Below are 288,358 nucleotides of genomic sequence, written 5' to 3' on the forward strand. Positions count from 1 at the left end.
ATATCAGTTACGGGGGGTCGGTGGCAAAGAAGAATTGTTGATGACATATTTTGGGGAGAGCCTAATCGGCATCGCCTCAGAGTGGTATATGGATCAAGACATCTCACGTTGGCATATCTGGGATGATTTTGCCCAAGACTTTGTTCGACAGTTTCAATACAACATAGACATTGCGTCGGATAGGAACTCTCTCACAAATCTAAAGAAGAAACCCTCAAAAAATTTTAGAGAGTATGCAATTAAGTGTCGCGAACAAGCTTCAAGAGTGAAACCTCCAATGGATGAGATAGAAATGGTCACTGCCTTCCTGCAAGCCCAAGAGCCCGATTACTTTCAGAATATGATGTCGGCCATGGGAAAACCTTTTGCAGAGGCCATCAAAATTGGTGACATGGTAGAACACGGTTTGAAAACATGTAGGATTTTGAGTTAGGCAGCCATCAGAGCGACCTCCCAAGCCATCCAAGGCGGGTCTGGAGGAATGGCAAATAATAGTACAAGAGAAGAAACAACCATGGCAGCATCAGGGGGAAGAAGATACCGGGCCCTTAGACCTGTGTTCTCTGAAATAACCCCTCAACACTACTATCCTCATTCTGATATGGTCTATGCTCCACCACTTTATGCGGTTATGAATGCTCAACCTTTCAGCCGACCGCAACCATAGGCTAACAGAAATCAACCTCAATTCCAAAAAAATCAGCCTCCTCACCAAAACCACTATAATCCTCAACCTTCCCAGAATAACTTCCGTCCTCGGGAACCACCCAGGAGACCCAACTATACACCAATCGGTGAACCCTACTCCACCCTGTTCCCTAAGCTTGTCCAGATGAATTTGCTGCAGCCCATACCCCCAAACGGGCAAAACCCGGAATCACCATCATATCAGCGGGGTGTCAGGTGTGCATACCATTCAGGGGTAGAAGGGCACGATACAAACAACTGTTGGACATTGAAACAAGCGGTAGAGAACTTGTTAGAGCAAGAGAAAATTGTGTTGAAAGATGAGGATGTACCAAATGTGACCAATAATCCGCTGTCCGCTCACAACAACGGGCCGATAATCGGAATGATTTGTGAAGACAAAGAATTTGATCCGGCGCTTAAGGCCATAATTGCTATTGCTAATGCAGAAAGGAAGCCCAAGGCAACCCTGAAGCAAGAGAAAGGGGAAAAGAAGAGTAAAATCACCGAGACTGAACCGAAAAAGAAAATTGATGTATCCAAGCAAGCCTATGTGGTATGGGGGACGATCAAACCACCTCGGCTGAATGAGCAAGCGGTTATTGGATGCATACCACAGAAGCCAAAGTACAGTAAAGAGGAAGATGATGAGGTGTTCACGGTTGAAGAGAGTGAGGGAATACGTGAGGCAATGAGGAAAATGCTATGCGAAACACACATGGTCCAGCCAGGAGAGGGCACTAGCACCGCTGAGGTATCATACATGGGACAAAGCGCCAAGCTTCAAAACTGGAAGGCTACGCCATTCCTGATCGGGCGAGAGTCCTAGTAGACCTGTCCTGCCACTTTTTCTGCATCGCGAGCTATCCCAGGGTGTAACTTAGATGTTTTCTTTAGTTTCATGTTTTTAATTTCCTGAATGTCAACCCTGTTATCTTCCCAATTCCAAGAAATGAAATCATATTTCATCGTTCACTTTCTTTATTTTTCAGAGTTTTGCTATGTTTTCTTTTTAGTTCTCTTCAATTCTAATAATGCAGCTTTAAATAACATGACATGCTTGCGGACTTCATGCCCAGATCCCAAGAACTCTATCAGACTTCAAAATAATGAATCAAAAATTGAAATATAGAGAAGTTAAGAAAATTAAAAGAAAAGAATAGGAACAACTGAAGAAAATTGGTTCATGGTTTGGGAAATGTCCGTCACTGAATCAGAGTTTGAGGACAGTGAGTGGGTCTAGACTCGTATGGAACGTTGACCTTAATTGAAACGGATGACTGCAGTTTGTCACGGGCAATTGTACCAACAAAGAATGGCCCGCGCCTATAAATTTTGAAGTAGGGCAACTGGTGTTAAGGCGTATTCTTCCTCATCACCAGGAAGCAAAAGGAAAGTTTGCTCCTAATCGGAAGGGTCCATACATCATTGGAAAATATTGCCAAGAAGAGCATTATATCTGAGTGACATCGAAAGAAATGACCCCGACACAACTATGAATGCTGATGCAGTACTATGTCTAAATCGCTCCGGCGATGTCTTTACACAGTTGAGATGACGAAGGCTTTCATTCCCGCTATCCAAACACCATCAATCCTTCGCAAACCCTTTGAGACGATTACCTTTCTTTGATTACCCTCTTTGGAACCCGGAAGTACAAAAAGAAAAAGAAAAGAAAGAAAAGAAAAAAAAAAGAAAAAAAAGAAAGGAAAAGAAAAAGAAAAAGGAAAGAAAAAAGAAAAGAAAAAGAAAAGGAGAAGAAAAGAAAAGAAAAGAAAAGAAAAGAAAAGAAAAGAAAAGAAAAACGGAAACAAAAACAAAACAAAAATTATTGCCTGAACTACGTTTGACTTGATTCCGAAAGGATACGTACGCAGCCTCTCTCTGAGGTTCAGTCACACCAAAAGAAAAATCCCAATTCCTCCAAAGATTGAAACTGGAGCAGATGATATAATGGTTCGTCCATGAGACCGCCGAAAAGGTTCCAAAGTTGTAGTTCCGCCCAAAATCATTTTACCCCAAAGACCTTGTCTAAGTCCTTCTGATCAATTGGCAAAGACAGGAAAGTGGAAAACGTCATTGTTGGAATCTGATACAAGTTAAATTGAGAGAAATAAAATGAGAGAGTCTTATCGGTGAAAACCTTCGGGCACCATGAGGCGACGGGAGTAGAGAAATTAAAAATGAGAGAGTCCACTTGGTGAAAACTCGTAAAGAGCACTATCGGGCGACGGTAAGAAGATAAATGAGAGAGGTCGATTAGCGAAAACCCGCAAAGGGCGTTGTCGGCCGAAAAGAGGATACTTCATCACTAAAAGTCCTAGCAAGGTTCTCTGGTTTGGAAACACAGATCAATAGGTTCATGAGAAGCTGGAGTTTGGTGCGGGTCGGGCATCTAGTCCAAGAAGCATGTCATGTCAGTTTGAAGCCAACATGCACCCCAGATAAGTCCTTCTTTTCCCCCGAAAGGGACGTTTCTCTTTAAACTCATATGCTTGCCTTTTGCATAGTTTTCTTTGAATCCCTTTCGGTTTAACTCTGATTCCGTAACAATTACAAAGAAAAGGTGGCAGGACCGGTTTCACAGGGCCCCGCCTGGCAAGAGTCAAAGAAAATACCCAGCCTCAGTGGTGCGTCAGTCCAATCCCGACTGACCATGGTGGTTGATTGCTTCCAAAGTAAAGACGTTCGAAAGGAAAGAAAGTCAAAGGCAAAGTTCCTAAGGGCAGAATAAACCAAAAGGACAGAGCCCACACGGGCGAGTCATCATGTAATCCTAAGGCTGAACCTGTCAGTGTGAAAGAGATTCACCCTCAAGGCCAACAAGCAGCACAGTTCTCAATGGAAATGGGGACGGGATCAAGCGATGGAGATGATCAAGGCCACAAAACCAACCACCGTTTCAACTAATAAATTGTTCTTTGTTGAAAACAGGTCTTACTCAAAGCAACCGTGCAAGAAGCAGGTGTAGCCCAAAAAGAAATGAAATGTGCGAGCGTTGAAACAGCTTTGCAGCAGGAAAACGACCAAAAAGGAAGTTTCCCCAGAATTCTTTCATGCATTTTGATAAATAAAAAGAAATATAAAAGGAAAACCAAATAAAAGAAAGAAGACAAGAAATAAAAATGAAAATCCCAAAAGAAAAACAAATCATGGTAGCATAGGACCTCATTCCTCAACTATCCCGGTATAAACCGCGAATCTCCCTAGCATAACCCAATGAGCTTTTTCTATCCAAATCCCGGCCAAAAATCGAGGATCTCCCGGCCAAAAGACCGCAGAGCTTTTTCTGTCTAAATATCCCGGCCAAAAAATCGATGATCTCCCGGCCAAAAAACTACGGAGCTTTTTCTGTCAAAATCCCGGCCAGAAAATCGAGGATCTCCCGGCCAAACAACCGCGCAGCTTTTTCTGTCAAAATCCCGGCCAAAAACCGTGGACTTTTCCCGGCATAACCCGTGGACCTTTTCCGGCATAACCCGATGATTTTTCCCGGCATAACCCGTGGACCTTTTCCGGCATAACCCGATGATCTCCCCGGCATAACCCGTGGACCTTTTTCGGCATAACCCGATGATTTTTCCCGGCATAATCCGTGGACCTTTTCCGGCATAACCCGATGATTTTTCCCGGCATAACCCGATGATTTTTCCCGGCATAACCCGTTGACCTTTTCCGGCATAACCCGATGATCTCCCTGGCATAACCCGTGGACGTTTTCCGGCATAACCCGATGACTTTACCGGCATAACCCGAGGACTCTTTCCCTTTTCCGGCATAACCCGAGGACTCTTGCCCTTTTCCGGCATAACCCAATGACTTTCCCGGCATAACCCGAGGACTCTTTCCCTTTTTTCGGCATAACCCGTGGACCTCCCTGACATAACCCAGGGCCCCTTTTTCTTTCCTCCCCGGCATAACCCGAGGACCTTTTTTCTTCACGGCATTACCCGTGAACCTCCCTGGCATAACCCAGGAGCCCTTTTTCCTTTTCTCCCGGCATAACCTGATCAGTTTTCCGGCATAACCTGGCAATCCTCCCAATTTAGGGCCCCAATCCCTAAGTTGAGCGAGTTTCCTTTAGCCGACATTAGGGCTCCAATCCCTGAGTTGAACAATTTTTCTTTAGCCAACATTAGGGCTCCAATCCCTGAGTTGAGCGAGTCTCCTTTAGCCGACATTAGGGCTCCAATCCCTGAGTTGAGCAAGTTTCCTTTAGCCAACATTAAGGCTCCAATCCCTGAGTTGAGCGATTTTCTTTTAGCCAATATTAGGGCTCCAATCCCTAAGTTGAGCAAGTTTTCTTTAGCCGACATTAGGGCTCCAATCCCAGAGTCGAGCGGTTTTCTTTTTTTTAGCCAATATTAGGGCTCCAATCCCTGATTTGAGCATTTTGCCTTTTGCACACATTAGGGCCCCAATCCCTGAGTTGCGCCTTTTAGGCTTGAGGTTTCCAATCCCCTCATCAATTCTGTAGATTTTTATGGCAATTAACTCACGAAATTTTCCTAATGAAAATTGGGGCAGAAAATTTCGTTTTTTTATGTTTGAGCAGGTTGCCCTCGAAACACAAGGTATAAGATGACTGATGGAATGAATCTCAGTCCAGAATAAAGAAAAGAAGAAAAGAACAAAAAAAAGTGAATTCATAATATTGAAGTGGAGAAAGATGCGGACTGCTCAAGATACGTTTGAAGTTACAAGTTTTCACATGTCCCGCCTTGATCCAAGCTGAGGAAAGAATCAACACCTACAACTAACAAGCATCAAGATTCAGATCGGAGTCTGGAACAAGACCTAGCCAAGACTCAAGATCAAGTTTCAAGAGATTTATAGATAGGAATCTTGTAACTCGTAGCTGATAGGCTTAGTTAGTCTTTTTAATTTTGATTTTTATGTAATAAATAGGACATCGGACTGGAACTTCGACGGAACCTCGCGCGGCTCTCAACCTCGGCACTCCATCGCCCCATTCACTTCTGAACTACACCTGACCTGATTCCCTTATAACCCGGGATATGTAGGCCGTCCAAAATCAGGACTCGGTTGCGCCTTTCCTTTATTTTTCTTCCTCTTTTGAATAACGATATGGTCAAAAATTAGTCACATGGTTCACTTTATCTTTGCCCGAAAACTCTTCGTATTTCCGAGCAAAGAGGGGCAGCTGTTGGCACCTAATTTTTGACCCTATTTGAATTTATTCCCACTTTTCCCACTTATCTCGTCAATACCACACTTTCACTTTCCCTCGCCCCCACACCGGTCCCTCATCCCATTATTCCCATATTCCCATCCCACCTTTTTTTGTCCCCCATTTTTCCTTGTCCCCTCTCACTTTATCCATTTCCAACTCACCAATGTTACACTCCAACAACAAGACAACTTTTACCTCTCCCCATTTTCCTCATTTCTTAAGCTTCTTCAATCCACACACGGTCATAGGCAACAAAGGGAGCTCCCAAACTCTCTCCTCTACCCATTTTTTCTCCAAATACACTCACCCTCCCAAAACGACGACAGAGTATATCTTCGATATACACTCGATATACCATGGGTATACACGGGCAGAACACCCCCTCCCCAACGGATCTCCTTCTTTCTTTCTTCTCAAACGAGAAAAAAATGACCTTTTCACCATCAAGACCAGATTTGAAGCTCCAGTAATTCAGCCATCAAAAATCCGTTCAAAACACATCAAAACAAGCTTGAAAATAGCTCCATTATTTTAGTCAAAACGACCTCTAAAATAGCAGCAAAAACCTATTGCAAACAGCCATAAAATCCACCCCTAACACCACCCAAAATGAGCCAAAAGATCTGCTGAAATCGGCTAAAAGAAATCGGAACAGATGCGTTTGGATTTTCGTCGCCGGTCAAAATCGCTAGTCCAGGTTTCCGTTTGAGTCTCCTTCTAGTCCATATGGTTTTGCTTGGCTTTATTTCGTTTTGGAGTAACGATTGTTGAGCTGTATCCATTTCATGAAGAAGGTTGTCTGCTCAGTATATTGATAGAATATTAATATCAAAGGTTCATTTCCTCTAAATTCTTGTTTGCATTAGATGAATGTTTCAGTTTTGATTTAGATCTGTTTAAATGTTTCATTATTATTTCTTTTGTTTCCGTTTTGATTTATGTGTGTTTGATTAGAATTAGTTTCTCAAGTCACTAAATAATTAGCTTCTCACCTATGTTGTTAGATTAATATGATTTGAGAAATCCATGTTAGACTTTGGTACAAAAGTCTTATTTAGTGACATCTATCCATCCCGCAATTTCAATCAACCGATTCATTGAGTAACTCTTGGGTAAACTATTAAACTAATAAGAGCTGTATCGTCTAACTTCATTCAAAAATGAAACTTGAATTTTTATAGAATCAAATTCTAAAATCATTTCTATTTTGATCATTTCTTAGATTCTGTTGAATTGTATCGAATCCATTTTCTATTTTAAAGCAAACAGTTACCTTATCGGGCTGGTAAGCGCTTCCCGAATAGATTCCTTTCTCTTCCCCGGACACCGAACAAAGGGAACCTTGGCTTCACTTGTCGTAGTAAGACCACCCCTCTATAAGCTTTTCCTATCGCTCTGATGAACCTCTTTCCGCCCATTCTCTAGAGTTCAAGAACAGATTATTGCCTATCCCTTATTTGTCCATTAAGTCCGTTTTCCGCTAAACGTAAATAAGTCATTATTTTAAAGGAAGTTCTTTTTTTTAAAAAAAACAATTTTTATGTTAGCATTTTATTCCTTAGTTGATGTTATGTTTCTAGTGTTCAATTATTTTAATTTCTTGTTTCATGAAACAATATATGGCTTTAAGTTCAAAATTATTATAGTTATCTAATAAAAACTAAAAATGGAGCCTTACGCTAAAAAAACTATGGTATATTAGAGCCATTGGATCTTTTAAATTTAAAGTAAGATGAATGAGATTTTGGGATTTTAGATTTAATAAGTTATAGCAAGGATTATGATCCGGGCTCAAATACAAACTGGGTAAAGAATAAAAATCTACACTATATCATTTTTACCACAATAATTCCATAACTCTTGGCTTTGCAATAATCTCAAAGTAGTTTAGAAAAAATAATTATATATTCGTAGTTTGCTTTAGGCGCGATTAATAAATTATCGTGGATATGGGAACGGTTCCCGTGGCATAGTTGCGATACCAAATCTCCTAAATTTGGGTGTGCATTTATGTGACCCAAATCCAAATCTCAACAGAGTCAAAATGTATTAACAACTACGGGTGCATTGATTGCGACGTGGTTCGAGATGCATTTTCACGACGTTGCAATTCTATTAAAAAATAATAATAAAAGCGGTTTAAACTTAATAAAAGCACACAAGTTATAACATGTATTAAAATCAGATATTTAGCCATTATAACAATTTAAGCGACCGTGCTAGAACCACAGGATCCGAGGGTGCCTAACACCTTCCCTTGGGTCAACAGAATTCCTTACTTAGAATTTCTGGTTCGCAGACTTCATTTGGAAAGTCGAATATTTTCCTCGAATTGGGATTCAAGATAAACCGGTGACTTGGGACACCAAAAGCCAAACATTTCCCAAGTGGCGACTCTGAATTAAATAAATAATCCCATTTCGAATATTGTCACTTAAATTAGAAAAACTCCCTCGCGCATTTACCCTTCGGGGCGGGCGCGCAAAAAGGAGGTGTGACAATAGTATCAATATCTCACAACTAGGCCCTCGACCTTACTTAATCATCAATCTCTCCAGTCTCTCGGACTCTCAAAAATCATATAAACAGCCAAATAGAAGTAATATCATGTATCAACAAAAAACAGTAAGAGACAAAGGCATAATAAGCAAGAAAAGCTATGACTGAGTACAAACAGTAATTTAGCAGCTAATTCAGCAAGTACACGACCTCTCAGGTATCAACAGTGATCACATAAGGCCTAAACATGATTTCTAACATGAAGTACAGTCAATTTCTATGAAAACAGAGGGAATATGTATTAAACAGTAGGCCAATTGATTCCACAATCTCGCTGGACGGACCAAGTCACAATCCCTACGGTGCACGCCCACACGCCCATCACCTAGCATGTGCGTCACCTCCAAAATAGTCATACGACACAATGTCTGTGGTTTCTTACCCTCAGGACCAAATTTATAACCGTTACTTACCTCAATCCGAGCAAAATCCTACTCCGCAATGCCTTTGCCTCTCAAATACGCCTCCGAATGCCTCGAATCTAGCCATAAACAATTCGATTCAATCAATACCATTTATAGGAATTAATTTCCTATGAAATCCTACATTTTCCATTAAAAATTCAAAATTGCACTCAAAAATTGCCCGTGGGGACCACATCTCGGAATCCGACGAAACTCATAAAATCCGACAACCCATTCCGATACGAGTTCAACCATACCAAAATTATCAAATTCCGACAACAACTCGACCTCCAAATCTTAATTTTTCGTTTTTGAAAAGGTTTGCAAAAATTTCAATTTCTTCCATTTAAATCCAAATTAAACAATAAATATTGATATAGATTCATGAAATGTAATCACTTCTGGATATAGAACACTTACCCAAGTTGAAATCGTGAAAAACCCCTTTGGAATCGCCCAAATCTGTGCTTGAATGACCAAAAATGGAAGAAATTTTGGATCCCTTCAATTTTTACACTGTCCAGGGGTATTATAGCGATTTTACGAGTGCGGTCGCGCTCCGGCCACGCTCACAAGGCCGAAACTTTTGAATATGCGCGGCTGCCGCGCACCTGGGCACGCATATAACACAGGTCCATTAAAATGGTCATAACTTTATGTATACACCTCCAAATGACAAACGGTTTGATGCGTTGGAAACTAGACTCAAAGAGCTTTAAGTTGATAGGTTGTTCATCATACAACTCCTTATATCCATGTAGATATGCTCATCCAAATTGAGGTCTTGTGCGTACTCATTTGCAACTTTTGTCTTTTATGTAATTTTCCAACTTGGCTTAGACTTAGGACCTTCCTTAGATCTCATATCACTTATAGTATATTCCGTACACTTGCTATCATATCTAATTGGTATTCATTATGTTAATAGTCCTCGGATGAGTCTGTCCCCAAACTCATAACATAACTTATCTCTTCTTTCGCATATTTCAATTTCCCGAATTTTACTAACTTCCAAAATTTTCAAAAATTTCGCCAAAGTTTCCTTTGTAACTGGGCCTATCTTCCTGTCAGAGAATCCCAGAAACCAATCCTAAAACATCATACGAATTTAGTCGAAACTTCAAATCATATCAAATAACGCTAAAACCATGAATCACACTCCAATTCAAGCCTAATGAAACTAGGAACGTCCAACTTCTATATTCGATGCAAAAACATATCAAATCAAGTCCGATTGACTTCAAATTTTGCACACAAGTCATAAATGACATAACGAAGCTATAAAAATTTTAGAACTGGATTCCGATTCCGATATCAAAAAGTCAACCCCCCGGTCATACTTCCAAACTAAATTTCTTATTTTTGCCATGTCAAGCCTATTTTAGCTACGGACCTCGTAATAAATATCCGGACACACTCCTAAGACCGAAATCACCTTATAGAGCTATTGAAATCATCAAAAATCCATTCCGGGGTCATTTACACATATTTCACTTTCCGGTTCATTTATTCAACTTAAGCTTCCAAAACATGGATTGTTCTTTCAGTTAAATTTTGAATCATCTGAAAACAAAACTTGACCAGTCTCGCAAGTAATAATACACAAAATGACGCTACTTAAGACTTCAAATAGATGAATGAGATGGAAATGCTAGAAACAACAGGTCAGGTCGTTACATCCTCCCCCACTTAAACACACGTTCGTCCTTGAACGTACAAGAGTTGTTTCCAATGCCATCAAACCGACGTGTAGCCTTACCATGTACATACTCGGGGGTGATCCTACCTCACCCTATTCTATCTAGGTCTGATAACTCCACATAACTAAAATTTCTTAATTCAACCTGCCCTATAAGCCTTAGAATCCAAATTTCCAACCTCCGAAATTTCCTACAAGATCTGAACCTCACATCTATACACTGTATAATTCTGAACAAGTTATATTAAGTCGTAACCATAACTCAAATACTCCAACTCATATACCACATATCTCAATGCTCGTAGCAATTCTTTTTAATTACAGTAGTTGCTCAAATTAACCCGATGCCGGCAATAAACCTCATATCAAAGAAGACCTCGTTCTAAAACCTTCATACATCGCCGAAAATGAAAGAAACGTACAGGAACTCATAACCACTCACTAGATCAACATGTCATGGAGTTTTCTCTCGCTTAACAAGTACCATAGCCAATTATTTATGCTAAATTCTAAATTTTTTTTTTTTTAAAGTACGCTGTAATCAAACATCATAGTAGCCATTCTAGGTCCATTGATCTTATATCACCAAACACAACTATTCCAGCTATTTCAGTGTAATCCTGCCTTTCTGGCACAAAAAATTATTTAAAACCAACAAATCAATTTCCATGAGAAGACCATCCGTGTGTGCATGCACATAATTTTTCTCAAATTGCCCTGATTAGAAAATATCATAGCATGTAGAGGAAGGAAGCAATTAATCTGATAGACGGTCAATGAGATGTGATTTCCACAACAATATAACTCAAGCCTTAACTGTGCAATCCGTTCACCCAAAAATGGAAAATGTCTCAAAGAAGAGAACTGTTTCTCAAATTCAATAAGCATCACCACAACCGCAATGTTATGAGCTCATAATTCATAGTATAACCAAGACATATGAATCTAATAATAGTAACCAGCTCTCCTATAGCTCACATTAACAACAACCGTACGAGCAACTCAGTTGCCAATAATATAATCTATATGTCATGGTCATTGGCCTCCCGTCCAAGCATATCATATAGGAGAAATCCAAAAAGTATGCACGTATATGCTAAGTGAAATAAGATTCTCATGCTCCTAGTCTGGCATAAATAACACGATATACTGTAGGCATGAGCAAATTGCGCTATCACAACTCAAATCAGCAAGTTAACGCAAAATTAGCAACAACCAAGTTTATTCTATAAATTAGCCTCTTTATAACCTCAAGTATAGCCAAGATACTTCTCAACAAAGGTACGAATGCGATAACCATTATAACTTTAAGCTTAACTGTCAACTCTAGGCATATCATAGCCTAAGCTTCTTCCCGAGCATGAATAATTACCCTGATGCTTGCACATGGGTTCCAACCTCACGTATATGCACACTCCCAGCGAGTAGCTATAACAATCAATTAGTGCAACTAGTGCCTCCACTGAGTTTAAATAAAATACTCACATCAAACATGCCGCAATTCCCGAAATAGTATACTTCTGGGGACTCCTAGTCTCCAAATTCATAGAACACATGAATCACTATAATTAATCCCAACTCCAGTATTCAAATGACTAAAACATACCTCATGCACGATCATCCCACTAAAAATACTTCTAAAATTATTCCGTTTCACATAGCAATAATTTGAATATCCGCAGTCTATCATCCAAGTGAGTACTACAATACCAATGAAACATCTATACGTCAAAATACAATGTCCCTTCTGAAATGCACACCCATTCTCAGGTAATATAAAGCAGTAATAACATTGATCTAAATATCTAAAATTGGCCATGGTGTCCAAAATTTGTGTCTTTTTCTTCAAAACCGGCCTACCACCTTATACATACAATTCTCAATCCCACATGACACACCACCCATGTTAGACCATCATACGAAAAGTACGGGCATTTCATATCAACTCTGAGTCATCAGTAGAATACATACCCGATTAGTTAAAAATCTTCCATCTGTTCCCTTCCAGGAGGAAATCACAATACACCACGCGTTCCTCACACCGGTAGAAAATATCCAGCTCAAACACTTTGAAATCTATTTGCACATAATCAAGATATCAAAAATGAATTCCTCTAACTCAACTAAGCCACATAGGTTACCAAACCCAAGAATATTGCCACCAAAACATTTGTAAAGCATCACCACATCATTATTATAGAAAAGAACTGATCATATTCATTATCGTGTTGATCCAACTTACTACCAAGCTATCCCAATTCTCTGAGTTCCTTTCGAATTACCTCCAAATTTATATGTTTCCCTTCTAGTACACTACTATCCTTAACTAAAATTGCCTCACAAACTTTAGCATAAAACCACACCGCCCTAAAGCTCATAAACCGTTGTATTCTTCTTAAGCACCCCCATAAGTATCACAACTAAAACGTCTACTCTGAAAGTACCTTATGTGAATTTAAAATCGTTCTCTTACCTACCTTACACTGGAATGTAGAACCCGGAGTCATACAGAATTACCGCAAGTTTCAATACCATCCAATGCAAATAATTGATTCTAGCGGTATACGAATCCGAAAAATTTTCAATTGCTACATATACATTTATGAATCCATAAGAATTCTTTCAAGAGTCATCTACTCTGCTCAAATCTAAATTGCACCGCCTAAACTAGCCAAATGACACATCCCATTAGCACAACAACACTCAAGGGAGTAACCCTGCCTTAACACTACTAGTCGCATTCACGTTTCATGCGCATTACATTCTTCACAATTAATAACTTAATCATCACATGATTTTAATATACTCATAAAGCGCAATATGACCCGTATTCAGGAATTTCATTATTTTAGTCTTCCCCGATCTCAACCTCTGCAGGTCATAACTAACCCACGAGTATGCTTCAACCAAAACCTAAATTTAACATATAACCATCAAAATCGAATTGTCAATAGCAAGCTCCCCCACTTGGCTCAAAGCCATAGATAAAAACTTTAAATAATATTCTATACCCATATTCATTTACTGTCATAACACCGCAATGAGACTTAACTAAATTCTTCACAAGCTCATGCAACACAACCTATATGGTTTTTCAAATCTTCCATAAAGCTCACCTTCATTCTCGTGACAGTGAGTCAACTTTCTTGACTAATTCAAATCCCAATACCACTACCCTACCGGTAGTAAAGAAAAAAACTCTCCACACAACATTGTAAAGATCACACCTATGTAGGTTATTCCACAAGTGATAACTCGCCTGCTTAGCCTCAAGGTGGCATTTTTCTATACTCTTTTCACATACACAATTACTACACAATCATTTAATGCCCATAAGTCTGAACTTATTTTCAATTCATGAGAATTTAATTTGTTCCACACGTACACCCCGTGAAAGATCCTTCAATAGACCCATAACTCAAGACGATAAATCAATCAAGACATTTCAAGCAACTCCTCTCATCACACTCCAACCATTTGAACACATCCCGCATTCACCTCCTACTCATCATATAGCCATTTAACCGCTCATCGAGCCACAATTTCAACTCATAAGAACACTATCAGACACATAAGTCCAATGCACAAGTTTTCACACTAAAACTACCAAACCCTAGCTGCGGTCTACACTTGGACTCAAGTCTCCCAGACTGGACCATCATCAGTACACTAATCACCTTTCGTATATCATTCATGGAATCCCAAATTGTCAAAAGCCGATATCGAGCGCTCATATGTGCACACGAATACGTGGAAGGAGTTCAAACAATTACGCTTCAAGTTTAATCAATGTCGCACGATAAGAATTCAAGAATATGGAATTTCCTAAAGGGTTCTGCAGCCTCTCGAAGATAAGTACAAACGTCTTCGTACCGATCCGCAAGACTCTACTAAACCTGCTCATGACTCGTGAGACTTATGTAACCTAGTGCTCTGATACCAACTTGTCACGACCCAAAATCTCACCTATCGTGATGGCGCCTATCATGGTACTAGACAAGCCTCAACTCAACAATTCAACACAGAAGAACTTTTAAATAAAGGCGGAAGCAACTAATATTAAATAAAACCTTTTAGAACAAAATATAACTCCAAAAGTACTAAACAATCCATCCCCAAAACCCAGTGTCACTGAGTGCATGAGCATCTAAATGATAACAACATCCGACTAATAAAACATTGTCTGAAATATAGAACAGTACAACACGAAAGGAAAGGAGAGTCGAGGTCAGCGAACACCATGCATCTACCTCAATAGTCTCATGAGTCTGACTCCTCAATCAACAACCACCATGACCAGAAGTACCTGGATCTGTACATGAGGTACATGGAGTAACGTGAGTACTTCTAACTCAGTAAGTAACAGAAATAAATAAGGAACTGAGAAGTAGTGACGAGCTATACAAATATAATCATCTCAATAACTTCCAAATAAGAATAGTCATGCTTTCAAATTTAACAATATAAGTCATATTAGTGCGTGCTCAATAAATCAGTTATCAAATCTTTCAGAAATCTGTGCAACAAGGACAAATAGCAACTAAGTGCAACAATTAATTGAAAGCAAATACAGCCTCCCAAGGCAGCAGTCACTCAACTTATCATCTCAACAACTCAATCACTCAGCTATCAGCCCTCAATAATCATATTCAATAGTTACATGTGCTCACTGGGGGTGTGCAGACTCCGGAGGGGCTCCTTTGGCCCCTATAAACTGCACGGACAACTCACATGTTGTACGGACAACTCACATGCTATCATATACCTACGTTCACTAGAGGTGTGCAGACTCTTGGAGGGGCTCCTTCAGCCCAAGCGCTATAATCTGCACGGACAACTCACGTGTTGCACGGACAACTTACGTGCTATAATATAATATCCAGATCCGCACAAATAACTCACGTGCTGTACGGACAACTCATGTGCTATAGTATCAATATCTGGATCCGCACGGACAACTCATGTGCTGCACGGACAACTCACGTGCTATAGTATCAATATCTGGATCCGCATGGACAACTCACATACTGCACGGACAACTCGCGTGCTATAGTATCAATATCTCACAACTAGGCCCTCGACCTTACTCAATCATCAATCTCTCCAGTCTCTCGGACTCTTAGAAATCATATAAACAGCCCAAATAGAAGTAATGTCATGTATTAACAATAAACAGTAAGAGAAAAATGCATAATAAGCATGAAAAGCTATGACTGAGTATAAACAGTAATTTAGCAGCTAATTCAGCAAGTACACGACCTCTCAGGTCTTAACAGTGATCACATAAGACCTAAACATGATTTCTAACATGAAGTACAGTCAATTTTTATGAAAACAGAGGGAACATGTATTAAATAGTAGGCCAATTGATTCCACAATCTCGCGGGACGGATGAAGTCACAATCCTTACGGTGCACGCCCACACGCCCACACGCCCGTCACCTAGCATATGCGTCACCTCCAAAATAGTCATACGACATAATGTCTGGGGTTTCTTACCCTCAGGACCAATTTTATAACCATTACTTACCTCAATCTGAGCAAAATCCTACTCTGCAATGCTTTTGCCTCTCAAATCGGCCTCCGAATGCCTTGAGTCTAGCCATAAACAATTTGATTCAATCAATACCATTTATAGGAATTAATTCCCTATGAAATTCTACATTTTCCATTAAAAATTTGAAATTGCACTCAAAATTCGCCTGTGGGGCCCACATCTCGGAATCTGACAAAACTCATAAAATTTGACAACTCATTCCGATATGAGTTCAACCATACCAAAATTATCAAATTCCGACAACAACTCGACCTCCAAATCTTAATTTTTTATTTTTGAAAAGGTTTGCAAAAATTTCAATTTCTTCTATTTAAATCCAAATTAAACAATAAATATTGATGTAGATTCATGAAATGTAATCACTTCTGGATATAGAACACTTACCCAAGTTGAAATCGTGAAAAACCCCTTTGGAATCGCACAAATCCGTGCTTGAATTACCAAAAATGGAAGAAATTTCGGATCCCTTCGGTTTATATACTGTCCAGGGGTATTGTAGCAATTTTACGAGCGCGGTCGCGCTCAGGCCGCACTCACAAGGCAGAAACTTTCGAATATGCATGGTCGCCGCGCACCTGGGCGCGCATATGACACAGGTCCAGTAAAATGGTCATAACGTTTTGTATACACCTCCAAATGACAAACGGTTTGATGCGTTGGAAACTAGACTCAAAGAGCTTTAATTTGATAGGTTGTGCATTATACAAATCCTTATATCCATGTAGATATTCTCATCCAAAGTGAGGTCTTGTGCGTACTCATTTGCAACTTTAGTCTATTATGTAATTTTCCAACTTGGCTTAGACTTAGGACCTTCCTTAGACCTCATATCACTTATAGTATGTTTCGTACACTTGCTATCATATCCAATTGGTATCCATCATATTAATAGTCCTCGGATGAGAAGTAGAGTCCGCGCCCAAACGCATAACATACCTTATCTCTTCTTTCGCATATTTCAATTTCCCGAATTTTACTATCTCCCAAAATTTCCAAAAATTTCGCTAGAGTTTCCTTTGTAACTGGGCCTATCCTCCTGTCAGAGAATCCCATAAACTAATCCTAAAACATCATATGAATTTAGTTGAAACCTCAAATGATATCAAATAACGCTAAAACCGTGAATCACTCCCCAATTCAAGCCTAATGAAACTAGGAACGTCCAACTTCTATATTCGATGCAAAAACCTATCAAATCAAGTTCGATTGACTTCAAATTCATAAATGACATAACGAAGCTATAAAAATTTCAGAACTGGATTCCCATCCCGATATCAAAAAGTCAATCCCCCCGGTCAAACTTCCAAACTTAAATTTCTTATTTTCGCCATTTCAAGCCTATTTTAGCTACGGACCTCGTAATAAATATCCGGACACACTCCTAAGCCTGAAATCACCTTACAGAGCTATTGGAATCATCAAAAATCCATTCTGGAGTCATTTACACATATCCACTTTCTGGTCCATTTATTCAACTTAAGCTTCCAAAACATGGATTGTTCTTTCAGTTAAATTTTGAATCATCTGAAAACAAAACTTGACCACTCTCGCAAGTAATAATACACAAAATGACGCTACTTAAGACTTCAAATAGCTGAATGGGATGGAAATTCTAGAAACGACAGGTCAAGTCGTTACAAGAATGAAGTTCTCTTTGTATTTGCAAAAAAAAAAAAAATCACTATTTGGTGCTTTTGGAGATAGTAGCAGATTAGCGGACAAGATAAAGAATTGGGAATGAACATAAATTAGGGCTTCTAGTAGTAAAAAAGGTTTTGACTTTTAAATTTAATATTTCAGTTCCTTTTTAAAACGTTTGAGTAATTACAAGCTGACTTTTGTGAATCTGGGTATTATATTAAAGACTTATTCAACAAATTGTTTTAAATTTAAATTTTAAAAAGTCTCTGGGACATACATCTCAGTACAAAAACGCGCCTCAATGCCAGGGCATACGCCTCAAATTGCTGGGCGTACGCCTTTTGAGTCTTTCGCCCCTCACCATCGCCTCGTGGCATTTTGGTGCATTTCGCCCCAAGGCTCACCCCGAAAACACCTTTTAAAATATAATACTAAGTATATTTATAGCCCGTTGTCCAAGCTTCTAAAATCAGCTTATTTTGAGAAATGCTTTTCTCAAAAGTACTTTTTAAAAAAGTGTTTTTGGTGAGAAGCAGTTTGTCTTTTGATAATTAATTTGAAAAGTACTTTTGAGCAGTAATTAGTGTTTGACCAAGCTTTTGAAAACTGCTTCTAAGTGTATTTTTCTCAAAAGTGCTTCTCAGAAAAGTATTTTTGGAGAGAATCTACTTTTTTCTGTTTCTCCAAAACTGCTTCTGCTTCTACTCAAAAACACTTTTTTTTCCTTCCAAAAACTTAGCTAAACACCTTAATTTTTGGCCAAAAAGCACTTTTGACCCAAAAAAAGCTTGACCAAACGGGCTATTAATCTCCAAATTTGAAACATAAATTGTAAATTCTTGATCTAAGTCAACCTCACTTTGTGCTTGAGAGGCTTTTTAAGTGGGATAAAAGAACTAAAGATCGCCAATTTCTTGGTTGAAGATTGAGATGAGTCGATAATTATTATATTGACATGAATCAAACAAGATGATTCAATAATATAAAAAGATTATAAACTTTAATGGACCAAAATATGTCCTTAAAGTATACGCATGAGGCCAGATATGCCCTCATATGGGGCCGTTTAAAATAAGAACATATTTAAAGCAAATATTGAACGGCAGTGGCATAATTTGTGCCAAAGCATTAATAACACATAAATCTTCTAATTTCGCATATATCAATGACATATGGTGCATCTATAAAAGAAAAAGGGGAGCATTTGAAGAACAAAGAATGGAGGACGATCGTGCGCGATGAAATTTTTTATTTTGTGTCTCTTACAACTGACGTTAATTATATGAGACAAAAAAATTAAATTTTTATGAACCCAAAAATATAAAATTGGGGTCCACAAATTTATAAAATAAAAAGAAATCTCATATAATTAGTGTAAGTTATACGCACAAAATAAAACTTCTACTGATGGGTGTGCAGTCTGCAAATTAGTAGTGGATTGGAGTCAGCTCAATTTGGTGTATAATATTTATCTACGTGCCCAAAACTTGTGGCTCGAGCTGTCTAGCATTCATGACAAGGTAAAAGATGGCTGCATTTTAACCGACACCAGTGATAACAAATAGAAGTGGCGTAATTTTTTAAAGTTCAGAAAGTTAGATGCTACAGCCAATTAAACGGAGAATTATTTACATTAACTTCAAACTAATAAACACAAGATATGTATTGTCCATACTTTATGTTTATCGCTTACAATTGTTAAGTAGTGGTATGTACTAGTATCACTTTAGTATTTAGTACGTAGCTAAAATTAAAACTCCGAATGCGAATAAGTATATATTCATCACAAAAACTTTGTGTTTGTTCACTAAATTTTTAATATCATACAAAAGATCTTTTGTATTCTACATTGTATTCAGAAAATGCGACTTATAAGTTGTATTTCTCAAATGCAACTTATATATCGCATTTGACTACAATAAAATCATTTACATGTTGTAATAGATAAGTCATCTTATTTCAAGATTAAAATAATTCAGAGCAAAATATTGTATTAAATTCAAAACATCCATGGTGTGGGCATCCACTTCGTTTCTATAAGTTCAATATGGAGAGTAGGGTGCCATATCTTTTTCTTGATTATCAAAGAGGCACTGTGGAAGAGGCTATCTTGCCAAATCTTTGGCTACGAAAATCCTCACAGTGACGATTGAGGCAGCCAAATTCTGATCTTCCAAAAAATTAAATACTCAAAAATGTGGTTGAAAAATAGGTAGTGTCGCTCCCTCTTATCAACAACAAATCACTAAATTGGTCTATCAATTAATATCAAATGTATATAATAAAAAATTTGTCAATTCCGAAAGTGAGGCCATATCAGTTTACCCCTTAACAATTTTTGTTGTCTTTTTCTTATAAGCTGGAAAATTTTCATACCACAAGGATTCTTGTTTAACCAAAAAATAGGATTTCAGTCAAACTTGGAATTTAGAAGAACGCGAGTTACTGATAATCAAAAGAATATGTAGAAGAAAGTAATTTATAGTAACCAGAGTGTAATCAGGAGAAAAACAAGTGAATCAAAGTATATTCCGATTGTGTCTTGTGTTTACAAGTGACTAGATACCTCCCTTTTATAGGTATCTTGAAGATATGCGTTTCCTCCAAATCATAATGAGGCTATTATGAATAATTAAAGACATTGAATGCTACGTTACACAATCATTGTAATCAATACAAATTCTCTAACGTATCCAGTATTTAATGACTGTCGAATTCCGTATTTGCGCTCTTTATTATGGTCAGATCCATTCCTTTTGATAAATAATTTAAATAGGTATGGGCACTGAATCCTTCAAATGTCCTCCCGTGCCTCTTCCTTTGCTTTTGCTCGTTTCTACTGCTGCCCGTGCCTCTTGACTAATTATAATTCTTTGACTATTTGACCAGTCCACATGTCATATATAAATGCAATTTTTCCTAATACAATTCTGTTTCTCGATTTCAGATGTGGAAATTGGACCATTTATTTGGGACCTTCGGCCTTTTATTTCTGCTCCAATCCTATGCCCCAGTCTTTGCTGATTGCATATTTCATATGCAACATTAGTAATTTAGAACTCTGATGTATATTATTGCAGGAGCTCACTGCTATGTTTTTGGTTGTTAGACTGTATTGCAGTTTTGTCATAGAATATAATATACACACATTACTTATCTTTAACTGAAACAAAGAACAATATACCTGTTTGGACATTGTAATGCGTTCAAATGAATAGAAAACAGCATCAGCATCAGCATCAACAATGATAAAAAGTAAAATAATAGTATAAGATTTGAAGGAAACAAGGAAAAAGTAAAATTTAGACACAACTCTCCCAATCCCAAGAGCAAGAATTTCACAAGCGAGTGAATATTCATCTTGATAAACAGAAACTACCTTGACAACTTGGTTAGATAGAACAAACTCCAAGGCCATGCACAGACTTGGATTTTGTGGATTTGGGATTGCAAGCCTTTGGCAAAATGCAGGGCACCATAAAGGAGAAGAAGCACTAGAAGTTTTCTGTTGCTTTAACTCCACCTTCACTGATTTTGCACCTATCGGCCATATCAAAATATACATGTCAAGAAATTAGAAAGAATAGATGATGAATAGACAATGAATCACTCATGTAACCTGTTGGAAGCCAGTGTTTAGTCCAAATTGTTTGTTTTAATTTGAGCCATCCATAGATACTCTTGTTTATACTCAGCCAGAAGGGTTAACTAAAAAAGTTCTAACGCAGGGGAAATTAAACAAGAAACGTACCTTCAGCCATGGTTGTTCAAGTGATGTAGAGAATTGCCTTTAAAACCTTTAGCAGAAAATCTAGAGAGCCTTCTAGCCTGTGCCTATGATAAGATGTCAGACTGATGGAGTCACAAGCGTATTTATAGGTAGGATAGGGACACTTAGGCAAATACTTTAGCCCTAGGGACTTCTCCATAAATTATAATTACCCTAGAGACTCCTAATATATGATAATTTCTTTCCATCAAAGAAACTACCATATATGCATAACTACAGAATATTATCTGATATATTATTTCCTTTGGGAGACAAGGTAAATAATTTATTACCTTATATGTCGGCCACATTAGAAGTCTCTAGAAGAGACGATTATTTCTAACATTATCCCACTTGGCCCACATACTAAAATCAGATAATACTTTATGAGAGATAAACATATAATATGGCCACAAACTTTATCACTAAACTAAGAGTTATGCAATAATCACTTTAACTAGAATATATTATTACACGGATCATGACGGTCATGCTTTTAGACAAACACTTCCTTCCATGTATTACAATGCACAATATATTCTAAAAAAGTGTCTAACAACTTTATGAATGAACTTAATATAAGTCATTCAGAGTCCAACTTTATTGATCCAATGATCATACATGAAAAACCAAAAGTGTGCACTGTCATGTATATCAAAATAAACATAATATCTAGACAAATTGTTAGAGAGCAAAGCAAGACTAAATTGAGCTACTAAGCCCCGTATGGGTTACATGATCCTTGAAAATATTAGTCGGCAGACCTTTAGTCAAAGGATCAACAATCATCAAAGTAGCACTAATATGCTCAAAATTTACATCTTGCTTCTTCACATAGTCTCTAACCATCAAGTACTTTATGTCGATGTGCTGGTTTCGGCTGCCACTTTTATTATTCTTAGGAAAAAAAACTGCAGCTGAATTGTCACAAAAGATTCTCAATGACCTTGAAATGGAATCGACAATCCTAAGGCCGAAAATAAAGTTTTTCAACCATAACGCCTGTGATGTAGCTTCATAGCATGCTGTAAATTCAGCGTCCATTGTGGATGTTGCAACAATGGTCTGCTTGACACTTTTCCAAGACACAACACCTCCAGCAATAAGGAAAATGTATCCTGAAGTAGATTTACCAATGTCTTTGCATCCACCCAGATCAGAGTCTGAATATCCAATCATCAGAGTATTTGTATGTGAGCTTAAAATCTTTGGTTCCTTGCAAATATCTCAAGACCCTTTTACCAGCTTTCCAATGGTCAAGACCAGGGTTACTTTGATATCTGCCAAGCATTCCTATCGCAAAAGCAATATCAGGTCTAGTACAGACCTGTGCATACATAAGGCTCCCAACAAGCGATGCATATGGAATGTCTTTCATTTGCTCATTTTCCAATGCATTTTGTGAACATTGATTCAATGAGTATGTCACCTTTAATTATGGGTGCTGCTATAGGTGAACAGTTCTTCATCCCGAATCTTTCTAGAATTCTTTCAATGTAGGCTTTTTGAGACAGTCCAAGTAATCGTTGGGATCTGTCTCTGTGAATCTCTATGCCAATGACATAAAGGATTCACCTATGTCCTTCATCTCAAAATTCTGGATAAGGAACTTTTTAGTCTCGTGCAACAATCCCAAGTCACTACTTGCAAGCAAAATATCATCCACATATAGGACTAGAAAAATATATTTGCTCCCACTTATCTTAAGGTATATACACTAATCAATGATGTTCTCTGTAAATCCAAATGAAGAAACAATATTATGAAATTTAATATACCATTGACGAGAAGCCTGTTTTAGCCCATAAATGGATTTATTCAACTTGCAAACAAGGTGACTTTTGTCCTTATCACAAAATCCTTCAGGATGACGCATGTATACCTCCTCTTCAAGATCTCCATTCAGGAAAGCTATTTTCACATCCATTTGATGTAACTCTAAATCAAAATGAGTTACTAATACCATGATTATTCTCAATGAATCCTTCTTTGATACTGGAGAGAAGGTTTCATGGTAATCAATGCCTTCCCTTTGAGTAAAACCCTTGGCTACAAGTCTAGCTTTATATCGTTCGATATTACCAGATGAGTCTCTTTTAGTTTTAAAGACCCACTTGGAACCTATGGTAGAGGATCCCTCTGGTAATTCGACGAGATCCCAGACTTTATTTTTAGTCATAGATTCTAGCTCTTCTCTCATGGAATCATACCAAAGTGTGGAGTTTTCTCCACTCATGGCTTTTGAAAACGAGCATGAATCATCTTTTAGTCCAATATCATAATCAGACTCTTGGAGATATACAATATAGTCGCTAGAAATTGCTGATTTTCGAATTCTTGAGGATTTTCTCACTCCCACTGGTTCAGACACTTCTTTAGTGGGTTCAGGTAAAGCGGGTTGATCTTCATGTGGCTCCTCAAGTGGTGGTGGCTCTTGAACTTGTTGTTATTCAGATAATTCATGAGAATTTTTCTGAGCAACATTCAAGTTCTAAATATATAAAGGTACCACAGGTGGTTCCCTTATTTCTTCCAATTCCATCCTTTGAGTCAATCCACTCCCACTCTCTTCATGCTCCTCAAGAAATTTAGTATTTCTAGCTTCAACAATTTTAGGAGAATGAGAAGGACAATAAAACCTAAATCCCTTAGAGTTAACCGCATAGCCTATAAAATAACCGCTTATTGTTCTTTCATCCAACTTCTTTAGCTGTGGGTTTTAAACCCTCACTTCAGTTGGACATCCCCAAATATGTAAATAATTTAAACTAGGTTTCCATCCTTTCCATAACTCAAAAGGTGTATTGGGGACAACCTTGGATAGAACCCTATTTAAAATATACACAACGATTTTTAAAGGCTTCACTCCATAAGGATAAAGGTAAACTTGATCTGCTAATCATGCTTCTTACCATGTCCATTAATGTCTGATTCCTTCTTTCTGCCACACCATTTTGTTGTGGTGTTCCTGGCATGGTATATTGATCAATTATACCTTAACTTTCAAGGAACTCAGCAAATGGACCTTTAACATGTCCTTTATCTGTGTACCTACCATAATATTCTCCACCCCTATCATATCTTACAATTTTGATCTGAGCAGCAGTTTGTTTCTGTACTTCTATCTTGTAAACTTTAAAAGCATCAGGTGCTTCTGATTGTTAAACAAAAAATAGAGATACATATATCTTGAATAGTTATCAATAAATGAGATAAAATATCTCTCACCATTCAAGCAAGGGGTAGGAAAAGGTCCACATATGTCTGTATGTATGATCTCAAGTAATTGAGAACTCCTTTTGGCACCTTTAGTTGATTTGTTGGTCTGCTTACCCTTTATGCAGTCCACACAAGTCCCAAAGTCAGAAAAATCAAGAGCTTTAGGACTCCATCATTAACCAACCTTTTGACTCTATCAATAGAGATGTGTCTCAATCTCCTTGTGCCAAAGACTAGATGAGTTCTCATTGATAATACATCGCTTAGTGCCAATTTCTTTATCATGCAAAGTTAAAACATTGCATTCAAAGTGGGGTGTAGCTCAAGTTTATATAAATTTAGATTCAAATTTCCAAAACCAATAACTTTATTATCTTTCAAAAGTTTCACAGAAGGATAATGAAACTTCAAATCATATCCACTAATCGATAGTCTTGAAAGAGAAATTAAATTTCTAGAATATTCTGGAACATAAAAAGAATTTTCTAAATCTAAGTAAAAACCATCCTTCAAAATGACCCTTTAAGTCCCCACGCTTTCCACACGTGAACACGTCCTATTGCCAGAATAGACGTATTGTTCACTTCCTATCGGCTTCCTCTGAGTTAGAAAGCCCTGCATGATTTTAGCAATGTGAATTGTAGCATCAGAATCAATCCACCATGTATTATCAGAAACTTCAGTAAAATTAGATTCATAACATACAAAGACAAGATTACCTTTCTTCTCAAGTCATTTCTTGTATTTCAGACAATCCTTCTTCCAGTGTCCCTTCTTCTTACAGAAACGACAATCATCTTTGTCAAATTTGCTTTTCTTCTTCATGGGTTGCCCTTCTTTGCATTTCTCTTACCATGAGTCACCATATTAACACTTCCAGGTGTCTCATGCTTCAACCTCTCTTCTTCTTGAACACACATGGTCAAAAGTTCATTGATTGACCATTTATCCTTATATGTGTTGTAAGAAATCTTGAACAGACCATATTCCCCAGGAAGGGAGTTGAGAATGAAATGCACAATGGTTCAGACATATCCACCTCAAGGGACTTGAGTTTAGCAACAATGTCTCTCATCTCCATAATGTGCTCACGCACTGTACGACTTCTGTGAAAAGTCATACTTGAGAGCCTCTTCATAAGGGTGTTGGCCAATGCTTTGTCAGAGCTTCCGAATTGTTCATCAATTGCCTTCATGTAAGCTTTGACCTTATCACTATTAGGGATAGAACCCCTAATGCTTTGGCTTATGTGGGCTGAACATTAAACTTAAGCGATTAGATCGCTTCCACCGCTGATAATTAGCCTTAGCACCTGCCGTACTTGATTCCGTGGGGATAGGTGGTTCATCCACACGGAGTGCCAGGTCCAGATCCAAGCACCCAAAAGTGAGAAGGCCTTTCTCCTTCCATTCAGCATAATTGTCACCAGAAAGCATTGGAATTCGAGCATTCTCATTAAAAATAGCGGTAACGACTGCAAAACAAGGATAAACATACATAAGCTATGAAGTACAATCCATCAAAGGTGAATCGCATAAAATACCGATCCATAGTAAATTCTAGACCTTCCTGTGGGCAGAGGTTGCAACCCATGCATAGAATTTACTAACTTGTTTAGACTAGTAAACCAACATACATAAAAAATTTATCCGTACATGTGGGCATAAGATAATTTTAACTTAAAGGTTTACTATCTCATTCCAATTAATCTCACCAAAATAGTTACCTCCCTGTAAGGCCGGGTTAACATTTTAATAAGATAACTGGACTAAATAGATGTCATTCTAACCTATAATCACAAAACGTTATGTGATTAATTAACTCAATTTCTTTTATATTAAGTACTCAAGATGCTGTGGCCACTCCTAAATACATCACATAAAAGAAAACTCAAAAATGACATCTTAGTAATTAACCTTAATAATCAACTTAAATAAAAATGTTGATTCATCTCAAAATAGGCACACAGAATATAGGTCGGCTGCCTATATCACCCATTAAAAACTTAAACTAACCACCTTAAAGAGTAGCAAGACTAGTTATAGCTTCCATATCATATAATGAACTACCAAACATGCATAATGCATCATAGTTAATTCAGGACTTGTTAAAAATGCATTCGACATTGTTATTATCAAATTCGGATTTCTCTTCAAAGAGACAAAATTAGATATATTCGGTCAAAGGTTTAACAATTATTAAAACTGAAAACAAAGTCATTTAATTGACAGAACCAATCGAATGAAGTTCCAGTGTCAACAATTTTTCAAAACAGATATGTGATTTTCAATTAGTCATATCATAAACTTCGGAAACCAAAATTTGTCGAGAATTCACACAAACAGTAGGCTTCTTTCATATATTATAGAATTAGCAGCATATAATATTTTAACAGACTTGAACTATATAGTAACATAGATATTTTCATGTTGGCATACTTGATTTACGTATTAAGCCAAGTAATTTCATGATTACAAGGAAAGGAAAAACTTTGAATTCCATAACATATAGATCTTCATAAAACACTAAAGCAACCAGAGATTCTATCATTAAATAGTCTATTTTATTCTGTTTAATGCTTCAAGAAAATCCAAAAATACACTACATTGGCTATGACACAGTACACGATAGAATCAATCCATAAGCCAAATAAGAAATTTATAACATAGAAGATTTAACTGTGCTGCCGAAAATACTTCGTTAATGGTCTATCAATTCCCATCAATCATACAGTACTAAATCACTACTCAAATCAATATGAGTCGTTTTAAAACACTAAACAACCGGCTAAAGTGAAATTCTAATACAAACACAGAGCTAACGTAGCGGAAATTAAACAAGGAACGTACCTTCAGCCATAGTTGTTCAAGTAATATAGAGAATTGCCTTTGAAACCTTTACTAGAAAACCTAGAGAGTCTTCTAGCATGTGCATATCGTAAGATGTAGACTAATGGAGTCACAAGCGTATTTATAGGTAGGCTAGGGAATCTTAGACAAATACTTTAGCCATAGGGACTTCTCCATAAATTATAATTACCATAGGGACTCCTAATATATGGTAATTTCTTTCCATCAAAGAAACTACCATATATGCATAACTACAGAATATTATCTGATATATTATTTCCTTTGGAAGACAAGGTAAATAATTTATTACCTTATATGTGGGCCACACTAAAAGTCTCCAGAAGAGACGGATATTTCTAACACAAAGAACCGAAAAACCAAAGCTCTAAAATTTTTAAGGCTACACATTAAAGATTACGTATTATTTTATTGAAGTTCAGTTAAAGTCAAAATTATAAATCTTCAAATAATATCACCCTAGTAAAAGATCCAACACGATAGATCACTAAACTAACTTTTTGAACTATGCAATTACCTTGGAAGAGCAAAATCAGAGTAGCGAAAGAACATCATCAACGCCCATGAAGATGAACAAACTATTCTGATCTTTCTATATGGTTATTTGCATCAAAAGCAATAGCAGAAAAGGACTACATCAGTAATTCCAAATGCCCATTACAAGTTAATTAAAAGTGAGACATTTTTGTAGGAGTCATCATCAGTTGAGGTGTTAAAGTGACCAAACCTTAGAATTTACTTATAAGATATATTCTGTGAACAGTTGCAGATCTTTATATGAGCTTTATTAGGAAGGTCTCTAATTAAAGCTTAGGATCTATACTTATATCTCATCATAATCAGTTAATATCAAAGACAAGAAATGAAAAATATTGCACATTAAACTCAGCAAATATCTGCAAAAGAGAAGCTGCAAGTGCCTTAGCTGTATAGCAGAAAAGTTTAAACAAAGTTCATATGCAAAACTACCAAAGTATTTATGTAATGAATAGATAACCGAACCTTAAACTTGGCTTTTTTTTTGTCACTTTGACACTTAAACATAGAATTGTTCCTATCAGGCCCTTCAACTAAATCATATCTGCGCCAATTAGACACTTTGTAACCCATATGAGAAAAACTTTTATAAAAATTAAACACGTGTATTACAGTTGCCTCTAACACCTTAAAATATTCCACCTTATAGAATTAACCTCCAAAAAAAATTGAAACTCATTTTCAGAAAATGGAAAACCTAACCGTCGACTTTGGCAACTTAGTGCCCTAACAATCTCACTAAAAATTTCCTCCGTTCAACTTCATCTCACTTCTTCTTGTTTCGATTTCACTGAAATATCACGCTATTCTCTCTATTCCTCGTCTAAGTTGATGTAGCTTATAAGTACCGTGTAAAGAGAACAAGTATGCCAAATGAGAATAGTCAAATCCATGTACACAGAACTTTCTTTTAAAAAAAATAATTAAGAGGAAAAATAATGGGTTCACGGGAAGAAGAAGAGAAATAGAATATAGGGTAAAAGTTAGCTTTAATTGAAATAATATATTAGAATATAATAATAATAATCCAATAATAATCAACAACTTTTTTCTCATGTTCACACGCTCTTCCCCACACACTCAATCATGTCACTACAAAGTGTTTAATTGACATATATGTGATTTAGTTGAAGGACTTGATAGGAACAACTCTATGTTTAGGTATTCAAATGACAAAAAAGACCAAGTTTAAGGGTCCAGCTATGTATTCTGCCAATGTGTTATGTACGAAAGAGAGACAAAATTCAAGATCTACAAGCATTGCTAGTTCTTAAGTTCGCCGTCAAGGATATAAAAGAGGATTGTTCCATCAACGATTAAACCAAGTGGAGATGCTCCAACTCTAGATGTCGACTCTAGTTAAGATAAGGAAAAATTATAATAAAAAAAGACTTCCAAAATCATAAAGGTTTTGCCTCTATTGGTAATTGAATAGTTAATGTTAATAAGACATAAATGGTCAGAATGAAACACATTCTACATTTAGTACATTCAAGTAGACTAATAAAGTATCCAATCATACGCACCCCTTCGTCTCTATAAAGTTTATTAGTTTGTCATGGAAAATATTAAATCACACGTATGGAGGCACATGCATAATGATATTAGACATGTGACTTAAAGGGAATCATGTCTATTTTGTCTATGTGCTAATAGGCCGGTCGAGAAGAAATTAAACCAATAGATTGAACGGTAAATAAAGGATCTGAGGATGAGAGGGGTAGATCTACTCAATATGGACCGATAACGGAAGGTCCCCGCCAACTGCTTATCTCTCTTCTTCGCATTCCATTCGTGACCAAACGATTATTCCTGTTTCGGAAGGAAATCATACTACATTTATATCTTAAAGAAAAAGGAAAGACTCATTCTGACCTTCGAATTAGCAGAAAGAAGACGCTCTTATGATTAGAGCAGTCTGTCTCATCTGAGCAATCAACAACTGATTTTATGGACCGATTCTATTATCAGCTCAAGTTCTTTGATGCGGCATTCTATTATAAACTGACATGCAGGCACTACTATCGCATTTCAAAAATTCATAAGTTGCACATTTGAAATTACCAAAAGAAACACATGTTTACCAGACACCCAGGTTAAAGATATGCAGAATGATTAAAAGCATGTGAGAAGAGAGTTTATATGAAAAATTCCAAAGTTCATGTCAACTTTAAAGATTAATAGAGTCTGCTATGCTAGACACCCATTAAACTCCTATAAAAATTGTTTCTTGTTTTCGGTTAGGTCTTCAAAATTAGAACTACCTACCTTGTTGTTGTTGGAAAAAATAATAATCCCGCCCAGGAATAATATTCGCGACAAATAATAATAACACAAGAGTAACAACGATACCAAATATGTTAATGGGGTAAAATACAATACCCGAGCAGAGCAATATAATATCACTATAATATTACAACTTGGTAGTCTCGAAAGACTACTACAACTTTAAAAGAAAGAACACTCTAATTTATTTAAACACCTCACTACGATATTACTCTCTCTCTATTTATCTCACAGACTACTATCTGTGGATTACTCTCTCTAACACTTTCTGGCTTTTCTCCATTTTGGTGTGTTTGAGATGAAACTAAATACTTCTGTTTATAGGAGAAGTCACCACACCTCTAACCAATCAAAAGATTGGAATCTTCAATCAGAAAACAAACTTTAGAAAAATTGATTTTTGCAAGTTGTCCACCGCCCAAGCCGTAAGTTTAGCCAATCATCTCTTTTTTTTTCTTTCTTTTTTTTATTTATTATTTGGGCAGGTCCCACAAATCCCTTCCTTAATTTTGATTTTTCTTCTTCATTCCATGACTTGATCTCAATCTCTGGAAATCTTCAAACTTGAGAGGCTTTGTAAAAATATATGCAACTCGATCATGAGATTTCACATACTTGAGCTCGACTTCTTTCTTGGCAATGTATTCTCTGATGAAGTGATATCGTGTATCTATATGCTTTCCTCGATCATGATACAGTGAATTCTTGGCAAGTGCCTGTGTGGATTTGTTGTTAATACAAATCTCTGTAGCTACCTCAAACTTCCCATAAGACTTTTGAAAAATGTGGGATTCAGTTTTTCTCCTTCATCAAACTCGGATAATTTTTTCCCGCTCTCCATCGGTGTGTTTACGGGGTTGCAATCGAGCATGTTGAACTTCTTCAATGGCTCTTTCGTATAGCTTTCTTGAGATTCCATCATCCATCTGCTTCACTTCTAGGCCCAAGTAGTATGACATGAGTCCTACGTCTGTCATCTCGAACTCACAGGACACATCTTTTTTAAAAGCTTCAAACAAACTTGGGTTATTACCCGTGAAAATAAGATCATCAACATAAAGACAAACAAGTAAGATATCTTCCATTAGTATGAACTTTAAGGTAAAGAGCATATTTATGGAGACAACGAATAAACTTATTGTCTTGAAAATACTTGTCGATGTAACTATTCTATGCCCGTGGGGCTTGCTTTAATCCATATAAAGCTTTCTTCAACTGCAACATTTATATTCATGGTTTTTGATCACAAAGCCCAATGGTCGTTCAACATAGACTTCTTCTTCAAAATAGCCATTCAAAAAGGCTGATTTGATATCTAGTTGATGGATCTTCCACTTCTTTTGCGCCGCCAAAGAAATGAGCAAAGTCAATTCCTTGCCTTTGCTTGTAGCCTTTAGCCACAAGTCGTGCCTTGTATCTCACCACGTCTCCATCAACATTTTTCTTTGTCTTGTATACCCATTTTACTCTAATTGCTCGATGACCCTTGGGAAGAGTTGTTAACTCCCAAGTGTTGTTCTTCTCTATTGACTCGATCTCCTCCTCCATGGCTTGTTTTCACCTTTTGTCTATAACAGCTTCATCAAAGTTCATTGGTTCACTGTCAGCAAAGAGATAATATAAAATATCAAAATTAGTAACTTCTTTTGTGCCCTCATAGAGCTCTTGAATACTCTTTGTCCTTTGCGACTGTTCATTTGAAATTTCTTGAGAAGAGGGAGATACAATATTGATTGGAGAAGGATGTAGAGTTGTATCATGCACAGGTTCCATGGTCTCTGGTTCTTCTTCACCCCCAAAGAATGCGAAAATCATATGAAGTTACATCCTGAGCTTCCCAATTTCATGTTAATTCTCATCAAATTCAACATCGCGACTTACCACCACCTTGCCGCTGCTTGGGTTGTATAACTTGTAGCCTTTTGAACTCGTATCATAGCCAACAAACACATGTTTGACACTTCGATCGTCAATCTTCGCTCTCCCATGTTGTGGTGCATGAGAATAGGCTATGCTCCCAAAGATTCTCAAGTACTTGACACTTGGTTTTCTTCTACTCCATTATTCTTGAGAGGTTTGATCTCTAACATTTCTTGTTAGAGAACTGTTGTTCAAATAAACTGCACAAGAAACAGCTTCGGCCCAAAATTTCTTGGGCATTTTAGCTTTCAACATACATCTAGCCATATTAAGACTCGTTCGATTCTTTCTCTCTGCAACTCCATTTTGTTGGGGTGATTAAGGTACCGTTAGAGGGCGACAAATTTTATGAGACTGACATAAGTCATTAAATTCTTTTGAAGTGAATTTGCCTCTTCTATCGGACCTTAAAACTTTTATTTCATAGTGTTACGACCTTCAACATCTCAACACAGTAAAATTCTTTGAACTTAAAGGCGGAAGAAATTTAATATTTAAGAAAAGCCTTTTTTAAAGACAGAAATAATCCAAAATACGATACAATCCATCTCAAAACCGGGGTGTCACAGAGTACATGAGCGTCTAAACCAGAATACAGTCTACTATAGTGTCTAGAAAATAAAAACCGAAATACAGATAGAGATAAAGAATGAGTGTCAAGGCCTGCAAACGCCATGCGGCTACCTCGATAGTCTCCGGGACCTGGATCCTCAATCAACAACCGCCGTGACCAGAAGCGCCTGGATCTGCACACGAGGTGCAAGGAGTAACGTGAGTACAACCAACTCAGTAAGTAACAAGTCCAACCTTTGGACTGAAAGGTAGTGACGAACTCAATCGGTATAGTTAAAATAGAAATAATTGTGCAGAAACATAGGCATGCTTTCAAGTTAAATAGATAGTTCAAAATAGTAAAAATAGATCAAAATTGAACAATGTGAAGAATATAACCCTTCTACTTCTACATGCCAATGCACATGTTGTATGTGATGCACCATGCTGACAGCCTCGTGTGCTCACACTCTCAAATTCTCAACCACTCGATACTGTATATGGACCATATGGCTCAGGGAAGATCCATCCCAGAATATATACATCACTGACCATCAGTCACCTAGTACCGAGGAAGGCCAATCCGGCCCGTGGAGAAAGATCCATCTCCAGGTATCGAATGCTTCGGACAAGATCCATGTCTAGGGAAGATCCATTCCTCAATAATATCAACCACACTCACTGGGGGTGTGTACAGACTCCGGAGGGGATCGTACAGCCCAAACGTTATCATAATATCAGTATAACCGCTGCGGCGTGCAACCCGATCCCATAACTGTCACTCATAATCAGTCTCTCGACCTCACTACGTCATCAATCTCTCCAATCTCACTCACAGTCTCACAATGTCATAAAAACTAGCCCAAAACAATGATATGATGTATCAATAAATAACAACTGAGACTGAGATATGGTATGAAATGAATGAATATGACTAAGTGTGTAATATCAATAAAATCAGTAAGGTGACAGCAAAAAACAACCACAATGGGTCCCAACAGTACTGGCATAAATCCTAAACATGATATCTAGTATGATTGATAGCTCAATTACTTTATCACATGATGAAAACATGGATATCAACAAGATAGAGTCACTATACAGTGCCATGGAATCAAATAGGCCACAATTACCACGGTGCACGCTCGCAACCCGTCACTTGGCATGTGTGTCACCTCAATACAAATCACATAACACATAATTCGGAGTTTTGAATCCTCAGAACCAAGTTTGAAAGCGTTACTTATATCAATCCGAGCAAAACTCTACTCTAAAATACCTTTTCCTCTCAAATCGGTCTCCAAACGTCCCAAATCTAGCCACAAGTAGTACAATACAATCAATATATGCTAAAGGGATCAATTCCACAAGAAAGTACTAAATTATAGCCAAAAATCCGAAATCAGCTCATACCCGGCCCCCAGGCCCACATTTCGGAATCTGACAAAAGTCACAAGACCCGAAAGCTCATTCACTCACGAGTCTAACCATACCAATTTTACCAAAATCTGACACCAAATGGTCATTCCAATCCCTAAAATTCATTCTCCAAATCTTTAGCCTCAAACCCCCAAATTTCACCTCCAAAATCACACACTCTAAGTGGGAAAATCAATGGGGAAACAAGTTTAATTATAAAAAACGAGTACAAGAAGTTTACCTCAAAAATCCCCTAGAAAATTCTCTCCAAAATCGCCCAAGTCCGATTTTAAAATGTTGAAATGAGACTAAAATCGAGAACCTTTATTTTTAAACATTCTGCCCAGGCTTTTCGCACCTGCGGCCACTTATCCGCACCTGTGGGACCGCTTCTGCGGTTATTCCTTAGCTTTTGCGGGAAACACTTAAGTCGCTGGGTTCGCACCTGCACTCCAGGTCTCGCACCTGCGGAGGTGCTTCTGCGGCCCTTTGTCCACTTCTGCGAAAATAGCCAAACCTTCAAACTTCGCACTTGCGCCCTACTTACCGTATTTGTGTCCTCACAGGTGCGGAAGGAACATCGCACCTGCGACCACTGCCTTCTCCACCTAGCCCGCTTATGCGGCTCTCTTCCCGTTTCTGCAATGCCCACTCCGCAGGTGCGGTTATACCAGTATACTTCGGCTGTTTTACCAACTCAAAACCAATTCCGTTAACCACTCGAAATCAACCCGAGGTCCTCGGGACCTCAACTAAACATACCAACAAGTCCTAAATTGCGATACAAACTTAGTTGAATCCTCAAATCACCTCAAACAACAGCAAAAACACTAATTACACACGGATTCAAGTCTAATAAACTTTGAAATTTTCAAATTCTACAAACGACGCTGAAACCTATCAAATCACGTCCGATTAACCTTAAATTTTGCATGCAAGTCATAAATGACACCACAAACCTACTCCAACTTCTGGAAATCCAATCCGACCCCGATATCAAAAGGTCCACTCCCGGTCAAACTTTTTAAAATTCCAAATTTCGCCAATTCAAGCCTAATCCCACTACGGACCTCCAAATCACCATCCGGACGCGCTTCAATGTCTAAAATACCTAACGAAGCTAACGAAACCATCAAAATTCAAATTCGAATCCGTTTACACATAAGTCAACATCCGGTCACCTTTTCCAACTTAAATTTTCAATTAAGAGACTAAGTGTTTGAATTTACTCTGAAATCACTCCAGACCCGAACCAACTAACCTGATAAGTCATATAATAGTTGTAGAATACAAAAGGAGCAGAAAATGAGAAAACAGGACTACAACTCTCGAAACGACCGGCCGGGTCGTTACACATAGCCACTTTCTTTTTCCACAATTACTTTGAAATTTTTAAAAGTTTCAAAAGCTTCAGATTTTTGGTTCAAGAAATAAACCCAAGTCTTTCTACTAAAGTCATCAATGAAAAGCAGAAAGTATTTACTTTGCCAAAGAAAGGTGGATTGATTAGTCCACACACATCAGTGTGAACAAGCTGAAGCGATTTTGTTGATCTTGACATGGCCTCCTTTGGAAAACGCCTCCTTGCATATTTTCCAAGAAGACAAGCTTCACACAATTGATTGGGATGGTTGATTGATGGTATCCCATGTACCATGTTTTTTTCTTCCATTGATTCGAGCGCTTCCAAATTCAAGTGCCCAAATCGCATGTGCCAACACCATGATTCATCTTGCACATTATCCTTCAAACACATTGCATCAATTGTCTTAAGATGTAGAGAAAATAATTTATTCTTTGCCATATGCACTTTAGCAATTAGAATTTCACTTGAATCTCTAAGCCAAAGATGTATATTTTTCATGTGGATGTCATATTCCTTTTTAAGAAGTTGGCTCAAACTCAAAATATTACTTTTTAATTTTGATACATAATAAACATCTTGAATTAGCTTATGACTACCATCTTTACAGGAGATCAGAATTGTATCTATCCCTTTGATTTGAATCTTGGAGGTATCTCCAAAGGACACATTACCTCTCACCGTTATATTTATCTCGACAAACTTTTTTTACATCCACACATATGATTTATTGCTCCATTGTTCAAATACCACGAGCTACAATCATCTCTGTCTTCTTCCTAGACTGCCAACAACAACGTTGACTCATCTTTTTTCTTTCTTGTCGTCAACAAGGTTAGCTTTTTCTTCAACATTGGTACGACATTCCCAAAAGTAATGACCAAATTTATGATAATTATAACACTCAATTGTAGATTTGTTATACCTTTGTCCATTATTTTTTTGGTAGTAGCCACATACTCTTCCTCCTCTATGTCTACGACCACGATCTCTGAATGTTTGGTGGATTTTAACTTTATTTTTGAAGTTGTTACCGTTACTTCTTCCTCTTTCATGACCGCCACTGCCTCATTCCCGTCCATTCCCTCGATAGCTCTTTTCATCTCCATAATCCTTGAAGGATGCCTGAGTTTGAAAAAAATTCTCCAATGGCATTTCTTGTCTACTTTTGATCTTTTCTTCTTGGGCCAATAATAAACCCTTCAATTTCTCTACCATCATAGAGTCCAAATCTTTAGACTCCTCAATAGCACACACCACAAAATCATATTTAGGTGTTAAAATACGAAGGATCTTTTATACCACACAGACATCTTATGTCCTCCCCGTATCTTCTTATTTAATTTACAACAACCTTCAGTTTTGAACAATAATTCGAAATGAATTCGGATTTTTTCATTTTTAAAACTTCAAAATCAACCCTCGGAGTTTGAAGTTTTACCTTTATCACTTTATCAACTCCTTGGAGAAAATTTTGTAAAATCTCCCAAGCTTACTTTGAGGTGGTAGTATCGGTCACCTTCTCAAACATGGCATCATCCAGACATTGGTGGATGAGCGTAAGGGCTTGTTGATCCTACTTCCTTGTCTTTTCTAAGATATCTTTTTCATTTCGAGGCAGAGTTTCCTCATTATCGGGTTTTGCATACCCTCTGCCTACGCTTTCCCACACATCCTGAGATCCAAGCATGACTTTCATACGTAGACACCATTTATCATAATTATCTTTCGTGAGACAGTAGTGCTGAAAAGAAAGCGGACCATTATTCGCCATGGCTCTGATATCATGTTGTTAAAAAATATTAATAATCTTGTCCCTAAATAATATCCACGACAAATAATAATAACACAAGAGAGTAACGTCAACACCAAATTTGTTAATGGGGTAAAATACAATACCTCGGCAGAGCAATATAATATTACTATAATATTACAACTTGGTAGAATCAAGAGACCACTACAACTTTGAAAGAAATAATACTTTTTATTTGAACACCTCACTATGATATTACTCTCTCTATTTATCCCAATGACTACTATCTATGAATTACTTTTTCTAACTCTTTCTGGCTTCTCTCGATTTTGGTGTGTTTGAGACTAAACTGAATACTTCTATTTATAAGAGAATTCACCGCACCTCTAACCAATCAAAAGATTGGAATCTTCAATCAGAAAACCAACTTTAGAAAAATTGATTTTTGCAAGTTGTCTATCGCCCAAGCCGTAAGTTTCGCCAATCATCTTTTTTTCGTTCTTTCTTTTATTTTATTTATTATTTAGGTAGGTCAAAAACTGTTGGTTTTAAAGAAAAGCTACGGTAACTCATTTTTGCCAACTCCATTGTTGAACATAAAAAGGCTGAAAGTTCAAAAAAAAATTAAGAGAAGATAAGAGCTCTCATAGAGTTCTTTTCATTCCATTGACTGCTTCATGCATCTAAGTGAAATCGAAGATCTTTGAAACATTAATTTTTGGAACTTGCTCAGTTATTATAATATTTTAGAAGGAATAATTATTCATATATTGATAAAGGCCTATGCTAATTCTGTAAGGCCCCGTGAAATTTTTACCCAAAAGGCCTATGCTAAGTTTGAACTTTTTGGATTGAACAGTACGCTACGGATCTAAAGGAAAATGATTTTCAGAAGAATGCGTTTCTGCAGCCCATTATGCGGCTGCATAATCACTCTGCGGACTCTAGGAGTTGTGGACGCCGAACGGCAGTACCTTAAGTCTCCACTCAATAGCTGGCCTGAGCAATCCATGGACCGCTGCTGGGACCGAGTCCAAAATATGCACAAGAAGTGTAGAGTGTAGTATGAGTACAACCGACCCCATGTACTTTGTAAGTGCCGAGCCTAACCTCGACGAAGTAGTGACGAGGCTAAGGTAGTCACTTACAATAATCTGTACACAGTATAAAATAATGACAGAAAAGAAAATATGGAAACAAAATAAAGTAGTTAACACATGAAAGTAACTCAATCTCCAAAGAAACAACCAATATATGCCAGAAATACCAATCCTTAGAGTCTTGTATGAAAGAATCGAAGCCACCACAATACAACAAGGAATGTAGATCACATAAATTGTTGCGGCGCGCAACCCGATCCCACCATACAATACAATTCTCCCTTAGTTTACCATAATAGTATCAACAATAATAAGTAAATATATGTTGCGGGCGCAACCCGATCCCACCATATAATCAGAATCAATATCATAATTCAACCTTATTTCATCATATCAATCCACCCTTAATTCACTTGTTGCGGTGCCCAACCCGATCCCACCGTATCAATATAAATTCACCCTTATTTCGGCATATCAATTCACCCTTATTTCACCTATTGCGGCGCACAACCCGATCCCACCGTATCAATATGAATAAATCAATAAGTGCAATCAATTTAACAACTGGAATCACAAGAATTCTCTACAATTAACGAATATGAAGCAGAACCAGAAGGGGAATCTCGTCCCAAATTAAGAATTCACTCTAAATAATACTAAGCAGAAAAACAAATCAAATAAATGTCACCTAAAAGGTACAAGTAAGTCCATTAAGGAAAGTAGCAGTTAATCATGGAAGCACGGGAGAATCTAACATTTATAACACGAGAATAATAAATGACAAGTAGTAAATAAATGCATGGGAAGCACTTTAAGCATGTAACAATTAAGATAGGGAATGAAATAATTAATGAAATACGGGAAAACAGTGAAACAAGTAATTTGACGGCGTATATACACTCGTCACCTCGCATATATGTCATTACACATGACTTTCACATAGCACAGGGCTCGAGGGTTCCTAATTCCCTCACATCAAGGTTAAACCCAACACTTACCTCGCTCAAAAATCAACTCAGAGCTCTACCGGGGCCTTTCCTCTAGGATCCGCCTCCAAACCAATCAAATCTAACCAAAATCGACTCGATAATATCAAATAATGCTAGGGAAATCAATTATAATACATAAAGTTAAGATTTTTACACTTTTCCCTAAGAGTTAAAAAAAAAGTCAACCCCGGGCTCGCTTGGTCAAAACCCAAGATTTGGACTAAAACCCATTTACCCTTTCATTCCCGAGCCCGATTATGTAATTAGTTTCAAAATCCGACCCTAAATTGAGGTCTAAATTCCGAATTTGCAAAAATTCACAATTCTTCCCAAATTCCTAGTTTTCTACCATAAAAGAACAAAGATTAGAAATTAATGGGTGATAATGGAAATAGAAGAAAATAAGTTAAAGTACACTAACCTATGAAAAGGTGATGAAATTTATCCTCCAAATCGTCTCTAGGCCGAGCTCTAATGGAAAGATGGTAAAAATTTGGTGAAATCCCGTTTTTTAGAAGTTTAAATGACTGGGCATCAGGTATTCATCGCGATCGGGAGACGCCTGAAGCGTTCGCGAAGGGCACTGCCTAATTGGCCTACGCGATCGCGAATTACTCTACGCGTTCGCGTAGGCTTAACCCACCTAGCCTTCTCGTTCGTGAGCCTGGGCTCGCGTTCACTAGAGTAAATCCAATTCCAGCCCCGCCTCTCTAACACTACGCGTTCGCGATTAAGGGTCACATGTTCGCGAAGGGCAGACCCCCCCCCCCCCCACTAAACCCACCCTAGTCCCATCTACTCTTTGCGATTTCAGGAGTATCTTCGTGATCGCGAAGAAGCACGCACCAGAAACCAGCAGAAGCCATCATCAGAAATTTTTCTTAAGTTCTAAACACCCGTAGCCAATCCGAAACTCACTCAATCCTTTGGAGCTCCAAACCAAACATGCACACAAGTCCAAAAACATAATACGAACTCGCTCGCGCGATTAAAATTCCAAAATAGAACCTAGAACTACGAATTGAACAACAAAACGAATGAAATTTTCAATGAAACTTAAGAACTTTTATTTTAACAACCGGACGTCCGAATCACGTCAAATCAACTCCGTTTTGCACCAAATTTTGCAGACAAGTCATAAATACAGTAATAAACTTGTACCAAGTGTCGTAACCAAAATCCAGACCCGGTAGCGACAAAGTCAAACTTCAGTCAAACTTAAAATTTCTTTAAACCTCTAATTTTCAACAAATTACGATCAAATCAAGTTAGGGACTTCTGAATTCAATTCCGGGGATATGTCCAAGTCCCAAATTACGATACGGATCCACCGGGACCGTCAAAATACTAATCCAAATCTGTTTGCTCAAAACGTTGACCGAAGTCAACTCAAATGAGTTTTAAGGCACGATTTTGTATTTTTATCAATTTTTCAGTCAACTCAATTGAGTTTTAAGGCACGATTTTGTATTTTTATCAATTTTTCACATAAAAACCTTTAGAAAAAAGACACGGATTGTCCACGTAAATCGAGAAAGGCTAATCGAGATTTCGAAACATATAATTTGGGGTTAAAACTATTAATTACCTATCGGTTCATCACACTTGGATAATTTTATTAATTTACGTGTTGCTAATTACAATATTACATCCAACGTCCACATAACTTAGCACCAAAAATCATTAAAAAAAAACTTCCACGTCTAATGCAATTAGAATTGTCGTATATTAGCAAAATTAACCATACTAATTCTAAACTAACTAATTTTATTATATTATTTATTTATCTTATCCCAATATTATACATTGCCTTAAGCAATGCTTGGTAACTTATTATTAGGCCGCCACTGAGCTTAATATGGATACAAAAAAGAAAAAATCGCATAAATAATTATTGCATAGGAGAACGCGAATAAGAATCAATTATGGAGGTAGGTTAGAATTGTTGATTCAAACCCACATTTGGGAAGATATTAGTCGTGGGGTTGATTCTTCGAATGATTTATTTTTTTCTTCCCTTTTCTGGATAAAAAAATATCAAGTAAATAAATAAATTACAAATCGCAGCACAAAAAAAATATATTTAGGTATGTAAATAAATTACAAACTGCAGCACAATCAAACGTGGGAGAAAATGTTAATTTCTTTTTGCATTGCATGGTCTAATAAATAAATGAAAAAAACTACCAGACAAACCTAGGAGGAAATATTAAATTTTTTTTAAACGTGGGAGGAAGTATTAATTGTTTAAAATTGGCAGGTTTAATTTTTTTATTTTAATTTTCTATCTTCTATTTTAAAATAATTTTAAAACTTTTATTGGAGTTTTGTCCTAAAAAATTAAACTTTACATGTTATAGTGATGACACTTGGCACAAACTTCGTAGAAATAGTATCAAATCTTAAGTCTAAATTTATCAATAATTTTTTAAGTGATATTTATTTAATTATTTTTAATTAATTTAAATTATAAATATCCTAACATTATATTTATTTTCTCTTTTGGCATAGGTTTTTCTACGACTATAATTGATTTGTTTTCCCATTTAGTATTTTACTTATAATTAAAACATCCTTATTATAATTTTATATTCATTAAAAGTATAAAGAGAGAAGCCTTTTATTATTTTGTTCAAAAGTTTAAAGAGAGAAGCCTTCTATTATTCACATTCTTCAATTTGTTTAAATTTATAAATAATACTTCTGTATTGACTTTATAATTTATCTTGACTTTTGTTTTGTATTTATTTTTTTTATAAATAATTTTAAAATTTATCAAGTGATTTTGTAGTATCTTGACACTCGGCTTAATCTTATGAATAAAATTGTAATGGTTACTAAGAAGTAAGAATAAACAAAATAAACTGAAATGAAGAGAGAAAAACTGTAAGGGATGGGTTTAGGATAAAGTTGAGAAAGTATAACCGCTTTGGATTCAGAAGTATATTTAAAATTTATTTTTAAATTTTAAAAAGTAATGGGAACAATCTGCATTTTTTGGGCTATAAAGAAGGAGTAGTTCAAATATGTTAGTTTAATTAATTTTTTTTAGTTTAAATAGTTAATATAAAACATTTGATAACTTCTAAAAAACACTGCTTTTGAATTTGAATTTAAAAATAAATATGTCACAACCCATTTCCGTAACAGGTCATGATGGCGCCCAACACCATTGTCAGGCAAGCCAATGCAAAAGTATAATTAAGTATTTACTTTACTTTACCAAAACAAGTACTACGATTTCTAATAAAGAAGTTAAAACCAGTGATAATCAGTAATGTACCCCAAAATAATTATACAAATCCCAAAAGAATAGTCTACTAATGTGTGTGCCAAGACTTGGTGTCACAAGTTGTGGGCAACTAGTAAAATATACAAAAGAATAAATCTATCTTATTGTCTAAAATAGAATAGGCAGCGAAAATAAAGAGAGACTCCATCAAGCTGTTGAACGACATAGGAAGGGAGCAGCTCACCGTGGAAGTCTCGGACTCTGATCAGGGATGCACACCAGACTGATAACCAGATGTATCTGCCTCAGATCCTATACAATTAAGTACAGAATTGTAGTATGAGTACATAAACAATATGTACCCAGTAAGTATCCCGTCTAATATCGAAGAAATGGAGACGAGATGTCGACTTGATACTTACTAGGGTCAAATAATATAATATAGTGTTATGCTAAGCATGGAAGTCACAAATAATTTGACAATTTGTAGCAAGGAGTGATAGGTCATGTCCTTGACAATAACACAATTAGCCATTTACATTTCAAAACACCTAACAAAGCAAGTCATGAATAAGATTTCACATAGATATCATGCGCACATTATGCGGTCCGATCCAACAGAAAAGAAATTGTGCACTGTCAGAGGGTCGAATGGCACGAACCATAGATGCATCTATTTCTACCGAGGCGATCGACCCGATCCACAAATATAAATTATCATTAGGAAAACATATGAAGGCGCATTTATATTCAAATAAATTCATATAAGTGTTCAACAAGTACATACGTTCACTTATGTTCATATCCAATTCTCTAGCATATCCTAAGCGATCATATTAGCAAAAAAATATGTAAACATTCGCAAATATAGCCTGATACGGGTCCTAAACTACCTAGACAATTAACATAGTAGTAGCTACGCACGGACTCTCGTCACCTAGTGCGTACGTAGCCCCCGCATTTAATGGCAATTTATTCAATTACTACACCTATGAGTACAATTCCCTCTTACAAGGTTAGAAAGGAGACTTACCTCGCTCCAAAGTGTACTTCCAATACCAAAAACGAGCCCGAACTCTTAATTTGGAGCCGAACAATACAAAACTAGTTAAATGGGGTAGGAACTAGTCAATACAAGCTCACAAGATCGCATTCTAACTATTAAAGCAATTTTCCAACCTTAAACACAAGTTTCCTAAAATCCGACCCCGGGCCCACATGCCCGGATTCCGAAATTTTTCAAAGAAAGTTGTTCTTTATAACATAAGGATCAATAATATATTATTTCTACTTTATTTCATAACCAATTCCGTGGTAAAATCTAAGTTTTATCCAACCTTAGGTTTTGCTCTAACCCCTTAATTTTTCCTAATCTTTATGTGTTAATCTACCTAAAACTCGAGTATTAAACTTAGAAATAAGGGGGATGAACTTACCTCAAGGTGCTATGTGGAAATCTTCTCTCAAGAGCTCCAAAATCGCCCAATACACGAGTGCAAAATGGGCAAAAATGGCTGGAGCCCGTATTAAATGAAGCTCAGTGCTTCAGTGATTTCCGCATCTGCGGTCCTGGGCCACACCTGCGCCCACCGCATCTGCGGAAAGGAGCCCGCTTCTACGGAATCTCAACTGGGCCGCTGGGCCGCATCTGCGAGAGGCAAACCGCATTTGCGGCTCTGCTTCTGCGGAAAAACAGCCGCTTCTGCGACTTTGGACCTGGCCTGGCTTGGCCGCATCTGCGAGAGGTTGACCACTTTTGCGGTCTTGCACCTGTGGCTGACCAACCGCAGGTGCGTTATGACAGATAGCTGGAGCTTCAGCTCCTTCCCAAAATTTTCGACTTCACTCGAGCCTCACCCGATTGTCGCTCGGGGCCCCCGGGCCCCGCACGAACATACCGACAAGTCTGAAATCATGAAACGGACCCGCTCGAACCTTCGAAACGCCTGAGATAATGCTAAATCTAAGAATCACCCCCTAAAACCAATTAGATCAAACTTATGAACTTCAAGTTCTTCAATTCACTTCTATCGTGTCAAAACGTACTTAAACTACTCGGATTTACAACAAATTTTGCGGGCAAATCTTAAATATTATATTGGACCTGTACTGGGCTCTGGAACCAACATACGATCCCGATACCAACGTGATCAATCATTATTTAGTTTCTTTAAATCATTACAATTTCAGTTTAACAATTTCTAATAAAAATTCATTACTCGGGCATAGGGCCTTGGAATTCGATTCCGGGCATACACCGATATCCCATATTTTTCTACGGACCCTCCGGGACCGTCAAAACATAAACTCGGGTTCGTTTGCTAAAAATATTGACCAAAGTCAAACTTAACCTTTTAAGAAAATCTTAAGGAATGAAATGAGCCTATTTCAACCCAAACTCTTCCAAATCCCGAACCAACCATCCCCGCAGATCGTAAGTTAGTTAAAGCAAGCGCGGGAAGTTTTATTTAGGAGAACGTGGTTTTAAAAAGCAAAACGACTAGTCAGGTCGCTACAAAATAAATAAGAAATTTTTAACTAACCTAACTAATGTACAAAAGAATTCCCACTTTTAAATCGAAGCTAGTATACGTATCCGCGCGAGGCGTGGATCGTTTCAATATAAAAAAGAGCAGAGAGAATTAATAAATATATATTTCATACTAAATTTAGCGACCGCATTCAAAAAAATGAAACCAAAAAATAAATAAATGAATTTCATCGAGTTGTCTCGATAAAATTATTGCTACAGAAGAATAACAATTAACCTCAAAATTGAATTTCTTCATCCAATGAAAACCAGCCAACTCATTCAACTTTGCTAGTATCTCTAGCGGTTTGTCACTTTATCTATTAGGATTTTAGTTATGCTATATAATCCATTGTATAGATTTCTCATCATAATTCAAAAGATACTTTCTCATCAAATTCAATATAAATCTTATCTCTATATTTTATAATAATTTTTTTGTGAGTAAGCTTATTTACTCGTTACTTGAAATTGTTTCATTGTTCAACATATTATTTTTATTAAGATTTCAGTTGTGTGGTGTTATCTATTATATGACGTTTCTCATCATAATTAGAAAGACACTTTTTCATCTCAAATTAAATAAGTCTCATCCTTCTATATTTTTATTTTTTTCTCTTTTTTGTTTATTATTACTTATCATTATTGAATTATTCATTATTTAGTATTTTTATATCTTCGTGTGACGTTTGATTATTTTACCATTCGGCAAAATACTCTCGCTTAATATAAAGAAGTATAATACAAATTTATACTACTCCTGAAAATTTAATTTATTCACCTTTTATTTCATTGCTAAAAAATGTTCATGTATTATTTAAATTTTTTATTATTATTAAAATATTCTCACATTACCTCTATAATAGAGATACTTTATTTAAGATCTATGTTGCTGCTTGCAATTTTTTATTTTTTCAAAGTCATCAAATCTTTAATATGTTAAGTAAATAAATTTACCCTAAATAATTTGTATTGTACGTAGAATCATTTACCTGTATATCCCATATCTTCTTGTACTATAAAATGTTACATCAATAATAGTACCATTAATATTCTATTTTATTAATCTTATCACAAGTAAAAATTTAGTTAATATAATAATATAAGAAAAAATATTTTCGCTGATGATTTACCTCTTTCTTTTTCCTTTTGTATTATATAGAAAATCATTCTATTGGTTAGACACACATGTGAGAAGCTATTAACTTGTCCAAAAATATCATACGACAAGGAATACGCATGATATAAAACAAAGATGCAGTGACTTGAGAACGATGGTTCATTCCTTAGATTTCAAAAATAATGACTCCACTGTATATATTTTGAGCAACCAGCTACTGTACAATATATTTGGAATGAAGAAAGTCATGATCTAAAGCCAAGTAAACAACTTTCCAATAATATGATGTTAACTTGTTATATTATCGTTAGAAACCCAACTACTGCATTCTTAATCATGTATAAATGTTATACGGTTCTTTATCCATGCTCTTGAAATTATACAAATGTCATACCATGTTTAATAAGCTTTTCATACATGGCAAGTATTTTTTTTTTCCTTATGTTTTATGTTCAGTCAAACATCATAGAAAGACGGATGGAATAATACTATTACTTTTATCTCGTTCTATCAACGAAAACGCAAGCATCCGTCCTACAATCTTTTTTAGATCCCGTTTGGTCATAGATTTTATCTTTATTTTTTTATTTTTTTTGAAAACATTGTTTGTTTATGAAATATGATCTTATGTTGGGGGAAAAAAACTTCAATAATTTCCAAGTTAACAAAAAATTTGTTTAGGGTAATTTTTGGGTGAAATTTTTTCTTCTACTCACGAAACTTCAACTTTTCTTCAAATAAAATGCATGTCCACAAACAACTTCAACTTTCAACAATTATTTTTCAATACAATTCAAAAAATATTTTTTTTGAGTTTCAATCAAATATATATTCAAATGCTAGCTTAATATCCATCTTTAAGACTACATTGACGTGCTAAGGATTTAAGATAAGTGGCCTTTGTGTTGTGTGCAATTTTTTGAAGATGTTCATTCAAAAAAAAGCTTCAAAACTATTTTAAGAGGGAAAAGAAATTGTTCAGCGAAGAATAAGTATGAGACAGTTTTTTTTTTTAATCTAAAAAGTTATTCTTCCACTCATGGAACACTCACAAATCTTTATGAAGTTTATAACTAGGCAGAATGACCTAAATGGCACCTATATTTGTGTCACTTTGTCATGCCGGTCCTCCTACTTTACTTTTTTTTATCCAGACACTTTAATGTGTTAAAAATCTATATTTTAAACTCTTTTGACCGTGTGTGTATCTCACTTGCTTGACGTGGATAACACATCATATTTCACGTCATTTTTTATATTTTATCTACTTAAAACACTTCTTATATACTATTTCCTTCCGAACAAAAAAAAAAGAAAAAGAAAATCAATGTCTCCATCTCTATCTCTCTTCCCTAAAATTCACAGATTTCTTCTTCCTAGTAGGGGGACTCTATCTCATAGTTATCACTTGCACTCAATGATATCTCAATAATTAAGCAGTGCACAAGCTGAATTTAACATAAACCTTGATTTAGGAAGACAAACAGTTCAAGAAAGTGAAAGGGAAAGTGTCAGCATCTCAAAAAGTTAACAAAGGAAATAGAGAAATGTTTGAAACGAATAACTAGTAATATTTGGTTATAAATGAAACAAAGGAGACAAAACTTTTTAATTATGAATTAATGTAGCTGTTTATTTCTTGAATTGTTGTTGTAAACTGAGAAAAGGATATAATTATAGCTCAACAGAGCAACAAATAGATCTGGGGGGGTGGGGGGAATCGGGGCAGTAGAGAAAGAAGAAGCGTACGGGGAGGGGAACAAAAAAGGGAGGGAGTGTTGTTGGGGGGAGGGGGCAGTGGAGAAGAAGAAGAAGAAGCGTACGGGGGAGGGGGGGAACGAAAAGGGAGGGGGATGTTGTTGTGTACATGAGGGGTTTAATATTGTTGTTTGTCTCTTTTGTTTTTTTCTTTTTCTTTTTACTTATTTATTTTTTATTCTTATTTTAATAATTTTTTTTATTTTAATTATTTCTAGTTCAAAATGTTAATATTCACACTCATTATTCGCGTGAATTATATCCATTTTGTCTAGCTCAACCATTATTTTGTCATATGTGCTTGGTCAATGTTAAAGTAGGAGGACCGGCATGACAATGTGACATAAGTATATGTGTCATTTAGGCCATTTTGCCTTATAACTATCCATCAACACGTCCAACCTTTTCTTTCATACAACTATTTCTACAGTTCTGCAATCATGGGTGGAGGTGAAAGCCTTCGGTCCTAATAACTTTTGTTCAAACAATATAATTATATTAAAAATTATTAAAATTAAATATATATTAAATTTATAATTTAAAAATAAATATTTAAAATTCATTAAAGTTGACCCCTGATGACGTGGACCCACATAAGAATCGTAAAAATTATTAAAATTAAATATATATTAAATTTATAATTTAAAAATAAATATTTAAAATTCATTAAAGTTGACCCCTGATGACGTGGACCCACATAAGAATCGAATATACTGAATTCCTAGTAAGATTATGAGAGACCCTGGTCAGCCCAGCCCACCCCCCCCCATATATATATATAATTCAAGCAATCAACTCCTTTTCTTTACTCAAAGTCTCCCTCTTCAGACACAAAAAAAACGGCGGCGCCAGTTGAGAGTGGTGCTGTGGGCCCAATGTCTGAACAACCGAAAAAAGCCCTATTCAAACACAAATCATGGTCTCCTGACATTCAACGTGAAGAAGTTTGGCTCAAACGTAAGAGAACTAACCGTATGCGCCTCGCCGCCATCCGCCGTTCCATGAGCCTCCCCGCCGCTGCTGCCGCTGACGACCGTCGTTCAACGAGCGTCACTGACGAGGACGTCGAAGAACTCCGCGCTTGTTTTGAATTAGGATTCGGGTTTGATCCGTCGGATGATTTGGATCCGAAGCTTACAAAAGCTTTTCCCGCTTTGGAGCTTTATCAAGCTGTGAATAAGTTATCCAGATCTTCTTCTTCTGTTTCGACGGTAGCTTCCGATTCATGTGAAACTCCGTCCTCAGGTGAAAGCTCTGTCTCCATTGTTGAACCAGGTAAAAAAAATATATAAAATTCACACAGAATTTAACTCACGTGATTGTAGCTGTTCATGTTTTTTATTAATTTTTTTGTTTTTGTTTGATGAAGGTGATGATGCGGAGACAGCGAAGATGAGATTGAAGCAGTGGGCACAAGTGGTGGCTCTTTCAGTGCGAAGATCACCTTCGTTTTAGTTCTTCCTTTTCTGGTTACTTCGGGAGGAAGAAATTAATTTAAGTTGAAACTCAAAACTCTGTTGTAAGAGTAGGTGCAAATTAAACAAGATGTATAACTCTATATATCTGTTTGAAATTGCTCAATTATATATAAATGGAACTGAATGCTTAATTATTTACATCTGTCTATACCTAGCTACATATTAGTAGAAGCTTTTTTCCTTGTTTTATATCTTAATTAATCATCAAATAATGGAAGGATGAGTTCATTTAGATTTTCTTCTTAAAATATTTATTACATGGGAAAAGAGAAACGGGACGAAACCACGAAATAGTGAAACTTGAATGCACAATTATAACGTGAAAGACTCTGACTAATAGTATCACTGTAAACTACAAGGTCTTGGTGATAAAGTTATGATAAAGTGAATTTAAGGGCAACTTGCCTAGACATTTTTTAATAAGTCTTGTTGATATATAAACAAATAATAAGTATTTTTCCAAATTAATCTTTCCTTAGTTCTCTTATTTTAGAATTGAAATACATGTTTTCTACAACTAAAATATTACTACTATATACCTCAACTTTTGAGCTTGATTTATTAATATAATTAAAATCTGTGAGTATTTGGTTATTAATCCAGTTACAGATTATTGTTAGGAGAAGTGGTTGATACACAATCCTGAAAAAGAGTAGTATGCTATACTGGAATATTTATTGTACCAATGATTACCTGTCAAATTATAGTAATATAATTACAATGCAAAATTCTCGTGATCTTTTATGGGATCTTGAATGTTCTAGTGTTTTTCATGAAAAATTCACCAATCATTCGCATCATCTAATATGACCTTGAAACTTCAGTATAATGATTTTCTTGAACACGATCGAATTGATGTAAAAAGATATATTGTACTTCTACAATGACATGCCTGGGCTATAATGTTCTGAACATCTTATTCATAATTAAAGATTACATGCATGTATGCACATTATTTATAATACTTGTTTGAGCAAAAAGTTTAAAACTCTTTGTCGAATTAATTATTGATAATAAAGAAGGTAAATCTTAGCCAAACATAATTAATTTCAGATCCAAGCATACAAAGTGCGAAATAAAAGAAGAATAAGAACATATGAGATTTATTAATATGATAATCGTACATCAAACATGAGAGATGAGCTTACATTCAGAGCAAAGATGCATCATAATCATGGGAGCAGAGAAAGGGAAGAGAGGTAACTTGTTGATAAACAAGGGAAAGGAAAGAACTATATATATATATATATATGTATGTATGTATGTATATATATAGTTCTTTTCTCTTTTATCCAATGGTCTTTGACCGGCGCACTTTCTTACGACTGTACCTTTCGTTGTCTGCTCGAACACAATGCTAGTTTTATGATGTACGCTTTCCGACGATTTGACCCCGACGATGGTCGAGGTTCTCCATCGGTATTTCGCCCCATGGGCATGATTACAACTTGGTCGACCCCTTATCATTCCTCTTGAGGATGACCACTATGGTCAGATTTCGACCCATACAGTTAGTCCCTCCGTTCGTCGAGGTCGCCTCTTAGCGGGCTTAACGGGACTCTGTCGATTTGAAAGTTGGGAGAAATCTGAATGTTTACGCCTTAAACGAGGCCCTTAGGTCGAGGTGGCGGCGTGATTCTTCAATGATACTATCGGATCGTTACGTCCGTTCGGAGTTAAACCGTTGTATTGATTCGATGCATCATGAATAGCCATTGTCATTATGGCACACGTTTCCCAGGAATCGTATCGTTTCTCGTGCCTTATCAGTTTTGATAGGCGACTCATGGGTTTTCCGCTCAGGACATTTATGTTCCTATAAATAGGGGGAAAACACCATCCTATTGCTACACTTTTCGACTTATCAGAAGCGCTTTGCAAACATTTACCTTTTTTAATATTTCAAACTTCTGAGTTCATTCTCCCGTTAATCAGAAATTGACGCCACCATCTTCTCTATCCCTTTCTCTTACTCATTTACTTCGATTAATCGAGACAAATGGCTGGTACTTCTTCCCACATCGACAGGCCCGTTGAAGCTCTGGTGCCGGAAAATGATGCACCTATTCTCGGAGAAGGAGCAGAGGCGGCGAAAGACGAGGGGGTTCCAAAAGAGGCTAAAATATTGCCCCGTCCAGGAAAATTATGGAATGATTTTAACAGCCCCGCCGAAGAAGAGCCGGAACCTGCGTCATCTACCATAGATAAAGCGGTGATTGCGGTGCTCAAGACCAAGCGGGGAATTCCAAATCACATTGAAATGATACCGGCGACGGGAACGAACATTGTGCATCTGTACTGCCCACTGTACTGCGCATTCTACGCGTACCCTTTTGTTATTGGGTATACGCTTTCGCTCCCCTCCCTAGTGATAGACTTCTACCGCTTCTACGAGGTGTGCCAGGCTCAACTTTCACCGTACATGTACAAAATCTTCCTCATACTGCTCAAGTATGCAGAGCTCGCCAGTCGAGAGGTCACTTTGGGGCATATGCTTATTATTTTTTCCCCCCAACTTATTCGAGGCTCGATGATCCACATGCGTCACCGAGAAACAAAGAGTTTGGTGGTGAAGATGGACGACAAGTCTAATCATCGTTTCTGGAGAGTTATTTCTTCGTACGGACTGAGCACCTTGTGGCGGACCCAGCAGGGCTTCCCGAGACGTGGAACTTCGCCTGTAAGTTTTTCTTTGTCTAGTTTGTAATTCCTCTCGAGGTGGTGGCCGACCATTTCTATCTAGGTGGCATTTCTAATTTGTTTTTTGCGTTCGTAGTTGAGATATTGCCTCCCCACCCATTGACGACATCCGTGAGTGGGTTAATGCTATTCTTCCCCATATGGCGGGGGTCCGTGAGTGGACGTCCTTCTATGAGAGATACAGGCGTAAGCCTCTCACTGGTAAGTTGACTCGTTACAGTTTCCTTGTTCTTTGCCTTGTAATTTGATCTTGTTGCTTACATGATAGTTTTTCTCCGTTAATAGGGAGAGTGTGAAGGGCGAGGGCTCCTCCACTCGCGTTCCGTCAACCGACGCCTTCTACTCATCCAGCACTGAGGTCTGCTGCCCGGCCTTCATCAAGGGCTACTCAATCTGTATCTACGACCGGGGTCGTGTGCATGGAAATTATTCCTCAACCCGAGACTCCAGCTCCTGCTGCCCGCTCAACGGGTGAATCTTCACGTGCTAATAGTGGAGAGGGTCCATCGAAGAGATGATGAGTGGAGTCCGAAGTGGCTCCTTAAGCCGAAGCATCTTCGGGGGGCGGCCTTCCTTTGGTGGTGTCTGAAATTGGTGGCGATGCTAACCTGACCGCTGAGGCAAACCAGGTGGCAGAGGACGACCCGATGGCGAAGGATTCGGTTATTGTGAACGATCAACAGGCTACAACGATGGGAAGTCGGGGTCCCGAGGCGGCTGTTGTCATTTTGGACAGGCCTTCATCATTGGGGCAAAATCGAGCTTCTTCTTCAGCCGCAGAGAGGGGAAAGGGTGTCGTGGTCGACGACTACGAGTCTGACTCCGACCTTGATCCTGTGATGTCAGGATGTTTGAGGAGGGCTTTACCCATACTGTGGTAAGAGAGGGAGGTCCTTCCCGTATACTTGAGATTCCATCGGAGCTTAATCTCCTGTAGGACACAGAGGGTTTGGTGCCACAGTTTGACCTTCTATGCTCTACCACAGAGTGTGAGGCTCTCCGGGACATCAGCGACATTGAATTAATGCATGAAGTGGTTGCTATGGGCCTGAGGGTAAGTTTCTCCTCTTTGTTCTTTTTTTTTTGTGTTCCTTTTGTTTTTAGCGGCCTTGGATTCTACCAACCCCCCCCCCCTTTTTGCTTTCAGTCCTATATGCTGGAGATCGAAAGTGCTCGCAAGGCCGACACTCGAGCCAAAATTTTTATGATGATGCTGGAAAAGTATCGACGCTACTGCAACAAGTGTTGCGAGATGCATGAGCGGCTCAGGGCGAGTGCCAACAATCAATCTCTTGGGGAGGAGATGGAGAAAAGGAATCAGGAGCTAATGCAGTCCATTCGCAGGAATAATGAGCTAGAGGAGCTACTTCATGCAAAGGACGAAGAACTTGAGTTGGGAAAGGGGGTCGCTGCTGAGTGTGAGCATCTTCAGGCAAAGGTGATGTCGTTGCAATACGAGCTCGATCAAAATGCTGTCAGGGTTGAGGCTTCGATCCGAGCAGGAATCCGAGAGGGAAACGACCACGCTAGGGGGGCAAGGCTTGAAGAGCGTATTGGCGAAATTGACCGGGAAGCTTCAAACTTGGGAGATCGGGTCGCTGTACTTGAGGCTGAAAAGGCACAATTGTTGGCCCAAGTTGAATCTGCCTCTGCCGCTATTCCTCGCCACTTGCACGAGCTTTGGGTGCATGGTGAAGCTCAACGGGACATATATAAGAGTTTGTGGGAGGCGGACAATATTTCTGAGGTCACTTATGAAGGAGCCCAGACGAAGGCACAAGAGGCTCATGTTAATTGCAGCTACGACCCTGCGACACCGGAGGCCGGCGAGGATGCTGGTGCTGAGGAAGAGTTTCTTAGAGATAATGATGGGGAGAACGGCGGTGATGGCGCCGAGTGAAAAGTTGTTCTTAGTATATGTTTTTTTTCTCTTTCTCTTTTTTTATTGTATTGGGCCTTTTTTGGTCGTGTGTAAGGTGCGGCCGTTGCACACGTATATAAATAAAATGGTTGTTTTGTCATTGTACGTCCTTTGAATTTCTCTCTCTTCTCCTTACTTTTCATTTTTTGTTTTGGCGTAGACCTTCGGATTTTGGTATGGCGGATCCCTGATTTCTCGTTTTGGGAATCCGATTTTAACCGGACCGAGTAGGGCCCCGTCATGTGAGTCCGAATAGAGTTTCTTCAGGTTTGCATATTTGGGCGGGAGTGACTTTTGATTTGTTTCTTTAGGCAGAATCATATTTGATTCAAACGAGGTTGAACTCGGATTCGTCATTCTGGACGAAGTCGATTTCGACTTGAATCATTCGACGGGGATTGAACTCAGTTGTTGACTTACGCGAAGTCGGCCTTTTCTTATGTATTCGAGCGAGGTCGAACTTGGGACTTGGAGCGAAATCAATGTCTGACTTATTTGGACAAGTTCGAGAAATAAAAAAAAGTTTTTGTTTGACAATGACCGATGGCCGCAAAGGCGTTATTTCGAGTAAGACCGAAATATTAATCCGTGTAATTCGAGCGAGGTCGAATTTTTCTTTTGACGATGGTCCTTGGCCATAGAGGTGTTATTTCGAGCTAAGGTCGAAATATTAACCCGTTGTGATTCGAGTGAGGTCGAATTCTTCTTTTGGTGATAGCCCTTGGGCGTGGGGGTGTTATTTCGAGCTAAGGTCGAAATATTAACCCGTTGTGATTCGAGCGAGGTCAAATTCTTCTTTTAGTGATGGACCTTGGCCGTAGGGGTGTTATTTCGAGCTAAGGTCGAAATATTAACCCGTTATGATTCGAGCGAGGTCGAATTTATCTTTTGGCAATGGCCCTAGGCCGTAGAGGTGTTGTTTCGAGCTAAGGTCAAAATATTAATCCGTTATGATTCGATCAAGGTCGAATTCTTCTTTTGGCGATGGCCCTTGGCCATGGGGGTGTTATTTCGAGCTAAGGTCAAAATATTAACCCGTTGTGATTCGAGCGAGGTTGAATTCATTTTTTGACGATAGCCCTTGGCCGTAGGGGTGTTATTTCGAGCTAAGGACAAAATATTAACTTGTTGTGATTCGAGCGAGGTTGAATTCTTCTTTTGGCGATGGCCCTTGGCCGTAGGGGTGTTATTTCTAGCTAAGGTTGAAATGTTAACCCATTGTGATTCGAGCGAGGTCGAATTCTTCTTTTGGCGATGGCCCTTGGCCGTGGGGTGTTATTTCAAGCTAAGGTCGAAATATTAACTTGTTGTGATTCGAGCGAGGTCGAATTCTTTTTTTGGCGATGGCCCTTGGCCGTGGGGGTGTTATTTCGAGCTAAGGTCGAAATATTAACCCGTTGTGATTTGAGCGAGGTCGAATTTTTTTTTTCGATGGCCCTTGGCCGTAGGGGTGTTATTTCGAGCTAAGGTCGAAATATTAACCCGTTGTGATTCAAGCGAGATCGAATTCTTCTTTTGGCGATGGTCCTTGGCCGTAGGGGTGTTATTTCGAGCTAAGGTTGAAATATTAACCCGTTGTGATTCGAGTGAGGTCGAATTTTTCTTTTGGCAATGGCCCTTGGCCATAAGGGTGTTATTTCGAGATAAGGTCGAAATATTAACCCGTTGTTTCATTGTCAGATTTTAGAGAATCACAGATCACCGTATTGTCTGTGTATACATCAGAGTGGATCCTGGCATACTCGTTTTTTTTTTTTGTAGAATTTTGGGTGTTCCCTGGGGGAGTCCCAGTTTTGCTTAGCTTCTGCGTTTCATGGGTGAGTCCCAGTTTGCTTAATTTTGCTTGCATTGGAGAATACGATGCGTTTCCTGGGTAAATCACGGTTTGTTTAATTTTGCCTGCATTGGAGAATACGATGATGGGGGGTATAAAATGTTGTTGTTTCGCTCACTGGAGAATGTTATACATGTTCGTTTCATTCATATATTGGAGAAGTTTCCATGTATCTAATCCGTTCATCGCCCGATCTGGGGAAGTAGTCAACAGGAAGGGTAATGAATCATACTTGAACTTCGAGACATCCCCTTCGTCGCCCCATTAGAAACTTCCTCGAGAACCTGATTGGGGGCGAAACCCGGGTGAGGGAAAGAGAGTACGACTTGAGGGGTGTCCTTTTTCAGGAGTTAAGGTATTTGAGGTGGGCGGCATTTCAATTATTTGGTAGTAGTTTTTCTTCTATTGTTTCTAGTTGGAATGCTCCTTTGCTCGCTTGCCTGTGCGGGCGCTCGTGTTACTGTTTAAACCAACAATAGAGGGTAAATCAAAATGAAATTTTCCGTACCTCGATCCAACGAGTTGGCGAAAGGGGGAGGCATTTGTAGCATTGCTTGCTCTGCGTGGTGTTCGAATGGTCGATGGAATGGTGGTTTTAGATTTGACGGCCATGTTCAGCTCCATTTTTTTAACAGCGTCTATGCTTTGCGCGGGTTGGGATCACCTTACTTGCGGCAGAGTTGAAATAGAGTCCCGGTCCCATCTCGTTCGATTTGTACCCACAACAAGGGAGACATGTCATAATTCGTTCATGGACCATCCGATGTGTGGGGGAGATGTGAAAGTAGGGCAGGATGTACCCATTCTTTCAAAGGACCGCGCAACAAGCTGTCGTCCTCTCATAAAGGGTGGGAACACGGGTTAATATACAAGGTGAATGTGTCAAATGGGGATGTGGTCACACCAGATGACCATGATCCTCTTTTGAATGTGCTTACGTCATGCTAAACCTATCGCTACTGGCGAGATGTGGGTTTTGCGTGGATATTGGTTATAACTTCTACTTTTATGTAGCAACTTGACCTAGATTAGCATGTGAGGTTTATTTACTGCTCTTTCGAGTGGGTGGTTACATTTCACCGGTTCTAGGTATGAAGGAAACTAAGAAATTTGGCTAAGAAATCCCCACAGATGGCGCCAAATTATTTGAGCAAAAAGTTTAAAACTCTTTGTCGAACTAATTATTGATAATAAAGAAGGTAAATCTTAGCCAAACATAATTAATTTCAGATCCAAGCATACAAAGTGCGAAATAAAAGAAGAATAAGAACGTATGAGATTTATTAATGTTATAATCATACATCAAACATGAGAGATAAGCTTACATTCAGAGCAGAGATGCATCATAATCATGGGAGAGCAGAGAAAGGGAAGAGAGGTAACTTGTTCATAAACAAGAGATTCCTCTTGATTCCTCTATTGTGGTTGCTCTCCTCCTAAAATCCCTCCTCCCCCTCTCTGAGTCCTTTACCCATATATATATATATATATATATAGTTCTTTTCCCTTTTATCCAATGGTCTTTGACCGGCGTACTTTCTTACGACTGTACCTTTCGTTGTTTGCTCGAACACAACGCTAGTTTTATGATGTACGCTTTCCGACGATTTGACCCCGACGATGGCCAAGGTGCTCTTCGATATTTCGCCCCATGGGCATGATTACAGCTTGGTCTACCCCTTATCATTCCTTTTGAGGACGATCACTATGGTCAGATTTCGACCCATACAATACTCTCAGGAGTATTAATATCGATGTTATATAGAGTGCAATTACCATTTCAAAAATATTTACAGTGTCGATTAGGATAATGCTGACACTGAGATAAAGAAGTCAATAGCAAACTGATTTTCTTGAAATTACAATATGCATACAAAATAGACTAATGAATAAATTAGTGGCTAAATCTGCGCCTACTCCCTCGACTCATTTTAGATGTAGTTTTAGTTCAAAGAATTGTTGTAGATAATTGTCAAATTAGGAATTCAAAACTAAATTTGTTAATTGTTTTCATCTATACCCTTACTATTAAAGAAGTAGGAGAGCTACCGGGCCGGCCAAAATTTTGGGGTGTGTGGGGGTAAAGCTGCATGTTTGGAGTAGCTGAGTGGGCTGTTTAATATTATTTTCAAGACGAAGAGGATGCCAGAGGAGTGGAGATGGAGTACGATGGTTCCGTTGTATAAGAACAAAGGTGATATCCAGAGTTGCAACATCTATATGGGTATCAAATTACTGAGTCATACCATGAAAGTTTGGGAGCGAGTGGAAGAAGTGAGGTTGAGGAGGACAGTGTCTATATCCGATAATTAGTTCAGGTTCATGCAGGGGCATTCTACTATGAAAGCTATCTACCTTGTTAGGAGGTTAATGGAATAATACATGGATAGGAAGATGGATCTAATATGGTGTTTATTGATCTGGAGAAAGCGTATGACTAGGTTCATAGAGAGGTTCTATGGAGATGCCTGGAGGAAAAATGTGTGTTGGTTACTTATATTAGGGTGATTAAGAAAATGTATGATGGAGCTAATTAGACTCGGGTTAGGACAGTGGGAGGCAACTTAGAGTATTTTTCGGTTGTTATGGATTGGACCAAGGATCTGTGCTCATCTCATTCTTATTTACCCTAGTGATGGATGCACTGACATACCATATTCAAGGGGAGGTGCCATAGATGACATAGTTCTGATTGATGAAACGTGAGGTGGCGTCAACGAGAGGCTGGAGTTTTGGAGACAAACTTTTGAGTCTAAGGGTTTCAAGTTGAGAAATACTAAAAAGGAATACCTGGAGTGTAAGTTCAGCACCGAGCTGACGAAAGCGGGATTTGACGTAAGGCTTGAATCACAGGTCATCCCTAAGAGGGGCAGTTTCAAGTACCTTGGGTCAGTTATCCAGGGGGATGGGGAGATCGACGAGGATGTCACACACCGGATAAGGGTTGGGGTGGATGAAGTGTAGGTTAGCATTTGGAGTCCTAGGTTACAAGAAAGTGCCACCGATACTCAAAGGTAAGTTTTACAAAAGTGGTGGTTAGACCGGTCATGTTGTATGGAGCTGAGTGTTGGCCAGTTAAGAACTCACATATCGAGAAGATGAAATTAGCAGAAATGAGGATGTTGAGGTGTATGTTCGGGCACACTAAGATGGATAAGATTAGGAATGAGGATATTTGGGAGAAGGTGAGCGTGGTGACAAGCTGCGGGAAGCGAGGCTCACATGGTTCAGGCATGTTCAGAGGAGAAGCCTAGATGCCTCGGTAAGGAGGTGTGAGCGACTGGCTTTGATGGGTACGAGGAGAGGTAACAGGTGGCCTAAGAAGTATTGGGGAGAGATGATCGGGCATGACATGGCGTGGTTTCAGATTACCGAGGACATGACCCTTGATAGGAAGTTGTGGAGGTCGAGCATCAAGGTTGTAGGTTAGGAGGTAGTTGTGCATATCTCTACGTCTGAGGCTAGTCTGATAGGATTTTGTCTTAAACTGCTAGTGGTTAATGTTGTGTTCACACTACTCTTTCGTTTCTCATAGTGCCGGGCCTATCTACTGGTTATTGTTTTGCTTTTCGTCTATTTTTTGGTTCTTGTGACGCTTTTATTTTTTCTATGGTTTCTGTTGGTGGTACGATATATTCATCTTTTTTTTATCTTCTTGAACCGAAGGTTTATCGGAAATAGTCTCTTTATCCCCTCGGGGTAGGGATAAGGTCTGCGTACACACTACCCTCCCTAGACCCTATTATTGAGATTTCACTGGGTCGTTATTATCGTTGTTGTTGCGGAGAGGGTTAGCTTCTTTTTCCTCAATCCAACTAAACTCTTCAAGTTTTATGGCAGACTTTATACACAGTGGTCTGCTTCCTTAGTCTATCTCTCGGGCATGTGCCAACAATTACCAAGTAGTACGTCTTTCTTTTTCTTTTGTGACTGTCGTTGTGCACAAAAAAGGGTAGAAATAAAAAGAGTTATATAATCAAAATTTATGTGAACTGAAGAATTAACAACTGGTACAGTTAGGTCATTCTTCCATTACAATTACCAATGGAGTATGATTTTTATAGACTATAGAGAACCTGTTTGAGAGTTAGAGCTTCTTTAGAATTATTACAAGATCATTGCGCAACAGAAAATAGTTCACGTTGTGATTTGTCCTTTAATTGACCCACATATTCACAATAAATACAAATTTAAAAGAACTAAATATCTGACAAGCAAGGAACTGTAGTATAAGATATTTTGCTAACTACACATTATTTGGACATATAATCATGATAAGTACCTCTATGATCGAGTGTTGTGATTGCGTAAAACCTGAGTGTACGTACGTAATTCATGGTCCTACGAGGAAAAACGTAAATAAATGTCCCCGAGAAATGCATGTCTGTCCTTTAGCAGTAAATTAGAGTTATTTGATTGCTAACAAAGTAATGGTGAATATATGATTAATTAATTTTTATGCCAGCTTCAATATGCAAAATCCTCTTCCCTTTCAACTAGTTTTGGTTGTCATTGTCATCCTTTTACGAAGAAAGAAAGTGAAGAATAAAAAGAAACGAACAAATCTGAATTAAAACAGACTAGACGAGTTGTATTTCTGAAGTTCACTTTAATCAATTTATTCATTACGTAAAGTTTTGCATTTTCTAATACTGAATCAATAAAATATCTGATTGGGAACCCGAAAGTCCTTTCTTTCCGTTTTCCTTCTACATATATAGAGTCGGATCTAGTAACTTGCAGTAAACCAATTAAGCACATGAAATGTTCACAAACTGTAATTTAATCATTTTTGTTCCTCTAACATAGATGAAATACATCGGCTTTATTTATGGTCATTAGCTAGAGTTACAGTAGCGAGTTCAATCGAACTCAATAACTTTAGTTCAAACTTTATATTTATCTTAGGAAATCCATTGAATAAACACAAATTCTTATTTTAAAACCCAATAACATAAAAAGGCTAGAATTCCGTACCCAGTAACTTCAACTCTCCACCTCCGCCTATATATATAGTATATGATAATCAATGTGTTTTGTGTGCACTAACATTAAAAGTTTTCAAGTCAAGTTAATTAACTAATAACATGTAACTTTTTGTAGCAGATATGATATTTCAAAAAAAGAATAATAACCTGATATATTCAATTAAACTATACTGATAGTTCAATAAAAATTTCACCGTCTAACATATATATAACAACGTGCTTAGCAATTTTACTATATTCAATGAATTATTCTCGACAATTGCTCGGAGCCGCCAAAGGTTTCTTTATCCGCCGCCCGTTCGCCACAAATTTAATCCCATTTTTTACTAACAAAAAGAAATAGTATCAAATACTATAAATGTTGGCCCACCCCATTCTTTATATTAAAGAGAAAAAAATATTGTGTAGCGCTGCAGGCAGTATTGTGATTAATTTGCTCACCTAATTGCACTTTAGTTGCATTATTATAGAGGAATTAAAATATCTGAATGGTGCTGTAGCATAAGATATTTTCGAGCTACAATTTGCTGATCACTACTGATTTCATTTTGATGTGGTAATCATAATTTTTCAAACACCTTTATGACTAAGTCTATGATTGTGTATAACCTAGTTTTTTTTTTGGCTAATTGTATAACCTAATGTGCGTGTACGTAATTAATTGTAAAAATAGGAAAGGAAAAACAAAAAGCAAGGTAACCAAGAAAACTAGACATGTCTTATATATCTTTCTAGAAATAGAATGAAGTAATAAATATATAATGCTCGCAACTCCAATTACGTACTTTTTCAATTTTTAGTTTTCACGATTAATAAATATTTAAGTAACTCTTTTTTTCATTCTAGAAGCTACAGTCTATCAGAATTGAAGGAAATCAAATTATATTTTAATGTTATTGAATTTTTTGATGAGTTACAAATCATTTTATATTAAAAACCCTGGAAAAAAAACTTAATCACCGTTTGCTTTTTTATTTCCAAAACAACTCCAATACAATACATCAAGTACTAAATTGATATGAAGAACATGAAAAGTTTTATTTTGTGTCTCATACAACTTACACTAGTTGTATGCGGCTCTTTTTTGTCTTACAAATTTGTGGACCCCAATCTTATACTTCTGGGTCCACAAAATTGTTTGACAAAAAAGTTGTCTTATACAACTAGTGTCAGTTGTATGAGACACAAAATAAAATTTTCGGAAGAACATAATCCTTTTTGCCATTGTGATCGGCTTCGGCTAATTAATAGATAAGGAAATTGACTTAATTTAATTTGTTCAAATAGATGTTAACGAAAACAACCTAAAATATCTGACTAGATATTTGTCTCTCCTATCCTACTCTAACATTCATCACTTTGTCTATAACAAAGAAATATGTAAAACAACCATATTGTATTGTTCGCAACTCCACAACTCGCTATCAATTGTTTTAATTATTCCCTAAAACTATTTTAATTTAATTCTAGTGGCCAATAATTTATATTAGAGATATCTATTATTTAATTTATAGCACAGCTATGTAGTGATGCTGATTTCAGTTAATAAATATCATGTGGCTTAAAGTAGTTTAATTTTAATATAAAAAATGAGTAATGACTATAATAAACTGTAAATATACGTGAAAATTTATTGAACAAGGAGAGGTAAAACCGTAAAAATCTGGAGGTGAATAAAGAAAAAAATTGAAAAAGAAATAAAATGGTAAATGGAAAAGTGCAAGTGGATCCTACGCTTATCTTTGTACTTGACCTGTGACCAGTGGCCCTTCACCGAGTAGCTGTCAGTCACGTGGCGCGTGATCAATACCTGCCGGTTACGACATGCCACGGTTACAAAAGTACCTGACTTTACCCACACACTATTTTCGCTCTCTCCTTAGAAAATATCTGGTTGACATTTGCTGAAGATATTATCGCCCACTGCTGACATGGCAACACGCCATTGTCCGACACGTGTAAAAGCGTCGCCATGTGGAGCTTGGCCCCCACCGAAACAATCACCACTACCCCTCCGCTACATAAAAACCGCCTCCTCTGAGACCCTAGCCCCCCCCCCCCCACCTTCCCCAAAGACTACCCCTCTTATACCCCCAAAATTCACGCTTATTCGCCAGCGTGTTAATATAGAGAGATTTTTTTGTTTTCCAAACGTGCATTATCGGAGATTTCAAAATGGAAGACAGCTACAGGCCGGAGACACCGCCGGGAAGTTGCACTAATGAGTTGACCCGGTTGAATTCAAGCGCGTCATCTTTAACTTTTGCCAATTCCAACGATACTTTGCTGCCGAGTGGAAATGCTACCACGGTAATATTTCCTTTTTTTCCGATTCTGCGGCCGTGTATATTTATGTATTTGCTTAGAAATTTTGTGATGCAGCCGAAAATCTGCTTATACTTTGCCTGTGGTACCCGTAACTTATAAAATATATATATTTGACTGATATTTATTTGTTTCAATTTTCCGATGTGATCTTTATAGCTAGATGAAAAACTATGTAGCTACAATTATTTTGTTGCTGGAGAAGGATTGGAGGAAGAAATTAAATAAAAAGGTTCACTAATTTAGAGATCTAGGTTGAGGATTTTATGCGTGATGTTTGTGCTTAATTCAACTCTGTTTTATTTTATCTGGTTAAGGGAATAACTAGCATGAGCTAAGTGTGTTTTTAGAGTTGGAAAAAGTGGAGTGGTGTTTATTTCTGGTGGATAAGGAAAAATGAGTTTTTGTGGCAAGGGTTTCGTCTATCCTGCAGACTACGGTTTGTGCACTTCTTTCTCTGCTGAGCCTTGATATTTCTCCGTTCTGATCCACCTCTTCTATCTTGTGGAGAAAGAGGGAGAGGGTTGTCGTTCACTGAAAGCACACGCAAATGTTGCTTAATGCTTGTTTATGGGATTTTCTGTAAAATGAGCATCCTGGCCTGAAGATAAACATTAGAGGTTGTAGATGTCTAGATGATCAATCATGAATATTTAGCTTGTCATTCCAAAATAACTATTTTCATGTCTACTTAAAAAGAATTTTACCCGCTTGAGCATTAATTGACACTCTGTTGTCAGGGTCTTTATTGGACACTTCCACCTTTAGATTCAACTACTCTATGAAGGCTTGCCTAAAACATTTTGGGATGTCATTAGGGTAAACTTGGTGTATCTGGCTGAAACTGTCTTGTGCTAGTTGTTTTTGGGAATATCAGATTCTGTATGCATTTTCAGTAATGGACCTAATGGTTAATCAGCTGCTAGTAAAAAGAATTGCAGTTAGTAAGTTCTGGTACCTGATGGGAGGTAGAAACTACCCAGTGGAATAGTCGAGGTAGAAGCAAGTTGGCTCGGACACCTAAAAAAGAAGAGGTTACAACATTGTCAAAGAACCCAAATTTCTTTAAATCCATTACCAAAAATGTAGCTATTGAATGCTCAAAACTTTTGTCACACTTCTTGGTTACCTATGCATTAATCGTGCACATGCAGCTAATATCAATGATCTGAAAATTGATTCAATTTTTTTGTTGAATCTGCATGTGTGTATTGTTTTATAAATGATTGTACTATAAATTTTGAGAACGGAATTTCTTCTTCTAAAAGGTGCTCCTGTGGGACTACCTTTCTTCTCAGAGATTTTAGACCCCCTACGTCTCTAGGCTTTCATTTAACCGTTAATCTGATAGTGCTTGCAAGATTTACACATTGTTTGCATATAGTGAATCCACAACAGCGATCTAATGAGCACTCCTTAGCAGTTACTTGTTTGGTTCCAGCTGATGTGATAAAGTTTGACATCAAGCATGCAAAGGGTAACTGCAAAGTAGGGGAACAACTGAGTTATGAATTCTTCAGTTCAAGCATGGAATTGACTATCTATATTTAAGTGTATTTCTGTTTAAGTGTGTTTCTATAGGATGATTGAAGTTCAACATATTTCTTAAACCTAGCTTTATTAGATTTTAAATGAGATGCTTTCAGATTTCCTGATAGAGATATCCTTATTGTAAGCTTGTACGTGGCGGATTAAATTATTGCATGCAATAACTATTAAATCAAAGTTCTTGGAGACAGATTTCGGATTTGTTTCCTATTTTCTTGGCGTTGAAATTTCTCAGATTTTGGAATTTTTGTTTCTAAGAACACATTTCTCGGCTATAGTTGAGAAGGTTTGATGTAAAACTTATGACTCGTTTTGAAGAAAAGTAGGATTTACAAAAGATGCTGCTAGTGAATTATTCATGATACATTCTAGGACAGCTCACATTTTTCTTAAGAAACTTATTGTATAGAAATAATCAGATTCATATTGGAAGAAATTGCACGTGAAGAAACTTCGTTGGTGTAGAAAGGAAACAAAGAAAGAGTGCAAGCATACCAGTGAATTCCTATTGATGGGGCCAATCCGAAACTCAAGACCAGGTTTTAGCATGCCAGAATAAGGAGACAACTAAAATACTTTTCTTCAGCATGGTTCATAAAACTGTCTACCCAAGTACTGTTCATGTGAAACTAAGCAGATCCTTTTAGGTCTGGACATTAGTCACTGGTTATTTATTCTGATCAATTCACATTTTATGATTTCTGGTTGTTTAGAACTTGTATGTCATTTCATCCTTTCTGATACTTGATTGATCTACAGCAACTAAGTGTCTTACTTATTTAGGACAAAAATAATATTGTTCAGGATTAGGTTTCTTGGAGACCTCTTGTTATAAATGGAACTAAGCAATCATTCAACCTTTATTTACTGACATGCCTTTTTGGTTTTCATGTTCTTTTTTTTTTAGAACGATTAAGAGTCGCTGAATTGGTTCTAACTGAGGCATGGTTTCATCTAATAAACTAGAATTTGACATAAATCGAAGTAAAATCCTTTCCTTCTATGCTGACATCCATCAGAACAGCCATGAAGTCAATAGGGCTCGACAATTTCAATTCTATAAAAGTGTTTCGGTGATAATGATTTTCATTGAATTGAACATACCTATTAAGAGCCTCTTCTAGATTCTGAATGTTGTTTCCTACCCCACCCACAAAAGAAGAGAAGATGTTGTCCTTTTCCTGATAAAAATGTCATGCTTCTTGTTCCTTACCATGACATTTATATAGCTTTCTTTTAAAAGTAAACTTTTTGCCATCATACCTACTTGGTGTGTCACGAATCTTTTTGATAATCATATTTAACTGTCCCAGTGCATGAGTGTGTAATTCATGTGTTAAAATGAAACTCGTGTATATGTGCAAATGCGCTGCGCGTAATTGAATACTTTATGCGTAAACTCCCTGGGCATCATATTGGAGTGCTAATAAAGGTTAATATATACCCATTCAATCAAATAAGGGAAATCCCATTAGTGATATTGTTACACTCTTGTTTTTGGGTTCATCCTTTCAGGTCATGTGGCGTGTAAGGGGGGGGGGGGAGGGTTCATATTATGATGTAGGTTTGGTGGGGTCAGCTAGTGAATTAAAGAATGAACAATTGTGGAGCTTTAAATTTTACTAGGGGTTTGTCGGTTTGGAGTTTGCCTTGTGGTGAGCAAGGTACTTTTGTCTTTATGTAGGTAATACCAAATATGTCGACTGGAAGTATTTCCTGATTTGCATCCAGTTTATGAATTACTTGATTTGCTACTTAATTGAGGTTTCACAAAAATTCGTTAGATTCTTCCTGAGATAAGACGTGGGAGACTGTTGGCCTCCATGACATCCTTAATGCACGTGAAATTTGCATGTGGATGGATCTGTGCAACCTCCTTAATGCACGTGAAATTCATTAGATCTTCCTACTGAAATTTGCATTTGTAGTTCATTTATATGAGCTCCTGCATGTGATCAGTTCTTTCATGTCCGGTTATCTGAAGTAGCGCCTCAAAGTTCTGCTTTTTCTACTTCCGTTCTACATATTATATAGTAGTAGAATGTTGGATCCATTATTTATACCTTCATGTTGGTCCTTGAAATGATCATCTGTTTAAGCTTTATGGCATGCATTGTAACACCCCAGACTTTAGACAGAGTCCCACATCGGCAAAACACAATAAGGATGCTGGGTATATAAGTTAACAAGCCTTAGACCCTAGTGACGCGTTTTAAACTCGTGAGGGCCTAGGCCCAGAGCGGACAATATCACTAGCGGGCTGGGCTGTTACAGATGGTATCAGAGCCACTCTTGTGTCAGCCATGCCGATGTGGGTCAGAGTTCAACTGAGTTTAGGCAAATTCCGATTAGGCGGGGCAAACCTCAGTGCTGAGTCTAGGCAAATCCCATGCGGTGGGGCAAACCTCAGCGAGGACGCTGAGTCCATAAGAGGGGGTGTATGTAACACCCCAGACTTTAGACAGAGTCCCACATCGGCAAAACACAGTAGAGATGCTGGGTATATTAGTTAACAAGCCTTAGACCCTAGTGACGCGTTTTAAACCCGTGAGGGCCTAGGCCCAGAGCGGACAATATCACTAGCGGGCTGGGCTGTTACATGCATATTTCTTGATATATTTTCTAATTTTCCTTCGTGGGCATTCTCTGTTTAGCTGATTTCTGATTAATGGATCATGGAGGTTTAATCCTACACATTCTTCAATATCCTTTAGCCTCCTGCGGCAATTTTATTCCTAAGTTGTGTAGAACTTGCAGACCAATACAAGAAAGCTCAAAATTGAAATTGACATACCTCTTTCCACTAACCTGCCAAAATTTAGGATAATAACGCTTGCATATTTCACGTTTTGAATTCAGGACAAGAACACAGGATGGACAAATGAGAAGCACAATACATTTCTAGACTGTCTTGAAGCATCATTTGTAAAGCAGTTACACAGCTTCATGGCATCACATGACGAGAGCTGCAGCGATTTGTCTGAAAAGCTATCTGCACATGTCAACAAAGCTTCGGAGCAGGTCAGGAGCCTAATTTTAGTTCATTTCTCTATTTCTAGAGCTATAACACGACCTGTTTTTTGGCTTCACTTTCACAATGACCGGGTCACAGGCAGCCGTATATTTTGGGGAAGCAGTATTTTCTCATACCAAACACTTGGCATACTGACACCAATCTAACAATAATTGTAAATCATGCAACATCACGAAGAAAAAAGAATTCAAGAATGCAGGGCTCATATTCTGAATTATTTTCCTTCCTTTTTGGTGCATGTCTAAGCCCATTTACACGTCTTTCTACAATTCATAAGTGAAAATTTATGCTGTGAGATAAATAGCTTAAACATTGTTTTAATGCTATCATTTCCAACCAAAAGAAATTACGATCATTAGTTATTTATATGAATATCATGTCCGACCAAAAGAACATAAGAAATTATGATCATGAAAAATACATACCAAGATTTGATATTCATTTTTTGGCTTTTAGTGTCTTCTAAAGTTCAAAAGAACAAACTTTTGTTTCTTGCTTTATTGATTTGAGATGCCAAAATTCAAGAAATAGGTGCGAAAAGTTAACATCAGATATTGCCATTAAACGGAGGGTCTGTTGTATTTCCTTTTAGTTGGGGAAGGGACGCTTAACTATTAAATTCCTATACTTAACAGGATATCCTTTCTCGTTTAGGAAGATATTCTGCTTCCTTTCAAAATTGAAAACTTGTTAGTAGGTTTCATGCTTTATATTGGAATCCTGGTAGAATATAAACTGTATTGTTTCCCATTCACCCAAAATAAAAATAAAAAACTGTATTGTTGCCCTTCTTTTTTGGTTTCCCTTTGAAGTGCTTGGGAGGGATCTGCACAAAATTGCCCCCCTTTTGCTCCACTCATTCTCTGTACATGACAATGAAAACAGCACCATACCCTTCTTAAAAGGAAAGAAAACCTTTCGGTGGATCTTGCTTGATAGTATTTTTCCTTTCTTCCAGTTTCCTGCTCTGCATGATGTCAGTTGGAAGAAGATGATTACTCTGAGGAAGCCACCTGTTGTGGATAGTGCACCTGATTCTCATGATTGCCCAAAATTTCTACACAGTGATGGACAGCATCACATTCTGGATATCCAATTTTGTTGTAAACTCCATAGCAAGGAGAAACGAAGGAAAGATAAGAGGTCTTCATCTTGTGGACACGGAACAAGATCACATTTAATCCTATCCGAATCTGCAGGACTTAGGAAAAAAGTTTGTAGACTTACTGGTAAGCACTTTGATACGTTGTGATTTTTTTTTTTTCATAATTCAGGTGCTGAAGGATCTAGTTTAATCAGTATATCATTTTCTGTTATGTTTTACTCCTAGAGTCCTCGTAAAGTTGGGTCCAGCCTAATATGCTAAATTTGCATAGGTGCAGAACTGTGATAGGGACGCTAACTGATATTGAGCATAATACTAGCCTTGTGGAAATAAAAGTGGTTATAGGGTTGTGAGGATAAAAGGTATTTTTATGTAAAAATCATGCAAAGAAAACACAAACCACCCTTTTCCTGTTATGCCGTTGACATTTTCTTGCTGGTTGAAGATGTGCCTGCTCCTTTCTTGTGCCAGCTGAGATAATTATTTGCTCCTGTTGCAACCCCATTTCCTCTCTTTCACTCTTGTTTCTCCATGTTACATGGATCCCAGTATGGGTGTGAGTAATTTGGGATGGGTACATTCAAAACTTAGAAACAGAGAAACTGCTTCAAAGATCCGCTTAGAGTACCATACTAATGGTAAGACCCGTCCCACACTAGTAGTCAAGGTAACTCATGAGGCGATGTAACATTCTCTCTCTCTCTCTCGGTTTTTCTTGTGTCGTATCATGGGTATTTTTCTAGAATTGGTGCATGAACAAGCACTTAAGTAAGCATTCAGTGCCTTTCTATTAACTGGTATGGATAGAGACTTGGGAAAATGGAGACATTGGTATCATTACTTTTGCTAACAGAAGGTCCACCCGGAATGAAGGGCTGTTAACTGAGAGTTGTCTTCTCTTACACTATTCAAGTGCTCTAGTCTTTGATTTCCAGTTTTAGTTTTGGCTAATTATCCAGTTTTGCATATATATGTTATTTGCAGTTTTCCAATTTTATTTTTCTCGTACCTAGTTTACTGCTATTCAGAAAGCATGTTAGAGAAATTGACGTGGAAATTATCAGTTAGCCAATATTTATTTCCTTAGCAGGGATTTGTTTTTTGGCTTTCTTTTGTTTTATTTTGTAAGTACGTGTCAGTTGAAGTGGTTGAGAAATGTTAGACTAGAGGTATGGAAACATACTTGAGGCTGAAATGCAACAACAGGAAAATTGAGTCAAAACTATTATCCTGTTTTCCCTTTAATATGATCTTTGCAGCTCCTTTTTTTTTTTTTTTTTGGTCTTTCTTCTTCTTCCCTTTTGTTTTTTTCGCGGGGGTGTGTGGGGTGGGGGGGTTGGGTGGGGGGTGGGGGGTGGGGGGATGGATGTTGAGTGCGACAGACGGTAGTTCATTGATGAGGACTAAAATGTTGGAGCTTTTAGTTTACATGCTTGGATTCCTGGGATGCTAAAAAACCAAGGAAACATATGTAGTTACATTGTAGCTTGTTTTAATTCTACATTTCTTAGTATTTCTGTTTTTGAATTTGTTAAAAATTTTACAGAAGGTTCTGGTCAAAATTTTGTGGATGAAGATTTTGAAGAAAACTCGAGCTGCAAAAAGATGAAGACAGCTTTGGTGGACACTACAGACCAAGAGCAAGTAATGTGCATCAACTTCTTCCCAGTACTTTGAAAAAATGATCTAAGGTTCTGAGAACCCCATTTCTAATTGTTAGATGTGTACTTCAGATTGTTCCAACAAGGTATCTTGGAGTCCAGGAGTTGCTAGTTCCATGTCCCAGAGAAATAACCAATTAAATCTTGGAAGTTCATCAGAAAACAACCAAAGGAGCTAATTCCATGTTCCAGAGAAATGATCAAGTAAAATCCGAAAGTTCATCAGGAGACTGATGGATTTGAGTGTCCTCAGACTGCTATGAGCCGTTGTTGAAATGCAGCTGAGGGGTGGGTAAATCTGGAGAACACTGAGTCACAAAGACAAGCAGTTGGTATTTGCTGGGGGCATCTCTAAAGGATAACTTAAGCGAATTTGAGAAGGTGCTATTGGATTAGATTAGATTTGTTACAAGAAAGTCAGTAGTGTTGGCGTATCAAATTTGGTTAATAATATAGAGTAGGAAAAAGTATAGCGTACATTTGCAGAGGTTTGCAGTATTGCACTACAAATGTAAATGATAGTAGTAGTAGATAATTATCTATACACACAAGTATTTTGCAAGAAAAAGAAGGGAGAAATCATTAATTTTGTCAATTTTGTGATCTCTGTGATCTATCTATAGAGTAGATGTCTCTATGAACTTCAGCTGGAGAACTGTATCTGATTCTTTTGTTTTCATTCTTTTTTTCCCTTGCGTTTGTGATCTTGAACCCCATACAGTTTCATGTATGCATAATCAAAGGAACTCTTCGATTATTTGTATAGTGTGTTCGAGACTCTTTTCTTCTCTTATTCGACGCTGTTTGCTCGCTTTGGTCTTTGTTTGCAGAATGAGTTGCTTTGTTACAAATGGAGATGGGACTTCTGACTTGATATACAAAAGGAATAGAGAACTAAGTAGTTTGACTGGTTGTATATTACATCTTGTTTGGATGGTTGTTATGTATTGTTTCATAATGAATTGATTAATATTGTATCGTATTATATTGTATCGTTTTGATATATATAATGTTTGGATAGATTGTATTGTTTGATGTCATTTCATGATATTATGCACCAACAATATGACTATTAAAATTGCAATATTATAAAAAAAGAAGTAAGTTATGACGTAAAACTATTATATAAAAAGGTAGAGTAAAAGGTAAAATAGGATTATTTAATACATAAGGGAATGATGAGAGAAAAAGATAAGATAACGACACGATCACACCAAATCGGTCGTTTCATAAAGTGACATTTTTCGTCGTTACGCAACAATGAATTAACGATACGATAAAATAAAGTTTAAGTAACAATCAAAACAAATATTGTATTTAAAGGGACAATACAATACAATGGGTAACAACCATCCAAACAAGCTGTTAGTAACTCGTGGAGATTTCACTTGAAATTGCCATATCTGACTAATCCTATATCAATTGGATACCTTGATATTTTCATAATTTTGCTTTTGACCCAATAGTTTAATGCGTCACTTCAGGTTCAATCCGTTAGGTAAGTTCAATAAAGGATTAAACTTAGACTAGTTAGGTGGATCACTAAAAATGGATTGACTTTGCTACTTCTAGACTCTACTTGTACAATAAATTTTGAGCCTGTTTGGCCATAAAAATAATTTCATTTTTTTTAATTTTTTTCGAAATTAGTGTTTGACCATAATTTTTTAATTTTTACTTGGAGATAATTTTGAAATTTTTTAAAATTTAAAAACTCCAAAAAACTGTTTTTCAAAATTTTCACTCGATCACTCACAAAAATTCAAAACAACCCAAAATTGTATTCATGTCCAAACACAATTCTAGCTTTCAAATACTATTTTCGCTTAATTTTTTTTATTACTTTTTTTTTTATTGAAATTTTACGATTCTTATGTCGAAATGCCCAATTAGAAACTACATTGGAAAAGGTAACAATTTATACAAGTCTTTAGTTGACCTGTATTCGCTAAAACCCCTTTCCCGTACTAATAATGTGCGTGAAATGAATTCCAAAAACTTTAGGAATCCACTTCTTTATTTTTCTCTCTCTAATTTGTTTACTTCCTCATCAAAATTTAGCGATTCAAGGCTATAGCTATTCCAATTCAAAGTTTTCCTAGCACCCACCTCAATGTCAAATTCAAACGCACCCAATAAACAATGGCGCAATTGGTTGCCTCTCTTCGTTGCCCTAGTGGTTATAGCAGAGTTTTCTTTTCTGGTTCGACTCGACGTGGCTGAAAAAGCCAACTCTTGGGCCGACTCGTTTTATCAGTTCACCACGGCGTCTTGGTCCACCTCTAAACTGTCTGCTGACCACGGCGACGTTGAGGAGGTCCAGTTGGGTGTTTTGAGTGGTGAGTTATTGAGTGGTGACTTTGATCAGGGCTTCGTACCTGGGAGTTGCGAGGAATGGTTGGAAAAGGAAGATTCTGTGGCTTATTCGAGGGATTTTGATAATGAACCAATTTTTGTTCATGGGCCTGGACAGGTTATAACCACTTCTATTTATGACTGAATTTTATGAAGAATTAACCCAAATAGCCGTCCACCAACTGCTTAAACTAAAATTAGCCGGTAGAGGTATAATATATGCATAATTTATGTATTATATGTGTATAATGAACGTATAATGGCTAAAAAACGTAAAAAATGAATATGACCAGCTATTTATGTAAAGATCCCTATTGAATATTGATATAATTGGACTTACTAGTTCGGGATTGAGCCATAGTCGTATTTTTTTTTTCCGTCCGTTGTTTGTGGCATGCCTAAATCTCTTTTAATGTGTTTATTTATTTTTGTGGATTTTATCGTTATTCCTAGTGTTAGATAATCCTTAAATACAGGGTATTGAAATATTATGGACCCAAATAGAGCATTTATGATATTGAGGATTCATACAGCCGACTCCAGCTAGTTTGGGATAGAGGCGTGGTAGTAGTAGTAGTAGTTGTTGATGTTGCAAAAAAATGTATTGGCATCTTAGTATGCGTAAGGTGCATGGTTGATTTCAGGCTTTTGACTATTATTGTAGCTGGGTCATAGCAAGAGAGGTTTGCTTATTGATGGATTTTAGTTTTTTAGCCTCGTTTGCCGTGACATATTAATAAGTGCTAGAGTTTCTAATCCCTTTATTCAAAAATGGGGAAAGAGTAGAGGAGCATTGTGAATTTTCATATTAATTGCCTTTCGGAGCATATATTCGTTCAGCAATTTATTTCATCACAAAAATAACGCGCTAATGGAATGATCAGAAATCAATTTATCATAATGCAAATACGGCCTCTTATTGTTCTTGGTCTCGCATGCTATTCAATTGTGTGTTTGAATGTTTAATTGTTAGGCATTACTTATCTCTGACTTTATGAATGTCCTGCCCTATACGGAATTCTGATCTCTATTCAATCACTATATAGGAATTGAAATCCTGTTCCATAGGATGTAAGTTTGGAACAGATTCCGATAAGAAGCCTGATGCGGCATTTCGGCTACCACAACAAGCTGGCACAGCTAGTGTGCTACGGTCGATGGAGTCAGCTCAATACTATGCAGAGAACAACATTACTTTGGCACGACGGTGGGTAAGCACATTGTGAAAGAAGTCTTAATTCATTCCCTGCCTTTATTGGCAATTTTCTTTTTAAAATTTGTTGTCATTCTCTTTCATATTTATCACATTTAAGTTATGTATTGCTATTAGTTTTAGATAAGAACTTTTGCATTATAAGTATATTGGCAGCTATAGGTCCTTGTCCAAAATTTTGCCATAGACAAGATATTTGAAAACTGATGACATGAATTATTTCCCTTTAGGCACTAAATATATTTCCTGTAGTAAATAGCTAAGATTCACCTTGACTGAATCATCGCTGACCCTGCTTTTTGTCGTTTTAATCTGGCTGGGTTCCTTTCTCTATTTCGTCATTCCGTTAGGGCAAAAAATAGGAACTCTGTTTTTCAATCGGGGAGTTTTGGGGATGGAGTGGACCACCAACCATACTTATTGAAGCTAATTTAGAGCTAAAGATGTTAAAGTACGTTTTTGATAAGTCATAATGTGAATGTACTAGCTTTGGATATTTGACCGCACAAATCAAACTAGAACTTAGTTTCGACATGGTATAAGTCAAACTCTTCCTATTTTACTTATATAGAAGTTCTTCTCCTTTTGTTTACTTTATAAAGGGTATAAGATGATAAATATATTGTCTACTCTTGGGGGTCTTTGGGTATGCTAAATGAGCTAAGAGGTGATTAGAACTCTAGCAAGGATTGTCATGATGTATTAAGGACATGATCAGAACCCATGTTCAGTGTTTGCACAGGGTTATGCACCAACTAATGGTCAATGAGCACATCTAATCTAGTTTAATATTTGAGTTGTTATTGGATTGACTTTTCAATATCAATAAACCATTGGTCAAATTTCATGATATTTTACTGAGCCATCTGTAATATGATGTCCAACCATGCCTATTCAACAAAATGAAAATTTTAAAACTTACGGAATTAGTTGAGCGCCACCAGATACTTAAAGCTATGCCAACTGCGTCTACCAGAAGCTTAAAGACAAAGTTGAGTAAGAGCACAGTTTTTGATGTGTGGATTAGGTGCATGTCACAAGTTCGAACCCTGTAACAGACAAAGTCCTAGTATTTAAGTGGAGAAGGGTAGATGGTTGGGCGTATTATCCACCGAGTTTCGAACCGTGCGTCACTAGCCCTTAGGGATTTCGGTTATCAACAACAACAAAATACCCAATAACTTCCCACAAGTGGGGTCTGGCGCCCACAAGTGGGGTCTGGCGAGGATAAGATGTACGCAGCCTTACCCTTACCCTGGAAGGGCAGAGACGCTGTTTTCGATTTTAGGTATCATAAAATTTTTAAAAAAAAAAAAAGTTGAAACACAAAGCTAATTTTTCTATCACAAAAATCTTTGAATTTCATTGTAGTTGAGATTTTGGCATCACCTTGCTTAAAAAATTAGCTTAGCATATAGACCTAGATATTTAAAGCTATGCCAGTTGCCATGATAGAGTTTAAAATTACCCTGGTTAGTTGGTTAGTGCTCTTCGTTACATTGAGTCACAAGATTAATTTATGAAGCCAAAGTTCTTAAGGACCATGGCGTGGTTGAGATTTAAACTTTGCATAAGCTTGCTAACCTATTTTATTTTTTCCACTCACATACCAGAAGGGGATATGATGTTGTAATGACAACAAGCCTCTCTTCAGATGTTCCTGTTGGATATTTCTCTTGGGCTGAGTATGATATCATGGCTCCAGTACAACCTAAAACAGAGAATGCCTTAGCAGCCGCTTTCATTTCTAATTGTGGTGCTCGCAACTTCCGCTTGCAAGCTTTAGAAGCCCTTGAAAGGGCAAATATCAGAATTGATTCTTATGGCAGTTGTCATCATAACAGGGATGGAAGAGGTTAGTATATCTCAATTATCCAAACTTACTGAAGGATTAGAGGATAGAATATGGATGGTGCATTTTTAAGCAGTGCCACTAGGGAGCTAATTCTTGTCCATAGAGTAGTATTATGGATTTGATTGACTCTTCCTCGGGTGTCACACCTTCCTCCAGAAGACAGGATTCTACTACCAGTGCAAACCTTATTTTTTTTCTCCTGGCTAACGTGAGCATGCATGTCGTTTTTTTAGTGATTCGAATTTATGCTAGTCCGATGATTGCTTGTCAATGGATTATTTTGCTCTTTTTCTTGTTTAAAATTTGAGTTTCAATTATGCCACCTGATAAGAATAAAGTTGGAATACAACATTCATTTAAGTAGTTCGATTTCATTCTGAGGAAGTCAGGCTGAAATTTGTTGGAAAGAGACGTATAGTGAGAAAAAATGTTGTGGACAAATCATCTTTCTGGATGCCGTGTATCTTATACATGCAATTGGTTTAGGTTTGCACTAATATCCAATTGAATTGTGTTACTTGTCAATAAAAAATTTCCTATCAAATCTAACTTCTGGTCTCTGTTCTCAATCTGATGGCAGTTGACAAAGTGGAAGCACTGAAGCGGTACAAGTTTAGCTTGGCTTTTGAGAATTCTAATGAGGAGGACTATGTAACTGAAAAATTCTTTCAGTCTCTGGTAGCTGGTAATCACATTTGTTTTTTCTTATTGGGTTTGTAGACTTGGATTTTCAGAGTTGAGAGCATCTATTATTTTAGCTCAGTCCCTCCCTTAACATGATAGATACATTTGTTCCTAGTTGTATTTGATGTGGTTTTGGTTAGATATTCTGTGTTTACTAGCAGACCTTGGAATTGTAGTATCTAAAGCGTACAATTATTTGTAGAAGTTTCAGGAAGGACAAAATTCTGAGTTCTGATAAATTCTTGATACATTCAACAATGTTTTGGATCTAGACTTGCATTTCTGTAGAATGCACAATGTGCTCTACACTGAGATGGCTCGAATATTTTTGGAATTTTGTTGAGATGATTTTGGGGGTATCGTCTTAGTTGAGCATTTTCTTTATGCTCTAAGACTAAATTCTCTTTTTCGAGGTCTATCCCATGTTTAAGATTTTGACAATTTTATTAGTTCAGGATTGAGATTTAAGGTTTCAATTTGCTGATAAAAGTAAGTCTATAAAACTTGTAGGATCAATCCCTGTGGTGGTTGGTGCTCCAAACATCCAAGACTTTGCTCCTTCTCCTAATTCAGTTTTACACATTAAAGAGATAAAAGATGCTGAATCAATTGCCAATACCATGAAGTACCTTGCTCAAAACCCTATTGCATACAATGAGTCATTAAGGTATGCATCAATAAAAGTTATTGTTGTTGTTGTTGTTGTCATTGTTGTTCTCCAGTTGTTTACTTGATAATGGGATGGTACTCTTCTTAATAGTTCGAATTCCTGTCGTTGCAATTATACACTGTCCAAATCTCTCTTTTTTTAAAGCCATTTGGTGCCTTTTGAAAATAGTATTACAAAGAAAATATTACAGACCCATTTCACTAAAAGGTTTTCACTACTGTATTTCCAGTTTTGACCAATTTATATATAGATATTGCCTTTTGATGTTAGGTGGATAACTGAATTGAACGAGAACACAATGGATCTCTCTGTTTTTCTGTAATTACAAGCAACTTCTTCCCTTTCAAGATTTTACTTAATATTTCTTAAATTTACTGGACATCTAACAAATGATTTGCTTTAATTTTCAGGTGGAAGTTTGAGGGCCCATCTGATGCCTTCAAAGCCCTGGTTGATATGGCAGCAGTTCATTCATCTTGTCGTTTGTGCATCTTCTTGGCAAGTAGGATCCGGGAAAGAGAAGAGCAGAGTCCAAAATTTATGAAGCGTCCCTGCAAATGTACTAGAGGGACTGAAACTGTCTATCATGTATATGTACGTGAAAGAGGGAGGTTTGAGATGGATTCCATTTTCTTAAGGTATTTTCATTCTCCAGTTACTGAATTCTGACCATGAATGTCTAAGCAAATTTTCTCTGACTTGTTAAAAAGAATATCAAAGCATATTTTCTGAATATGTTCGAGGCAGATATGCATCTACTTTTTCCTATCAGTTCAACTGCTTTTATATTATTATTATTATTATTATTCCTTTCAGCTTCGTTTGCTGTTGTTTTGCACTCAATCACTCAGTGAATGACAATTTTTGAGATATGTTCTCCAGAATTCTACCAGACAAAGAATAATATTTTAGATTTCTATATCGTGAAATCTTCTGTGCTTTTCCTTTAATTCATTGGGGATGGGGTAGACTCTCTCTGTCCACATGTCTGTGGTCTTGTCCAAGACACTTGTAAAGTTATCATCTGCTTATATCTTTCTCTTTCCCTCTTACCAAGCTGCGTGATTATTCTCATGTTGAAGAGCTAAAAGTAGAACCCGAGAGTTTGCACCTTCTGCTCGCCCTTCCAGTCTCCTCCATCTGTACAACTGTGAGGTCAAATAGTTATGCTTTTTTATCCTACAGATTCCAACAAGTAAAGCTGAAAGTGGAGCTCTCATTTACAATGAATGCATGTGAAATACATGATATCTCGCAAGAGTTGATAGTCTAAGGGGTTGAAAAGTGTTTCAACATGAAAAGAGGAAAAGAGATTTGTGGTTGGATAACACCATAGAGACACTATCAATCTGTGTATAATCATTTCTGATTGATTCGTAGGCTGAAGCAGGAAGATCCTGAAAGTTGTTGTAGTGGGTAGTTGCTTCTGAATTTCTCGGAGTAAAGAAACTAAAGAAAAGGAAATTGAACCCTTTTCATTTGAATTTTCGAAAATTCTTCCATTTTTCTATGGGTACTTCCTGCACCGCCATTATATCTTTTGAATTCTGTCCTGGAATTCTCCTCCTGTTAGATTGCAAAGCATCCTCTCTTTTGTTTAATGTTTTCTTGTCATAGCTTTCCTTATCTTTCTGATATAAACTTTGAATCACCCTAATTTCTGTATCTGTGCAGATCGAGTAATTTGTCTTTAAAGGCGTTTGAATCTGCTATCCTCTCGAGGTTCAAGTCTGTTAAACATGTTCCTGTTTGGAAGGAGGAAAGACCTCAAGTACTACGCGGTGATGATGAACTCAAACTTTACAAAGTATATCCTGTTGGCTTGACACAGAGACAAGCAGTGTTTTCCTTCAGATTCAACGGGGATACTGAGTTTAAGAATTACATTCAAAGCCACCCATGTGCAAAATTTGAAGCCATATTCGTATAGTTAGGAGTTCGAAATTTTGCTAGTGACAGAGTTGCAGGCAAATGTGTAACTCTCATTCTCTCCCCGTGTTATCATTGTCTTACATCATTCTGGCTTGGATCTTCCCCTATTGATGTAACCACAGAGTCAAGATGTGATGGTTACAGAGGGTGAAATCCCATATTTGGTGTAAAATTATTATCCTTCACATTTTCAAGCGTCAAGGAGGCTCAAGAAGGATCAGATTTTGCCTTGTATCGATATGCCTACAAAGCAGTTTAAGTTCTATGCACTGACAACATAAAAGATTTTGAAGTGCGGTGGGGGAATTTACCAAGCTGATGGTTTAGCTGAGAATTGTAGTTTAGTTCAGACTGAAGATTAGTGTTACAGGTATTGATAACGGTGGGAACTTTTGCAAGGGTATTCCTTTTAATATATTGGTTATCAAAAGTATATGTTTCTGCAACATACTGAGTCTGTTATCTCCAGTCCAACCATCGATTACATCCTCTTTGCTCAAGCAGATCAAGTTACTGTTGGAAATTGATATTTATAAAGCTGATATTTGCTTCCCTGTATTAGCAAAAAGACTAGAAACTTTTAACATCTTGAAATCCTCAATCTCAACTCTATTCAAGGCAATTAATGAACATAATCAAATAACGATGTCAACAAAGCATGGTGTGTACCTAGAACTACCCAGACATAAGCATGAATAGTAGCTATGTACGGGCTCTCGTCACCTCGTGCATACGTAGCTCCCCCACAATTTGAAACACATATTAATTAAATTCACCTATGGGGTCAATTCCCTTTTACAAGGTTAGAAAAGAGACTTACCTCGCCTCAAAACCCACTTTCCGGTCTAAGATTATGCTCAAACCCTCAATTCGGTGCCGAACAATCCAAAAATAATCAAATAGTATATAAACTAATCAATATATGTTCAAAAGTTCATATTACAACTATTGAAGTGATTACTCAACCCTAAATGTAAGGTTCCTAAAATTCACCCCCGGGTCCACGTGCCCAGATTCCGGAAATTTTCGAAGAAAGTTGTTGCCCATAACCCCATGAACTCAAATATATGATTTTCACTAAATTCCATAACCAATTTCGTGATTAAATCTCATTTTTATCAAAAACCTACGTTTTCATCTAAACCCTTGATTTCACCAATTTTTACATGTTAATCTACCCATAATCTATGTATTTAACTCATGTTGTATAGAAATTACTTACCTCAAAGTGCTAGGTAAAAACCCCCTTCCAAGAGCTTCAGAAATCGCCCAAGAGTTGAAAGAAAATGAGTTAAATGGCGTAAGTCCCGCATTTAATACGTTGTGCACAGGCTTCAGATGTCGCATTTGCAACACCTGGTTCGCAAATGCGACAAAAAAAATCCCAAATGCAAACCTCGGCCTTTGCTGCCAAGGTCGCAAATGTGGCCAACGAGTCGCAAATTGTGACCAAAGTGTCGCAAACGCGAACACTGCCCCAGGTCAGGCTCCATCGCAATTGCAAAGCCTTCCTCGCAAATGCGAACAAATTCTCGCATTTGCGAAACCTGCAGCACCAGCAATAGAACACCAGAAAACTGAAGTCTTTTCCCATCCTTCCGAACATCCGAAACTCACTCGAGCCCTCGAGGCTCCACACCAAATACCCACACAAGTCTAACAAAATCATATGAACTTGCTCGCGCCATCAAAACACTGAAATAACATCAAAAACTACTAATCGGATGCCAAAATGCATGGATTAACTCGTGAACTCAAAAACTTTTAAAAACACTTCCGGGCGTCTGATTCCTATCAAATCAACTCGGAATGACGCCAAATATTGCGTGCAAGTCTTAAATAACATTACGGAACTATTCCCGATCTCGGAATCCCAACCTCGATATCGCCAAAACCTACTCCAAACTAAATTTAAAGAACTTCAAAAACCTTCATAGAACCAACTTTCATTATTAGGCGCCGAAATGCTCCCAGGTCATCCCAAACCCTATTCGAGCATACGCCCAAGTCCAAAATCATCATACGAATTTATCGGAACCGTCAAATCCCGATTCCGAGGTCGTTTACTCAAAACGTTGACCGAAGTCAAACTTAGCCTTTTAAGGCCAACTTAAGGAACCAAGTGTTCCAATTTCAAGCCGAATTCTTCTGAATCCCAAACTAACCATCCCCGCAAGTCATAAAACAGTAAAAGCACATATGGAGAGTCTTATTTAGGAAAACGAGGTTCTAAAAGGCTAAACGACCGATCGGAATTTCAAATCTTTTAAATTGCTATGCCAAAATAGTGGTCTCCTAAACTCGTCCCAACACTTAAAAGAAAAGGAAATAAAATTCAATTAGATGACCATCTTTCTCAACAAAATAAAGTTAATAAAAGCCCTCTTAGCTACTCCAAGCCTTCCAGTTGTGTGGGGTCTAATGTTTAATTCGATCAAAAAGGACTTTTTATTAAAATAATCAATCACTTTGCATATACATATACGATCTAGAAGCTCAAAAGAACCAATAATCAACTTCTGACCTAGTAAATAGAATTTTGGGAATTTAAGAACCCTCTTTCATTGGAATAGCTCTCCTAAATTAGATGAGTAACTAAGAAAGAGTGTATGTTAATCTCTGATCTCTTGCATAAGATTAGGAAGACAGTCTTTGAAAGAAACCGATGATGACGTATCTTGAAAACAATAAAGTGCATTTCAAGAATTTTAACGTGTAGAAAGTTTAGTTTATGTAATGCACATCTCTTAGTCCTCTTAATTTGTCAGCATATATTTTTCCAAAGTGCTCATCATTGTTATGATTCATATTCGATATCTCTGCAACTTCTCTATCCCCTGAATATTTTTCTAAGGATTGAAGCTTGAATTACATGTTTAATTTTTGTAGCCAAAATTAAGAATACAAATCTGAACTTTTGTTAGGGAATTCTTTTACAGTTGCAGAAGCATAAATATCCAAAACATAGAATACATCTGAATAAGAAACAAAAACTGAAAAATAAGGAGTCATACCATGATTTTAAGCAGCAGAAGAGGAATTATGCTCAAAAATCGAAAAATTCATTTTGGTTTCTCTTGACTCAGTAAGATGTATAGAAACGAAAATATCTAGTATCTTGAAATATGTAAAAATAAGACTTTTCTAGTTGATCACAAATTTAACAAGCTACTACCAACTTGGGAACCCATAATAACTTCCCTAAGCAGAGCAGAATGTGGAAAATTTAAGAGGATCGGAAGAAAAAGGCAACATTAGTCACTAATTTCAGCCATGAAACTGGAAAGTGCGAAGAAAACTGGAAAAAATTAAGGCAAAAATTGAAAGAAAAGCATAATCGAAATTAAATGTAACACCGAACTGAGAACACGAAAAGAACTGAAAGAGTAGTCTTTGGACGTTTAAACGATCATGCAAATTAAAATGTATAAAGTGAATGCCAAAGAATATTGAAGAGAGAGTTAGGCAGAAACACTGCAACAACAGCCATGGATTTCAGCTATACATTCGAAAGTTTGAAGAGAGCTAGAAGAAGATTTGGGAAAACATTAAAGAAAAGCATACCTTACATGTCGAGAAGATGAAGAGAAGTGAAATAGTAGTATGAAATTGATGAAGATTGTTGGAATAAGAGAAGAGCAGCTTTGCATCAGATTTTTGGAATGAGAAAGATGAGAGAAGGATAAAATTACCATTTTAATAGAGACACTTAAATTATTATTCTACCGCACACTTCCCAAAGTAAACCAGCAGGAACTTAATAAGATTAAAGAAAGATGTAAAGCTAGCTAACTAACTAAAACCATCAAAATATGAAAAACAGAACAAAAAGGGAGGGTATATATGTGTGTCCATACTTAATTGGTTTAAATACGAGAATCAAACAAAACTACTCCTAATATTTACTTGATTTGGTATGTGTACCTGGCGTTGCATTTGGTTTGATATTCCATTAGTAAGAAAAATCTAGTGTTGTGTTGCGGAAGCCAAATGTATATAGTGTGAATAAGTCACAATTACTATACCAAAAATTATGACAGCCACCAAATAATAAATAAGACAATAAAGCAACAATAAAGGGAATACAAGAATTTACGAGGTTCGGCTAATTTTGCCTACTCCTCGGACACAACCAATAATTTATTCCACTCCAAAAATACAAGTGAAATAATACTAAAGAGAGAAGATACAAATGTCTTAAACAGATGAGAAGGCAAATGAGAGGTGTGTTTAAATCCTAAACATTAAGCCTTCTTTTATAGGGGGAAAATCCCCCCAACTTTTGTTTTCCCACCGATGTGGGACAAACATTTTGTCAAATTCAACAAATCTCCACCTTGGCAAAATTCCACATCTTCAATTTTCTCTCAATAACAAATTTGGTTGTGTCTTCATCTTCAATCTTCAGTGTTCAACAATGTTGATCAAATCCAAACAATGTTGAAACTTGATCGCAGTCACCACCTTTGTCAGCATATCAGTAGGATTCTCCGTAGTATGAATTTTCTTCACTGTGACTCCACCTTCTTCTATGATTTCTCGTACAAAATGATACCGAACATCAATGTGCTTCGTCCTTGCATGATAAACTTGGTTCTTCGCTAATTGAATAGCACTTTGACTATCACAAAAAATTGTGATACCTTTTTGTTCAACACCAAGCTCCTTTAGCAATCCTTGAAGCCAAATTGCCTCTTTCACAGCCTCTGTAATAGCCATGTACTCTGCCTCTGTTGTAGACAAAGCAACTGTTGACTGCAAAGTAGACTTCCAACTAACTGGTGCCTTTGCAAAAGTAAACACATAACCAGTAGTTGATCTTCGTTTGTCCAGATCACCCGCAAAATCTGAGTCACAATATCCAACTACAGACTGATTGTCTTCCTGCTCAAAAACTAACCCGACATCTACAGTATTATGAATATACCGTAGAATCCACTTCATAGCTTGCCAATGCTCCTTCCCTGGATTGTGCATATATCTACTAATAACTCCAACAGCTTGTGAAATGTCAGGCCTTGTGCAAACCATTCCATACATCAAGCTACCAACAGCATTTGCGTATGGTACCTTTGACATATACTTTCGTTCAACTTCATCCATTGGCGACATAGTAGTACTTAGCTTAAAATGGGAAGCAAGTGGAGTACTAACTGGCTTAGTCTTGTCATCTATGCCAAAACGTTGAAGTACTCTCTTCAAATATTCCTTTTGAGATAAACAGAGTTTCTTTGAACGTCTATCTCTAATTATCTCCATGCCAAGAATTTTCTTTGCCTCACCCAAATCCTTCATCTCGAACTCCTTCTTCAGTTGAATCTTCAACTTATCAATTTCTTCCAAATTCTTGGAAGCTATCAACATATCATCAACATATAGGAGAAGATATACAAAGGAACCATCTTTAAGCTTGTGCAAATACACACAATGATCGTATTTGCTTCTCTTGTACCCTTGCCGCAACATAAACTCGTCAAATCGCTTGTACCATTGTCTAGAAGATTGTTTCAATCCGTACAACGATTTTTCAAGTTTGCACACCATATTTTCTTTTCCAACAACTTTGAATCCTTCTGGCTGAGTCATGTAGATTTCCTCCTCCAAGTTTCCATGTAAAAACGCAGTTTTTATATCCATCTGAACTAGTTCCAAATCCAATTGTGCTACCAAAGCCAACATAATTCTAATGGAGGAATGTTTTACAACTGGAGAAAACACTTCATTGTAATCAATTCCCTCCTTTTGAGCATATCCTTTGGCCACCAATCTTGCTTTGTAGCGAACATCTACTTGGTTAGGAAATCCTTCCTTCTTTGCAAATACCCATTTGCACCCAATTGCTTTCTTTCTCGTCGGGAGATTGGCCAATCTCCATGTATGATTCTGATGAAGGGACTGTATTTCATCATTCATGGCAATCCTCCACTTATCTTCTTCTGAACTTTGGACAACGTCTTTATAAGTAGTAGGAACATCATCAGCTACAATTGAGGTTGCACAAGCAACCGTCTCTATGAGACGAACAGGTTTCGTTATTGTTCTTTTTGTCCTGCTGGTTGCTATTGATTCAAGTTGTTGTTGAGGTTCCTGAGTTGGAATCTCCTCTACTGGCTCTCCTTCTAGAGGATAATCTTCATTTGTTTCCTCCTCTGCTTCTTGTGTAGGAAAAATAAATTTTCCCTCAAACTCCACCTGCTTAGAAGCACCTTCATTTTGTTTGGTATCTTCTGTTACCTTATTTACCATAGCAGATTCATCAAAGGTAACATCCCTGCTGAATATTACTTTCTTTGTCATAGGACACCATAAGCGATATCCTTTGACTCCAGAAGTAATTCCCATAAAAATAGCCTTCTTTGCCCTTGGATCCAATTTTGACTCCATCACATGATAATATGCAGTTGAGCCAAACACGTGCAAAGAGTTATAATCTATAGCAGGTTTTCCATACCATTTTTCAAATGGTGTCTTGCCATTAATAGCAGTAGATGGTAAGCGATTAATGAGGTGGCATGCATATGTAATTGCCTCAGCCCAAAATTCTTTGCCCAAGCCAGCATTGGACAACATACACCGTACCTTCTCCAGCAAGGTCCGGTTCATACGTTCTGCCACTCCATTTTGTTGTGGTGTATGTCTAACAGTGAAATGTCGGACGATGCCATCATTTTCACAGACCTTATTGAAATGATCACTTTTGTATTCACCTCCATTGTCTGTGCGAATACACTTGATCCTCTTGCCTGTTTGATTCTCCACCATCGTCTTCCATTTGAGAAAAATTCCCAACACTTCATCTTTGCTCTTCATTGTATACACCCATACTCTTCGGGAAAAATCATCAACAAAGGTTACAAAATAGTGCTTCCCACCCAATGAAGGTGTTTTGGAAGGACCCCAAACATCAGAGTGTACATAATCCAAAATGCCTTTAGTATTATGGATCGCTGTACCAAATTTAACCCTTGTCTGTTTCCCTTTGACACAATGCTCACAAAACTCCAAGTTGCAAGCCTTTACTCCTTTTAACAATCCTTGATCTGATAGAGTTTTCAAGGATTTTCCTCCAGCATGTCCCAAGCGCATGTGCCATAGCTTGGTTGCTTCTACCTCTTTGTCGTCACTGGATGTCACTGTCGCTGTCCCAATAACTGTACTGCCACGATAGCGGTACATATTATTATTCTTCCGATTAGCCTTCATTACCACTAGTGCACTGGAGCATACTCTCATCACTCCATTTTCTGCAATGATTTTGAACCCTTTTGATTCTAGGGCTCCCACAGAGATGAGATTCTTCTTCAAATCCGGTACATATCGAACATCTGTTAATGTTCTGATCATTCCATCATGGTTCCTTAATCGTATTGAACCAATGCCATATGAGGTAAGAGGGCTGTTATCCGCTGTGTGGACGACTCCATATTCTCCTTCTTGAAATTCCACAAACCAGTCCCTGTTGGGACACATATGATAGCTACAAGCCGAGTCCATCAACCATATGTTTGATGATGTTGATGACTCTGTTGTAACTAATGAGAAGTCTGAATCATCACAATCAGCTACATTTGAATCCATAATGGCCTTTCCATTGTTATGTTTGGCCTTATTCTTCAACTTCGAACAGTCTTTCTTCCAGTGCCCTTTTTCTCGACAAAAGGCACATTCATCTTTGCTGGGTCTGGATCTTGACTTGGATCTTGACTTGGATCTTCCCTTCTTTGTCCTCATTTGATTTTGAGGACGACCCCTCACAAACAGTGCTTCTCCTTCTCCGCCCTTCTGTTTTTCTCGCTTTCTTTGTTCATAGCTGTACAAAGCCGAACAAACTTCTCTGAGAGAAATTTCGTCATTTCCATGGAGTAGAGTAGTTTCAAGGTGCTCGTACTCATCAGGAAGTGACGCCAACAACATTAAGGCCAAGTCACCATCATCATAAGTTGTATCCATATTTTGCAAATCTGTGACCAACTTATTGAAACTAGTGATATGTTCATTCATCGTGGTACCAGGAACATAGGTGAAGTGAAACAGTCTCTTCTTCATGTACAATTTATTTTGACTATTTTTCTTCAAAAATTTATCCTCCAGTGCTTTCCATAATTTACTTGCAGAAGTTTCCTTTGTGTATGGATATTTCTGCTCTCTAGCAAGGAAGGATCGAATGGTACCGCAAGCAACACGGTTGAGAATCTTCCAATCTTCTTCTCCAATAACATCTGGTTTCTTTTCTTCAATGGCCAGATCTAGCCCTTGTTGAAAAAGGACATCTAGAACCTCGCCTTGCCACATCCCAAAATGCCCGGACCCGTCAAAAATTTGTACCGCAAATTTCGCATTTGACACAATTCTTGTCATAAGCGAAGATGCCAATGATGACGTATTGTTGACACTTGATGTAGATTCTTCTTGTTTATTGTCTCCCATATTTGACACAAATATTATTTAATAGCCGACGACACAAATCAAGATTATTTCCTTTCTGATGTAGAAGATCAGACTAAGCTGCAACCACAGAGCATACTCAGACAGAACCTTGACTCAGTTACCAAGATAAATCTTTTCTGATGTGGAAGATCAGACTATGCTGCAACCACAGAGCATACTTAGACAGTACCTTGGCTCTGATACCAATTGTTGCGGAAACCAAATGTATATAGTGTGAATAAGTCACAACTACTATACCAAAAATTATGACAGCCACCAAATAATAAATAAGACAATAAAGCAACAATAAAGGGAACACAAGAATTTACGAGGTTCGGCTAATTTTGCCTACTCCTCGGACACAACCAATATTTTATTCCACTCCAAAAATACAAGTGAAATAATACTAAAGAGAGAAGATACAAATGCCTTAAACAGATGAGAAGGCAAATGAGAGGTGTGTTTAAATCCTAAACATTAAGCCTTCTTTTATAGGGGGAAAATCCCCCCAACTTTTGTTTTCCCACCGATGTGGGACAAACATTTTGTCAAATTCAACATGCTGGTCAAGTGAAAAGAAGAAAATTGAAATAGCCTATGCTGATTTACTTGCCTCAAGCAATTTGTTTTCTAGTAGTCTATCCTTTTGTTGAACTCTGATATTGTAATTCTTATTCGTTAGAAGTGCATTATTTTTGTTGAATTTGGATAGAGTTTCTGTTATAATGTAATGGTCTTTCAAGTATTGCACTAATAAAGCAATAATTCTACTAATTAATAAGCTCTCTTTCAATCCTCGTTATAAGAATATCGTTCGTCGATTAGCGCAAAATTATTGGTTCACTTATAAAAAAAAATGTCACAATAAGTTTTAGGGATAGGTGCATATACTTCTTTTAAATTTTAGCTTAAGACACATAATTCTTTTATTATTTCAAATAGGGTATTGTCACTTTTAGCCAACGTCATGAACTATTTATATTCGGTGGCCGAAAAAGTGTATAAAATTTGTATAATATTTGTATATATATATATATATATATATATATATATATATATATATATATATATATATATATATACAAAAATATACATTCTATGCAGTGTCATTTTGTATGTCACATTTTGATATTCTGAACAAAATGGCTTTTTAGAAAAAAAGATAATTGGATTCATATATTTTTAAAGTCGGCTGATATCATTCAACTTCTTTCCATAATATCCATGCAAATAACAAATGTCAATGAAGAATAATACAGAAAATTCAAATTAAATTACAAATTAAAAATGAAGATACAAAAAGAAATGAAGTGGTAAGATTCATGATCGGATCCATCTCTTCGTCAACTGCCTCATTTGAATCTGTCAGCTACAAGAAAAAAGGAAAAAGAAAGTTGCCCAAAAAAGGAATTGTGTGAATGCAATTTGATGAGGTGAATGTCGCTGTAAGATTGTTCTTTGATCTAAACCATTTTTTTAATTTTACACCTTTAGAGCTCTTTCTGTTTGTGAAGAGAATATATATATTCTTTCTCATTTGTGGAGAGAATATATCTCTTGTCAAGCCTTTCAAATGAAAGCTCCCAAATCTGAATATTTGATCTTAATTTTAATGAGAACAAACGTCTAATTTTCATATGTATTTATATTTAACATTCATATTTGTTTATTTATGGGCAGATCACAGGACCTTCTCATGATGTCATGCAAAAGCCTTAGGTAATGAAGGACATGTCATTGAGACTCCAAGGAACGCATAAGCAAGTGAGCAAATTTCTGTATTTTGTAGTTTTTCTTTATCGTTTTTTTTTTTTTTTTTTTTTTTGTGTCCGGGCCTTCGGGATTGTAGTAGCCTATGGATTGACAGTTGAATCGAAGAGGTTCCCCACGAGGCTTACGTTACGAAAATCTCATATCTGAATAGGAGAGGAAAGTTAGGGGCCATAAATATCGAGTGCATGGGACAAGACTGTAAGAACCTAATTGTACGCAGTCTTACCTTACATTTCTGCAAGAGGCAGTTTCCATGGCTCGAACATGTGACCTGCTACTTGCTAGTCACATGGCAGCAACTTTACTAGTTACGCCAAGGCTCCCATCAAAGGGGAAAAAGCCGTGAAGGCCAAAGGTTGGACCAGAGCAAACAATACTTTGGCAGCTGGGCCTGGGCCGTTAGTGAATGGAAGGGGTTGGATTGGATCCCCTTAGCCTGAAAATTATTCTGTGGAAATAGGGTAAAAAAATTTGAATCCCTTTAACATTAGGGATAATCAGACTCTCAGGCAAATAATTGGAAGATGTTAAGATAAATCCTTTTTGAGATAAACAAAATGTCAAAATGCTGATACTTTCCGTTTCAGCTATCTGTTGAATGGGAGAAATATTTTTAAAATGGAAACACTGTAACTGTATGCATGTGATCCTTTCATATTTCATGTATTCCTTTTTTGTACATCTTAGCGCTGTAAATTCATTTTCAGGTTTTTTGTAAGAAGCCCAAGAAACGTCGAAGGTTCGTTATTCAACCTCTTATACTTTCTCTCCTCAACCTGAACTTTGATTTTAAATTTACTGAGTTGCTTATATGATGTTGTTATAGCTGTAAAAATAAAATGGCAATGATGCAAAATCTTTATGGTCGATTTGATTTGGCATCATCTGCCAAATATCGAGCAGAGGAGGTTCAATCAAGATTGAGCACTAAATATCCAAGCTTTATGAAGCCAATGATCAGATCAAATGTTACTGCTGGTTTCTGGCTAGTAAGCACCAATCTATACTCAAATTCAAGAATTTCGTAAATTTGAATCAGAGTTTCACTCATATATACCTGCAATATAAAGAACTTTTACACGATGAGTGGAGCATTACATTACCATGTTTTGCTGGTTATCAGTCCATACTTGTTATAAAAATTACCTGCAATTAGCTTTAAGTAACCTGATAGTATAATTTCCAAGGACATGGCCTTTGATTGGAAGGTGTGGAGGTCAAGCATTAGGGTTGTAGGTTAGAGGGTAGTCAAGCGTTTCTCCTCGCTGCACCGGCTAGTCTGATAGTGTTTTGTCTAGGACTACTAGCGATTTTTGTTGTGTTTCATAATTTTTTATTTTTTTTTTGTTTTGTTGTTGTTGGTGCTGTCTTTCACATTTTGGCCTTTCCATTTATTTGTTGTATTTTACGATGCTGATACTATTTTTCTGGTTTCTGTTGTGGTTACGGATCTATTTTCTCTGAGCCGAGGGTCTCCCGGAAACAGCCTCTCTATCCCTTCGGGATAGGGGTAAGGTCTGCGTACATTCTATCCTGTCCAGACCCCACTAGTGGGATTCTAGTGGGTTGTTGTTGTTGTTGTAACCTGGTAACCTGATAGTATAATTAGTATTTTGTTACTGTATTTGAATATGCTAAGTGATTGATTTGCTTCATTTTTTCTTGTCGCAGTCTCTTCCAAGGTTTTTCTGCCAGTTACATTTGCCACGGCATGATACAACTGTAACTTTGGTAGATGAAAGCCAAGAAGAGTACAAAACAAAATATCTTGCTGAGAGGAATGGACTTAGCGGCGGATGGCGGGGTTTTTCACTAGCACATAACTTAGTGGAGGGAGATGTTTTAGTTTTTCAGTTGTTCAGATTCTGCAAATTGAAGGTCAGAACAAACTAAGAATCTTCCCTCTGTATTCTCTAGCAATTTAGTGCATGCTGCTATTTCAATTAATTGGATGGTTTGTGAATGAATAGGAGTTAAGTGAATTGAGAGAACTGCATATTACTTTCAGCTGAGATTTCTGTAAATGATGAGTTAAGAGTTATTGAGAATTGGAGCTAAAATATAAATGTTTCTGTAAATTTTTTTCTAATATGTTTTTAAGTTTAACTTTTTATGTACTGACAGTATAAAAGAATTTACAATATGAGGCCGGTTGTTCATCACAAGTGGAAATTAGTAATATGAGAAATAAAGCAACGTGCTACAACATGTTAAATTACACTAATAGTAAAAGTTATCCACGGAAGGAGAACCTTGGCGTAACTGGTAAAGTTACTGTTGTGGTCTGGCCCTTCCCTAGACCCCGCACATAGTGCGAGCTTAGTGCACGGGGCTGCCCTTTTTTTAGTAAAAATTGTTCAAGATGTCAGCGTATATAAGTTAAATACTACTCCAGTATGTTTTTGAAGTTTCTCGTTCATTGTTGTCCACATTGTGCAGGTATATATAGTCAGGGCAAATTATTTGGCTGAAGTCGATGCCGCCCTTGTTCTTCTGCATTTAGATGCCCACCAAAAACAAGCTAATCCTGGTTAGTTCAGCACTTCAGCTACCCTGAGAAGATATTTATAATTCCTTGTATGATTCTGTCGGTTTTGCGCTATTAATCTTATGTTGATGTGTGGAAGAGCAATGCACCAAATGCAGGATAATAGAAGTACGAAACAAGGTGGAATCAAGCGTCAAAGATTTTCCTCACAACGAGAAGAGGATGATTATTCTGCAGAAGAAAACATGTTACACAAACATAGTCATCCAAGGAATATGTTCAAGGATCTTGACCTGCCTTCAAAAGGTTCCAAACTTGATACATTTTCCTGCATCTGATTACTTCTCATTTTACCTCAATAATTTGCTCCAAAATGACCTGAAAATGGGCAACTTTCCTCTTGCACTATACTTCAGGGGACTACTAACTAAGCCTGTTTCAATAACTTAGAGGTAAAAAAAGGGCAGCCCAGTGCACTAAGGCTCCTGCTATGTGCGGGTCCAGGGAAGGGTCGGATCACAAGGGTCTATTGCAGTCTTTCCCTATATTTCTGCAAGAGGCTGTTTCTACGGCTTGAACCATGACCTCCTGGTCAATAACTCAGACGTAGATTTGGAAAAACATGTTCACACTAGTTGTTTACACCAAATCAACAGATGCACATATAAACTTTATCATTTCCTTATGGTTAAATGATCTATATTCTTTTTCTTAATTTGTGACTCTAAATGTTAAATTGTATAATTACACTAGGTGTAAGTAAGTATTTTCCGATAGATCAGCATCTTCTCAACTATCTCATTTTTTATTAGCTGCAGGACTTACCTACGAAAATCTTAGCATTGTGGATGCTGTAAAAGCAAGCAAAATTAATGACCCTTCAAATGGTTTCTCATCCTGGAACACAAGGCCAACCGAACTTGAGCAGCTAGAGATCAGTTCTTTTTCGGGTGGGTACTCCATTGAACCAGCTTAACCTTGACCAGGGGCAGATATGGTATTTCGGCCGTGAATGCGGCCGATAACTATAGAGTTTAAGGTTATACAATGACAACGTAATTTTTTTTTACACACGTGTAATTTAAGTTATAGCAAGTTGTCGCCTATTTTCCAAGTTACTATATTAGGCTTGATATAGGGAGTTACATGTTATTGTTGGTCAATTTAATCTGATAGGATAAATAAAAACTCTTCTTCTTCTTTGTTTTTGGTAATTCGCTTTTGTATTAATCACCAGTAATTTTTTACATAACACCATAGTTAGCTATCACAGCTTAACTATTATATGTACATTAGTCGTACTCTTCATATTATCTATTCAAAATCTATAACTTTGCACTATATCAACTATACTAGGAGGAGCTCGTGTACAACAAACACACACTATCTCCTTTGCTATCTTCTCCCAGCTCGTATTCCTTTTCTCAAAAATTCTCCGATTTCTCTCTATCCATATATTATGTACCATTTCCGTGTATAACATCTTGAATAATTGTGCTTCTTTGGATCTACCTTTAGCTCTCTTAATCACTTCTTGCATATGCATATGTTGTTCCCAGTTAGTTCTTGGAAAGCTTTGTTTTTGTGCTCAATTCATCACTTTCCTTATTACCTCTTTTGTGTATGTACACTCCACATATATGTGATCTCGAGTTTCCTCTTCTTTCTGGCATAGACTGCATCTGTCCTCTCCCTGAATCCCCCATTTCTTCAGCCTGTCAACAGTGAGTGAGTAGTCTGTTTTGCATGTGTAACCAAAGAGTGAACTTTGCTTTTGGCCTTGCAACATTACCAAACATCAAACATCTCCATAAGACTCTAGGCTGGTCATCCAGTAGCTGCAGATATATCTATTTGATGATCCATTTTCCCTTACATATTTGCACACTATTATCTTCTATGTTCTGCTTTGCTTCAAGTATTTTTCTCGCCATCCAGCTTGCCTGCTTTGGTAGTTTAACTTGCTCCATCTGCCGCCCTTTTATATAGTATGCATGTATCCATTTTATCCACATTATATGTTCTTTCTGTGTCACATTCCAGTATAGCTACTAATGGCAGCTTTATTCCACAATCTCATGTTTATGATATTCCATCCACCACTGCTTTTTGGATAACATACTCTTTCCCAATTGATCAAGACTTTCTTTGTTATGATATTATTACCGGTCCATAGGTAACTTCGACAGAAGCTTTCCACTGCTTTCATTACTTTAACTGAAACATAAACTCTTCACTATATTTAGTTGACCAACTTTTGGGAAGACATATATTTCTTATTAGATTTGTATTTACGTGATACGGTGACAATTATAATACCATTTCTTCACTTTGGTGTAATGCTATCACACGATTTTGTTTTTTACAAAATTATTAAATTTAAGGTATAAGTGTAGATCAATTCCAATAAAATGTTATAATTGCTCATAGTGACTGTATTGGTCAAAATTTGGACATAGTAACTGCAAATGGACGTAGTCGAGGATTAAGCCGACTACAGCACAACGGCGAGGAGTCGCCTTAAGAAGGATTAGTGCCGAGGTCAAGTAAAGAATGTACGGAAGCAACGGTAGGATAAGATTAGAATAGAAAGAAGGAATATTCTAGTGGATATTCTTTCTGTTGTACTTTTTAGGATTTTTTAGGAATATCCCCTATAAATAGGAAGAGATAAAGAACAAAAAAGGGATCTTCACTTTTGGGTTTATAACATATAGAAGGTTGATTACAGAGAATATACAAAGCTTGTTTTGTCCATTAATTCTGTTGTTCAACATATATCATTTACTCACAAGATCCGAGGATCTCTAGTGGTCCACCTTCATTTTATATTATCCCACGTGTTGTCAGGCAGGAGAATCATACAAGTCATCTAACATTTGAACGACAAATTCTTTCTTATTACATTTATTGTCATTATCTACATTCATCGCATGCTTTCTTTGTTGTATTCATTGATAATCATTAAGTACTCTTAATCGTTATCCATTATTATCGGACACGATCCTACATCATTAATACACTAAGTCTTCAGATCTAGTAGTTAATATATTTTGCTAGGATTCACCCCCTATTTTCTTGTTAATTCGTTTTAAGAAAAGGTTTAACACTTTTTTGGTAAAACAGTGACATCCTTCATTGAGTAAAATGTTATTTATTCGTGATTCTTCAAAATTATAAGTGTTGTTTAAGGTCAAGAGTATTACGTAAAATAATTTTTATTAATCTAAACACATTTTAAATTTTACATCATATATCTAGTCTTCAATAAAATGAACCAAATCTCCGGCAAAAAATGTGTATATGTACATAATTGTCTCGTGATTATAACTCAAGGTATTACAAATTCCCTATGTTAAGTTAGTAAAATCAAAAAAGTGAAGGGTCACAAGTTGTGACTTGTGACAATGCTCTCCAAAAACTGAAAAATTGGAAACTAGAAAGTCGAAAAAAATGTTATTTTCTCCTAGTGATTATCAGCTTTCCTTCTTCGAATAATAAAAAAACAATATGTATGAATAAAAAAAATGTTTCAACCTTACGCGTTGCCTTTTTCTCCCATGAAATTTTAATTTTCACTTGAAGATGAATTTTCAGATGAAAAAAACTCCAAAAAACTGTTTTTCAAATTTTCATTCAAAAACAGCCCAAAATGTATTCATGTCCAAACACAACTCTAAGTGGGCGTTTGGACATAAGAATTGTAAAATTCCAAAAAAGGGTGAAAAAAAAATTCAAGTGAAAATGATGTTTGAAATTTAGAGTTGTATTTGGACATGAATAGAATTTTGGGTTGTTTTTGAAGTTTTGTAAGTGATTTTAGTGAAAATTTTGAAAAATAGTTTTTTGGAGTTTTTAAAATTTTCGAAAATTTTTCAAAATGCATCTTCAAATGAAAATTGAAAATTTCATGAACAAACGTTGATTTTGAAAAAAAGTAAAAAAAATATTCTTATGTCCAAACGGGCTCTTTAACTTTCAAATACTATTTTCACTTTAAAAAAATTAACTTTTTTTTCCTGAATTTGATAATTCTTATGTCCAAACGCCCAATAGGAAGTAGGAATAGGAAAGGGTGAAAAACACATTGGAAAAAGGAAACAAATCATTCCATACCTAGTGTGTACCAGCTATAGTACTATGTGAACCCATTCAAATTTTGGCTCCAATTAGGCCTATTCTCACTTCTCCCAAACAGCCGTGTCATTTCTCCACTATTCAATTTCTTTTCTAGATAAATTAAGGCTTGGTTTGTCCATATTTTTTTTTCCTTTTTTTTAAATTTTTGTTTTCTAAAATGTGTTTGTCCATGAATTTTATAAATTTTTTAAAAGATTTTAAAAATAAGTTTTCAAAAAAATATACTTTTTCAAGTGAAATATATGTCCAAATATAATTTTAAATTTAAAATAGTACCATTTTTTAACTTAACTGCAAATATTATTTTTTCAAAAATTATAAGTAACTTTTATGTCCAAACGCATGCGAAAAAGATTTAACCAAACGGTCTATTTCTTCACCACTATCTCCTTTTTCTCTAGTTTCCTCCATGACAAACAAAACGTGGCACATTTTTCTCAAGGTTTGAGCAAACACTTGTAAACAAAATGGCCATCTCAGCTATGTATTCCTCCAAAAAAAGCCCTCTTCTTTCTTCTTTTAAGGTTCATTCCTTGTCTTATTTTTTTCATTTCAAGTTTTATATACTTTCTTCTGAATATTACTGCCTGTTCTTTTGCTTAAAATGGTGCCCTCGTAATTATTTAATCTCCCATTCTATGACTCAACCAGAAAAAGGCACTAGAAATCAAGAAAAAGCTCCTAAGGAAAAGGGTCTTGGGTCCAAGTCAAACCTATAAGGTGAGAACCATTTTCTACTCTGTGTTGATTAAAGGGCAGCACTAAGCTTCCACTATTCGACCATAGGGCTATTGTAAGCCGTCTTACCGTGCATTTCCGCAATAAGTTGTTTACATAGCTCGAACCGTGACCTGAAGTACCCTTTTATGTTAGTTTTTCCTTCATCTTTTTAAAGTGACAACCACTTTTAAGCTAATGAATGTACTTGAATATTTCTTGAGCAGAGGGAAAATGGAGATAATAAGAAGGTCCAACTATGGTCAGTTGGAAAAAAAATGCAAAACTTATTTTTAATAAATTTCATGGTTTTGTTATCTTTCTAATAATGCTTTTGATTCTTGATTTTATTAGCCATGAAAAAAAGGCAAATAAACCTAGTACTGTTGACGCAAACTCATCTGCTATGCTGCGGGCAGAAGAAGTGCAAGCAAATTTGCCCTCTCAATTTCCTAGTTTTGCCAAGTTTATGCTCCCTTCACATGTCACTGGTGGATTTTGGTTGGTAAGTCAAATATTTTATTAATGGAATTAGAACTAAATTGGAACTAATGTTGATAATATTAGTGACGAATTCAAGATTTAGAGTCAGCTAAAGTTTTACTTTTTATATATGTGCTGATATCTTTTTTGCATGCATATATGTACCTTTCCTTGTCACTGTTCCTTGATCCGAGGGTCTATCGGAAACAGCCTCTCTCCCTTCACAAGGTAGGGTAAGGTCTGCAGGTCTGCGTACACACTACCCTCCCCAGTCCCCACTTGTGGGATTACACTGAGTTTGTTGTTGTTGTTGATATAGAAGCAGTAGGTTCTGTCGACCCAACTAGCTCTAGTCTAGATTCACCACTGGATGCTATGGTTTTACTTTGTGGTACTTTGATACAACAGGGTTTTCCAAAGAAATTTTGTGACCGCCATTTGCCAAAGCATGACGACACTGTTGTTTTGGTGGATGAGGATGAACAAGAATATGCTACCAAGTACCTTGTTGATAAAACTGGATTAAGTGGTGGTTGGAGGGGTTTCTCCATTGCCCACAGCCTGCTTCACGGGGATGTCTTGATCTTTCAATTGATCCAACCATGCAAATTTAAGGTAACACAAGTGCTTGAATCCTGGTTTGCGCATGTCATTCTAAAGAGGCGGATGCTAATATTATCTGTACTTTCCAAGTTTATCTAATGTCCCAAAAGAGATGGTATGAAATTATGTACTTCTGAAGACGTCCGATTGACAGAGTTTGCTTTTTATTGATTCAAGATCTCGTTTGTTGAGTACTAATTCAATGTCTTAAGCGATGATCTAATAATTATTTCCCCTGTTTTAGGTGTATATGATAAGAGAAAGTACCTTGACAGAACTTGATGGTGCTATTAGCCTTCTGAATCTGGATTTTCATGCTAGGCCAATCGAATCTGGTATAGTCACAACTCACAAGCACTAGTTTTGATTTGTATCACTACCAATATGTTATGTACTACTTGAACTTAACCATTTTTGTTTCCTGACTTTCTATTTGCTCATATTATTTCACATAGATCAAATTGAGGACATGAAAATTTGTGAAGCAAAAGAGCTGAGGTACTTGGAGCCTCCTGTCCTAGATACTCATCAAGATGACAAACAAGAAATTGATGGTGCTATTAGTCTTCTAAAACTGGATTTTCGTGCTAGACCAATCAAATCTGGTAAAGCCATAGACTATAGTTTTAATATCCATCACAATAAATATTTGCAACTTAAACTTTCTATTTGTTGATATTTTCTCAATAGATCAAGATGAAGGGATGAACATCTGTGAAGCAAAAGAGGAGAAATACTTGGAGCCTTCTGTTATAGATATTGATCAAGATGACGAAAATGAAGAAGCCATACTGGTACAAAATTTGGACCAAGGCGCTGCATCAGATCAATGTGGAAATGATAATGACATTAGCTCTGAAGTTTTAGGCATTAGATTTTCAGAATCAAGACTTGAATTCAAAGATGTGAAGGACTTTTCTGGTTTTAACATTCTTGTAGATGGTTTGATCGTAGACTCTGAGATTCCTGCTCACATTCGGAACAAATACTACGATCTTTGCTGCACTCAGAAGTCATTTCTCCATGACCATTTACTTGGTGGCCTGAACTGCAAGCTAGCTGCTGGAATGATCACAGAAACTGTGAACATTGCTGATGCCATTAGAGCTTCCAACATTTCGACCTCTCGTGATTATCTTGAAGCTTGGGACAATACATTGAAAGGGTTCGAGTGTTTAGGCATGGAAGTTGGATTTTTACGTGCTAGGCTTAATAAGCTTGTTAGCCTATCAAGTGAACCACAACAGATTCTTGAATCAAAGAGAAATGAACTAGTTGAAGCCAAAGAGGAAATGAGGAATCTTGAAACTAAGCTTTTGAAGGTGAAACAGGTGATAAAGAATCTAGATTCTGAAATTGACTTAACAACTAAAGATGCCAGTTTCGAGCTCAAGTTCAAGGCTGTGGCAGCTGCTCCATGGTCATGATTTTTCTGAAAAAAATGTCCAAATATTAACACATAGTAGTTAGTTTGGCAAGAAGCCTTTTAGGTTCCTAGCAGGAATTCTCAAGTTTTGAAGGATGGGTCTCTATAAATTTTTGTGAGGTTACACGGTCAATTATATCCCTTTTCTAGTGTAATTGGGGAGTAAATTTTTTGTAAATTGCTAACAAGCTTAGTAGTTTACTGTATTTCTGAGACAGTCTCTGACTAATATGTGGAATGAGCCATGAAGACCTACAAGTGTATACATTTCTTTTTTCCATGTCATATCTCATCGGTAAAGTTGCTGCCATGTGATCAGGAGGTTACGGGTTCGAGCCGTGGGAATAGCCTTGTGTAAAAATGCAGGGCAAGGCTGCATACGATAGACCCTTGTGCTTTGGCCTTCCCCGAACCCGACACATAGCAGAAGCTTAATGCATCGGGCTGCCCTTTACGTCACATCTCATTGGTTGCGGCAAAAGATGGTTTTTTCTAATAGGGATAATGCTCTCCAAAAACTAATACACGCTCACTAAGTATATATTGTACCTTCGGAATTCTAGCCCTCCCGCGGCAAATAAGCTACTAACACGTTTTCCCCCATAGCAAGTTCGCCACTAGCTATAGAAACTAAAAAAAATAGGTCCAACAAAAGTGACTTTCTCACAGCAGTATTAACAATTTTCCTTCTTAGCATACCAAATCATATAATATAAAAAGGTTTGAAACTTTTTTGAATACCATTTTCCCCAAACAAGTATTGGCCAGGAATATGAATTATGAAAGGGTGAAAATAGCATTTCTTTTTAAATAGCATTGGGAAAAGGAAACAAATCATTCCATAACTAGTACTCTGCAAGTGATTCAAAATTTGGCTCCAATTTTGCCTCTTAATTCTCCCAAACAACAATGTCACATCTCCACTTCAAGTTCTTTTTCTAGAAAAAAGAAAAAGATAAAAATATTTTAACCAAACGGTCTATTTTCTTCATTCACCACTGTCTCCTTTCTCTACTTTCCTTCATCACAAACAAACAAAAAATATAGTACTCCACATTTTCTGAAGTCTTGGAGCATACACTTACTAACAGAAATGGCAATCTCAGCTATGAATTCCTCCAAGAAAAGCCCTCTCCTTTCTTCCTCAAAGGTTCTCTCTTTCTCTTATTTTTTTTCTTTCAAGTTTCAACTTTTTGTCTTTCTTTCTGAATATTAGCATAGTCTTTTGCTTATAATGAGGGCCCCATGTTATATTCTTCTCCCATTCAATGGCTTAATCAGAAAAGGGCACTAGAAATCAAGGAAAAACTCGTCAGGAAAAGGGCTTTGGGTCCAAGTAAAACCAACAAGGTGAGAATCATTTTCTACTCCTTGTGCTGATAAAAAAAAAAGTATCCTTTTAGGTGATAGTCAGTTCAAAAACTAATGAATGTACTTGACAAATACATGAATAGGTGAAAAATGGAGACACTAAGAAGCTTCAAATATGGTCAGTGGAGAAAATGAATAATGGTTTATATATTAGATTTCCTGGATTTGCTATTTTTTCTGATAATGCTTTTTCATTCTTGATTTTGCTAGTCCTGAAAAGAAGACATACAAAACTAGTACTGTTGATGCAAACTCATCTACCATGCTGCGGGCAGAAGAAGTTCAAGCTAATTTGCCCTCTCAATTTCCTAGTTTTGTCAAGTATATGCTCCATTCACATGTTAGACGTGGATTTTGGTTGGTAAGTCAAATTTTTTATCTTGATAGAATTAGAGCAAATTGAAACTTTTCTTGGTCATATAGTCTTTCTTTTGATATTTTGGTACAACAGAGTTTCCCAAGAAAATTTTGCAACTCTTATTTGCCAAAGCATGATGCTACCGTCGTTTTGGTGGACGAAAATGAAAAAGAATTTGCTACCAAGTACCTTATTGATAAGAACGGATTGAGTGGTGGTTGGAGAGGTTTCTCCATTGATCACAACCTGCTTGAAGGGGATGTCTTGGTCTTTCAACTGATTCAACCCTGCAAATTTAAGGTAACCCTTTATAGAGTGCTTAAAATTATGTTCATTTTGTCGCAGGTAAAGCAAGAATCATTTTTCGGTTTGTTTGCGTACAATAGACACAATATGGTTCGGTCTTTTTCCAGACCCTGCCCTGCGCATAGTAGGAGTTGGTGCATTGGACTACCTTTTTATCTATAGTGAGAATGCTAATATTATTTAGTATGTTCCAATTTTATAATGTCCTCAAAGGGACAGTAAAGCAATGGCCTAATTGTCGTTTCCCTTTTTTTTTAGGTATATATAATAAGAGAAAACAACTTGACAGAAATTGATGGTGCTATTAGTCTACTAAATCTGGATCTTCATGCTAGACCAGTCAAGTCAGGTATATTTACAAACACTAGTTTTAATTTTTCATCAAAATCAATCTTTACTACTTGAACTTGACTTCGAAACCTTCCTATATGCTGGTTATTTCACATAGATCAAATTGAGGACATGAAAATTTGTGAAGCAAAAGAGCGAAAGTACTTGGAGCCTTCGGTCCTAGATACTCACCAAGATGTCAAACAAGAAGAAGCCATATTGATACCCGAATCAGACCAAGGCCGTGCATCAGAGCAATGTGGGAATGATAGCGATAATGGCTCTGAAGTTTTAAGCATTAGATTTTCAGAATCGAGACTAGAATTCAAAGATGTGAATGACTTTTCTGGTTTTAACATTCTTGTGGATGGATTGATCATAGACGCTGAGATTCCAGCACACATTCGGACCAAATACTACGATCTTTGCTGCACTCAGAAGTCATTTCTCCACGACCATTTACTTGGTGGACTAAATTGCAAGCTAGCTGCTGGAATGATCACTGAGACTGTGAACATAGCTGATGCCATTAGAGCTTCCAAGATTTCGATCCCTCGTGATTATCTTGATACTTGGGACAACACATTGAAAGGGTTCGAGTGTTTAGGCATGAAAGTTGGATTTTTACGTGCAAGGCTTAGTAAACTTATTAGCATGTCATGTGATTCAGATAATATTCTTGTGGCAAAGAGAGTTGAACTAGCTGAAGCAAAAGAGGAAATAAGGAATCTTGAAGAAAAGGTTTTGAAAGTGAAACAAGTGATAAAGAAGTTAGACTCTGAAATTGAGGCTTTAGCAGTAAAAGACACGAGTTTTGAGCTCAAATTCAAGGCAGTGGCAGCTGCTCCATGGTAAAGATTTTCTTCTGAAAAATGTCTTGATTAATATTAGCATATAGGAGTAGTTAGTTTGGCAAGAAGCCTTTTTTTTCGAGGAGGAACATTTAACTCTTCTTTAAAGATGGTTATTTGCTAGTTTTTGTGGGGTTACACGGTCACCACAAAATACCCCTATTTAAGTAGAAATATAATGTTTTTACTATGGGTTGGTCCGAAAAAATGAGGAGGGTCGATATTTGGGGCGCGTTATAATTGATATGAACCAGATAGTCACGTGTCCCAATCAAATCGTGACAGCACATTAAAAGAAGGGACCATAGATGGTCCGTCAGTCGCGGGGTAATTTCAGATCACAAGATAATGTTCAATGTATTTTCAGACTAACAGATGGACTGAGTGTGATAGTAAACCATTTAGAATACCATAGGGATATTTTTAGCCCTTTTCCGTATCTCTTTTATAGGGTAACTGGTGAATTTTTCTTAAATTGCTAACAAGCTTACTGTTTTCATTGAAGGATTGCGTATAGGTGTTCGTAACACGCAGCGGAAGACAATAACAATCCTAGACAGATCTTTTTATGTTTAAAATTTATTTACATGTCAATAGATCAGATCTAAGACGTACCTGGTGAAGAGAGTCTCGTTTCAAAATTTCTTCGTAATGCGAAGACTCTATGCGTATCCACACCGAGACTGATCCTTGCTATCAACTCTTTGATCAATGAAACCCGCGAACAAATTGAACGAAATATTGTGTTGAATTTTTTACAAAAATCTCAACTCAATGTTAGAAGAACAAGAAACACTTTTCTTGCAATTGTATTTTCTCTCTTACAAAAATCTCAACTCAATGTTAGAAGAACAAGAAACACTTTTCTTGCAATTGTATTTTCTCTCTTGGCTTTGTATTGCACTCTCACTTTCACAAAGTGGGTTTTCTTCTCAAGAAAAAAAATTGTGCAAATTTTTGTTCCATCACCCTTTATATAGCATCACCTATAAACCCTTTTCCTATTTGATTGAGGTAATAATTTATTTAGGGTAAAAATTTATTCCAAAATAAATCACAATCGAATTGTATGGAAATTCGGAAATCAGTTAAAACGTGACTGCCGAACCAATCCAACTTAATGTTGGAGTTGGTTGGATTCAATTCAAATGTCCTTTTATGGACTTTTCCTATCCAATTCCAAATTGGTAAATTAATTATATATATTTCAACCAAGAGATAATTTAATTTTCTACTCCAAATAGAAAACTTCAATTTGTTCACAATATTAATTATATCCTCTGTGCTAGCAAAGAATATAATAATATTTCATTTGGACTAATAATTTAAATTTATTTAACTAATTAAATTCTTTAATTTAATTAACAAATAATAAAGTAACTAATCCTTTAGCAAAGATCAGAACACTCGTTAGTGTGAGACCCCATAGGTTCAATACTAAACCGATAGTAAATTGATCACATCAATATACTAATCAAGGGTGGCATCTAGCAACACTCCTTAACGACCGGATAGAATGAAGTATACAATTTACTCTCACGAACCAGTAGAAGAATAATGTAGTAATTCCTCCTGTCCTTATAGCTCTGGATCACCCTAGGATATGTTTCAACTGTCAAATCCTAATAGGCGATCAACTATGTGTTCATGTCAGATATAATCGACCATTGAATGACCTAAGAAACTCATTTCTTCTTTCATTCAATTGCCCTGGCCAAGGTCTTAGTTTGGTCATTTATAATTCATGACAACATAGAGCTTAAACTCATTACCAAGAGTTGACAGATTCCATTTTGATCAATCACGAATTCTACAAGTATTTAATTGTACCCAATATCCTTTCAACTATCGCCATGGCGCCATAGGTGTCTGGTATCAAAGCACAATAAATAACTTGTCAATTACTATGACGATCTCAGGTCAAAGGAAACTCTTACATCACATTCTTCAAGAGAATATCCTATTGACAGTTTATGGTAATTCTAACCATTAGGAATTATCCAATGAGTCGGTTCAATGATCATATCTTTATATGCATCATCTATCTATGTGATTTAGTTAATGAGATCAACTAATCTTTATCCAATAAAGACGATCACATAAATATTGATCTAACCGGATTACTAATGTCCAAATTAATAATCCTACGATCAAGAACAAATTTAGATTAAATTGTAAGAGACTTTGCTCTCATTATCATGATCTCTATCACGATGACAAATCTCAAAATTTAATCAAGGACCTTATCAAATTAATCAAATAATTAATAATAACTATGATATATAAAAGAATATCAAATGCCACATATTTTTATATCAAATAACATTCACAAAAATATGTTCAAATCATCAAATATGAGATTGGATGTAGGACATATCTACTATATCCCTAACATTAATGTCATATGAGTTTGGACTCTGCTTTTTATCTTTTTGTTTTTTGGTCGATCCGAAAGTCTATTCTCCAAATTCTTCGTTTAGGTGTAAAAGGAAACTCTGTAAGCTTATGACCAACATTTTCTTTGATAATTATAACAATCAAGCGTCTTTTCCATTTTAAATCATAGGAGCAATTAAGAAGTCCAAAAAGAAAAGAAAAGAAAAGAAAAAGGATAAATCGAGCACTTTGAGAATTACTGGATTTTTTCTAGTACTTGGCATTAAGAGAAGCTGGGTAGCTCCGTAATCTGTCAAAACTCTGAAACAAAAAACACTTTAAAAATGAAGTTAGATATTTTGGTGGAAAATTAACATAGGTGAATGTTAAAGCAGATTATGAAGAATAATGGAAAACTCAACATCAACAACAACAACGAAAAAATGCTATGTTGTAAATGCAAAAAAATAAAAACAAGGTGGTGAAATAATTTTGCTAGATACAAGAAACGATTTATTAGGAGAGAGTTCCATAACTGATTTATTATCAACTCAAACATTAAGGGTGTATTTGGCACGAAGGAAAATATTTTTCATGGAAAATGAGTGGTTTTTCACTTATTTTTTTTATTTCGTTGGTGAGTGAAAAATATTTTTTGTATTTAGTTAGAGATTAGAAAATATTTTTTTATGCTACTCTCCTCATTCCCCTCCCCCTCCCCCTAAGTCTCTAAAAATTCACACAAACCCAAAGGAACTAATGTGTTGTTTTACTTTTTTACGCAAAAATAATGTTGAAATTTGTGCTTCATAATTAAAAAAGAAAATACTCCTGTTTTGGTTGAAAAAGAAAGTACTCTTTCTACAACATGAGAATAAAAAACTCATTTTTTCAAAATAAATGATGAAAAGAAAATACTCATTTTGTTGAAATGAAAAAAAAAATTACACCATGAAAAAGAAATACTTTTTTATTGAAATGAGAAAAAAATACTTTTTCTACATGAAAAGAAATTTTCTTCTTTTTTTTTTTGTTAAAATGAAAAAAAAATACTTTTTTATATCATGAAAAACAAAATACTCATTTGTTGAAATGAAGAAAAAAATCTATCTATAAAATGAAAAGAAAGTTCTATTAATAATATTTTTATTTAGGTTGGGGGTGGGGTTGGTAGGTGGGTTGGGTTACGGGTGGGTGGGGTGTGGGGTTGGATTGGTGGGGGTTGGTGGAGATGGGGAATAGGGTGGGAAGGTTGAGAATGAGTTTTGGAAAATATTTTCCATTCTCTTGATAGGGAAAGCATTTTCCTCCAATTGGAGGAAAATATTTCCCAAAACATTTAGGCTAACCAAGCGAGGAAAAATTGAAAAATATTTTCTTTCATACCAAACACACCCTAAATGGACAAAATGACTTTTACTCAGGGGTGGCCGAAGGTTCGAGCAACTAAGCAAAGGATTTAAGCCCCAAATTTCTCTTTGTTTTCTACTCCTGTTTGATTTTTGTATTGCGATTCCGATTAATTTGGATTTATACTGCGTAAACCCTATTAAAAGGGAGAACACATTTTAACACAATTTTTTTATCCACAAGGCTCGAACCTAATATTACTAATTAGTATTCCAAAGTAAAAACACCCCCCTCCCCCGAACAATGCCTGAAGTTGCTAGAGGTGTTAGAGTGTGTGTAAAAGGTGCAACGGTTATAGCATAAGCCCCATATTTGTCATTCTGGCATTAGGAATTTCTACCCGTTAGTGGACCACCTAGGTAAATGTTGCATCCCTAGTGCTTTTATCTATCTTGCATACAACATAGAATCGTAATTTTAGCATAACCTAGTTTTACAACTGTAGTTGATAAATTGTAGCTCTTAAACAAAAGAAAACCAAAAATGTTAGAAGATCAATTATGAGCTAAAACACTATCCTAGACCATACAAATACTCGACTCCAATTTGAAGTTCCCAGTGGAAAATCGACCCCGATATCGCTATTGGGTAAAGGTATTAACGCCCACTCATCCTTAGGTTGAGTCTGCTGTGATCAGTAATCCCACCGCCTCAGCGGTAAGACTTCTGCCCCCCAAGTAAAGATTTAAGCATCAAAACCATTTTCTAAGTTCTGAAATGTCCGGACTCGCTCAAAACTCACTCGAAACTCATCTGAGGCCCCTAGAACCTCAACCATTTACCAACACATCCCATAACATCATACGAACTTAGCCCCACTCTCAAATCACGTCAAACAACGCTAAACCCACGAATCAGATGCCCAAACGTATGAAAATCACTATGAACTTCAAGAATCTCTAGAATTGCAACCAAGCATCTGAAACACATCAAATCAACTCCAAATGACACCAAATTTTGCAGGTAAGTCCCAAATGACATAACGGAGTTGTTCCAACTTTCGTAATCGCATTCTGACCTCGATAACACAAAAGTCAACTATGGGTCAAACCTCTCCATTTTCCAAACTTCAAGTTTTCCAATTTTCACCGAAATGCCTCAAATTACCCTACGGGCCTCCAGATCCAAATCCGAACACACACCCAAGTCCAAAATCACCATACGAAGCTACTGACATCATCCAAAACTTATTCCGGAGCCGTTTACTCAAAAGTTAAATTCTGGTCAAGTTCTCTCCGCTTAAGCTTCTAGAACTATATTCCTTCTTTCCAATTCGACTTCAATTCATCCGGAAACTGAATCCAACGCTGCACACAGGTCGATATACATAAGGTGAAGCTGCTCTTGGCCTCAAATTGCCGAATCGGGAGCAATTGCTCAAAACGACAAGTCGGGTCGTTACAAAAAAGAAAAAAGTTTTATTTTTTACTATAAAACAAGAACTAGAAACATATAATTGAATACAATTATATTGCACATTTTTTTTGTTTTCTCAGGTTTCAAGCGTTTCTACAAGTATATTGGAACATCAAAAAATTATTTCGGTACCAAGTTATCAACTTCTTGAATTAGGTTCTATTACCTACGATTAACAATTTCTTAGGAGAGATTACATTATTTATTAAAAAAAATTATTAACAAATTGTCATCTAAAAAACTAGAATAATAGACTTCAAATAAAAATATAAATAATTTTTTTTCTCCAAAAGGCCCCAAATTAAATTTTAGTTTTAGCCTACCAATCTTCTTGAGCCGCCCCTGCTTTTACTAGTCGATTTTGGTGCTATATAGAGGAAAACGTTTAATGTGTTGTATAGTAAATTACCAAGTATTTACAGAAAACTAGAATGCAAAAATACAGATTAAGTCGAAAGTCAAAAGCAGCAGAAAGTAATTTACGAGCTTGTTTGGCCAAACTTCTAGGAGGACAAAAGTGCTTTTTTTTTGTCAGAAAAACCACTTTTATTTGAACAACAGCAGCAGAAGCAGAAAATTATTTTTTTCATGACAATAATATCCTTACCGTAAATTTATATTTTCTAAATTATCCCTCATTAATTTAACCTTATCGTTTTCCTTTTTTGTTTCTACCATCTTTTTCTTCTCTTTTTCTATTTCAGTGTATTTTTATTTTCCTTCTCCTATTCTTTTTGGAATAGTCTCTCTATTATAAATAAATATCTTATTTTATTCTATCATTTTTTCTTTTCTTCCTCCCCCATTCCTCTTTGAAATAATCTACAAGGCTAAATACCGATACAAACACTCTCATCACATGATATGATTTTCTTTTTCTCTTTTGTAGTATATCAATATTATATAATCTAATTTTCAGTTTGTAGTTTTATTTCTAGATATATAATCTAATTTTTAATATTGTATTTTGCTTTGCTTAGGAATAGATCTTTTTGGGAGTTTAATTTGTATGTGAAAAGGATAGAAAGAGGAAAAAGAAAAATAGAATAAATGGAAGAAAAACGGTTAGACAAAGTCGCCGGTGAATGAATATCCATCGAAATTAGAGAAGAAACGAAAAAAGAAGTAAAAGAAAAAGACAAAGTAAAAGGAAATGGAAAAGGAAAAGGAAAAGAGATAAAAGGTAAGAAAAAATAGTAAAAAGGCAAAAAGAAAATTCTGAAAATCATTTCTTCTTGCTTCTCACTTTCCTAAGGAGAGTGAAATATACACACTCTGTCACGTTAGCTTTAAGGGTGCAAGTAATTCTACTTTAAAGTAGTTTAAGGGGGTAATAAAAATTCCGCAAAGATAGAGTGTGTAGTTGAGAATCCGGGTATAGGTCAGAGGGGTATTTATGCATTTTTCCTATTAATATTCAATAGCAGATCTAGTATTTTTATGGTAAATATTTAATGTGTGCTATTAGATAGGAGTAAATTAGAACAACAATGGCTTGAAAATGTTAAAAATAGCAATAAATGGTAATAAATGACATTTGAGTAATAAATGGGACAAAGTTCACCCGACGAAGGTGAGATTTTCCACTAAGCTTTCTGACAATGATGGATGATGATAAGCAGTTTAATATTCTGATTCTTTTTGGATCGGGAGAGAAGGATAAAAGAAAAGATGTGTAAAGTTGGGCTTTGTATGTTTTCAATAAATAGAGAATCTTCACAGAAAATGTCAATGATGTTCTTTACAAAAATGTTCGATATCCCTCTAGAATTACATATCTTCCTTTATATGAATACACGGGCCACAAAACCCTAGATAGTACGACAGGACGAAATATTTACTAGAGTACTTTCTAGGGAACTAAATCCTAAAACTAGTTGTTATTGTATGTCGAAGACGAACACTCGTCCTCGTCCTTGTTTTCCGTTAAGCCACCTCGACCTCGACAACAATTTGTCTTCTTCTCATGACCCCGACCTTTCGGGTTCGGGTTGACACATCACAGTGTTGATACGTCACCGCCTTCAATGGCCTTATCGTCGTTGACCAGATCAAATATATGGTATGAAAATTTTACTCATACAAAAATAAGTAATTTTTGGCAGTCTGACCAAACGGGCTCTAAGCGAGTGACCTGTCCAGCATGTTAAATAGGAGTATAAGATAAATACCACAATACCAAAAAAAGTTAAAAATGCACTATAATAACTTTGATACTATCTGTAACAACAAAAAAAAAAATCCAGTAGTTTTTGACGAGTGGGGTATGGGAAGGGTAAGATGTACGCAGCCTTACTTCTACTCCTAGAAGGACAGAGAGTTTGTTTCTGATAGACCCTCTGCTAGAGAATGTTACTACCCGTAAGATTAAATAAAAATATTTTTGAAGCATTGCTGATGTCTTGTAACTCTGAGTAATAAAAATTTTAAGTTACAGTTTCTGTCTAATCTTTTAATTAGCAGTATTTGTGATTATTGTGAGTATGATATTAACTAACTTATTATTTGAACCATTTGGAGTGTAAAACTATAAAATGCTGCATTTTAAGAGAAAACGAGGTGTATATATTGTTGGTAGGTTAGTTGTAGATTATATGTCAAATTTTAATTTTAGAAAAAGTATAATAAGAAATAATATTAGAAGATAATTACTCATATATATGTTTTATGTGAGAAAAAAAAAAGTGGCCTTTATGTGGGTGTAAAATTCTAAAGGTGAGGGGTTGAAGGGATAAATGGGAATTTTTTTGGAGGTGAAGTAGTGATAAATATCTCAACTGGACAAGTGGGAAATTAACTTTTCGGCTCGAGGGCCACCTTGTTTGACGAAAGCTGTGGACTCAAAGCTGTACAATTTGTGTTACTTTTTTTATTTTGTATTACTTAATCCTTCATATTAACTAAGTTACCATATTGCTAATTTTGTGTTTGGCTATGTTTGACTGAATGTTAGATGCTTCGCCCTTTTTTTAATTGGAAAAATTGCAGAGTAAGTAGGTCAAGGTAATATGGTAAAAAAGTTAAAGGTAAACAATTAAATATAGGCGTTTGGAGATGAATGAGTTGATATTTTGTTTTGTGTTAACGTTTGATTGGGACTTTTGAGTTTCACACAACTCACTCGTTTGTCTATAGATTAAATTTCAAATACTTGAAATAATATTTAGGGATTATTTCAAATTTTTGCTAGTGGATCATTACACAGATTTTGAAATTTGTAAAAATGATTGAGCTTTCAATTTTCATTTATGAAATTTAACATGTGTTTTCATGTTCAAACATAACTGTGGTATGTGGATTCACACGTAAGCACATGAAACTCAAAAGTTCATTAAAATTTAAGGAATTTGCTAATGATATTATATTGTATTAATGGCCTAAAATACCAGATGATAATTTTAAATCATAGTCGAAATTTTACTGGGCAACAATTCTTCTAACTAAGGGAACTTTGGAGCAACGGTATAATTGTCTCCATATAACATATAAATTATAGGTTCGGATTATGGAATTATTCACTTCTATTTGTATCCGGATAAATTAGGGTGCGGTTATTTCCGGAACCTTTTAAGATGTACACATTTTAAACGGACTGCTTTTTTAAACTGTTCTTACAATACAGGTAGCAGTTCCTCTTGACTGGCCCGCATTTCGCTGTCCTTGTCTTGGTTGGCTGTATTTTTTACTTTATTTCTTTTGTCTTCTCTTTTTCACACAAAAATTTAAAAAGAAAAAATATACTCTTAATATACATCTTTTACGTATTTCAGGTTCTAGCCTCTGTGCAAAGAACCTAAATCGACGTCAATGGAAGATAGGAATTTGATTTCTGTAAAACCTGTGACCAAAATATGTAAAGAAGGTCAACAAAAAGTAGGACCTCGTAAACTAAAACTCACTTCATATTCTTCTGCTTCCACATCAACTCAAACTCATCCTTCACCCAAGGTTTCATTTCAACTTTATGCCATTATTTTGCGCAGTCAGGGTTTTATTTTTATTTTTTAATTTGGAAGACTTTTGTCTAATGATTTTTTGTAAGTAAATTTTTTTTGTGTTTGTTTTGGTTGCAGATTAAGAGGGTGCAGTTGGATAGGAAAAATATGGTTCCTAAAAAACCTAGAAGTGTTAAATCTAAGGCGAAGCAAGTGAGAATATTCACTAGTCTTTTGTGTTCTGTTGTTTTGTTTGAGGATCTAGTGAACCTGATGCTTGATTTGTTTTGTAGATATTTTTATGCGTGATATTATGATTAGATTTGCCCCTAATTGCTCATGAGTTTTCTGCTTGAAATCCATTAATTGCCTATGGATTTAGATCATAGATATTATTTCCTTCTAGTAGTCGTAGGATATTTTCAGTTTTAGTTATTTTTATTTTTTATTTTGGTTAATGGATGAGATAGATCCCGAGCAACCAACTGAACATAGTTCTGGTTCCGGAAAAGGGTCTGGATGGGGAGGGGATGATGTGTACTTAGGCGATTGCACGCTCTAGACGTGTAGCACTGGCACGATTGTCCTTCGTCTGCAGCTGCTTCTACGAGTTGTTTCCCTCCTTAAGTTTGCTTGTACTGAAGGAGAAGAATGAAAAGGGGCCGATACTGAGCCTTAGTTTGAATCTGAGTGTGAAACGGTTTTTGAATCTGTAGTCTGGAAGATGCTCATGCCCTTGTTCCTAGAGTTAAATCGATCCGATGGTTACTCGATATTGGGCCTTAGTTTTCCTCATTCATCCTTGCTCCTTTCATTTCTTGACGTTCTTTATAGTTGGAATAAATGTTAGGTGAAGATACACGCAAGAGTTAAAACCCTAGCTTTGTACGAGAACTTAGAACCTCTATGATACTTAGTGAATTAGTTGATGTAGTCTATGTGCGCTTTCTCTACCTGATTATGCATTAAGCTCTTACAAGCACATCCAATTACCTATTATCTATTTAGTGATATGGACCTCTATTAAGATGCAAGGTTTGAGGCTATTGGCTTGTATATAGAGTGTTTTGGTGTATACCATATAGCATATAACGTTTAATGAAATGATGTGAACAATCTAGTGTAAAATTTGTAGGCTTAGAGAAAAGGCAATGCCATCCTTATTGGAAATTTGTAGACTTAAAGCTTGGAAATGCAACTGCATGGAGAAGCTAGTGGTAATTCACCGTTTGCCGCCTAAGGAATACTCTACAAAGAGATTGTGTAGGCCTATATGAGAAGATCTTAAAAGCACTTGATTTGCTCCCATTGTTTTTGTTTTGTTCTTTTTGTTGTCGTATTTTGTTTTTTGGATTATGGTGTCCAAGACAATATGCTCCTGTTGTTCGCTTGGTTTGGTTGTATAGGACGTGTTTCACCAATGTCTAAGCACAAACAATGTTACTTGATTCAATTGATGTGTAATTGTCAGTGAAGTAGCTCTGCTGTATTCCACTGGAATGCCTTGCAGAAAATAAGTACATTTTTACTTCTCCTCAATAGGTCTCTTTCACTTCTTCAGTTGGAGACATAGCATCTCTTTTGAAGCCGGCATTTGTTTCTTACTTGCTGAAAATATGTGGTACTCGATGTTGATTCTTTTTTCAATTTTTATTTTGAACTACTAGTTAGCCAGTTATAATTTATATTTATGGCACACTTGAAATTTCTGTACACTCTTGTATGATGCTCTTCTGTTATTGATTACCTATGAAACTATAACAGAGAAACTTTTTAATGCTGTACAGGTGAAATCTAATCATCCCAGAAAGGCTGAGAGGTTGGCATTTTATTTGATTAGATATTATTCTTTCCTTCCCCCAAATCTCCACTTCTCTCTCTTTCCTGATAGTAACTCAAACAAATTTCTGAATGTTTTGAATTTGTAGCAGTAAACTTAAGGGGACAAATAAGAGGACAAGGATAAATGACCTATATGATGATGTTGAAGCTAAATTTTCTGTTATGGAGCGAGCAGAAAGGGTTTTGTCAAGCCTAGCAGATGAATTTCCCAGCTTTGCTAAGTGTATGCTCCCTTCAAATGTTGCTCATGGATTTTGGCTGGTAAGCCTGAAACCACATAACCTTTTTGGAGCAAAAAAGTAGACTAGATATCTTTGTCTTGGAGCTTCATAGAGATGGAATTTAAACAAACTATTTTCTTCTAATTCGATTTTTTTCTTCCTTTTTGCTACGGTAGCATCTTCCAAAGTCATTCTGCAACATGTATTTACCAAGTCATGATACCACCGTCATTTTGGTTGATGAATGGGGTAATGAGTACAAGACAAGTTATCTTCTAGAAAGGAATGGTCTAAGTGCTGGTTGGAGAGGATTTTCCATGTCTCACAGATTACTTAAAGGAGATCTTCTGATTTTTCGCTTGATTGAGCCTTGCAAATTACAGGTATCAAACTCTTTATGCATACTTAGTTAAGCCTAAATATTTCGTATTATTGGACGAACAAAGATATTTATTTCATCCTAACAAAGAATATGTTTGTAATTACCATTTTAATGTTTGTATAGAGTATTATATTGAGTTTGGTAAAGAGGCATTTAAATTAATTGTTCAAATATTTGGAGAAGTAGAGTAGGTAGTTGATAGGATGTCATATTAAGTTTGAATAACAAAATATAAAACTTTATAATTGTTTGACATATTGGGAAGGAGGGGTATTTTCAACCAAAGGAATTGGACGGACCTTGACGTTTGCTGTTATATGAGGCTAGGATGGTTTGTTTCACGGTTGTCGGACTGTGAGAATTCAATCTGACTTTTAAAATGCTGACAGTTGGACATTGCCAATGTTGTCTTACCATGAAATTAGATAAAGACTACAGAGGAATAAAGGCAGTATGGGTAGCTGGGTAGCAATTCAATGAGTATACTTGGTTACACATAGAAACTGCCAATCTGGAGTTCCTCCATTTTACTAAAGGGTTTAAATTGGTTTGGGTCTGTGAACCAATTAGTGCAAAGGCATTTCATTCTTTTTTTGTTCTTTTGGATTGCGATTCATACTTCCCAAGGAAACATTTATTTTGATAAGGATAAATTAGTTGAGCCTGGTAAATTTCTCACAGTGGCATCAACTCTCTGTTCTCGATATCATTCAGAGTATCATTCTAGTGAATGGTCACTACCAGTCTTGTTCATCTGATATATATAGCTAGATTTAACATGCGAAATCCATTTATGACTATTTCGTTTGGGCTCGCAGCTAAGGCTAACAGGTTAGGGTAAACTGTGTCTGAATTCTGCTTCTTGTAAAATTAAGGTTGTAGCATATGTTAATCTTACTAATATAACTGGGTACTGGTTGAATATCTCGCAAATTAAATTGGAAGTCAATTGCTTCGGCAGTTATTGAAAGAACTTGATTGCGGACAATGAAAATTGTAGGAGGTAAACTGAGAGAGGAAAGTAATAGGAACTATAATTTGCTTGGAAGCTGGGAGAGTATGATCAAATGGGGCTTTTTTGAACTCGTACAATTCCTGCACTTGTACACAACCATTATAACCTTAACACATGGTTTTATTATGTATTTTCTGATTATTAACAATGATGTTTCTAGGTCTATATAATCCGAGTAAATGGTCGAGATGTAGTAGATGCAGCTCTTTGCCTCATGAATTTTGACGCTTTGAAGAAATCAACAGATCTTGGTAATCTTGTCCTTTCTTCTTGTGCACTTGTGTTGCTTTAAAGCAACGGATTTCCACACTTGGTTGTTGATCTCCCTTCTTTTCCTCTTTTTGCTTCGAATGAGAAGATCTTGCGCAGAACGATAATAGGAAGCGAAAAAAAGCAAAGCGTTTGGTAGAGCCTTTTTACGTCGATTTTTCTAAACCAAAAGAGTATATTCAGAATGACAGCCATAGTGCCGTTGATTTGAATGTTTCACCTTCAGGGCACCGATCTGAAACTAACAGTGAAGTTCTGGATTCCGAGGTTCCAGAAGGTATGAGATACTCTTATTTCTGTTGCATATAAATGTGTTCTGAAACCTTTATGATATGCAGGGTTCATTGCAGGTTCGGATGTTATCAACCGCTTGCAATCTAATGAAATATCCTGCTCTGAAACATCATTTTTACATGATAATCCTCAAAACAGCATAAGTTGTAGGTAGATTGCAGAGGACTTTTGACCATTTATTTGAACTAACAAGTTCTATCATGAGAAGCTCCAGAGAAATGCAACACACACAACTTAGAGTAATATCCAGAAGAAAGATTTTGAACTGAAGCATCTGATGAGTATATATGGCAGATGGCATGAATGATGCAGAAGTTGACTCTTCCAAGTGAATATATCTCTTGGATGTATAATGTTTTTGTGTTTCTAACACTTCACTGAGTTCGTTCACTAAAGAAAATACCTTGTCCAATAGGATTATAAGATGTAATTTTGGGATGATAGCATGATTATACTTTTCATTTTTGTACATAGACGCACACAGATGTATTTGAATATCTGCAAAACACTGACCAATGAGTTTCTTATTCATTTGAAATTTAGATAATATGGTACTAGCGGCAATGTTTTATTTTTTATTTTTTTATGTTGTGCGGCATGGTCAAATGAGATTCATATAGATATATAGTCGATCCCGACATACTTTATATTTATAATATATTGAGGTATAGTTGACGAAGATTAGATTAGTTGAATTTGTAGTGCTTACGGAAAAAATTACTACTGGCTGAGATGATCTTCTTTATGAAACGCTGTGTCTTATTACATTACCTCCTCTACGTAAAAAGCGTTTCAACCAAAAAGTACAAATAGGCAAATCTAGAGACTAAGTATTTTCCAGCTATTTGTAGAGAGATTACTATTTTGAGAAGTGTTTTTTTTAAAAGTGCTTTACGCAAAAGTACTTTTGGTGAGAAGTAATTTGTGTTTGACTAATTAATTAGAAGGATGGTGGAGCAGTACAGGGATAGGAAGAAGGATCTCCACATGGTGTTTATTGATCTGGAGAAAGCATACGATAGGGTTCCTAGGGAGGTCTTATGGAGCTGCTTAGAGGATAAAGGGGTCCCGGTTGACTATATTAGGGTGATTAAAGACATGTATGCTGGAGCTAAGACTCGGGTTAGGACAGTAGGAGGCGACTCTGAACACTTTCCAGTTGTTACGGGGTTGCACCAAGGGTCTGCGCTCAGCCCATTCCTATTTGTCCTGGTGATGGATGCACTGACTCATCATATTCAAGGGGAGGTGCCATGATGCATGCTATTTGCTGATGACATTATTCTAATTGACGAGACACGAGGCGGCGTCAACGAGAGGCTAGAGATTTGGAGACATGCTCTTGAGTCTAAAGGTTTCAAGTTGAGCAGGACGAAGACGGAATACCTCGAGTGCAAATTTGGAGTTGAGCCGACGGAAGCGGGAGTTGAAGTGAGGCTTGACTCTCAAGTCATTCCCAAGAGTGGTAGTTTCAAGTACCTTGGATCAGTTATTCAGGGCACCGGGGAGATTGACGAGGATGTCACATACCGTATAGGGGTGGGGTGGATGAAGTGGAGGTTAGCGTCGGGAGTCTTGTGTGACAAGAAAGTGCCACCGTTACTAAAAGGTAAGTTTTATAGAGCAGTGGTTCGGCCTGTCATGTTATATGGAACTGAATGTTGGCCGGTAAAGAACTCACACATCCAGAAGATGAAAGTAGCAGAGATGAGGATGTTGAGGTGGATGTGCGGGCATACAATGATGGATAAGATTAGGAATGAAGATATTCGAGAGAAGGTGGGCGTGGCCCCCATGGAGGACAAGATGCGGGAAGTAAGACTCAGATGGTTCGGGCACATTCAGAGGAGGAGCACTGATGCACCGGTGAGGAGGTGTGAGCGACTGGCTGTAGTGGGCACGCGGAGAGGTAGAGGGCGACCTAAGAAGTATTGGGGAGAGATGATCAGACATGACATGACGCGACTTACGATTACTGAGGACATGGCCCTTGACAGGGAATTATGGAGGTCGAGCATTAAGGTTGTAGGTTAGGGGAAACTTGTGAATATTTCTACAGCACAATAGAGTGAGACTTGCCAGTTAGGAGTTAGACTAAGAATGTCATTGGTCTTCTATTGATGCAGGGCTTTACCTGCTAGTTGTACTATACCAACCATCTATTTCGTATTTTGTATTCTGTATTTCATATCTCTTATATGGCTGGTATTTTATTATGCCTTTTTATGGTACTAATATATCGGCTCCTGTTGCTTTTTTGAGCCGAGGGTCTCCTGGAAACAGCCTCTCTACCCTTCGGGGTAGGGGTAAGGTCTGCGTACATATTACCCTCCTCAGACCCCACTTGTGGGATTATACTGGGTCGTTGTTGTTGTTGTTGTTGTTGTTGTTGTTGTTGTTGTTGTTTTTTTACTTAATGGGTAGGTTTGAATACTGCTTCTAAGTGTATTTTTCTCAAAAGTGCTTCTCAAAAAAGTGTTTTTGGAGAGAAGCTACTTTTTTCTACTTCTTCTCAAAAACACTTTTTTCTTTCCAAAAGCTTGGCCAAACAGGCTAGTAACTTCAGCTTACTCAACCATTCCCCCATTTTTTTCCCAAGCTTTTTTATATTCTTCTCTCTCTTCTATATTATATTATTATCTTTCATTTCAATTCATTTTTTAATTTTCATTAAACAAATTCCATCTTTTATTTTTATTAATTTTTAATTTCTATTAAAACAATTTCATAAAATTTTAAATAATATAACTTGTAAGCAATTATTATAGATTAACTAATAATTCAAATAAAAGTAAAATCATTGCAACATCTAATATTTTATATGCACCTTTCAATTTTAGCAACATCTAATATTTTATATTTGCACCATTCATTTTTTGAGATAATTATATATTTTTTGTACAATTATAACTTATAATAAAATTAACTTACAATTTTACATAAAAATAATAAATGCACGAAAATTAATTTATCAAAATTATACACCAAAGTTAAGATGTAAAATTAATATTATAAAAATATTACATAAACATAATTAGGTATATATAAAGAGATAAATTAAAAGAGTTAAATAATAAAATAATAATAAAATATGCATGAATAGTAATGGGGGAAATGAATAGTGTACCCCCTTATTTGGGGGAACACTATTCATCCCCCATTTTGGGGGCAAAAATGGGGAAGGTTGGAGCTTCATTATTATTAGCCTATTTGGTCAAGCTTCTAAAATCAGCTTATTTTGAGAAATATGTTTGGTGAGAAGCAGTTTGTATTTGGCTAATTAATTTGAAAAACACTTTTAAGCAGTAATTAGTATTTGGCCAAGCTTTTGAAAACTGTTTCTAAGTGTAATTTTCTCAAAAGTACTTTTCAGAAAAGTACTTTTGGAACCAAACAAGGGATAAAATAGTACTAAAATTTTTATCCCAAGAATATTTTTGCTTATCTATCCTACCAAACGACCCCTTAAACTTTATCAATTGTGATTTTTTTTTTTATTTTATGTTTAAAACTAAAAATTGTAGAGTTTAATAAGTACACACTTCCTACTGTGTGTTGTGTGTTGTGTGGGAGGTGAGTGGGTATGAGTAGGGGTATCGATGGATATTCGAAAACCGATTAAACCGATCGAACCGTAGCGCACCGAACCGATTTTTAGGTTTCTTTTTAAGAAACCGTAGATTTTTATATAAATCTATAACCGTACCTATAATTAGGGCAGGTTTTTTATTTTATAAAAATAAATCAAAAAAATACTGAACCGAATAAATTTTACATGTGGAAAATATATTTATTTAGTAAGTTTAAAAATAATAATGCATTAAATTTTCTTTGGGCCTTGGAATTATGAAAACTATTACAAGCCAATAAGTAATTAAATTCAAAATACTAATTCCTAAAACCTATTATGCTACTTCTACTTAAATTAAGTTATTTCAAGTATCTTTATTAGCAAAATACAAAATATTCTAATGATTATGAGTAGCAAACTGCAATGTATTGAATATGTTTCCTTTCATATAATTTAGCTTTATCTTTTTGAATATTTAATCTTCTATAAACTTTGTTCTTGAGTCCCAACTTGGTATATCTTTCAACTCGTGTGATTTATATTTTCTTTGCATTTGTTTGATTTCTTTTATGTTGTTGCAGAATAGTTAATGGATCTATACTCTAGCCATCTTTTTTTTCCTTTTTTTTTTTAATTCATCACCTTTTAAACAGTAAAAGTATCTAGAGAGTTTTGCTAAGTTCTATAAAAGAACGTATGTTATTGCATTCTACTTCTACTGATAATTTTTACATGATACTAAAAAAATACAAAAAATTAACCAAATTGTACCGATACCGAAGAGAAACCGACATAATTGGGACAGTTTCGAAAAGTCTAATTTTAATTATACATAATAGAATAACCGAAAAATTAGCATGAAACCGAACAATTGACATCCTAGCAAGGAGGATAGGCTAATGTGGCGTTTGAAATTCAAAAAATCCGAAGTGGAGCCAAAACAGAACAGAACATTCTCCATATATCGAGGATATAAACAGTCTTCTGTAGCTTGTTTGTACGATCATCTTCTTCTCCGCCCCTCTCCGAGCTTTCTCTCTCTTCTGTTTATCTCTCCTTTAGGGTTTTCTTCATCGTCGCCTTTTTGCTGTTTCCTTAAGAAAAATGGTGGAATCAAAGAAGAAGATGTTAGCGTACGAAGAAAGTCGTTTGAAAAGATTGGAAGAGAACAAGAAGAGAATGGAAGAGCTCAATCTCAACAAGCTCGTTCAAGCTGTTCGTACTGCTACCAGCCCTAAGCCATCGCCCGTACGACTCTCTTTCTCTCTGCCTGTTTTATTTTAAAATGTGTCTCGAATAGAGTAAATTGAATATGGATAATTTATATAACCTAGATTAAAATTGAGGAATAGTTGATTGATTGATTGATTTCCCGGTGATCTGTTAGATGAAGAAGGTGAAGCCGAGGGTTAAGCAGGAGATAGATCGCTCAGCTGTGAGAAGGTCCAATCGCGTTGCGGATAAGCCTCCTCCCAACTACAAAGATGTAAGCTATTTCCTCTCTGTATCTTACCGGGAGTACTATATATGTTCCTTTGGACTTTCATTTGTTTGATTTTCACTTACCAACTCCTCTGCTTGGAGTTTTTGAACTTGAATGTTATGGGATTTTTGTCTCTTTTTCTTCTTCTTCGTTTTTTTATGGTAGAAATCATCTTAGCATACCGAGAAAATTGTGCTGAATTGCCAGCCATAGCCATATCGCAAACGCTCTAAAGATACTAGTATTAAGTTTAGGATTTATGTTATAAACTGACAGTATAATGATTTTTTGCACCATTAGTGCGTTTTAACCTATTATAGCATACTAGTTATCTTTTATTCTAGATGACTAATCAATAAGAAAAAGATTTACCTACCGTCACCTTTCAGATGACCTAATTGTGAAAATATTTAAGACGTTTGTATATCTTTTCAACATCTGATGCATATTGGATGTGTATGAATTTTTGATTGATCCGGTTTTCTTCTACAGTAACATTCCCGCTATATAATATTCAATAATAATTGAACGGGAGCCTTGGAGCAACGGTAAAGTTATCTTCATGTGACCTATAAGTCACGGGTTCGAGCGGTGGAATCAGCCACTGATTCAGGGTAGACTGCCTTGGGGTGCGACCCTTCCCTGGACCTTGTGTGAATGTAGGAGGTTTCGTGCATCGGGCTGCCTTTTTTTATAATATTCAATAATACTGTGCCTCTCGCCATTCAGTATGTTTTATTTTTACTTTCCTTCTAATTGATAGGATTATCATATGATCAAGGTCATTGATGTATGTATTTCTTGATTCTGACAGGTCCCTATTGAACCTTTGGGAAAGCCAAGGAGGTTTGACTCATAAACAAATATTTCCCTTTTTTGCTTGATCACTGAGTGATGCATTTTCAGATAATCTATGCCTTACACTTTCACTTTCTGGTTTATAGCTACAAGAGAAGAGATTTGTTAAACCGGGTGTATGCTGATGATGAAGATAGGCAGTATGCTATAGAAAGAGCAGAGCAGTTACAATCGGAGATAGATGCTGATTTCCCTAGTTTTGTGAAACCTATGCTCCAATCACATGTTACTGGTGGCTTTTGGCTGGTAAGTGAAAGAAAGATGATAAACTTGTGTATTGGTATTCCTTGAAAAGTTATAAAGTTCCTCACTTAGAGTTGTTTCCTAAAACTTAAAGCAACAGTTTTGGTCGTAGTTTATTGATTTTTAGTGTGGTTCTTTTTAGGGTCTGCCTGTTCATTTTTGCAACACACATCTCCCTAAACGTGATGAATTTGTCACCCTGATCGACGAAAATGAAGATGAGTTTGTGACAAAATACCTCGCATTAAAGAGGGGGCTGAGTGGTGGATGGAGGGGTTTCGCCATTGATCATGAATTAGTTGATGGTGATGCACTGGTTTTTCAGTTGATTGAGCCAACAAAATTTAAGGTAAATTAAACTGAACTGAGAATACTATATCATTCCATCCTCATTCTCTATTTAGATGAATTTATGAATACATTGAAATATATTTCTGTGAGTTGGACGCTCCCCCAGATTTTTACTCCTACATGGTTTATCTACTTGGAATTTCAGGTTTACATCATAAGGGTTAATCAAGCAGAAGATTAGGAGACAGAAGACACGCAAAATATTTACTGAGATTGGTGGAACGTGAAATGAAATCAAGTAAGCAGCTCCATTTCCACAGCCTTTTGCTGCAAGAACTGTGTATTTTACTGCTTTGACAGTAGTTGAACATGGTTTACATGCACATATCAAGCAATCTTTTAGGCTCCACAATTTTAATTGGCCATCATATGAATGTCCAAAGACGTAAAAAGATTAATACAAGATGTCAAAGACCTAACTGGTGAAAGGCAACACAACAAGCCAGCTTTAGCAAATTGGTGTTAATTGATCTAAGACTGCGTGATAAACCATATAAGAAAAGTACCATTTGTTAAAGCAGAGCCGAACAAGCTCAAGTCATTCAGGATAACTCCTGTTTTTCTGCTTTAGGAGTTAAGATAAGTCCTGCAACTCATTTTAAAGCGCTGAAGAGAGAGACAATATAGAGATGATTTTTGAGGACACATTTGATTTCTGGCTGCGAGTCATTAGATTTAGGCTAAGAATTAAAATCAAAGAAGATAAAGGCGACTGTTGTTCACACCTAAAATAGCTAAAATCTAGTTCAAGATGAAAAAAAGAGAGATATGAAACGAAAACGACTAAGCTAATTCCTTGATTGTTACAATATTTGGTACTAATGTTCTCTTTTCGTGTGATTGGCAGGGAACAAAATGCATTCCACCTGATCGTAGCTTTTGGGACCATCCTTCTGTCTTTGTAGATGCCTATTTAAGAACCTGGAAGTCTGGAACTAGCATCATTGTAATTATTTAATATAGTTCTAATTACGGCAAAGACCTTCAGTGCCAAAACTCAACCTTGTGATTGGTATGGTGCAGCAGTTTTTTCATCCTAGTTTACGGGATATTAGTCATGTTTGTCTAGCATTGCAACAACAAACCCAGTGTAGTCTCACACGTGTAGTCTGGTGTTTATCTAGCACTGGTCTTTCATTAGTTTACGGGGTGTCTTTGGTTCTGTCAGAAATTCCCATGACAGAGTAGCATGTTAACTGATGAAATGACAGTTAAACATAAAAGGAGGATTGAAAATTTAAAGCTGGCAAGTTGTTAAATTTTCATCCATTTTCAAATTTAACAGGCAGAAATAATATGTTGTAACCTTAAAAGTAGCAAAAACAATATGCTGTAACCTTAAAGTAACAAACAAGTTCGGTTGCTGCTTTTACACAACGAATATCACAAATCCTGTTTGTCATTGTACAGAACACCTTACACAACAGAGCTACCTTATAATTTCATATGTGCTATAGCATCTTGAATTCTCTTTGGACTCCGATACAGTTGTCTCCTTATGTACCTAAAGTTTTGCAAGTTGTTGAGCATATGTTGGGGCAATGCAAACAACAACCTACATGTTTATCCACATCAGAAAAACTGATCATAAGAACTACTGAAATGCTAAAAACAAATTGAAAACAAGACACAAAATAACTAAACACCCTTCTCTCATACCTTGCCAGCACTTTTACCAGAGTGAAGGTACTCAACAGCATCAGCAACTGAATGTAGGCCAACAAACTGTTTGGGATCTATGGCAATCTTCAAAACACAAATACACAGCAAATTGTTACTCTTATTGACCAAATCACTCTTAGAAGTGCATTATATAAAACCATAGAGAATAAATTCAGTTTTTAAACAAATCCACCCCAACTTTTCAAGCAATGGCAGTATATAGGTTAGAAATTTGTTCCGGCAGATATACCAACCTTAAGCTTTCCAGAAGAGAAAAGATTAACCAATCTATCCAAATGCTCTTGCCATAGGTGAGCATATTGTACCAGGAAAAATCCAGCCTGAGAACAAACTCAAACCACCAAATTAGCCAAAATAATACAAATACCACGCACTTGAAAAACCTATCATCTAGACAGAGCTAAGCATGGCTTTGTCAAATAGTAATAGGCAAATTAAACAAGATGATTGCAAGCAAGAAACCACAAAACAAGAGTTTCCGACAACATATATTCAAATCTCTTAGGACATTAAGGAAATTTTTTACTGACAGTTTTGGTGAAATTAATCAAGTAGGTAGTCAAAGAGTCACTGATCAGGACACCTCTATTCTCATTGAACAATATAGAAAGTTCTCTATGGAGATACATCACAACACCAAATACGTTAGGACATGAAAGCTACTTCCACCATCATCATAAAATGCAAATGAAATAACATAAGTTTTTCGCTCGTCATTGAGCTTTGAACTCCTCAGGGCCTTCTTTTTTTTTTTTTGGGGGGGGGGGAGATAAGTAGCCCACTCAAAAGTTACTACAAACTTCTCATTCCAAATCAATTAAAAATTACAAAACCCAGCAATCTTCTGTTTCGACCTATTCGAATCTGCAACAAGAACCCCCTAAGGAACCTAAAAAGAAGAATGTCCCTGAAGAGAGAGGACTAGGATTTCGAACAGAGAGGTCAAACTGTTATCATTCTATCAATGAGCTAATTTCAATCAGTCACCACACATCCACAGCTGTATACAAGAGCCTCTCTTTGAGTTCATTAGTTACGGTAATTTCAAAACTAACTGAAGTTCCCGTCTTTCCCCACACACAACTCACATGCCATTTTCTCTTAGCTTCCTCCACGGGCCTTCCTCTTCCATCTAAATCTACACAACTACTTTTCAAGCCTCCTTCTCCGATGAGGCTGTTGCCCTTTCCCACCATATCAGATGAGATCAAATATACAGATTTTTGCGGTGTTTATTATGTATTTTCCAATCAAGTATGAAAGATAGTGGTGCAAGCTCTAAACTCATTTGTTAGTTGTTCGACAAGTTGAATGAAAATTGGCAATTGCATCAATCACATTCACTATATGGTACTACGTAATAAAGATATTGGATCACTGAAACAAGAGATAGCAGGACATACCACTGTTTGACTTTTTGCTAGAAGCTTTTCACATATTCCAGGATAATTCCGAGGTTTCCACCCATGTTCTCCTTGGTACTGAAATCAAAACTTGTTGAGTTGGCTTTCAAAGTCAAACTAACAGGATAGATGCGATGAGACATGGATAGAGGTTTTGTTACTAAGATGATCATCAACAGCAGCCAGTAAGAAATAGAAAAATACGAGATAAAAACCACCAAAAGAAGAAGAAGACAGTATATCCCATGAGAAGTTAAACCTGTGAAATCATTCCAATGACAACAAGTCGTCCATAGACAGCCAATGCATTCAAGCAGATGTCAAACATCTCACCACCAACGGACTCATAGACAATATCAACACCTTTAGGGAACTCCTTCTTTAAGACCTGGTGCAGCCATATATATACAGAACTAGTTAGAAAAGTAGCTCCAGCTGAAACTAATATATCATGGTCACCCAGAAAATCAGACTAGAGCAAACATCTAAGAACTTGTTACAAAAAGGAAGCATAAGCAACATAAAAACAGAGTAGCCACTCTGGAATTAGACAACCAAGCTAATACTCATGTTTTGCTGCTAATATATCTCCATGGAAATGGTCAACTTGCACACCTCCACCCTCTACAATGTTCAAAATTCTTTGTGGACAACCTAATATGGAGGCCCAACATTAGGACACACCATAACATGAATGGGCCGGACTCTGACACTATGTGAAGAGATGGACCTTGAGCTTAACTCAACCCCAAAAACTAGCTCATGAGATGAGGATGGCCCAAGACCATATAAGGAGACAAACAACCCATCCATCTACCAATATGGGACACTTAACACTTTGCACCAGTGAGATGACTGTAAGCACGTGATTTTTGACCCTCCCCGAGAATTTTCACATTTTTAGCGTGAATATGTGAAATTGGGTCCAGTTAGCTATTTTAACTATTTTTACTTTATTTCGTTGCAAAAAGAAAAAAAAATTCAAAAAATATATATATAAATTTTAGTTTATGTATCTCTCACAAGTTTGAAAAAATACAAAAATTGCACTTTATTTTTGTACTTTATATTATTTCGAAAATTACAGAAAAATAAATAAAATATAGTTCTATTAAGGTTTTATAGTCATTTTAACTTTGAAAATACAAAAAATATTACTTCATATTTTATCTTAATATTGAAAAACGAAAATTACAAAAAAATAGTTTTATTAATATTTTGTAGCTATGTTAAACCTTGAAAAATATTTAAAAAGATATAGTTTTGTTTAAATACTAGGCTTATTTTTGGTAGTTATTTTGCTTACATAGGACTAGTTAAGCAACGTGTTCCTATTTCTCGGGTCCGGGCAAAAGAATAATATTCGGGTTTAAACTACCCGGTTTTAGGCCTAATTTTCGGACCTAGCTCATAATAAATCGTGTCCAGGACACATGGGGAACCCCACCACGCGTGGGGGACATAAGTCTCGAACCCCACCACGCGTGGGGCTCATTTTTTGGGGCAAACCCATACAAATGCACGAGACTTGGACTGGAAAAGGGAGGACTTGGGAATTTTTTTGAAAACATGTACTGTTCACGTTTCTTCTTCCTCAAGAAGAAGAAGAAGAAGCCATAGCTAACCCCCTCCGTCAACAACCAAACAGACCTCCGTTCAGCTCCCCGTCACCACCAAACACCACCCTAAACCATCGTTAACCCTACCCAAAACCACCATCGTCTTCCTCCTTCGAAAAACCAAGAAACCCTACTGTAAAACCACGCAAAAACCCTCCATTCCAGCCCTTCCACAGTCTGAACCCCCCAGCTCCTCAACACCACCACAAACGATCCCTTCCCTCCGTCAACCCCTTGTCGTGACCAAACAGGCCCGTCGCGTCCCCGTCGCCAAAAAGCCAAACCACCTGAAGAGGAAGACACCATCGTCTTCTTCTTCAACTCACCAAACGACCCATCCAACCCCGGCCATCGACTACTGTCCGAACACCACCACCACTGCTGTGTCACCTTCCTGACCAGTCTCGTCGACCACCTGCCCCGACGCCATAACCACCATCAACGACCACGACCCCTCCTCCTCCTAAGCTTCCCACCGGAAAAACCAGACCCGTCGAACCCTCTCGTAACTGACCCTCCAGTCGTGACACTCCCCTCACGTCCAAAAACCAGCTCAACACCACCACCAAACGTCACTGCCCTAAGCCCGTCAGCAGCCCCCCTGGCGTCGACCTTACTACTGTCGGCATTGTCGAGCAGCTGTTGGTTGCCTCGATTCGACTTTGGTCCGAGCTTTCTGTTTTTCCGGTGAGTTTGCTATTGCTCGTCGAGGTGTTTTGTCCGAGGTTTCATCATTGTTCCTTGTTCAGTGAAGTCCGGTTCGAGTTCCGTGGGAAGCACTGTTTGTCGTTCTAGGATTGTCGAGGTTCGAAGGTTGGTGTTCTTCGTCCCTTGTTTCATTTTGTTCATTTCGCATGTTATGATTCAAGGCAATAAATGAAAATATTCTATATTTATGAATGTCAACGATGCAATTTTTGTTGTTGTGTTAAAAATGGTATTTTATGTTTGGTTACTGCATGCTTAAAGTAAATATGAGCATATGAACGAGGTTATTCTATTTTTCATTTTTACCATGGATATTATTACCTGTTAGAATCGTTTTTTTGTTTAATCTCGGATGGCTTCACTAGTAGGAAATCGTAGTTGTTTTAAGTTTGCCCTTAAATAGTAAAAATGAGACGAGCCTCGCAAAAAAAAAAAACAATAAAAAAAAAAGAAAAAAAAAGAAAAGAAAAAATGCACAAGCCGCGGGGCCCTCTTAATGTATGTATTAAACACTTAGATTCCGGGACGGGCCGTTTAGAAAATTTCACGGCCCCACCTAAAATAATAATGCGCTAGTTGCTTTAGGCGCGCCTTTAATAATGTTATCTCCCTAAACTCGGGTGCACATTTATATGACCCAAATCCAAATCTCAACGGAGTCGAAATATGTCTCTAGTCACGGGCGCATTGATTGTGGCGTGGCCCGAGATGCATTTCCATGACGTTGCAAATTCTTTAAAAAATAAGAATGAGATGAGCCTCGCCGAATAAAAATATAAATTGCGGGGCCCTCAGTAAATACTTGTTTAAAATTACTTAGAATTCAGGAGGGTCGTTTAGCGAATTTCACGGCCTCCGCAAAATAATAACGCGATAGTCTCTTTAGGCGCGCGTTTAATAATTTATTTTTCTTAAACTCGGGTGTGCATTTCATGCGACCCAAATCCAAATCTCAAAACATCAAATAAAATGCGTTCCGGATTGTGGGTGCATTTCATGTGACGCAGTCCAAAGACGTGTTTTAAGCGATGTTCACATTCTTGTAAAAAACAATAATAATAAAGCGGTTAAAAGTTAAAATTTGCACATAAGTTCATACTTGTATAAAATCAGATAATCAAGCCGAATATAACAATTAAGCGACCGTGCTAGAACCACGGAACTCGGGAATGCCTAACACCTTCTCCCGGGTTAACAGAATTCCTTATCCGGATTTCTGGTACGCAGACTATAATATAGAGTCATTATTTTCCTCGATTCGGGATTAAAATTGGTGACTTGGGACACCCTAAATCTCCCAAGTGGCGACTCTGAAATTAATAAATAAATCTCGTTTCGATTGTCCTTTAATTGGAAAAAACTCCCCCTGCGCCCCTGCGGGCGCGGAAAAAGGAGGTGTGACAGCTCTGGCGACTCTGCTGGGGAAGACACCCAGAACCACTGGTTCAGGGTTAAGAATTCGAGCTTAAAATAATTGTTATTATTTGGCTTTATCTATTATCTGATTTTTACATGTTTGAGCCTAATGTGTTAAATGCTGCTTTTACCGCTTTGATATTATTTGAACTGTATATAAACTGTGCCGAAACCCATATCCTTTCTGAGTCTTCTAAATCATGAAGAAGGGTGTACTTCGTACGACTTCTTTTCTGTATAGTGTCAAATCCCAATTTAGAACGAGGTTCGGACAAGTTGCTAAGCCGGCGAAGCTTCTGTATTCCCGGTACGCTGCCCCCCCTCGGCTCGAGCTGTCCGCTCGGGTAAGCCAGGTCTAGAACAAACACCCAGGTTCTGAACCTAGTATAACAAAGCCACATGCCGGATCCCTAGTAGGAACGTTTATTTGCATCATGTGCATTTGACTTAGGGGACTCAACACACGGGTTGGGTCCGTCTAGGACAAGCAACCTGAAAATAATAGACAATCTTTCGGCATCCTATGTGCTACATGTTGTATTTAGTCAAGAGCGTATAGGTCATTGGGTCATTTCCAGCATAATGTTATTTTAATCAAAGCATGGGGAACATTTGTGGAATCCAAGAAGCCTTGGAATTCCCTATGTCCCCCACGCTTGCTTTTTGGGAAAACACATGGGGAACATTTGTGGAATCCAAGAAGTCTTGGAATTCCCATATGTCCCCCACGCTTCATATGTTGGGAAAAGCGCATGGGGAGCATTTGCGGAATCCAAGAAGTCTTGGAAATCGTTATGTCTCCCATGCCACATTTTTAAAAGAAATAATAAATAAAAAAAAAAAAATTTACAAATAAAACAAAGCATGAAAATTCAAAAAGATTTTGTATGTTTTCATTATTTTCCACAGATTAAAAATAAATCGTGAAAAAGAGGAGAAAATAACAGCATAGAAGTCCGAGTAGAGTCGAAACTCTGCCGAAATTTTAAAAATGAAAAAATGTCTTGTTAGTTTGTTATATTAAAAGCAAAGGAAAAATAAAAAAAAATCACCATTGTTCTGTTTGTTTTTTAAAAAATATTAAAGAAAATAGTTTGTTTTGCCATTAAATGAAAAAGAGTTTGTTTTTTTTAAAAAAAAAATGTTTTATTTTGTTTGTCTATGAAAATGCCAGAAATAAAAATAGAAAGAGTTTTATTATTTGTTCCAAAAATAAGTATATATATAATCCAAAAAAAAATTCAAAAGAAAGTTCAAAATTCAAAAAAGATAAAATAGATAAATAAAAATCCGAAAATATTTTGATTCTTCTTTAGAAAATTCAGAAAAAAAAACATTTTAGAAGCATTTCTTTTATTAAAGGTAAAATTCCAAAAAATATTTTCTTCTTCTTCTTTAGAATAAAAAAAAAAAGCAAATGAAGTTCAAAAATATATCTTAGAAGTGTTTCTTTTAAAAAGAAAATCAATAAAAAAATGCTTCCTTTCTTCTTTTAAAGTAGTTCTTTTGACCGAACTACGCGGGTTTGATTCTCACCGGATGTGAGATACGTAGGCAACCCTCATCAGGTCCAACCCCACCTTCAAAAAAAAAAAAAGAAGGAATGTTTTATGTTTTTCGTTAATTTGTTTGTTTGTTATGAATGAAAAATAATAGTCTATTTGATTGTTGTGAAAAAAGAATAATAATAAAAAAAAAGTAGAAATGGAAAAGGGTCTTCTCAAAAATAGCTTATTTGCCCGAACTACGCGGGTTTGATTCTCACCGGATGGGAGATACGTAGGCAACCCTCATCGGGTCCAACCCCACCTTTTGCTAAAATAGCTAAAAATCAAAAATTTAATCTTGTTATAAATAAGTCGGGTGATGTCCAAACCACCTTTTGCTAAAAAGCCAAAAAAAACAAATAATAATAATAATAACAAAAAATACATGTCAAATTTTAATTTTGTCATAAAGAAGTCGGGTGACGCTGTTTTATCAAGACATAGCCGAATGTTCCCGAAAGGGACGCCGGAAGGCTGACATTGCATAAACAGCCACTTTTGGGGTCATTTTCAGATTTGGTCCAGTTGACCCACACAGCCTTAAAAATCTTCATCCCCGGGACGTTGAAAGGCCGTACTTGCAATATTGAGTTTTCTAATTCGAAAAACGAAAAAAGAGTTATAAATAAGTCAGGTGATGCTGTTTTGTCATAAATAGCCGAATGTTCCCGAAAGGGACGCCGGAAGGCTGACTTGGCATAAACAGCCACCTTTGGGTCATTTTGAGATATGGACCCACACAGCCTTAAGAAAGCTTCGTCCCCGAGACGATGAAGGGCCGTGTTTACAACGCCAAGTCTTTTACTGTAATCTGGAAAGAAAAAAAATCAAAGAGTCAGCGGTCATGTGAATGCCGTCTTTTGTCATAATAAGCCGAGCCAGCTTCGGCCGCGTCTTAAACCGTTCTTGCCGAAATAGCCTTAGAGTATCTTTCAGTTGTCGAAAGGTTATTTTCGTAAAAGAATGGACAAGTTTTAAAGTGTCGAAATAATCCTCCCCGGCCTCAAAATTCATGTGAAATTTGGAAGGGGCCACATTTGCAAAAATAACCGTTTGGTTGTGCATTTGTCGAACAGAGAAAGGGAGCTGGAATTTTGTTTTTAAGTCTACCAATCTTTTGATTAAAATAGGCGGGTTGTTTGATTTTCAAGTTGGTAGGTCATCTTTAAACCTTTGAAACCCAGTTTGTTTTAATAGGAAAAGTGAAAAGAAAAAGTGTTCATTATTGTTTATCTTTTATTGAGTCACGAACTACGCAAGGTCTGATTCATGCGGGGTCATGATACGTAGGCAATCTCCATAAGATTCGACCACAACAAAAGAAAAAAAAAAAGAATGAAAAAAAAAAGGGAAAAGAAAAAAAATGAAAAAAAAACAACCTGAAGAAAAATGAAAAAGAAAAAAAATCGAAAAAAAAGGAAAGAAAAACATCGAAAAAAAAAGAAAAAGAAAAAAGATGTTGCCAATAATGAGGACCGGCTGAGTCCATTCTAACCTGTTTGTTTTGCAAATAAAGTTAAGGTGGTTGGTTTGTGGTAAGCCAGACAATGACACCCAGAATCCTTTACTTGCACCTCATGGTGCACACTCTGCGAGGATCAGGCCTGATGACAGAAGCATTCGAATCCTGTTGGAAACTTGTTGACGGAGATATGGAAGCTGGTAATGGTCTCGGCAGTATTGATGCAAAGCTCAGGGGCTAAGATGCCAGTTCTTGATAAAATCGGGGGCCGCTCCGTTCCTGGTTAGCAAGAGAGAAGCTGTTGATGGCTTATTTTGTTGTCATTTCGGTTGTTCGGATTATTCTTAGGGTTGTAATCCAAGTATTGTCTTGTGTCAAACCTTCCTATCTTTCCATTTTGTCATATAAGTTTGTTCAAGTTTTGTCGAGGCTGGGTTAGAATTTTATTCTGGTTGTTTTGTTTGTCTGGTCATTCAAACCATTTTCACCGGTAATCTAATGCAAAATCCGGTCCTTTTTATTTCCAGTTTTCTTTTGTTTAGTCCTGTTATCATTTTTTATTCAATGCCGATTCTAGGGACATGACATGCGCACCCAGTTTGGGCCTAATCTCAAAAGTTAATCATAAAACCCTGGAAAGGCGATTCAGACCATTTAAAGGAAATAAGGACGGTTGAGATTATTCAGAGCTCGAGTCATGCGGAACTGGGGCAAGTTGAACACAAAGAAAACCGTTAAAGAAAGGTTCGCCTAAATTGGCATGAGGGTCATTCATAATAATGAGAATGAGAGTGTCGCCCAACGGTGCTTTAGAAGTGACAAATGAACAAACATATGTTGAACATAATTGTCAAGTCCAGCACCATCGGAAGAGACTATAAATCTATTGTTTAAATTGTGTTGTTTGCACTTGGCATGTTTTGAAGACTGGAATGACGAAGGCATTTTGTTCTGCTACCCAAACACTTTATCCTTCGTTAACCCCTTTTGAGCCTTATTTATTTTCTTTCATACCCCTCGTTCGGAATCGGTAGCAACGAAAAAGAAGAAAAAAAAGAGAAAGAAAGAAAACAAAAACGACAAAAAGAAAGGAAAAATGAGAAAGGAAAAAAAAAAGAAATGAAAAGAAAATTGATAACAAAGAAAAAATCATATGAAAAAGAGGAATTGGGAACTACGTTTGACCTGATTCCTCAAAGAGGATACGTAGGCGCTTCACGGCTCGGTCATAGTTTTGAAAAATGAAAAAAAATCAATTAAAATATCCCCAAGCAAGAATCTGGGGCAAAAAGTTGCGTTTGATGTAAATAAATCTAATTCCGAAGGTTGTAATTAATAACCCAAAATTAATGCATTTTTGAGCCTTTAATACCCTTTCTTTCTAGCCCTATCCAAAACCCACATTACGGTCCAAAGAAAGACCTTCTGATCAGTTTTCAAAAATGCCAAGTCAGACAAATGAGAGTCTCACCGGTGAGCATAACGTTCTGTTCCACAGCAGACAGGACTCTATTCCACAGCAGAAAGAGTCATACCGGCAACACTCCAAAACCCCAGCTGGAAAGCGATACAAATGAGAGAGTCTTATTGGTGAAAACCTTCACAGGCACCATAAGGCGATGAAAGCTGAGAGAAGAGCCAAAAATGAGAGAGACTTGCTAGTGAAAACCCTTCGGGCACTACAAGTCGAATAAGATTGAGAATCAGATGGGGAATCGCCAATTGAAGATCTTGAAAGATGATTGACGGTAGAGGATAGGCCACATGTGCATGTCATGACCATTAGAGCTGGTATCTCCATTTGATAGATTTTCATTTATAGTTTCTTTTGTTAAAGAGTCATCTTTTCTTTTGTCTTTATTCTGTTCCCTTTTATCTTTTTCCTTTCATAGAAAAATCCCCAATAGAGTCTGTTTGGTCAGAACAAGTGTGAATTGACTTCAAAATAGGCCATCAGCTTTCCAAAATGAGATCTGACTAGTACATCCAAGTGGTATAGTCAGCAGGGAACAAACGTGAGGCCAGTGTCAAAAGATATCCCCAGCAGAAGGGAATTGACAGAAGGACTGACAAGTGTCAAGAGGGATACCATTGCCTTTATCAAAGGTTATAAACCTCAAGGCCAAAGCCCGTGGGCAAATCAAAGAGAGCAATGAGCATGATTTGGGAAAATCATACTAGACTAAAAGGTCGGGAAAACGCCAGTTTCCGAGCTATGCCACAAAAGAAGATGGATATCCCCAGCAGGAAGGGATTATCCCCAGCACATAATATCATCCCCAACAAGTTGTGGAACACAGAGCAAGGAGGGATAAAGGGAACACCATCCCAGCAGGAGTATCACAACCAACCACCATGTTTTAAACTAACAATTTTGTTTGATTTGAAACAGGTAAGGGAAATGGCATTGATGCAGAAACGCATGCCACAAGGGATATTATCAAACTGGGGCAGAAAATTTTCCTTCCATTTAGAAAATTTTCTGGAAGTCAGGTACCCTCAGCTGATAACATTTTACCCCCCAACAGGTAAGTAAATCAAGGGAGGTAGTCTTTGAAGGATGAAGCTATGCAAAAACAAAACAAAAAAAGGAATAAAAAAAAAAATAATAATAAAAATGGGGAAGGTAGAAAAGGAAAATTCATCCCAATCCCCAGCAAGTATTCGAGGTAAGACATTTTCAAGTCTTAAGGATATTTTGGGTTAATCCGCCCTCAAATAGGATCTGTTGGGTTAATCCCTCAAATAGGATCTGTTGGGTTCATCCGCCCTCAAATAGGATCTGTTGGGTTAATCCGCCCTCAAATAGGATCTGTTGGGTTAATCCGCCCTCAAATAGGATCTGTTGGGTTAATCCGCCCTCAAATAGGATCTGTCGGGTTAATCCGCCCTCAAATAGGATCTGTTGGGTTAATCCGCCCTCAAATAGGATCTGTTGGGTTCATCCGCCCTCAAATAGGATATGTTGGGTTCATCCGCCCTCAAATAGGATATGTTGGTTTCAGTCTTTTATTTTTCAAGTGTCGAAGTTGGGAGCCCGCCCAGATAATAGAGGCATACATTCAGTCTTTTATTTTAAGTGTTGAAATTGGGTTAATCCGCCCTCAAATAGGATCTGTTGGGTTAATCCGCCCTCAAATAGGATCTGTTGGGTTCATCCGCCCTCAAATAGGATCTGTTGGGTTCATCCGCCCTCAAATAGGATCTGTTGGGTTAATCCGCCCTCAAATAGGATCTGTCGGGTTAATCCGCCCTCAAATAGGATCTGTCGGGTTAATCCGCCCTCAAATAGGATCTGTTGGGTTAGTCCGCCCTCAAATAGGATCTGTTGGGTTCATCCGCCCTCAAATAGGATATGTTGGGTTCATCCGCCCTCAAATAGGATATGTTGGTTTCAGTCTTTTATTTTAAGTGTTGAAGTTGGGAGCCCGCCCAGATAACAGAGGCATAAATTCAGTCTTTTTATTTTCAAGTGTCGAAGTTGGGAGCCCGCCCAGATAATAGAGGCATACATTCAGTCTTTTATTTTAAGTGTTGAAATTGGGAGCCCGCCCAGATAACAGAGGCATACATTCAGTCTTTTATTTTAAGTGTTGAAATTGGGAGCCCGCCCAGATAACAGAGGCATACATTCAGTCTTTTTATTTCAAGTGTTGAAATTGGGAGCCCGCCCAGATAATAGAGGCATACATTCCACGTCTTTACCCATAGGAGATGCATTTCCTCCTAAGTTTTAGTTTTACCCATAGGAGATGCATTTCCTCCTAGGTTTGTTTCAGTTTCACCCATAGGAGATGCATTTCCTCCTAAGTTTGAGTTTTACCCATAGGAGATGCATTTCCTCCTAGGTTTGTTTAGTTTCACCCATAGGAGATGCATTTCCTCCTAAGTTTGAGTTTTACCCATAGGAGACGCATTTCCTCCTAAGTTTAAGTGTTACCCATAGGAGACGCATTTCCTCCTAAGTTTAAGTTTTACCCATAGGAGACGCATTTCCTCCTAAGTTTAAGTTTTACCCCCTAGGAGACGCATTTCCTCCTAAGTTCATTTTAGTTTCACCCGTAGGAGATGCATTTCCTCCTAAGTGGTTGTTAAAGAAAAAAAAAAAAAAAAAAAAAAAAAAAAAAAAACCTAGTCTGATGAACCTTCTCCTAGGATCAAAATCTTAGTCTGACGAATTTTTCTCCTAAGATAGAGACCTAGTCTGACGAACCTTCTCCTAGGATCAAAATCTCAGTCTGATGAATCTTTCTCCTGAGATACCAAAAAACAAAAAATCTTAGTCTGATGAATCTTTCTCCTAAGATACCAAAAAGAAAAGACCTAGTCTGATGAACCTTCTCCTAGGATCAAAATCTTAGTCCGATGAATTTTTCTCCTAAGATAGAGACCTAGTCTGACGAACCTTCTCCTAGGATCAAAATCTCAGTCTGATGAATCTTTCTCCTGAGATACCAAAAAACAAAAAATCTTAGTCTGATGAATCTTTCTCCTAAGATACCAAAAAGAAAAGACCTAGTCTGATGAACCTTCATCAGACTAGGTCTCTATCTTAGGAGAAAAATTCATCGGACTAAGATTTTGATCCTAGGAGAAGGTTCATCAGACTAGGTCTTTTCTTTTTGGTATCTTAGGAGAAAGATTCATCAGACTAAGATTTTTTGTTTTTTGGTATCTCAGGAGAAAGATTCATCAGACTGAGATTTTGATCCTAGGAGAAGGTTCATCAGACTAGGTCTCTATCTTAGGAGAAAAATTCATCGGACTAAGATTTTGATCCTAGGAGAAGGTTCATCAGACTAGGTTTTTTCTTTTTGGTATCTCAGGAGAAAGATTCATCAGACTAAGATTTGGATCCTAGGAGAAGGTTCGTCAGACTAGGTCTCTATCTTAGGAGAAAAATTCGTCAGACTAAGATTTTGATCCTAGGAGAAGGTTCATCAGACTAGGTTTTTCTTTTTGGTATCTTAGGAGAAAGATTCATCAGACTAAGATTTTGATCCTAGGAGAAGAACCTTCTCCTAGGATCAAAATCTTAGTCTGATGAATCTTTCTCCTAAGATACCAAAAAGAAAAGACCTAGTCTGATGAACCTTCTCCTAGGATCAAAATCTTAGTCCGATGAATTTTTCTCCTAAGATAGAGACCTAGTCTGACGAACCTTCTCCTAGGATCAAAATCTCAGTCTGATGAATCTTTCTCCTGAGATACCAAAAAGAAAAACCTAGTCTGATGAACCTTCTCCTAGGATCAAAATCTTAGTCCGATGAATTTTTCTCCTAAGATAGAGACCTAGTCTGACGAACCTTCTCCTAGGATCAAAATCTTAGTCCGATGAATTTTTCTCCTAAGATAGAGACCTAGTCTGACGAACCTTCTCCTAGGATCAAAATCTTAGTCCGATGAATCTTTCTCCTAAGATGCTAAAAAAAAACATTTCGAAAAAAAGAAGAGTCATTTTCCTAAAGCCAGGCGCCCACCTGTATAACGAGAGGAACACATTTCGGTCCTTACATTCCAAGCAATTGAAGTTAGGCGCCCACCTGTATAACAAGGGAATACATCCTAATCTAGTGTTTAGTTCACTCTCAGCACTGCATCAGTAGTATCAGTGGGCTACGATTTTGCTAACGACTCACAAACCTTCCCAGTACAAACTGGGTTAGGAAATTTTGTTTGTTTTGATTGTCAGGGGCCTGCCTGTAGAGCAGAAAATTGTTATATGTCAAAGATTGAAGAAGTTAGGGGTCCGCCTGTAGAACAGCGGGATCGTTCAAAGTCAAGCCGTAACCCATTGGAAGGCAGAAGGATACAACAAAAATCCCCAGCACTCAATCCAAGATAGAAGCAACAAGAAGCTCGCCCCAAGAATGCGAGTCAACAGTCTGAGAGGGTCAACAAAAGCTAGTCACAAAAACAAAAAGAAAAAAAGAAGAAAAAGAAAAAAGAGAAAAATGAATGAATCCGAAGCACGGATATGGAGAACAAATGTGATCTGCTCAAGAACTAGCGCCTACAACTAGCAAGTATCAAGGTTCAAATCCAAAGTCTGTATGAAGCACCATTCAAGACTCAAGACCAAGTTTCAGAAGACTTAAGAGATAGGAATCCTTGTAACTAGTAGCTGACAGGCTTAGTTAGTCTTTTTCAGTTTTCATTTTTGTTGTAATGACAGGACCGCGGACCGGAACCTCGACGGAACGGCACCTCGATCGGCTCTCCACCTCGGTACAACTTCACTATCTCTCTCATTCCCGAACTACACGTGGCCTGATTCCTGTATAACCAAGGATATGTAGGCAGCTCAGATACCAGGGCTCGGTCACATTCCCTCCCTTTCCTTAAGTGTAGTCCGTCCAAGTAATGGTCGGGTCAAAAACACGTCTAGTCGTTCTTTGTCGGAAAACTCTTCGTGTTTCCAGTCAAAGAGGGCAGCTGTAAGCACGTGATTTTTGACCCTCCCCGAGAATTTTCACATTTTTAGCGTGAATATGTGAAATTGGGTCCAGTTAGCTATTTTAACTATTTTTACTTTATTTCGTTGCAAAAAGAAAAAAAATTCAAAAAATATATATATAAATTTTAGTTTATGTATCTCTCACAAGTTTGAAAAAATACAAAAATTGCACTTTATTTTTGTACTTTATATTATTTCGAAAATTACAGAAAAATAAATAAAATATAGTTCTATTAAGGTTTTATAGTCATTTTAACTTTGAAAATACAAAAAATATTACTTCATATTTTATCTTAATATTGAAAAACGAAAATTACAAAAAAATAGTTTTATTAATATTTTGTAGCTATGTTAAACCTTGAAAAATATTTAAAAAGATATAGTTTTGTTTAAATACTAGGCTTATTTTTGATAGTTATTTTGCTTACATAGGACTAGTTAAGCAACGTGTTCCTATTTCTCGGGTCCGGGCAAAAGAATAATATTCGGGTTTAAACTACCCGGTTTTAGGCCTAATTTTCGGACCTAGCTCATAATAAATCGTGTCCAGGACACATGGGGAACCCCACCACGCGTGGGGGACATAAGTCTCGAACCCCACCACGCGTGGGGCTCATTTTTGGGGCAAACCCATACAAATGCACGAGACTTGGACTGGAAAAGGGAGGACTTGGGAATTTTTTTGAAAACATGTACTGTTCACGTTTCTTCTTCCTCAAGAAGAAGAAGAATAAGCCATAGCTAACCCCCTCCGTCAACAACCAAACAGACCTCCGTTCAGCTCCCCGTCACCACCAAACACCACCCTAAACCATCGTTAACCCTACCCAAAACCACCATCGTCTTCCTCCTTCGAAAAACCAAGAAACCCTACTGTAAAACCACGCAAAAACCCTCCATTCCAGCCCTTCCACAGTCTGAACCCCCCAGCTCCTCAACACCACCACAAACGATCCCTTCCCTCCGTCGACCCCTTGTCGTGACCAAACAGGCCCGTCGCGTCCCCGTCGCCAAAAAGCCAAACCACCTGAAGAGGAAGACACCATCGTCTTCTTCTTCAACTCACCAAACGACCCATCCAACCCCGGCCATCGACTACTGTCCGAACACCACCACCACTGCTGTGTCACCTTCCTGACCAGTCTCGTCGACCACCTGCCCCGACGCCATAACCACCATCAACGACCACGACCCCTCCTCCTCCTAAGCTTCCCACCGGAAAAACCAGACCCGTCGAACCCTCTCGTAACTGACCCTCCAGTCGTGACACTCCCCTCACGTCCAAAAACCAGCTCAACACCACCACCAAACGTCACTGCCCTAAGCCCGTCAGCAGCCCCCCTGGCGTCGACCTTACTACTGTCGGCATTGTCGAGCAGCTGTTGGTTGCCTCGATTCGACTTTGGTCCGAGCTTTCTGTTTTTCCGGTGAGTTTGCTATTGCTCGTCGAGGTGTTTTGTCCGAGGTTTCATCATTGTTCCTTGTTCAGTGAAGTCCGGTTCGAGTTCCGTGGGAAGCACTGTTTGTCGTTCTAGGATTGTCGAGGTTCGAAGGTTGGTGTTCTTCGTCCCTTGTTTCATTTTGTTCATTTCGCATGTTATGATTCAAGGCAATAAATGAAAATATTCTATATTTATGAATGTCAACGATGCAATTTTTGTTGTTGTGTTAAAAATGGTATTTTATGTTTGGTTACTGCATGCTTAAAGTAAATATGAGCATATGAACGAGGTTATTCTATTTTTCATTTTTACCATGGATATTATTACCTGTTAGAATCGTTTTTTTGTTTAATCTCGGATGGCTTCACTAGTAGGAAATCGTAGTTGTTTTAAGTTTGCCCTTAAATAGTAAAAATGAGACGAGCCTCGCAAAAAAAAAAAAAAATAAAAAAAAAAGAAAAAAAAAGAAAAGAAAAAATGCACAAGCCGCGGGGCCCTCTAAATGTATGTATTAAACACTTAGATTTCGGGACGGGCCGTTTAGAAAATTTCACGGCCCTACCTAAAATAATAATGCGCTAGTTGCTTTAGGCGCGCCTTTAATAATGTTATCTCCCTAAACTCGGGTGCACATTTATATGACCCAAATCCAAATCTCAACGGAGTCGAAATATGTCTCTAGTCACGGGCGCATTGATTGTGGCGTGGCCCGAGATGCATTTCCATGACGTTGCAAATTCTTTAAAAAATAAGAATGAGATGAGCCTCGCCGAATAAAAATATAAATTGCGGGGCCCTCAGTAAATACTTGTTTAAAATTACTTAGAATTCAGGAGGGTCGTTTAGCGAATTTCACGGCCTCCGCAAAATAATAACGCGATAGTCTCTTTAGGCGCGCGTTTAATAATTTATTTTTCTTAAACTCGGGTGTGCATTTCATGCGACCCAAATCCAAATCTCAAAACATCAAATAAAAATGCGTTCCGGATTGTGGGTGCATTTCATGTGACGCAGTCCGAAGACGTGTTTTAAGCGATGTTCACATTCTTGTAAAAAACAATAATAATAAAGCGGTTAAAAGTTAAAATTTGCACATAAGTTCATACTTGTATAAAATCAGATAATCAAGCCGAATATAACAATTAAGCGACCGTGCTAGAACCACGGAACTCGGGAATGCCTAACACCTTCTCCCGGGTTAACAGAATTCCTTATCCGGATTTCTGGTACGCAGACTATAATATAGAGTCATTATTTTCCTCGATTCGGGATTAAAATTGGTGACTTGGGACACCCTAAATCTCCCAAGTGGCGACTCTGAAATTAATAAATAAATCTCGTTTCGATTGTCCTTTAATTGGAAAAAACTCCCCCTGCGCCCCTGCGGGCGCGGAAAAAGGAGGTGTGACAATGACAACATCAATTGATCAATCAATCAACCACGCCTCAATCTCATAATAATTGGGGTTGTCTACACGAATTGTTATATATATTTCGCTCTATTCAGGTCCATTTCACTCAGCTACGACATAGTTTATCTCTTAAGGCAAATTAGTGGTTCTAGAAACCTAAAGGTTCTCGAAAGGCCCCCATTTTGGAACTCTTTCCCCATAAAAAGTTTGATATTTATAAGAACTACCCTCGAGAGCATGATTTTCCACAAAGCATTCTGAGGTATCTATTCATAATGCATTGCAATAACATTTGAATGACAACTAATAATATGATGTTTATCCAAGACAGCAGCGTACAAGTTATAAGAACATCGTTAGCCAGTGAGTTTAAGAAACTTAACAGCTTTTATGTTTTCTACTTTGTAGTCAATGACCCGATCAACTCCCAAATCCTTAAGAAGCTTGGCCTTTTCAGTGCCTCCACAAGTTGCAACCACCGTGTTTCCAGATAATTTTGCAAGCTTCCATAGCAAATAGTTCAGTATGTGTTAGTTAGCTAATCAACATGATAATGAGAAAAATAGTGTATTACAATATAAAATGATACAAGAAGCAGGAAGAGAAGATATGACATGAATTCGCCTATACTGAAGGAGAAGATATGACATGAATTTGCCTATACAGAAAGAGAAGATATGACATGAATGCACCTATAGAGACACACTTCCAGATGGAAAAACACTTCAAATGTGGAAAGGAAGAATGTGAAAAGAAAAGCTGCACAACGACTAGTAAAAATAATCTAGTATGTAAGAAGCATTTTGAAAATTACGAATTCTTGTAAGTTTTTTTTTCTTTGATAAGGTAAAAGTTTCATTAATAAGGTACCAAGATGGTACAAAAAGTTACACGAATTCTTGTAAGTTCTTGTACATAATTTACTGTAAACTTCCACCGCAGTTTCCCCTTTCAAAAGGAAAAGGCAGAAACCCAAAAAACTTGCACAATAACTTTTGATATTCACTGCAAATTATTAGATGGGATCAAAGAAATCTTAGGCAGGTCTATAACCACTTATCTGTTCGCCTATTTACTTGATAGACACTTTTATTATCTTGTATATGTAGTAGACAAGCAGTCTTAACCTAACTACTCTTGCAGGTTTCTTTTTCTTTTAAGCTATACCTGCACTGCAAATTGCCCTGTCCCTCCTGCAGCAGCAGTCACCAAAACAACTTTTCCTGATTCCATTTGAGCAGCCTACAGATTCAACAGTAAATAATATAATTCAAAAGGCAATATGAACTAAAACCTGTTTAAATCAACCCCAACTGTCATAAAATAGTATACACGTTGTATGTTCCTTCCCCTGCAGCAACAGAAACCGGGTAAAAAGATTCTTCAAGGAATAAAAGAACGCTTATACTAACCTTTTCCAAAGCAATTGATGCAGTGAGTCCAGAGGTAAGCATTGCAAGAACTTCTGGATCTGGTTTTGCTACAGGAAGGATGTGTTTGGCAGGGACCTGAATATAGAATCCAAATTGCATAAAACTCACCAAGGACAATGAAAGATTAGACAACTCAAACCTGACAAGAATAAATGTGTAAAGCAGTAGTTACCATGACAAATTCAGCATAACCGCCAAAAGTCATGATGGCAGCAGGCATACCAATCTTCAAATTTCTAACAGCATCACCAATTGCAGCAATTATTCCCACAGCCTGCAGTAAACGAGGCTTAAATTTGAGGTAAGCAAATTCAGGAATTAAAAAAACTACAATGAAGAAAGCAAGGCAATACTCCAGTTTAAGTAACAAAATCGTGATCAAAACAGAAAACTGACTTTCAAAACATATTCCATAAAACATTCAGAAACCAATTCAATCCTCCAGCATCACGACTAGTACAAGCGAATAGAACTGTAATTAACCATCATGTGGCAAAATGAAACCTAAGAGGGTAGCAATAACATAACATGACCAAAAATTACATTAAAAGGAGCTTCTTATATAAAGTGGCCTTGGGATCGTATTGTTTACCAAACTTGCAACTGAAGGCGGACCAAATTATAAACCATTCTGTTCTATAAGCCCCAACTCAATTAAAGCCCTACCATGTCTAGATCTAAAATAAGCACTGAGAAGAGCTAACTGATTAGTGCACAACCCTGCCCGTGTCTCATTAGTAGTTGCAGCTGTGGTTAGGTCTTTCGCTCTCATCTCTCTGGATTCCGATCAGTGATTTTTATGTATGACATTTTTGAAATCATCAATTTTTGCAGAAAAAAATAAAAAGATGGAAGATTACAGCAGATGTATGGTTTTCCTATGCGGGTTTCTCCAAAATCTCTCTCCCCCTCTCTGACTCTCTCTATAGATATGTACACATATATATACACATACACATAATATATATTCTTTTTTCTCTTATAGAAAAGTAATTTCAAAGAACCAACCCAAATAATATAGAAAGTTCTTTTTGTACCTCAAAACCAGAATCCAGCGGAAGGCGGGAGGCGATGTCATTGCCATCTCCACTGAAATAACGCCCTGAGCTGAAGTTGACCTATTGCAAAATGCTTCCATCAGTAAAGAACTTAACCATGTCTGTGTATGTTGGGTGGGGGAATTAGCGGGGGGGCATGCAAAATGCTTTTGTCAGTGAAGAACTTAAAACCAGAATTATGTGGCGGACATGTACATCATAAGCATTGCCCCAGAAGACCCTAATATGATCATTTAATTACAAATGTACATCATTATGCCAAAAACCAAGGAAATAAAAAAGGTACAAAGTTTTCTCTTGATTTATAGAGATGTTGTATTTTACAGTGACAAAAACATACAAATACCAGTATGCACAGACTGCATGAGGGCAGGGAAAGCACAGATCTACTCAATTATTCAGTCTGATGTCAATAAAGCTGAGATTCTTTACTGCAGAAATGGAGAAAAAAGAAAAACTCACATCACTAGCATTCACACCAGCATAGATGACTTTTAATAGAACGTGATCTGGTTTGAGTGGCAACCTCAATGCAGTTCGCACAATTCTTGTAGCACTACGAAAATTGTGACTCAACGTGTGAACAACTCTGGAACAAAAATCAGATGCAGAAAGTGTCAAAAGTCACAAGAAATAATGAGGGAGACTCCACATAATTGTTTAGGATAAGGTATCCCAGCAGAACACTAAGAAACAACAACAACGACAACAACAACAAAAGGTAACCAAGAAGGTAACCCAAAAAAAAAGCAACTAAAGCAAATAAAGAAAGGGGAAACTAGTGGCAGTCACCTACGGCATATTTCAAAGAGAGCTTGAGGTTGAACAAAGGTAGGGTTAAGGTCTGCGTATACACTACCCTCCCCAGACCCCACTTGTGGGATTTCACTAGGTATGTTATTGGCATTGTTGTTGTTGAGGTTGAACAATGAGAATGGGGTTTATTTTTGTGACCGAGTTGACTTAGAATTGACTTTTTGAGTTGAATTTGACTTTGACCGAGACTTAAAATATAGATTCTCTTTATCTTTCTCTTTTTGTTTTTTTCTTCTCGCTTCCCTCAGTTGCAGGAGACATTGTAGAATGGAACTGTGATAACATGTGCATTTGAAATTTCACATGTCCACAACAAGAGAAATAATCAATCCGAAATGTGCTCTTTCCTAAGTAAAAGAAGTAAATTACACAATTACATACACTTTTTCAAAGCTTTGAGGAATCTGAAAATCCATTGGTACCGTAACCAAAGATTTTCGAAGTGCTTTTGAAGAGGGGAGGCGGTATTTTGCTTCTTCTGCAGGAGTTGGCCAATACTCCATGCCTCTTCTGTTAGTGATCCATAGACATGACCCTGCTTTACTCTCATCTCTGATTAGTTCAAAAGCACCTGAAAAAAGTAGGTACTTCAGACTAGAATCGGAAACTACATTTTGAGGCTCTATGTTCTTGAAGGAAAATCTGTCCCTTGTTGATATATTGCTGTCTTGGATGGTATATTTTTCCCTTAGCCATTGAAAGTAAATAAAATTTGCTGATGAAAATGCTAAATAGCACATAGGCTTCAAAAATGTCTATTGACAAATTGGATTGGCTGAGAGCGGATAAGGTAAGATAATTATCTATCTTGAACACGTGATTACCATATCACAGGAAGATAGAGGAGAACAGAAGGATATCATTCAATCCTATGTCGCTATAAGCACCAAATAGAAGACACGATAGCAGAAATTTATTCTATGCCTCATTTGAAAATGCAGCTAACTAGTCCAAATCATAAATATGGCCAAATAAACGTAGCAGTTGGTATTGTCAAAAGGACATCCCGGTGCACAAGGCATTTTGCGTTCACGCAGGGTTTGGCTCAAGGGGTGTGATGTAGACAGTCTACCCTAATGCAAGCATTAGTTGCTGCTTCCACGGCTCGAACCCATGACCAATAGGTCACACAAGTTCTGAGGCAAATAATGAGGAAAATAATTGAAGTACCTTTCACCACAAGTTCCATAGGCAGATATCCTCCAAGTTGATCAATATGTGGAGAACTAACCTTTGTCGCCAAGTCAGTTTGGACAAACTGCGTATGACAAGTAAAATAGTAAAGTCTTGTCTAAGTTTAACACAAATAACGGATGATATTATGTGCTCTTCTTAGCATCAACAATATTATTTTTTAGAAAAGGTAAATATTTTCTTAGTGGGCGTTTGGGCATAAGAATTGTAAAATTCCGGAAAAAAGTGATTTTTTTTTAAAGTGAAAATGGTATTTAAAAATTAGAGTTGTGTTTAGACATGAATAAAATTTGGAGCTATTTTTGAAGTTTTGTGAGTGACTTGAAGTGAATATTGAAAAACAGCTTTTTGGAGTTTTTCAAATTTCCGAAAAATTCTAAAATTCAACTTCAAGTGAAATTTGAAATTTTCAAGGACAAACATTGATTCTGAAAAGGCTGCGTACACACTACCCTCCCCAGACCCCATTATGTGGGATTATTGTTGTATTATTTTTCGTATCTTTTCACATATATATTTTTAGTCTGATTCAAAACTACTGGGTTCAGTTGAACCTAGTAAATTATGCTGCATCTGCCTCTGAGCAAAACAATGGCTTGAGAGATGTTGATACTAAAGCTTTTAGGCCATTTAAAAGGCAGTGATAAAATAGGGGTAGCAGATAACAAATACGGGCCATATCTGAGACTCATTAAAATCTCTCGGGGGGAGAAAGAGTCACTTTCTTTCCGTCAACCTTCTATGAAAGAACAGATTACCTCAGGGCAGAGCACATTGATGCGGATTCCTTGGCGCTTAAACGGAGCAAGCGATCTTGTAAACATGACAACACCTCCTATAACAAAATATGCTCTCATTATACCCAAAGGTTTGCAAAGATAAATAAATATGTGCTTCATGTACTGGACCATCAGAAAATAAGAGAAGAAAATAGAAATAAATCGAGAAGACAGGAAGTCAAGAGCACATTTAAAACCAAAAACGAAAAGAAAAAAAAGAAAAAGAAAGGAGGCTGTTGTAAATGATATGGACTAGAACCAAACATCTAACCTTTGGAGGCAGAATAGATAGGGCCTATATACATTGGATAGAGTCCGGAAGCAGAACCCAAATTTACAATTACACCTGGCTTTTGGGCAGCTTGCATGGCTTGAATCTGCATAATATGTGTTTATGATTATCTGACCATGATAGCAAGAAAGAGTTACAATAATATGGAGAACAGTACAAAACAGACTTGGAATGCAAATAAAAGGTGATCTGAATAGCTAATGCATTTCATCATAAACTAAAGGGCAGCCCAACGCACAAAGCATCCCGCATTCATGCAGGGTCCGGGGAAGGGCCGCACCCCAAGGGGGCTAAAATCTACAAATAGAAGCAAGAAGATTATATGTAACTTCACACCAACAAAGTAAGTTGTACATATGACACATCCGGATTTAAAGAGGCTGATTATGAAGTAATATCACTAGAGACTGTAAATGGACTTTCCGCTAATGAGAATGCGGAGTTAAGAGCTTTCAGACGCAAAGCAAAATAAAAACATTATATCACAACTAAAGAGTATATCGCATGGCCAAAGGTTTGGGCATCAGGTTCAATTATGCTAATATGTATATGACAAGGATACTGTACTTAAAGGAATCACACTCGTACCGCGTCTTCAGCATTTGAATCAGGCATGTCAAATGGAGGATGAAGATATATAGTGTAACAGAGAATTGTAAGATCTAGTAGTAATATTCCTCCACTAAGGTAACCGTACGACATCCATGCAACAGTCAAATCAAACAATCAATCTCACTAATGCTTAATCCCAAATTAGTAGGAATCAACAATATGAATCATCTACATAAATTATGCTCTATTATGGAAATCATTCCATTGCTAAATAATTTATCTTTTATGGCAAATCAGGGATTACCTAAAGTTAGAGATTCTTTAAATCTCAAACTTATCCCTACACAGACATACAAGTCATTAACCGGAATAAAAATATTCTTGACAAACATTGATCTAGTGTGAATGTAACAGCAACAACTAAACCCTAACTAGCTGGTATCACCTGTATGGATCCTTCACTTCCAGCATGTTCTGTTCTTAGTTAAGTTCGCATTGATTCTGAAAGGTTATGTCTTTTGGGCTAAACTTAGGTCTATCTTATCCTCTTTTTCACCTTTAATAGTCATATTGTCACACATAAAAACCAGTGCATATGGAGGTTAATGCAACGGTATTTAACAAATGTTAACTATCCAGACTAGCTAAATTATTCCATAGCTTGAATACCAATAGTAAATCTATGCAAACACCTAATAGAGAATAGATTTTAGTCTAGCACAAGTAAAAATATCAGCCTTATAATTTTGAGAGTACAACCGTCTATGTATCTCCAGAAGTTGGGATATGCAGAAGAATATTGATAAATGAAGAAATTTTTCTTGGTTCTAATGAAGCTTCGTAATAGCTGTAGCATGGTAAACATTAATATCCATCAACTTGAGCAACCATAAAACAGTGAGTTGAATTTACCGCAAGACGAGTGCTATCTATAACTGCAATGAGGTTCACATTAACTGTGTGTCTCCAGCTTTTAGACCCATCAGTTCGATCATTACGGAATGGAATAATATCGCCAATCCCTGCACTGTTAATACAGATATCTAGTCCTCCATATGTTACAAAATGCTTCTCGAAAGCAGCTTTTAGTTCTCCTGCGCACATGTTGAAGACACTATTACTTATTGTAGAGATAGTTTTTATTTTGCGGAAGACTCACGTGATTAAAAATATGCATCAAATGAATTCCACATATAATGTTTGTGTGTGTGTTTACTTTGCAAAAGACTTAAAACAAACAACGACGACACCTTAATCCCAAACAAGTTGGCGGCGGCTATATGAATCCTCACTGACCATGTCGTTCCATTTTGCAGAAAACATACATGATAAAGATTATGCATCAATAGACTTCTACAAGAAAATACACACAAACAAGCACATATATTCAAGCATGAAAATCAGTTCACGAATCAAATAAATGGGAGGATTCTAATTCTTAAGGCTTTCTTTTGAGTCTTGAGACTCTTGATTAAAATTTGCGATCCTGAAAATTAGCATTCCTTTCTTTTAAGGAACAGAATGATGGTAAGCCGTCACTTGAATGCATCAAAATATAATGGGTACTAAAACAACCATAGCCACTTCTTTTCTAGGACCTGTTCTAAATCTTAGTTCTATCAACGGTACCACACCCCTTCAAAGAATAAGGATAACATCTTCTTAGTTTTATGGGTAAAAGAAGGACAGCATCCTACGCCAGCTCAAATGTTTCAAGAAAAGCAATTCTCAGCAATGACCATCAGAGGTTAGCTTATATTACAGATGGGATGTTTCAAAATCAGGGAGGTTTTTGGATGCTATTATGGTGTAAAACTTCTAGATGTGATCTGACCCTGAAATTCCTTTTTCTCTCAGAACCTAAACATCAGTGTAATATAGTGTACCCACTAACTTGTACGACAATTTCTTGTACTGAAACCCATGAAATTTGGCAGCTCTAAGATGTGCCCTCATGGTTTTATAGGTCTTCATTGCACAAGCAAGAAGTAAAGACTTGTCTTTTTAAACTCCTTGTCCAATTAGAAACAGTACTCACTCAAGCAGATGTAACACTCAAGCAGATGCCTCCAGAAGCTATGGCCAGGTGTGACATATATGCATAGGCATTTCCAAGCTTCTCAAAGAATGTATCAACGATATGGATAGCCAGAGCTAAACTAAAACCTATGGGAAAACTTGGATTCCACGACCCAGTTGCACTTTTTTAAAAAGGTTACTGTAGCAGGTATCAATCTACTGTATCTCTAGCTCAGATTTATGCACATAACTCAACAAACATTGGTTGTTGCTTTGTTACTTGTACTCAAATTGACAAGAATGCACCACAGTTGCTAGATCAAATTGATACTAATTGATGAAATATAGCACTAACTATTGATAATACCATCTGACTCAATAAAGTTTACTAGCATTGAGACTCTAGGGTTTCTCTCTTCGAACTCTCCTATCTCAGTCATGATCCTTCCCTTCCCCTCTGACAAAATGCAAATTAACTCGTTTCCCACATAATTGCATGTAAGTGCATTCTAATGGTGTTAATAAGTAAGTAGAGGGAGCTATGGATAAAAACACCCAGCAAGATCGTTCTAAAGACAAGGGGCCCTAAGAAATGCAGAAAGAAAAACTGCAACCTATTTAAACCACCTAAAGGCTTGACCCTCTTGAGTTTTGAGGATGTCTTCTGACACATCCCCTCCCCCAAAACCGGAATGCTAAATTCTTTAAACAATACAATTGCATTCTATTTACAAGAGCATTTATATATGAATATGTTAGACAGTGAATAGAAGTTTCAATAACTTGGCCAAATGACCCAAGGGCGGATGTACTCTTGGCGAAGCGGTGTCACACGACACCGCTTCGTCGAATTTTTTTTTCTAAATATATGTATTAATACTGTGAGGAAACGGATAAGTAGGAATAATTGACACCACTTGACATAAATTGTCTCTTGGTGCATCGGTTATGTGCTTGATTTTGCTCTAAGAGGTGTATGGTTAACAATTGTGATAAATTAGAATTGAACCCATGACCTTTTCTAACTTGAAACTCAAGAAACCAATAAACTACGAATATTTCTGTACTTCTATAAATTTTGACACCGCTTGCAAAAATTCCCGCGTACGCCCTTGGACCCATGCTACACAGAAGTTCCGTTTTCAAACATGCATAGACACTAACTGCAGCACAAGAAGTCAGGGACTTCATAACCATGTCCCTAGCATGTACAATTTTAGTGTACCACACCTAAATACACATATTGCTGTACCACCAGGAGGGTGGAAGGTAGAATGCTTGCAGAGTCCAATCGTAACCAAGCCGGTGCATGTACAACATTTCAAAGTGAAAAAACAAGGGGAACCTCAAACTAAAGGAATAATCTGAATAGCGCAATTGCTTTTATCACTTCTCATTCCCACCTTTAAGATTCATTTTGACACAAAATACATAAACATGTTACATGCCTGCATTAGTGACATCACATCTGATGAACATAACAAGTGGAAATTCCAGTCCAAAATGGAATTTGGCGCACTCTTTCTCAGCAAGGGCTGCAACTTCTTTGCCTTTCTCTTCTGAGAAATCAACAATTGTAACAAAAACTCCCTTCTGGGCAAGAGCCAAGCTAAGTGCTCTACCTGCACGTATTAGCATACAGAAATAATATTAGCATTTAAATTCTCGCTTCACAGCTGTTATAATCTTAAAAAGGCACTTTCTCCGCACATCATAGAAAGGAACATTTAGCTGCCTAACCCGAATGTTACACTTAAAGGAGCTCTATAAGCAAGCATAAAACAAAACAAAAAAAGGTGCTTATCAGATTCAGAAAAACCAAAATTGACATTCCTATTAAACTAGAGCTTGTGAAACTGAATAAAACCATAACTGGCGACCTAATAATCTAGAGCATCCATCTTGATAATTTAATTTCAATTGCTTGATTAATCATCTAAGTACTAGATGAGCAATTAACCACCATGTTCACTAGTTCATTCATACATATTCACAAATCACACACACACACACACATATATATATAAATTTCAGGATTGATACAAAGTTGATTAAACCAATGATCGTACAATAGTAGACCAAGTGCAAATGCTCCTAGACAGTGTTACACACCTATCCAACCCATTGAAACAAGCTCAATTTACAATTACCACGGTTTAACATTGAGTTCCAAGTAATACGAATCATTATTTGAAATATAATCCAAGTAATACACACCAATAGCGTGAAACTTCTAGTCTTCTACCCTATATAGCTATCTCAAATCATTAAATTAACACGCCAATGAAGTGGTTCCTTCTGTATCTAATGCATCTGTGAATAATATTTTACCTTGCCAATTGCCACTTATCGTGTATACTTAGTTCCAAGCTAAAAAGAGTAGTAATACTGTAATACAAAGTAAAATAGCAGATATACAGAAGAGTTATGACGAATTGAAGTTAAAAATAAATAAATACCAATTCCGGAGGCACCGCCGGTGATCAAAGCTGATAGACCTGGCTTGAGCTCCATGCTTATCGACGTCTATGGCTTGATCAACTGGTCAGTGTGAACAGAGAAGAGAAGACGGAAGTGTGAGACGACAAGTTTAGTCCGTTCAATTTCAGATTTACGTGAAATCACATTTATAAGTCAGCGTTGGTGGGCTTCCCAATGTGGTAGCTCATCTTTTTCGATGGAACCAAATAGTATTTTTTATTCGATATTCTATCACAAAATATATATATATATTTTTTGACTTTTACTTGGCCGGCTGTTGTGATGAAGATGAACATTCTGTCTTTGTCGGACTTCTTAACAGTACAACAATTTATAACTTTTATCCAAAGCACTATAAAAATCTTTCAATGCGATAAATATTTAGAAATGTAAGTTTTAATTTTAAATTAAATTAACATATACATTCACGTGGAAAAAAGGATCTCTACTGAATTTGTGATTTTATGCTAACTAATTTTTTTTGCAGTGTATACCAAGTCATAGTACACCGTTTTGTAAAATAATATCAATATTATTAAAATAAAGTATTTAGCAAATAATTAAACATAAAAATATAAAATACATGTTCTTGTGAATGGTTAATGTAGGTCATCGTATGATAACTTGTTTATGAATGTCAAGATGATTGGATATATCATATGAAAGATGATATTCCTTTTGTGTATTCCTTTCATTAGTTTAGATTGTTCATAGAATATTGTGTCAACTTTCAAAAAAATGAAGTGTAAAAGTATTATATGGATTGTTTATGTGAGTTCAATTTAAGGAGCAAAGTGAAGCTTTATACAAAATAGTACTAATAGTTTATAATAAGTTAAATTGATTTAGTGTGATATTTTTTCATTTCATTCGTTAAAGAGATTAACTTTCCAGTATCGTGTAGGTATGACGATTCTTTTTCTTTATTGGTTCAAGTCATGCAATTTAATCTCATGCCTCATTTGATGCTCCCGATGAATCTCATGTCAAGACGAGTATTCTTTTGAATTAGTTTAAAAATAAATTATTTGTAAAGAGAAAATAATTAAGTAGCTTATTGACAAATTTAAAAAATAAAAATTTCAAGGAATGGAATGAAAGTTTATTTTAAAATATTATGACAACATAGGAGGTAGAGAAAGGAAAACGGAAAAAAGGAATTACAAAGTGAGAAATCAAATAATCCTTATCGAAATAAAATAAAAATTTAATAGAGTATAGCTCATATCCAAAATATCATTTGGGGAAGGAGACAACGTCCTTGAAGATCCGCCAGAGAAAGAAGATTACAAATAATTTATTCTATAACTATATGATTCTTTTCTTTTATTTTAGAAAATTTATTATTAGGTTCATTGTATTAAATAAGATGATAATTGAAATTTCGCTAAAGAAAAATGACTAATGTACTTTAACAAGATATTTCACAAGTTTGATGATTAATATTTTTTGAAGCTTTACTAGTACTCCTAATTAAAAAGAATAATCTTTAGCACAAAAATTTAATGTGAATCACGAGATAAACGAGAGCTTGAGAAAAATTCCCTTGCCATTAACAAAGATTGATTTTAAAACATTTTCCAGCGAGGGACCGATTTAACTCGTCACAGATTTCCAAGTTATATGAATAGAATAAAGCAATTATTTGCCTACTTGCGTGAGGAATGAACTTTACACAAATCTTCACGGCAAAGGTCAAGGTACCTAATCATAATCAGTAGGTACAAACACCCTTAGCATGTCCATACTCGTTAGAGTTGGATTAGGATTATATTAATTTACCGTTAACAATAAAACAACAAAATAACCCAAATTAAAATATTTGAAGGGCAAAATCACACGAAATTATAGCCTAAACACGACTCTCCAAGTTGTCCTTCATATCCCTTTCTTTTGACTGCTCTTTTTAATTCTCTAAACCCCAAATTTGATCCCAATTTGATTCTTAGACTTGGATGGAGTCAGATTCTGTTAAATTGGAAACCCTAAGAATTTTCTGGTTCTGAAGTGAAATTGAAGTGCAAAAATGTTTCCGTGGAATTTCGCGAGGTCTGCGGAGACTTTGTTCTCGCGATGGGCGATCAAGAGGGTTTGCAAGTTTTTATTGAAGAAGAAATTGGGCAAATTCATACTAGGCGATATCGATCTCAATCAGCTCGATGTTCAGCTCAGTGCTGGTACAATTCAGCTCTCTGATCTAGCTCTCAATGTTGATTATCTCAATCAAAAGGTGCGCGCTTGTGCTTTTTTTTTTCTTTCTGTTTTTGCAAATTCCAGAGGATATGAATTTGAATTTGATAGTAGAAGTAGTACAATTTTAATGATTTTCGTTTATTTTGATCTCTATTTATAGGATAAAGTTTAATTCTTTCTGTAGTTTTGTGAGTTATGTTCATTGAGTTGTAGGTTCATATAATCCTTTTAACTTTGGAGCTAGGTAGTTAGTTTATCTAGTTGCTATCGGGATTTTAATCTGGAAGGCTGGGAATTCTGGTGTGGTAATGCTTTTTAGAAGTGGAATTTGTTTTCCTCATTGTTGGATGAGCTACATTTGAACTTTAGCTTCCATGGCCAACTATGCTAAATCCCGAGTTAGTTGTGATCAGCTATATGAATTCTCTAGGTCTATTTCACTCTATTCAAGTCCATTTTATTCCGAACTAAATAATTTGCTTTTAAGGAAAATTAATCAATAGCTAAAGCTTCTCTAATCTACAGTTATTCTACAAGGATATACAAGTTTTTATCAGGGGAAAAAAACAAGAGAAAGGAGAAGACTCCTCACTGACACCAAACTTTATGTAAGTGTAACAACAAGAAGTAGCCCTTAACCCAAACCAGTTGTGTTAGCCTATATGGATTCCTTTATCCACCAAAGAAAAAGTTGGAAGAAAAAGGAATTTTTTTTTGTTGATAAATTGGCTAAACACACTTGTATATAAGAAGTATCAAAAAGTGGAAAACCTTGCAAAAATATTATGTTTCTACGAACGACACAATCTTTATACAAATAGGAACCTCGTGGATGCACTGATAAAAAAAAGGAAGAGATAAGAGGCTATTCCTCAAGTGTACAGAATCCTCCTCTATTCCATCAAAGAGCACTCTCCTATTTCTCTCTCTCTCTCCATACGGTCCACATAAGTGTTAGAGGAGCAACATCCCATCCTCCACATCTTCTCTTCCGTCTTCTAAAGAACCAGCTAAATATTGCTTCTTTAACAGTGTTTGGCATCACCCGCTGGAGTCCAAACCAAAAAAAAAAAAAAAGAGGAGGAAAATTTACAGACAGCAAAATACTTTATTTCCGCTGTCTGTTTTTGCTTAAATGTTTATGTGGTGTCACTTAACCTTTCAAAAAATATATATATTTACGTGCTGCCACTAAAATTTCTTCTAATGGTTACTCCTGCCCGGCGAGCCTTGTTGAAGTCTAGGTAATAGGATTCGAAATCATCCCTGGAACTCAATATCTTTTTCTTGCATTCTGGAAAGGCAGGGTAATAGTTTTGATCTCCGCACTTTAGGTCCACATTTTCCTTTTAACTTTAGCTTTCTCCTCTTTCGAGGGTTATCACATTTTGGTTGGTGAATTATTTGAGAATAGAAGTGTGTTTTAATTGAAAAATTAAGTTATGGTATCCTTTAGGGTGGAAAGCCAGATTCTTTGGCTGCCAGAGAAGGTTTCAAGCTTTTTAAGTGTTTCTTGCATGAAAGTTACTCGCTAGCCTCTTTCAGCAAAGCTAGCTGATTTTAAGGTACTTCATAGAAGATCATGACCTGCATATGTGTTACAGCTGCTGATCAATTTGGAATTCTTGCTTTTCACCTGTTTTCTAGGGATTGTATTGCCTGTTGGGCCTATTCTCCCCGAAACCTCTTTTTTGGGGGTGGTGGTGGTGGTGGTGGATATTTAGTTAGAGAACCAACTACATGTATCACTCCCTTTATCTTACTAGTCAGGTACCAAAGCATCAATTATATTCAACCATGGTATTTTTGAATTTCCTTTCTGCCTATCTACAACCCACTGCATCTTCTTCTTCATTATCCAAAGAGATGCTTGATTTTAGCTGATTATGGCAGTGTTGCATCTTTCAGTTTGGTTCCACAGCAGCCGTGTATGTGCAAGAAGGGTCAATTGGCTCTCTGCTTGTGACAATGCCTTGGAAAGGGGATGGTTGTCGGATAGAGGTGGATGAACTTGAGCTTGTGCTTGCTCCTGATGCAAACTTTTCTCAAAGTACACTCGGAAATTGTCTTTCAACCAAAGCTTCGGTCAACCAAAATTTGGGAAACCGTAATGATGATAACGTAGACGAGGGTGGTGCTAAAACAAATGCTTTTGATGTTCATGAAGGAGTCAAGACCATTGCTAAGATGGTTAAGTGGTTGCTCACTAGCTTTCATGTAGAAGTTAGAAAATTGATCATAGCATTTGATCCCTGTTTAGGTGAGGAGAAAAGGACAGGGCTTTGCAAAACTTTAGTTTTAAGAGTAACTGAAGTGGAATGTGGTACATGTATCTCAGAAGGGGCTTCTTTGGATAGTGAAGCAGTGGATGATAACTTTCTGGGGTTGACTCAAATGACAAATTTTATCAAATTTAGTGGAGCAGTTCTTGAATTCCTTCAAATTGATGAGATTGTTGATAAGAAACCGAATCCATGCACTTCAGGAACAATTACAGGTGAGTGGTCAAGCTGTTCACCAAATGTCACAACCCCCATAATAACTGGGGAAAGAGGCGGACTTGCTGGGAACTTAAAATTGACTATACCTTGGAGAAATGGGTCCCTAGATATTTGCAAAGTGGAGGCAGATGCTTCTATTGATCCTCTGGTAATCAAACTTCAACCAAGTAGCATCAGATGCTTAATATATTTGTGGGGAATTTTAAAAGATATGGGGCAGAAGAAGGATACAGAATTTCCCCCCTGTGATTCAGTAGTGACTTGTGATTCAACAAGGGCAGATACTTCTATGCTCAGTATGGACGAGGTGCTTCCAGGTTCTAAAGCATTTTCTGCTGAACATGCATTCAACAGTGAACCAGTGAGGGAAGCCTTGCTGTCTGAGTCGTGTCTTATATCGGATTGGGTGAGTAGAAGCCGAAAAATCAACAATGAAGAGGAACCAGATTTTGGGGAAAGGTTGATACCCTTTTGCGTTTTACTGATCATGCAGTAGCACCTTTAAATTATGATAATTCTAGAGGGACTTTATGAGTGTTTATATGTGTTTTAATCTTTTTCAAAGAAATGCAAACTCTTTGACATGCTGCTAAGTTTCAGTTTGCTTTTTTTTTTTTGATAAAGTAATTATTTTATTAATGAATTATACTAAAACCCCGTATAAAAGAAGTGTAGCAAAAAGGTAGAAAACCTTAAAAAGATGTGGTTATCAATGGACGGCATTCAATTTTCAATACATATAGGTATCTGTTAAATTTAAGTTGCTTTTGTAACAACACGTGTCTTGGGGGAAACAAAAAAAAATTCTGCCTTTTGTTGCTTCAACCCCTTGCAATGTCTTGTAGGAATTGTATCTACCCTTATAATGTCGTTTTTTCTAAGTATTTGGCCTTGAATAGTTTAGTCTTTCAAAAATTTGAAGTCTTTCCAGCTTTACCACTATAGTAGTTGTTGAAGACATAATTAAGTAATTAAAAGTGTGCTCTCTCTAGCGAATTGAACTTTTAGATGAGATGGTTGCACAATTCAATCAGAGAGCCTGGGGCACGTGCTTGGCCCAAGAAAAAGAGTCAGATCCGTACGTGAGGAAGCATCTTGACGATATAATTCAATAATTAAAAGTGCGCTCTCTCCAATAGCTCAAGCTCTTAGATGTGATGATCACACAATTCAATACTAGCTCTTTACAATGATCATTATGATTTTAAATTGCATGTGGAAGTTTTATGTATTGCTTTTGCGTCGACACTGAATTTTCAACTTCCTATACTGATAGCATGACATGAAATTGTCAATGGAAGCAGGATCTACTTGTGCTGATACATCCTTATGTTCTTATGGTTGTATCTGCTTATGTTCTTATGGTTGTATCTTGCAGTGTGCACCAGTTTTTTGAATGTTTTGATGATCTAAGAAACTCGCAGTCAGCTTTAGGAAGCAGTGGGATGTGGAATTGGACTTGTTCTGTTTTTAGTGCAATAACAGCTGCCTCTAACCTTGCTTCTGGGTCATTGCTTATTCCTTCTGGTATGTTCTTTGGCCCCCACATGCACAAACACACACTGCATATATTATCCTAATTTCTTCCTGGCAGAAAATGTGCTGATCTGCCTTGTGATTAGTTATTTCTGTTGCAAAAATGATTCATATAAACCATTGGCATTTAGAACAGAGTGTTCTAGACATAGCAAAAGTAAGTGCACACAAGGCTAATCCATGCCTAAGAAAATATACAGACTTGAGTACAGGGAGGAGCTCAAAAGCAATTTCTTTTTTATCTTTTAAGATGATTAAACTGAGTTGATACTCGATTTAGTTTGTATTTCCGATTTATTTTTAGTCTTTTCTGTTTCCCTGATTGGGTGGATTATACAGCTCAATATATTTTATTTAAAAGTATGAAGATTGAGATTGTTCAGTCGCTTTAGTGGGGGACTTCAGTAATGGCGTCTTCGCATTTTAGGTCAGCCCTTTTGTCAAAGAACTGATTTAATTTCTTTTGACATTCACTTGCAGATCAGCAGCATCTTGAAACCAATCTTAGGGCAAAAGTTGCTAAAGTATCTCTTCTTTTCTCTTTTATCGATGAGGAAGAGAGACAATACTGCAGCGTGGATGCTGATAAAGGGAATGCTGGTTTTTGTGTTCATTATGTAAGTGCAAATTTTCAAGATTTGCTTCTACTGTTGCAGGTAATGTTCCATTTCTTTGTTGTTGATTTTACTTCATAATAGTTAAAATTCTTTGAATTTAGAACTCCTCTATTAACTTTAAAACCCATTAAGGCTTAATAGGTACGGCGTCAGGAAATGAATTTTGAAGCAACAGTTCAGCATATGCAACTTACTGATCACTTCTCAAGAAAGGATGATACAGTTGATTTCAAATTGCGTACCTATAATGACATTAAAGTAATTCAAGATGCAGTTCAAACTGCCCTTCCACCTCTTGATTGGTCCACCAAGACTGTTGATCTGGATAATCAGAATGCACCTGCTGCTCCGAATCTATTAGGGATGAATTTTACAGATGGGTTCAGTCATCCAAGGAACAAAATAAGTATGTTTGCTGACGACGTAGTGCAGGTAGAATTGCTTAAGACTTTTGGTGCTTGCCTCTGCCAAGCCACAAAAAGTTCTTCAGGAAACTCATTTGTTGGGCCAACATCTTTTTCATTGAAGTTGCCACCATTTATTTTCTGGGTAAACTTTGATTTGTTAAGTGAGACCTCAGAACTTTTCAAGAAAATTATGGATCCTATTGAAAAGACTGGCACTCTGGCCCGTGAGCATAGGCATATGGATTCATCCAAAGGGATTGGAAGGACTAGGCCTTGCTCTGGCACTAGAAGAATTTCAGAACAGGAAAGTTTCAGGGGCACTGTATCTCTTCCAACTGCCAGGATTATATTGTCTTTCCCCTGTGGAAATGATGATGGTTTTAAGAGCTATTACTCTTGGCAACAGTTTATTTCTCTTGATGTATCTTCACCATCAATTCCTGGGGAGAAAGCAAGCCATGCAACTAAAAAGAGTGCTGCTACTAGTTCTAAGAGTCGGAATTCTGTGGCTACATTGTGCTCTTTGTACTTGAATTTTGGAAAGCTTGATGTCAACTTAATTACATCATTGTCCGGAGAGAATGCCGAAATTACCTCTGGAAGTGCTCCAAAGTATAGATTTTTAGCACAGAAAATAATGACCACATCAAATGGAAGAGGGCCTTCTGTTGTTACCTTTTCTTGGCAGGACAGTGCCAGGACTGGTCCTTGGATAATGAAGAGAGCCAAGCAGCTTGCTTGTTCAGACAATGCACGGTGCTTAGAGAAGTTCAGAAGAAAAGGATATGAATTTTCCTCTGTAACCGCTGTTAAGGGTTCAGAGGACTTCAATGGTAATGTTCGAGAAGAAATGATTATAAGCTCTGGGTTCTGCATTCATGCACATTTATCTCCTGTTACAATTGCTCTAAGCAAATCAGAATTTGTGAAGTTAAATGATCTTCTGAGTCAAGTGATTGATAGGTTATCTGGACTGGACCTTGTTCCTCGTGATACTGAAGAAGTGAGTTCTGGCTCTCAATCATCAGTTCTTGTTGAATGTGATTCTATAACCATATCAATTAATGAGGAAGTCGTGGAGAAGAATAATAAGGGTTCACTTCAGAATGAAATTACTGGTTCTTGGCATAGCTTTAGACTGGAACTTCTGAATTTTGGTCTATTATCTGTTTTAGATATTGGAGGAACAAATGGTGCTAGCTTCCTCTGGGTGACGCATGGTGAGGGAAACTTGTGGGGTTCAATTACAGGAGTTCCAGGTGAAGAGTTTCTCCTCATCTCCATCAGTGAGACTACCAGCAGCCGTGGTGATGGAGAAGGTTCAAATGTATTATCTGCTAAGTTGTCGGGTTCAGATATTATCCACTTCCACGATCCACGGAGCAGTTCCATGTCCATCACCATCAGATGTGGCACTATTGTTGCAGTTGGGGGCCGCTTGGATTGGTTTGACACAATTTTCTCCCTTTTCGCTGCACCCTCTCCTGAAACTAAACAAGAATGTGATAGTAATGTGCAGAAAGAGGATTGTGAAACTAGTGTCCCTTTTGAATCTTCTTTTATCCTTAGCTTGATGGACGTTGCCTTGAGTTATGAGCCATACCTAAACAAATTGATGATCCAGGGATGCGCTGATTCTCAGTCAAGTTCTCCCAATTGCGAGAAAGCAATAGATGAGCAGTATGTAGCATGCCTGTTGGCTGCATCTTCCTTGAGGCTTTCCAGTACAACTGTTGCTGATTCTGCTATCAGCAGTTACAAAATTACTGTGCAGGATCTGGGTCTGCTTCTTTCTGCTATGCGTGTACCCAACTGTGCTGGCAGTGTCTACAGTGTAGAGCATCTTCGCAAGATTGGGTATGTCAAAGTTGCTCAACAGGCAGATGTTGAAGCTCTTTTGAGAATCAGTTCTGACAATGGGGGTCTTTGGGAAATTGATTGTTCGGAATCACAGATTGTTCTGAACACTTGCCATGATACAGCTAGTGGATTGACGCGTCTAGCTGCGCAATTGCAACAGCTGTTTGCACCCGACTTGGAAGAATCCGTGGTTCACTTGCAGACAAGGTGGAATAATGTTCAGCAGGCACGTGAGGGCAAAGAATTCAGCACTTTTGACGTGGATTCTGTATCATCAACTTCTGATATGCAGGCTATGACTGGAGATGTAAGTAGTGAAGGTGGTAATATCAACTTGATGGATGCAATATGCGAAGACGCATTTCAACTGGACCACGGGGAGGATGGCCAAGCTGATTATCGTGAATCACCCATCGATCTGTCACCGAATAATAGTGTCATTGGCGAGACGTTTTACTCCAGTAATGAAGACTCTCCAAGGTTCTTGAATAGCTCGCCTCTCACTGGCTCAGTTCCTGTAGTTGGACAAGAAACTAGTGAGACTTCATTATCACCCGAACAGCTACCTCAGTTAATTGAAGAATATTTCCTGTCTGACCTATGTCCTTTGTCTGAACTAACATTCACAGACCAATCGTCGAAGGATAATCTTAGATATACACCTAGTCCCATGAGGAGCGGTGATGATTTAAGGGGAAATACTGGATGGTATGGTGACAACTCTTTAAGAATTTTAGATAATCATGTTTCAGAAGTCAACAGAAAAGCTGGTTCACCGGAGTTGACCGAATCTGAGGCGTCTAGCATTCTCAGTGAACCTGATGAAAACAAAAATACTAAGGGTCGCATAGTTCTTAATAACATGAATATCATCTGGAGATTGTATGCAGGATCTGACTGGCAAAATGTTCAGAATAATCCACAGCAATCAACAGGAACTTGTGGGCGGGATACAACTGTTTGTTTAGAACTGAAAATCTCTGGAATGCGATTTCAGTATGACATCTTTCCTGATGGTGGAACTCGGGTATCTAGACAATCCATAACAGTTCATGATTTCTGTGTTAAAGACAGCAGTAATGCTGCCCCTTGGAAACTGGTATAGAAAGTCTCTTCACGTATTTGGAGTTGCAAATAGTTTACCATCAATTATGCTGGATTTAAATTCTTTTTTCTGTTTGATGATCAAGGTGCTGGGGTACTATCAATCAAAAGGCTGTCTAAGGAAGTCTTCTTCCAAAGCATTTAAGCTGGATCTTGAAGCTGTAAGACCTGATCCTGCTATCCCTCTTGAGGAGTACCGGTATATTCACTATTTCCCTTGAACTTTTCTCAATTTCGCACCGGTCTCTCTTTTCCGAGGAAACTTTGTCGTCTCCATAATTTGCTCGGTTTATTCCAACAGAGCATGTCTTTGTAATGCCTTTTATATGCATGCATAGTTTCATTTGGATGCGCTCAGAAGTCAAGCGCCTGAATAGTTGGTTATAAAAATGGTAACTAGAAAGTAGTTTGAAATTATGTGCTTTAAAACTGGAAGGAGAAAAGACAAACAAAGTCTACCCCATAGAGAAACATAAGGCTTCAGGCAAGATGACATTTACTCGTTTATTTCCACCCAGCAGTTAGAAAAGAAGTTTATGACTAGTCCTTTACTATTACGAATCCGTTTGACTTGGTTCTTTTTTGTTTAGCATACTTGCGCAGAAGTTCACATATCTTTTCTGTCCTTCTATCACTCCCTTTATGTACATTATATAGAGATGCTCATGACTTACTGTATTTGTCCATTTTGTGCTTAATTTGCTGTTTATCTGTCTGTTAGAGGGATACACAAATGCAGATTATTTGTCCTTAGAGGTGGAAAAATGGGTGACTATATGGCGAGTATAAGTGGGTTTGGGTGGTGGAAGGCTACTAGACCTGTTGAGGGTTTGGTAAAGCTTTCAACCTATATATAACCTGTTATGAAATCAAGACCATGGAACCAAGACCTAATAGCAAATAACAAAAATAGAACTATTTAATATATATATATATTTGTGGAACTCCTATGTGTTTGTAGGTTAATGGCCAGCGTAAAAATGATGATGATATATGTTAGTATAGAACCCCCCCCCCCCCCCAAGCACACACTCTCCCCATTCGGCTTCTGCCAAGGTTAGGAAAATAGAACACTAGAAAGAGTTGGTGACTTTGGTTAATCTAAAAAAAGAGGGAAAAAGGACTCTTAAAAGAGAATGACGAAGTCAAGCAAAATTAATATTACCACTCTTGTTAGGATACCCTGCATTACAAACAAATGTCAACATGACTTGATATTACAAAATGATTATGACAATAATTTTAAGAATTTGTTATTGTTGTATACCACGATTATAACATGTGAACAATTTTAACCTTTCTTACTTATTTTTTTCAGCAACGTTAGCACCTACTTCAATCATTTACCTATTATCTCCCATTACAGTAGCTACCAAGCACCAGGTAACTCTTGCCACAAAGGCTTGGACGGGGAAGAAATTACCTAGTGTTTCTTTGTCACTGTTGGTACTTTAACCTTGGTATACCATGGTTTTTATTCCACTTAATTGACTCTACTAGATGACACTCTTAGGTCTTTTGTTACTTATCATTTTTTAAATAAAAATAGCGTGCAATCCAGCTGGCGCGCACTAGGTTTCATCGTAAACCTAATTGCTTATTTCCAATTACGTGAATCAACAATTCAAATTGCACTCTAAGGTAGGGCATTTTCCTCGAATATTCCACCGGATACTTGTGATTATCATCAAACATGCATCTATGGCCCACACCCACCTTCTACCACCATTCATCAACTTCATATCCTAAGAAGCACCGGAAATTTATTTGGGAAATTGTTTCATTTGAGAAAACATTTCCTATGGAAGTTTTTGTGGGGAAACTCATTTTATGTTTTCATGGAATATACTATGTGTCATACCAAATGGGACCATAACCTCGTTTAGTTTTTTTTCCTCGTTTGCATTTGAGCAGGAACATATTTAGTTCTCTAAAATAGTAAAATGCCTAAACAAATTAATTCTAAATCAGAAATTTAAAGGAAAAACACTATTTATAACCTTCTTTTGGTGGAAAAGAGGCAATTCACGATAAACTTTGGCCATTATGTGTCCCCCATTTTCTATTAAACATCCAATTCACAAATGGAAAAAATCGATTGATTTTGTTTACACTATTAAACCATCAAAAGGATTGAGCTTATTTGGGCACTCAATTGAGACCCCATTTAGAAATCTGTCCATATTCATACCTAACGATTTTCCACAAAAATGTATAACTTTTATCCAACCGAGGGTCTATCGGAAATAACCTCTAACCTTCTAGGGTAGGGGTAAGGCTGTGTAAGTCTTACCCTCCCCAATTCCCACAGTGGGAACTCACTGGGTTTATTGTTGTTGTTGTTGTATGTATAACTTTTACCAATCTTTTCATCCTTTTCTGAAGGATTGTGGCACAATATATGGGTACATAAAAAATTCACTCAATCGATTTAGAGTCAAGTTTTCAGAAACTTTATCTAAGATACTCCATCCATCTAGGGGGGAAAAGTAGAGATGTCTTATACGTCATCCATAATATGTGGAAGTATCGAAATACTTTGATTGTCTTTTAGTTTGAGCTTATTATTATATGTTGGAACAAGTTGACGCCCTTTTTAAGTCCCATGGCTGTCGCTAGTATATTTTATGAAAGAGCACGTATAGGAAGGTAGGTTAATTGACTAGTCTTTCTGTCCCCCCTAATTCATGTCTCATCATTCATATGTTTGTTCAGAAAAATCCGAGCTGTTGAATGCACATCATTAATTGTTCACACTGAATCCAGCCTCCAAAATTTTTGTGCGAGAAATTTTAGATAAAGGCACTTATGGTCTCTTTCGTGCAATAACTGTGATAAGCAAACTGCACTGTGTTGTTTCCTTCCATCACGATCTTATCACTTCACATGCGAATTTCTCTTGCTTGCTCATGCGTACAGCTTTAGCATTTGTTGCTTTTCAACACAAAGCTCCTCATAGAATTTTCAACAAAGAATTCATCCCAAACCTGTAATGAAGTGATTGGACTTATGATGCTTTCATTTTCAGGTTACGCATCGCTCTCCTCCCAATGCGTTTACATCTTCATCAAAACCAGTTAGATTTTCTCATCAGCTTCTTTGGAGGAACAAAGTCAGCTGTTACACCATCCCAAAGTACTTCACAGAGTCTGAGTAAGTCGGACATAGTAGCAAAGAGAACCAAAGTTGGGGGTGATGCAGTAATTGAAGAGGCATTGCTTCCTTATTTTCAGGTGAGAAATTGGAGGTTCCTTTTGCCAAATTTGACATATAGCTGCCTCCTTTCAAGTAAACTTTAAAAGCTTGTAGTTGGATAAATTTATTTATCTTTTTGAAAAGGTAAAGTAAAAGAAAAAGAAAAACTGTTTCGTCGTGCCTAAAAATGCTTGCGACTGTTGCTGCAATTTGAATCCTTTCATCTGTGGATATACCAGCTCTAGTCTGAGAGTGGTGTTGCTGGTTGCTTGATCAGTTTGCTACTGTCATCTGCGTTTTGTGATAGCTGAAGCTGATTTTACTGGATTTTGGTTGCAGAAATTTGATATCTGGCCGGTTCATCTTCGGGTTGACTATAGCCCTTGCCATGTTGATTTAGCAGCGTTAAGGGGTGGCAAGTATGTTGAACTTGTTAACCTTGTACCTTGGAAGGTATTTCACTTCCTTCTCCCTCGTGATTTTCCTTTATAGATTTAATTTGGTAATATTGCTCTAGTGTGGTTTTAGATAGCTGGTTAGAGTTTTCCTTCTCTTCTTACTGTTTTGTTGTGTAATGCATATTCAAATTATTCAGATGAAGTTGAATTAGTTTATGAGTTGTCATAAGGCTGCATTAATTCTTGTATACTTCTTGTATACGGGAGTTTTCTCCCTTTTGATTAATACAATTTACCTTATAAAAAAAGGCTGCATTAATTTTCACGATAAATGGTAAACTCTAGCTGATCCGACTTTGATAAAATGACATCTGATTGCCAGGTATTCAGTGTTAAAATTCATCACCTTTTCTTGAAATCTCATTTACCTAAAATGAAAGTTAGGAAGAACATTAGACATGCTTCAGAGTTGTTTTTCCCTGGTGTAGTCATATAGTATCTGTCTCCTAATGATGTGGTACTCTAAGGACCCTTCAGATGCATGCAAACTTGGTAAAGATAGATTTTTTCTGGTTTCTTACATCCTTTTGTTTGATAATCATTCAAGTTCCTGTCTTTCTATTGGAGATACCAGCAATCACTCTTGGCATCGTGGTTTTTCAGAACGGCTGTACCTTTTTTACCATGATAAATTCAATTGTTCTGTTGAGAGGTATTAGAGAAAATGTTAATATTACGTTGACAGTAGACAAGAAAAGTTCCTCTATTTCATTTTTCTTTCAGTAGATATTTTGTAATTGTAGAGAACCATATGTTTAGGACCTAAATGAAGAAATACTCAAATATTTAAGTATTCCAAATAATTGTCCAGGATATTATAATTTAGGACCTTAAGGTGCTTGCTTGGCCTCCTTGATTTGGCACTAGTTCAATGAATGTGTACGGACATAGCCAGTGGCATATTTAGTTGTACTTGACGTACATGAGGTGAAATATTTTTACGTACAAGTTTATAATATTGTGTGTCCCAATACTTCCTGATGCAGGGGGTTGACCTGCATCTCAAGCATGTTCAAGCTCTAGGTGTCTATGGCTGGAGTGGAGTATGTGAAATAATAATAGGAGAATGGTTGGAAGATATTTCCCAAAATCAGGTTTGTATATTTGTTAGAGTAGTGATAATTTGAGGCTTGCATGTGAAAGTTTGAAGTGGGTTCTGATCCTAATTATTGTGTTTCCTTTAGATTCATAAACTATTGAAAGGCCTTCCTCCTATTAGATCACTGGTAGCTGTTGGTTCCAGTGCAGCAAAGTTGGTATCTCTACCTGTGAAGAGTTACAAGAAGGATCAAAAATTGTTGAAAGGAATGCAAAGAGGTAATATTAAAGAAATCTATCTCTTGCATCTCTGGAGGATACATGTAGTGCAAGAAATAGAAGTCCGTACACTATGTTTAATGAGTCTTGAACTGATTATGTTCTTCCTGAATGTGGAGTGTTTGTTTATAGGAACTCAAGTTCTGCACTTTTTGCACTGATAAATATTTGCTTTATTGCACTGTTATATTGTTATTGTGGGTTTATTCATACAAGGAGCTGAAACTATAGCATGTAACAACAGAATATGTGTATATGTTGTGTTGGTGTGTGAGTGTGTCTGGTTTGTGTGTGTATATACTTGTCTCGTTTAGTATTTGGTGACAAATAGTAGTACCTCTTCAGCGATTTCTGTTATCTGTTAAAAGAGTGGGATTGATACTTTGGACTCTTTTTTTGCTCAAATCATGGGACAACTCTGCCACAGGACACAAATGTTTTTTTTTTTTTTTCTCAGGGAACATTTTTTTTTGATAACGGTAACAAATTTTATAAATGAGTAAAATATTTACAAGAGATTGTGTGAGCCACAATCAGACCCCAAAAGATCTGATACTGCCTAGCCTATTCTGTTCGATTACATTTCTTCTAGCAAATCTAGTAAAGAATGTACATCCTCCCTATAGCTCTCTTTGCACCAAAAATGAAATAACAAAAAACAATTAAGCATAATTTTCTGGTAAGAGCTAGGCTTATCTTCAAAAACTCTGGCATTCCTTTCTTTCCATATGACCCACCAGATGCAAGCAAGAACTACCTTCCACCATTTCTTCTGTTTAATATTTGCCCCTCCATTGTTCCAGCTACTGAGAAGAGATGCAGTGTTATTGGGCATTGTCCAGGAGATTCCAGCCAAATTAAGATAGAAATGCCAAAGTTGAATAGTGACTGGACTGTGTATAAAGAGATGGGAAACTGACTCCCCATCTTTGCCACATAGACTACACCTAACATGTAGCTGAATTCCTCTCCTAATAAGATTATCCTGAGTTAGAACAGCTTCCCTTGCTACTAACCATGTGAAGCATAAGACTTTTGCAGGCGCCCTGACCCTCCAAATTTGTTTCCATGGCCATCCTTGAGTAGGATTAGGAGTATTGTTGATGAAATGATAAGCAGATTTCACTGAAAAGGATCCTGATTTGTGATCCTTCCACATTAAAGCATCTTCCTCTTCTGTGAGACCTTGGAAAGCTTCTAAGGTCTCCCAGAAATCTGCCACACTTTGCAACTCCCAGTTTCTGAAAACAAAGTTCCACCCATATGTGGATTTTGCTTCTGCTACTGAAATTCTTGGATTCGCAGCAATGTTATATAAGTCTGGAAACTGATCTTTCAGAGGAGTGTGCCCAAACCATGTGTCACACCAGAAGAGAACTCTTCTTCCATTTCCAACCTTGATACTAGAATGATCAGCAATGGACCTCCATTGTCCCCTAATTGTTTCGCATACACCAACTCCATGTGGGGATGATACTGGTTTGGTGCACCAAGGTCCTCCATGGCCATACTTCTCTTATATCACCCTTCTCCATAAAGCTGTTTCCTCCAAATTATACCTCCATAACCATTTTGCAAGGAGACTGTGTGCCAAGAGTGATACTGCGTGCCAAGAGAGATACTGCTTGTAGATCTCAAAATGGCTTCAATGATTTGCAGGTACAATAGCATTCCTTAGAAGTATTTCACTTGAAGCAATTGGGCTTGGAGTGCATTTGGCTGCTGGTGCTCATGAAATCCTTCTGCAAGCTGAATATATTCTTACAAGTGTTCCACCATCAGTACCATGGCCTGTGCAAAGTGGAGGAAACACTAGTGTGAGATTTAATCAACCTAGAGATGCCCGACAAGGGATCCAACAGGTGATAATCCCTTTTTTGAGATATTCTTTCATTTTACTTTTTGGCTGGTTAGTTGAAGGTTTTGAATTTTAGTCCCAAATTGCATCTATTCAAACTATTTTGGAAGGCCAAATGCATAGGCAGACACCCAAAGTTGGCATAAACGGTCAGATAGATACCTTAACTATCCTTGTGTCTGGATAAACATTTCTCGTTGTCGCAAGTGTGCCTTGTGCATAACCGGGTCCAGCAGACCTCACTCGTGAGTTACAATCTTGGCAGGCTTATGAAAGTATAACTGAAGTACTGATCCCTGATAATCTTGGCAGGCTTATGAAAGTATGAGTGATGGCTTCAGTAAGTCTGCTTCTGCTTTAATACGCGCTCCCATGAAACGATATCAGCGTGGTGCTGGAATGGGGTCTGCTTTAGCAACTGCTGTCCAAGCAGCTCCAGCGGCAGCCATTGCCCCTGCTTCTGCCACGGCACGAGCTGTTCATTGTGCTCTTCTAGGTGTAAGGAACAGGTCGGCACTCTCCTCCTCCTCCCCCCCCCCCTCTTTTGTATAATTTATGCTTTTGGACAACTGCCTTTTATTTTTTAGCCAGGTAGAATTACAGAACTATCATTTAGTATTAGCATTTTTTTCTCTCTCTTTTAGTATTTTACTTTAATTTTTATGTGGTTGTGTTTTGGCTCAATAAGAATTTGACTAAGTGAAGATTCTTGCTTCCATAAGAAGTATTGCTTATAAGATTCTTGCCTAGGTTTAAAGTCTAGGGTAGAAGTTCTAATAGTCATTTTGATTTTCTTGATCAATTTGTAAATAGTCATTGTAATTTGCTTCTATTTTTAGTGATGACCTGATATTGATTATTGAATATTATTACTCCATTTTGAGATTTTATCTTGATCCCAACGTTTGAAGATGAATTCTTCAATATGTGGAGTTTTAACTCATAGTACCATGCAGCCTCAATCCGGAGCGTAAGAAAGAGTCTTTGGAGAAATATTTGGGGACTTCTCCACCTCAGCAGTATATGTAGGTGGGTATGCAGCTTCACTCTTAGTTGTCTTTGGAGATATATTTTGGGACTTCTCCACCTCAGCAGTACATGTAGTGGGTATGCAGCTTCGCTCCTTAGTTATATCTATTAGTGCATTTCCAGCATGGGTTACATTTTCTATTTATACAATTATCTTTCGGAGTATAACTAATGGAGACATATGAAGCTTTTACTTCCCGAATGAAATGGGCTAGAAGCAGTAACAAATTTTATTCTTGTTTGCATAGGAAAGTTTCATCATCAGGAGCTCCAACAAAATTGCAAGTCAGCTTTAGTTTTGTATAGGTGAGTTCAGAGGTTATTAATACGTTGCAACATGGGGCGGGTAAAAGTGAAACTTCGAAGTCAACTTAGTTCCTTCTTCTGAGCAAAAACTATTTTACAATCCCCCCCCCCCCCCACACACACACACACAACAAAACAAGGTATCTCCAGCTTCTCCGTAGTTATTCAGCTGATTTTTCATTTGTCAATAGCTCACCTTTCTTCCGCTCTTTTATCTCTTTAATACTGATATTATGTTTGAATGAGTAAACATTATATGTATTTTTCATAGGGTTTTTTTTACCACCCAGGTAGTTTTAATTGATTTGCTTTGCCTATTGCTTGATGGCAGGTGTACAGATTGTAGGACAATTGTTCAGATTATTTAATTTGAGGAGATAGGTAATCATGTAAATAACGTACATATATCAGAGTGGTGATCTTATTTTTTACTTATACGGCCGACCATGCCATTAGTTTCAGTGTCGTATGTGTAAATTGTAAATATATTGGTTCTCTTAGTTTTGCTGGCAGAATTGCCATCTCATCTGTACAACATTATTTGTTGTAATTATCCTGTGTATAGGTGTTGCCAAAAAAAAAAATCATGTATATACATGTGTATCCTTTCTGCCCCCTTTATTCTCTTACCTCTCGTAATTGTGCCTATATCTCATGATGTATAACAAGAGTTCTTTTCAGAGAGACAAAAGAGTGCTTATTCTGTAAAATTTACTATCTTTTGGGCTTTTAGCAATACGCGTTCTTGATATACTATAACATCAAGGACCTCGGACTGGTGGGATTTATTGGTAAAATCTTATGTTAATGTCAGGTCAGTGCAACTGTATATTGGCGGTTGTGTTGCCCCATGCTCTCGTTTTGTTTATTATGTAGCTTTGATATTTCAATAAATTATTTGTTGAACGTCAAATTCCGGTCCTAGATATTATGCCCATAGAAGGGGAAAAACTTTTGGATGAAGTCAGGTAAAAATAATTATTTGGAGTCACCTAAATGGTCAGATTCCAATTTCATTTTGATGCAAAGCCTGAGCATGCGACTTCCGTGAAATGTGAGTTCAAAAGTGAGTGATTTTGTATCTGCTTATTGCATAAGCAATTTATAGTCCTATTTGGATAATAATATGAAATTTGTGAACAAAACAGTTGGGATAGAAAATCGGCATAAGCAATTTAGAGTCCTATAAAGGTGTCTTAAGGCGGCTCTGATGATGTGCCTACGACGAAACTGTTTGACCTTTCGTTTTGGTGTATATCAGTTTCTGGCCAGTGAAAACGTGACATTTATGGTCTTTGGGAAATATGGTCACAATGATATTTTTTGTACATAGAAATGTGCCCTTCCTGATAATAAAAGTACATAAAAAAGTATCCTTGAGAGCATTAGTATGGAACTTGTTTTACTTTATTTCTAAGATAGTCTGTTATTATTAAACCTTAAAGATCCAAGTAAAATTTCTTAGTGAATTTTGGAGTCAGTTTTATCAGAATCTCTCGTTTCATGACGCACACCATATATCCTCAGAGTTCAATGAAGCCTTAGTTGGACTTTGGGGGGGGGGGGGGATGTGTGTGTGTGTGTGAGAGAGATCTAAAATTTGGTAGAGCATACAAACGGATTAGATTAGATTCTATCAAACAAATAGATATGATTACATCGAAAGTACTTAGAAGCGGAAAACATTTGTACAACATAAAACAATCACGACGATGCAGATGTGTACATGGTTCAATTCTCTAAGGGGTGGATGAATGATCAAAGAGATCACAAGTTTTCAGTCTCCTAATAGTCAAGAAAATCTCAAAATCTCTAAAAACACCCCGAAACAAGAAAAAAAATTCCACCCTTGTTAGATCCAAGAATTCTACAACATCATCATTTTCCCTCCCTCTTCAATCTATCAATTAGCTCCTGAAAAACAAGAAATTCAAGTTATATGCGCTGACGGTGTACAGAAACTATTAGTATAGTTTAACTTGAGACAATATGTTAATTACTTTTATCATTGTGTTATCAATTAATGCATATCATATAAATTTATATGTAATTACATTATAAGTGATATGATAGTGTAAACTTTTTCCGTTACAAATTTCTAAATTGAAGCGAATGAACTAGTTCAAATGTTGGCTTACCTGTGATAATGTCATTGAAGAAATCAGGCATCTTTGTCTCTTTATCAGCTTTCTTTGGCATAATTGGAGCTCTCTTGAAACCAAACCGCTCTTTCCAGCTCCCCTTTCCAATTGGACGAAATATATCTTCATAACCATCATCAGCAGCAGCAGCAAGGAGTTCATCTTTAAGTGTTGTAGCCTTAGTGCTGTTTTCTCTCAAAGGCAACAATTTACCCTTGAAAAAAACTTCATCTGCTGGAATCATTTTGTAACCAGAGACAGAGAATTCGAAATCCGAGGAGACAGGTGCCTCTTTGTAGCCATGTTTTTGCTGAGTATCAGCAAAATCATTTGAGAATGAGATTCTTGGACCCATTGTTGTGCAAATTCCTTGCTGATTTAGGCATGCCATGGACCATTCAAAGGAAAAATAATGTCTCACTAATTTTCAATGTATTCCTTCTGGGAAGTCACATGCAGTTTTTCTAGTCTTTATATAGATGGTAACTTGTTCTATCAGTAATCAACTTTTGACTACCAAATATCTTCAAAGGACAATGACCACATTAGTGTACATAAATAAAATTAAATTGTCTATGACTCACACCTGTATAAGCTTGCTCACGTTGCCGGTCCCTAGATCGAATAAAGGAAGAGTGTTGCGATAGGAAAACTAAAGAATTATGATGAATTTTCACAATATAGAATATGTTGGGATGTACACACGTAAGCACTCGTCACATGGCCGATATGGACAGTGTGATTCATATGAGCAGTGGCGGATCCATGAATTTAAAGTCATGGGTGCTAGTCGATAAAAATTCTGAAAGAAGAGAAAAAAAGAGTTAAATTATGGTGCTCGCTTAATATTAACTAAATATTTTTTTTATTGCATAAGCAAATGTGCTAATTCTTCTAGTCAAGGGTAATGGGTGCTTGAGCACCCACAATTGCCATGTAGATCCACCACCGCACATAAGCGACCCCAACTTGCTTGGGATTGGGGTCGGACTATAGAGATGGATGAATTATAATCAATGGTTCAACTGAGTCCAACAATTTCGACACGAAATATAGTTGCGTGTGAGAAAAATCACCAAAACTAGACAAATATTAAATTTGGAGCTCAAAATTTTAAAAGTGTTATAGATTCAGTAGTAAGACAATAAATGTTGAACCAAGTAAATTGAAATTTTTTAAATTTTGAATCCACCTTGCTAATCGGAGTTGTCATATAAATTGTGTAGTGATACATTATGCCACACAGATCTGTTTATAACTAATTAATATTATCTTTTAGTTTTCTATTTTTTGCTTCAAAAGTTGTTCATTGAACAACTACTTTTAACTTAATCTAACATTGCAGGCATGTGAATCCATTAAAATAAATCAGATTGCATGTGTTTTCTCCTCTGTTATATGATAGTGATATCTATCTGCCACCAATCAAACATGAATGACTGAAATAAATTTATCTCGAGACTTATGCTAGATGCATTGTATTAGAAGTCAGTTTTTTCGCTCTAATTGTTTACTGCTCTTAAATTATTGCTCTCTTTATTGACTATTTACCGCTCCAAGATAAAAATGGCAGAAAAAAAGGAATTTAATATGATTCGAGTAGATTACGTACACACCACTTTTTAATGATTAAGTAAATTTTCATGTATAAACATGGCCATTAGGAACTCGTAGTAACAGTAATGTCAGTGACAAATCCATAGTTTAAAATGTTATACTTCCAAAAACCTTAATTATGAAGCAGAACATGTCTCATATTGTTGTATTATAAGATCGATCCTCTGCTATTAATTCTAATTTCTAGCATAGGAAGATGTAGTGTATTTTGGGTGTAGTGTATATATATATATACACACTAGTAGTGTCAGTGACAAATCCATAGTTTAAAATGTTATAATGACGAACAATGTATTGTATTTTGGGTGGAGCGAGTTAGGGGTAACGTAAATCTAATAGTTTTTGTTGAGACTTTGTATATATAAAAAAAATTTATTAAATAATATTATATTATTAAGTTGAGATCGTGGTAAAAATTCACAAATTCAAACCCCTCTGTGGGGAGCAGAACACTCTGAACTTTTTTTATTGTGGAATATATGAATAAATAAATCAAAGAGCTTAGGCGGTAAGGCATTTTCCTAATCTAGAGGCGAGGAAAATGGTACACTGAATTTTAGCGTCATTTTCTTCTTCATTTATTTTTTTTTTTTTTTTTTTTGGTCTTTCCCGATCTTGTTTCTTTGAAGTAGACAAAGGGATCTTTTTCTCTCGTTAGATTTGTAAGAAATTAGATGAACCCTGATGATCTTAGATTCTTGATGAAACTATACGGCGAACATACTTGCGACATGGAGTAAAGATTTTAAGCTTATGAGTTCTGAATAAACTATTTTATTAAGTTTTGAAGAAATTATTTATCGTGAATCTTTTAACACAAATATATAATTTAAGTCAAAGCTACTGACGTCTATCCAACCATACGAACTACACTAGTTTCGCCCATGCTTGCGGAATATTTGAACAAGAATACATATTTATCAAGTTTGAACTCTTGGTTTCTATTTTTTCTTAACATTATTAAGTGTAACATATAGGTAAAACAAAAATCCAAAAAAGAAGGTCATTATAATAGGGTGTTAGGTATTGTCCTAATTTTCTTACCATAATTGAATTTTCCTTTTTGTAGAAAGAAATTATAATTTTTCTATGTTTGGCTAGTCTTTTTTTCTTGTAGGAAAGAGTTTGGACTTCTATAAATTGAAGATCCTTCCTTCTCATTCAGTAGCATCCACAATGTAGCTATATGAGGTTTGAGAGTCGTGTTTAGGGGGAGAACTTTACGGGACAAGTGTTAGTGTATCACTTGTGTTTGCCTCTTCGTGAGGTTGTTCTCTCGATACTTTGTATACTCTAGTGGATTGCTCATCTCCGTTGTGGACGTAGGTCAATTGACATAACCACGTTATATGTTTGTATCTCTTTTGGTATATTTCTCTTTGTTGCGTGATTTATCGTCGTTCAACGTTTGCTTTGCTAGCTTCCGCATGATACCTGGTTTTTCCGGTCCTAACATAGGGAGGATGCACCATACATTTGATGGGTTCAATTGAATCCATTATTTTAAACGCGAATAAATATACATGTGAAAAATTACTAGAATATCAACAAATATTATAAATTTTGGATCCGCCTTTGTATGCTCTGGAGTTTGCATGGTTGATCCAGATAAAACCTATTAACTTTCATTCGCAGCCAGTTAATCTCAAGCTGGTAATGCTTAATTTCTACGTTTGAGATTCATTTTTCTCCGTTGCTTCTGGCTTTTTCCACAATTGTTAATGTTACCCCTCTTATTATGGATTCATTATGACTTTCTGGGAAGGTATTCACTTTAAATATATTTCCATTTTGTTTGTTTTTCATAATTTCGAAAAGCCACCTAAGTTCTTGATCAGTACAATATAACATGTCATCAGAAATGAATCTAACATCACTCAGATTGACTTCTTAATGGTGAGACTATATGAACGAATCATGGTTAAATTTGTAGGACCCCATTTTTGTGGCCGTAATATAGGGAAGACAGACTAAATATGAGTTGGCATTAACCTATTCTTATCTTCATTAGAGAGCCTCTTAGTCATTTCTTTCCGTTTTGACATGCAAAAATAAAAATAAAAATAAAATCCTTGATACGCTAAAAGAATTTCAATATGCTGAGCACTCAATTCAGGAAATACTAATTACTCCATCACTTATATTTAGTATTTACATCAAATTTAAACAATTTAATGTAAATAGTTACTATGTATACCTTCCGTCTCAAATTATCTATCGTAATTTTTAAAAATGATTGTCTCAAATTATTTGTCATTTTGGAAGTTCAAGATAAAATTAATTATTTTTCTCATTTTATATTTAATTATAATTGTTCTTGAAGATGACGATAACACATGAATAAAGTAAATATATATTTAATGAAGAAAGATTATATCTTAAGATATAAATAATGATAAAATAGTTCAAACTTCTTCTAATTAATGTTTTCTTGTAGGGCGGGTAAAAGAGAAAGATAACAAATAATTTCATATGGATGGAGTATTATTTAAGTTGAGAACGGCTTGGAGAGAGGAAGTTGATCAGACTTTGCTAATCGTGCTAGCGAGAAAATAAACATATTACATAATAGGGCATTCTTATATTTTACGAGTAAAAAGACAAAATTTGTTCACCATATGGGAGACCACATAGCCATTGAACCAAACCTCTCTTAATAATCTCGAAAGCTTTTTCTATCACAATTTGTGTCTAAGAAATCAGCCACCTGTTAAGCATCCATTCAAAGATTCCACCTGAAATACCTTTTTGATGAAGATAAACCATGTGAGATGAAATTGGAATCTTTATTTTTCTTTTACCTTTTCTGTACATAATATTAATTACATTAGTCAATGAAATACCTAAACAAGTCTTACTCTTCTTATGACTCTCTAAGAATTCAAAGCAGAAAAGTTCACGAGAACATGTGCTATGCCAGTTAGGCCTAAGGAGATAACTCCAATCTTGTTGTGCTGTACAAAATTGTAATTACGGCAACCACCTTATCAATATGATCTTAATTTTAATGGTTTCATTTGTCGGCACAACTTTTACAGAGTGCTACTGACTATAGAGATTTCAGTATCTAAAGAGCTAGGCGGAGGTAGAAGTTTGGATACGAGTTCGGCCGAAGTTACTTGCTTTTGATCGAATAGTGTATTTGTGTTAAAAATATTCGATTTAGAACTCAATTATTAGCCAATAAAATCGCCGTTATAAATCCTGGCTTTGCCTATGTAAGTATAGCAGTCTCGTTTGTTTCGAATATTTTTGGATGTTATAACAAAATGTTGTTATATAGAACATATACAATGGCGGATCCACCCTTTAAGAAGGGGTGGCATGGCACCTGCTAAGATGATTAAAAAATTATATACTTATGTTTAAAAAAATTTAAACTAGGTTCAATATCTGATTCTGCCACCCGCAGCGTAAACTAGATAAAGGTGTCATGACTGGTAGATCTTTTTGAAAGCTTTTTCCATGTGTAAAATTCAAGTTGGAATTTATCTTGAACCTTGTCCGATTTTTCCTTTTCTTTGTGATTTTTATTTCCATTTGTCCCAATGATTTTTCTTTTCTATTACCCTCCAATTTTCTATTTGTCATTTTATTTTTCCTTTCTCTATTCTATTATTTTTTATATGATCTCTAGCAAGAACACTCAAAAAGGAGATTCTAAAGCTTTAGAATTATATAAAAGAAGCATTCTTCTTAATCTTAAATTTATGAGTTTTCTTCTTTCAAATCCGAAAAACTTGGGTCTTAATGAGAGTTTTGGATTGAGATAAAAAAAATCATCTTTTTTATTATATCATACAAAATTTGTTATTCTATGGTTATTAAATATAATTTAAATCTCTAAACTATTAAATTATGATGAAAAATTCATAAGCATTGCTTAAAAAAAGGATTTATGATATTGATTTTTGGGAACTTGTAGTTAATTTAACTTTATACTTATGGGGTATAATGTATCTATTGAAGAGATTTTTTAAAATTTTCTTATTCTGGTTGATGTAATTCCCTTATTGAAGATGTTATCTTACTTGTATAAATTTATTTTTAATATATAGAAAAGGATGTAATTTTCTAGTAAAAATGTTAATTTTACTTGTGTTGTTATAATAAAGGTGTAATTCCTTATTTAAAATACTAATTACATTTGTTTTTTATATCCGAGATGTAATTTTTATATTTACAAATAAAAATTACTTATTAGGTTGACACGAATAAACTCAAAAAAATCGAATAAAAGTTCCTAACAAATTTCGTATTAGTCATTACAAGATATACATTAAAGAAAATTATGGCACCCGCCATCTTCAATCCTAAATCCGCCTCTGCATATATTATAACATAACATAAAAATTGATTCTAAAAAAACTTGACTTTTATAGTGAAGTATTATTATATAGGGATAATGGCGTGCCTTAGAAAAGGAAAAAGATTATCAAAACTTGATTCTTAAGGTTGCCAATTTAGTGGTTGTAATAGTAGTAGTAATCTACTGTAATGTGCTTCACATGTTATGCATAGTTGTGTGTTGACCACCTTTTTGCAGAGTCCTTGTGCTTTTCAGATCCCCAATGGATTAGCTTAGTAGGCAAAAAGATATACGTAGAAATGGGTAGTTAAAGATTAAATGCACTTTGTACCTCCATAACATCTTGGGGAGGTCATATGCAGCCCTTATAATTTGGAAACTTTTGCAGCAATAGAATAACAACATGCTTTTTTGGCTAATAGTGTTTGTTTGGGTAGAAATTTTTTGTTTTAAGGCATAAGTATATTTTGTGTTGGCAACAAAAGTTTCAAGAATTTAGGATTTTTTAAAAAACCAAATTAATGTCGCACCTAAGTTTTGAACCTATTACTTAAAGCAAATTTTGAACTCCTTTTGGGCTGTATTAGAATCTTGGGTTCCTCGTGTCAAGTGGATTCAATGCCCATTAATGTCACTTAAACCTCTTGCGTGCAGAGGCTGATCATTTGAAGTTTATGGATTCCTATAGCAATCTCAAGTTAATAACTAAATTTACGGTCAAATATTTATAAATTTTTAATATACATACAAGATCTTGGCAAAAGTTATTGGGTTCCCGATAACCCGTACCATTGCCTCTAGATCCGCCATTGCTTGCCTGAACCTAGCTCTACCCCTGCTGGCTGCTTCAGCATTACTTTGGGTTCTCACAGTCACACCTTTGTTAGGTATCTGTTGTTTGGGCCAATAGCACATCTCATATGCTTTTCAGCAGCTCTAATCAGATGACTCTTCTTTTGCAGTGGATTTAAAGCATGTTTGGCCAAGCTTTTCTTAGGCAAAAGTAATGTTTTTTTAGTCAAAAGTCCTTTTTTTCTAAAATTAATATGTTTGATCAAGCTTTTCAAAGGAAAAAAAGTGCTTTGGGGGAAAAGCAGAAGCAGAAAAAAGTAGTTTCTCTCCAAAAACACTTTTTTGAAAAGCACTTTTGAGAAAAATACACTTAGAAGTAGTTTTTTAAAACTTAGTGCTTTTCAATTTAATTAGCCAAACACAAACTGCTTTTCACCAAAAGTACTTTTGACAAAAGCACTTCTCAAAATAAGCTAATTTTTGCAACTTGGCCAAACAGGCTATAAATTTTCATCTACATCTCTATGAGGTGAAAAACAATATATTACTAGCTTGTTTGGCCAAGCTTCTCCAAAAGTATTTCTTTTTCTTTTTTAAAAAAGTGTCTTTATTTCAAAGTTGAAGTGTTTAACCAAACTTTTAGTCCTTTTGAGAATTAGTTTTGGAGAAATAGAAAAAAGTAACTTCTTTTCATAAGTATTTTTGAGAAAAATATATTTAGAAGTACTTTTTAAAAGTTTGGTCAACACTAATTGCTGCTCAAAAGTGTTTTTCAAATTTATTAGCCAAACTGCTCTTTTTCACAAGTACTTTTTAAAAAATCAATTCTCGAAATAAGCTTGCTTTTAGCTTGACCAGAATTGGTTTCATTAGTTGTGTCAGATATTCATATGACTTCAGTAAACTTACACTGTATTTTTACGTATGTACATTGCATGTACAAAATTGCAAAATATAATAGGAGTTTGAATCTGCTGAAAAGAAAGCGATGAGGAGACGTAGTTAAAATAGTACGGGCTAGCCAGTTTTTGGATTGGTCATTCAAAAATAATCAATATTTGTCAAGTTGTCACGATCCGGATTTTCCACCCTCGGGAGTCGTGATGACGCCTACTAATGTGAGCTAGGCAAGCCGACTGTTTGAACAAATTATCTTTTTTACCCATTTTATATTCTTTAACAATTATGAAGCAATAACGTATAGACAGCGGAATTTACAATAAGCGGAAAAAAAACAATGAACTATCTGACTATGTATCCAATACAACTGCTTGAGCGTCGATTACCCAGAACTGGTGCCACGGTTTCACAAACGCTCTAAGAGTACTACATACAAAGTCTGAAAGATAAAAGATACAATGTTTCTGAAATAAGTAAAGGAAACAGGATAAAGGAAAGATAGGAGGTGACGCCAAGGCCCGCGGACGTCTGCAGGACTACCTCGGGTCGCCTATGTGGACTGAAGACAGCACCCTCATTGCGGTCCAAGCGCTCCGATATCAGTATCTGCACACAGTGCAGAGTGTAATATCAGCACAACCGACCACATGTGCTGGTAAGTGCCTAAACTAACCTCGGCGAAGTAGTGATGAGGCTAGGATCAGACTACCAAATAAACCTGTGCAGTTAAATCATATACAGCGAAAATAAAAGCAGATAATTATAATTAAAATTGGGCGGGGGAAACATGCTGCGGGGAATAACAGGTAACAACAAAACAACAGTAGAGAGATATAAGGAATGCCATAAATCAATTACCAACAAAAATAAGGAAATAGAAGAAACAGACACACACGTAATACCGTTACAAACGTGCAACCCGATCCCATTTCATATATTACCGTTGCAGGCGTGTAACCCATTCCCATTTCACATATTACCGTTGCAGGCATGTAACCCGCTCCCATTTCACATATTACCGTTGCAGGCGTGCAACCTGTTCCCATTTCTTTTGGTCAACACCAATAAAAAAAGGATCACGGCAAGAGATCAATAATATCAAACAAACATCCCGGCAAGGGAATAATAATATGACAATAACATCCCGACAAAGGAACAATAATGATAATAATATTCCGACAAGGGAACAATAATGATAATAACATGTGAAGCGCAATAAACTACAACGGAGTCATAACAATTACAATATAAAACTCACGAGCATGCTTGACACCGACGTATAGATACTCATCACCATGCCTATACGTCGTACTCCACAATTAACACGTAGCAAATAAGACACGACTCCTAATCCCTCAAGCTAAGGTTAGACCAAACACTTACCTCGATGCCACGAACACAATTCAAGTCTCTACTATCGCTTTACTTCTTGATTCCACCACCAATTTGCTCGTATCTAGCCACAAGTTATTTAATTACATTAATAAACGCTAAATGAATCAATTCTAATGCATGAAAATATGTTTTTTTCAAATTTTTACTCAAAAAGTCAAAAATTGCCCCCGAGCCCACATGGTCAAACCCCGAGGTTCGAACTAAAATCCGATTACCTATTCCCTCACGAACCCAAATATATAATTTGTTTTGAAATCAGACCTCAAATCGAGGTCTAAATCCCCAATTTTTGAAAAACCTAGAATCTACCCAAAACACCCAATTTCCCCCATGAAAATCATTGATTTTGAGTTGAAATCATGTGAAAAGATGTCAAAGATTGAAGAAAACTAGTTAGAAATCACTTACAGTCGATTATGAAGAGAAGTTGCCTTTGAAAAATCGCCCTAGAGAGTTTATGTTTTGAAAAGATGTGAAAAATGGTTGAAAATGCGTCTAAGTTATGAACTTACAGGTTGCAGGTATCGCAATTGCGATCAGGGTTCACAATTGTGAACCCGGGCTCTGTTAAGCTCGCATTTGCGAAGCAATTTTCGCATTTACGAAGTCGGAATTGCGAACAAATAGTCTCATTTGCGATAACAGGCCCAAATGGGGAGCATCACATTTGCAAAGGAAAAACTCGCCTTTGCGAGGAAGGGCTAGCCTGGGTTGTTTCGCATTTGCGACTCAGCCCTCGCATTTGCGAGCCAGGCTGGAAGAGCATAACATCGGGGTTGTGGCCCACCACCCTGAACTACATCTCTGGGACGACCTACTACTGGCTGGCCTCCACCTCTAACTGCCTGACCTACACCTCTAATACCTCTACCTCCACCTCTAGCACCTCTACCCCCACCCCTAGTTGGCCGAGTGGGTGGTGGAATACCTGGTGCCTGAACCATAGCACAGGAACCCTGTTGCTGAGAACTGCTAGGTGCTCGAGGGCAATATCTAGCAATGTGAAACGTGTCGCCACAAGTAAAACAAGCCCTTGGTTGCTGGGGCTGATGACCTTGGAAACTCTGAAACAGCGGTGCACTGATAGGAGCTGGTGCACTGTAGGACTACTGATCAGAATATTGCATATGAGAACCACGACCACCTGAAGCACTGTGAGAAACCTGAAGTGCTGACTGAAAAGGCCTAGGAGGATGGCCTCTACCATACGAATCCCTACCTCTAAACGAGGTACCACTAAATCTGCCTGAATGACGAGGCCTCTTGTTAGACCCTTGACTACCTCCCTGCGATAGAACCATTTCAACTCTCCTGGCCATATTGGCCGCCTCCTGAAAGGAAATCTCACTCACCGTCTCCTTGACTATTTGAAGTCGAATAGGCTGGATAAGTCCCTCAATGAACTTCCTCACCCTCTCTCTCTCTCTCTCTCCTCCCTCTCTCTCTTGGTGGGAAGTATAACAAGATCATGACGAGCCAAGTCGATGAATCTGGTCTCATAAAGAGTAACAGTCATAGAACCCTGCTAGAGACGCTCAAACTGCCTCCGATAGATCTCTTTCTGAGTGATGGGAAGAAACTTCTCCAGAAATAGCTGAGTAAACTGCTCTCAAGTCAAAGCCAGTGATTCGGTTGGTCTAGCCAAATAATAATCTCTCCACCAAGTCTTGGCGGATCCATACAAGCGAAAAATAGCAAAATCGACCCCATTGGTCTCCACTATCCCTATGTTCCTAAGAACGTCATGACAGTTGTCTAGATAATCCTGAGGATCCTTAGAAGATGCACCCTGAAAGTAGAAGTGAAGAGCTTGGTGAACCTGTCCAACCTCCACAAAGCGTCGACAGACATAACTGCTCTATCACCGATCTAAGTTACCACGCCCGGCTGAACTGCTGGAGTCTGGAACTGGGGAGCTACCTGCTCCAGAGTGTGAGTAGCAGGAGTCTGGTCTCCTCTTCCAGCCTGAGAGACGGTTGGTGCTACAGGAAGCAAGCCTACCCGAGTAACACTCTCCATAAGGCCTACTAAACGGACCAGAGCATCCTGGAGTACTGGGGTAGCAATGAACCCCTATGGGACCTGAGCTGGGCCCACCGGGACTGTCGAGGCCGGAACCTCATCATCAAAGTCAACCTGAGGCTCCGCCGCTGGTGCCACTGCTCTGAGCCGAGCTCTACCCCTACCTCGGCCTATTGAAAAGACTGGCACTCTGGCCCGTGAGCATAGGCATATGGATTCATCCAAAGGGATTGGAAGGACTAGGCCTTGCTCTAGCACTAGAAGAATTTCAGAACAGAAAAGTTTCAGGGGCATTGTATCTCTTCCAACTGCTAGGATTATATTGTCTTTCCCCTATGGAAATGATGATGGTTTTAAGAGCTATTACTCTTGGAAACAGTTTATTTCTCTTGATGTATCTTCACCATCAATTCCTGGGGAGAAAGCACGTCATGCAACTAAAAATAGTGTTGCTACTAGTTCCAAGAGTCGGAATTTTGTGGCTACATTGTGCTCTTTGTACTTGAATTTTGGAAAGCTTGATGTCAACTTAATTACATCATTGTCCGGAGAGAATGCCGAAATTACCTCTGGAAGTGCTCCAAAGTATAGATTTTTAGCACAGAAAATAATGACCACATCAATGGTAATGTTCGAGAAGAAATGATTATAAGCTCTGGGTTCTGCATTCATGCACATTTATCTCCTCCAGAAATAGCTGAGTAAATTGATCTCAAGTCAAAGCCGGTGATCCGGCTGGTCTAGCCAATGAATAATCTCTCCACCAAGTCTTGGCGGATCCATACAAGCAAAAAGTAGCAAAATCGACCCCATTGGTCTCCACTATCCCCATGTTCCTGAGAACGTCATGACAGTTGTCTAGATAATCCTGGGGATCCTCAGAAAATGCACCGCTGAAAGTAGTAGTGAAGAGCTTGGTGAACCTGTCCAACCTCCACAAAGCGTCGACAAACATAACTGCTCCATCACCGATCTAAGTTACCACGCCCGGCTGAACTGCTCCAACTAGCTGAACTGTTGGAGTCTGGAACTGGGGAGCTACCTGCTCCAAAGTGCGAGTGGCAGAAGTCTGGGCTCCTCTTCTAGCCTGAGAGACGGTTGGTGCTACAGGAAGCAAGCTTGCCCGGGTGACACTCTCCATAAGGCCCACTAAATGGACCAGAGCATCCTGGAGTACTAAGGTAGCAATGAACCCCTATGGGACCTGAGCTGGGCCCACCGAGACTGTCGAGGCCGGAACCTCATCATCAAAGTCAACTTGAGGCTCCGCCGCTGGTGCCACTCCTCTGGGCCGAGCTCGGCCTCTAGCACGGCCTCGGCCTCGGCCTCGCCCTCTGCCTCTCGTGGGACCTGCTGCTGGGGGCTCGGGCTACAGGTCGGTGGATGAGGAAGCGCATGTTCTTGTCATCTGCAAAAGAACAGAGTAGAAATTTAATTAGCATTGAGAAACCAAACCTTACGACAGGAAGGAATAAATGTGAAGTTTTTCCTAACTCTGTAGCCTATGAGGGATAAATACAGAAATCTTCGTACCGATCCCTCAGACTCTACTAAGCTTGTCTGTGAACTGTGAGACCCATATAGCCTAGAGCTCTAATACCAACTTGTCACGACCTAGATTTTTTGCCCTCGGAAGTCGTGATGGTGCCTACTAATGTGAGCTAGGCAAGCCGACTGTTTGAACAAATTACATTTTACCCATTTTATATTCTTTAACAATTATGAAGCAATAATGTATAGACAACAAAATTTACAATAAGCGGAAGAAAAACAATGAACTATCTGAATATGTATTCAATACAACTGCTTGAGCATCGACTACCCAGAATTGGTGTCATAGTTTCACAGACGGTCTAAGAGTACTACATACAAAGTCTGAAAGATAAAAGATACATTGTTTATGAAATAAGTAAAGGAAACAGGATAAAGGAAAGATAGGAGGTGACGCCAAGTCCCGCGAACATCTGCAGGACTACCTCGGGTCGCCTGTGTGGACTGAAGACAGCACCCTCACAGCGGTCCAAGCACTCTGATATTAGTATCCAAGAGCAAAACATTCAGATTATGAAATCAAGACAGATCATCTTGATAATGCTGGTTTATATCCAAGCTGGTTTAACATTAAATGCCTCTTATTAATGGCTAAACCATTGCTTATGAGAACAAAGTTTCATGTGTTGGTCTAAGATTTTCTAAATTGCATATACCAGCACTTGTATGCATCAGACCAACAACATATGATATGTCCTCCCCTCACAATTGGTTTAGGATCAGAAACCAGATATTTTTTCTATCTTTTGATATGTGGTATATGATTAATTTCTCTACCACAATGCACAAAGATATGTTTCCCAAAGAAGATTGGGGATATATGTTAGTTTTTCTAACATTTGGGAGATGGAATAAACAGCTGAAAAATATGCTATATGAATCGAATTATCATTAATATGATCCGCACTTAGAAGATAATTCAAGTAAAATGCCAGAAGCATTTGCTGATCCAAAATTAAATATCATATTTCAGCTGCAAATGCTCCTATTAAAATTAAAGTCCCCGAAGGACAAAGTTTATTGTACGCATGAAGCGTGGTAGACCAATCGGTTCCAAAGGTAATAATTCTTGAAAAATGATAGGAGCTAATGATCAAAATGATCATAATAAGGAGGAAATAAACTCTAGAAGAGACCACGACATAATATTTCATGAAACTCCTGAAGAAGTTCAGGTACCTGAAAATAAAGAAAGTGATGAGATCTCAACAGGTTATGTTGCTTGCGAACCGATACAAAATAATCGTCGACGATATATTTGATACAATATAGTGCATAATATTGTAAAAGATTATGAGGATCGGACCTGTAGTCCAGACACCTGAAGATGTCATGCCATTTAAATGCAAGTCATAACATATATGGCTGATTTGATTAAATCTCTATAAAGATCCCTGAAGGATTTAAAATGCTTGAAGCATATAATTCAAAGTCTCAGAAAATGTGCTCGATCAAATTATAAAGATCTTTGTACGGTTTAAAGCAATCTGGGCATATGTGATATTATCGCCTCAGTGAATATTTGCTGAAAGAAAGTTACATATATAATGTTATTTGTCCATGTATTCAGAATTTGATATACTTGCTGTTTATGTTGATGACATAAATGTTGTTGGAACTCCAGAAGAGCTCCAAAAGGCAATTGAATATCTTAAGAAAGAATTTGTGAAGAAAGATCTTGGAAAGACAAAACTTTGTCTTAGTCTGCAAATTGAACATTTAGCAGACGTGATCTTTATCCATCATTTTGCCTATACAGAACGGGTCTTAAAATGCTTTTATATGGACAAAGTGTGCCCATTGAGTACACCAATGGTTGTTCGATCACTTGAAGTGGATAAGGATTTGTTCCGACCTCCAGAAGAGGATGAGGAACTCCTTGGTCCTGAAGTACCCTATCTCAGTGCAATTGGTGCACTAATATATCTTGCTAATGCTACAAGGCATGACATAGTATTTTCTGTTAATTTACTAGCAAGATATAGTTCTTCTCCTATACGGATTAAGTATCTGTTCTTACCTCCATAAGAGGATGATGAACTCTTTGGTCCTGATATACCCAAGTCTCTGCACTGTACTCTTTTTCCCTTGCTCGGGTTTTTTTTTTCCCACTGGAATTTTCCTAGTAAGGTTTTTAATGAGGCAACTTGCAATGTACATTATTAGTGTACTCTTTTTCCTTGACTAAGATTTTTTTCCACGGGGTTTTTCCTAGTAAGGTTTTAACGAGGCACATAATAATGAACATCCAAAGGGGAGTGTAATGAAAATATTATTGTGGATGTTTGTTTAGTACTCCGTTGAAGTTTTCCACAAGCAGCTGATGCATGCAAGTTGCAAGGAACTCAATGACTTGTAGCAACTTCTTGGTTTGATGAGATTAATTTAAATCAATCTGAAATAGTGGTGGATAATATTCTCTATGAACTCAACTTTTTGAGAAGATGGTATACAAGATTCGAATGCGGAGACTCAAATATTTGAAACAAGGTTTTCATCAGGGGGAGTAAAATACGCGATGCACTTTTTTTTTCCTTACTAATGTTTTTTCCCACGGGTTCTTCCTTATAAGGTTTTTAATGAGGCACCTAGCAATGCGTATTACTAAATATATGTACTCTTTTTCCTTCACTAGGATTTTTTCCCACGTGGTTTTTCCTAGTAAGGTTTTAATGAGGCACATTATCTTTTAATGAACATTCTCTATTGTTATAAATATATATTATATTATGGATGTTCATTTAGTACTCCGTTGTAAATAAGCTTCCTGAAGAAGCTTATCCATATGGGACTCCGCCGTAAATATGGTTATCTATTTAGTACTCTATTGGAAATAAACTTCGGTACTCCGTTATGGATAAATATTACTCCCGGCAGAAGATTATCTTTATATGGTATAGCAGCTTACAAGCAACTTACAAGAAGCTTACACATCAGCTTGTAGTAGCAGTTTACAAGCAGCTAACACATCAACTTGCAATAGCAACTTACAAGCAGCTTACACAACAGCTTGCAGTAGCAGCTTACACAACAGTTTGTAGTAGCAACTTACACAGCAGCTTGCAGTAGCAGCTTACACAACAACTTCCTTTCTTCTATAAATGGAGGAGATTTCAGTTCATTATGTACATGAATTTGTCCTACCGGCGCAGGGGTAAGGTCTGCGTACACACTATCCTCCCCAGACCCCACTATGTGGGATTTTACTGGGTAGTTGTTGTTTATGTACATGAATTTGAAGTTGAATAATAAATCTCTCTCTCTACTTGTCTTTGATTTCTTTACTTTAAAGTCTTTATTTTATAACAATAATGTATATGTGTAAATATTTATTTATGCATTTTATTTATAAAATATTCCTAGTATATTTACAAAATAGGTAAAACATACATAAGATATATATAAATATACACGAAATAATTTTAGTATATTTCAAATTTAATTAGAAAATTTTAAATTATACAAAAACTATAATAATACAAAAACTATAATAATTGTATAATGCATTTGCCTTATTCAAAGGTCACGTGCAATAAGCTACAAAACTTAACCTTTATGTAGAAATACAAAAACGACTACCCAGTATAATCTCACCAAGTGGGGTTAGGGGAGGGTAGGATGTACGCAGCCTTATCCCGTCCAGGGTAGGGAGATTATTTCCGAATGACCCTTGGCTAAAGAAGGTGAAAGAAGCCCTGATAGCAAGTAATAACAAGACAAATAATTAAAAAACTAAATCGAAGATAATAACAAAGAATATGGAAGGAGTACCGATAACAAAGAATAGCAAGATAGTATATTTAGACAATTAATTTTCATTTATTATTCAATTAATTAATTTTATGAAAGAGAAAGAAAATAAGAAGAGAAGAAAAAGGACTATTTTCCAATGTTCTCTCTAATGAGTAATGACATCAAACATCCGAAGAGGGCCCTACTTGATCTGTAAGTGGCGTATTTAAAGTGCTGCAGTGACACGTGGTATGGAAAGTTGAGGTGGACCCCATAATTCAGAACAAACAATAAAGCTGACAAATACAATACCTTGAAACCAAATCATATAACCAGTCACTTTTACTTGTCATGTATACTAAAAATAAATATTTATTTTTACTTGACACTTTAGGCATATTAAGAGAAGACAACAAATTTTTTCATATTTTACCCATAGTATTTATTATTCATTTTAAATTATTTTCTCAAATGTAATAAAATATGCATCAATTAATATGAATAAATTATATACTTCATTTATTTTTTCTGCATAAAAAGTCAAAAGGTATCAAGTAAAAATGATCCGAAAGAGTATGAAATTCCAAAAATATCCCTAGGCCAGACAAGTTGACCATGAGATGCCTGATTATCCTCACTTATAGTATAGGAATAGAAATAGAAATTAAAAAACAAAAACAAAATCAAATCTAACGGTCACAAAATTTTGGTTCACACGAAGGTCCGACCCACAGCCCGGATTGCGAGCCCAACTACAAACAAAAAGTCCAGATTACAAACGAGACTCCCACTCTAGGGTTTAACAAAGGGTTTTTTTGCTTGATTTTTTTTTGTCTCAGTGGCGCAAAATGGCTTCTCTAATGGCGATTCGCAAAGCTCGAATCTCCATTTCCACTTCCTCACACAAGGTACGTTTATTATACTTCTCTTCGCGCTCTATTTCCGACGTTAAATTCCCTAAAACCCTAACCTTAAACTCCCCGCTCTTATCAGTACCTCTGAAAACCCTATCAACATTCGCAGCACCAAACGATGCTCAACAAATTCCCCCACACCCCTCTGATTCACCTAGGGTTCCACAAAATCGTGATTTTGGAAGTCCTGCTCAACAGTGGAATAATCAAACCCAGAATTATCCGAATAATAATCATACGAATATGTCGTATCCTCAGTATCAAACTCAAAATCCTAATCAGGCGAATCAAGGTTATCCAAATTATGGAAATGTTAATCCCGGTCAAGGATTTGCTAATCCTGGTCAAGTATATAGCCAAGGTTTTCAGAATCAGAACTTTTCTCAGCGTCCAAACATTAGTGACAGGCACAATATAAGCCCTAATGTTCAAAATCAGAACATTCAGTATAGGCCAAACCCCGGTGAGCCTCGAAATAACCTTCCTCCTGGAAATGTTAACCAATGGAATAATCAAAATCAAGGCTTCAGACAACAAGGTAATCCTAGTGCAGCTCCAAGTTATCCACAAGGTGGATATCAGAATCCGGAACACGCACAACACCCTAATAGGAATCAGAATTATCCACAGCCTGATTCTGGTAATCAGTGGAGTAATCAAAATCAAGGCTTCAGACAACAAGGTAATCCTAGTGCAGCTCCAAGTTATCCACAAGGTGGATATCAGAATCCGGAACACGCACAACACCCTAATAGGAATCAGAATTATCCACAGCCTGGTTCTGGTAATCAGTGGAGTAATCAAAATCACACGCCAAGATTAAGCCAAGGTCAACTTCCTCAGGCACAGAACGTCCAGCCAGGAAGTGGGTTTCCGATAAATAATCAACCTCAGAACCAAGCTGAGGTTGTGCAGAATCAAGTGCCAAGTGTTGATTTAATCAGCTTGTGCCGAGAGGGTAAAGTTAAGGAGGTTATTGAACATATGGAGCAGGGAGTAATTGGTGATGCGCAATGTTTTGAGATGCTCTTTGAGTTATGTGCGAACTCGAAGAAACTTGAAGATGCTAAAAAGGTGCATGATTACTTTTTGAGATCAAAGTTCAGGAGTGATCTTCGTTTGAACAATAAAGTTATTAATATGTATTCCAAGTGTGGAAGTATGATAGATGCGCGCAGGGTTTTTGATCATATGCGTGATAGGGATATGGACTCATGGCATTTGATGATAAATGGATATGCACTGAATGGATTGGGGGATGATGGGTTGACATTGTATGATCAGATGAGGGAGTTGGGAATGAAGCCAAGCGAGGAAACTTTTCTTTACGTTTTCGAGGCTTGTGCCAGTGCGGATGCCATAGATGAGGCTTTCATGCATTTTGGGTCGATGAAGAGTGAGTATGGAATTTCTCCACAGGTGGAGCACTACTTGGGACTTATGGGTGTTCTAGGAAAATGTGGACATCTTGCTGAAGCAGAGGATTATATCACTAAGCTCCCATTTGAACCAACTGCAGCTGTCTGGGAAGCATTAATGAATTATGCTCGTATACACGGCGATATTGATCTTGAGGACCGAGCTGAGGAGTTGATGGTTGGGCTTGATCCTTCTAAGGCTGTTGCTAATAAGATTCCTACTCCGCCACCGAAGAAGCAGCTAGCAATTAACATGCTTGAGGGAAGAAATAGAGTAGCTGAGTCTCGTAACCCAACCCTATATAAGGATGATGAGAAGTTGAGGGCTGCAATGAAAGAACAAGCTTATGTGCCTGATACCAGATATGTTCTTCATGATATTGATCAGGAAGCTAAGGAACAGGCCTTGCTATATCACAGTGAGCGTTTAGCCATTGCATATGGTCTGATTAGCACCCCTGCTAGAACACCTTTGCGCATTATAAAGAATCTCCGTGTATGTGGTGATTGTCACAATGCCATCAAGATTATGTCAAGGATTGTTGGGCGAGAGTTAATTGTCAGGGACAACAAACGGTTTCATCATTTCAAGGATGGCAAATGCTCTTGTGGTGATTATTGGTGAATTACGGTGGCTAAAGCAGTATTTGTAGACTGGCTGCCTCAATTCTTAGGATCATCAAGAAATCATCAAGACTCTGCATGCTGGAATGAGTATGATGCTGAGATCCCTATAGACTTGTTATGACACTGTTCAGGATCATCTAAAATCACCAACAACTTGCATGTTTTGATAATTACAATGCCAAATATCACCATTTCTTGCAATTTATGGATTGCTTGCTCTCTTGTGGATACCAAAAACTCCTAATAGTAGTTTGTATCTTTGTGTTTAAGAGATTAGTCAGTGAAGTACCAGTCTCTGTTTAATGTTCCATTTGTATCTGCACAATATTTTCACGGTGTCTTCTGGTTCTCACTTGGCAGGAAAATGCTTTAGTTGGGTTATGTTATTGTTTCATGAAACTCAGCGCTGTACATTTTTTACAAATTGACTACTAGCTTGCATGCATGTGTGAGGCATCCGAAATCGTGAATTAATAAATTAAATAATTTCATTTATTCTGTAAAAGTTGTCAACGCAATAGAACAGCCTTTTATTTTAGTTGGATGACAAAGTGGTCTTCTTAGGCGAAATATCTGGAAATTTGGCTTTTGCCCAAATACATAGACAACCCGTTTAACTTGGCACCATTTTTCATTTTGGATCTCTATCTTAACCTTGTACCATTTTGGCACTCCAACCTTGTTTCTTTCCTCCTGATATAGTTTCTTATTACATGCAAAATCCTTTCATTAGATTCTGAAACGTTCAATTTTAAGTGATGGTTTAGATTTTCCAAATTCTGTTAATTTTACTAATTCAAGTTTTACATTAACTTATGAAGAAATCTGCCCATCTTTGGTTTTTAGATGACGGAGAATGCTTTGAGAGAGGAGCAGAAAGCATGGCAACTTTTCCAAGATCTACGGTGTTTAGACTTTTCTGCAAAATTATCATGGGGAACGTATTGTATCACTGATCACTAACCGTGAACCAATTATTGGGTGGCTTCAAAAAACGATATTTTTTATTAGTATAACAATTTTTCTTGTTATTTATTTGTTTAAATTAATTTAATTTAAGTATCCTGTATGATTGTTCTTTATATCCTTAAACGTCTCTATGCAAAAACTTTAGCTTACGTTGACGTGAACGTTATTTTTATTGAAGTCCTTTATATAGGTTCTTTTTTGTCTTTTCACCGCTTTTGCTCTTCCTCTTCTTAATCTGGTGAGAAGACGAACACCGGAGAAAAATTCGAAAAAAATCCATTGACGAAAGGAACGATGAAGAAAATGTATAGGTTATTTGCGGGGGCGGAGCTAGTCCTTTGGATACGGGTTCGGCTGAACCCAGTAACTTTTCTCCAAACTCTGTATTTGTCTTAAAAAATTATTGAATTATGTACAAATTATTAATGTAGAACCCAGTAACTTAAAATAATTAGAATACTGAACCCATAAGTTTTAGTAAATTCTAGCTCCGCCTCTGGTTATTTGTTTTAGTAAATTCTAGCTCCACCTCTTGTTATTTGTTTATCTATGTATGCCTGTATTGGGCGTGTATGATGATGTTTTAATGCGTCCCCTTTCATTTTAGCTCCCTGATACTCTGAAAGTGGATGTGCCACCTACCATGGCGTCATTTCCACCTTTTGCTATGTGAATTACTATGGGAAGCAATTAACTTTCTCATTTCTGATTAAACATTATTTTGCAAACGTCATACGAGATGTACCACAGTGGCATTAACACCAATGAATTACACTAGTCGGCACGTACCATGCTTGGTGCAATGGATCTTATTATGAAAGTTATGGTGTTGTCAATGCTATTTAACTTTTCATAGTTGCAAAACTTATTGGATACAATAACAACGACCCAGTGTATTCTCACAAGCTGGTCTTGGGAAGGTGATATGTATGCAGCCTCCTTACCCCTACCCTGGACGAGCAGAGAGGCTGTTTCCCGATAGACCCTCAGCTAACCTATTGAATGAAAGCTTAAATTATAATGAAACTAAAAACTTATTATCAAATATCAAACTAGTAAGAATTATTGCTACCAGCATGCAAAAATCTTGCATTTATACAAGGAACACATATCTAAGTGATGTGATGACTGATGAGCTAGGAATTCCCAGTTGGGGCCTTCAATTAGGGATGAAAAAGCTTCTAACAAAGTGTCATAGTGCGAGTCATCATAGTCATGAATTCATCCAAATCAATCACACCATCTCCATTTGCATCCACAGCCTTAACCATTTTCCTGCAATCTTGAAGGCTGCACCTCTGTCCGAGCCCCTTCTGCAACTCGTACACTTCCTGCACACTGATCTTTCCATCACCATCCTTGTCAAAAGTGTGAAATGCACTCTTCAAATCCATAGTTTTGACACCACCTTCCTTCTTTTGCGCTTCCACAAACTCCTTGAAATCAATAAATCCATCACCATTTGCATCTGCAACGTCGAAAATCTTTTGAACTTCCCTTGTAAGGAGGTTTTTCTTCCCCATGGATTTGAGAATAGCCTTGTATTCTTCTGGTGAAATCTTGCCATCTTTGTTTGAATCAAATTTATCAAAGACTTTCTTTAGTTCATCCACACTAAGTTGGTAAATAGGCAATAAGCCTGAGTTTTGTCTCTCTTTGGTAAACATTCTAGTTGGCTTACGCAGGAAACTCCTCTTTGAGAGGTTGTATTTGATATCAAGAAAGCTGAAGTTCGACATTGGAGAGGTTGTATTGTATCTGGGAGAAGATATCTAAAACTTAAAACTGTAATAAACTTGGAGAATAACATTGGAGCACAAGACCTTAAATAGTAGAATGGTTATGAATAAAGGAAATAGATATTCTGATGCTTAAAGCGAAGAAGATAAGGAAGAATATTATTATTCCTCAACTACTTGTAAGCAACAATATTCTCAATCCAACGTATGAAAGCATATAAAGAACCAAAAAGGAAACAGCTGAGGTGAAAAAGGTATATAAAGCAATAAATACATTCTAGATCCTCGCACAACTAGCTCAGTTGCTCCAACCGATTTCACTTCTCTGAAAGTACTTTATTCTGCTACGGATGTATAGAATCTGTCCTTTATTCGACTTAAGAAAATTGGTTTAGAATTGGACCCTCACTTTGCCCCTCAAGGAATACAGCAATTCCGCGATGTTATGTGCCTCTTCACAGCTCTCCTAATGTATACTGGTTTAAACAAAATGGTATGAGTATGCTTTTGTCAAGATGGTTTCAATCATCCAAGTCCGCCATCACTTCAATATCGTTGCGTAGTGTTATTTTTTGCACATAACCTGTAAAGCTAAATAGTTATATTTGGGATTAAGATTCCGAACATATCTATCACCTAACCACGAAAAAGAAGTGTAAACCCAGAAGACAATGCACATATCAGTTCCATATTTATCACATAACAAGTAATCAATAATCTTGATTTGCAAAATAGCACCAAAGTAACTTTTAGGGGCTAACTTTTCTATCGTTTGATTAAAACTTCTCGGGGCTAATTTCTGAAGAATAAAAAACTTGCGCAGAGAAATCCCTGGATGCATATGTACGTACAGCCATCTCTGGAGGAGAATTCTTGTATGCCTTCTCATTTACAAAAATATTTGGTGGACCACATTAGATAGCACTAAAGGAATCAAGAACTTAAATACCATCATAGTAGTTGATAAAGTTAATTCACCAGAGACAGCCAGAGAAAGAACAATCTCAGGAATTTATTCTCCCTTTAGAGGCATGAACCTGAATTATGTCCGAAACTACAAGCAGAAAACGCAGAATATGGAAAACATGGAGGAAACACGCTTTTTCCTTTAGTTTAGAAAAGGTGGACAAATTTAGGCCAGTACATGAAATATGCTACATGACACGGATTATAGGTCAAAGGAGCAATAAGTAAAACAAGACCAAACACGATATTCTCCCCCAACTCTTAAGACATCAGACAGATGTAGAGATGCACAAGAAAAGGAAAAGCATGTCACAAGACCCATATAGAAGATTTAAAGATCCTGACTCTAAGGACTCTTGTTTTTCCAGATAAAAGATTTTTTTGAAAGGTTGCCAGAAGCATCGCATTTCCAATTTAAAAGCACCTATACCAGCAGCACAAGCTCAAAATAGCAGTTAACAAAAACCATATTGCTCCAGCAAGCAATACAAATTGCTGAAAACAAAAGAACAAAAGACACATCAAGTAGAAAAAACTCTATGAATTAGAGAACACATGGCTCCACAATCTCAACAAGATGGTCGCTGCCTTACTGATTTAGAGTTTCCATTACAAGGATCTCTAATTTCATCTATAGCGAACTATGATATTTGGTGGTCCATCTATTTTCTTAATTCTGTTTTGATTTCTCTTCTGAAGTCAATCTATGCCCATAAAGAGAACCATTATTTTCTTTTTTAATAAGTCCGTTAAGAGAAAAAAACTTCGGAAGATGAGAGATATAATGCTGTGTTTTTGGGGGGCTACTTTCTCACTGAAATCCATAAACTAACCTAGGTTTAAACTCACTACTGATCAGAACCATATATATAGTCCTTTTGAATCGTACTTCATTAACTAAATTTACCAAAGGGACAAACAGTTCTCTAAAGCTATGGAAGTCACAATGAGAGCTAATCATCAACTAATTTATAATCTACTCTTCCAAGGATTTTATGTTCCAATGAGAAGGCGCTCCTGCTTCTTTACGATCATTTCTATATACTCCTACTGCTTCCAGAACTTCAAACTAATCCTCTTTCTCTCTGTTACAGTCCCAATTTCAACAACTCCTAGTCCAAGCAAAAACCTAAAGGTAACCAATGTTACATGAATATTCATAAAGATATTATTCAGTTAGGAAATAAAATTATGATAGTACCGATGCCAGCGCAAGGTATGCATTTGCAGATAGTCTCTTTCCCCCTTTTGTTATAGTAACTGACCAACCCTGTCCCTTGGCAACTCCGACATTTTCCAGTCCACTCATAGACGACTTCCTTGCAATCCTGAAGTAATAAGAATGACCAATGGAAACCATAAAATTATTCATAAGAATCATACAGTAGTCGGCAATTCTATCAGTAAGTCTCATAGAATTCTGATAACATAGACACTGTGCTGATAGAATTCTATCAAAAGGTCACGGGTTCGAGCCATGGAAACGGCCTCTAGCAAAAATGTAGGATAAGGCTGCGTACAACAGACCCTTGTGGTCCGGCCCTTCCGGGACCCTGCGCATAGCGGGAGCTTAGTGCACCGGGTTGTCCTTTAGACACTCTCCCATCCAGTGCCTTAGCTCTGGTACGACATACAGATATCGCTGTCTTGAACATTACTGCATAGGAACTCAAGAAAGCTTTCTGTTTCCTTTTTCTTTGACTGGCTCTCTCTCTCCCACCTTTTCTAAATATTCCAAAATTATACTTGTATTAGGTGCTCCAAATGTCCATTCCGTACATAAAAGAACTCAATCAAGAAAAATGAAATGTTTGTCTTCCTCATATTCTTATTCAGTAATCATGTAATTAAGCACAGTGAAATCCGAAGTCAAGAAAAAAGAGGAACAACACAATAACCCACTTTCCAGAACTTCAACTATATATATATCTGTGTGTGTGTGTGTGTGTGTGTGAACGCAAAACTAAAAGGGATAATAAATTTTAAAAGTATGCATATATATTAAGAACTCGGGGCACTTACTATTGAGCTTAACTAATGAGTATACTGTATAACAGTTAGCAAATTAAAAGGTTCAAATAATTTTAGCAGTCTTATCACAGTACATTAGGTCACTTCTACCAACTTTATCTCAACTCAAGACTCTCAATTAGAGCCAACAAGTTTGCAAATTTACAGAAATCCAACAAAATAATACTACAACAAAATAAATCATTCCACGTAAAGAGAAGTTAAAATAAATTAAAAACAAGAACCTCAATTACGGGGTCACACCGGAGCCGGCGGTCAATTTCCTCCGGCGAAACAGGGGAAGTATCAGGGTAAGTCATAGGAAGAGGAAGAGCTTCACTATCATCAGCCAAATAACTCTCTCTGTTACGCGACCAACGCCTTTCTTTAGCATTCACTTTTGTGTTCTTTTTAATGTTATTATTCCCAATTCGCTTATTAGCAACTTCGTCTGAGTTTTGGCTAATTCTGCCAAACCCAGGTGCTGCTGAGTCAGCAGCGGCGTGACAACGAATTAAGATCGTTTTAGAACGAGCTGAAAGAGAGGGGAATGTGGAAATGGAAGAATTTGGAGGAGTGAAAATTGAACGAGGATTTATTATATGCAACATTCGAAAGAAATAAGGTGAAATTTGTATCATACACTCGAGAATGTTGGTTTTATGGCTTTTATCGGAGAAAGATAAAGGAGTAACTGTGAGTTGTTTGAAAAACGTGGGTGTTTATTTTAAGGAATTTTAAGTATGTATGGACGGAGAAAAGACAGCGGAAGACAAGTTTGCCAAAACACCGGTGAAATTTGCAATGTCTAATTTCGTAAAAAGTTACAAGGCCACGCTTTTTTAGTCAAAACTATTTTTTTTCTCTCCAAGATTAAGGTATTTGACCAAACCTTTAACTGTTTTTAAAAAGAAGCAAAAATAGTTTTTAATAAGCAAAAAAGTAGTTTTTCGCCAAAAATACTTTTTTGATAAATACTTTTAAAAAAAGTACATTTAAAATCTCTTTTTAAAAGCTTGGTCAAACATTAATTGCGCTCAAAATTATTTTTTAAATTAATTAACCAAATATGAACTGCTTCTCAGTTCTCACCAAAAGTACTTTTTGAAAAATAATTTTGAAAAATTCACCTGATTTTAGAAATTTGACCAAATATGCTATTATACTGGTTTACCCAACTCAGTAACATAAATCATCTGTTTAACCATGTTAGTTACTAATATACCTTGTCACTTTAATTTTATCACCAAAAATGATAAATTATTGTAATTTGTAAAAATCTGAGTGCAAGTAAATTTCTCCGTCAATTATTATGTTTTCCGGCATGTTTAATTGTTAAGAATAATATATCTAGTATTGAATTTCAGTAGTTTTATTATTATTATTATTATTATTATTATTATTATTATTATTATTATTATTATTATTATTGTTCAGTTAGATTTTCTTGCTCTCTTTTTAATTACGTGAAGAAGAGTATATAACCTGACGACCATTGACCAGTAAGGATTCTTAGATTTTGTTGACTTGTTCAAGTCTAAGATTTTTTTAGTACTAAATTGTACCTTTAGATGTTCAAAATATTTCTAAAAAAAATTGCAAAAACAATTTCGGAAAAGATAATCCGAATACACAACTTAGTAGCGAAAATGGTTTCTTAGACGAAAAACGTAGTTTTGTTTGGCTCTTAGAAGAAATAGGTCGAGCAAACTGTGACGTGACCAATGCTATTCCATTTAAACTTGGAAGAATTTGCATTTGACTTCTTTTTTTTCTTTTTTCAGATAACTTTTAGGTGATGATATTTTACATTCTCTCCATAACTTTGGCAAAGTCCTCTCAAAACAATTTTTTATACAATATTTCATTACCCACCACCCCCACCCCACCACCCACCAAAAAAAAGCAAAAGTTCTAGTAAAAAAACATGGTTACATCTATCCTCTATTAAATCATTACTAGTCATAATAACTGATATACAAATACACCCTCACGTTGCTAATTATTTTTTAAAATTTTAGATTTGATTATGCTTATGCTATACACCAAGTTTACCAAAGACTAAATGCTCTTCTTTCGTCTCCCTCCATCCCAACTTCTTGCTTGTGTTTCTCTTTGTTTCTGTCCACTTCTTGAAATGTGTAACAAACTCTGGTGTGTACTACATTTTTTCCTCTCTTTAACTTGATACTTCATTTCCAGGAGTGACCCTAAAACAAAAGATATTAAATAACATCAATAAGATAAAAAAAAAGGCAGTCTGGTGCACTAAGCTCCCGCTATGCGCAGGGTACGGAGAAGTGCCGAACCATAAGGGTCGACTGTACACAGCCTTACCCTGCATTTTTGCAAGAGGCTGTTTCCATGGCTCGAGCCCGTGACATCCTGGTCACATGACAGCAACTTTACCAGTTACGCCAAGACCCCCTTCAATAAGATCAAAAAAGTTGTATCAAATTTGTAAATAGTGACATGTTTCAATTCAAGATTACTCACTTAAGGTTTATGCCATTTTTGTTTTTTAGACTTGCTGGAATGCTCCCTTTGAGGTGGTTGTTTTGAAGAAACCTATAAAACCAGAAATATAACTTAAAGAGCTGAATTTTAATCATCATACATACAAAATAAAAACAGAGTTTAGTCAAGAGGAGCATACACTTCTTTAAGTTTGGGAAGTTGTCCTAATGATTCAGGAATTGATCCTTGCAACTGGTTGTTCTCCAGGTGCCTTTTCCATTGCAGGGAGGCATGAATTTGTTAGAAATTCAGATATTGGATAAGAAATAGTGTCAAATAGGAAGAATAAAATCTGTATTTTTGCCTTTCGAACGAAGTCTCGTATTTAAGTAGAGAAGGATAGAATTAGGCCCATTATACGCCAAGTTTCGAGCTGTGCACCAACTGGCCCTTAGAAATCTCTCGGTTATATTAAAAAGTAGGAAAAGGAAACACAAATTGGAACTTACAGGGTTTCTAGGTTCTTCAATTGGCTTAAATCAGGTATTTGACCTGTAAGTTCATTACTGCCAAGCCACCTTTAAATGAGCCATTTTCAATTAGTAATATTCCATTAATTTGTAGATAACAAAAACCAAGCAATGTGATATGATAAACGATAGCTTACAAATGAGTGAGTGCAGTTAATTTAGATATGCTTGGCGGCAATGGTCCAGAAATTCCAGCATTGGTTAAATTCCTTCATCCAAAACATAACCAAGTGCACAAAATTGTATCAGAAAAGTGATCTTGATTTATCAGTAGTTAAATTACTAATACTACTCCTGGATTTAAATCAGAAAATTAAACTTACAGGGAGATGATTCGTGTGTTCATGCCCGAAGAGCATGTAACTCCAGTCCATGACTTGTCTTTTGGAAGGCATGGATCGCCATGCCAATCTTGAGGTTTTTTGTTAAAGCTTTTTCTCAAATCTTCCATTACTGCCACTGTTTAAGTGCAACAAAAAATGTGTTATTCTAGAAAAAAAGGCGCAGTCTGGTGCGCTAAGTTTCCGCTATGTGTAGGGTCCGAGGAAAGGCCGGACCACAAGGGTTTATTGTACATAGCTTTTCCCTGCATTTTTGCAAGAGACAGTTTTCACAGCTCAAACCCGTGACCTCCTCGTCACATCACAACAACTTTACCAGTTACGCCAAGACTTCCCTTCGTTACTCTAGAAACTAACAACTATATTGACAGACAAATAGTAACAGTAGCGGATCCAACTCAAAACTCATGGCGTCTAAATTTGGATCCGCCGCTGAAACAACAACAACAACAAGCCCAGTGAAATCCCACAAGTGGGATCTGGGGAGGGTAAAGTTTACGCAGACCTTACCCCTACCTAACGAAGGTATAGAGGCTGTTTCCAAAAGACCCTCGGCTCAGAATCCGCCACTGACTAGTAAAGAAAATATTGCTGAAGAAAACCATTACCATCTCTAGTGAGAGTTAGTCCAGCAAGAGGCAAAAGTTGGAAGAGTTCACCAGCAGCAATCACAGGTCCAACGGGACTATTATTCGGGGGAATCAATGTAATCTTAGTTTCCCCTTCAAGAGGCCAAGTTGTGCTATAAACAGTGACACCATCGGTCGTGACATTAAGGTTGCTGTAGAATTTTGCTCCATTCACTAAAACATCAAAAACTCTCCAGCTAAAGGGGCTCGGCGTTCTGCTATCTTGAAAGTACAAAGCAATGTAGTAGTATGTCTTAGGAACTGGAAATGGTGGCCAATTTAACACAAGAGTTTTCCCTCTACTAGCTGTTATTGAATTTTCAAATAGCTTTTCAGGTGGCATATTCCAGAATGCTGAAGGAGTTATACTTGTATGGCTTGTTACAACCGGATTGTCGTCGAGTAATGGATACCAATAACGATTGAATTTGTCATCTGGAAAACTAGTTCCACATGTTCAACATCATCTATCAATTGTCAATTAATATCCATGTAACCAAACAAAACATTTAAAGAAGAATAAAAAGGGCAACCCGATACACTAAGCTACCGCTATGCGCGGGGTCCGGGAACGGCCGGAGCACAAGGATCTATTGTACGCAGTCTTACCCTATATTTTTGCAAGAGGTTATTTCCACGGCTCGAACTCGTGACCTCCTGGTCACACGACAACAATTTTACCAGCTACGCCAAGACTTCCCTTCATATAGATGTATGAAGGGGACGTATTGAAAATTTCAACATCAAATAGATGTATATTTGTGTTGTTTCCAGCTCAAGAAAGGGGTCATGACAAAAACTAAGGGATAGTTTCGCAGATGGGTCATCCAACTTTCAATTTCTTCTACCAAAATCTAAAACTAATTTTTGTAATGGGAAAGAAAAGTAACTCAACTGTGACTATATATCACAAAAAATGAAAAACATCTAAAAATGCAAAATACGTCCCCAAGAAACAGTAGGTTGTGTCACTTCGACAACTCACCTTATATAATATTTATGTGGCACCACTTAAAAGAATATAAAAAAAGTCATTATATGCCACATGGTGAAAGACATTGGGTATTAGATTGGGTTGATAGATGAGTCATGAATATTATGTAAAGTGAGTTAAAGACGTAGCTATACTTACTGACAATTTTATGCATATGTAACTACCTACTTGTGATTTCGGGATTGAATTTAGCATTTTCGGAAAATGTTTACTTTTTGCAATTTAGGATTTGTCTTTCCATTTCAAACATTAATCTCATGGATTTGATGCAATAAACTGAAAATTGGATGACCATCCACGAAATTATCCCCAAAATACTGATAGTAAAAACTCTAGTGATGTGTTTTAAAGCCATGCGGGCTTAGACCCAAAGCGGGCAATATCACTAATGAGCTGGACTGTTACATATGGTATCAGAGCCACTCCGCGTAATGATGCTTTTTCAATAGAAAATTGGATGACCATCCACAAAATTATCCCAAAAACCGATAGTGAAAAATAAAAAAAAAAAAAAATTAAGGGGTAGAAATGCATACATACATTATGGTATCATGAGATCCAAAGCTGTGACGAGCAAGAGTGACCAATGCATATTTCCCAAAATCAGTAGAATTATAAAGGGAATCATCAAGATACAGCAATTCAATCGCTGAGATAAAAGGATTTGAAGTTGTGTGCTCATTTTTTGCAAGACAAATACTCAAAACCTTATTATGAGCAACCATGATAATTTCATAATAGGAGCTGAGGCCTTCAGCATAATCCGCCGTTGTATTAATATTCCACTTTGTACCATCAATAATCTGATCAAATATTGGTGGTTCTTTGCCTCCATCAAAACCTCCATAATAATATATTGTTTTCACCAGCCATTTCCTTCCTTTATTCACTGGGAAATGATAGCAAAATTTTTCTTCTACATCATCTGGGAAATAACGAACAGATGATAATAAAGGCACTAGCCCTTCTTGTTGTATCTCTGATTTATTTCCTGTTTTTATAAAATTGTCATCTGGTGTATATGTAAGCGAATCTTGTTCAATTTTTTCACTTCCACCACAATTTAGAAGGAAACCTGTATGATCAAAATGATTATCGAAAATGTCAAAACAATTCGCAACTCAACAAATTCATCATAGACGAATTCAGAATTTAGAGACAAATTAAGACAAATGTTAATGTATAATCTACAAATGTCATAGAAATTGAACAAGCATATTAATTACCGTGGGGTTGAACATTTTTATTAGGGGCAGCATGAATGGCTAGAGGAATGCTAACAAGCCAAAGGAGGAAAATGGAGGTGGACATTTTTGGAAAATGGTTAGGCAGAATAAGGAAAGGCCTGGTTGCTCCTGGTAAAGGGGAGAAAGAGAAAGAAATGAATTAAAGGCTTTTGGGCATAAGAGATGGAGATTTCTCCATTCTTCGGAGATTGACTGGATCACCTTATGTTGCACTCCTTTATATGTTAAAAATGAAATGATATAAAGAATTATGAGGGGGGGAAATAGAAAATAGAACTGCAAATTTAATTTAAGTATGCTATGTAGATACATATACGTCCTTTTGGAATACATCTTTTTTTATTTTTTTTTTTGCTTCAAAAAATTCTAGTATTAGATAAATCGAAGGAGAAAGGGAAGAAATAAGACCACATCTACTGTAGAGTACCACTAAATTTATAAGCTTTGCTATTTTCATTTTTTATTTTCTTATGACTTAAAAAATTCAACATGTAATTGGACTTGACAAAAATGATTAAACTTTACCAATGAACAAAGATATTTTAAAATGAAACTCCGTGTTTTGAGACTTTGAAAACCTCATTTAGAGTCACCTCGATTTACGTGCGCAGTCCGGGCGCGTACCCGAAAAGCTTAAATATGATAATCTGTGAAAAACGATAAGTTTTGATTATAAAATGAGCTAATTTGATTTCGGTCAACGTTTTGGGTAAACGGACCCGGACCTGTGATTTGACGGTCCCGGAGGGTCCGTAGGAAAATATGGGACTCGGGCATATGCCCGGAATCGAATTCCGGAGTCCCAAGGCCGAGAAATGAATTTTCAAAGGAAATTATTTTCTGGAATTGTTTAAAGAAATTTGAAATGAAATTTGATTAGAACATGATGGTATCGGGGCCGTATTTTGATTCCGGCGCCCGGTACAGGTCTTATATATGATTTAAGACATTTATGTGGAATTTGGTGAAAAACGGATATCATATGACGTGATTCAGACTTAAATTGCAAAATTTATGTTTAAAGAAGTTTTGAGAAAATTTCATTGATCTCGAGATTTAATTTAATATTCATGATGTTATTTTGATGATTTGATTACATGAATAAGTCTGTACGATGTTTTTGAGGAGTTTGTGTATATTTGGTTTGGAGCCCCGAGGGCTCGGGTGAGTTTCGGGATGTTTTAGACTTAAAACTAGAAATTGCAGGCCTGTGAACCCGCCAGTGCGGTCCGCGGTCGGCCTTGTGCGGTGCGCGGAGTAGGGTTGTGCGGCCGCAGCCGACTTTGTGCGGTTTGCACAGAGGCGCTGTTGTGCGGCCGCAGTCGACTTTGTGCGGTCCGCACAGAGGCGTTGTTGTGCGGCCGCAGTCGACTTTGTGCGGTCCGCACAGGGCACTGGACCGCAGTACCCTCAGGAAAGCCTGTGCGACCGCAGTCCATTTTGTGTGGTCCGCACAGGGGGTCTGGGAGGGGTATAAATAGACGGAATTTTCAGTCATTGTGCATTTTTTCAAAACCCAAAATAAGAGGCGATTTTTCAAACAACCTTTCTTCTGCAAATCAATTGTAAGTCATTTTTAACTAGTTTTCTTCAATCATTAGCATCTTTTAACATGATTTCAACTTCAAATCAATTATTTTCATGGGGAAAATTGAGTGTTTTGGATAGAACCTATGTTTTTCAAAAATTGGGGATTCGGGCCTCGATTTGAGGCCCGATTTCAAAACAAATTACATATTTGAGCTCGTGGGGGAATGGGTAATCGGGTTTTGGTTCGAACCTCGGGTTTTGACCATGTGGGCCCGAGGACGATTTTGACTTTTTGGGTAAAACTTTGGAAAACTCATTTTCATGCATTCAAATTGATTCATTTAGCGTTTATTGATGTAATTAAGTAATTTGGGCTAGATATGAGTGAATTGGCGGAGGAATCGAGGGATAAAGCTATAATTGAAACTTGAGTTGTGTTTGAGGCATCGAGGTAAGTGTTTGGTCTAACCTTAGCTTGAGGGATAAGGAGTTGAGTCCTATTTGATATGTGGTAATTGTTGAGTACGACGTATAGGCATGGTGACGAGTATCTATACGTTGGTGTCTAGCATGACCGTGAGTCTTAAAATTGTGAATATCTTGATTTCGTTGTATCTTTCATGCCTTGGTGATGATTTCTATTTGTTGTGAAAAGCTTGTGGAAGGAAATTGTGACCTTTGAACATCGAGGAGCATTGGCTCAAGTTATATTACAAATTGTGAAAGTATATGAGATGATTGAACCCTTTGGAGCATTGGCTCAAGTGGTAAAGTGAGTTATGAAATAAAAGTGAAAGAAAGAGAAAGAGTTATTACATTGTTCCCTTGCCGGGATATTGTTGCTTTATTGATTATCTCCCTTGCCAAGATGTTGAGATTATTGATGTTGTTCCCTTGCCGGGATTTCTATTATTATTTTGTTTATTCTCTTGCCCATTTGATTGTGATTGTTGTTTGGGTGAGGAAGAGTGTTAAAGCACGAAGGGTGATGTCGTGCATTGTTTGTTATTGTGAGGAAAGAGTATTAAGCACGAAGGGTGATGTCGTGCCGCACGACGTGCCATTCCGTGCCGATTCTATTGATTATATGGTGAGGAAAGAGAGTAAAAGCACGAAGGGTGATGTCGTGCACATTTTGATTATATGATTGTTTTGGTGAGAACGAGAGTAAAAGCACAAAGGATGATGCCGTGCACATTTTTATTATATAACTGCTTTGGTGAGGCTGAGAGTAAAAGCACGAAGGGTGATGTCGTGCAATTGATGATTTCTGCTTTTTTGTTGACATTCTAGTTATGTTGTTTCTTTCCTTACTTGATGCCTTTCTATTCGGAACTGTTATCTCCCCACAACATGTTTTCCCTCCCACATTGACTAGTTTTTTTCTGTATTTTCTTTTCCGTTGTTTATACATTTGAAATGCACAAGTTTATTTGGTAGTCTGGTCCTAACCTCGTCACTACTTCGCCGAGGTTAGGCTAGACACTTACCAGCACATGGGGTCGGTTGTGCTGATACTATACTTTGCACTGTGTGCAGATCCAGGAGCAGCTTTCAGACAGTAGTTGGAGTGCTTCCTTCAGTCACCCCGGAGGCCCAAGGTAGATTGCAGGCATCCGCAGGCCCTGGCGTCTCCCTCTATCTCTACTTCCTATTTATTTTTCTTTTATTCAGAAACAGCGTACTGTTATTTCTTCAGACCTTGTATGTAGAAATCTTAGATAGTCTGTGACACTGTGACACCAGGTTTTGGGGTATTTGAGGTTTTAAAAATTGTAATAGACGTGGCCTTAAGATATATAATTATTGACTTCCGCTTATTTATTTAAAATTCCGCTTTTATCATATTATCGACTTGTGTGTGTTAAAAAGAAGCAAAAATGAAAGTGTAGCAAGTAGTTAAGGTTTGGCTTGCCTAGCTCCCATTAGTAGGCGCCATCACAACTCCCGAGGGTAGTAAATCTGGGTCGTGACAAGTTGGTATCAGAGCTCTAGGTTGCATGGGTCTCACAGTTCACAGACAAGCTTAGTAGAGTCTGAGGGATCGGTACGGAGATGTCTGTATTTATCCCCAGAGGCTACAGAGTTAGCAAAAACTTCACATTTATTATTTCCTATCATGCGGTTGGTTTCTCAATGCTAATTGAATTTCTACTCTGTTCTTTCACATATGGCGAGAACACGCGCTTCTTCATCCTCAGCTCAGCAGCTCCCACGAGGGACAGAGGGCGAGGCCGAGGTAGGGGAAGATCTCAGCCCCGAGCAACAGTCCCAATGACGGAGCCTCAGGTTGATTTTGATGAGGAGGTTCCGGCTCCAGCAGTTTCGGTGGGCCCAGCTCAGGTCCCAAAGAGGTTTATTGCTACCCCAATTCTTCAGGATGCTTTGGTCTGATTAGTGGGCCTCATGGAGAGTGTCACTCGGGCAAACTTGCTTCTTGTAGCACCAGCCGTCTCTCGGGATGGAGGAGGGGCCCAGACTCATGCTACTCGCACTCCGGAGCAGGTAGCCCCTCAGATTCAGACTCCAGCGGTTTAGCCAGTTGGAGCAGTACAGCCGGGTGTGGTAGCTCAGACCGGTGATGGAGCGGCTATGTCCGCCGATGCTTTGTGGAGACTGGATAGGTTCACCAAGCTCTTCACTTCTACTTTCAACGGTGCATCTACTGAGGATCCCCAAGATTATCTAGACAGCTGCCACGAGGTTCTTAGGAACATGGGCATTGTTGAGACCAATGGGGTCGATTTTGCTACAATTCGCTTGTCTAGATCCGCCAAGATTTAGTGGAGGGATTATTGCTTAGTGAGACCTGCCAGATCACCAGCCTTGACTTGGGAGCAGTTTATAGTGTTATTCCTGGAGAAGTTTCTCCCCGTTACTCAGAGAGAGGCCTATCGGAGGCAGTTTGAGTGCCTCCAGCAGGGTTCCATGACGGTTACCAAATATGAGATCAGGTTCATTGATTTGGCTCGCCATGCTCTCATCATACTCCCCACCGAGAGAGAGGGTAAGGAGGTTTATTGACGGTCTTATTCAGCCGATTCATCTTCAGATGGCTAGATAGGCTGGGAGTGAGATTACTTTTCAGGAGGCGGCCAATGTGGCCCGTAGAGTTGAGATGGTTCTGTCATAGGGAGGCGGTCATGGGTCAGACAAGAGGCCCCGTCATTCAGGCCGATTCAGTGGTACCTCATCCGGAGGTCGAGATTCGTATGGTAGAGGCCATCCTTCTAGGCCCTTTTAATCAACGCTCAAGGTTTCTCACGGTATTTCAGGTGGTCGTGGTCCCCAAATGTAGTATCATGATTAGCAGTCTTATAGTGCACTACCTGCTCCTATCAGTGCACCGCCATTTTAGAGTTTTTGGGGTGGTCATTCAGGTCGTTAGGGCCAGCAGTCTCAACAGCCAAGGGCTTGTTACACGTGTGGTGATCCGGGTCACATTTCCAGGTTTTGCCCTCGAGCACCGAGTAGCTCTTAGTATCAAGGTTCTCGTGCTATGGTACAGGCACCAAGTGTTCCACAGCCCGCCCAGCCAGCTAGAGGTGGGCGTAGAGGTTCTAGAGGTGGAGGTAGAGGTACTAGAGGTAGAGCTTAGGCCGCCAGAGGTAGAGGCTAGGCAGCAGCAGGCCGTCCCAGAGAGGTAGTTCAGGGTGGTGGGATCCACCCCGATTTTACGCCCTTCCAGCCAGGCCCGAGGCTGAGGCTTCAGATGCAGTCATTATAGGTACTATTCTAGTTTGTGATAGAGATGCTTCAGTGTTATTTGATCCAGAGTCTACCTACTCGTATGTGTCATCTTATTTTACACTGTATCTGGTCATGCCTAGTGATTCATTGAGTATTCATGTTTATGTGTCTACACCGGTGGGTGATTCTATTATAGTAGATCGAGTCCATCATTCTTGTATTGTGGTGTTTGGGGGTATTGAGACTCGTGTGGATTTGTTGCTTCTATACATGGTCGATTTCGATGTTATATTGGGGATGGACTAGTTATCGGGATGGACTAGTTATCACCTTACCATGCTATATTGGACTATCATGCCAAGACTCTGACCTTAGCCTTACCGGATTTGCCCCGTTTAGAGTGGAGAGGAACTCCTGGTCATCCTACCCGCAGTGTTATCTCGTATGTGAAGGCTCGGCGTATGGTCGAGAAGGGGTGTTTGGCCTATTTGTCATATGTTCGTGATTCTAGTATTGAGGTCCCTTCTATTGATTTTGTGCCCGTTGTTCAAGAGTTTCTTGATGTTTTCCCTTCAGACCTACCGGGTACGCCACCAAACAGGGACATTAACTTTTGCATTGATTTGGCTCCGGGCACTCAGCCTATTTCTATCCCGCCGTATCGTATGGCCCCGCTAGAGTTGAAAGAGTTGAAGGAACAATTGTAAGACTTGCTTGAGAAGGGTTTCATTAGACCCAGTGTTTCGCCGTGGTGTGCGCCGGTGTTGTTTGTTAAGAAAAAGGATGGTTTGATGAGAATGTGCATTGATTACCGACAGTTGAACAAGGTTACAATCAAGAATAAGTATCCATTGCCGAGGATCGATGATTTGTTCGATCAGCTTCAGGGTGCCAAGGTATTTTCAAAGATTGCTTTGAGATCTGAATGTCCCTAAGATAGATTTCCGCACTCGGTACGGGCATTATGAGTTCCTGGTCATGTCATTTGGGTTGACCAATTCCCCAGCAGCTTTTATGGATTTGATGAACTGAGTGTTCAGGCCTTATTTGGACTCGTTCGTGATAGTCTTCATTGATGATATTTTGATATATTCCTGCAGCCGGGAGGAGCACGAGCAGCATCTTAGAATGGTTCTTCAGACCTTGAGGGATAGTCAGTTATATGCTAAGTTCTCGAAGTGTGAGTTATAGTTGAGTTCAGTTGCATTTCTGGGTCATGTTGTATCAGCAGAGGGTATTCAGGTCGATCCGAAGAAGATTGAGGCAGTCAAGAACTGGCCTAGACCAGCATCAGCTATAGAGATTCGGAGTTTCTTGGGATTGGTAGGCTACTACCATCGGTTCGTGGAGGGGTTCTCATCTATCGCAGCCCCGATGACCAGGTTGACCTAGAAGGGTGCCCAGTTCAGATGGTCAGACGAGTGTGAGGCGAGCTTTTAGAAGCTCAAGATAGCTCTGACTACAGCAGCGATGTTGGTTTTTCCCACAGGTTCAGGGCCTTATACAGTCTATTGTGATGCATCTCGTATTGGGCTTAGTGTAATGTTGATGCAGGATGGCATGGTCATTACTTATGCTTCACGACAGTTGAAGATTCATGAGAAGAACTATTCGGTTCATGATTTGGAGTTGGCAACTATTGTTCACGCATTGAAGATTTGGAGGCATTATCTGTATGGCATGGCATGTGAGGTGTTCACGGATCAAAGAGTCTTCAGTATTTGTTCAAGCAAAAGGAGTTGAATTTGAGACAGAGAAGGTGGTTGGAGTTGTTGAAGGATTATGATATCACTATCTTGTATCACCCAGGGAAGGCCAATGTGGTGGCTGATGCTTTGTGTAAGCACGTGATTTTTGCCCAATATGAGAATTGCTCCCAAAAAATTCAAAAATAAAATGATTTTTCTTCGGTGTGCAATTTTGTGATATTTTGAATAATTATTTGTATTTGTCTGTGCATGTTTATTTGCTAAATTAATAAAAAATACAAAAATATTTCGCATTTTGCATGTAGGATTTAATTCTACAATTGTTAGTAATTAAATTTATTTTACAAAAATTAAAAATTACAAAAATAGGCATCGTTTGCATTTTTAGCATTTAATGTCCAAATATACAATTTTATGCTTAATTATTACTTAATTGTGCGTTAATTGTTATTGGGAGTTAATTTGCGCTTTTATAACTTAATTTAATTCTTAATAATAGTTTAAGTATTTTTATAATTTAGTTTTAGAGAAATAAAAGAAGAAAAGAGAACAGAGATAAAAGAAAAACACATACAGATAGAGAGAAAAAAAAACGGACAGAGAATAGAAGAGAGAAAAAAGGGCTGAACATTTAAGAGAAAGAAAAATTCCGAAAAATATTTGAGCTTTCAAAATAAAAATAAAAACTAAAAAATCTTTTGCTTTCTTTCTTTGTTTGAAATTAGTATTAATGGTTGTTGTTTCATTCAAAACTTAAAGCTTTTGTTTTTGGGATTACTACTTCACCGGTCTGTTACTGGGTTGTTACTGTTGCTGGGCAGTTGTTGCTGTTGTACTGTTATTACTGCTGCTGATTCTCATCTTCATTTTCTTTTACTTCCAATATCAGGTACATATCTGTAAATTCATGTCACGAAAAGCTTCAACATGACAAATTAATGAAGTTCGGGAATTATAATTCTGTTTTTCCATTCGTTCAAGTTCATTAGTTAAAAATTTGGTTTTTGTTTCAGTTGATTAATATAGTAGTACGTTTGGCGTAATGAATATAAGATAATTGTTACCTCTTAAAGTTCGTTTAAGTGTTGTAATAATATCACCTATTTCGGAATTTTCATTAAGTAAAGTCATGATTGAAATATCAAGGTAGGGAACATGGCATAAAATGGGCCATTAATTACATCCCGTAATATTGTTAGCTAAATGTAAAGTAGAATGGAAGTATCAAGAAATTACATTATTAGTATATCTTGTAAAAAATCTGATTTTGGTTTAGATTGATATAAGTTGTATGTTCATATATGGCATGATGATGAGTATATATAATCATATGTGGAAGGTGATTTGATACAGCTCGTTACGAGTTTAGAATATTAGGAATGGTTCAAACGTACAACTATATTGCATGTGATGCATTTTATTGAATCAATTGGTATAATAGTTCTCTTTCTTATCAACTTGACTCTTATCTTCCATTGCAAACATTAACCAAACCATTGCAACTTTGGACTAAAACAAATACATGAGAAGGACATGGGATTTATAAACGAATCGTGGCATTTTATGTAAAAGATATATAGAAGAAGAGCTCGCCTTAAATGAAACAATGAAGATTCTGCGGAAACTATTAATTTGTTTATCATTTTAAGTTCTTTCCCAATTTTATACACGATTCGATTTATGGACATCCAAATGTTGTATCCACGAAAAAATGTTAGTTTTAGATACATATTGTCTGGTTTTTTTTCACGTCATTAATTCTTTAAAATTTGAGGTATATGATTCATATGTGTAAAACAAGGCTCGCGGTCAACACATAATAACAATTTGTAGAGAACCTTATCAAGAATATTTTTGTGATTAGGGATACGTTCGCGTAACCTGATTATATTTCTAAAAGCAATTCGGATTATGCGTTCGCGCAACTTCGATCGAATATTTAATAAAAGGGATTCCTCGGAGAATATCATTATTAATTTCATAAAAACCCGAGATGTGAGGTTCACTACTTAATTATACAAAAAGGGCGAATGTTCTTGATTTTATTAAAGCATAATTTCGAAAATAATTATTTTAATAAAAATATTATCTATATTATTGTGTACACGTGCGCGTGACACAACTCCGCATGTTTTAAAAAAATATATAATTTATAACACGAATATACGTACGCGTGATTCGATTCAAAGAAGGGTCTTTAAATCTAAATAGAAGCGGTAACAATAAAATCATGCAATAAAAATGTATTTTACAAATCAAAATAATCAAGCCGAATATAACAGTTGAGCGACCGTGCTAGAACCACGGAACTCGGGAATGCCTAACACCTTCTCCCGGGTTAAAAGAATTCCTTATCCGGATTTCTGGTGCGCAGACTGTTAAATAGACAGAGTCATATTCTCCTCGATTCAGGGATTAAAACCGGTGACTTGTGACGCCTTAAAATTCCCAGGTGGCGACTCTGAAACAAACAAACAAATCTCGTTTCGACTGTCCTTTAATTGGAGAAAACTCCCTACGCACCCTCGCGGGGGCGGAAAAAGGAGGTGCGACAGCTCTGGCGACTCTGCTGGGGAACGAACCCAGAATCTCTGGTTCAGGGTTCAAGAATTCGAGCTTGAAATAATTGTTATAGTTGGCTTTATTTATTATCTGATTTTTACATGATTTATGCTTAATGTGCTAAATGTTGCTTTTTACCGCTTTAATATTATCTGAACTGTGTATATAAAACTGCTACGAAACCCTTCTTCTTTCTGAGTCTTCTGAATTTATGGTGTACACGTGCGCGTGGCCCACCTTTCTGTTAGAAGTCATACCAAATAAAACGAAGTTGGGACAAGTAACTAGGCCGGGTCGACTTTCGTGCTCCCGGTACGTTGCCCCCACTTCGGCTCAAGCTGTCCACTTGGGTAAGCCAGGGCTAGAACAATATGCCTCAGGTTTTTCACTTAGAATAACTCAGCTTCATGCTGGATCCCTAGTTGGAACGATTGTTTGCATCACGTGCATTTGACTTTGGAGGCTCAACACAGGGGTTGGGTCTGTCTAGGACAGGTGTACCAAAAAAAAAATGAAAATGATCATCCTGATGCATCTTACTTGCTGCTACTTGCGCATTTATTTGATCCGGATTTGTGTGTTGACTGACTTTTGAATATCAAGAATAATATTTTGAAATTGAAAAAAAAAATGGATAGCGGTTAGGGAATTGATTGTTTTTTTTGTAAAAAACCAATGCCCAAATACTGTCAAAACTCTGCCGAAATTTTGAAAAAAAAAATGTGTCTTATTAGTTTGTTTTATTAAAAGCAAAGGAAAAATAGAAAAAAAAGAGTTGTTGTTCTGTCTTGTTTTTCAAAAAAACAAATTAGAAAAAAAAAATAGTTTGTCTTGCCATAAAAATGAAAATGAAAAAGAGTCTTGTTTTTAAAATGGGTTTTTATTTATTTATTTGTTTAGATGCCAAAATAAAAATAAAAATAATAAAATAAAAAGAGTCGGGCGTTGAAAGTGGTTTTATTATTTGTTGCAAATATATATATATATAAATATATTATATATATATATATATATAAATCCAAAAAGTTTTTCTTTATTTCCAAAAAATGTATATATATCTTTATTTGTTGCAAAAATATTTGTCTTGCCAAAAAGTCTAGAAAAGTTTTTTAGACTCCCAATTTTCAAAACAAAAAATCCAAAAATATTTTCCATTATTGACTTCTTTAGAAAGTCTTTTTAATTATTTAAAAAAAAAATATATAATAAAATAAAACAAATCCGAAAATATTTTCCTTCTTCTTTAAAAATTGAAAAGAAAATTCAAAATTCAAAAAAAAAAATTTAGAAAGCATTTCTTTTATTAGAGGTAAAATTCCAAAAAATATTTTCTTTTTTCTTTAGAATAAGAAAAAAAACAAATGAAAATTCTGAAAAAATATCTTAGAAGTCTTTCTTTTAAAAAGAAAATCAAAAAAAAAACTTCCTTTCTTCTTTTAAAGTAGTTCTTTCACAAATTCAAAAAAAAAAAAAGTTAGTTCATTTACTTATTCTTGATCGGCCCGAACTACGAGGGTTTGATTCTCACCGGATGTGAGATACGTAGGCAACCCTCATCGGGTCCAACTCCACCTTTTTGCTAATAAGCCAAAAACCAATAAATAAATAAAAAACGTGTCAAAATTTTAATTTTGTCGTAAATAAGTCGGGCAGTGTCCAGCCTCCACTTTTTGCTAAAAAAAAAGAATATAGCCAAAAAAATATATGTCAAATTTTAATTTTGTCATAAAGAAGTTGGGTGACGCTGTTTTATCAAGACATAGCCGAATGTTCCCGAAAGGGACGCCGGAAGGCTGACTTTGCATAAACAGCCACCTTTGGGTTATTTTTTAAAATTTGGTCCAGTTGACCTACACAGCCTTAAAAAATCTTCGTCCCCGAGGCGCTGAAGGGCCGTGTTGCAACACCTGGTTTTTATTGTAATTTTAAAAAAAAAAACAAAGAGTCAACGGTCAGGTGAATACCGTTTAGATTTTTGGTCAAAATAAGCCGAGCCAGCTTCGGCCGCGTCTTAAACCGTTCTTGCCGAAATAGCCTCAGAGTATCTTTCAGTTGTCGAAAGGCTATTTTCTTAAAAGAACGGACAAGTGTGTAAAGTGTCATAAAATAATCCTCTCCGGCCTCAAAATTTGGAAGGGGGCACATTTGCAAAAAATAACCGTTTGGTTGCATTTGTCAAACGGAGAAAGAAAGCCCGTTTGTTTTGGAGTTTGTAAAACTTTTGATTATAATATGTGGATCGTTTGATTTTCATGTTTGTAGGTCATTTTTAAATCTTTGAAACCCAATATGAAAATTGAAAAAAAAATGATTAGTATTGCTTATCTTTTATTGGTCCGAACTACGCAAGGTCTGATTCATGCGGGGTCATGATACGTAGGCAATCTCCATAAGATTCGACCACAACAAAAAATGAAAATAATTAAAAAAAATTGATAAAAAGGGAAAAAGATGTTGCTAGTAATAAGAACCGACTGAGTCCATTCTAACATGTTTTGTTTTGAATTGTGAAGAAAGTTGAGTTGGTCGGTTTGTTCAGAGGGTTCAACAAGAGTCTACTGTGCCGGGAAAAAATAGAATACTGAAACAGCAAATGACCGGAGTGTGTCAAGCATGGGCCAGTGGGCAAGGACAGCCTCGTCATGAGTCACAATTTGCGACAAAACAAGAGCAATACCACTCTCCTAAGTACCACCCGTACTCGTTTGATTTTCCTTCAAAGATTGAAGAGCCTGCCCGAAAGATGGTACAAGAAGAAATGACCCAAAGAGTGAAAAACTTAGAACAATGGTTGAAAAACAGGCAAGGGTTGTCTGGTCAAAAGAGTGTTGCCTTCAAAGATATATGTATGTTCCCCGATGTCCACTTGTCGCCTGGTTTCAAGACTCCCAAATTTGAAAAGTACGATGGACATGGAAATCCCATTGCCCACCTGAAAAGGTATTGCAATCAACTGAGAGGTGCGGGAAGAAATGAAGAATTGTTGATGGCTTATTTTGTGGAAATCCTTACGGGAGTAGCTTCCGAATGGTTTATGGATCAAGACACGTCTCGCTGGTATGTCTGGGACGACATGGCACAAGCATTTGTCAAACAGTTCCAATACAGCATCGACATTGCCCTGGACCGCATTTCCCTTTCAAACCTGAAAAAGAAACCAAGTGAAAGTTTCAGGGAATATGCCATTAAATGGAGAGAGCAAGCAGCTAGAGTTAAGCCACCCATGGATGACCACAAGCTAATAACTGTCTTCCTTCAAGCGCAAGAGCCAGATTACTTTCAGAACATGATGTCCGCAGTTGGCAAATCCTTTTCGGAAGCAATCAAAATGGGAGAAATAATAGAGAATGGTCTTAAGACAGGAAAAATTATAAGTCAAGCAGTTTTTAAAGCTGCAACTCACGCTGTCCGGGTTGAGTCTGATAATTTTTGCGACACAAATGAGAAGATTGAAGAAATCATGATGACATCAGGGTCAAGAAGAGGTCCTAGGAGAACATCTCGAAGGTATGAGCAGCCTCCTAAAGTTATCTATGAATCCCCTGAGCAATATTATCCCCCTCATAACCCACAACACTCTATTGTTCCACCTCAGTATGTTATCCGGCCACCAAAACGCCCCAGGAGGCGAGCACGAGCGTCACAAAATCTCCAGAAGCCTCCACATAACTTTCAGGTGCCCTATAACCCACATCCAAGTCATAAGTATAAAGGGGAACGAAGGTTGAAAGATAATTTTACACCAATAGGAGAGTCCTATGAAAGCTTATTTGAGAGGTTAAAGCATCACGACATGATTGCATCTATTCCTCCAAATCATCTGGACCCACGTGCAAGAAGCTTTGACCCTTCTAAAAGGTGTGAATACCATTCCAATGCCCAAGGGCACAATGTTGAAAGTTGTCGGGATTTGAAAAAAGAAATAGAAAGGATGATCCAGGTAAATCTGATTGTGATCCAAGGTAATGACACCCAGAATATCGCGCAGAATCCTTTACCTGCACATCATGATGCACACTTTATGGGGAGGATACCTGGTAACATGGGATTTTAGAGTCATCCCGGAAAGCCGCTAACTGATGATAATGATATCGAAGTTGGAAATGGTCTGGACAATACTGCAAAGCTAAAATACCGTATTGGGCAATTGGAAAGGCACTCCATCTCCTGGTCAGCCAGAGAGGAGTTTTGGTGGTTTATTTTGTTGTCATTTCATTCGTCCGGATTATTTCAGGGTTGTAATTCGGATATTGTCTTGTGGTCAAACCCCCTTATCCTTTTATTTGTCTAGTACCTAATGTGGTGTTATCTGGTTTAGTTTTAGGGTTGTAACTGTTTATTTTGTCGTTTAAACGGTTCTACCTTTTGTCTAAAAGCAAATTCCAGTCTTTTTTATCTTCTTTGTTTAGTTTTCTTTACCCTTTTGTTTTGCTTCTATTCAACGCCGATTCTAGTGACATGACATGCGCGCACAGTTTGGGCCTAATCTTAAAAGTTAATCATAAAACTCTCAGAAGGTGATTAAAGCATTTAAAGGAAATAAGAACGGTTTGAGATTATTTGAAGCCCGAGTCATGTGGAACTGGGGCAAGTAAAACATAAAGAAAACCGTTAAATGCAAGATTCGCCAAATTGGCATGAGGGTCGTTCATGAGAATGAGAGTGTCGCCCAACGGTGCTTTAGAGATGACAAATGTCGAATATAATTGTCAAGTCCAGCACCATCGGAAGATGCTACAAATCTTTGTTTAAATGTGTTGTTTGCACGGGGCGTGTTTTGAAGACTGGAATGACGAAGGCATTTTGTTCTGCTACCTAAACACTTTATCCTTCATTACCCCTTTTGAGCCTTATTTATTTTCTTTCATACCCCTCGTTTGGAATCAATAGCAACGACTAGGAAATACGAGCCTGGAAGGTAAAGAAAAAATAAAAATAAAAACAGAAAAAAAGGGAAAAGAAAAGAAAAATGATAAAAAAAACAAAGGAAAGTCAAATGAAAAAAGAGGAATTGGGAACTACGTTTGACCTGATTCCTCAAAGAGGATACGTAGGCGCCTCACGGCTCGGTCATAGGGTGCATAGTGTGCATAATGTGCATGGTGTGCATAGTGTAAAAAAAATTAAAAATAATAAATAAATAATCCCCAAGCAAGAAACTGGGGCAAGAGTTGCGCTTGTTATAAACAAATACGATTTCGAAGGTTGTAATTTTGAACCCCAAATTGATTTATTTTTGAGACTTTAATACCCTTTCTTTCTAAGCCTATCCAAAAAACCTACATTACGGTCCAAAGGAGACCTTCTGATCAGTCTGCAAAAGATGCCAAGTCAGATAAATGAGAGTCTTACCGGCGAACATAACATTCTGTTCCATAGCAGAAAGGACTCTAATCTCCGGCAGAGAGAGTCATACCGGCAACACTCCAAATCCCCAGCTGGAAAGTGATACAAATGAGAGAGTCTTATCGGTGAAAATCTTTACGGACACCATAAGGCGACACAAGCTGAGAGAAAAACCAAAATGAGAGAGGCTTGATAGTGAAAACCCTTCGGGCACTACAAGTCGAATAAGATTGGGAATCGGATAGGGGATAGTCAAGGGAAGATCTCGAAAGACGATTGATGACGAAGGATAGGCCACATATGCATGTCATGACCATTAGAGTCGGTGTTTTCGTTTGATAAGTTTTTATTTATAGTTTCTTTTGTTAAAGAGTCATTTTTTCCTTTGTCTTTTATTCTGTTCCCTTTTATCTTTTCCTTTCATAGAAATTTCCCCAGTAGAGTCTGTTTGGTCAAGACCAGTGGGAAATGACTTCAAAATAGGCCATCAGTTTTCCAAGATAAGATCTGGCTAGTACATCCAAGTGGTATAGTCAGCAAGGAAAAAGCACAAGGCCAGTGTCAAGAAAGATATCCCCAGCAAAAGGGAATTGACAAAAGGATTGACGAGTGTCAAGAAGGATATCCTTGCCGAAATCAAAGGTTATTAAACCTCAAGGCCAAAGCCCGTGGACAAATCAAGGAGAGCAATGAGCATGATTTGGGAAATTCATATGAGACTAAAAGGTCAGGGAAATGCCAGTTACCAAGCTGTGCCACAAAAGAAGAGGGATATCCCCAGTAAAAGGGATCATTCCCAGCAAATAATATCATCCCCAACAAGTTGTGGAACGCAGAGCAAGGAAGGAGAAAGGGAAAGTCATCCTCAGTAGGAGTATCACAACCAACCACCGTGTTTTAAACTAACAAATTTTGTCTAATTTGAAACAGATAAAGGAAATGGCATTGATTGCAGAAATGCATGCCATAAGGGAGACTGTCAAACTGGGGCAGAAAATTTTCCTTTCATTTGGAAAATTTTCTGGAAGTCAGATACCCATTCGGGGTAGAATGAATATAGCATCAGTCTCAAGGGAAGTGGTCTTTGAACCAGTTTTACCCCCAATATAATAAGTTTCAATGGAGAAGTTGTTCCCCAGCAGACATAACAAAGGGATAACACTTGTGCTCAGAAAAACAAAAGCCATTATCATCCCCAACAGCTTCCAGAAGAATGAAGCATCGATTTGAAAGGATAAAACTCCCCAGCAGCGTTATCCTCAACAATGTTATCCCAAGAAGATAACACTTTTATCCCCAGCAGTGTTGAGAGAAAATAAATTCTGGAAAAAAAAAATTGAATTTGAAGGAGAGGAAGAAAGGAGACCCCCACAGTGGTATTATCCCCAGCAAGCAAGAACAAAGCGGCGCAAAGGAAAAAGAAAAGAAAAGAAGAAATTGCAAAGGTAAGTTTCTCAAATCATTGATCTTTACATTTTTCTCCTAGGATAAAAAGTCCTAGTCTGATGAATTTCCCTCCCGATACAATCTTGGTCCGATGAAATTTTCTCCCAAGATAAGATATCAAATCTTAGTCGGATGAATCTTTCTCCTAAGATCACAACAAAATGGACCTAGTCTGACGATTTATCTCCTAGAGTCAAAATCTTGGTCTGATGAAATTGTTCTCCCAAGATAAAATCTTAGTCGGATGAATCTTTCTCCTAAGATCACAACAAAATGGACCTAGTCTGACGATTTATCTCCTAGAGTCAAAATCTTGGTCTGATGAAATTTTTCTCCCAAGATAATATAATAAAATCTTAGTCGGATGAATCTTTCTCCTAAGATCACAACAAAATGGACCTAGTCTGACGATTTATCTCCTAGAGTCAAAATCTTGGTCTGATGAAATTTTTCTCCCAAGATAAGATATCAAATCTTAGTCCGATGAATCTTTCTCCTAAGATAAGATATCAAATCCTAGTCTGATGAATTTTCTCCTAGGATAATTTGAAAAAAAAGAAGAAGTTTGAATTTGAAAAAAAGAAGAAGTTGTTGAAGTCAGGATCCCCCCTGAAGAATAGAATGGCGATTTAGTGTTTGAAATCTTGCCAACCTAAAGAAAGGAATGGCGATGTATGGTTTGAAATCAGGAGCCCCCCTAAAGAATAGAATGGCGATGTATTGGTTGAAGTCAGGAGCCCGCCTGAAGAGAGGAATGACGAATTATTTTCAAAGTTGTTGTTGAAGTCAGGAGCCCGCCTGAAGAGAGGAAAAATATTTTTAAAAGTTGTTGAAATCTTGACAACCTAAAGAAAGGAATGACGATGTATTGGTTGAAGTCAGGAGCCCGCCTGAAGAGAGGAATGGCGATTATTTTCAAAGTTGTTGTTGAAGTCAGGAGCCCGCCTGAAGAGAGGAATGACGATTATTTTCAAAGTTGTTGTTGAAGTCAGGAGCCCGCCTGAAGAGAGGAAAGGCGTTTTTAAAAGTTGTTGAAATCTTGCCAACCTAAAAAAAGGAATGGCGATGTATTGGTTGAAGTCAGGAGCCCGCCTGAAGAGAGGAATGGCGATTATGTTCAAAGTTGTTGTTGAAGTCAGGAGCCCGCCTGAAGAGAGGAATGACGCTTATTTTTAAAAGTTGTTGTTGATGTTGGGAGCCCGCCCAGATAACAGAGGCATACATTTCAGTCTTTATATTTCAAGCGTCGAAGTTGGGAGCCCGCCCAGATAACAGAGGCATACATTTCAGTCTTTACATTTCAAGCATTGAAGTTGGGAGCCCGCCTAGATAACAGAGGCATACATTTCAAGTCTTTAATTTTCAAGTATTGAAGTTGGGAGCCCGCCCAGATAACAGAGGCATACATTTCAAGATCAAGTCAGAGGACAATAAAACAGAGGGTTACAATAGGAATCCCCAGCAGGAAACAATAAAATTCCCCGGCACCGGGAATTAGAAGGTTGCAACAAGAGGTCACAGTACAAACTCAAGTACATGTGTCAAAAGAAGAAAAGCACCGGAAGAAATGCAAGCAGACAAGGAAGCAAGACAACAAAAACAAATTGTACTCTAGCCTAGCTTCTTGTTTTCTTTTAAGCATGGTGTAACAAGGAGATCGGTAAGCAGTGGTAATAGCATGCAACAACAGTAACGTTGCAGTCTCACGGTAGTCCCAGCTACCAAAACTTCCCGAACTACATTGACCTGATTCTTGTTTAGCCCAGGATATGTAGGAAACCTTTGAAGCAAAGGTTTAGTCAAATCTTTTTCAAAAAAATGCTTCACACGGAGTACTCGGATGGGCAAAAAATCGCTCGCTTTATCTTTGCACGAAAACCCTTCGTGTCTTTGGGCAAAGAGGGGCAGCTGTAAGCACGTGATTTTTGCCCAATATGAGAATTACTCCCAAAAAATTCAAAAATAAAATGATTTTTCTTTGGTGTGCAATTTTGTGATATTTTGAATAATTATTTGTATTTGTCTGTACATGTTTATTTGCTAAATTAATAAAAAATACAAAAATATGTCGCATTTTGCATGTAGGATTTAATTCTACAATTGTTAGTAATTAAATTTGTTTTACAAAAATTAAAAATTACAAAAATAGGCATCGTTTGCATTTTTAGCATTTAATGTCCAAATATACAATTTTATGCTTAATTATTACTTAATTGTGCGTTAATTGTTATTGGGAGTTAATTTGCGCTTTTATAACTTAATTTAATTCTTAATAATAGTTTAAGTATTTTTATAATTTAGTTTTAGAGAAATAAAAGTAGAAAAGAGAACAGAGATAAGAGAAAAACACATACAGATAGAGAGAAAAAAAAACGGACAGAGAATAGAAGAGAGAAAAAAGGGCTGAACATTTAAGAGAAAGAAAAATTCTGAAAAATATTTGAGCTTTCAAAATAAAAATAAAAACTAAAAAATCTTTTGCTTTCTTTCTTTGTTTGAAATTAGTATTAATGGTTGTTGTTTCATTCAAAGCTTAAAGCTTTTGTTTTTGGGATTACTACTCCACCGGTCTGTTACTGGGTTGTTACTGTTGCTGGGCAGTTGTTGCTGTTGTACTGTTATTACTGCTGCTGATTCTCATCTTCATTTTCTTTTACTTCCAATATCAGGTACATATCTGTAAATTCATGTCACGAAAAGCTTCAACATGACAAATTAATGAAGTTCGGGAATTATAATTCTGTTTTTCCATTCGTTCAAGTTCATTAGTTAAAAATTTGGTTTTTGTTTCAGTTGATTAATATAGTAGTACGTTTGGCGTAATGAATATAAGATAATTGTTACCTCTTAAAGTTCGTTTAAGTGTTGTAATAATATCACCTATTTCGGAATTTTCATTAAGTAAAGTCATGATTGAAATATCAAGGTAGGGAACATGGCATAAAATGGGCCATTAATTACATCCCGTAATATTGTTAGCTAAATGTAAAGTAGAATGGAAGTATCAAGAAATTACATTATTAGTATATCTTGTAAAAAATCTGATTTTGGTTTAGATTGATATAAGTTGTATGTTCATATATGGCATGATGATGAGTATATATAATCATATGTGGAAGGTGATTTGATACAGCTCGTTACGAGTTTAGAATATTAGGAATGGTTCAAACGTACAACTATATTGCATGTTATGCAATTTTATTGAATCAATTGGTATAATAGTTCTCTTTCTTATCAACTTGACTCTTATCTTCCATTGCAAACATTAACCAAACCATTGCAACTTTGGACTAAAACAAATACATGAGAAGGACATGGGATTTATAAACGAATCGTGGCATTTTATGTAAAAGATATATAGAAGAAGAGCTCGCCTTAAATGAAACAATGAAGATTCTGCGGAAACTATTAATTTGTTTATCATTTTAAGTTCTTTCCCAATTTTATACACGATTCGATTTATGGACATCCAAATGTTGTATCCACGAAAAAATGTTAGTTTTAGATACATATTGTCTGTTTTTTTTCACGTCATTAATTCTTTAAAATTTGAGGTATATGATTCATATGTGTAAAACAAGGCTCGCGGTCAACACATAATAACAATTTGTAGAGAACCTTATCAAGAATATTTTTGTGATTAGGGATACGTTCGCGTAACCTGATTATATTTCTAAAAGCAATTCGGATTATGCGTTCGCGCAACTTCGATCGAATATTTAATAAAAGGGATTCCTCGGAGAATATCATTATTAATTTCATAAAAACCCGAGATGTGAGGTTCACTACTTAATTATACAAAAAGGGAGAATGTTCTTGATTTTATTAAGGCATAATTTCGAAAATAATTATTTTAATAAAAATATTATCTATATTATTGTGTACACGTGCGCGTGACACAACTCTGCATGTTTTTTAAAAAAAATATAATTTATAACACGAATATACGTACGCGTGATTCGATTCAAAGAAGGGTCTTTAAATCTAAATAGAAGCGGTAACAATAAAATCATGCAATAAAAATGTATTTTACAAATCAAAATAATCAAGCCGAATATAACAGTTGAGCGACCATGCTAGAACCACGGAACTCGGAAATGCCTAACACCTTCTCCCGGGTTAAAAGAATTCCTTATCCGGATTTCTGGTGCGCAGACTGTTAAATAGACAGAGTCATATTCTCCTCGAATCAGGGACTAAAACCGGTGACTTGGGACGCCTTAAAATTCCCAGGTGGCGACTCTGAAACAAACAAACAAATCCCGTTTCGACTGTCCTTTAATTGGAGAAAACTCCCTACGCACCCTCGCGGGGGCGGAAAAAGGAGGTGCGACAATAAATGTTAGGAAGTCAGCCAGTATGGGTAGTCTTGCTTATATTCCAGTCAGTGAGAGACCGCTTGCTTTGGATGTTCAGGTTTTGGCCAATCAGTTCGTGAGGTTAGATATTTCTGAGCCTAGTCGTATATTGACCTACACGGTCGTTCGTTCTTCTTTATTGGAGTGTATCCGTGATCGGCAGTATGATGATCCCCATTTGTGTCCTTAGAGACACGATGCAGCGCGGAGGTGCCAAGCAGGTTACCTTAGATGATGATGGAGTTTTGAGATTGCAGGGTCGAGTGTGTATGCCAAATGTGGATGGGCTCCAAGAGTTGATTTTAGAGGAGGCCCATAGCTCCCGGTACTCTATTCATCCGGGTGTCGCGAAGATGTATCAGGATTTGTAGCAGCATTATTGGTGGCGGAGAATGAAGAAGGATGTCGTTGCATATGTAGCTTGGTGTTTGAATTGTCAGCAGGTTAAGTGTGAGCATCAGAGGCCTGGTGGTTTATTTCAGAGGATTGAGCTTCCCGAGTGGAAGTGGGAGTGGATCACTATGGATTTCGTTGTTGGACTCCCGCAAACTCGGAGGAACTTCGACGTAGTATGGGTCATTGTAGATAGGTTGACCAAGTCAGCGCATTTCATTCCTGTGGCAGTCTCCTATTCATCCAAGAGGTTAGCTGAGATCTATATCCGGGAGATTGTTCGTCTTCATGGTGTGCATGTGTCTATCATTTCGGACCAAGGTACGCAGTTTACCTTGCATTTTTGGAGAGCAGTTCAATGAGAGTTGGGCACTCAGATGGAGTTGAGTACAACTTTTCATCCTCAGACGGACGGGCAGTCCGAGCGGACTATTTAGATTTTTGAGGATATGCTCCGAGCTTGTGTCATTGACTTTGGAGGCTCGTGGGATCAATTTTTGCCTTTACCAGAGTTTGCCTACAACAACAGTTACCAGTCGAGTATCCAGATGGCCCCTTATGAGGCTTTATATGGTAGGCGGTGTCGATCTCCGGTTGGATGGTTTGAGCCGGGAGAGGCTCGATTGTTGGGTACGGATCTGGTTCAGGAGGCTTTGGACAAGGTCAAGATTATGCAGGATAGGCTTCGTACAGCTCAGTCCAAGCAAAAGAGTTATGCAGACCGCAAGGTTCGAGATGTAGCTTCTATGGTTGGAGAGCGGATATTGCTCCGAGTGTCGCCTATGAAGGGCATGATGATATTTGAGAAGAAGGGCAAGCTTAGCCCTAGGTTCATCGGTCCGTTTGAGATTCTTGATCGAGTGGGAGAGGTGGCTTATAGACTTGCATTGTTGCCGAGCTTATCAGCCGTGCATCCAGTGTTTCATGTGTCCATGCTCCGAAAATATCGCGGCGATCCATCCCACGTGTTAGATTTCAGCACTGTCCAGTTGGACAAGGACTTGTCTTATGAGGAGGAGCCGGTAGCTATTCTAGACTGCCAGGTTTGTCAGTTGAGGTCAAAGAATTTTCCTTCTGTTCGTGTTCAGTGGAGAGGTCAGCCTCCTGAGGCATCAACCTGGGAGTCCGAGTCCGATATGCGGAGCCGTTATCCCCATCTTTTCCCTGACTCAGGTACTTCCTTCTTTTGTCCGTTTTGGGTCATCACTTGTTTTAAAATGAAACACTATATTCTGATGCCTTGAAAACCTCATTTAGAGTCACCTTGATTTGCGCATGCAGTCCGGGCGCGTAGCCGGAAAGCTTAAATATGATAATCTGGGAAAAATAATAAGTTTTGATTATAAAATGAGCTAATTTGACTTTGGTGAATATTTTGGGTAAACGGACCCGGACCCGTGATTTGACGGTCCCGAAGGGTCCGTAGGAAAATATGTGACTCGGGCGTATGCCCGGAATCGAATTTCGGGGTCCTAATCCCGAGAAATGAATTTTCAAAGGAAATTGTTTTCTGGAATTGTTTAAAGAAATTTGAAATGAAATTTGATTAGAACATGATGGTATCGGGCCCGTATTTTGGTTTCGATGCCCTGTACAGGTTTTATATATTATTTAAGACATTTCTATGGAATTTGGTGAAAAACGGGTGTCATATGACGTGATTCGGACTTAAATTGCAAAATTTATGTTAAAGAAGTTTTGAGAAAATTTCATTGATCTCGAGATTTAATTTGATATTCACGATGCTATTTTGATGATTTGATTACACGAATAAGTCCGTACAGAAGTTGCAGGCCTCTGAACCCGCCAATGCTGTCCGCGGTCGGCCTTGTGCGGTGCGTGGAGTAGGGCTGTGCGGCCGAAGTCGACTTTGTGCGGTCCGCACAGGGGCGTTGCTGTGCGGCCGTAGTCAACTTTGTGTGGTCCGTACAAGGCACTGGACCACAGTACCCTCAGGAAGGCCTGTGCGGTCGCAGTCCATTTTGTGCGGTCCGCACAGCGGGTCTGAGAGGGGTATAAATAGACAGAATTTTCAGTCATTGTGCATTTTATCAAAACCCAAAAACATAAGAGGCGATTTTTCAAACAACCTTTCTTCTCCAAATCAATTGTAAGTCATTTTTAACAAGTTTTCCTCGATCATTAACATCTTTTAACATGATTTCAACTTCAAATCAATTATTTCCATGGGGAAAATTGGGTGTTTTGGGCAGAACCTAGGTTTTTCAAAAATTGGGGATTTGGGCCTCGATTTGAAAACAAATTACATATTTGAGCTCGTGGGGGAATGGGTAATCGGGTTTTGGTTTGAACCTCGGGTTTTGACCACGTGGGCCCGGGGGCGATTTTGACTTTTTGGGTAAAACTTTGGAAAACTCATTTTCATGCATTCAAATTGATTCATTTAGCATTTATTGATGTAATTAAGTAACTTGGGGCTAGATACGAGAAAATTGGCGGAAGAATCGAGGGGTAAAGCTATAATAGAAATTTGAATTGTGTTCGAGGCAACGAGGTAAGTATTTGGTCTAACATTAGCTTGAGGGATTAGGAGTTGAGTCCTATTTGATATGTGGTAATTGTTGAGTACGACGTATAGGCATGATGACGAGTATCTATACGTTGGAGTCTAACATGACCGTGAGTCTTACAATTGTGAATATCTTGATTTCGTTGTATCTTTCATGCCTTGGTGATGATTTCTATTTGTTGTGAAAAGCTTGTGGAAGGAAATTGTGACCTTTGAATATCGAGGAGCATTGGCTCAAGTTATATTACAAATTATGAAAGTATATGAGATGATTGAATCTTTTGGAGCATTGGCTCAAGTGGTAAAGTGAGTTATGAAATATAAGTGAAAGAAAGAGAAAGAGTTATTACATTGTTCCCTTGCCGGGATATTGTTGCTTTGTTGATTATCTCCCTTGCCGGGATGTTGAGATTATTGATATTGTTCCCTTGCCGTGATTTCTATTATTATTTTATTTATTCTCTTGCCCCTTTGTTTGTGATTGTTGTTTGGGTGAGGAAGAGTATTAAAGCACGAAGGGTGATGTCGTGCATTGTTTGTTATTGTGAGGAAATAGTGTAAAGCACTAAGGGTAATGCTGTGTCGCACGACGTGCCATTCCGTGCCGATTCTATTGATTATATGGTGAGGAAAGAGAGTAAAAGCATGAAGGGTGATGTCGTACACATTTTGATTATATGATTGTTTTGGTGAGAACGAGAGTAAAAGCACGAAGGGTAATGTCGTGCACATTTTTATTATATAACTGCTTTGGTGAGGCTGAGAGTAAAAGCACGAAGGGTGATGCTGTGCAATTGATGATTTTTGCCTCCTTGTCGCCATTCTAGTTATGTTGTTTCTTTACTTACTTGATGTCTTTCTATTTGGAATTGTTATCTCCCCACAGCATGTTTTCCCCTCCCACATTGACTGATTATTTTCTGTATTTTCTTTTCCGTTGTATATACATTTGAACTCCACAAGTTTATTTGGTAGTATGTTCCTAGCCTCGTCACTACTTCGCCGAGGTTAGGCTAGACACTTACCAACACATGGGGTCGGTTGTGCTGATACTATACTCTGCACTGTGTGCAGATTCAAGAGCAGCTTTCGGACAGTAGTTGGAGTGCTTCATTTAGTCCACCCGGAGGCCCAAGGTAGATTGCATGCATCCGCAGGCCCTGGCGTCTCCCTCTATCTCTACTTCCTGTTTCTTTTTCTTTTATTCAGAAATAGCGTACTGTTATTTCTTCAGACCTTGTATGTAGAAATCTTAGATAGTCTGTGACACCAGGTTTTGGGGTATTTGAGGTTTTAAAAGTTGTAATAAACGTGGCCTTAAGATATATAATTGTTGACTTCCGCTTATTTATTTAAAATTCCGCTTTTATCATATTATCGACTTGTGTTTGTTAAAAAGAAGTAAAAAATGAAAATGTAGCAAGTAGTTAAGGTTTGGCTTGCCTAGCTCCCATTAGTAGGCGCCATCACAACTCCCGAGAGTGGGAAATCTGGGTCATGACAAAAGATCATGTTTCTGTTGGAATTTTGAAGAAAAACGTAATTTAAGTTGAGACAAGTTAGGTATTGGGTCATAAGCAAACTTATCAATACTCCAGATCGAGCAAATATACACTTATACAGGGAATTTTTAGGTTAAAATAGCACGGGCTAGCCAGTTTTCGAATTGGTCATTCAAAAATAGCCAGCGTTTGCAAAGTTATTGAAAAATAGCCACTATTTTGCTGCAACAGGGATCGGTCCAGCATAATATACTGGAGATCGATGCACTTGTGTATGAACTCCAGCATATTATGCTGGAACTCCAACACGCGGAAAGTTCCAGCATAATATACTGGAGATTGGAGGACCTATGTATGAACTTCTAGCATATTATGCTGGAGTTCCAGTATACTTATGCTGGAACTCCATTTAATATGCTGGAGTTCCAGTATACTTATGCTGGAACTCCATTATAAAATGTTGGAGTTCCAGTATACTTATGCTGGAACTCTAGTATATTATGCTGGAGTATTTTCCGGATTTTGAACAGTGTTTTCGTTCAAATTTATCTTTACATGAAAAGTGGCTAAATTTCGATTACTTTTGAAACTGTGGCTATTTTTGAATGACCATTTGTAAATCTGACTACTTTTAAATTTCTCCCATTTTTAGTTCCTGTACATTATCTGAAACTTATTTATCAAAATTGCTCTAATATTGTATATTACCCACCTCAAACAAGGATTACTTACATAGTGTTTACATTTCACCTTAAACGGCTCCAAATCCACTGTAACAACCCGGCCGGTCGTTTTGAGAGTTATAGCCCCGATCCCCTATTAATTGCTTCCCCCATATCTTTTTCTGCTTATGTGACTTTCCAGGAGGTTTCATTTTGGTTTTTGAAGTGTTTTGGGACACTTAGTCTCTAAACGCAGGCTTAAGTCTTAGAATTTGGACTGTAGTCGGAATTATATGAAGACGACTACGGAATAGAATTCCGTCGATTTCGTTAGCTCCGTTGGGTAATTCTGGGCTTAAGGGCATGTTCGGATTGTATTTTGGAGGTCTGTAGCTTAATTAGGCTTGAAATAGCGAAAGTCAATTTTTTGGAGTTTTGGACCGGTAGTGGAATTTTTTATATCGGGATCGGAATCCGATTCCGGAAGTTGGAGTAGGTCCGTAATGTTGAATATGACTTGTTGAAAAATTTGAGGTCATTTGGATGTGATTTGATAGGTTTCGGCATCGATTATGAAAATTTGAAGTTTCAAGTTCTTTAAGCTTGAATCGGAGGGTGATTCATGATTTTAGCGTGGTTTGATGCGATTTGAGGGCTCGACTAAGTTTTTATGGTGTTTTAGGACTATTTTGTGTGTTTGGTTGAGGCCCCAGGGGCCTAGGGTGTGTTTAGGATACTCAACAGGCCATTTTTGGACTTAGGAAAGTAGTAGTTTTTCTGGTATTTTGTTGCAGAGATTTCCTTCATCGCGTTTGCGAGAGAAGTCTCGCGTTTGCGTAAGGCATCTGGGGCGGGTGGAAATTTTATGCTTTGTGTTTGCGAAGCTCTAAGGGCATATGTTTACGCGTTCGTGAAGAGGGTCCCACGTTCGCATATAAGAGTTTGGTTGCTGGGTCCCCAGGCCCTTATGCCTACGCGTTCGCGACATTGGTCCGCGTTCGCGTAAGGTTGAGTTGTGAGGCCTTCACGTTCGCGACTAGGGTATCGCATTCATGATGTAGAATTTCTGGGCAAGAGTATTTCTCTTTGCGAACGTGAGGGGTATTCCGCGTTCACGAAGAAGGGAGCACCTGGGCAGAATTTAAAATTCAAAATCGAGGGTTTTGAGTTCATATCACAAAATTGAATTGGAAACTCGGTAGAAGGTGATTTTTGGAGAGATTCTTGTATGGGTGTTTGGAGTAAGTGATCCTTACCTAGTTTTGGTTAATTTCCATGATTATGTCTTTAATTTTATCATTAAATTAGTGATTTGGAGTGAAAATTTGGGAAAAATTTGAGAAAAGTTCTTAGGACGAATTTTTGGGTTTTGATCAAGATTTTGGTATCAGATTTGAGTAACTTTGGTACGAGTGAATTCACGAGTAAATGTGTGTAAATACTTGGTGACCTTTACCTGATTCTAAGACGTGGTTCCGGGGAGGCTTTTTGAGCGATTTTCGAATTTCTTGTTTTAGCTTTGATTTCATTAGCTAGATTAGTTCCTTGTAGTTATATTTATGTTATGTAATTGATTTTGGCTAGATTTGGGCCACACGAAGCCGGATATTCGTGGGAAAGGTATTGTGACTTATTGATTGAGCTTGATTCGAGGTAAGTGGCTTGCGTAACCTTGTGGAGGGAGGGTAACTCCCCTTAGGAGTTGGTATTGTTTTGATATGTGAGCGCCATGTACGTGAGGAAGAGTACGTACACGGGTTATTTGTTGTAAAAATCCATTTTTTACTAAATAATAACTTGTTTCTCCTTATTTGAGCTACACTAGCATATGTAACTATCATGTTTAGTTTAGAATAGCATGCCTACGTGTCTTAACTACCTATCTGAACTTTGTGCAGCATGTTTAGTGAAATTCCTGCTTTTCCTTGACTTGAACTTAGGCTCAATTGTAGGTTTTTTTGCTCTAACTATTATTTCTGTTGGTTTAGCTGCATATTTACTTTGAGACTACGGAACGGTATTCCGGAAGATCCCCATGTACTGCATATTTACTTTGGGACTATGGAACGGTATTCTGAGAGATCCACCTGTCATGCATATTTATTTTGGGACTACGAAAAGTATTCCGGGAGATCCCTCCTGCACATTTACGTTTGGAATTACGAGACGGTATCTCGAAAGATTTCCCTATTGTTATCTTTATGTACTGAGCTGTTATCTTCTGTGATTTCATTCCTGTTAAATTTCAGTCTTTACTTACTACGGTATTTCATCCTATATTGTTTTATTATATATACACCAGTAGGGCCCTGACCTAACCTCGTCACTATTCGATCGAGGTTAGGTTTGACACTTACTGGGTACCGTTCTGGTATACTCATGCCCTTCCCTGCACATACTTTCATGTGCAGATCCAGTTATCGCTTATCAGTCGCATTATCAGTGAGGCGAGACAGTTGTAGAGACTTCAAGGTATATCTGCCGCGTCCGCAGACTTCAAAGTGGACTTTCTACTCTTCCTCATGTCAAACACTTCTTGTATTTCCTTTTGTTAGATTCTGGAGTATAGATATATTGTTTTTTTCTATAGTTTGTGACTTATGATATTCCGGGTTTTGGGAGAGTTTATGTACATTTCGAGAGTGATTATTATATATGTCAAGCGACATCTTAACTTCTTATTTAAATTTACATGTTAGTTGTTAGCTTTTATGTTTTCGTTTCATTTCCGCAAATGATAGGCTTGCCTAGTCGTAGAGACTAGGTGCCGTCATGACAGTTCACAGAGGGAGAACTTGGATTGTGACATCCATTATTAGTGCCTTCAATCAAGGAATTTAGTTACACCCTTTTTCTTTTTTTTTCCTCCTCTTCTCTTTCCTTATTTTTCTTCCGCCTTAATATACGGTAATCAATTAAAGTTGGAGGAACCTAAACTGGATGTGGCATCCTGACTCTATGTAATCATTTCAATCATCATTCCTCTCCAATTTGAAAAGCATTCTGCATTCAACATACCAGTGAAGTTGTTGGAAGCTATCTATGGAGAAAAGCTTCTTCTCTTTCTCGTTTTACTCCACTGGACAAATATGAAATTCATAATTTGAACTAACATTAACACCCGAAATTTGCCCAAACCAAAATTTAATACAAAAGTCACAACAAAATGAGGACGAGTACGTTGTTTTGTCGGTGAAAACTGAAAACCTACAAAAGTAAAAACAAAAACAAATTAGTAGGTCCGATGAAAAAACGCATTTTGTCGCAATTGTGATTTGGTTGTGGATGAAATGCATGTAAAAAAAAGGAGGGCAAAACGTAGAAAGAGATTGGATCATTTAGTGTCACCATTTATACTTTGACCTCGTTAAGAATTTTTTTGAAAAAATAGCCTTGATACCAGGATTTTAAAGTTAGTTGCTAGAATTTTAAAGCACGATGTCAAAAATTGAGATATTCTAAGGGTTTGGGCCATACTGGTTAGTCTTGCCTGGAGAACAACTGAATGAAATCAATAATAAGAGATATGTTGGATCTGTAGCCCCCTATTTGTTTGATCATTTCTTTTCTTTTATCTTCCGTTGTTTTAAAATTAATAAATAAAGTAGTAGTAAATTTTCCGCATTCAATATTTGATATTTTTATATAAATTTTATACAATATGTCCTTTGTATATTTTATATCTGATTTATACATAGTAAGAATAAATATCATACAACTAATTATATATTATACAACTTATTTACAACTTATCTATAACTTTCATATATTATTTCTACCCGATTATATACAACTACAATATCATACAACTTAAATATAATTTTTATACAAATTTTATACAATATGTCTTTGTATATATTTTGTATTTGATTTGTATATATTTTGTCTGTGGTGTGTGCTTCTTCCTCTCTAAAATTTCAATCAAAACTTACTCTCTTAATACAATTTTGATATATATCAATAACTTTATGTAAAAAGATTGTATTGAGAACTTACATATAAATTTTATACAATGATTCTTACATTATACAACTATTGTTCAACTTTCATACAACATTCAAATAAAAAATATATATAACTACAACATAATATAATTTACATACAATTATACTACAACTTTACTACAATTTCGTAAGTATATTATATGTCATGTCTTCTTCTTCTTCTTCTTCTTCTTCTTCTTCTTCTTCTTCTTCTTCTTCGAGTTTCAATATGAAATTCAGCCAAAATCAAGTCTAATCTTCACCAAACACCCTCAAAATTTCAGATATAACTCCAAACAATATTCTCAATTATTTGCAGCAATACCCAATCCAAACAAATAATGGTTTTTGAAAATCCAAATTCGAATTCAAAGCTTCAAAGCTTTTTAATGGTTGTCAATGGTGGAGAGTCAAACACCTTCAAAATTTATTGATTAACAATTTCAATTTGAACACCAATTGTGCAATATTATTGGAATTTGAACACCAATTGTGCAACATGTTCAGCTCGACATTACTGGAATTTCAATAAGCGTAGAATTGCTGCTCTCTTTCCCTTTGCTCTACATTACTAGAATGAGGGATTGAGAGAGAGAGAGAGAGAGAGACCGCAGGAGGGAGAGAGAATAAGGATGGAAAATAATTGATTCATTCAATTCCTAATATAAAGGGATACTCATTTAATTCCTAAAGTGTATACAATTGGTAAATTATATATGTCTATGTAATTAAATTGAAACTTGAGCAGGGAGGGTAATAAAATTTCAAATAGTGTATATGAAGGTAAAAATCCCTATACATAATGAAATTAACACTCCTGCTCACTTCCAATCATTCTACCACATGGCCAAAAAAAAATTCCTTATGACTTTTTGGTCTTTGGCACACCCCTTAAAAAATGCTAACTCTTAAAAAAAATCTTTTGAATAAATTATCCTTAATTAAAATTTATATATTGTTAATTTGACACATTGGGATATGTAAATAAAGGCAAATTTAAAAAACTAAAGTTAATTCATTCTTGATTTTATAAAAAGGACATTTATTTTGACCCAAAAATAAAATACTAAAATGTCCACTTATTATAGACCAGAGGGAGTACGTCGTTTTTCCATTTACCCTCCTTTTTAGTATGAAACTAGTAAACTTACCTGTGTTTTGTGCGGGATTTAAGAAACATTAATAAAATTAAAAAAAAAATATCAAGTTAATAACAAATGCAGATAATCCCTCTTTTTATGAGAAAGAAAATCGTCAAATAAACTACATTTGGTTTAGTTAATCAATTTAGTTCATTTGTAGCAAATAATTTATGTGATGTATAGCCAATTGTATATTACTAATGAATATTATTTAAGTTTTATCTAATTAAGAAAATCCAGGACTAATAAAAATAAAAAATAAAATTGCATAAATTCTTAAAACTACTAACTACACAAATAAATTAAATTAAATTATTATTAGTTGCATATTGAGAAGCTGAAAATTTCTATGAGAAAAATACATGCTTTCGGACAAAAGATTATTAGTAGGACCTCCTCCTCTTACCTTGCAACATTAATGTTAAAACTTTTATTTTGTTAATTTATTGCGTTATTTTGATAGTTAAAGCATGCTTTTATAGGAAACATTTAATTGAGTAACGACAATATTAAATTTGAGATAATGACACACTTTAAAGAATAAAATTCACCAAGCATTCACGGGACGATTCTATCTTTTTAATAAAAAAAATCTGTCAATAACACTTAAGAAGATAAGAACCAAAACTAATTGTGTGTAAATCCTAACATTAGAATAATGAGTATTGTTTGACAGTTGATTATGAACTTCAATAAATTTTCAATCATCTATAGCATAACCCGAAAATCAAAAATACTTTATTCATAAAGTTACTAACTCGCCGTCTAGTGATTTTAAAACTACCAAACATATAGCATGTGATTTTCTTAATTAATTAGATTACATTATATGTTAACTTAAAGTTACCTAAAAATTGTCAGTGTCATAGATTAATGCCTAGTGAATTGAACGTTTGATTTTTTTAGCACAACCTTCATAATACAAGTAAAGCTTTACGATAATGTTGGTATAATTATCTTTGTTCCTCAAGAAAGGTCACAATGCCACACTTTTTCTTTGTAAGACTATTCTTCTTTTGATCTCATCCTTATTTGCTTTTGTTTCTTCCTTTTTTTTTTTTGAACACCAAAAGTAAATAAAATTTTGAGCATTATGAAAACACGGAAAGAAACTGAGAATTTTGAAAAAGAACATTAGAGTAAACATGTTATATTTTTAAGAAACCCATTTGAAGGAAATTTAAGGAGTTATAAGTGTTAGAAGAGAAACAACTTTAGACAAGAAAAAACAGTTCAAAAAAATTCATTGAAGAAAAGAAATAGAGGCAAAAAGAATTAAGAACATATAGAAAAATGATAAATCAATATATAATAGGAAAAGAAAATCACATTAGAATCTCACTTCGACATAGGAGAAAATCAAGACTCAAAGTTATTATAATTGTATAGTATAAATATATACAACAAAAAAAAAGATATCAAACTCTATGTATTATTTGAAAAAAATCACCACTTCAACTTATACAACAAAAACCTAAAGATAACAAAATCAAAGATCATTAGTGAAAATTATGAAATAGGTATGGGAGTTATTGAGATTATTAAAAATATAAGTTATGAAAATAAAGGGGTGTGAGTTATGAAGATAGAAATTTTAATATAAAATAAATGGGGAAATGAAGAAAACCCCCAAAAAAGGAGAAAAAAGGATAAATATGTTTCTTGGCTTAAGAGAGGTGCCACCTCACTTTCCTATTGCCCACTTTTATATTTATATATAGATTTCCTTCCTAAACAAAAGAATCAAAAAAATATTTTTTTTTGTAGAGTTGTTATGAATCATATTTATCTTTTTACACCTCTGCACGATTAAGAAATGAAAAGGCAGGCTCCTTCACTGATAATTAAAAAATTTAAGTATTAATTACAGTTACTTGGTGAAAGAAAGATCATGTTTTGCAAAAAATTAATTGCAGTTTCATATTACTAATAATTAAGAAAGAGAAATGCACCGTTTCAAAATTTTATACCCAAATTTTTTGACTTTTCAACTACCACATTTAAAGATAAAAAATTCATCCTTTACTATTTAATTCCTCCTCCACCGGTGAAGAATGGAAATACGCTTCCAATCTTTTCACCCTCTTTTATCTTTTCTCTAATTCTCTCAAATATTTTTTTTATTGTGAGGCTGCTTTGCTTTTTCACCAAAGCTTTTTGATTAATTATAATTAGTTTAGTGAATTTGTTAAATTTTATAGGCAATTTGTTTATTTAGATAATTTTTAGAGTGAATTGTGGTGCATTAGAGATGATGATCAAAGAAATAATACAGTATACATGTCTGATTTATTGATGTTGAATGTATTTCTCTCATGTCTGACCCATGGACATAGTCCTTTTTTCTTTCTCGGAAGAAGAAATGTTGAGGAAGTGTTTTCTACGTTCTTACATATTTTATAGTGTTGCATAAACTAGGAATAGAATTGTTGATATGTCACATTCCATAGTGCAAAAATACTATATATCTTTTATCTCTCTCTTTTTACTATTTTCTTACATTTTTTCATTTCTCTTATTTTAAAAAGTCCACATCCCATATAGCTCATGCCTCTATGGCATTTAAAAAATGAAATATTGAGGAAGAATGTGATAGTTCATCCATAAAAATGAGAGCTCGTGCAACGATTGTAATTATTTTAAAAATTATAGTAGTAAGTAAAGTAATTTATATCTCATTTTTCCAATACGACTTACCTCATCATATACCAAACAAAGAAAATATTCAAAAGTGAAGAATTCTTGTGAGCTTGGGTCAAAGCTTCAGCAAAAAGATAATTAAATATTTGTTAATTACTTTCTGCTTTTGCTTAATTTTGTCTTCTTGCAAATATTATAGCTTATGGATTTGGCTAACAGATAACTATGCACTACAATTATTTAGTTTTGATCTTATAATATGTAGTAATGTGAAAGTTGGTATATCAACGATCGTGACCCTTCTTTTCATCCCATGATCTACTCCGTCTTTCATCATTGTGTATTTCCTCGATCTCTCATTTATGTAAACGTCGTTTAGTTTCAAATAGTCATATGACTTTTACAAAGATCAAATCAATTTCAAGACATTCCTTCATTCTGACTGAATTTTTTGAGAATATGATTTCTATGAAATTTATTAAATGTGCAGGCGCTGAAATATAAAATATGCATGGCAATGTCGAAAGAAATTAACTTGGTGATACACACTATTCTCAGTTTTGTATTTTAATGTTACAAATTATCTAGGTACTTGCTTGCCATGTTTGGGGTATCATTTTGGGGGAAGAGTTGAGAAAGGTACTTTAACTTTGTTATTGAAAATTTGAGGAAAACATTTATATTTTTCTTTTACTGTTATACGAGTTGTTTGAGTATATAATTGGAGAGGAATTATACGTTTCATTTTGTCTTTGAGGTAAATCATTGGTCAATTCATTTCTTAACATAAACATCTCCAACTTTTCATGCAACCAGTACCAAAACTATCACGACCCGAATTTTTCACCCTCGTGAGTCGTGATGGCGCCTACTAATGTGATCTAGGCAAGTCAATCATTTAAACTAATTACTTCATTATCCGATTATTTCTTTTTAACAAATATAATGCGATAACATGATAACAGCGGAAATATAAATTTAAGCGGAAGACAACAATAAGATATCTTAAATCTATGTCTATTACAATTACTCAAGCCTTAATCACCCAAACCCTGGTGTCACAGTGTCACAAACGGTCTAAGATTTGCTACATAGAAAGCCTGAAGAAACTATCAATACACTGTTTCTGAAGCGAAAAGATGAAACAGGAAATAAAAGATAGAGGAGACGCCAGGACCTATGGACGCCGGTAGGTCTACCTTGGATCTCCGTGTGGACTGGGGGTAGCCTCCAACTACGGTCCAAGAGCTGCTCCGGGATCTGCACAGAGGGCAGAGTGTAGTATCAGCACAACCGACCCCATGTGCTGGTAAGTGTCCAGCCTAACCTAGGTGAGGTAGTGACAAGGCTAGGACCAGACTACCAATTAAACCTGTACAGTTAAAATATATATACAACGGAAAAGAAATACAGAAATAACCGGTCAAGTATGGGAGGGGGAGCATGCTGCGTGGGAAGATATCAATTCCGAATGGAAAGATAACAAGTAAACGAAAGAAAACAATATAACTCGGATATCAACAAAGAATTAGTAATTAATAAATGCACGGCATCATCCTTCGTACTTTTACTCTCGTCCTCACCAAAGCAATCATATAATAAAAATGTGCATGGCATCACCCTTCGTGCTTTTACTCTCTTTCCTCACCATATAATCAATAAAATCGGCACGGAATGGTACATCGTGCGGCACGGCATCACCCTTCGTGCTTTACACTCTTTCCTCACAATAGCAAACCATGCACGACATCACCCTTCGTGCTTTAACTCTCTTCCTTACCCAAACAACAATCACAAAAAATAGGGCAAGAGAATAAATGAAATTTACAATAAGAATCCCGGCAAGAGAGCAACAATTCAACAATTTAAATCCTGGCAAGGGAGATAACAAATAAATCAATAATAGCCCGACAAGGGTGATAACATAATGATCTCTTCTCTTTCTCACTTTTACTTCACTATTCACTTCACAAGTCGAGCCAATGCTCTAGAGGTTCAATTATCACTTATACTTTCACAACTCTTTATACAACTTGAGCCAATGCTCCTCAAGGTTCATAGGTCACAATTCCTTCCACAAATTGTATACCACAAATAGAAACCACCACTAAGGCATGAAAGATACAATGAAGTCATGACAATCACAATATAAAGACTCACGGGCATGCTAGACACCAATCTATAGATACTCGTCACTATGCTTATACGTCGTACTTGTGAGCACGTGATTTTTGTCCTACGAGAATTACTCCCGAAAATTCAAAATAAAACAATTTTCCTTTGTGTGTAATTTTGAGAATTTTTCGTGGCGTTTTTGGTTAATTGTTTGTATTTGACTGGGCATGTTTATTTTGTTTTAATTAAGGAAAAATACAAAAAAAAAAAAATATGTTGCCTGTGCATTTAGGATTTAATTTTACAATTTAGGAATTAATTAAACAATCAAGTTTGTTTTACAAAATGGAAAATTCACAAAAATATGTACTTTGCATTTTTAGCATTTAATGTCCAAATTGTGTGATTTTATCTTTATTGGTGTTTAATTTCGTGTGATAATTATTATTAAGAGTTAATATTTTAAGTTAATTGTCGATTTTATGATTTAATTTAGGATTTTGGTTGTAATTTAGGAATTAAAAAGGAAATAAGTAGAAAAGAACAAAAAATAGAAAAAGAAATAGGAATTGGGCCCAAATTAATTTAAATCCACAAGGCCCAAATCCTTACATCCCAATTCAAACACCCCAATACCCGTCCTAACCCAGTCTGCCATCAGCTCAATCGAAACGATTGCATTTCAGGATCAACAAATCCCAACCGTTGAATCATTTTGATCCAACGCCTCAGCACAATCCCCACAACCCGACCCATTTGTCCCCGGATCGACCCAGTCCCCCAACGAAACCAAACGACATTGTTTCCTATAAGGGAATTGATCCAAGCCATTGATCTCACTAGATCGAACGGCTTGGATCCAATCCCCACGTATGTATATAAGGGATCCAAACGAACCCCACCCCCTTCTAGCCCTCACTCCTCTCTCGTCTCTTCAGAGACCAAAACACACACTACCACACACCGCCACCTTCCGCCCGCCGGAAATCGTCCACGGCGGCGGACGGTGGCCAAACAACCCCAGAAATACACCCCTGAACCACCCTGCTCCCCCCTCTCCGATTCCACACTTCATTAACCTCGAATCATACTGCAACTTCTCGAATCTTCAATCGAAGATTCGATCAAAATCCTAGCTTACCCAATAGCCCCCAAACTCACACCCTGTGATCTCTTGGACCCCCTCACCATGAACCCTAGATCAATTCTTTTCAAATCATCGTGGGGCAGCTCGGAATAGTTGGGTTTAGTCAAAACTGTTGTGAATTAAAACTTGTTCTATAGTGTATGATTCCCTTTGTTTGCAATTCATACTGTCGATTACCTGCATAGTTGGTCATCAAGAGGTCTACTGGTCTTTCAAATCTGAAGTTTTGTAATCTGTCCAATTGAGTTAGGAGTCAGTTGTTAGGAATTTGATAGTTTGAATTGGTTATAGCTGAAGGGTTTGGTACAGATTGAAAGGGGTTCATGTAGGATAATAGTTTAGGGCATCGGGGGGGAGGGTAATTTGGACTTTAAATTTGAAATTCTGACAGTAGGTAATAATGTGCCATTAAAATAAGACATTTGTTTAATAATAGTGGGTTGGCAAACATAACAGTATGGGGTTTAAAGGAAATGGATTAATAAATATGTGCTCATACCTATTTGAATTTAATAAAGAAAAGACAAGGGGTAATGGGGAAAACATACTCTAGTGGGGTGCTAAAAGAAGATCATGGGCAGAATTAGTTAAAAAATTCTGCCTAAGTGCTCTTGAGAGCTGGCAAGGTCAGTGTTTGGGTATAAGTGGAGGGACTTAGGACTGAACTTGGAGAGCTGAGAGGACTAGGAATCAGTTTGAGAAAGTTTTTTTGGGAGAGTTTTTCTAAGGTTTCAGTTCTTAGGGAGCATTTTGAAAACTTTGAGGGCATTCAGTTCTAATTTGAAACATACAGAGAATTTGAGATGTCAATTTTAAGAGCTTTTTTTTTTAGAACTTTCAAATTGCTAGCCACTGGAGTCAGTAGTGTTTTCTACTTGGTTTTCCAGTAGACTTTTGGTTTCAGTCGAGACATTCTCGGATCAGTTTGAGCGTTTTGTTGTTGTGGTATGTTTCTAAGGTCAATTTGAAGGTCATTTGGGTTTATTCGAATCGGTTTTGGGTTAATCTATTCATCTTGTTGGTTCAAAACATTTCTGAACTCTTCCTGAATTGATAAATATATTTCTGGGCTGTACTGGTTGTGCTCGTGGCTGTTTGAACTCCAAATCTGCGGTTACACTTGCTGTTCGCTGCCACTGATTTTCTTTTTCTTCATTGTTATAACTTCCAGGTACACCTTTGGATCACCCTGATGTAACTTTGAGTTGAGTTGAAATAGAAACACTGGCCAGATTCGAGTTTATCTGGATGCTGTCAATTGTTTTATGATTTGATAGTTGCTAGTTAAATGCTTAGTATTTGTTTTTGCATTATTAGAACAACTGTTTGGATTATATGTTGTATGGACTATTCTGGACTGTCTTAGCTTACTAGTTCATTCAGTATTACCAGGGTAGTATGGTATAGCTTAATTCAATTCCAGTAATTCATCTCCAGTAGTTATAAAATCGATCCAAAATAATTCATCAAGGTTACTCGTTACAGTACTGATAATATTGAAGCATGCCCATTTTAAATCAAAAGTTTCTTCAGGAATTTGGGCTCACTCTTAAGCCCAATTGAGAGATGACCCAGTCTCATCCCTGCATCCCCATTCATTTCAGTTTTGACTCGCCTTATTTGAGTGTTGCATTAAGCAGTCAATAGGATTCGATCCCTCTCCGCCATTGGGCTTGTTCTGCTTTTCCAGCACGGGTTGGCTTCAGGCCCAAATGCTGGAATCTAATAAAGCTAATTTGTTTTAATTCAAGAAATTTTTGATATCGTAGTAATGATAGATGAACTTGTTAAAATAATTAGGACCTTTTTCTTTTACTTTAGAGACAAACAAAAATCATAGTCGATTGTAGGTTTGTCCTTTAAAATAATAGATGAGACGAGCCTCGCTAAATAAAGCTACAAATAGTAGGGCCCTCAAAAAATGGTTAAAAATGAAACATTTAGAATTCGGGATGGGCCGTTTAGTGAATTTCATGGCCCTCCCCAAAGATAATAATGCGCTAGTCATTCTAGACGCGCTTTTGATAATTTACTTTCTTAAACTCGGGTGCACATTTATGTGACCCAAATCCAAATCTCAGCAGAGTTGAATTGTGTCAATAACCACGGGTGCATTGATGTGATGTGGTTCGAGATGTATTTTCACGATGCTGCAACTCTAGTTAAAAATAATAATAATAAAAGCGGTAAAAAGTTAAAATTTGCACATAGGTTCAACATGTATTAAAATCAGATAAATAAGCCGAATATGACAGTTGAGCAACCGTGCTAGAACCATAGAACTCGGGAATGCCTATCATCTTCTCCCGGGTTAATAGAATTCCTTACTCGGATTTCTGGTTCGCGAACTGTAATACAGAGTCAATCTTTTCCTTGATTCGGGATTCAACCGGTGACTTGGGACACCATAAATCTCCCAAGTGGTGACTCTGAATCTTTAAATAAAATCCCGTTTTGATTGTCCTTTAATGGGAAAAACTTCATTACGCCCCTGCGGACGTAGGTAAAAAGGAGGTGTGACAGCTCTGGCGACTCCGCTGGGGACCGAACCCATAATCTCTGGTTCAGGGTTCAAGAATTCGAGCTTAGATAAATTGTTATATTTGGTTTTATGTGATTTTTTACATTTTTGGGCCTAATATGCTAAATGATGTTTTTACCGCTTTGATATTATCTGAACTGTATATAAACTGTGCCGAAACCCTTCTCTTCTTACCTCCGGGGATGTGCTTACTGGTTGAGACTCCCTATTCTGTTAGTGTCATACCCTGAAATAAGAAAGAGGCCGGACAAATTACAAAGTCGGACGATCTCGCAAGTCCCCGGTACGTTGCCCCCTCCTCGACTCGAGTTGTCCGCTCGGGTACACAGTCTATAACAAATACCTAGTCTTTAAACCTAGAATAACGTGACTTCATGCCGGATCCTTAGTAGGAACGATTATTTGCATCATGTTGCATTTGACTTAGGGGACTCAACACAGCGGTTGGGTCCGTCTAAGACTAGCAACCTGAAATGAAAAGACCATCCTGATGCATCTTATTTGTTTTTCGTGCATTTATTTGTTTCGGGCCTGCGTGCTGACCGGTTTCTGAATATCAGGAAAATTGAAGAAAAAAAAGAAAGAGAAATAACAGTATAGAGAGTTGACTGCCTAGTTTTAGAAAACCAACGCTCGAACGTTGTCGAAACTCTGCCGAAATAAATATTTTTATAGTTTGTTTCACTCAAAAGGGTCTTGTTTTCAAAAATAGTTTATTTTCTCGAACTACGCCAGTTTGATTCTCACAGGGTGTGGGATACGTAGGCAACCCTCATCGGGTCCATCCTCCCTTTTACAAAAATGTCAAAAATTTTGTCATAAATAAGTCGGGTGACGCCATTCTTGCTTAAAATAAGCCGAATGTCCCCAAAAGGGCACCGGAAGGCTATTTTCGCAAGAACAGCCACCTTGAGTCATTTTTAAATGGTTTGCGGGCACAGCCTTAAAATCTTCCTCTCGGAAGCGCTGAAAGGCCGTGTTTTCAACCGGGTCTTTTATTTCAATTTGAAAAAAAGAGAGTCAATAATAAATCGAGTAATGCTGTTTTTGGCAAAAATAGCCGAATGTTCCCGAAAGGGACGCTGGAAGGCTGACTTTGCATAAACGGCCACTTTTAGTCATTTTTGGATTTTTGACCGGTTGACTCACCCAGCTTTAAAATCTTCGTTCCCGAAGTGCTGAAAAGCCGTGTTCGGAACCAGATCTTCCTTTTAATCTGTGAAAAATTTAAAATAGTCAATTTGTTGAGTCAAATGAATTTTATTTCTTAATCACCTTATTAAATGTGCAGGATGAGCACGATGCAAAATGAACCTTTTTCAATAATGACTAAAATCCCTTTCGAATTGCGGCTATGGTGGGATGATTTAGGTGGTAAGGGGCAAGATGAGGTTAAGAAATATCTAAAAGGTCTTACGGGTTTATTGGAAATCCAGCCTCGGGGGGATATCATAAGAGCTTTGGTCACCTGCTGGGACCCGACACATAATGTCTTCCACTTCCCCAATGCTGAAGTTCCAATAAAGCAAAAATACCTGGTTGCTCCAAGAGCTATTACCGCGCATCAGTTTTAGATTCATTAAAGATACCCGGGATGGTCCATAACCCAGATTTGGCCGCGGGTTTTTGTAATCCGCGCTTCATATACGACAGATACGGTCATGTCGGAGGATTCAACAATCCGAGTAAGAAGTTATGCAGCAAAAGCAACCGTCAGAAATGGGATGAGCATAGACGAGTGGCTTTTATGATAACCTTTTGGGCCTTTTGGTGTTTCCAAGGAAAGACGGAAACATTGATTTGAAAATAGCCGGGGTTGTCAGTACCTTGCTCACTCAAGATGAAAGCACTCTTGCACCTATGATAGTATCTAATATCTTCTGAGCTCTCACAGCCTGCAAAGCCAGAGGGAACTTTTTCGACGGGTGTAACTTGTTGCTACAAATATGGATGACTAAGCATCTCTTCCACCGTTCCCAGCTCTTGAGTTATGGTTCCTCGAAGAAAACTTGCATAGAAGAGTTCTACACAAGAATTAAGGGGGTCAGTCTACCCGAAGGAGTTATGGCGTGGACATCATTCTTTCGGACCCTCACCGCCAGCCAAATACAGTGGACGCTAGGATGGTTGCCCGTTGATGAAGTCATATATATGCCGGCAGCTAGGACCCACATTCTATTGATGGGGCTCAAGAGCATTCAGCCCTATGCGCCATATCGGGTTTTGAGACAACTCGGGAAATGCCAAACAGTGTCATAGGAGGAAGATCTTAGTGCTCAAGTAATTGAGATTAGCCCGGACATTTTCCTGAAGCAAGAGTTCGTCAGATTTGGAGTGAATGCCAATATTTAAAAGCAGATACTTGCGTACAGGATCGGGCCAAAGGCGAAGTGGCGCCAGGATACCTTGCTTGGTACAGGAGAGAACTTGAGCATGAAAGGCCGGCTAAAAGACCCCATCTCCAGGAGTTCATCAAGGAGTCGCAAGAACAGTGGGATTGGTTGGCTAAAGAACACGAGTATAAGGCTACAATAGACAAGTTGGAGAAGCAAGTTATGGATTTGAAATTTGAGAAAGATTTGCATATCGCTGCAGATGAGGGAGAAAGGAGAAAAATAGCTCAGGAAAACGAGGTCCTCAAAACTCAAATCCAGGAAATGAAAATAGCTGCCAGAAGCTAGAAGAGAAGTCGAGCTGATAAAAGGCTCATAAACGATCTAAAGAAGAAAGTCCTCGGGTATCAAGAAGACCTGGAAAAATCTAAAGCTGGTATAGCGAGAATCCAGGTGAAATGGATAAAGAAGACAGAAGAGCAAGTACGGTTCATGCAACAAATGAAGAGGGACTACGAAGAGCGGATCTTCAGACAAGCCCGAGATGCCAAAACAGATAGGAAGCGCTACTATGATCTGACGGTCTAAATGAAGAAACAGATGAATAAGTTTCAGGATCAACTCTTTTACAACACTTAAGTACTGGGGACGCGGAATCAACAAATAGAGTGATTGCTTATGGAAAAGGACAAAATCAAGGGAAGAATTGACGATATCGGGCACCACATCACCATAAAGTGCCTAGCTTGTGAGGATATGTCCCGTACCACCTTCTTTGCTTCAATAATGATTTATGTCCACCAGATCATGGAAGATTTGAAAGATCTGCAAAGGGGCCTTGCACCAAAGCCCGCGGCAAGTCCGAACGACGCCCCGCAGGCGCCAAAATTCAAAACTTTGAGACATTCATAGTTTGAGTCTGTATTTTCCTTGTCTTCAGAGTCTATTGTCCGTTGGAGTTTGTATTTCCTTTTTGCATAAAGTCTGTAGTCTGTATCAAGCCTGTCAGTTTCCTTTCAAAAATGTTTTGCCTTGTAATAAAATGTTTTGCTAATGAAGATTGAAAAATCCAAAAATGGTGTCTTTATTTTCCGCACTCGTGACAGAACTACGCACGGTCTGATTCATGCGGGGACATGATACATAGGCAATCTCTATAGAATTGGACCACCACTAAAAAAGAAAAAAAAAGAAAAGGGAAAATGAAAAATAAATAAAGAAGGATAGAATAAAGGAAGCTTAAAAAGAGGCACAATTATGAGAGGCTGGAATGACGCACGCAACCGAAGCAAATACATGATAGAAATGGTTAATTGCCTAGGTGCATTGCATCCCAACGTGTAATTGCATATGTGTTAAACTCTAAAAACTAACAAGTTTGTTGATTTCTAGAAAATTCAAGCAGTTAGTATTTAGAGGATACTTGCACATTATCATTACCAAACCAGATCAAAGGGACCAATACTGGAAATCATGTCTATCCCAGATGTCTACACTAGTGTTGAGGTAGAGGAGTTGGACGTCTATAAAATGAAAAAGGAGATGCTCAAGCTTAAGCAACAGACGGCCGAAATGTACCAGGCCTGGTCCAAAGGGCAATCACCGCCAGCTTACCCTGCTAACCCTGCTTTTACCCCACTATTAGCTCAGTCTCAGGATCATCCCGCCACCGATACAGGTTTTCCCATTTATCAACACTACCATGGCACTACTTCTCATACGCCACAAGCTCCACCACCAAAATCAATTTCATACCCTCCTCCGCCAATCACCCTTGTCTTTGTGGCATCTCCACCAGCTGCACTCCATAAATCCCCGAGTGAACCTGTGTTCCAAGCTCAGGACAACCAGTATTATCCCCAAGAGCTTACCTTCAAAGCGCCCGAAACCTATCCATATGATCCATATTCTGACCTACCGGGGAAAATAGAGAAACCGGCCAGAAATCCTGAACAGGAAGAGATGTTCAGAAAAATGAAAAGCATAGAACAATCCTTCAGGGATATGAGAGGGTTAGGAAGTCAGGTGAGTGTAGCTTACAAAGACCTGTGTTTGTTCCCAAATGTACAACTATCGGCAGGGTTCAAAATGACCAAATTCGACTTGTACAACGGACACGGTGAACCGGTGGCTCATCTGAGAGGTTTTTGTAGCAAGATAAGGGGAGCAGGCGGAAGAGATGAATTACTGATGGCGTATTTCAGTCAAAGTTTAAGTGGATCGGCGTTAGAATGGTACACCAGACAAGATCATAGCAGGTGGTACACATGTGACGATTTAGCCCAAGCATTCGCTTGTCACTTTCAATATAATCTTGAGATCATTCCGGACCGACTGTTCCTGACCAAACTAGAAAAGAAGCATAGTGAAAGCTTTAGAGAATATGGTTTCCGGTGGAGGGAGCAAGCAGCAAGGGTAGATCTCCCAATGAAAGAAAGCGAGATGGTCGATTACTTTTTGCAGGCTCTGGAGCCAACTTACTTTGGTCATTTGGTGTCCACAATTGGCAAGTCTTTTAATGAGGTTGTAAAAATGGGAGGCATGGTCGAGGAGGGGCTTAATTCCAACAAAATCATGAGCTATTCAGCGATCAAGGCAACCACTCAGGCCATCCAAAGCGGCACTGGGTGTACTTGGGAAGAAGAAGAAGAAAGAAGATGTCATGACTGTTGAGTCCGGAGCCTGGTTCGGATCTAGAGGCCCGTCACCCTACTTTAGCCAACCACGACCCTACCACTAAACCCCATACTCCATATAGCCCTCCACAACATTACTACCCACCGCCAGATCCCCATTTTTCCGTCCATCATGCACAAACTTATACCCAAACTCCGGCACACGCGCCATGGCATGCGCCGGCTCCACAAAATCCATACCCAGCTCCACAAAACACATATCCACCCCCAAGGGCCTACAGAAATCCCCCCGGGATAGGTTTCCAACCAAACCCAGCCCTCAAGAATGAGAGGTTACAGAAGCAAAAGACTTTCACTCCACTAGGGGAATCATATACCAGTCTTTTCCACAAATTGAGGCAGTTGGGCATGTTGAATCCAATTGAGCCTAAAATGCCAAATCCCCCCTAGAAATATTGACCACTCGGTGAGTTGTGAGTACTGTTCAGGGGCCCCAAGGCATGATACAGAAAAATGTTGGAAGCTGAAAACAGCTGTGCAAGAGCTTATCGATACTCATCGGATCGAGGTTCAAGCCCTAGAAGCACCAAATATTAATCAGAATTCACTTCCAGCTCACCATGAGACACACATGATTGAGTTGATACACAAATAGGGGGAGCTCAGGAAGCCCTCACAGACGGTAAAGATGATCCATTCCAGCGAAACCAGCTCAAAGGAAAAAGTAACCAGTGAGAAATCAGTGGTCCAGTTGAGAGGGGTAGATGATAAGCCAGCTGTGGTAGCCGAGAGAGGGTCGTCGAGCCTTGTTGCAGTGAAACCCGAGAAAGCTAAAGTGGTAGTGCCAGGGGTTGCAAGTAAACCTGTTGTGGTCGTGAAGGGTGCTCGCACAAAGCCTGTTATTATAAAACCGGTAACTCAGCTTCCAGTGATCAACAGCAAGGCTGTTCCATGGAATTATGAACGGGTGACGGTGATTTACAAAGGGAAAGAAGTCAAAGGAGAAGTGTGTGAAGCCCAAGGTCTAACTCATTCGGGAAGGTGTTTTGCTCCCACAGAGTTAAGAAGGGCCAATCTAGTAGCGACAAAGAATCCAGTTACCGAGGAAGAGGAGGAAGAATTTTTAAAGAAAATGAAGACGCAAGGTTACTCCATTACGGAGCAGTTGAGGAAAACCCTGGCACAGATCTCATTGTTATCCTTGTTGATCCATTCAGATGAGCACCGCCGGGTATTGATGAAAATTCTGAATGAAGCCCATGTTCCGGATAAGATCTCTGTGAACCATCTGGAGAAAATAGCAAACAAGATTTTTGAGGTCAACAGGGTCACTTTTTCAGATGATGAGTTGCCCGTGGAGGGTATAGAACATAATAGAGCCCTCTATTTGCCCGTGAAGTGTGAAGACTCGGTAGTCACTCGAGTACTTATTGATAATGGGTCCAGTGCCAATATCTGTCCTTTGGCCACGTTGAACAAACTGAAGGTCGATGGTGACAGAATTCACAAGAACAACATCTATGTTCGAGGGTTTGATGGAGGTGGTACAGACATAGTGGGTGACATCGTACTTGAATTAACAATTGATCCGGTCAAGTTCACCATGGAGTTTCAAGTGTTGGACGTGGCAGTGTCATATATTCTTCTGTTGGGGCGACCCTGGATCCACGCCGCCAAAGCAGTGCCTTCTACACTACATCAGATGGTCAAATTCGAATAGGATAGGCAAGAGATTGTAGTGCATGGGGAAGACAATACAAGCACTGTAAGTGATGCCATCGTACCCTTCATAGAGACTGACGATGACAAGAGGCCGTGGGTTTACCAGGTTTTCGATACGGTTTCAGTGGACAAAGTTCCCGAGGGTGAAAGCATCCCACTTCCCAAAATAGCAGCTCCAACTGTCATGGTAGCCTCGGAGATATTGAAAAACGGGTTTGTGCCAGACAAAGGTTTAGGGGCTGATCTTCAGGGTATTGTTCAACCGGTTTCTTTGCCCAAAAATCTGGATACCTTTGGGCTGGGGTTCAAGCCAACCGTGGTGGATGTGAGACGGTCCCGCAAGTTGAAGAAAAGAGGTTGGGTCCTTCCCAAGCCAATATCATCCAGATCTTTTGTCAGGCCGAGCATCAAAAAACAATTGTTGTCCAAGGTTACAGGGCCATTGATTGGTGCAGATGGAGACTTAAATGAGGGATTTGAAAGATTATTTACCAAAATTAACATGGTAGAAGTTGGGGAGGGGTCCAGCAAGGCGGATGTGCAGTTTGTGGGGCCAAAGGCAAAAATCAACAATTGGATGGCTACTTCTTTTCCCATTCGGAGGGAGTCTTAGTAGTTGGCTCTGATTTTCCTTCCTGTTTTCTGGATTATTCCAGGGTTGTAGTCCAGATTTTTTTTATTTTTGTTGTGTTCATCAAAGTGTGAAACCTTGTTATCCCGTAATTTAATAAAATAAAAAAGTTTCTTCTTCATTCCTTATTTTATTTTAATTTTGTTTTCTTCTTTTCTTTTTTGTACAGTTCTCTTTATACTGGTCTTAATGACATGGCATGCATAAGGAATTCTCAGCCCAGTCTTAAAAATCAATCTGAGTTCGAAATATTAGTTCAAGAAGTAGATTGTGGTTACGGATCAGAATGTGATGATGAAGCCTTCAAAGAGATTAGTAAGGAGTTAATTCACTTCAAAGAAAAACCCAAACCCAATTTGAATGACATAGAAGCCGTCAATTTTGGGGACACAAACAATGTCCGAGAGACTAAGATAAGTGTCCACCTCGAGCCAGAAATCCGGGAGGAGCTAGTCAAAGCACTCATCGAGTACAAAGATGTTTTTGTGTGGTCTTATGATGACATGCCGGGTTTGAGCACTGATTTAATGGTTCACAAATTGCCCACTGACCCAGCATTCTCCCCCGTCAAGCAAAAGTTGAGGAAGTTCAAGACTGATATGAGTGTGAAGATTAAAGAAGAGGTTACCAAATAGTTGGATGCAAAGGTTATCCGGGTCACCCGATATCCTATTTGGTTGGCTAATGTTGTGCCTGTGCTGAAGAAGGATGGCAAGATCAGAGTATGGGTCGATTACCGCAATCTCAACAAAGCAAGTCCGAAGGATAACTTCCCACTACCCAATATCCACATTTTGATTGACAATTGTGCCAAGTACGAGATTGGATTTTTTGTGGATTGCTATGCCGGGTATCATCAGATTCTAATGGATTAAGAAGATGTAGAAAAGACGGCATTCATCATACCCTGGGGAACTTATTGCTACCGGGTAATGCCATTTGGTTTGAAGAATGTTGGGGCAACTTATATGAGGGCAATGACTACTGTATTTCATGATATGATACACAAGGAGATTGAGGTATATGTAGATGATGTGATCATAAAATCAAAGCACCAGACTGACCATGTCGGGGATTTAAGGAAATTCTTCCAGAGGCTTCGCAGGTACAACCTCAAGCTTAACCACGCAAAGTGTGCATTTGGTGTTCCAACCGAAAAACTGTTGGGATTCATAGTCAGCCGGCGAGGCATCGAGTTGGACCCATCAAAGATCAAAGCCATACAAGAATTTCCACCTTCGAGGAACAAGACTGAAGTGATGAGTCTGTTAGGAAGGTTGAACTATATCAGCAGGTTTATCGCTCAGCTCACGACGACTTGCGAGCCTATTTTCAAGTTGTTGAAGAAGGACGTTGCGGTCAAGTGGATTGATGAGTGTCAGGAAGCATTCGACGAGATAAAGGGATACTTGTCTAACCCGCCTGTGCTGGTACCACCAGAACTAGGGAGACCTTTGATTCTTTACTTGACTGTCCTGGAAAATTCATTTGGCTGTGTACTGGGGCAGCATGATGCCACCGGCAGAAAAGAACAAGCCATCTATTATCTTAGCAAGAAGTTCACGGCTTATGAGGTTAAGTACACTCACCTGGAAAGGACATGTTGTGTCCTAACTTGGGTAGCACAGAAGTTGAAACATTATTTGTCATCCTACACTACCTACCTCATTTTGCATTTGGATCCGTTGAAGTATATCTTTCAAAAGCCTATACCGACAGGGAGACTTGCAAAATAGCAGATTTTGCTCACAGAGTTTGACATAATTTATGTGACTCGAACTGCGATGAAATCCCAAGCATTGGCCGATCATTTGGCCGAGAACCCGGTCGATAAAGAGTATGAGCCACTGAGGACTTATTTTCTTGATGAAGAGGTGATGCATATTGATGAACTAGAACAGGCCGGAAAACCAAGCTGGAGACTCTTCTTTGATGGGGCTGCTAACATGAAAGGAGTCAGAATATGAGCTGTGCTTATTTCTGAAATAGGGCATCACTATCCTGTTACGGCTCAACTTCGTTTTTATTGCACCAACAATATGGCTGAGTACGAAGCATGCATTTTGGGGTTAAGGTTAGCTGCAGACATGGATGTCTAGGAAGTCTTGGTCTTGGGAGACTCGGACTTTCTGGTACATCAAATTCAAGGAGAATGGGAAACGCGAGATCTGAAGCTCATCCCATACTGACAATACTTACATGATCTTTGCCAACGATTTAGATCAGTAGAGTTCAGGCATATTCCAAGGGTCCATAAAGAGGTCGTCGATGCTTTGGCTACCCTAGCATCAATGCTGCACCATCCGGTTAAAGCTTATGTCGATCATTTGCATATTCAAGTCCGAGATCAGCATGCTTATTGTAACATGATTGAAGAAGAACTGGATGACGAACCATGGTTCCACGATATCAAGGAATACATCAGAATGGGGTTATACCCAATGCAAGCCACGGGGGATCAAAAGAGAACAATTCGACGGTTGGCAAGTGGATGTTTCTTGAGTGGAGGAGTTCTGTATAAGAGAATACCAGACCTGGGATTGTTAAGATGCATAGATGCTAGACAAGCTATGGCTGTCATGTCCGAAGTACATTCAGGAGTCTGCGGACCACATATGAGCGGATATGTGCTGGCGAAGAAAATTCTCCGAACAAGTTATTATTGGCTCACCATGGAGCGAGATTGTATTGGTTTTGTGCGCAAATGTCATCAGTGTCAGATACACGGAGATTTGATTCATTCTCCACCATTAGAATTGCACACAATGTCAGCGCCATGGCCCTTTATCACTTGGGGCATGGATATCATTGAACCAATTGAGCCAACAGCATCCAACGGGCATAAGTTCATTCTGGTAGCCATTGATTATTTCACCAAATAGGTTGAGGCCAAAACTTTCAAATCTGTGACCAAGAAAGCAGTGGTCGATTTTGTTCACTGAAATGTCATGTGTCGATTTGGAATCCTAAAGGTGATCATCACGGATAATGGTGCTAATCTTAACATCAATTTGATGAAAGAGGTATGTCAATAGTTTAAGATTACACACCGCAATTCCACCCCATATCGTCCCAAGGCGAATGGAGCAATTAAGGCAGCCAACAAAAACATAAAGAAGATACTTCGGAAAATGGTAGAAGGTTCGAGGCAATGGCATGAAAAATTACCATTTGCATTGATGGGTTATCGCACCACTGTCCGTACTTCAGTAGGTGCAACTCCTTATTTGTTGGTATATGGATCTGAAGTTGTAATACCTGCGGAAGTTGAAGCTGAGATTGTCGCTGAAGATGAGATTGATGATGATGAGTGGGTCAAAACTCGTCTGGAGCAGTTGAATTCGATTGATGAAAAAAGATTGGCAGTTGTGTGTCATGGTAAGTTATATCAAAAGAGAATGGAAAGAGCGTACAACAAAAAGGTGCGTCTCCGAAAGTTTGAAGTGGGCCAGCAAGTGCTGAAACGCATCCTTCCACATCAGGCTGAGGCAAAAGGCAAGTTCGCCCCGAATTGGCAAGGGTCATTCATTGTAACCAGAGTGATGTCCAATGGTGCTTTATGTTTAACAGATATCGAAGGAAAATGCATCGACATGGCTATCAATTCTGATGCAGTTAAGAGATATTATGTATGATTTCTTTTAATTGTAATTGTTGTTTGTTTGCATTTGGCATGATATCGGAGAATGAAATGACGGAGGCAATTTGTTCTTCTATCCAAACACTTCAACCTTTGCTTCCCCTTTTGAGCCTTATTTATTCTTTCATACCCCTCTTTTGGAATCAGTAATAAAAATGAAAAAGGGAGAAAAGAAAAATAATGATAATAAAGACAAAAGAAAAGTCACAAGAAAAACAAAGGAATGGGAACTACGTTTGACCTGATTCCTCAAAAAGGATACGTAGGTGCCTCACGGCTCGGTCATAGTGTAATAAGAATCAAAAATCCCCAAGCAAGAAAAACTGGGGCAGAAGTTGTGTTTATAATTTTGGGAAAGAAAGTTGATTCCAAGAGTTGTAATGTTTTACCCATCAAAATTATTTTAAATTTTTTCTTTAGCCATACACCAGAAACCCATATTGATGTCCAAAAGACCTCCCGATCAGTATCCGAGAAGTGCCAAGTCGGGAAATGGAAGTCTGGAGTAACACTCTGGTCCCCAGCAGAAAAGAAATGAAATGAGAGAATCTTATCAGTAACACCCCAATCCCTAGCTGAAAAGAAATAAAATGAGAGAATCTTATTGGTGAAAACCTTCACGGGCACCATAAGGCGACAGAAATTGAGAGAAATAAAATGAGAGAGTATTATTGGTGAAAACCTTCACAGGCACCATAAGGTGACAGAAGTTGAGAGAAATAAAGTGAGAGAGTCTTATTGGTGAAAACTTTCACATGCACTATAAGGCGACGAGGGTTGAGAGAAACGAGAGAGTCTTATTAGTGAAAACCCCTCGAAGGGCACTATAAGGCGACAAGGAATTAAAAGGGGGCAAACGAGATAAACTTGATAGAAAGGATCTGTTGAGACATCAAGTAGAATAAAGATGTTGTTTCGGCAAAAGAAGATGGGTTGCGGGACCTTTGAAATGCAAAGTAGGGACATCAGAAAGATTGATTGATGTAAACAGACTGGGTTGATTAATCCAAAAATGAGCGGCATGACCATTGGGATCGGTTATACCATTCAGATAAGTTATTTCATCTTCAAATAGTTGTTCAGAAAGATTTTTCTTGTTCTATCTTTCGAAGTCATCATTTTCCATTCTCTTTTTGATTAATAGTAGTTTATTTTTAAGAAAGATTTTTCAAAGCTAACTACCAGTTGCCAACATGGTGCAAGGTAAATGGGGATAAGACATGTAAGGATAATGTGATGGGACGAGAAAGACGTCGTTGTACGACCAAATGATGAATTGGTCTAAGTTTTCGGGACAATATGGAGCAAAGGTGGAAAACAACGGTCGAGAAGTTGGGGAATACAGAATCATCAAGAAGGTCGGAAGTTATCGACCAAGTTTCAAGATGGTCGAACAACGCAGAGCATGGAAAAGAGCGAAAGGGAAAACCGTCCCTAGCAAGAGCATCCCCACGTGTTAAACTAACAAATTCTCTTTGATTTTAAGCAGGGACAGGAAATGTTATTGATGACAGAAAGACATGCCGCAAGAAAAATTGTCAAACTGGGGAAGAAAATTTTCTTTCATTTTTAAAATTTTCATAAAGTCAGGTACCCTGTGGAAAAGAGAAAGATAACACAAGTTTGGATAAAGTGGTATCCCCAGCAGTTTACGGAAGAAGGCAAAACAAGTTTTAAAGAAAGCAATTTTGGGAGGAAGATAACACAAATCTTAAGGGATGTAGTTCCAGAGGAAGGAAAACACCAGCTTTAAGGGAAGTAGTCTTCGAAGGAGGAAAATAACATATTTTGAATGAAACACCAAGGTTATCCCCAGCAGCTTTCAGAGGAATGAAACACTAGTTTTGAGGGAAGCAGTTCTGAAAGAAGTTAATTCAAGTTAGAAGGAAAATAGTTCAGGAGGCAGGAAGGAACAACGACAATAGAACGCATTTTTAAGTCGTTGTTGAAGTCAGGAGCCCTCATAGAGAATGGAGGTGTTATATTTTTAAGTCGTCGTTGAAGTCAGGAGCCCGCCTGGAGAATGGAGGTGTTATATTTTTAAGTTGTGTTGGAAGTCAGGAGCCCGCCTGGAGAATGGAGGTTGTTATCATTTCAAGTTGTAGACGAAGTCAGGAGCCCGCCTGGAGAATGGAGGTATTATCTTTTTAAGTCATAATTGAAGTCAGGATCCCGCCTAGAGAATGGAGGTATTATATTTTTAAGTCGTAGTAGAAGTCAGGAGCCCGCCTGGAGAACGGAGGTGTTACATTTTAAGAAGTTGTTGAAGTCAGGAGCCCACCTGGAGAATGAAGGTGTTATATTTTTAAGACGTCGTTGAAGTCAGGAGCCCGCCTGGAGAATGGAGGTGTTATATTTTTAAGTCGTAGTAGAAGTCAGGAGCCCGCCTGGAGAACAGAGGTGTTACATTTTAAGATGTTGTTGAAGTCAGGAGCCCACCTGAAAAATGGAGGTGTTATATTTTTAAGTCGTCGTTGAAGTCAGGAGCCCGCCTGGAGAATGGAGGTGTTATATTTTTAAGTTGTGTTGGAAGTCAGGAGCCCGCCTGGAGAATGAAAGTATTATATTTTTAAGTCGTAGTGGAAGTCAGGAGCCCGCCTGGAGCCCGCCTGGAGAATGGAGGTATTATATTTTTAAGTCGTAGTAGAAGTAAGGAGCCCCCTGGAGAATGGAGGTATTATATTTTTAAGTCGTAGTAGAAGTCAGGAGCCCGCCTGGAGAATGGAGGTGTTATATTTTTAAGTTGCAGTAGAAGTCAGGAGCCCGCCTGGAGAATGGAGGTGTTATATTTTTTTAAAAAAAGGTAGTTGAAGTCAGGAGCCCGCCTGGAGAATGGAGGTGTTATATTTTTAAGTTGTGTTGGAAGTCAGGAGCCCGCCTGGAGAATGGAGGTGTTATATTTTTAAGTCATAATAGAAGTCAGGAGCCCGCCTGGAGAATGAAGGTGTTATATTTTGAAGAAGTTGTTGAAGTCAGGAGCCCGCCTGGAGAATGGAGGTATTATCTTTGAGTTGTTTATTGAAGTCAGGAGCCCGCCTGGAGAATGGAGGTGTTATATTTTCGAGTCGTTATTGAAGTCAGGAGCCCGCCTGGAGAACGAAGGTATTATATTTTAAGTCATAATTGAAGTCAGGGGCCCGCCTGGAGAATGAAGGTATTATCTTTGAGTTGTTTATTGAAGTCAGGAGCCCGCCTAGAGAATGGAGGTGTTATATTTTCGAGTCGTTATTGAAGTCAGGAGCCCGCCTGGAGAACGGAGGTATTATATTTTAAGTCATAATTGAAGTCAGGGGCCCGCCTGGAGAATGGAGGTGTTATTTTTTTTAAAAAAAAAGTGTAGTTGAAATCAGGAGCCCGCCTGGAGAATGGAGGTGTTATATTTTTAAGAAGTTATTGAAGTCAGGAGCCCGCCTGGAGAACGGAATGGCGTTATCTTTTTAAGTAGTTGTTGAAGTCAGTAAAGCAGAGGGATACAACAAAAATCCCCAGCATAAATTCAAGTTCAGAAATTAGAAAGAGGGCAACAATGTTCAGAAGAAGGCAGTTCAAGCTTCGAAGGAAAAAATAATGCGAAGCCCACAAGAAGGAAGTAAGTAGTTCGAGTTCAGCAATCAAGAGAGAGTACAAGTCAAGTCGGAAGTAAAGAAATATCAGAGGAAACACAAGGCAACAAGAGCAAGTTTGAAGATCTAGATAAGATTTTGTGATTCATGGACTATAGTTTAGTCCAGCTTCTTGTTCTCTTTTAGCATGGTGTAATAAGGAAGTCAGTAAGTAGCGGCAGCAGCAACAACAACAGTACCAGTAAATCCACAGCTCCATGGTAGTCCCGGCTACCAAAACTTCTCGAACTACATTGACCTGATTCCCTTTTAGCCAGGGATATGTAGAAAACATTCGAAGCAGAGGTTCGGTCAAATCTTTCAAAAAATGCTTCACACGGAGTAGTCGAACGGGCAAAAATCGCTCGTATTCGCTCAATTTATCTTTGCACGGAAACTCTTCGTGTTTCTGGACAAAGAGGGGCAGCTGTGAGCACGTGATTTTTGCCCTACGAGAATTACTCCCAGAAATTCAAAATAAAACAATTTTTCTTTGTGTGTAATTTTGAGGATTTTTCGTGGCGTTTTTGGTTAATTGTTTGTATTTGGTTGGGCATGTTTATTTTGTTTTAATTAAGGAAAAATACAAAAAAATATATGTTGCCTGTGCATTTAGGATTTAGTTTTACAATTTAGGAATTAATTAAACAATCAAGTTTGTTTTACAAAATGGAAAAATCACAAAAATATGTACTTTGCATTTTTAGCATTTAATGTCCAAATTGTGTGATTTTATCTTTATTGTTGTTTAATTTCGTGTGATAATTATTATTAAGAGTTAATATTTTAAGTTAATTGTCGATTTTATGATTTAATTTAGGATTTTGGTTGTAATTTAGGAATTAAAAAGGAAATAAGTAGAAAAGAACAAAAAATAGAAAAAGAAATCGGAATTGGGCCCAAATTAATTTAAATCCCCAAGGCCCAAATCCTTACAGCCCAATTCAAACACCCCAATACCCGTCCTAACCCAGTCTGCCATCAGCTCAATGAAATGACAGCGTTTCAGGATCAACAAAATCCAACCGTTGAATCGTTTTGATCCAACGCCTCAGCACAATCCCCACAACCCGACCCATTTGTCCCCGGATCGACCCAGTCCCCCAACGAAACCAAACGACATTGTTTCCTATAAGGGAATTGATCCAACCCATTGATCTCACTTGATCGAACGGCTTGGATCCAATCCCCACGTATGTATATAAGGGATCCAAATGAACCCCACCCCCTTCTAGCCCCCACCCCTCTCTCGTCTCTTCAGAGACCAAAACACACATCGCAGCCTTCCGCCCGCCGGAAATCGCCCACGGCGCGGACGGTGGCCAAACAACCCCAAAAATACACCCCTGAACCACCCTGCTCCCCCCTCTTCGATTCCACACTCCATTAACCTCGAATCATACTGCAACTTCTCGAATCTTCAATCGAAGATTCGAGCAAAACCCTAGCTTACCCAATAGCCCCCAAACTCACACCCTGTGATCTCCTGGACCCACTCACCATGAACCCTAGATCAATTCTTTTCAAATCATCGTGGGGCAGCTCAGATTCCAGATCGAAGTTAGGCAGGCCAGGTTCCATGAATTTTGAGTTAGAGACTGACTTTAGCCATGCTGTTTTCCTTAGAAAACACATGGTTAAAGTCCGTCTAGGCTTGAAAGTGGGAAGATCCTCGAGGTTTTTAATCGAGTTGTGATTCGGGTAAGTCTTTTACGTCTAGTTTTGATTGTTCACTCTTGCAGTTCCGTTTGTTTACTCTGTCCCTTCCTCTTCTATAAATTTGCATGAATCTCCCGTTTGAATTATGGTCAGTAGTCTAAGTTCCAATTTGGGCCAGTTTGAGTTGAATTTGTCAAGAACTGGTCTAATTTGTGTCCGGTTAGTTTGGTTTAAGGTCAGGCTACCAATTACTTTGTCATTGTGATTCCTTAATCAGTGATGTTGGCCTGTACAATAGACCTAATGCTTAGGAAATGGTTCATGATTGTTTGAATCTAGATTTGTGCTATTAATCAGGTTTCTTTTCATGACCTTTGCTTTGCCTCATCTCTAATTGCAGGCTCATGTTGAGAGTAGTTGGGTTTAGTCAAAACTGTTGTGAATTAAAACTTGTTCTATAGTGTGTGATTCCCTTTGTTTGCAATTCATACTGTCGATTACCTGCCTAGTTGGTCATCAGGAGGTCTACTGGTCTTTCAAATCTGAAGTTTTGTAATTTGTCCAGTTGAGTTAGGAGTCAGTTGTTAGGAATTTGATAGTTTGAATTGGTTATAGCTGAAGGGTTTGGTACAGATTGAAAGGGGTTCATGTAGGATAATAGTTTAGGGCATCGGGGGGGGGGAATTTGGACTTTAAATTTGAAATTCTGATAGTAGGTACTAATGTGCCATTAAAATAAGACATTTGTTTAATAATAGTGGGATGGGAAACATAACAGTATGGGGTTTAAAGGAAATGGATTAAGAAATAGGTGCCCATACCTATTTGAATTTAATAAAGAAAAGACAAGGGGTAATGGGGAAAACATACTCTAGTGGGGTACTAAAAGAAGATCATGGGCAGAATTAGTTAAAAAATTCTGCATAAGTGCTCTTGAGAGCTGGCAAGGTCAGTGTTTGGGTATAAGTGGAGGGACTTAGGACAGAACTTGGGAGAGCTGAGAGGACTAGGAATCAGTTTGAGAAAGTTTTTTTTGGAGAGTTTTTCTAAGGTTTCAGTTCTTAGGGAGCATTTTGAAAACTTTGAGGGCATTCAGTTCTAATTTGAAACATACAGAGAATTTGAGATGTCAATTTTAAGAGCTTTTTTTTGAGAACTTTCAAATTGCTAGCCACTGGAGTCAGTAGTGTTTTCTACTTGGTTTTCCAGTAGACTTTTGGTTTTAGTCGAGACATTCTCGGATCAGTTTGAGCGTGTTGTTGTTGTGGTATGTTTCTAGGGTCAATTTGAAGGTCATTTGGGTTTATTCGAATCGGTTTTGGGTTAATCTATTCATCTTATTGGTTCAAAACATTTCTGAACTCTTCCTGGATTGATAAATATATTTCTGGGCTGAACTGGTTGTGTTCGTGGCTGTTTGAACTCCAAATCTGCTGTTACACTTGCTGGTCGCTGCCACTGATTTTCTCTTTCTTCATTGTTATAACTTCCAGGTATACCTTTGGATCACCCTGATGTAACTTTGAGTTAAGTTGAAATAGAAACACTGGCCAGATTCGAGTTCATCTGGATGCTGTCAATTGTTTTATCATTTGATAGTTGCTAGTTAAATGCTTAGTATTTGTTTTTGCATTATTAGAACAACTGTTTGGATTATATGTTGTATGGACTATTCTGGACTGTCTTAGCTTACTAGTTCATTCAGTATTACCAGGGTTGTATGGTATAGCTTAATTCAACTCCAGTAATTCATCTCCAGTAGTTATAAAATTGATCCAAATAGTTTTATATGTTAAAAACAGGTTCGGCGGGTTTTGTTGGCTGTAGTGGGGTGTGATGCAACAATTTGCACTAGTTAAATGCAGGATGTGGTTCCATATTTTTCTTGGTAGTTTATGGTAGGCAACAGTTTGAAGTTCATGTCTATTTGTTCTAGGTCCGGATATATTGACAAAAGAAATGCGAGTTTACTTTTTTAAAATTTTTTAACTTGAGGTGCTATGATTAGGACATTATGTTAAATAATAGGTTGAATCAAGGTTATTCGTTACAGTACTGATAATATTGAAGCATGCCCATTTTAATTTAAAGTTCTGATTAATTAGCTAGTTTTCATTTCCTGAGAATATGGTAGTTAATTAATGCTGGGGTGTCTCTTTATAAACGTCATGTTTCCAGTAAATCAAAAGTTTCTTCAGGAATTTGGGCTCACTCTTAAGCCCAGTTGAGAGATGACCCAGTCTCATCCCTGCATCCCCATTCATTTCAGTTTTGACTCGCCTTATTTGAGTGCTGCATTGAGCAGTCAATAGGATTCGATCCCTCTCCGCCATTGGGCTTGTTCTGCTTTTCCAGCACTGGTTGGCTTCAGGCCCAAATGCTGGAATCTAATAAAGCTAATTTGTTTTAATTCAAGAAATTTTTGATATCGTAGTAATGATAGATGGACTTGTTAAAATAATTAGGACCTTTTTCTTTTACTTTAGAGACAAACAAAAATCATAGTCGCTTGTAGGTTTGTCCTTTAAAATAATAGATGAGACGAGCCTCGCTAAATAAAGCTACAAATTGCGGGGCCCTCAATAAATGGTTAAAAATGAAACATTTAGAATTCGGGATGGGCCGTTTAGTGAATTTCACGGCCCTCCCCAAAGATAATAATGCGCTAGTCATTCTAGACGCGCTTTTGATAATTTACTTTCTTAAACTCGGGTGCACATTTATGTGACCCAAATCCAAATCTCAGCAGAGTTGAAATGTGTCAATAACCACGGGTGCATTGATGTGACGTGGTTCGAGATGTATTTTCACGACGTTGCAACTCTCGTTAAAAAATAATAATAATAAAAGCGGTAAAAAGTTAAAATTTGCACATAGGTTCAACATGTATTAAAATCAGGTAAATAAGCCGAATATGACAGTTGAGCGATCGTGCTAGAACCACGAAACTCGGGAATGCCTAACACCTTCTCCCGGGTTAACAGAATTCCTTACTCGGATTTCTGGTTCGCGAACTGTAATACAGAGTCAATCTTTTCCTTGATTCGGGATTCAACCGGTGACTTGGGACACCATAAATCTCCCAAGTGGCGACTCTGAATCTTTAAATAAAATCCCATTTCGATTGTCCTTTAATGGGAAAAACTCCATTACGCCCCTGCGGGCACAGGTAAAAAGGAGGTGTGACAGTACTCAACAATTACAACATAGCAAATAGGACTCAACTCCTAGTCCCTCAAGCTAAGGTTAGACCAAACACTTACCTCGATGCCACGAACACAATTCACGATTCAACTATAGCTTTACTCCTTGATTCCATTACCAATTCGCTCGTATCTAGTCACAAGTTACTTAATTACATCAATAAACGCTAAATGAATCAATTTGAATGCATGAAAATGAATTTTCCAAAGTTTTGCCCAAAAAGTCAAGAATCGCCCCCGAGCCCACATTGTCAAAACCCGAGGTTCAAACCAAAACTCGACTACCCATTCACCTATGAACTAAAATATATAATTTGTTTTGAAATCGGACCTCAAAACGAGGTCCACATCCTCTTTTTTTGAAAACCTAGGTCCTACCCAAAACACCCAATTTTTCCCATGAAAATCATTGATTTTAAGTTGAAATCATGTTAAAAGATGTTAATGATTGAAGAAAAATAGTTAAAAATGACTTACAATTGATTTGGAGAAGAATAAACCTTTGAAAAATCGCTCTAGTGTGTTTATGTTTTGAGAGGATATGAAAAATGGGTTTAAAATCGTCTAAGTATAAAAGTTGCAGGTCTCAGGTATGGGAATTGCGAACAAGAGTTCGCAATTGCGAACCCCGACCTCTGCTGGCTTGGGAATTGTGCAGGGAAGTTGGGAAATGCGAACTGGGAAATGCGAAGCCTGCAGGCCTGCAATTCCTTAAGTCCAAATTTTCACCCCGCGGCCTTTCCAAAACTCACTCGAGCCCTCGGGGCTCCAAACCAAACATGCAGACCACCCTAAAAATATCATACGGACTTGCTCGTACATTCAAATCACTAAAATAACATCAACAACTATGAAAAAAATCAATGAAATTTTTCCAAAACTTCCTTAAACATCAAATTTTGCATTTAAAGTCCGAATCGCGTCAAACGGATTTCGTTTCTTACCAAACTTCATAGAATTATCTTAAATCACATATAAGACCTGTACCGAGCGCCAGAACCAAAATACGGGCCTGATACCAACATGTTCTAATCAAAATTTATTTCCAAATCCTTTAAAAAAATTCAAAAAATAATTTTCTTTAAAAATTCATTTCTCGGGCTTGGGATCTCGGAATTCGATTTCGGGCATACGCCTAAGTCCCATATTTTCCTACGGACCCTCCGGGATCGTCAAATCACGGGTCTGGATCCATTTACCTTAAACTTTGATCGAAGTCAAATTAATTCATTTTATAGTCAAAATCTAACATTGTTTTCACATATTTTCACATATACGCTTTCCGGGTATGCGCTCGGATTGCGTACGCAAATTGAGGTAATGATAAAAGAGGTTTTTAAGGCCTCGGAACGCACAATTCATTTTCAAAATAAGTGATGACATTTTGGGTCATCACATTCTCCACCTCTAAAACAATCGTTCGTCCTCGAACGGACAGAAGAAGAAAGTACCTGAATCGGGGAAAAGATGGGGATAACGGCTACGCATATCGGACTCGGACTCCCAAGTTGATGCCTCAGTAGGCTGACCTCTTCACTGAACACGAACTGAAGGAAAACTCTTCGATCTCAACTGACGAACCTGTTGGTCTAGAATAGCTACCGGCTCCTACTCATAAGACAAGTCTTTGTCCAACAGGACAGTGTTGAAATCTAACACGTGGGATGGATCGTCGTGATACTTCCGAAGCATAGACACATGAAACACTGGATGCACGGCTGATAACCTCGGCGGCAATGCAAGTCTATAAGCCACCTCTCCCACTCGATCAAGAATCTTAACGGGCCAATGAACCTAGGGCTAAGCTTGCCCTTCTTCCCAAATCCCATCACGCCCTTCATAGGCGACACTCAAAACAATACCTGCTCACCGACCATGAATGCCAAATCACGAACCTTGCGGTCGGTATAACTCTTTTGCCTGGACTGAGATGTACGAAGCCTATCCTGAATGATCCAGACCTTGACCAAGGCATCCTGAACCAGATACATACCCAATAACCGAGCCTCTCCCGACTTAAACCATCCAACCAGAGACCGACACCACCTACCATATAAAGCCTTATGCGGAGCCATCTGAATACTCGACTTGTAGCTGTTGTTGTAGGCAAACTCTGCTAAAGGAAAAAACTGATCCCGCGAGCCTCCAAAGTCAATGACACAAGCTCGGAGCATATCCTCCAAAATTTGAATAGTCCGCTCGGATTGTCCGTCCGTCTGAGGGTGAAACATTGTGCTCAACTCAACCAATGTGCCCAATTCTTACTGCTCTCCAGAAATGGGAGGTAAACTGCGTACCTCAATCCGAAATGATAGACTCGGGCACACCATGAAGGCGAACAATATCCCGGATATAGATCTCAGCTAACCTCTCGGGAGAATAGGAGACTACCACAGTAATGAAATGCGCTAACTTGGTTAGCCTATCAATAATAACCCACACTGCATCGAACTTCCTCTGAGTCTGTGGGAGACCAACAACAAAGTCCATAGTGATACGCTCCCATTTCCACTCAGGAATCTTAATCTTTTGAAATGAACAACCGGGCCTCTGATGCTCGTACTAAACCTGCTGACAATTCAAACACCGAGCCACATATGCAACAATATCCTTCTTTATTCTCCGCCACCAATAATGCTGCTGCAAATCCTGATACATCTTCGCGGCGCCTGGATGAATAGAGTACCGGGAACTATGGGCCTCCTCTAAAATCAACTCTCGAAGCCCATCCACATTAGGCACAGACTCGACCCTGCAGTCTCAAAACTCCATCATCACCTAAGGTAACCTGCTTGGCACCTCCGTGCTGCACCATGTCTCTAAGGACACACAAATAGGGATCATCATATTATCGATCTCGGATCCGCTCCAATAGTGAAGAACGAGCGACTGTGCAAGCTAACACACGGACGGCTAGGCTCAGAAACATCCAACCTCATGAACTGATTGGCCAAAACCTAAATATCCAAAGCAAGCGGTCTCTCGCTAACCAGAATATAAGCAAGACTGCCCATACTGGCTGACTTCCTACTCAAAGCATCGGCCACCACATTGGCCTTTCCCGGATGCTAAAAGATGGTGATATCACAGTCTTTCAACAACTCTAACCACCTTCTCTACCTCAAATTCAACTCCTTTTGCTTGAACAAATATTGCAAACTCTTGTGATCCGTGAACACCTCACATGTCACGCCATACAAATAATGCCTCCAATTCTTCAACACGTGAACAATGGCTGCCAACTCCAAATCATGAATCGGATAGTTCTTCTCATGAATCTTCAACTGCTGCGAAACATAGGCAATGACCTTGCCATCCTGCATCAACATTGCGCCAAGTCCAATACGAGATGCATAATAATAAACTATATAAGGCCCTGAACCTGTGGGCAAAACCAACACCGGTGTCGTAGTCAAAGCTGTCTTGAGCTTCTGAAAGCTCGCCTCACACTCGTCCGACCATCTGAACTAGGCACCCTTCTGGGTCAACCTGGTCATCGGGGCTGCGATAGATGAGAACCCCTCCACGAACCGACGATAGTAGCCTGCCAATCCCAAGAAACTCTGAATCTCCGTAGCCGATGCTCGTCTGAGCCAGTTCTTGACTGCCTCAATCTTATTCAAATCAACTTGAATACCCTCTGTAAGCACGTGATTTTTGCCCTATATGAGAATTACTCCCAAAAAATTCAAAAAATAAAATAATTTTTCTTGGTGTGCAATTTTTGTGATATTTTGTGTAACTATTTGTATGTTTGTCTATGCATGTTTATTTGTTAAATTAATAAAAAAATACAAAAATAGGAATCTTTTGCATTTTTAGCATTTAATGTCCAAATGAACAATTTTATGCTTAATTATTACTTAATTGTGCGTTAATTGTTATTGAAAGTTAATTTGCGCTTTTATAACTTAATTTAGTTCTTAATAATAATTTAAGTACTTTTATAATTTAGTTTTAGAAAAATAAAAGAAGAAAAGAGAACAAAAATACAAAGAAAAATCGGATTGGGCCACTTCTTCAATTTCAAACCACAGGCCCAAATAATTGCCCAACTTTCCCCATGACCCGGTCCGTTTCAAACCGGGTCGACCCGGTCCGCTCCATTAACCCAACACCCCATCTTCATTTTTGTCCAACACAAAACAAAACCAAACAAAAAATAAAAAATAAAAGGTGAATTATCACTATTAATAGTTTTATTTTTTGTTTTTTAATATATAAAAAAAATCCGAAAATATTTTATTTTATTTTTTTATTTTTATTTTTTTTAAAAAAAAAACATATATAATAATTTCGGGAATGATTTAAAAAAAAAGTAAAAGAATGTAGAAAATTTAAAAAAAAATAAAAAGTTTTAAAAAAAAAATTTAAAAGTAAAAGAAGGTTGGAATTAAAAAATAAATATAAAGGTATCTGAAAATTTAAAAAAATTTAAAGTAATTTAAAGTAGCATTTTTAAAAGAAAAAGAAAAGATAGTGGTTTGTTTTTTAAAGAAAAGTTAAATAAAGTGAGATTCTCTTTTAAAAAAAATAAAAAGTGGGATTTTAATAAGATAAAGTAATTAAAGTTGGAATTTTAAAAATAAAAGTAAATAAAGGTGGGATTTCTTTTTCTAAAAAAATAAAAGCAATTTGTAAGTGGGATTTCTTTTAATTAAAAAAATAATAAAATAATAAAAAAAAAATCTGAAAATTTCGAAAATTTTGCTATAAATAGAAGAGAAAATTTAGGAAGAAGAAGTGAGAAAAAAAGAGGAAAAACTAGATAGAGAGAAGAAAAAAAAAGAGGGGGCGGAGTGAGAAGTATACATCCAATATACATTCTGGATACACTGAATATACAGGGGCAGAATTCATTTTGGAGAGTTTTGAAGTTGTAAAAGAATAGTTACTGTTTCATTGCCTCGCTTAGTATCTGAAATAGTCAGAACCTTCCTGCCTTTTACTTCTTCTCTATACTTGGAGTCGTTTATAGTCTCTTGGGTTTTCTGCTATTCCTACTGTTACAGGTCTATTCCTGTGTTGCTGGACTGTCGTTGCTGTGCTGCATTGTTACTACTGTTGCTGCTTCTCATCTTCATCTTCTCTTGTTTTCCAATACCAGGTATATATCTGTAAATTCATGTCATGAAAAGCTTCAACATGGCAAGTAAATGAAGTTTGGAATTATAAGGATGTCTTCTACTCATTTAAATTTTATTAGTTTAAGTTTCAGTTTTGTTTTAGTTGGTTAATATAGTATTATACTTGACATGATAAACTGTTAACTAATTAACCTTCTGGAGTAGTAAATTCCACGATAATCTTATATGTTTTGAGGACTAGTGATGACATTTACTGTTTGAATTGATAGGGAACATTGCAGAAAATTGGTCATTAATTAAATCTTGTGATATTGCTAGCTAAGTAAAGAATAGTACGGAAATACCCAGAAATTACATTACTAGCTTATTTTGTCAAATATCCAATTTTGTTTAAGGCTAGATGATGCCGTCTTATTAAATCAATTGGTAGATTAATTCTCTTTCTTAATAACAAATGGCATAGTTATTTTAGGAACGCGATCAACTCATTTCTTTTAATGTATGAAATAATGTCGATGATTTTTTTTACAAAATATAGAGTTAGTGTTTGCAAATATTCGCATAGGCAGAGAATAAGAATTGCTTTATTTATCTCAAACTCAATCTTCAAAATCAAAAATTAACAAAATAATTATAACTTTGAACTAAAAACAAGTATATGAGAAGGATATGGGATTTATAAGCACAAATTGCAACATTTTATGTCAAGAATATTTGCATAATTAAGGATGCATTCGCGTGACTTGATTATACTTCTAAAGGCAATTCGGATTATGCGTTCACGCAATTTCGAGCAAATTTTTATTAAAAAAGAGATTCGTCGGGGGATATTAAATTAATTTTATAAAACCCGAGATGTGCGGTTCACTATTTAAGAAAGACGAATGTTCTTAATTTTATTTTTAAATACAATTTCGAAAAAAATAATAATAATTATTATTATTTTTATAATAAATATATTATCAATATCATTGTGTACACGTACGCGTGACACGATTTCTCACGTTAAAAAAATAATAATATATAAAACGAATACACGTACGCGTGATTGGATTCAAAGAAGGGTCTTTAATTATAAACAATCTAAACAGAAGCGATAACAAAATCATGCAATAAAAATGTAAAATCGAGATAATTAAGCCAAGAATAAAAACAGTTAAGCGACCGTGCTAGAACCACGGAATTCGGAAATGCCTAACACTTTCTTCCGGATTAACAGAATTCCTTACTCGGGATTTCTGGTTCGCAGAATAATAAACAGAGTCATATTCTCCTCGATTCAGGGATTAAAATTGGTGACTTGGGACGCCTTAAAATTCCCAAGTGGCGACTCTGAAACAAACAAACAAATCCCGTTTCGACTGTCCTTTAATTGGAGAAAACTCCCTTGTACCCTCTCGGGTGTGTAAAAAGGAGGTGTGACAGCTCTGGCGACTCTGCTGGGGACCTAACCCAGAACCACTGGTTCAGGGTTCAAGAATTTGAGCTTAAAATAATTTGTATAGTTGGCTTTATTTATTATCTGATTTTTTTACATGATATATGCCCAATGTGCTAAATGACACTTTTACCGCTTTAATATTATTTGAATTATGAATATATACAACTGCTACGAAACCCCCTTCTTTCTGAGTCTTCTAAATTTATGGTGCACACGTGCGCGTGACCCACCTTTCTGTTAAAGTCATACCAAATAAGACGAAGTTGGGAAGTAACTAGGCCGGGTAGACTTTCGTGCTCCCGGTACGTTGCCCCCGCTTCGGCTCAAACTGTCTGTTTGGGTAAGCCAGGGCTAGATCAATATGCCTCAGGTTTTTTCACTTAGAATAACTCAGCTTCATGCCGGATCCCTAGTAGGAGCGATTGTTTGCATCACGTGCATTTGACTTTGGAGACTCAACACAGGGGTTGGGTCTGTCTAGGACAGGTGTACCAAAAAAAATGACCATCCTGATGCATCTTACTTGCTGCTACTTGCGCATTTATTTGATCCGGATTTGTGTGTTGACTGACTTTTGAATATCATGAATAATATTTTAAAATTGAAAAAAAGAAATAGCGGTTAGGGAATTGACTGTTTATTTTTGAAAAAAAAACCAATGCCCAAATACTGTCAAAACTCTGCCGAAATTTTGAGAAAATGAAAAAAAAATGTCTTATTAGTTTGTTTTATTAAAACCAAAGAAAAAATAGAAAGAAAAAAAAAATCGTTGTTTTGTCTTATATATATATAAAGGAAAATAGTTTGTCTTCCCCTATATATATATATATATATAAAGAAAAATAGTTTGTCTTCCCCTGAAAATGACAATGAAAAAGAGTCTTACTTTTAAAATAGTTTTTTTTTATTCGTTTCTGAAAAATTCAAAATAATAAAATAAAAAGAGTCGCGTTGAAAGTGGTTTTATTATTTGTTGCAAATATATATATATATATATATATATATATATATATATATATATATATATATATATATATAAATCCAAAAAGTTTTTCTTTATTTCCAAAAATGTATATATATCTTTATTTGTTGCAAAAATATTTGTCCTGCCAAAAAGTCTAGAAAAGTTTTTTTTAGACTCCCAATTTTCAAAACAAAAAATCCAAAAATATTTTCCATTATTGACTTCTTTAAGAAAGTCTTTTTAATTATTAAAATATATATATAATAAAATAAAACAAATTCGAAAATATTTTCCTTCTTCTTTAAAAATTGAAAAGAAATTTCAAAATTCAAAAACAAAATATTTTTTTTAGAAAGCATTTCATTTATTAAAGGTAAAATTCCAAAAAAAATATTTTCTTTCTTCTTAGAATAAGAAAAAAACAAAAAAAAAATCTTCCTTTTACTTTTGAAATTCTCAAACTTCAAATCAAAAGAAAAGGAATTCTTAGAAGTCTTTCTTTCAAAAAGAAAATCAATCAAAAATTCAAAAAAAAAATATATATACTTCATTTCTTCTTTCAAAGCAGTTCTTTTACAAATTCAAAATAATAATAATTTAAAATTAGTTTACTTACTTTATTCATGACCTGCCCGAACTACGCGGGTTTGATTCTCACTGGATGTGAGATACGTAGGCAACCCTCATCGGGTCCAACCCCCCCTTTTTGTTAAAATAGCCAAAAACCAATAAATAAATAAATAAATAAAAAACGTGTCAAAATTTTAATCTTGTCATAAATAAGTCGGGTGGTGTCCAACCTCCCCTTTTGCTAAAATATAGCCAAAAATAATATGTCAAATTTTAATTTTGTCATAAAGAAGTCGGGTGACGCTGTTTTATCAAGACATAGCCGAATGTTCCCGAAAGGGACGCCGGAAGGCTGACTTTGCATAAATAACCACCTTTGGGTCATTTTTTAAGATTTGGTCCAATCGACCCACACAGCCTTAAAAATCTTCGTCCCCGAGGCGCTGAAGGGCCGTGTTTGCAACACCCGATTTTTATTGTAATTTGAAAAAAAAAGAGTTAGTGGTCAGGTGAATACCGTTTGGATTTTTGGTCAAAATAAGTCGAGCCAGCTTCGACCGCGTCTTAAACGGTTCTTGCCGAAATAGCCTTAGAGTATCTTTCAGTTGTCGAAAGGTTATTTTCGTAAAAGAACGGACAAGTTTGTAAAGTGTCAAAAATAATCCTCCCCGGCCTCAAAATTCATGTGAGATTTGGAAGGGGCCACATTTGCAAAAATAGCGGTTGCATTTGTCAAACGGAGAAAGGAAGCTAGCCATTTTTTTTAGAGAGTATAAATCTTTTGATTAAAATATGTGGGTTGTTTGATTTTCAAGTTTGTAGGTAATCTTCAAACCATTGAAACCCAGTTTGTTTTAATATGAAAATTGAAAAAAAAATGATTAGTATTGTTCATCTTTTATTGGTCCGAACTACGCAAGGTCTGATTCATGCGGGGTCATGATACGTAGGCAATCTCCATAAGATTCGACCACCACAATAAAATATATATAATAAAATAAAATAAAATATAAGTGAATAAAATTTTCAAGAAAACTGGGACGACACAAGCAGTCGAGCAAATGCATAATAGAAAGGGGATATTTGTCTAGGAGCATTGCATCTCAACGTGTAATTATATATGTGTTAAATTCTCAAAACTAACAAGTTTGTTCATTTCCAGAATTCAAGCAGTTAGTTTCTCTAAAGAGTATACTGACATATTATCATTATCACACGAGATCAAAAGGACGAATACCCGAAAGTATGTCTATCCCAGATGTTGACACAGGTATTGAGCTAGAGGAGATGGATGTCGGGAAAATGAAAGAAGAGATGCTTAAACTCAAACAGCAAATGGCTGAAATGTACCAGGCTTGGTCTACAGGGCAGTTACCCCTATCTTACCCAACTAACCCTGCTCCATCAATGACCCAAACTCAGGATAATATTACCACTGAATTATCCCCAAATTTCCCCATTTACCAACACTACCGAGGAACCACCTCTCAAATACCGCAGTCTCCACCTCCAAAACTAGTTTCATACTTTCCTCCACCTGTGACTCCTGTTTTCGTAGCACCTCCCCCGGCTACATTCCACAAATCTCCTAGTGAGCCTACATTCCAGGCCCAGGACAACCAATATTACCCCCGGAGCCCACCCTCAAAGCCTCCGAAATCCATTCAACTGCTCCTCGTTTTGATATCCCAACCAAAATTGACAAGCCAGCCAAAAATGCTGAACAAGAAGAAATGTTCAGGAAGGTCAAAAGTCTAGAACAATCATTCCGAGAGATGCGGGGATTAGGTGGGCAAGTCAGTGTAGCTTACAAGGATTTGTGCTTGTTCCCAAATGTACAATTACCAGTTGGTTTCAAGATGCCTAAATTTGACCTATACAATGGGCACGGCGACCCAGTAACCCACTTAAGGGGTTTCTGCAGCAAGATGCGAGGAGCTGGGGGAAAGGACGAAATTATTGATGGCTTACTTCAGTCAAAGTTTAAGCGGATCAGCTTTGGAGTGGTATACATGCCAGGACCATGGGAGATGGTACACCTGGGATGACCTAGCACAGGCATTCGCATACCATTTCCAATACAATCTGGAAATCATCCCAGATCGACTATCTTTGACAAAATTTGAGAAGAAACACAATGAAAGTTTCAGAGAGTATGGCTTCCGGTGGAGAGAACAGACAGCAAGAGTGGATCCTCCTATGAAGGAGAGTGAAATGGTAGACTACTTCCTCCAAGCCTTGGAACCAACTTACTATGCCCATTTGGTTTCAGCGGTAGGGAAATCATTCAACGAGGTAGTAAAGATGGGAGGTATGGTGGAAGAAGGCCTCAAGACAAATAAAATTATGAGCTATTCAGCAATTAAGGCAGCTACTCAAGCTATTCAAGGCGGGGTAGGAGAAATCGGAAGAAAGAAGAGAGAGGAAGCAGCGGTAGTTGATTCAGGAATTTTGTCGGGACCCAGAGGTTCACCGCCTTACTATAATCAACAACGACCTCGCCAATCAACTTACCACCACAATTCATACCAACACTACTATCACCCTTCAGAGCCCCATTCTTCCATTAACCAAGCCCAAACATATACTCAGCCTCTGGTTCGCTTGCAATGGCGCGCACCGGCTCCCCAGAACACACATACACCACTGCAAAACACCTATTCACCACCAAGAGCCTACAAGAACCCTCCAGGGGCAGGTTTTCGGGGAAATCAGGCTTTCAGAAATGAAAAAATACAAAGAACATTCACTGAGTTGGGGGAAACCTATACTGCCGTGTTCCACAAATTAAGGTAGTTAGGCTTGTTGAGTCCTGTTGAGCCCAGATTATCAAATCCCCTTCCCAAAAATATGGACCACTCGGTAAGCTGTGAGTATTGTTCGGGGGCTCCCGGACATGATACCGAGAAATGTTGGAAGTTGAAACATGCAGTACAGAATCTTATTGACACCAACAAGATTGAGGTTCAGACACCAGAGGCACCCAACATCAATCAGAACCCGTTGCCGGCACACCTTGAAACCCACATGATTGAGCTAATGCACGAAGGAGGGAAGCTAAAGAAACCCTCACAAACAGTGATGATGATCCGTGTCGGTTCAAAAGAAATGTTAACCAGTGGGAAAGCGGTGGTATAGTTGGAAAAGGTGGATGACAAGCCAGTTATGGTGTTGGGAAAAGGGTCCAACAAGGCAGATGTGCAGTTTGTAGGGTTGAAAGCAAAAATCAACAATTGAATGGCTACTCCTCTTCCTATACGAAGGGAGTCTTGGTAGTGGGCTCTGATTTTCTTTTTTTGTTGTCTGGATTATTCCAGGGTTGTAATCCAGATCTTTCTTGTGCTCGCCAAAGTGTGAAACCTTGCTATCCCGTATTTTAATAAAGCGAAAGTTTTTTTTTCCTCATTCCTTATTTTGTTTTAATTTTTCTTCTTATTTTTTTCTTCTGAACAGTTCTCTTTCTACTGGTTCTAATGACATGGCATGCACGACAGATCTTCAACCTAGTCTAAAAAAAAAATCAATCTGATTTCGAACTTATAGTACAAGATTGTGATGATAAGTCGAAATACGATAAGGATGAAGCCTTCGAAGAAATTAACAGAGAGTTAAGCCAATTTGAAAAAAAGAGCCCAACTCAAATGACACGGAAGCCGTCAATCTAGGGGATGCGGATGACATCAGGGAAGCTAAGATAAGAATCCACATGGAACCAAACATCAGGGAAGAACTAATCAAAGCACTTACTAAATTCAAAACATTTTGCATGGTCATACGACGACATGCCGGGCTTAAGCACCAATCTAGTGGTTCAAAAATTGCCCACTGACCCGGCATTACCCCCCGTCCAGCAAAATTGAGGAAGTTCAAAACCAACGTGAGTGGGAAGATTAAGGAAGAAGTGACCAAACAACTGAATACTAAGGTTATTCGGGCCGCTCGATATCCTGATTGGTGGGCTAATGTGGTGCCAATGAAAAAAAGAAGAAGAAGAAGAAGATGGAAAATCCGAGGTGTGTGTTGATTATCGCAATCTAAAAAGAGCAAGCCTGATGACGCTTTATGATCAACAGATATCGAAGGGAAATGCGTCGACATGGCTATCAATTCTGACGCAGTTAAGAGATATTATGATTTCTTGTAATTATAATTGTTGTTTGTTTGTACTTAGCATTTATCAGAGAATGAAATGACGGAGGCAATTCTTTCTTCTATCCAAACACTTTGACCTTTGCTTCCCCTTTTGAGCCTTATTTACTCTTTCATACCCCTCTTTTGGAATCAGTAATGAAACGAAAAAAAAGTAATGATAAGTGTGGCAAAAACAAAGGAATGGGAACTACGTTTGACCTGATTCCTCAAAGAAGGATACGTAGGCGCCTCACGGCTCGGTCATAGTGTAACATAGTGTGCATAAGGTAACATAGTGTGACAAAATAAAAATCTCCGAGCAAGAAAAACTGGGGCAGAAGTTGGCGCTTGTAATTTTGTCAAGAAAGTTTGATTCCAAGAGTTGTACTATTTTAACCTTAAAAATTATTTTTGAACTTTGGATACCCCCTTCTATTTTCAGCCATACACAAAAACCCTTATTGATGTCCAAAAAAGACCTCCCGATCAGTATCTGAGAAGTGCTAAGTCAATTCAAATGGAAGTAGGGAATAACACTCTGATCCCCAGCAAAGAAGAAGATCATAAGCTGAAAATGAATTGATAGCCGAAAGAATCCCCAACAGAGAGAGTCATATCGGCAGCACTCCAATCCTCAGCTGAAAAATAAAATAAAATGAGAAAGTCTTATCGGTGAAAACCTTCAGAGGCACCATAAGGCGACGGGAGTTGAGAGAAATGAGAGAGTCTTATTAGTGAAAACCCCTCGAAGGGCACTATGAGGCGACAAGACAAGATTGGCGGGAAGGATCCGCATTTGGCAAAGAGTTGAGTGTCTGTTTATCCCCAGCAACATGAGGCCGTCTGGAAGGTTGATTGATACAAATAGACTGGGTTGATTAATCCGGAATGCGCGACATGATCGTTGGAATCGGTTATATTATTCAGATAAGTTCTTTTCTTTCCTTTTCCCTAGCATTTGTTCAGAAAGACTTCTTCTTTTTCTATTTTTTGAAATTCTTCACTTTTTCATTTCTTGGTTTAAAGATTTTACCTCCCCAACAGTTTGTTTTTGAAAAGGATTTTCAGAGTTTACTACCAGTTGCCAAAATGATGCAAAGCAAAAGGTGAATACAATAGGCCAAAGATAAGGCGATAAAGTGAAAAGAAGTTGGTCGCAAACACAGAGTGGGGAAGGAAGAAAAGGAAAATTCATCCCCAGCAAGTTTTGATAGCGTAATGAAGCACAGAGCGGGGAAGAGGGAAAGGGAAAAACCATCCCCAGCAGGAGTGGCACGACCACTCACCATGTGTTAAAACTAACAAATTTTCTTTGATTTGAAGCAGGAAAAGGAAATCTTGTTAATGGCGAAAAAACATGCCACAAGGAAAAGCACCAACACTGGGGCAGAAAATTTTCTGCCATTTGTCGAAAATTTTCTCGAAGGAACGAGGAAATCAATTCAAGTTTTAAGAGATAGCAAGACAACATGATTCTAAGAAAGACAGTCGGAGGTAAGACAATTCCAAATTTTTGAAGATGGGTTCATCCGCCCTCGAATAGGATATTCTGGGTTCATCCGCCCTCGAATAGGATATTCTGGGTTCATCCGCCCTCGAATAGGATATTCTGGGTTCATCCGCCCTCGAATAGGATATTCTGGGTTCATCCGCCCTCGAATAGGATATTCTGGGTTCATCCGCCCTCGAATAGGATATTCTGGGTTCATCCGCGATAGCAAGACAGCACGATTTTAAGAAAAACAGTCGGAGGTAAGACAATTTCAAGTTTTGAAGATGGGTCTATCCGCCCTCGAAAAGGATATTTTGGGTTCATCCGCCCTCGAATAGGATATTTTGGGTTCATTCGCCCTCGAATAGGATATTTTTGGGTTCATCCGCCCTCGAATAGGATATTTTGGGTTCATCTGCCCTCGAATAGGATATTTTGGGTTCATCCGCCCTCGAATAGGATATTTTGGGTTCATCCGCCCTCGAATAGGATATTTTGGGTTCATCCGCCCTCGAATAGGATATTTTGGGTTCATCCGCCCTCGAATAGGATATTTTGGGTTCATCCGCCCTCGAATAGGATATTTTGGGTTCATCCGCCCTCGAATAGGATATTTTTGGGTCATCCGCCCTCGAATAGGATTTTATTTTCAAAGTTGTTGTTGATGCCAGGCGCCCACTTGTATAACGAGAGGAATACTTTTCAGTCATCACATTTCATGCCAGACGCCCACCTGTATAACGAGAGGAATACATTCAGTCTTTACATTTCAAGCGTTGAAGTTGGGAGCCCGCCCAGATAACATAGGCATACATTTCAGCATTAATTTTCAAGTATTGAAGTTGGGAGCTCGCCCATACAATAGAGGCACACATTTCAAGATCAAGTTAGAGGACAATAAAACAGAGGGTTACAACAGGAATCCCCAGCAGGAAACAATAAAAATCCCCAGCACCGGGAAGCAAAAGGATGCAACAAGAGGTCCCAGCACAAACTCAAGTGCATGTGTCAAAAGGAAGAAAAGCATCTGAAGAAAAGCACCGGAGGAAACACAAGCTGACAAGAAAGCAAGGCAACAAGAACAAATTTTAGTCTAGCCTAGCTTCTTGTTTTCTTTTAAACACGGTGTAACAAGGAGATCGGTAAGCAGTGATAACAGCATGCAACAACAGTAACATTGCAGTCTCACGGTAGTCCCAGCTACCAAAACTTCCCGAACTACATTGACCTGATTCCTGTTTAGCCCAGGATATGTAGGAAACCTTTGAAGCAAAGGTTCGGTCAAATCTTTTTCAAAAAAAAAAATGCTTCACACTGAGTACTCGGATGGGCAAAAATCGCTCGCTTTATCTTTGCACGAAAACCCTTCGTGTCTTCGGGCAAAGAGGGGCAGCTGTAAGCACGTGATTTTTGCCCTATATGAGAATTACTCCCAAAAAATTCAAAAAATAAAATAATTTTTCTTGGTGTGCAATTTTTGTGATATTTTGTGTAACTATTTGTATGTTTGTCTATGCATGTTTATTTGTTAAATTAATAAAAAAAATACAAAAATAGGCATCTTTTGCATTTTTAGCATTTAATGTCCAAATGAACAATTTTATGCTTAATTATTACTTAATTGTGCGTTAATTGTTATTGGAAGTTAATTTGCGCTTTTATAACTTAATTTAGTTCTTAATAATAATTTAAGTACTTTTATAATTTAGTTTTAGAAAAATAAAAGAAGAAAAGAGAACAAAAATACAAAGAAAAATCGGATTGGGCCACTTCTTCAATTTCAAACCACAGGCCCAAATAATTGCCCAACTTTCCCCATGACCCGGTCCGTTTCAAACCGGGTCGACCCGGTCCGCTCCATTAACCCAACACCCCATCTTCATTTTTGTCCAACACAAAACAAAACCAAAAAAATAAAAAATAAAAGGTGAATTATCACTATTAATAGTTTTATTTTTTGTTTTTTTATATATAAAAAAAATCCGAAAATATTTTATTTTATTTTTTTATTTTTTATTTTTTTTTAAAAAAACATATATAATAATTTCGGGAATGATTTTAAAAAAAAAAGTAAAAGAATGTAGAAAATTTAAAAAAAAAATAAAAAGTTTTAAAAAAAAATTAAAAGTAAAAGAAGGTTGGAATTAAAAAATAAATATAAAGGTATCTGAAAATTTAAAAAAATTTAAAGTAATTGAAAGTAGCATTTTTAAAAGAAAAAGAAAATATAGTGGTTTGTTTTTTAAAGAAAAGTTAAATAAAGTGAGATTCTCTTTTAAAAAAAAATAAAAAGTGGGATTTTAAATAAGATAAAGTAATTAAAGTTGGAATTTTAAAAATAAAAGTAAATAAAGGTGGGATTTCTTTTTCTAAAAAAATAAAAGCAATTTGTAAGTGGGATTTCTTTTAATTTAAAAAATAAAAAAATAAAAAAAAAAAATCTGAAAATTTCGAAAATTTTGCTATAAATAGAAGAGAAAATTTAGGAAGAAGAAGTGGAAAAAAAAGAGGAAAAACTAGATAGAGAGAAGAAAAAAAGAGGGGGCGGAGTGAGAAGTATACACCCGATATACATTCTGGATACACTGAATATACAGGGGCAGAATTCATTTTGGAGAGTTTTGAAGTTGAAAAAGAATAGTTACTGTTTCATTGCCTCGCTTAGTATCTGAAATAGTCAGAACCTTCCTGCCTTTTACTTCTTCTCTATACTTGGAGTCGTTTATAGTCTCCTGGGTTTTCTGCTATTCCTACTGTTACTGGTCTATTCCTGTGTTGCTGGACTGTCGTTGCTGTGCTGCATTGTTACTACTGTTGCTGCTTCTCATCTTCATCTTCTCTTGTTTTCCAATACCAGGTATATATCTGTAAATTCATGTCATGAAAAGTTTCAACATGGCAAGTAAATGAAGTTTGGAATTATAAGGATGTCTTCTACTCATTTAAATTTTATTAGTTTCAGTTTCAGTTTTGTTTTAGTTGGTTAATATAGTATTATACTTGACATGATAAACTGTTAACTAATTAACCTTCTGGAGTAGTAAATTCCACGATAATCTTATATGTTTTGAGGACTAGTGATGACATTTACTGTTTGAATTGATAGGGAACATTGCAGAAAATTGGTCATTAATTAAATCTTGTGATATTGCTAGCTAAGTAAAGAATAGTACGGAAATACCCAGAAATTACATTACTAGCTTATTTTGTCAAATATCCAATTTTGTTTAAGGCTAGATGATGTCGTCTTATTAAATCAATTGGTAGATTAATTCTCTTTCTTAATAACAAATGACATAGTTTTTTTAGGAACGCGATCAACTCATTTCTTTTAATGTATGAAATAATGTCGATGATTTTTTTTACAAAATATAGAGTTAATGTTTGCAAATATTCACATAGGCAGAGAATAAGAATTGCTTTATTTATCTCAAACTCAATCTTCGTAATCAAAAATTAACAAAATAATTATAACTTTGAACTAAAAACAAGTATATGAGAAGGATATGGGATTTATAAGCACAAATTGCAACATTTTATGTCAAGAATATTTGCATAATTAAGGATGCATTCGCGTGACTTGATTATACTTCTAAAGGCAATTCGGATTATGCGTTCGCGCAATTTCGAGCAAATTTTTATTAAAAAAGAGATTCGTCGGGGGATATTAAATTAATTTTATAAAACCCGAGATGTGCGGTTCACTATTTAAGAAAGGCGAATGTTCTTAATTTTATTTTTAAATACAATTTCGAAAAAAATAATAATAATTATTATTATTTTTATAATAAATATATTATCAATATCATTGTGTACACGTACGCGTGACACGATTTCTCACGTTAAAAAAAAAATATAATATATAAAACGAATACACGTACGCGTGATTGGATTCAAAGAAGGGTCTTTAATTATAAACAATCTAAACAGAAGCGATAACAAAATCATGCAATAAAAATGTAAAATCGAGATAATTAAGCCAAGAATAAAAACAGTTAAGCGACCGTGCTAGAACCACGGAATTCGGAAATGCCTAACACCTTCTTCCGGATTAACAGAATTCCTTACTCGGTATTTCTGGTTCGCAGAATAATAAACAGAGTCATATTCTCCTCGATTCAGGGATTAAAATTGGTGACTTGGGACGCCTTAAAATTCTCAAGTGGCGACTCTGAAACAAACAAACAAATCCCGTTTCGACTGTCCTTTAATTGGAGAAAACTCCCTTGTACCCTCTCGGGTGTGTAAAAAGGAGGTGTGACACCCTCTGCTGATACAACATGACCCAGAAATGCAACTGAACTCAACCAAAACTCACACTTCGAGAACTTAGCATATAACTGCCTATCCCTCAAGTTTTGAAGAACCACTCTAAGATGCTGCTCGTGCTCTTCCCAGCTGCGGGAATAGATCAAAATATCATCAATGAAGACTATCATGAACGAATCCAAATAAGGCCTGAACACTCAGTTCATCAAATCCATAAAAGCTGCTGGGGCATTTGTCAACCCGAATGACATCACCAAGAACTTATAATGCCCGTACCGAGTGCAGAAAGTTGTCTTAGGGACATCGGATGCCCTAATCTTCAACTGATGGTAGCCAAATCTCAAGTCAATCTTCGAAAATACCTTGGCACCCTGAAGCTGATCAAACAAGTCATCAATCCTCGGCAATGGATACTTATTCTTGATTGTAACCTTATTCAACTGCCGGTAATCAATATATATTCTCATTGATCCGTCCTTCTTCTTAACAAACAACACCAGCGCACCCCAAGGCGAAACACTCGGCCTAATGAAACCCTTCTCAAGCAAGTCTTGCAACTGCTCCTTCAACTCGTTCAACTCTCAGGCAGGACCATACGATACTGCGGGATAGAAATGGGCTGAGTGCCCGGAGCCAAATTAATGTAAAAGTCAATATCCCTATCGGGTGGCATACCCGACAGGTCTGAAGGGAAAACCTCAGGAAACTCACGAACAACGGGCACAGAATCAATAGAAGGAACTCAGCACTAGAATCATGTACATATGCCAAATAGGCCAAACACCCCTTCTCGACCATACGCCGAGCCTTCATATAAGAAATAACACTACGGGTAGAATGACTAAGAGTCCCTCTCTACTCTAAACGAGGTAAACCCGGTATAGCTAAGGTCACAGTCTTGGCATGATAGTCCAAGATAGCGTGGTAAGGTGATAACCAGTCCATCCCCAATATGACATCGAAATCAACCATATCCAGAAGAAGCAAATCTACACGAGTCTCAAGACCTCCAATCACAACTATACATGCACGATGGACTAGATCTACCATAATAGAATCACCCACCGGTGTAGACACATAAACAGGAGCACTCAAGGAATCACTAGGCATGACCAGGTACAGTGCAAAATAAGAGGACACATACGAGTACGTAGACCTTGGATTAAATAGCACCGAAGCGTCTCTATCACAAACCAGAACCGTACCTATAATAACTACATCTGAAGCCTCAGCCTCGGGCCTGGCTGGAAGAGCATAACATCGGGGCTGGGCCCCACCACCCTGAGCTACATCTCTGGGAGGGCTTGCTGCTGGCTGGCCTCCACCTCTAGCGGCCTGAGCTCCACCTCTAATACCTCTACCTCCACATCTAGCACCTCTACCCCCACCTCTAGCTGGCTGGGCGGGCTGTGGAACACCTAGTGCCTGGACCATGACACGGGAACCCTGATGCTGAGAGCTACTCAGTGCTCGAGGGCAAAACTTAGCAATGTGACCCATATGCCCATAAGTGTAACAAGCCTTAGGATGTTGAGACTGCTAAACCTGTCGACATGAATGACCACCCCGAAAACTCTAAAGCGGCGACGCATTAATAGGAGCAAGTGGTGCACTGTAGGACTGTTGATCAAAATACTACATCTGAGGACCACAACTACCTGAAGCACCGTGAGAAACCTGGAGTGCTGATTGAAAAGGCCTAGGAGGATGGCCTCTACCATACGAATCCCTACCTCCAGAAGAGGTACCACTGAATCTACCTGAATGATGGGGTCTCTTGTCCGACCCATGACTACCTCCCTATGACAGAATCATCTCCACTTTCCTAGCCACATTGGCCGCCTCCTGGAAGGAAATCTCACTCCCTGTCTCCCTAGACATCTGAAGACGAATCGGCTGAATAAGTCCATCAATGAACCTCCTCACCTTCTCTCTCTCTCGGTGGGAAGTATGATAAAAGCATGACGATCCAAGTTGATGAATCTGGTCTCATATTGGGTGACAGTTATAGAACTCAGCTGGAGACGCTCAAACTGCCTTCGATAGGCCTCCCTCTAAGTGATGGGGAGAAACTTCTCCAGAAATAGCTGAGTGAACTGCTCCCAAGTCAAGGCTGGCGATCCGGCTGGTCTAGCCAAACAGTAATCTCTCCACCAAGTCTTGGCAGATCCAGACAAACGAAAAGTGGAAAAATCGACCCCATTGGTCTTAACTATCCCCATGTTCCTGAGAACCTCATGACAACTGTCTAGATAATCCTGGGGATCCTCAGTAAATGCACCGCTGAAAGTAGTAGTGAAGATCTTGGTGAACCTATCCAACCTCCACAAAGCATCGGCAGACATAGCTGCTCCATCACCGGTCTGAACAACCACACCCGGCTGAACTGCTCCAACTGGCTAAACTGTTGGAGTTTGGAACTGGGGAGCTACCTGCTCCGGAGTGCGAGTAGTAGGAGTCTGGGCTCCTCCTCCAGCCTGAGAGACGGTTGGTGCTACGGGAAGCAAGCCTGCCCGGGTGACACTCTCCATAAGGCCCACTAGACGGACCAGAGCATCCTGAAGTACTGGGGTAGCAATAAATACCTCTGGGACCTGAGTTGGGCCCACTGGAGTGGCTGGGGCCAGAACCTCATCATCAAAGTCAACCTGAGTCTCTGCTGCGAGTGCTGCTGCCTTGGGCTGAGCTCTGCCCCTACCTCAGCCTCTAGCACGGCCTCGGCCTCGCCCTCTACCCCTCGTGGGAGCAGCTGCTGGGGGCTCGGCCTGCTGGTCAGTGGATAAGGAAGCGCGTGTTCTCGCCATCTACGAAAGAACAAAGTAGAATTTCAATTAGCATTGAGAAACCAAACCACACGACATGAAAGAATAAATGTGGAATGTTTCCTAACTCTATAGCCTCTAGGGAATAAATACAGACGTCTCCGTACCAATCCCTCAGACTCTATTAAGCTTGTTTGTGAACTGTGAGACCCATGTAACCTAGAGCTCTGATACCAACTTGTCACGACCCAGATTTTTCACATTCGGGAGTCGTGATGGTGCCTACTAATGTGAGCTAAGCAAGCCAATCCTTTAAACTAATTACTTCATTATCCGATTATTTCTTTTTAACAAATATAAGGCGATAACATGATAACAACGAAAATATAAATTTAAGCGGAAGACGACAATAAAATATCTAAAATCTATGTCTATTAAAATTACTCAAGCCTTAATCACCCAAAACCTGGTGTCACAGTGTCATAGACGGTCTAAGATTTGCTACATAGAAAGTCTGAAGAAACTATCAATACACTATTTCTGAAGGGAAAAATATGAAATAGGAAATAAAAGATAGAGGGGACGTCAGGCCTGCAGACGCCGGCAGGTCTACCTTAGATCTTCGTGTGGACTGGGGGTAGCCTCCAACTATGGTCCAAGAGCTGCTCCGGGATCTACACATAGTGTAGAGTGTAGTTTCAGCACAACCGACCCCATGTGTTGGTAAGTGTCCAACCTAACCTCGGCGAGGTAGTGACGAGGCTAGGACCAGACTACCAATTAAACCTATGCAGTTCAAATGTATATACAGCGGAAAGAAATACAGAAATAACCAGTCAAGTATGGGAGGGGGAGCATGCTGCGGGGGGAAGATATCAATTACGAATGGAAAGGCAACAAATAAATGAAAGAAAATAATATAACTCAGATATCAACAAAGAATCAGTAATCAATAAATGCACGGCATCACCCTTCGTGCTTTTACTCTCGTCCTCACCAAAACAATCATATAATAAAAATGTGCACGACATCACCCTTCGTGCTTTTACTCTCTTTCCTCACCATATAATCAATAAAATCGGCACGAAATGGTACATCGTGCGGCAGGCATCACCCTTTGTGCTTTACACTCATTCCTCACAATCATACACGACATCACCCTTCGTGCTTTACACTCTTTCCTCACAAAACAAATAGTGCACGGCATCACGCTTCGTGCTTAACTCTCTTCCTCACCCAAACAAGAATCGCAAATAATAGGACAAGAGAATAAATGAAATTTGCAATAAGAATCCCGACAATGGAGTAACAATTCAACAATTTAAATTCCGGCAAGGGAACGACATCAATAACATCAACATCCCGGTAAGGGAAATAACAAATAAATCAACAATAGCCTGGCAAGGGTGACAACATAATGATCCATTTTCTTTCTCACTTTTACTTCACTATTCACTTCACAACTCGAGCCAATGCTCTAGAGGTTCAATTATCACTTATACTTTCACAACTCGTTATACAACTTGAGTCAACGCTCCTCAATGTTCATAGGTCACAATTCCTTCCACAAACTTTATACCACAAATAGAAACCACCACTAAGGCATGAAAGACACAACGAAGTCATGACAATCACAATATAAAGACTCACGGTCATGCTAGACACCAACGTATAGATACTCGTTACCATGCTTATACGTCGTACTCAACAATTACCACATAGCAAATATGACTCAACTCCTAATCCCTCAAGCTAAGGTTAGACCAAACACTTACCTCGATGCCACGAACACAATTCACGATTCAACTATAGCTTTACCCCTTGATTCCACCACTAATTCGCTCATATCTAGTCACAAGTTACTTAATTACATCAATAAACGCTAAATGAATCAATTTGAATGCATGAAAATGAATTTCCCAAAGTTTTGCCCAAAAAGTCAAGAATCGCCCCCGGGCCCACATGGTCAAAACCCGAGGTTCGAACCAAAACCCAACTACTCATTCACCTATGAACACAAATATATAATTTGTTTTGAAATCGGACCACAAATCGAGGTCCAAATCCTCTTTTTTTGAAAAACCTAGGTTCTACTCAGAACACCCAATTTCCCCCATGAAAATCATTGATTTTAAGTTGAAATCATGTTAAAAGATGTTAATGATCGAAGAAAACTAGTTTAAAACGACTTACAATTGATTTAGAGAAGAAGAAGCTTTTGAAAAATCGCTCTAGTGTTTTTTTTGAGAGGATATGAAAAATGAGTTTAAAATCGTCTAAGTATAAAAGTTGCAGGTCTCATGTATGGGAATTGCGAACAGGGGTTCGCAACTGCGAACCCCGACCTCTACTGGCTTGGGAATTGCAAAGGGAAGTTGGGAAAAGCGAACTGGGAATTGCGAAGGGAGGTTGAGAAATGCGAATTGGGAATTGCTAAGGGAGGTTGGGAAATGCGAAGCGTGCAGGCCTGCAATTCCTTAAGTCCAAAATTTCACCCCGCAACCTATCCAAAACTCACCCGAGCCCTCGGGGCTCCAAACCAAACATGCACACCATCCTAAAAACATCACACGGACTCGCTCGTGCATTCAAATCACTAAAATAACATCAACAACTATGAATTAAACATCAAAATCAATGAAATTTTTCTAAAACTTCCTTAAACATCAAATTTTGCATTTAAGGTCCGAATCACGTCAAACGGATTCCGTTTCTTACCAAACTTCACAGAATTATCTTAAATCACATATAAGACCTGTATCGGGCTCCGGAACCAAAATACGAGCCCGATACCAACATGTTCTAATCAAAATTCATTTCCAAATCCTTTAAATAATTTCAGAAAATAATTTTCTTTAAAAATTCATTTCTCAGGCTTGGGACCTCGGAATTCGATTCTGGGAATACGCCCAAGTCTCATATGGGTCCGTTTACCCAAAACGTTGACCGAAGTCAAATTAATTCATTTTATAGTAAAAAATTATCATTTTTTTCATAGATTTTCGCATATAGGCTTTTCGGCTATGCGCCCGGACTGAGCACGCAAATCGAGGTGCTGCTAAAAGAAGTTTTTAAGACCTCAGAACGCAGAATTCATTTTAAAAACAAGTGATGACCTTTTGGGTCATCACAAAAACACATGTTAGTAGATATCTTTTTATATATAGTATTCTTAAAATTAGTGTAATATCATAAATAATATATATCGAAAAGTTGCGTTTAATTTTTATTTGCAGTGAAAACTTCTTGGTAGTTGATAGAGATGATTTTATTAAGGGCTTATCCAATACAAATCCCAGTTAATTAGATTAGTAAGGTACAATGATAATGTTACGATTGCAAAATATACAAAAGATAAAATTGCTCAAAGAGTAATATTTCCTTGATAATTAATTGAATGCTCTTGAGATACATATATGATATTTTTTGATAAAGATACGAGGATGTCGACAAAATTATATGTAATCAATCTTAAGGACTGCGCGAAGCGCGGACAAATTAACTAGTTTATATATAGATGTGATTAGCAGTTAGCTTGAGGATTTTTCCAAATGAGAGGTTAAATCCAGGAAATAAATTTGACATGATTAGAGACCAATAGAAAAGAACTATCAGGGGAAAAAATATTATACAAAATACAGGGACCATTGTGTAATTTACCCGAATAAAATCTACCTTAATACACCAGTGCAGCGCCGCCGCTTTCCCTGTCGACGGGCTTGAATTCTTCATCGCTTCTTTCGAGCTGAGCTCAGTACAACAAAGGTTGGCTTCTCTATTAGTTTTACATCTCGAGTTTCTCACTTCTCATTTCTGCCACCAGAATTTCATATGATTATTTTAGTTTTTTTTTTTGTTTTCAGTTAGCAATGAAGGCGTTCGAAGTTGGTGGAACCACCCTTTGTCTTACCCTTTTCAGCGATGTTACTAATTCTAAGTACGTTATTTTCTCTCTGATGTCTTTATACAACTAATTAAGGCTGGAATTAATTTTTTATATGCCTATCTTTTGAGTAATTATTGGTAATTATGTTGTGAATGATTACTATAGGGCTTATCTTTTTAAAATTTATGGTAGACCTTACTTGGTTTTCCCCTATAGCTTGGATGTAAGTTGCTTGGCTGTTAACACACTGGCTTAAAGATGCAGAGGGAAATGTGCTTTATTGAAAAATCGAAAATGTCTACAAGCAATTCTGACATCTAGTCTGTGCTAAATCCAAAACAATTAAATCAGAAACAGAATCCTAAACAAGACCCAACAAGAAAACATCCTAAATTAGGCCGAAATTGAAGTTTCTAGACATAAAACAACTGACTTTAATACGCCATAATGCTTGCATCGAAGAATCTTCGTCCGAGGTTTGCATTAGTCCATGATGTTTTCATGGTAATGAAGATGGGGATAAAAAATTTTATCTAATAAAAAAGGAGACCAAGAAACATTGACGTTTCTATGAGGAAATGCTTGTGATACTAGAACTCATGCCCTGAGCGGTTATCCCATTTTGAAATTGGTTTACACAGCAGCAAATGGTTGTTATGATGGGTTCTAGTGAAACCAATTTAGTCATTGGTAAAGCCGAAGTCAGTGGGGGTACTACTGGGAAGAAATTGAAACCTCGAGAACGTAGTTTTCCTATAAAAAGATTTACTTTTGGCATATGAGAAGGTAAGAAATAGTAAGAGCTGAAATTTTATGGAAGAAAAAGAAGAAGATAGAAGAAGGAGAAAGAAATAGGAAGAAGGGAAATAACTATTGGGAATGGAAAAAAGTCTTAAGGAAAATGGTAATTTCAGCCTTTATTACCGTGAAATGATCTGATGTGTCATTAAAATTACTCTCTCACGCGCCGCCTTGTATCATTTGATACCACTTGTTGTGCCATGTGGCTCTTTGGGGGGTCTAGACTATCAAATAGTAGAGTATCAGGGGTAATTAGGACCAAATTAATCCAGCTGTGAACCGAATGAACAGTGCTAAGTTCAGGAGAGAACTTGTCTATCTTTCGATACAAAAATGAACACAATTTTGTTGAATGAGGGACTTATCATTTAGAATTATCA

General features: G+C 37.4%; 14 protein-coding genes and 1 long non-coding RNA gene across 28 annotated transcripts; 11 read left to right on the top strand and 4 right to left on the bottom strand.

Moving 5' to 3' along the window:
- Positions 1–48,980: 48,980 nt before the first annotated feature.
- LOC107830052 (uncharacterized) lies at positions 48,981–49,754 on the top strand. The gene is made up of 2 exons (XM_016657536.2): positions 48,981–49,430; positions 49,525–49,754. Exons 1-2 carry the CDS (start codon positions 49,031–49,033, stop codon positions 49,608–49,610), a joined length of 486 nt encoding a protein of 161 aa, XP_016513022.1. The 5' UTR covers positions 48,981–49,030; the 3' UTR covers positions 49,611–49,754.
- A 13,373-nt stretch (positions 49,755–63,127) lies between these two features.
- Positions 63,128–71,506, top strand: LOC107830047 (cold-regulated protein 27). Its single transcript, XM_016657531.2, has 5 exons — positions 63,128–63,386; positions 67,809–67,970; positions 68,942–69,212; positions 70,635–70,732; positions 70,822–71,506. The coding sequence occupies exons 1-5, from the start codon at positions 63,252–63,254 to the stop codon at positions 70,888–70,890; spliced, it is 735 nt and encodes a 244-aa protein (XP_016513017.1). The 5' UTR covers positions 63,128–63,251; the 3' UTR covers positions 70,891–71,506.
- Positions 71,507–72,695: 1,189 nt separating this feature from the next.
- LOC107830046 (glycoprotein 3-alpha-L-fucosyltransferase A) lies at positions 72,696–80,008 on the top strand. The gene is made up of 7 exons (XM_016657530.2): positions 72,696–73,222; positions 74,151–74,311; positions 75,931–76,172; positions 76,753–76,857; positions 77,367–77,523; positions 77,937–78,164; positions 79,201–80,008. Exons 1-7 carry the CDS (start codon positions 72,863–72,865, stop codon positions 79,454–79,456), a joined length of 1,509 nt encoding a protein of 502 aa, XP_016513016.1. The 5' UTR covers positions 72,696–72,862; the 3' UTR covers positions 79,457–80,008.
- A 9,073-nt stretch (positions 80,009–89,081) lies between these two features.
- Positions 89,082–93,371, top strand: LOC107830050 (B3 domain-containing protein At5g42700-like). 2 transcript variants are annotated; one of them, XM_075256809.1, is made up of 8 exons: positions 89,082–89,318; positions 89,566–89,649; positions 90,366–90,397; positions 90,485–90,647; positions 91,330–91,536; positions 92,098–92,188; positions 92,286–92,452; positions 92,959–93,371. In XM_075256809.1, exons 2-8 carry the CDS (start codon positions 89,608–89,610, stop codon positions 93,001–93,003), a joined length of 747 nt encoding a protein of 248 aa, XP_075112910.1. In that variant the 5' UTR covers positions 89,082–89,318; positions 89,566–89,607; the 3' UTR covers positions 93,004–93,371. The 2 variants fall into 2 exon arrangements, with proteins under 2 accessions (XP_075112910.1, XP_075112911.1); XM_075256810.1 differs by having other exon boundaries at positions 92,965–93,371.
- A 3,287-nt stretch (positions 93,372–96,658) lies between these two features.
- On the top strand, positions 96,659–99,792 carry LOC107830049 (B3 domain-containing protein Os01g0234100-like). Of its 5 annotated transcripts, XM_016657533.2 has the most exons (8): positions 96,659–96,810; positions 96,938–97,006; positions 97,231–97,265; positions 97,358–97,508; positions 97,895–98,101; positions 98,334–98,424; positions 98,545–98,694; positions 98,780–99,792. In XM_016657533.2, the coding sequence occupies exons 1-8, from the start codon at positions 96,754–96,756 to the stop codon at positions 99,514–99,516; spliced, it is 1,497 nt and encodes a 498-aa protein (XP_016513019.1). In that variant the 5' UTR covers positions 96,659–96,753; the 3' UTR covers positions 99,517–99,792. The 5 variants fall into 5 exon arrangements, with proteins under 5 accessions (XP_016513019.1, XP_075074193.1, XP_075074195.1 ...); XM_075218094.1 differs by lacking the exon at positions 97,231–97,265 and having other exon boundaries at positions 96,741–96,810; XM_075218092.1 differs by lacking the exons at positions 97,231–97,265; positions 97,358–97,508.
- A 679-nt stretch (positions 99,793–100,471) lies between these two features.
- Positions 100,472–102,874, top strand: LOC107830048 (B3 domain-containing protein Os01g0234100-like). The gene is made up of 7 exons (XM_016657532.2): positions 100,472–100,665; positions 100,797–100,865; positions 100,970–101,004; positions 101,097–101,247; positions 101,338–101,544; positions 101,809–101,899; positions 101,999–102,874. The coding sequence occupies exons 1-7, from the start codon at positions 100,609–100,611 to the stop codon at positions 102,733–102,735; spliced, it is 1,347 nt and encodes a 448-aa protein (XP_016513018.2). The 5' UTR covers positions 100,472–100,608; the 3' UTR covers positions 102,736–102,874.
- An 8,784-nt stretch (positions 102,875–111,658) lies between these two features.
- On the top strand, positions 111,659–116,264 carry LOC107830045 (B3 domain-containing protein Os01g0234100). 3 transcript variants are annotated; one of them, XM_016657526.2, is made up of 8 exons: positions 111,659–111,881; positions 112,007–112,081; positions 113,656–113,687; positions 113,797–113,971; positions 114,108–114,314; positions 115,489–115,579; positions 115,687–115,875; positions 115,937–116,264. In XM_016657526.2, the coding sequence occupies exons 1-8, from the start codon at positions 111,741–111,743 to the stop codon at positions 116,044–116,046; spliced, it is 1,020 nt and encodes a 339-aa protein (XP_016513012.1). In that variant the 5' UTR covers positions 111,659–111,740; the 3' UTR covers positions 116,047–116,264. The 3 variants fall into 3 exon arrangements, with proteins under 3 accessions (XP_016513012.1, XP_016513015.1, XP_016513014.1); XM_016657529.2 differs by having other exon boundaries at positions 115,949–116,264; XM_016657528.2 differs by having other exon boundaries at positions 111,661–111,881; positions 113,800–113,971.
- Positions 116,265–120,438: 4,174 nt separating this feature from the next.
- Positions 120,439–123,431, top strand: LOC107830044 (B3 domain-containing protein At3g19184-like). Its single transcript, XM_016657525.2, has 7 exons — positions 120,439–120,711; positions 120,851–120,949; positions 121,761–121,792; positions 121,891–122,050; positions 122,190–122,396; positions 122,544–122,636; positions 123,246–123,431. The coding sequence occupies exons 1-6, from the start codon at positions 120,568–120,570 to the stop codon at positions 122,577–122,579; spliced, it is 678 nt and encodes a 225-aa protein (XP_016513011.1). The 5' UTR covers positions 120,439–120,567; the 3' UTR covers positions 122,580–122,636; positions 123,246–123,431.
- Positions 123,432–123,649: 218 nt separating this feature from the next.
- On the bottom strand, positions 123,650–152,394 carry LOC107830043 (uncharacterized). The gene is made up of 18 exons (XM_016657524.2): positions 152,150–152,394; positions 151,139–151,312; positions 148,584–148,765; positions 147,099–147,204; positions 146,807–146,883; positions 146,025–146,112; positions 145,236–145,425; positions 144,501–144,627; positions 144,018–144,098; positions 143,153–143,254; positions 142,960–143,055; positions 142,715–142,789; positions 141,931–142,050; positions 125,744–125,872; positions 125,485–125,562; positions 124,315–124,401; positions 124,058–124,144; positions 123,650–123,953 (listed from the first exon to the last, which is right to left on the bottom strand). The coding sequence occupies exons 1-18, from the start codon at positions 152,202–152,204 to the stop codon at positions 123,903–123,905; spliced, it is 1,905 nt and encodes a 634-aa protein (XP_016513010.1). The 5' UTR covers positions 152,205–152,394; the 3' UTR covers positions 123,650–123,902.
- A 1,633-nt stretch (positions 152,395–154,027) lies between these two features.
- On the top strand, positions 154,028–171,102 carry LOC107830041 (autophagy-related protein 2). 4 transcript variants are annotated; one of them, XM_075218097.1, is made up of 15 exons: positions 154,028–154,401; positions 156,258–157,324; positions 158,244–158,392; positions 158,882–159,057; positions 159,160–162,384; positions 162,476–162,588; positions 165,418–165,622; positions 165,924–166,037; positions 167,029–167,136; positions 167,227–167,359; positions 169,019–169,221; positions 169,530–169,726; positions 170,174–170,324; positions 170,495–170,552; positions 170,884–171,102. In XM_075218097.1, exons 1-13 carry the CDS (start codon positions 154,198–154,200, stop codon positions 170,244–170,246), a joined length of 5,967 nt encoding a protein of 1,988 aa, XP_075074198.1. In that variant the 5' UTR covers positions 154,028–154,197; the 3' UTR covers positions 170,247–170,324; positions 170,495–170,552; positions 170,884–171,102. The 4 variants fall into 4 exon arrangements, with proteins under 4 accessions (XP_075074198.1, XP_075074199.1, XP_075074200.1 ...); XM_075218098.1 differs by having other exon boundaries at positions 170,174–170,246; XM_075218099.1 differs by having other exon boundaries at positions 156,273–157,324.
- A 1,049-nt stretch (positions 171,103–172,151) lies between these two features.
- On the bottom strand, positions 172,152–173,155 carry LOC107792963 (uncharacterized). The gene is made up of 2 exons (XM_016615228.2): positions 172,691–173,155; positions 172,152–172,466 (listed from the first exon to the last, which is right to left on the bottom strand). Exons 1-2 carry the CDS (start codon positions 173,082–173,084, stop codon positions 172,456–172,458), a joined length of 405 nt encoding a protein of 134 aa, XP_016470714.1. The 5' UTR covers positions 173,085–173,155; the 3' UTR covers positions 172,152–172,455.
- A 16,629-nt stretch (positions 173,156–189,784) lies between these two features.
- On the top strand, positions 189,785–193,111 carry LOC107792967 (pentatricopeptide repeat-containing protein At2g15690, mitochondrial). The gene is made up of 2 exons (XM_016615231.2): positions 189,785–192,057; positions 192,817–193,111. Exon 1 carries the CDS (start codon positions 189,860–189,862, stop codon positions 191,966–191,968), a length of 2,109 nt encoding a protein of 702 aa, XP_016470717.2. The 5' UTR covers positions 189,785–189,859; the 3' UTR covers positions 191,969–192,057; positions 192,817–193,111.
- A 656-nt stretch (positions 193,112–193,767) lies between these two features.
- LOC107792966 (calmodulin-like protein 30) lies at positions 193,768–198,369 on the bottom strand. 3 transcript variants are annotated; one of them, XM_075218101.1, is made up of 3 exons: positions 197,900–198,369; positions 196,846–196,972; positions 194,811–195,261 (listed from the first exon to the last, which is right to left on the bottom strand). In XM_075218101.1, exons 1-3 carry the CDS (start codon positions 198,293–198,295, stop codon positions 195,200–195,202), a joined length of 585 nt encoding a protein of 194 aa, XP_075074202.1. In that variant the 5' UTR covers positions 198,296–198,369; the 3' UTR covers positions 194,811–195,199. The 3 variants fall into 3 exon arrangements, with proteins under 3 accessions (XP_016470716.2, XP_075074203.1, XP_075074202.1); XM_016615230.2 differs by lacking the exon at positions 196,846–196,972 and having other exon boundaries at positions 193,768–195,261; positions 197,900–198,036; XM_075218102.1 differs by lacking the exon at positions 197,900–198,369 and having other exon boundaries at positions 193,768–195,269.
- A 1,203-nt stretch (positions 198,370–199,572) lies between these two features.
- Positions 199,573–204,105, bottom strand: LOC107792962 (putative LRR receptor-like serine/threonine-protein kinase At1g51810). 2 transcript variants are annotated; one of them, XR_012693692.1, is made up of 10 exons: positions 203,832–204,105; positions 203,146–203,680; positions 201,591–202,054; positions 200,965–201,100; positions 200,779–200,850; positions 200,621–200,689; positions 200,311–200,382; positions 200,151–200,222; positions 199,992–200,081; positions 199,573–199,864 (listed from the first exon to the last, which is right to left on the bottom strand). XR_012693692.1 is itself a non-coding variant. In XM_016615225.2 (9 exons), the coding sequence occupies exons 1-9, from the start codon at positions 203,914–203,916 to the stop codon at positions 199,834–199,836; spliced, it is 1,536 nt and encodes a 511-aa protein (XP_016470711.1). In that variant the 5' UTR covers positions 203,917–204,104; the 3' UTR covers positions 199,573–199,833. The 2 variants fall into 2 exon arrangements, 1 of the variants encoding a protein (XP_016470711.1); XM_016615225.2 differs by lacking the exon at positions 199,992–200,081 and having other exon boundaries at positions 203,832–204,104.
- Positions 204,106–286,915: 82,810 nt separating this feature from the next.
- On the top strand, positions 286,916–287,228 carry LOC142182601 (uncharacterized). Its single transcript, XR_012711413.1, has 2 exons — positions 286,916–287,056; positions 287,155–287,228. It is a non-coding gene; the product is annotated as an uncharacterized LOC142182601 (long non-coding RNA).
- The last annotated feature ends 1,130 nt before the right edge of the window (positions 287,229–288,358 follow it).

Source organism: Nicotiana tabacum, chromosome 7 (assembly GCF_000715075.1).
Source record: "Nicotiana tabacum cultivar K326 chromosome 7, ASM71507v2, whole genome shotgun sequence".
Lineage (NCBI taxonomy): Eukaryota > Viridiplantae > Streptophyta > Magnoliopsida > Solanales > Solanaceae > Nicotiana > Nicotiana tabacum.

What these genes read in the sequence shown, in the direction of transcription:
- LOC107830052 (XM_016657536.2), top strand. Translation starts at nt 49,031, where the DNA reads ATGTCTGAACAACCGAAAAAAGCCCTATTCAAACACAAATCATGGTCT. An exon ending in TGTCTCCATTGTTGAACCAG is followed by an intron (nt 49,431 to 49,524) that starts GTAAAAAAAATA and finishes TGTTTGATGAAG; the next exon opens with GTGATGATGCGGAGACAGCG.
- LOC107830047 (XM_016657531.2), top strand. Translation starts at nt 63,252, where the DNA reads ATGGAAGACAGCTACAGGCCGGAGACACCGCCGGGAAGTTGCACTAAT. An exon ending in TCAACAAAGCTTCGGAGCAG is followed by an intron (nt 67,971 to 68,941) that starts GTCAGGAGCCTA and finishes CCTTTCTTCCAG; the next exon opens with TTTCCTGCTCTGCATGATGT. An exon ending in AAAAGTTTGTAGACTTACTG is followed by an intron (nt 69,213 to 70,634) that starts GTAAGCACTTTG and finishes AAAATTTTACAG; the next exon opens with AAGGTTCTGGTCAAAATTTT.
- LOC107830046 (XM_016657530.2), top strand. Translation starts at nt 72,863, where the DNA reads ATGTCAAATTCAAACGCACCCAATAAACAATGGCGCAATTGGTTGCCT. An exon ending in CTTTCAGTCTCTGGTAGCTG is followed by an intron (nt 76,858 to 77,366) that starts GTAATCACATTT and finishes TAAAACTTGTAG; the next exon opens with GATCAATCCCTGTGGTGGTT. An exon ending in GCATACAATGAGTCATTAAG is followed by an intron (nt 77,524 to 77,936) that starts GTATGCATCAAT and finishes TTTAATTTTCAG; the next exon opens with GTGGAAGTTTGAGGGCCCAT.
- LOC107830050 (XM_075256809.1), top strand. Translation starts at nt 89,608, where the DNA reads ATGAAGGACATGTCATTGAGACTCCAAGGAACGCATAAGCAA. An exon ending in TCCAAGGAACGCATAAGCAA is followed by an intron (nt 89,650 to 90,365) that starts GTGAGCAAATTT and finishes ATTCATTTTCAG; the next exon opens with GTTTTTTGTAAGAAGCCCAA. An exon ending in AAGCCCAAGAAACGTCGAAG is followed by an intron (nt 90,398 to 90,484) that starts GTTCGTTATTCA and finishes ATGTTGTTATAG; the next exon opens with CTGTAAAAATAAAATGGCAA.
- LOC107830049 (XM_016657533.2), top strand. Translation starts at nt 96,754, where the DNA reads ATGGCCATCTCAGCTATGTATTCCTCCAAAAAAAGCCCTCTTCTTTCT. An exon ending in CTCTTCTTTCTTCTTTTAAG is followed by an intron (nt 96,811 to 96,937) that starts GTTCATTCCTTG and finishes TGACTCAACCAG; the next exon opens with AAAAAGGCACTAGAAATCAA. An exon ending in TCACTGGTGGATTTTGGTTG is followed by an intron (nt 97,509 to 97,894) that starts GTAAGTCAAATA and finishes TTGATACAACAG; the next exon opens with GGTTTTCCAAAGAAATTTTG.
- LOC107830048 (XM_016657532.2), top strand. Translation starts at nt 100,609, where the DNA reads ATGGCAATCTCAGCTATGAATTCCTCCAAGAAAAGCCCTCTCCTTTCT. An exon ending in GTCCAAGTAAAACCAACAAG is followed by an intron (nt 100,866 to 100,969) that starts GTGAGAATCATT and finishes ATACATGAATAG; the next exon opens with GTGAAAAATGGAGACACTAA. An exon ending in TTCAACCCTGCAAATTTAAG is followed by an intron (nt 101,545 to 101,808) that starts GTAACCCTTTAT and finishes CTTTTTTTTTAG; the next exon opens with GTATATATAATAAGAGAAAA.
- LOC107830045 (XM_016657526.2), top strand. Translation starts at nt 111,741, where the DNA reads ATGGAAGATAGGAATTTGATTTCTGTAAAACCTGTGACCAAAATATGT. An exon ending in AAACTCATCCTTCACCCAAG is followed by an intron (nt 111,882 to 112,006) that starts GTTTCATTTCAA and finishes TTTTGGTTGCAG; the next exon opens with ATTAAGAGGGTGCAGTTGGA. An exon ending in TTAAATCTAAGGCGAAGCAA is followed by an intron (nt 112,082 to 113,655) that starts GTGAGAATATTC and finishes AATGCTGTACAG; the next exon opens with GTGAAATCTAATCATCCCAG.
- LOC107830044 (XM_016657525.2), top strand. Translation starts at nt 120,568, where the DNA reads ATGGTGGAATCAAAGAAGAAGATGTTAGCGTACGAAGAAAGTCGTTTG. An exon ending in TTACTGGTGGCTTTTGGCTG is followed by an intron (nt 122,051 to 122,189) that starts GTAAGTGAAAGA and finishes GGTTCTTTTTAG; the next exon opens with GGTCTGCCTGTTCATTTTTG. An exon ending in TTGAGCCAACAAAATTTAAG is followed by an intron (nt 122,397 to 122,543) that starts GTAAATTAAACT and finishes TTGGAATTTCAG; the next exon opens with GTTTACATCATAAGGGTTAA.
- LOC107830043 (XM_016657524.2), bottom strand. Translation starts at nt 152,204, where the DNA reads ATGGAGCTCAAGCCAGGTCTATCAGCTTTGATCACCGGCGGTGCCTCC. An exon ending in CATCAATTGCTTTGGAAAAG is followed by an intron (nt 142,790 to 142,959) that starts GTTAGTATAAGC and finishes TTGAATCTGTAG; the next exon opens with GCTGCTCAAATGGAATCAGG. An exon ending in TCTCTTCTGGAAAGCTTAAG is followed by an intron (nt 124,145 to 124,314) that starts GTTGGTATATCT and finishes TGTGTTTTGAAG; the next exon opens with ATTGCCATAGATCCCAAACA.
- LOC107830041 (XM_075218097.1), top strand. Translation starts at nt 154,198, where the DNA reads ATGTTTCCGTGGAATTTCGCGAGGTCTGCGGAGACTTTGTTCTCGCGA. An exon ending in ATTTGCTTCTACTGTTGCAG is followed by an intron (nt 159,058 to 159,159) that starts GTAATGTTCCAT and finishes AAGGCTTAATAG; the next exon opens with GTACGGCGTCAGGAAATGAA. An exon ending in CATTGCTTCCTTATTTTCAG is followed by an intron (nt 165,623 to 165,923) that starts GTGAGAAATTGG and finishes TTTTGGTTGCAG; the next exon opens with AAATTTGATATCTGGCCGGT.
- LOC107792963 (XM_016615228.2), bottom strand. Translation starts at nt 173,084, where the DNA reads ATGGCATGCCTAAATCAGCAAGGAATTTGCACAACAATGGGTCCAAGA.
- LOC107792967 (XM_016615231.2), top strand. Translation starts at nt 189,860, where the DNA reads ATGGCTTCTCTAATGGCGATTCGCAAAGCTCGAATCTCCATTTCCACT.
- LOC107792966 (XM_075218101.1), bottom strand. Translation starts at nt 198,295, where the DNA reads ATGATACAAATTTCACCTTATTTCTTTCGAATGTTGCATATAATAAAT. An exon ending in GGTGTGACCCCGTAATTGAG is followed by an intron (nt 196,973 to 197,899) that starts GTTCTTGTTTTT and finishes TTATTACTTCAG; the next exon opens with GATTGCAAGGAAGTCGTCTA. An exon ending in CATACCTTGCGCTGGCATCG is followed by an intron (nt 195,262 to 196,845) that starts GTACTATCATAA and finishes TTAGCTTTACAG; the next exon opens with GTTATGTGCAAAAAATAACA.
- LOC107792962 (XM_016615225.2), bottom strand. Translation starts at nt 203,916, where the DNA reads ATGTCCACCTCCATTTTCCTCCTTTGGCTTGTTAGCATTCCTCTAGCC. An exon ending in TTGAAGAACCTAGAAACCCT is followed by an intron (nt 200,383 to 200,620) that starts GTAAGTTCCAAT and finishes GCAATGGAAAAG; the next exon opens with GCACCTGGAGAACAACCAGT. An exon ending in CTTCCCAAACTTAAAGAAGT is followed by an intron (nt 200,223 to 200,310) that starts GTATGCTCCTCT and finishes CTGGTTTTATAG; the next exon opens with GTTTCTTCAAAACAACCACC.